The sequence below is a fragment of the Blennius ocellaris genome (assembly GCF_963422515.1).
Source record: "Blennius ocellaris genome assembly, chromosome: 8".
In the NCBI taxonomy this organism is placed as follows: domain Eukaryota; kingdom Metazoa; phylum Chordata; class Actinopteri; order Blenniiformes; family Blenniidae; genus Blennius; species Blennius ocellaris.
Genome location: NC_137657.1, coordinates 17,375,626 through 17,645,995, shown reverse-complemented (window position 1 = coordinate 17,645,995; position 270,370 = coordinate 17,375,626). Strand labels below are relative to the sequence as shown.

Genomic DNA, 270,370 nt, shown 5'->3' with positions numbered 1-270,370 from the left:
ACCTTCATTCCATGACCTGAAAACATCCACAATAATGAAAGTAGTATTAAAGATATACTATACAGAGTAATACTGTCACTGCCCAGTTCAAAGTATTTTTCAGTAAAGATGCTACTGTTGCGCCAAGTTGATCTAGAATGACCAAAGCGTCTCCACCGTCTCCTTCGAAGGATGGATCACACTAACGGACACTGAGACACTCAACTGACTCCATGTGGCTGGGCCGACACCGCCCCCCACCTCGGAGGAGACAAACCAATCACTGAGCAGGAGCAGGGTGAGTGACACAGGTTGGGATCCGCCCCCCTGCCCAGCTGATGGGGGGAGAGAGAGAGAGAGAGAGAGAGAGAGAGAGAGAGAGAGAGAGAGAGAGAGAGAGAGAGAGAGAGAGAGAGAGAGAGAGTTTTTGTGGGTCACATAAAACCTTCTCCCATAATGACACTGAGAAATGTGGGATCATATTCAATCAAATCTGGCTGCTGTGATAATCTCAGGTCATTTACACCGCACAGGGTCCAGGGATGCATGCAGAACAAAGGTGATTACTAGTAATAGATCACCTGTGCCTTAATAGATCACATTAAAACAGAAACTGAAGCTTCAGTAGAGACATTGTAAAGATGTAATTCATAAGTGAATGAATAGAGGACATAGGTTGTTGGGGTTTTTTTTACACAGGTGATTAGTACACAAGCACATTACCTTGTTACTCCACCACTGATTTTCTACGTACAATAAATTCAACATTTAAGTTCCCTGTTTTTTGTTTTTTTATGGCAGCAACAAGTTGAATTTGACAATGACACACCAGTGAATGTGTGACTTGTGACTTTGGGCACCAGTTATGACAACAGCACCACAATATAATGTCCACCAATTCTCTGAAATTCATACTACGCCCTGATGGGAAGTGATGCCTGTCAACTGAGTGTGAGTGGCACATCAGCTGTGGCTGCCACTTCAAGATGAACAGCAGTGATATACTAGTAACCAGCAGGGACATCGCACTCAAAATTGCCATTTCCAGTTTCGTGGAATTGTGGTTTGATACTGTTAGAAAACAAAAGCCTTTGACATAAACAACCACAATTATCATTTCACACTCATATTACAGTAATAGATATTTATCCATTTTTCCTACATACAAGTTTATCCAGCAAGCTGATGATCTGTTGCAAGAGACTTGTTGTTTGAAACCTGTGTCACATCCTGCTCGAGTTTTGTTGTTCATTCAGACTTCTTGATCTGTGCTGCATCTGTTTATCATTTAAGTTACAAGTGTGTCAGGAATGGGGTTTTAAACATGCAGGCAGGAGGCTCAAATGTATCTACAAGGTGGTTTAATCCAGCCTGTGAGATGATCTTGCAATGTGTAAAGGTAATAAGCTAAATTACATTAACTGCACATTTTCCTTCAAGATAACTGTTTTTCCTCATTTGTTTGGCAAAGAGGGAAGTGGACGAAAGGAAATTTAGCAAACCTTGGGAATGCCATTATAGATTTGTTAAAAAAAAAAAAAAGTATTAAAAGTAGTATTAAATGTAAACATTTTCACTGCACATGCACTGAGAATTTTAAAGCTGCTATTATAGGTTATTATGCTTTATTTTACTGGTTTAGCCCAATTGACATCCAGATTGGCTGAAAGAATCCCCAAATGAGAGGAGGTTTGATTTCCCTGGTGAGGAAGCAGACTACAATTCACTGTTTAAGACAGGGATGTCAAACTCTTTTTACTTCAGGGGCCACATACAGTATACATACAGTACAGTAAGATGTATAATTATGATCATATTTATTGAACCACCTTTCACAAAACATGCCAAACCTTAAAACTGAATTTAAAAAATCGAATTTTAACAATATCATGCCTCAGTTCACCATGTGCTTTACAACTTGCAGATAACAATGTTTTTTAAATACAGTATTTACATTTTCAAAGGCATTAAGTATTTGATCAAATTTAGCTGGAACTAAAAAAAAAGAAATGAGGCAAGTTTTATGATCAGAATAACTTTCCAGAAAACTGAAATCATCTTTACTGTAGAAACTGAACTGACTCACCACATAATCCAATCTAAAGAACGCCTCTGGTGGTCAAATACGTAAATAAGCGTCTCGGCTTTTGGAAAAAGATATGATTTTGGTCCATTTTAAACTTGTTTTCATATATAAATGCTCTATAAGGATGGAAATGAAGAAGTCCAAAAATATGATAACGCATTACTAGAGTGTACTAGTTTTTATAGTGTTTCAATTAAATCCATATAAACTGTTGAAAAGAAACATTTCTGCCTCCAAACAGCTCTTTGGGCCTTTTCATCCAGTGTAATGACCCAGCTATCCACTCAAACATCCTCCCACTTTTCAGCCTTCCATAACAAGGTCACCAGACAAAGAGGATTCACTGCGCAAACAGTGAAACAAAAAGATATCAATACTCCCTCTGACATGTGATCTGTGAATGCCTGGATTTATTGTTCTTTACTGCTTTGGTCAATTACCCTCTGACCTAAGTTGTTTACACTCTAACATGCTTGAGGATTTTAGGGCTCTGCTGTTAAAGCCAATATAGCAAATCGGTGTGTTTTTCAATTATATCCCAGCATCTTTCTGATCAGACATCACTTTGCAGAGGTAATAAACATGCCTAAGCAAGAATTAACACACATGGAATGTTATACTTATACAATAAATTTGCAATTTTTTTTAATTTTTTTTATACATTTACTGCATCTTCTTACATTCATCAGTTATCATCACTGACATTTCACTTTAATGTAACAGTTCTGTTTGGTAAAATGGATTTTCAGTGTGTGATTTTTACTTAAAATTCTCCCCATCAAACCCGTCCAGTGTGAATATCCCCATTCTACATATAATTTACCTGCCTGCAGTGATGACAGCAGCCAGCAGAAGTGTAATTTATCGGCAGGGATCTTTTCAATAGCCAAGCAATTTACTGGGATCGATCATTTTTCTTTTCTTTTCAGTGTTTCAAAGATTAAAGTGACGCAGGATTTATTTCTTCTCACACACAAGTCCTCTGATACAGATCGAATCAGACCTGTGTGAATGTGTGCGTGTGCCATTCAGGAAATCCCTCAGAAGTTTAGAAAAATCTGAAATTGTCAGCATGTGGAGGTTTTCTTTTTTTTTTTTTTTTTTTTGATTACTCCATAAATGCGAAATGAGAATCGTCTCTAGTCTTTGATCACAGCCTTGGGGAGGAGAGGAGAAGAAGTGGGTGAAATGATGTGCTGGAAAATGACGTCCAGAATGAATGAAATCCCTTCAAAATCTCAGTATGAAAAAAAAATTACACTGCTCTGCTCTGAAACACAGATGCCAGAGTTTAATGAGGTTAGTCGAGAAAAAAAGAATGTAGCCCCTGTGTTCAACAGAGAGCTGGAGTGAAGCCTGATCAATGAGGTTTTGTTCCATGAGTTTAGAAGAATAAAAGTGCCTTCAATGGAAACACGGCTGACATTTGCAACAATGCTGCTGAAAACCAAAAACTGACCGTGAACCACAACCGTTGCCGCTATGTGAACCTCCAACAGTCTTACACCTCTACAGGTGTAGAGCAGTGTGTAGCGTCTGTCTATGCACCACCCTTAGCGTACTGTGGACGGTAGGCTGAGGGACCGAGTTTGCTTGCGTGCTGCCACGCACATGCTCCAGCTCACAATCATACTTTTTTTCTTTTTTTCAAATTTGTTTATCAGCATTTTCACTTTTTTTTTTTCCTCAGAAAAATGTGATTAAAGGGATTGGTTGAAAAGTAAGAGGTGTCATTCCACATAATGCATGTTGGGGGACAAGAAAAATAAAGACGTGATTGACACTGTCAATCACGTCCAATCTGCTTGTACATTCCCAACTAAAGTCCATGATAAAATAAAGATATAATATAAACTTAATTCAAGATACGACTAGATAAGGAACACAAATAAATAAATGAATAAATAAATAAATAAGCAGAATTGGACGGGAAAACTGAGACGTAAATAGTTAAGTAAGAGAAATAATATAATAAAACAATGGAAGGAGACATATAGAAAATATATGGGTGAAGGGAGGGGAGGCATCGTGTTTAGTAATGATGGATAAGTGTTTTATAAAGGGTTTCCAGGTTTCATTGAAAAAAGAACTAGAGTTTGCAAGTGAAAATCAAATCTTGTCCAGTTTAATGTGAGTTAGGACCTTCTTTATCCAGTTGAGTGTAGGAGGGAGAGCATGTTCCAATTTGAACAGGATAAGGCATCAGGCCACTAGTGTTGAGAAGGCTATTATGCAGTGTTTAGTCACAGGTAGATTAGCTGTTGTAATCACAGTCATATTTTAATCATGTGTGGCATGGAGCATCGTTGGTGTATGAGCCCCGAAACTCTTTAAAATTTAGCATTTAGCACAACTCAGATGTACTGAGCACTTAAATGAATGTACAACATCGGGCTAACTCTGCTGGTCGAAATGTCACTGGCGTTTAAGATTCTGGAACAATCTTTAACTCCTCCTTTGGACATTTTGGTAGAACATAGTTTACATTTACACTTACTTTTCTCATTTCCATTAATGTTAAAGAATCTCTAAAGCATGGACATCACGTGTGCTGTCCTGCATACCTGTGGACGATTTTGCTAACGCATGATGTCACGCAGTACTCACGAGTTGTATCAGAGATCTTTTTCCGAGTATGGGTAAAGATATCGATGAATCCCTAAATACAAGTCTATAAAAACACAAAGCTGATTAACCAAATTGAAAGATAATACTTCCGTTTTTGTAATCACTGTTGTAGGACTCAACGATTGACCGCCTGAACTACGTCACAGAACATTTAACAATAAATCATAATCATTAGTATTCTGAAGGCAACTCATCCAAAAATGTTATTCTTCAAATACAGAAACCCATCTTTTCTTGACCTTTTAGTTCTTTTAGGACCTGGATCGTAGAAAGGGAACACACACAGATGATGACTTACAGAGTGGAGAGGAGATCAGGCCCCATGATTCACTGCTGGAGTTACTTCAATCTGGATCCTTTTCAGTGTGAAAATAAACCAAACATCTTCTCTCTGCTCCACATCCTGACTACATAGAACCCCGTCCTTGTGGTCACGAGAATTAACTTGACATTTTTGCGTTACCAATGGAGCGTAGGCTCTCCTCGGCTCACGTCGCTGCGAGCCGCTGCTTCAGGCCGCAGTTTGCACTCACTGATTTTTCTGCGCTGAGGCGACATGTTGGCTGCAGCCTCCAATCAATTGGTCACGCTCTACCAAGTACTCCATCAGGAAGCATTCAAAGGAGGAACTCACTCAGAGCTGGAAAATAGTGACCGCAACCTCCCGGCACAATCAAAAACTGAAGGACCAGAAGAAACTGTTTATAATGAGAAAGAAGCTAAACATTTTGTCTACAAATGGCTCCACCAGGAAATCTGTAGGCTTCAGTGGCTAAAACTTCACTACAGCATGTTGAGTCCATGAATGACTGATAAATTGAGCCTCAGTAAGTAAATCCCTCTTACACCTGTGTTAACATCAGTCAGAGCTGATTGGATTGTAGCCGGTTGGTGCCAAATCCCCCATAAAATACTTCAGTTATCCAAACCAGCAGTAAGGAGGGACAACTCTGCTGGCTGGCCTTCTGCCTTCCTGACATGATAAACTGATCATGCATCATTTCTCATCCATATTTAATAAGAACCTTCATTTAAATTTGAAAGTTGTCAGACCTTGTTTTGAAAAAGCTACCTGCCTATAAGGCAGCTATACACTGTGTTGTTGGTTTTGGCAATCCTGAACATAAGTTATATCAATCCTGAACATAAGTCTATCAATTGTGGTGAGATCTTTAATCTGGGCTTAAAATCTTTTGTCTTATGTTGTGAATAGCGAAGGGTTCATGGACGGGCCAGGTTTAGGATTCTACAATCCACAGTAGCCTCTCCTAGTATAAGTATACTTAGGTATAGTAATATTCCAAAAAATTCTTAATTTCATCACTTCTTCATATAGCTTCCCCATGTTCATATCCTATTTAAAACACTAATTAATAAAATGTCCTTGTTTTACACTTCTCAAAAAAAAAAAAAATTTTCTGTATAAGATAACATCACATCATACAGATTTAGACATAGTCATATTTTAGGTCCAGTTAACTTGGCCTCACGTTTCCTCTCACTAATTTCTGATTGTGGACAGAGCCCGCCATTATCACAGTGACTTTTCAAACCAAGGAATCCTGAATGTTCAGCATAGAGCAGGTGGCGGCGCTCACTGAGCTAAATTACCATCGCAGACATTCGTGGAGGCTGTGCAGTTATCACTCATAATGTTCAATAGTGGTCTTTGGCTCAGTTACACTCTGATGTTGTATGTCTTTACCCAGAGGCAGCTTTGCTAAATATACCCGCTGTACTACACACACCTTGACAACCTGCGATCACACTGGGCTCATTTCATTATGCCGCATGATGGGATTTCACCACATGCAAACGAGTTTAATTAAGCCGAAACTTATTAGTCATTGGAGTGTGAGTGAATGGATATGTAAATGTGCAATGGTGCGGAGGAAAATCAGATCACATGTATAATAGGATGGAAGATAAAGGGGTTTAATAGCACGGTGGTGAGCTTGCAGCATGTCATTAACTGCTAAATAGATGACGCCGTGTAAACATGATTACCTCCGCGCTTGTCTAGACGGGAGAGATGCCATCAGCTGAGATGGTTTTCCCCACAATGAGGGATGACAAAAATTCAAAATTGAAAAAAAATAATAGATCTGGTGTGAAGATTTCATTTTATCAACAAGTTCCCCTTTTAATTCACCTTCTCAAGATTCTTCCTTTCTTTCTTTCCTCTTCTGGAGAGAGAAAGAAATAACAAGTGAGCTGTGATGAAAGAGTGGACTGAGTGGTTCTGACAGGACATTCGACACCGTCAGCTCCGTCACACTGCTTCACTGTCGGCCAGACCGCTGTGATTTGGTTTCAGACATCTGTCAAATGCAGAGGCAGGAGGAGGAGGAGGAGGAGGAGGAGGAGGAGTAGGAGGAGGAGGGGTGGTTGATGTTTTAAAATCCAGATAATAAAGAGGAAATCCCCAAAATCATCCATCCATTTTGTCTTCTATAGCAATTTATCCAACTCGGGGTAAAGGCAGGTACAGCCTTACTCCAGTCTCCGTTCTCTCATAGGGCAAACAGAGAGACCGATACATTCACACCTGAAGGAAATTCAAAATCACCATATATATTTTTTTAAACTGGCAGGAAACCATGCCAAAATAGAGAACCTACCTGTGTGTTTGCACACAGGGAGAACATGTAAACTGCACTTAGAAAGGCCCTCCAGCCTGACCCGGGCATGAACCGGCAACAACCCTGCGATGATACAACTCCACATTAAAATATATGGACACCGCTGGTACGGTTGCCTTGTTAAGTTATAATCATTTCCTTAAAGTCACTAGTTGAAAATATATATTCACTATGAAAAAACCTCAACCATTATTTCTAAAAATTTTTGTTCAGATTCGTAGACAAATCCCAGGTGTTTTACTTCTATGTTGGCTATAGACTTTTGTCAATGTCTATATAATATAGACATTATTGCCAATGGTTGTATCCATCCAGACGCTGCCATTTCAAACATTACTTCACAAAGAAATCATGTGGGGAAAAAGACTGAATAATCTTTAGTTTCCGAAGATTTAAAGTGCTTGTTGAACCTCAGTACAACACATTTGATCCTCCAGCTTTTTTCTCAAGTTTTCTTTAAGCACGAGTGGCGTACTTTATTTTCACGACCCCATTGAAACCATGGTGATTGACTGGAGGCTCCATTGTTTTGGGATTTCAGAAAACATTCACATTCCGGCTGCAACACTTTGATAACTATCATTTAATCAAACAGCCAAAACGCAAGAAACATTTGCTGATTTTGCTTGAGAACATAGCTTTGTAAACACGACCGTTACTTGTCTCTCATGATTGTCAAGTGGAAAAAACAATCAACATTCCTTCTTTCAATCTCCAGTGTATGATTGGATCATGACATTGGCACAACCTTAGTGAATTCAGGCACTGATTTCTGAACTGTTCAGAACAAAAACTTACATTACAAATGCTTACATAGCTTGCACGAAATTGGGTAAAAATCCAAGAAATTACAAAATGAATGAAAAAACAATACATACATAAATAAATGTGTTTCTCTTCAATGCTTGAGCTGTAAGATAAAAAAAAAAGAGGAATCCGATGATAATGGATGTTCTGGCTTTAGTTATGCCAATTCCAAACAAATAAGATCAAATTCAGTTGGTCTTAATAATTAAGATGAAATCTGATGTTTAAAGGTCACTGTTCAGCTGGCTTAATACCATACCATATCAACAGGTCTGGTATAAGGTGAATACACATTGGGCATTAGTTTTTGTACTATATACAATATGTTTTAAACTATGTAACAGTTTAAATGCAAGTAATGTCAAAACTCACTCATTAGAATAGGATAAAATTTGCCAAATTTCCAGATAAGATGTTTCCATTCGGTGGCAGTGTTCGGTCAGATCCAGATGAAGTCAACTGAACCGTCATATTCACACACTCAGTCAGGACAGATGGTTTAGATTAAGAAGAGGAGGAGGAGGAGAAGAAGGAGGAAGGTGAGTGACAGTTATCCTCCACCCTCCATCTGTCCAAAATGTCACGCAGCAATCTGAGAACCATCAACCTGTCTGACGAGTGAGGAACACGTGAGTGTGTGAGTGCGCAGCAGATGAATAACAGGCTCCAAATGACATTTTAAACTGAGTGGTATTTCCCTTTAAGTGCAGCCTGAATCTCTCTTGCCGCACGTGAGTGACGAGTTTCTGACAGACACAAACTGTGTGATTACTACCCTCTGTGTCTACACACACAAATACACACCCACACACGCACACACACTCTCAAGCATGTCTGACCAGCAACAGCAATAATTATGCCTGATGAATGAATAAAAAGGGAGAAAACTGCCAGACTAAAACTCTTGATGGTCTTCTAACTCTTCAGTGTTGGAACAGTGCCACACACACACACACACACACACACACACACACACACACACACACACACACACACACACACACACACACACACACACACACACACACACACACACACACACACACACACACACACACACACACACACACAGTCTTTGATGCTATTCCTCTCCACTCTGACTCTAATAATGGTGTTTTTTAAAGAGCTGTCAGTCATCTGGCGCCCGCGCTGCTCACCTACAGATGGAGAAAGTACAAGATGGAAGATTTCCTCCGCAAAAATAACTTTGTGAGTTTGTTTAGATGGATTGAATGAAAACGCAAAAATATTTTTTCTGTGTCACGAAAAACTTCTTACCCTAACTTTTTAAAGAGACTGTACAGTATAATACAGTGGCACATTGATGTTTTCTTTTCTTTTCTTTTTTTTTTGGGGGGGGGGGTTGTTTGAACATATACTGACAGGGAAAGTTTCTGACGGTCAATGAGAAGTAGTCAAGTTTGCAACTTTTTGGTAAAAAACCAACAAAAAAAAGGTGAAACAGGGCAAGTCAAGCCACATCAAATCAACAAGAAGCTGCAGACTGTGACGCTCACGCAGTCACACAAAGGGTCCAAGAGTATTGAAGCACGTGGCAAGCCTTAAAAAATGTGCAGAGTTTAAGAAAAACACCTGCTGAGAACCATTTGATTAATCAGCATCACTTCATCTCAAGGAATGCAAGAGCAGCCTTTACTATTGGTCAGTATGCTACACGGATAAAAAGAAGGAAAAGGAAAGTCTTGCATAACAAAAGTCAAAAACTAAAAGAACGAGGTGATGATGCAGTAGTCCATTGCTGTTATACCTGGAAAGACATCCACACAGTTCAGACAAAAACTATTTCTTAGAATAGTGCACACAGTGAGACAATGGTCCAAATAATTTGGGAAGGAAGAGATGGCAAAATTCAACAGAAGCCACGAAATCTGCTTTGTTGTTCAGGAAATGGCTTTCAGCAAAACAAAAAAATTAACATGTTTCATTTTCCTTCCACTTCAAAATTATGTTGCACATTGTATTAGTCTGTCACATAATATAAATAAGAAAAAACATTTGCATTTGTGGTTGTATTGTGACAAACTGTTCAAGTTCAAGTAGTATGAACACTTTTACAAGCCACCTGCAATTTGCAAATAAAGTTATTGTGAACAGGCGATAGGTTGGAGAAGTGAACTTGGGTTTTCTGGTTTGAATTCCACAGCTGACAGGTCATCACTGTGACTCCCTGAACAAGACCCTTGACCTCACTGTTCCCCAGGTGCCATAACACGGCAGCCCAATGCTCCTAAACGGTATAATTAAGGTTCAAATAGGACTGCTTAAATGCTGGGAAATCACTTGCCCAAGGAGATCGACAATGTTTACTTTCGGTCTTTCTAGATCTAGGCTACAACAAAGTTATAATATATTCTCTTTTTTAAGCTTATGTTTGATTGAAAATCTCCCCCTTGAACTGCTACCTTATCGTGGTGGGGGAGTTTGAGTACCCGGATGATCCTGAAAACTGATTATTACAACAACTCATATGAATGCCTTTGTTGTTCATTGACAGCGGTGTCACCTTCTTGTGTTCTAGAATGAATCCAATTTCTTCATGTTTCATAGAACTGTGCCTCTTCTTAACTCTGTTCATGTACCGCCAATACAATCACTTCTTCTCCAATGTACATCCACCGCAGCTCCATCTGTCTGCTAATAGCTTGCAGTTCCGCATGCTATTACCAGCACTCTAACAAGGTACTCATCTTCTACCTGACTCATATTTCTCAGGTAAAGCGTCTTGCTTGTATTAGTTTTCACAAGTTCTATTTTTTTTCTTTAACTCCGTCATATCTTGTCCGCGTAGATTCTTGTCATTTGGTAAGACAAGAATATGTGTGTATGATCTTACATTCATGTGTGTACATGATCCCCAGCATGGTTGCTGGTTAGGCATCAATTCTTGACACATTTCACCATATCTGTTTTTTCTTCATTTATTTTTATATGAAGAGAGTAACTCTTTTACATAGCATCAAACCTCGATATAAAGCCGCGATTACTCTGCATTTACTCCTCTCATAAGCTGATGGGATAGCTCAATAAGCTCATTATCAGTATCCGTTTTTATCTCTTTCTCATAATAATCCCTTATTTATAAGTACCGATATCGCACATGTTCATCTAATCCAAATGTATCCTTCAACTTTTCAAAACTCTTCAGCTTAAAAGATAACATGTTTTCTAAGTCTCTTGAATGCACGCTGGCAACCGCCACACAAAAGCACAGCAGAATATGCAACATTATCAAAACCTTCAAGAGCCACATCAGTTTTTGACGAAGAGACCAAGGATTTCATCAAATTCTTTCGCTGTGAAATTTGACAGGGACTGTAACCCTGAATATTGCTGTTTGGTATTTGTAATTCTAAAAAAAAAAAAATCTGCAATCAGAATATAAAAGACAACATCCATTATGGTGATTTGGCTCCCGTGGACATGCCAAGACAAGATTCAGCACCTTCACCTTCAACATACAGCTGCTTTGCATGAACTCAATTCCTGTGTTTCACATTGAATCCAGAAATGTAAGTGTGACTATAACAAGTCAGAAAAGATATTTCCTTTACCTGCAGATTATAGTTGCGGGGGAAAAAACAACCTAAACTCATCAGAACCAAATGCAGCATCTTCTCAATGCACACATGCATGGCACCACACTGACTCACTAACTGCATGATTCAATTGTTCACAGACTGCATCAGTTTGAGAGCTCTGTGGGTTGAACATCGGACTAAACGCAGAGTGCCTGTATCAGCTGAGGAGCAGGAAGTGCCCCTCCAATAAACAGTGAAGCGTGCAGATATCCACCGCTGCAGGCGCTCTTGCTGTTTTTTTGGGGGGGAAAGTGACAGAGTCAGTAGATTCTATATTAAGATCTTCTCCTCCCGACAGTCACTGTTTCTATCCCGAGTCATCCCCCTCTCCTCTGCAGGCCGTCCTGCTGCTGTCAACACGAGGCCAGGCTTAGATATCAGCCTGATGGCTGTTTTGCAAAACCTAAAATCAGCCAGTCTGCTCCCGATAGTCTGAGAAACTCTTCTTTATATTTGCTTACAAAAGAACATATGTAAGTGAGAGCAACACTTTCATCCTCATCTACTGTGGCAGCCACCACACCAAGTAACATGTGCCGAAATCAAGTAGCAGTAACTTAAAAGGGCCAACTGAGGGAGCAAGAGTCGACCTCAGTCTTTTAAAACCCAATAACCTTAGCAAATAGAGGGTCTGAGTCACTAAGCTCCTGTGGCGTGCCCAGATAAACTCTCAGTTTTTGTGCGTTTTGCAAGATGATGATTATTTTGCTGATCAACTGAGAATGCCACCATGAGTGACATCAAGTGCAAAGAAGAGTCCTCCAACCATGGTTTTTCATGCATTAAATTCTGCTTAACAGCTGGAAATTGTATCATTTTCATATTGGTCCTTGAATCAGTTCACTGCATGGAGCACTGAGCACCCACAAGCACATAACGTCGCACCACAGTGTTGAACATGTTGGTGGAAGATGTTATCAAACATAATGGAGCACTGCAGCAAAGACCCAGTATTTGAATTTGGACAAAACAAAAAAGTCATGCATGAGAGATGCTCTGCCACAAAAGGAAAGCTATGATTAAAAGAACGAGTAAAACAGCAAACACGCAGTATACATGGTGGAAAAGTGGTTAACGCATTTGCCTTACAGTGGAAAATCTCCCCAGTTCAGTTCAGAGCTTCGGAGTCCATCCTGTGTGGAGTTTGCGTATTTCTCCTTCCATTCTAGTTTCCTCCCAAAGACATGAGTGCATGTGTAATTTTATGTCGCTTCTTGTTTGTCATGTGATGGACTGGCAAACTCTCCAGGATGTACAATGTCTCTCATCCATTGTAAACTGGGATTGGTGGCTGCTCCTGGTGACGGTGCTGGACCGGGCAGTAAAGACGATGGTCGGATTCAAGTGAAATTTATTATTCGTTTTTCTAACAAACAAAATGACATTGGTAAATTGACATGGGGGCATTGTATACCAAACAGTAATTGATGGAAACCAACACACAGACACACACACGTGCGACGCGCACACACACACATGATTTGTTGGGAGGGAGGACATGGTGGACATGGTGGTGACATAAACCCTACAAGGTCTCCACATCCCACTTTATTGTCACTACATTGAAATACATAAGATACATAAGAAATACATAAGATCAAAGCTTCATCAACAAACCCAACGGAGCACAGTTGTCACCTGTCCTCACCTCTGGAATGCCCTCCAGAGGGAGGGCCCTGTTAGACAAGCCCCCTCACTGTCCGTTTTTAAAGCTCGTCTTAAAACACATTTTTATTCTTTGGCTTTTACCCCAGCGTGAGACTCTGGTCTGGTTTTAGTGCCTTCGTTTCTTGTTGTTTTAACCTCTTATGTTTTGTTTATTGTTTTAAACATCTTATTGTTTTTATTGTTTTAAATGTTTTTATTTTGCAACTTATATTCTTATTTATTTACAATGTACAGCACTTTGTTTCAGCTGTGGCTGCTGAAAAGCGCTCTATAAATAAAGTTGATTGATTGATTGATTGATTGTACAGGTTAGAATGCATACCAACTCACACATGTAATGAAGATGCAAGGTTTTGTGCTTTAATAAAATTTCTACCATGTGCATTATCAAATAAGCTTTTATCACAAATCAAAACTTTGCACCAACATAGTTAATTATTTCAAATTGTATTGTATTTTCAGTAAAATTTCCTGTTTATTGCTCCATCTGTTCTGCAAGCAAGGACTATTTTCTGTGAAGTGCATTGGGGTGTGGATTTGTGTTTCATAAAAAATCTCCAGATACCTCATCCTCCACTGAAAGCACCACGAGGGAAATCAAATCAATATGATGCAGAGGGCGACACTAAGAAATAGATTCCAACTGAGCCTTGATCATTGATTGAAACACAAACAATGTGATGTTAAACTGTGCCTCTGCACAATTCTTCACTTCAGGTCTGCCATTTCTCAGATTTCTCTCAGCAATCAGCTTTTTACCCACAGACCCGTGTTTCAGCAGCGGTCCGCACCATGCGGGGCTGCAGGGCCCGCAGGAAGCCTAATGACCGTGGCCTCTCGTTCCTGCCGGCCGCTGTGACTGACGGCCTGACGGCTCTTGATGAATGACGTTCTCTGCCTCGACAGACTGAAACCAACGCCAGGCGGTGGGAGGTGATTCAGCTGCTAAACATCAGCCCTCTGTCCTCTGAGGCCCCGTCGCTGTAATGAGCCCGCCGCTCGGTTCAGTGGAGGGCCACAGGGGCCGAGGCCGAGTGATGAGGGCCGAGCGTGACAACGTGATGGAGCGCAAGCGGCAGAACTGGTGAGGAAATGAGGGAAAGGGGCATGTCATTGCTGTCAGGAGAAAAGCTCATTTCTCCAGGTTTCTCTTTTGAACCTTTGTCCAGGGAAACTAGTGCAGCTCCATCTGTCTTCTCCTGCTTTATATTCACACAATATCGCACAGTTGAACTGCCATCGGTGTTTCAGGTCCACAGACTGAACACAGAGAGTCACTGTATAGGAAAGAAAACCACAGAAACCAAACCTCAATTTTAAAGAACGGTGTGTATGATAGCTAACTAAATTGGCAACATTTATACTGTACTATTTATTTGTTTACCCTCCAATCACAGTTTCTCAAAAAGACAAAAAAAAAATACTGGGAGAAAAAACAAATTGGTGGACTGCTCGTCAATTCAAGGTTCCTAAAGGTTTTCTCCCAGGCCCTCCTTTTAGAAGAATCCACATTTCCAGGGCCAGCATCCAGACAAACATGCACTCATTTTTACATTCTATCCCTTCAATCTCCGCATTTCAAAATGTCTCAATTTCAAGGTTGTCTCAGTGAAAAAATTGTTTTAAGCTGAGAATCAGGCCACATTCACCATACACAGCGTTTGGTGTCATTAGCATGCGTTTGGATGTCTTTATTTGTTGGCCATGTGATAAACTAGTAACTTCTCTATGATGCCTTTTCCCCAATCTTGCTTCAGATAGGCCCCATGCCCCTGAGATATTATATTTATTGAATCGAAACATTTTAGCTTTAGTTAGTATAGCTGTAAAATCTCTCACTTCATACAATCTTGCAAATCACTCCATCCTTTACATGCATACATTTTTACCATATTTCAGCAAAATAATAGCAGTGATGCAAACTTTCAAACATGGATTTAAACCTGGACCCTCCAGCTTTGAAGCAACAATACCAGAAGCTGCACCACAGATCTGCCTTCCACTCCCACAAAGTAACATAATTCATTCAAACATTCACCACACAAACCTTCTTGACAACGATCCAACTTCCCCCTGTACATAAAGCCTGTATTTTTATCCACATCAAGTGTCTGCTCTGAATATTAATTTCCATTCTACTGTCTGTGAGTGCTCTGTAAATATATGTTCTCCATCTTTTTCCCCCTTGCAACCTGACAGGGCGCACCTCAGCCATCGCCAACAGAAATCCCACAATCCTGGCATAAAATACTCCCATCCTTGAGGGATGCCGAGCTGTAAAACATCTCTGTCGTCAACATACAGTGTCACTGCTCACACCATCAATTCTACTCCATCTGCCCTTGCTCAGCTCACATGTAGAACTCTGTGACCTCTGAGGAAGAAACCAAATATATTCAAGCCCTCAAGGCAGGGATGCTAAATAAAAAAGTTTTATTTCTGTCTTTTGCCACCTCACTTAATGTCCTTCTGGGCACAGATATTGTCTTATTAAAAGATATCCCCACACCCAAAACAGGACACTGCAAATTCAACACACCTCGATTCCTTCATACTTTAACCTGCCATAATGCCAAACAGAGAGGTATAACTATCTTATTCAGTAAAAAAAAAAAAAAAAAAAATCTTACAAGGACACCACTCTCTCAACTCACTCTGATGAGACACTTCTCATGTGAGAAGGCCTCAACATAGCCCATAGTTAGTAAAGCGTCAAAAAATGCTCACAGGGACTCAATGGATGGGGTCAGGCAGTATACATGGGCGACTCTGGTCTGTCCAACGCTTGGCACACTCATCACCCCACACTCAAACAATACGCCTTCTTGTCAGCACCACTTTTATTCACACTCAGATTTACGCTTTGGTGAGCAATTCAATGATAAAGGACACCTCAAACACACAGATTCACCCCATCACAATCAGTGGCCATGCACCTGTCACTCTGACAGTCACTAATAAACCAGTCACCAGACACTGGAGATTTGACACACCATTGCTCAAGGATCCAGATTTGATAACAGTGTTAAAAGAAAAACAAACAATAAACAATATTCTCTGAATCAAATGACCTGTTTGGTCACTCATTGTGTGTTCTCTAGGGAAAGCTCAAAGTTGTCATGAGAGGTAAAAAAAAAAAAAAGGAAGAATAAAAAAATAATTATAATATAAAATCAAATAATGGAGATCATGTTAAGAAAATGAACAATTGCCAAAATATGTGATTTCAGCTTCAGAGATTACACTTGGAGTAAATGAAATAAAGAGAAATGTACAATCTCCTCAGTTAAAATGGTAAAAGCACTCATGGCTCTCAAGGAATTAATAGCTTTGATCCTGCTTTTTCTCACTGTCACAGGTTCAAAAATAATTTTCTTTAAAACAATGAGCAATTACATTCAATGATAGAGCATCTTCCTTTAAATAACTTATGTAACTTCAGCTGATCAGTCTGACCCACACAAGGCTGGTTATTGTGTCTCAGCAACACTACAATGCAACTATGTGCAGAATATTAACAAAATAAAACCACTAAAGGAAAAGGTCAAGTTTATGACCATGATAGAAGCTCAATTCTATTTAAAATAACTGAAAAAGCAACCCTACTTATTTAGAAAAAAAGTCAATGCAATCAAGCTGCACTCTCATAGTTGCAGTTCGATCAGCAGGACTTCAAAAGATCTGCAGCATTTCAGCTCATCGGTGAACTCCTCACTTACTTGATCTACTGTTAATGTAAGAAATATTGATGAGATACATATGTGTGCCAGCCTGACCTCCACACAGCCGATAAATGTGAGCCCACCCAGGTGCTCATCCATCTGTGAGACTCTGACTGTTTGTCTTGGCTTCCTAAGCTCACGAGCTCACTGCTACCTGGACTCCTGTATGACTGCTTTAAAAAATATAGCTCTCACACCAACATTGGATAGAGTTACCGCCGCTGTCAAGCTGCAAGGGATTCTTCTCTGTGACAGGAAATGGGCTTTTTTTGGCAAATTGCAACAGTCAAGTAAAAAAAATATATATATATTGTTTGCAAATAAATAAGAGGAAATACTGTCTGGCATATGATGTGGATATTGTTCCTGTGCCTTTTGATGGAATACATCAAGATTTCAAAATTCCACTGTCTTGAGAGATCGTTACACTCTCAGAGGGTTAAAAGGCCAAATGAAATCGGAAAATCACAGCTTCATTTTTTTCTCTCGTGTCCCTACTCTGTCGCTGAACAGTGCAGCTGCAGAGGATTTTTATTATCCCCTGTAATAAAAATGATAGCCTGTTTTGTCCAGAAGAACCTCAGACATTCACGGTAAAAGCCTGAACAATCAAGCACGGGCGCTTTTTTTTTTTTCCCCCACCAATAACTTGCAGCAAACCGGCGAAGGATTAATGTTTGTGTTTTATAGCTGCTGTGTTTGAAGTGTTTAGTTTTGCCATTACAGAGGGGTGTGTGGGCATTAGGGGCCTGAATTTAAAAGCACCTAGTGAGCCTGTGGACAATAAGAGTGATCACGCAATTATGTTTTTGAGTTTAGTGGAAATTGGTTGTTGTGAGTTTTGACGATAAATGTGTTTGATGTCCTCAATCCTCGGCCATTAAAACGGGAACTTCAATTACGTAATGTAAAGGGATTAAACAGAGAGCTGTTTGCTTCACTCTTCAATAATCATCATATGCGTAAGATTCATGGCGCACACTTATGTACTCTCACAGACACATATGTGTGTCTGTGTAGCTGCTGTTAATGTGATTGCAAGGAATTTGGAACTCATTTGATTTGCTTGATTTGTTCACATATGAGAGATTTAAGAGGATTTATCCCTGTCGCCACTTTTCTTGCTGTGAGAGTTTTGTTCAGGCATAGTGTACAGTCATGTACAAATAGGAGGGATATAAAAGGAGAGCAAATACAATTTGGGATGTTAACAGGCAAAACACCTTACACAACACTGTAAATTTTATATTTAAGTTTTGTTGTATTTTGATTGGAGTTTGAGATGACAAACGTCACATTTTAAGATTTCAGCAGTTTAAAAACTAAAATACCAATTCGTGAGCCGACCAGCAACACATTGAAATATTACATTACATACTTGGTAATGGAGTAAGCCAGGCTCAGGCCGTTCCCATTGTACTACTGATTTGCCGAATGTAGACTGATTAACAGGTTGAGCTTAATTTTAGCAGGTCAAAATAATTTCTGTCTTTATGTATTCAATGTGTTGGAATGAGTATTCAGTCCACCACATGTTATTGAAAAAAATAAAAAAAAAATTTCTGTTGGGCACCAGTCTAAATCAATATACTGACCAAATACCAGAGTGGAGTTAATATACAGGGAGGAATGAAGAGTAAAGTCGAGCAGAAATTAGCCTCAAGAACAGTGAAACTCTGTTCAAATTTGTCACAGTGTTTATTTTCTGTCTTTTCTGCTTCCTGTTTTATTTTGGAGATTCCTCCTGTCTCTGATTGAAGGCACTTTGACTTCCCACCTCATGTTTTGTAGCTCCAATTTCTAGGACTCTGTCCGGCCCTGGAGTGATTATTGGAAACTGACTCTAACCCACATGACGCTATGTTTGCCCACTGCCGACAACAAACTCCAGCTCTTTCTTCTCTTGCTATTTAACACCAACAACTGGTCTGTCACCAGCATTTTGAGTCCACCCCTCACTTGTGACAATATTAGCCAGGTAACATTTACAACATTCAGCCTAATACAGCATGTGAACGAGTGAAACATTAAATATAGAAAATTGAATCATCTTGAGTGGAGTGAGAGAGGGAGAGCTGGAGAACATGCTGGGAGTCAGCGGTGAGGCAGCCTTATTTTATTCAAATGTGGTTGCATCCAACAGTTATCTTTCTTTAATAATAAAGAAATAGCTGTCGGCAAGACAACTCCTCATCCTTCTTTCCTACACCAACGAGGACACATCAGACGACAAACCCCAGCATGGAGAGCAGCTAAGAACAGTATCAGACTAACAGATGTGATGCTTGAAACAGTTGGTAGCGCCTCGCTTAGCCTGCTGCATGGAGAGTTTTAGTAAAAAAAAAAAAATGGGGGATGGAAGTGTGGATGAGAGCATCATTGTGTGCAAAATATGCAACAAAGATTTCACAGATTATATCTTTGTTATCACCACGATCCTAAATGTTGTGTGCAAGAGCACATATGCAATTGTTAACACAAAAGGCTGAAATAAATCTGAATAAAGTAACATGATGCATGGACATATGCAAGTCTATTCATTGGGTTGTTGGTGCATTCATCTACCAGAATCACTTGAACTGAATAATGTGTCCAATTAAAATGTGCTTAACTGAGATATATTACAAAGCCTCCAATTAATATTTTTAATCAAGTCTCACCATTTACAAAAACCTAAATAGTCAAATGAGCACAGATTTCTTCTGTAAAATGAATATTCAGGCTCTTGGATAACCGTCACACTGATGTAAACAGTATTTTGGCACGAAGCTGTCACTGTCTTAATCCCTCCATCACTTCTTCCAACGGTTGGATTCTGTAAAGCTACGGGCTCAAACCATTGTTTACATGTGCACACACACACACACACACACACACACACACACACACACACACACACACACACACACACACACACACACACACACACACACACACACACACACACACACACACACACACACACACACACACACACCTTCCTGTTGCCCTTCAGTGTGTTTTGTAGGAAAGTGAAGTACCAACATATGTGAGAGCGTCCTGACTGACAGATTGTTAATCTCCTCCCCATCATCCCCTCCCCCGACCCTAACCCCTTACACCCCAGATACCTCCTTCCTCCCCTCACTCTTCAACCCTCCTCACCCCTCCTCCTCCTCCTCCTTGCACCTCCTCCCTTTCTCTAACCTCCACACCCATCGCAGCTCCTCTCTGTTTTCCTCCACTTTAACTTCTGTCATTGGAAACTGCTCATGTCAAGATTTTCAACCATGGATTTATTACATAGTTTTTCCTGCAGTGATTCTTTTTTTTCTCTGTATTTGCTCTTTTTGCATCTCTTGAAAGATTTACAGCTTCCCAACAAAGACTTTTCCCCTGACCACTCCTTGTTTGAATCCTCCCATCCCATTTCCTTCTCATAAATTCTCATCTCTCATCACCTCTTCTTCTCTCATTTCTTATTTCTCTCCATGTTTTCTGTCTCTCCCCTCAACCTTGAGTGATTTCTCATATTTCCCTGTTATTGCGTGTTCTGTACATTTCATGTCTCCTTTATCCTCCTCATCCAGTCGTTCCATTATTCTTTCACTTCTTCTCACTTGTTTCATCTTCTGTTCTTATGAGTTTTCTCTTTCTTGTTCTCATCCTGTGCGTCTTTGTCACACCTGAACTCTTCTCTTTGTCTCTCATCTCTTCTGTGGTTTTTCCACTCACATGTGGCCTTTCACCTCCACGTTTTTTTTTCATTTGCAACATCTTTGTCTTACTTTTATTCCCCATCATGTTTTTTTTTTTTTTTTTTATCCCCGTCTTCCTTGTTTTGCCTCATCTTTTCATTTGTCAGCTCCTCTTCTTCCTCCTGCTCCTCCTTCTCCTCCTCCTCCTCCTCCTCCCTCAGATGCAGGAAGATGTGGACAATCGGCACCAAGGAGACTGAAAGTGAAGCATTTAATCTCGAGACCTAAATGTTTTAACAGTGCACATCTTGTCCAGAATCCATAGCAGTCACATCAAACAGAAATAATTTACACTCACTCGTCTATAAATATGAAATCACACCGTCTGATCCGCCGTCACCGTCACAGCGGCTTACACCAGCCAGTGCACCACATGTCCTAATATGCTGTAATATGTTGAACAAGACACGGCCTTGTTGAACACAGCTTTGAAGATGATGCAATGCGATGGACAACTGAGACGCCTCTGAAGCGGCTGAAGTTAATGATTTTTTAAAAACACTTGCTGGTAGAAACTCAGACTGGATGAAATAGGAGAAGAGGAAGCTTCAACATGATATAGATGAAGAAAGAGTGGCATTTACACGAGTGTAAAGAAAAGATGTAACTGTTGCAAGTGAACCTTTAATCTTGAGAACAAGAGCGTGATCCTCAGCAGATTTCATTGCAAGATTTTGTGTTTTACACCTGCCTTAAATCCTGTACATGTCTTTGTATATTACTTCCAACACTTTTGCCAGTACGAACTTCAGGGTTCAATCTGATTACCTTCAAGTTGAGCTTTAATCTACAACTGACCATTACAGGTTTGAAAGCCTTCAACAATTTCTGAGTTATGATTCTTTTTGATTCCTTACTTGTTTTAATTATATACTGTTATAATAAATATAACAATGGAATATAAAATGTGTAGAAATGCAAGTAAATGTAAATTATGTCTTTAAAGTATATAATTTGGGAATGTATTATGCCTGAATATGACTGCATCCACCTGCATACTATTTTCAAATGATCTATTCATCGTTGTACATTTTCTATATTGCTGTATCACCTCACACATGATGGAATAGATGTAAACATGGTAAAGCCTCTTTCATCTAGTGAGGTCGATTTGCTGTCTCTGGTATTGGACACCTGGAATGCATCAAAAATGAAATTATTACCAGATCCAAAATGCCTTGGAAGACTCAATCCGAAGTGAATGCATTCCATCTTTCAGCAGGAAAATGAGCCAAAACACATCCTGAAGGGTTAAATGGTATCAAAAGGAAAGGAACTTTAATGAATCCCAGTGGAAAGGTGTTAAAACACCAGCAGTAGACAGGTAGAAACTGTAGATGCTACAGCCACATAGGGGAAGCTAATAATTGTGACACAAATAAACATATGCTTGGGATTGCATTTTAATTTCCCAAATGTTTTTTGATGCAGTTTTCTAGGACTGTTCCAGATCAAATGGGGGAGGGAGGCTGTGATCAACAAGACTATTAGTGGGGGCAGATATGTGGAAGATGCCCCAAGCGAGGTTGAGCGTCGTCACTGTCAGAGCTATGTAGGACATCATTTCACACGCCAAGATTCTGTGCACCTGGTTTGGTTAAGAGTAGACCTGCCACTTAAGCAACTTCAAGAACCCTCAGCCTACAGCATACCATGTCTGGCTGCAAGGCAGCCTTGGCGCAGGGCCAGTATCAATGGCGCCGTGACCAAGTTGTCCACACTAGATGAAATCCTGGAGGCACGCAAAAGGGAGAGTATGGCAGCAGGGTATGGCTCCTTCTGTCTTTTATTGGACAGCGGTGTATGAAGCGGGACTTAGATGGCCTTCTCAAATGTCTGGAAAAGATCATTACAGCCTCCTTAGAATCAGACAATGTACTCCTCGCCTTCCTGGATGGCTATAATGAGGGACCCTACTGTTCCAGTGGAAGAAGGAATGAAGACTGGCTTCACAATGAAGAGAGAAAGTATTCAGATTTCATATCCACTTGCTCACAAGCGGAGTGGAGTGATGCAGTCGCCTACCCAGTGAAAGTTGGCTGCAGAGGTCACAAGTCAACACCTACCTTTCAGCTCCTTAAGTCTTTGAGGATCACTGGCGCCAGGTAGAGAAAGACTCTCAAATAGACTGAAGAGGCAGAACAAAGAAGCTTCTGGCTTCCACTCAAGAATCTTGTGGTAGGCTTTTAGGGCTGGCTGCGGGGTGCACCCCGCAGTCAGTCCCATCAGAGTTGCCCAGCAGGACGACCTTCCTAATATCAGGGGCATCAAATGTGGCCCAAAGGCCAAAACCTGGCGAGCAGAGGGTTTAATCCATCCAATGGGGTGGCACTATAACAAAAGACACTTAATTTAAGGAACTGCCATTTGATGAGTATAGTTATCAATAACTACAAACAACTCCAATTTTTTGGGATTAGCCAAATTGATCAAATTGTAGCAGTATTGATACTGAACTAAACGTAGTATCATACCTTTGCTGTATAGACCTGTGCTGTTTATAGCTTTGCATCAATTTTAGAGGATATATAGAATAATGGTGGCTTCATAGAGGCTGTATAACCCCAAGTTTATATGTGACTGCTTGGTGAGCATCAAAAAATATATGACAGTTTTGTTGTGTACACACATGTCCAAAATAAACTTTAAAAAAGTACTTTGCATGAAATGAGACAATATGTGGAGGGTTGGATTAAAGAAGCCATTCAATGTGTCCTTTTAGCTGCTGAACCATTTCTGAGTCTCTGCTGTTGCAGTATTTCATGACCTTGATTCCACTCAGTATTTAAGCCTTTACTTTAGCTCATAGCTTTAAGGTTTCCTCATTCAGTCTGAATTGAAAAACAGCATGTATTTGATGAATTGAAAGATGAACACTACTTTGCAAATTGTTTTGTCTTCTGGTTCCTCATTTGGATGAAACCATAAAATCTACTTGGACGTCCTTGTCCGAGATTATAACGCCTTTACTGCTCCTGCACCATCTCACGGCCATAATTGCATTAAAAATTGCCCTCTCTGGTGTTGTTTCTGTAATATGTGTGAGTTAAAATGTGCCCTATTGTTCGGAGGCAGCCAGGTGGAAGAGCAGAGGCGTTTCTTTCACATTACAAAGGCGCTGTGGGTGTCGATGGGTGATGGAGCCACGCAGTCCACCGGCCCATCTGATGTGAAGGGAGAGACAGGCAAGACACCAGCTCAGGGCCTCGTTACTCGAGCTCCATTAGGCTTTACGCTTAAATTATGGCCTAATACCTGTTGTCACGGTGATGCACTGGACTGCAAACGTTTATCCGGGCCACAAGGGCTAAAAACTGCCCACGCATGCATCACCGCTGGCGCCACACACACACACACGCACACACTGCAAAAAACACATCAACATTACACCTTGCAGGTCACACAAAGACACACAAACTGGCTGATCTGTATACATACGCAAACATCAAGTACATATTCATTAACACATTATCTAAAGGCCTTTTCAGATTTCACCCACCGATAATTCATATTTTACCAACTGGTCATTTCACCTCCCGTATTACACCTTCCAGTAATAATCTAATATGATGGCGATTTAACATGTCAGCCTCAGATGTGCACACAGAATGTCCTGCTTTTTATGTTATGGACATTCAAAAGCAATCCAATTTCCTGTTACTTAAAATGCATCATGTTAAATTTCTGCTGGGTCCGTGCAATATTTGTCGTTTGTATTTTCAGAGAAACCAGCATTCAGTCCTACATTTGCACCTTTATGTTACAGAGTTAAAGTCAAGGGATTACTTTATCTTCACATTAGATTGGAAAACAAGTCTATTCCATTAGGTTATGTCATCGTCTTACTGCTCACTGTTCCAAATAACGAGGCCACTAAAACTGGGAAATTTCAGCAGTTTCAATGATTTACTGAGCAGTGGTTTTCACAATATGTATCAAGGAGGCATCACAGCGCAACAACAAAAAATCATCACAACAGTTGTGATGGCTTCTTAGATATTTCCACTTCAAAACATCTGAGTCACACAAGGAGAGTTATGCTTATTATTGGCTACAAATCCTCCAAATTAATACTGTGCAAGAGATAAAATATGTGCATATTGGGGGAAGGCATGTGTTTCCAGCTCTGAGTGCAATTGACCTATAACATGCTTATTATTTGCCCACACACAAAAAAGCGCTTTAATACATCATCATATGAAGTGGCACCTATGCGTTCATGGTGTGATACACAACATAAATAAAGCTTTCTTGATTCTTATTTCAGTCACTATCTTGCTATACGCCAGGTCGAACACATTTTGACGAGGTTGCGCTGTTTCAGACCTACATAAAGAGTGAGCTAACTTACAACCTCCTGCACTGCCCTGCGTTGCATGTTCAGCTTCATTAGGTCAGGATTTATTTCTTAGAAGGAGGTGGGGTGGATTTAGAATTACCTGCTTTGGTCAGTGGTTTTAATGCAGTCCGGAGAGTTTATGGGAGTAATTTTTCAACCTCCCCAAGGATATATTTAAAACTGAAATTACACCCTCGATCCTCCTGTAATTCATTATAAACTTTAATTAATCAGGGAGTCTCATTGAGATTGAGATCACTTCTCTAAGCGAGACCTGAGAACATAAAATGTTTGTGATCAAACAAGCACACAATCTGCATCTGAAGCCAGATAAACACAGGAAATGATTAAACAGTCACAGAGTCACAAAAACATAAGCAGACATTTACAAATTGATGTTTTGCAGAAAGCCTAATTGCAGTCAGATTAGATTTTCTGTCAACACAATGAAGACATTTTCATATTTGGCAAAGATACGACATGTAACAGAGACGATAAAAGATGTCATTTTCAATGCAAATTGCATCTTCGGATTTTATGTTTTATCATTTGATTCTATTAAGTTTAGTAATCCATAAACATGGTTACAACCCTGTGACTTAATATCTTCTGTCTTTGTAAGGACAACACATTTTTTCTCATATTCTATTCTTTCAGGAGAGTGAACACTTTACAGTGGGGTTGAGGTGGAAATGTTCTTTAAGTTAATCGAGGAATGTGTGTGTGTGTGTATGTGTGTGTGTGTGTGTGTGTGTGTGTGTGTGTGTGTGTGTGTGTGTGTGTGTGTGTGTGTGTGTGTGTGTGTGTGTGTGTGTGTGTGTGTGTGTGTGTGTGTGTGTGTGTGTGTGTGTGTGTCCGTCCTGACACTCAGCCAGTCTGTTTTATCAGCGCTCTGTCTTTCATCTCTGTGGCAGGCCTGAACGCAACAGACAGGCTGGGTGACGCCAACACCCAGGGGTCCCTGAACACATCACCGTACGTCCTCCACACTTCTAACCAAAAAAAACCCTGAAATCTCCTGATACCTCTATGACTGTCTCACACACACACACACACACACACACACACACACACACACACACACACACACACACACACACACACACACACACACACACACACACACACACACACACACAGGCACAGAAACACGCTCACAATTAATTTTTACAGATGAAGCCACTGTGGGTGTCAAACTCAACTGTCATCAGTTTCAGTCATTATGAATTTGAGGGAAGACAATTGATTGCTCATATATCTTCCTCTTCTAAAATAAATAAATGTGTATACTGGCCTCATGTGCACACTTAAATGTGGCAACCCAGAAAGACATTGCAAACATTCACAAATGGCACATTTTCCTAATACATTTTCTTAATAGAATTTAGAAGGGAGCTCCATCTATCCATCCTCCATACTGCTTCATTCCACGTTCTGATCCCAGCTGTGTTTCAGTGAGAGCAGGTTATACTCATGGACACCAAACATAGGAATAACATCACATTCAAACTTCTTTTAGGGTTTTTTGGATCGTGCGAGATAACCAGAGCACCAAACGCAAAAAACTTTATTCAACATGGGAATAGTTTCACAGTGAGTTAAAAGTACTGTCCACTATACCACTGTGCAGAGCCTGGATTATTTTGTCTGGATACCTAATCCCATTTAGCACAAAAAGTAAGATTATATACTGCAAGATTTTCCTTGAGTGCTCAATGCAATGTGTGTTCAGCTCAGATGCTCACCCCACAGTTGCATGTTATTTTAAGGGGTACAGTATAAATAGTGTTCTCGATGGTGTCAAACCTTTTGCACAATGACAATTTCACACAAAAAAACTGACCTACTTAACAAATTGCTTTCCCTGATGGACTCCATTTTAATAAAAAGGAAACTTCTGGTTGAGAAATCCCAGTTCAGTCATAAAGCAGCTGACATTAAACTATTCGCTGTTTAGATTTTACACAGAAAAATCATAAATCAGATGGCAGCATGAAGACGGAAACATTTGGGGGGGGGGAATCTATGCAAGTGTAACAAATTCCTCACATATCTGAAATTTTGATGAGGCCTTCACCCTTTGGTAACTGCAAGTCTGAGCTGACAGGCTTTCCATTCATTTTTACATGTTGGATAATTACCAGGTTGTAATAGTATATCATAGTATATCAACAAATATCAGGTACGTCACTGCTGACTCAATATTACTTTTGTAGCGGAAATTTGTATTTACTGAGCAGTTTCTTTCCTGGTAAATTAAGGTTTACATATATGATATTCAGTTTTTAATCCGGGTTTTGTTGCCTTGCTCTGTAGCACACATACGAAATCATGCCATTTACGTACATTGGTGAAACAGTTTTTGAAAAACATTACGCAACCTGAAGTTTGCTGCTGCAGAAAGTACAAAAACAAATAAATAAACAAACAGAGTGAACAGCTGATTGGTTTGATTCACTTGTGTTTTTGCTCGTAAAAATCCGATTAACTGCTCTCATAAACACACTTTTAGACCTCGTGATATCAGCCACAGGTTGACCCAAGAAGACAGCGTCACATCCTTCATTGTTCTGTTTCCAGAGATTCTGCTTGACATCCTCTGAGTGGAAACTCTAAAATGGAGCAGCAAAAAGCACTTTGGCGGGGAATAATTTGGGGTCTCAGCCTGGTTAGTCCAGCACACGGAGCCACCTGACTGCTCCGTGGTCCGCTCGGCATCGGGCTGACAGTGGGGAATGCAGGAGGCTCCATAAACTGGGTCGCAGAGGGTAAAACCGCCTGAGGGCAGCTTGGCTGACACCCCACATCTAAATCAGCACGTTAAGCACAGGCACACGACAAAAAATTACGTGGGTAAAAAAAAAAATGCAAGAGAGGGGAAATTGCATGCATTATGTGTTTTAATATTCAAAGTTTGGAGAGTGGATGAAATCAGCACAGTGGAGCCGAGCCATTTGGCTTCCCTTCAAAACCAGGGACATATGAAGGGTGCCGACCTGCTTTGGTCCAAACAGACAGGCTTTTCAGTTTCCAGATGAAGCCTCACCTGATCGGTCGTCACTCAGGAACTGTGGGGCAAAGTTTCAGGCTGTTTGTTCAGCCATTAGCTGAGGTTAAGATAACTCATAATATCCATATCATTGCTTGATTCATTAGTTTTTCCACTGTCTTTTTAATGCGACTGTTTTTCTAAATGACTCAAGTGAGATTTTAACTACTTAAAATTGAATTTGATGAGTTGTAACATATAAAGAAATCAAAGTATGACTACCACTCAAGGTTATCAACCTGGGGTTGAAATAGCATAAGCAAGATTCTTCCACGTTTTGCATAGGAGGATCTTTTATATCATATGTATTATCAAAATAAACAGATAATAATAATGTGATTTTGTCACATTTTGCCAATTTACGACTTTTCACTGTGAGGAGAGAGAGCAAACTACTTTGTACTCTGCATCTCCTAAGCAAGATATAAAGAATTATGTCTATGTATGTAGATTTATCTGTAACTTTCAGAAATGAGAATATTGTTTCGTGTTGTATGATTCATGGTATTGTGGACGCCTTTGAAGACAAAGACAGTTTGACAATTTTCTTCATGCTGAAGAATTGATAAGCAGTAATCTCATTCCTGCTGTTGTAGTAAGTCAAACAAGATGTTTTTGACTCTTTTTGTTTTCCTTTAAGCTGCAGCACATCACTTCAAAACAGTGACGGAGCTTCAGACTATTTCCACATGTGGCAGAAGTGATAAAACGGTTGTTAATATAAAAGAGACATGGGGTCCTCTTGGGACACGGAAGCAGCTCCTTAAAATGCTAATGAGTTGACGTGGAATGGCTTTCATGCATTTTCATCCGCTCTGTCACCAGTGTCACTGGATCGCGCCACAAATATTCAAAACATGTAACACCAAATTTGGAAAAGGAATACATTTGTTATTATAGAAATGATTTCTGCCAATTTACTGAAGCTATTATTCGAAGACCACGTCTGTCAAAAAACAGCAACTGCAAACGATGCCCACTTCCATTTCTCAAAACACACATAGTTAAGAGACAGAGTCAAACCAAGAGGCAAGTGGAGGAAACACACCTTTAGACTCAGTAATAAAGAAAAGTGAGGGAGGTTTTGAGAATGAGGTCAGCTGCAGCGTTTCTGACACTCCGTGTCTGTCTAACCTTTAGAGAATCCTGCCGACACTCAGATTAACTCTCACCGAGGGTAAATCCTACACGACAGCTCACACACACATGCACACACGCACACACGCACACACACGCACACACATGGAACGGCAAAGTAATACCACACACTCACAAAATCAAGTAACGCTGCAAACACACACAAGCTCTCAATCTGTCTTTAACTGTCTGATGCACAAGCAACACACGGCTGCTCTTGTAGCACCACTTTGCAAATGTGCATACACAAGTTTCTCTCGCTTTATCTAGTTTATACACACACGCACACGCACACACACACACACACACACACACACACACACACACACACACACACACACACACACACACACACACACACACACACACACACACACACACACACACACACACACACACACACACACACCGATCCTGAACTTTTGGGATCTGTGAGTAAAAAGCTGACTTGATGTGATGGGAGGTGTGCAGACTCGGCAGAAATGCTGTTTTGCAGATGGTTGATGTGAACCTGCAGCAGCTGTCAGATCTCTGTCAGAAACAGTCGCCGTGCTTTTTATTCTACAAGCTCTGCGCCCCCTCCCTCTCTCTCTCTCTCCCCACAGGAGTTCCTCAAACCTCAGCCAATCCTCTATGTGGGCCACAAAAACACCAAATATCTGTTTCAATGCAGCACCAGCATAAACTCAATTTTGAGTCACCTATTGGCCTCAAATGCTGTGTTTGCATTTACACTCACACATGCGCAAGCATGCATGCACACACATAAACACCTCTATTATGTATATCCTACACTATGAGTTTTATTACTTTGTCATACTTTTCTTGTAAAAAAAAAACCCTTCATGAATAAAACATGCCGAACAGGAAATTAAAGTAGAACTACCAATCTCGGTTCCTTTCGCTGGTGGCGCATGCGCTATTGAGCTCAACACTGCCCCCATAGGTCAAAAGTGGTATCCCTACGGTTTTGTGGGACGACGTGGAAGATTGGCTTCCAATATGAAGGATGTCTTTTCAAATAAATTGGAGGTAATTCATTGTTTTTATGCCACTGATTGAAGCGGTTTAATGCTTTTGTAATCTTTTAAGAGGGCTACAGCATAACAAAGCTTGAAGGGCAGTGGATGTTGAAACAAGGTAGCATGTAGGTAGTATTAGAAAAAAAGAAAGACATTTAGTTACTTTAATGGAGCAACACATAGCCACATCAATTCAAGCATTTGGTCATAATCCGTTTGACAGTTTGCCCAGAGACACAGTGATCCTGCCTGACTGGTGAAGACATCATAGCTCATCGCAAGAAATATCTTGAAAATTCTGCTTTCGTTGAATCTAAATACGCAGTGTTCAATTTTGACAGTTTTCTCAGCGTTTAGACTGGTCAAACAGTTGATGCTTGAATTCTTGTTCAGTCAACAGAGAAATTAGACGCCAAGTGGACATAAACATAATGGTCTTTTCCCCAAGATAAATTCAAAATGGTCCAATAACCAAGCTACTGTGGTTGAAGCCATGTTGCCATGATGGAGGCACGAACACATCACATTTGCTTTCCAGTCCGCTCACTAGCTCCCCGTCGCCAGTGGAATACAAGGAACACAAGGTCATCCTCCTCGTACAATGAAGTCTGAGTGGAAATGCCCTCTACTTTCTGAGGGAACGACACACACCTCACACTCTGTCAATGATCTTCATTCAACATATCAACCATCAACACACACATAGTGTATTCCATTAACTAAAACCTATCATCCTCAGAGTACTTTGCAATTGAAATTTATTTTACACATAGCACTTTGATTTTTTTGATTTTATTATTGTTACTATAAAAATGGTTCCAATTGAGTTTTTCAACAAGTCATCATAAAAAAGGACAACACCAAACGATCAGATGTTCTTCATTTTCCACCCAAAGAAACAAAAGTGTCCTCCAAAATACATAAAATACATAGGCAGGTGGTAAATAGCACTGATACACATACAAAAACAATTCAGATAAACAGACTTGTGAATGATTATTTCAGTCAGACCTTAAACATCCCTCACTTCATTTTCTTCCTCCTCCTGATCTGATTATTGCAGCTGATGGTGTGTCTGCTGCCTCTCGTCATTATAAACCTGGATTTCCGTGTCGGAGCGTCGGGTTTTTACAGCTCAGATTCCCACAGAGGAAGACGAGGGGACATGTTTATCAACTGCAAACACACACACACACACACACACACACACACACACATGCAGGCACACAGAAGTGCCTTCATCCTGCACACTGTAAGAAAATGTAAATGCTCACACATTCACACACTAGGGGGGGGTTGTTACGATACAGGGGATTTTTCTCAGAAAAAATTAGCCTCCAACCGCGGTGGTATGGTTTTGCTTGTACACACGCAGATAAAGATGCTACTAACAGACACACAGATGCACATATGCACATACAAAAGGGGATTATTATTATCTCTCTCTCACACACACACACAAACTTTTTTTTAAACACACAGTCAGGTACCCAAACATGACACACATAAACACACACTGACACATGACGAGGCTTATAAGTGACTTATATACACACACACACACACACACACACACACGTGCATATACCCTTTCGTGGTCTAATCTTCATAACACACACACGTAGGCACACGCACACATACACACACACTAGCACACAAAGCCTTTTCAGCAGTGAAGCAAATCTGAACACATGTCTGAAATGCGGTCGCTCTGCAGGGGAAGATGTCAGGTATTCTGCAGAGGATCATTCTAAACTCCTGAATTCCTCCCCAAAGCAGACAGTTGGACACTTTTTGTGCACTCCGTTTCACCTCCAGAGTCAGATCACTGCATATTATGCTCACCTTTGTGTGGCCAAACACATTATGTGCGCTTGCACGACGTCAAGAGGTGCAATGGAGAAGTGCGTATGAAGATTACAGGCCTCAAAAGAGACAAAAACAAGGATTTTTTAAGATGCAACAGTCACTGTGTGTTAGATACAAATACCTTCCGAGACAAGAGATACATTGCCATTTGGTTTCACTGATGGAATGTTTAAACACACAGGGTGAATGAATGAAATGGTTAGAATTTTTGTTGAAAAGGAAAGTCACATTATTACTTCCAAGAACAAATGTGGTGTGCATAATCTCACACAAAGTAATACATTTGGGTTGGTGTTAAACTTAAGAGAGTTTGTATTAACAGATTTTCTTATCAGGTGTTGTGATCCATCCATCAATCCATCATCTTTTGGAATCCAAAAGCATTATGTGTGTAGTCATTGTGTGCTTTTATTTGTCGGAGGCTGTGGGGGTGGAATGGATACCAAGGGCTTTGCTCAGGGGGGCCACAACATTGACCTATCAGCTGTGGGATTCGAACCTGAGCTCTCCAAGTCCTTATCAATTCCCGCTGGTGGCACATGAGCTATGGAGCTCAGCACTGCTCCCACAGGTATTCTTGCACTTTGTGGCACCACATGGGAGAAGATTAGGCGACTCTGTTTGTGCCAAGAATATTACTCCATTTGATATTACTCTAGTTGCTATGAATCTATATGCTTCCTGGAAATGTACCAAATCATGCATGTACTGTATGCAGAAGACAAATAGCTCCATCTGTATCTGTTTGCCTCTTTATCGTAGAGCAAATTTGGGCCTTTACGACTCCCACTTGGCAGTGAGACCAAAATGTACTAAAAGAATTTCATTTATTTGAATTTCCTATTAAAATTTCTGTTTTAAAAAAGTCAGGCAATATTCTATAGCTTGTTAAATACCCTCAATTATCTTAAAAGCACCAATATGTTGATCCAACATGTCCTCCACCTCGGTTTATATAAACAATCTTTGAGAACATCTGACAGCATTTCCCACAGCTGTAATTATTGGCTTGTTCCTTTAATATTCGATTCAATCCCACCTTTATTTCTGCAGTTAACATTTCAGGACATCATCTATCAACTTATTGTCCTTATGCGACTTAATGAGGGACAAAGCACAACGGTGAAAGTGTGTCATTTGATTCTGTTCCAGGAATTTTGGAGTGGCACCTGCATGTTCTCCCTGGGCTTGGTTAATTGATAACTCTTCATCGTTTGCTGGTCTGATTGTGTGTTTTCTCCGTGATGGACTGAGGACAAGTGCATAATGTATTTTGCTGCATGCACACATCTGTGGCAGAGCCTCCATGCAGGGTGCATCTCTACAGTTGAATCTGGGGTTCATTGTGTTGCCCAAGGACACTTTGACAGGTGGAGATAGGGATCAAACCGACAGCCTTGGGTTGAAGAGATACGCAGCTCCTCCACCTCAGGTACAGCCACCAATTCTTGATGCGTTAGACATCACAGGCCTGAAGCCCGGCTGACCCATCACTTCCAAAAAATGAGAGCTATTACTCTACCACTGACCTCCCAACCAGCCCATAATGCAACACTCATTGAAGCTTATGATGTAATATTGGTATTTTGTCAAAACAATGGCATCATGAGGTATGAGGTAACTTTAGAACTGTATCTGATATTTTAAATATGCTAACAGTGCATCATTATATATATATATATATATATATATATATATATATATATATATATATATATATAGTTTAGTTCTTGACATCTGCTTCTTATCTACAACGTTATAATTTTTATATTATTTATCTTTGTCGTAATAACTTGTAGAGAAACGTTCAGTGCCTTTAAGCCTTGAAGAGCTTCAAGTTTAGTTCCATAAATGACCAGAAGCTTAATTTGAAGAAACAAGAGTTTCCCAAATTAGTTCTTTTCACATTGCAACTCCATTATCCACAGGAATAGCATACTGTATCTACAAAACATTTCTTTTTTTTTCTTTTTTTTTGTCATTTAATGTATTTTTATCTCTTCCCTGTTCTTTGCTGCTGCCAAAACGAGTCAAGATTAAATAAAACTTTAATGATTCCTGCGGGGAAATTGGGTCCCTCTGTTAGTTTTTTCTGATGTTGAATCACACAAAGAGGTTTTACTAAAATAACAAAAAGCAACTTCTTACTCTGTTCAATTAAAAATGGAAGTTTTGGTCATTTAATCTTATTTTAGCCAAGCTGAATTAGCATTTTATATATCAGTCTGATACAGAACAACAGTTCATTGTCAGTAAGAATCAACACCGACCAAAAAAGTGGACATTTGCTACAAGCAAACCTCACATTTATGTTTTTGGGACTCTTTTAATCAGACTGTTAATTGTTCAAGCCTCATCAGAGACAATTCGTGTTGCGGTGTTAGTGTAAGTAAGCGATAAGTAAGTAAGTAAGTGTCGTCTTCTTTTTGATGTTCCATTGATTGTCGCGTTTTTCAGTTTCCTCATACAGTCCAAAAACATGCATGTGAGGATAACTTGTGACTTTATATTGCTGCTAAGTATGAATGTGAGTGTGTCTCTGTGTTTGCCCTGTGATGGACTGGTGACCTACAGGGTGTTTCCATACCCTCGCCTGTACTTACCTGGGATTGGCTTCAAGGGCCCCACGACCCTGCACATGATAAAGAATGGATGTGTCAAAAACTGAGAACAGTATTAACTTATCTAATCATCTTACATTTGCTACAAAATTAAAATAAGACCTAAATTAGAGGAATGTAATATACACGTATGTGATGAAACATTATTTCTTATCAATGATTTTGGAATGATTTATATTAGCATGAAACAGTTTCCACTTGTAGGTTTTTAGATAGAAACCTTTTGCAAAAAAAAACAAAAACAAGCCAGCAGCACTGAACTTTACAAATAAGTAGGAATCAGGCAGCTTGTTAGTCTCAACGATATTTTAGAATGCTGAACAAATATGAGTGTGGCCTTGTGTTACATTGAAAACCCACAGCAGCACCTATTGTGGGATATAGTCTCCAGACCTGGTGACCCCAAACAGAATCCATGTCAGGATGACGTGAGGTGAACTGGACTGAATTTAATGATCACAAGAGCTGCCAACTGAGAACCAGAAAGACCAAATAGGCAGACACGCACTCTGATATGCATGGCTGGACGCCACGAGAGTCTTACTCAGTGGTTTTTGAAAAATACCTGAGTCAGAGAGATGAGATAGTTTCTCCTCCTCCTCCTCAACTCTCTTATCTGTCTCCCAATTATATCCCTGAGTCTGCCGTCTCAAAGCTTTTCAGTCCAACCGGTCTCCGAGTGACTGTGCCGTTTGTCCTGAATTCAACAGTCACCCAGGTGATTCTAATTTGAGCTAATGAAACGCGCGCGCACACACACACACACACACACACACACACACACACACACACACACACACACACACACACACACACACACACACACACACACACACACACACACACACACAAAAGGCCCAGGTGTTTTCATTTAGCCTGGCTGATTGCGAACCAATGCAGATCAACAAGCTGTGGCCTCAAAAGCTGCTTTTAAAGCTGAATTTAAAATCAAAATACTGGAAAAATGTTTTCCTATCATTACCAACTTTTCTGCCAATACAAGTTGGTGATTTCAGAGAGGCTGCCTACTTGTATGGAAGTGAAGAAAAACACACTTTGTTCTGTATTTCCATGGGAATTGAAAACGCACTGTAAAATGTTAGTCAATGAATGAAAGGACAAATTCATGTGAGAATTCATCAGTCATCAGCTCGATGACGTCACAGTGACTTACAGAATGTGACTCGGCTCATTGGATGCACTAGTCACTCAGAAGAAAAGACGGGACTTGTACCAAAAATAACGATACAGCATGGATGACATTTGGAATTGGTTACTGTCCAGAGTTTTCCTTCTTCAGAAAACAAAGAAAAAGGCTACTAGAATAAGGAACAGAACAGGGGGAATAAAACATTTAAATTATATGAACACTTGATTTGATAGAAGTCCACCTTCTTGTTAAGATTAAAATAGGAAAGTGCAATGAATATAAACATTACGGTTATGGAAGGTTTGGGTTTTGCATTACTTTAGGTATACATTTCTGTCTTCCATACTGCTTTATCCTCTTCAAAAAGGCTGCAGCCAATAGAAGCTATAAGCTCACCAATTCACATTACATTTTATTTTTCCTTTAAATGTTCAAATTTTGTTAGTTTAAATTACTTTTTGTTTGTTGGTTGTTTTTTTGTTTTTGTTGGTTGTTGTTTTTTTTAACCAATTTGCAGTGTGATTAGTCTTTTTTTGTAATTTTGGATGCAAGATTCAAATATGTACAAAACAGCTCCTGAGATTAGAACAAGCAATTGTGAGTAAAAACTTTAACAATGGCCGTATCTGATTTAAGAAAACATATGAAAGTGGCTATTCTCCAAATGCAGCCTTAAAAGTTTAGTATCAGTTTTCCTATTTGTGTTTTTAGGTTGCAATAACAAAAATGATCTTTTTCTTATGATTAGCTATCAAACAGTATTGACACTGGTTGATCAAGAGGCATGTAAAATCGACTTTTGGGTCTTTGATTAATGGCTGATGCTAGAATAATACTAAATTTATCATAACCTAAAAAACAAAACATATCAGTCACACAACTGACCTGTGATCAGTCCAGACACACACCTGTCAGTCACTGATGCTGACATCACTGTGGCACTCAAACACTCTGACCTTCAGCTGGTGTAATTGCAAACAGACGACCAGTGCCAATCGTGTGTGTGTGTGTGTGTGTGTGTGTGTGTGTGGGGGGGGGGGGGGGGGGGGGGGGGGGGTGTGCATGTGTGTGTGTGCCCTCCAGATGTTCTATCCTCAATCATGTTTATTGTCCTCACAGAAAAGTTAAAATGAGACATCAGCCTGACATCAGGAGCTGCAGCGCCTCCTACAGACACACCAGGGGAAAGGAGCATGAGGCCTTTCTTATCCAGAATTTTGAAGAATGGAGACGTTAAACTGTGAGGCACGTTTGGCTGCTCCCTATGTTTTCTGTTTTTTTTAAAGGCACTATGACTAAACAAATGTTTCTATTCTTCAAAATAAGTATTCATTTTTGACAGCGCTGAATTCATGAGTGAGAGCAACACTTAAAATGTCTAAATTAGACAAATTAAACATTCATTTCAGACTGTAAAATCACTGAATAGGTAGCATAGATTGTTTCAAACAACGAAAGATCTGCTGGGAAAAAAAAGATTTTGTTAGACGTGTGTGTTTTCTCAAGATTATCTCACAGATAAGCAGTGGACTGACAATCCTTCCCTTTACAAAACTGCAGTAGGAGACAAAACAAAACAAAAACCAGTACAGATGTGAGATGACACACATCCACACAGAGATGTGGAAAAAAAAAATGTGGTTCCACTTGAACACAGCCACACATACAGTACGTCTCCACACAGGCTTCATCTAAAGCCAGATGTTTGAAGAACGTGTGTGTGATGGGACGAGACAGACGACTCGCGCAGATACACACTGATGTGACGCAGCCACACGCACACGCATCACGGATCCCACCCTTACACATATTTGTCACATCAGCCATCAGAGCTGCACGCATGGTCGCCTGGCTGGGTGTGGATGAGCCCCAGTGTGACACTTTCAAGCAGAAGCTGCCCGATCCAAAATAAATCTGTTAAATCAGCTGTGAGTCCGCTCCTGTATGGCTGGGTTTTTAAAGTTGGACTATTTGTAGCTTGGCTTTTTTTTTTCTCCCCAAAAGTCCATTATTTTCTCATTTTAATCCTTACTTTTCTAAACTTCTCTTTTGCATCCTGTTTATATTCAATCCTTTTGAATGTACAGTATTCACCGATACAGTTAGTTTACATACACATATATTTACATCCATGTCGTATGATGATCTATCTTATCTCATATATATGTCAATTTGGAATACTTTATGCATCATATCCCATTTCTGTTGTTTAGAGATTTTTTTCCCCTGCTGGAATTCAGACATCCCGTACACTCAAGTTCAACATTTGAACCAATGTACCAGCAAATGGTAAATGGAGTTCACTCATAAAACACTTTTTCACTGATTTAGCAACCGCACTGACACACATTTCCAGTTTTAGTTTTTTTTTCCTTTTTGTATTCACTGACTTAAAGACATATTTGTTAATGACAAATATATTTCAATTTCAAATTCTTGTCGCTTGGCTGTGTTGAACTGTGGAAGAACAATATTTAATGTGATGGATTGTAGGCGAATAGAGCTGTGTGTGTGTGTGTGTGTGTGTGTGTGTGTGTGTGTGTGTGTGTGTGTGTGTGTGTGTGTGTGTGTGTGTGTGTGTGTGTGTGTGTGTGTGTGTGTGTGTGTGTGTGTGTGTGTGTGTGTGTGTGTGTGTGTGTGTGTGTGTGTGTGTAATTGCCTTTGTGTGAATATGTGCATCCGTAAAATCTTTGTGTTTGTTCTCCCTGGGGGCAAATTAGAAAGTGCATGAATCTGAGCATAAAGGTGTGCGTTGTTGTGTTCGGATTTGTGTGTTGCAGTCCTGTCACACCGAGCCCTTTGTTACCCATCAGCCCCATCACACGGCCAAGCGAGCGGCTTGGCCTCGTTCAGCGTTGTTTTTGAAGATGATGCAACACGATGGACGAGCAAGCTTTTGCTCTAATAGTAGTGAATGCAAAAAAAAAAAATACCACACCGCTCATTGTGTAGAAGAGGAGGGAGAGGAAGAGGGAGAGATCAGAAACAAGAAACAAGTCAGGAGATTAAGTCAGTTGAACACAGGAGCTCAGCCCTGAGCTTCAACACAGGACAGAGACTTCACAGCGAGTCAACACACAAACATATCACTCCCTGTTCGGCCATTTCAAAGGGTTCAAGTTTATTTAATCCAGACAAAGAATAGTGTTTTCAATGCTGTCTATTGTGAATTAGAATTACAATTATGGATACCATTTTGTTTGTTTGCTGGCTTTTTAAATTTCATTTCGACCCTCAAGGTCTTGTTGTTGTGGAAGGCTTTGCATTGTTCTGGTGATCTCCAGAGTTATGCAACTGGGAGTCGTGTGCTTCTGGTGGAGCCATCTGGTTCTGCTCCGGCTTCCTGTCTCTCTGAGAATTGGCTTTGAAAGATCTCTCAGACCTGCTTTCTGTTTCCAGGCAAGAACAAAACAAGACAAGCAGAAGCTGCTTTTAGGTTTCATGCACCAAATATTTGGAATAGGCCCACAGGAATCTGCAAGACCAAGCTGACTTCAGGTTGTTTCACTACATGCTTTAAGCCTTTGCCTTCTATTAAAGCAGTGGACAGTGCAAAGTCATCACATCATGTATATTGGGCTGTTGTAATCGTGCTATACACATGCTAGAAGGGTGTAATATTTCTTCATATTTTTTGCTTTTGTACAAAGTGATTTTAATTCATATAATGGTTTAAAACTAGTTTCCTTATGTAGATTTAACTTTAGCTGCTCTTAAGAAACCTGCCTTTGCACTCAGGCTCATATGGAACCTGCTCAATCAGAATGTCATTGTGACTGCACCACGGCAATAAAAATATTATCAATTTATGACTTGGATGTTAGATCTTCTTCACATACTATATGTATGCCTTTTGAATTACATATTTGTCTCTTCTTACTCACATTTTTACTGCTCTTATACATCCATTGCAATTTTCACATTTGTTGGTGTAAAGCATGTTGACTTTACTTTCTTGCTGTTATGTGCTGTTCACATAAAGTTGTCTTACATCTCCACAGAAAGGCACATCAGCTTACACAGTCCCAGTTCATTTAGTTCCTCCTGCTCTACAGATTTACATGTATGCAGAAACTACTGCTGAGCTATGTGGGTTTCTAACCCAGTGAGTGGATGCAATCACTGAAGGTTGAGGCGAAGAGGGGGGAAAAAATGACAAGCTTCCTTCAAGAGTTTTCGAATGTATACCAATTATCTCGCACAGCGCGGCACTGTTGACATCTCCTTGCCATTTCTAGGTTCCGGCGAACATGTCAAGGTTGGCACTTTCAAGATGTTGTTGCCAGAGCTGCACCTTTGAACCGAACCCGCTCATATCGCCTGTGCCTGTGTGCATGTTTTTATTCCAGCCTCGCATCTGTTGTTGGTTCATTCAGAGGGTGACATATATCTGCCATTCAAGTTTAGTTTCAAATTAAGTCCCTATGTGGGTTACACACACGCACGCACACAACGAGCGAACACTTTATGAACCGCTCCTATTTACGCATACAAGCAGTGGATTTTAGCCTCTCCACCTACAACCTGCCGCACAATGATAAGAGAAAATGAGCAGTGAAAATCTAAAAATACTACAGAAATAATTAAGCATATTTTTTTCTAAAATAAATTAAAATAAAAAAAAGAAATTTTGCCTTCGAGGTTAAACGTTGTTGTTGTTTGTTATAAGTCAAATAGATACGGGCTAGTTTGGGGTCCAACTTGCGAAGTACTCCATTCTGAAAATGTTGGGATCATTTTTAATATCTAGATAAAAACAGGATTTAGTTATGTCAAACTCTAATAAATAAAAGTTTATTCACGATAGAGCACGGACTACATGTTTGAAGTCAAATGTATGATAATTTAATTCGAGAAATTTTATAATTATTATAAACTTGATGGCAGCTTTTACTATTCGTCTTCTACATCGTTATATCTAATACAGGGTTGCAGAGGACTGACTGACCTCAAGCACATTCATATTGGGACTTTTCTCGTTATGAGATGAGGTCGTCATAACTGCACCACATTGCAACGATCTGAGGTTTTTCAGATTTTTGTGTGTAACGTGTTTGTTTTTCCCTGTGTGTGCATTTGGGATTTCTCCAGGTACATCTCATTTTTAAATGTGAAATATTTTTGTTTGTTGAAATTCATATTTCAAAATGAGGCAAACGAAAGGATGCACACATACATAACATTACCATTATGATCAAGAAGCATGTAGTTCATTCAAATCTCCAGAAGAGGGCAGAAGAACATTGGATTTGGCTGCCCCTCTTGTTTTTAATTGAACAGATAAATACAAAAACCTCGCAGGGAGAAAATGGAAAATAGTTATTCAAGTACAGTAGGATTTACAGGATAGAATGTAACAAAGAAAAGAAGATAAAATAAACACTATGGGATTTGGAGGGGAAATATATATATATATATATATATATATATATATATATATATATATATATATATATATATATATATATATATATATATATATATATATATATATATATATATATATATATATATGGAGAGAGAGAGAGAGAGAGAGAGAGAGAGAGAGAGAGCAGAGGAAACTGAGACTGAGGCTGAGACAAACTCCTCCCCACCTAAGCAGGCTGGAACCCTAATATGGCCTTTCTTGGCGAGTCAGGCCCGCCCCTCCCTACACGCAGAACACGCACTGTGCGTAGGGCCCCGCGATCCATGGGGGGGCCCCATTTTGCGCAAATGAATTGAATTTCCCTCGGGATCAATAAAGTATCATCATTCTCTGCAAATGCGCAAAGGACGCGCGTGCATTTTACCGAGAGGCGCGCGTCGAGCACCGCCACCAAGTCAGCCCGAGGCAGGAGAGAGAGAAAAAAAAAGAGATGCAATGATTGAAAGCGCGAAGCATCACCATCTGACCAATCAGCGGTCAGATGGGCCGGCAGGCAGTTGTTTACAGAGAGAGAGAGAGAGAGAGAGAGAGAGAGAGAGAGAGAGAGAGAGAGAGAGGAGAGAGAGAGAGAGAGAGAGAGAGAGAGAGAGAGAGAGAGAGAGACGGCTTCCAAACGTCAATACGATTCGGGAGCTCGCAACAGAAAGAAAAAGTCCAAACAAGAAGAGGCTCGTGCTTCACTTAAAGGTTAGGATGTTGTTGAAATAAAAAAGAAAAAACTTTGTGGCATAAACTGTTTATGCCACAAAGTTTTTTCTGACGTGTGCATCTGTAAAGTTATTGTTCCACTGTTGATCTATAAAGTTCTTGTTCCACTGTTGATAGAGACTGTTCATTTGATTCGTTGGTAATTGTAATTTAGTATTATTATTATTATTTTTATTATTATTATTACTATCTTATTGGAAGGGGGGGCCCGAAATAAAATCCTGCTTAAGGCCCACACTTGGCCAGGGGCGAAGAGTTAAGAGTGTTAAGAGTGTTAAGAGTAAAGTAAAACTGAAACTACAGCAGTATGCAAGACTTGGAAACGTTTGACAAACTTCCTTTTGCACGTTTATAGATTATTCATACACGATATATGAATGAGTATTACAAAATATCAAAGCTTTTGAAATGTCCATTTTGGGGTGAATTATAAAGCACATTTTCCCAGAAATTTTTTTAAATATTTGCCACATTTTAAAGTGGATTAATTTGGCTAAGCATCAACCCCAGGAGATTTACCCGTGAGGCAACTTCACTGTGGTCACAACAGTGAAAGACTTTTTTTCTGTCACATAAAATAAGTCTTGCAGTGCCAGAAACGTTGCAGTCAGCTGTGTCGAAAGCAGCCCTAAGATCCAGTAACACTATAATGTGAAACTTCACAAACTTATGTCTGTGCAGTTAAAATAAATCTTTTACTAAATGTGACAAGTAATACACACTTTAAATTCTCATTTCTCCTTCGATTCTAGTTTTAACACAAACACCTCAACTTGTGCCCTTCACACGTTAGATCACAAATGGGAAACCATAGATTATTAAATGAGTAACCTCAAAATCCCTCTGGTGACTGAAAAAAAAAATAGAACTATATGCACACGCACACACCCACACCCAACTACACACTCTTACATATACCCAACCACCCCGCATATTCAAGTGCATTAAAGTGAATTAGAAACGTGAAAATAAAAATGATGAATACATTGTAAACTCGATATCTTGATACTTCACGTGGTTTACCAAAAAATGTGACTGAACTTCGAGATTTCTTTCTTTCTTTTAATTATTTGAAAATGACACTATCACATCCTGTTGGTAAAAGGAAAACAGTTTCCTCTGAACAACACTGCTTTAAATGAAGCAACTACCTCCAAACCAACAATGCTGAATTTGGAATGTGTGTTAGTCACCTGTTTCACTTCCACAATTCCTGGATCTGTCGAAGTCACACACAACATTGTTTCTTAAGAATTCTATTCAATCTTAAAGTACTCAGGTGACTCTGCAGTACATCGTATCATCTCCTTGCTGCCAGTTCAGTGTAAACAACTCTGTTGTTTCTGTTCCTGTTTCTCTCGGAAAGTCCCTGAAAAAAACTATGTTTTGACCTTTGTTTTGGTAATTATGCTAATGAAATTATTATGAAATGTGTTTATCACAGCAGCAAAATGGAAACGACTGTGAAACTGCCGGCTGTGTTAAATGTTTTCTAACCAGTGTTGCTTAAATAAGTGTTGTACATCAGACATGATGGCCATTTATGGACTTTGTTGTTGGATTATTTCAGTGTCGCCCGGTCAGCTGTGATGGAAGTTTTGGGATTGACTGATCTACATCATCGGTCATTTTGCATGTGTCTAGTGGAAGGAAGTGAGTTTGACTGCTTGAAGAAACACTCACTTCACAAACTTTTAATGTTTTTTGCATCGCTTTCTGCATGTACATGGGTTCCTGTGGGCAGTTTCAATAGGATTGAAAGGTTAATTGTTTTATCAATTATTTCTACAACAATATAAAGTAAAAAATTTCAAGAGCTATTTTTTGCATTAGAATTTTCTAAATAAACCCTCACACAATGTTACAATACAAGGAAGTGGGAACAATAATTTTGTTATATACATTCATAGGGTACATGCAGTAAAAAACACAAAAGACCTGTCACATCATGATTTATTCACTCTTCACACCAACAGCTGTAGAAAACCCACATCCTTCCCACTCTTTGGCTTATATTTACTTCACATTTTGCAGTTCCCTGTTGAGAAGTCGGCCTGAGAGCAGGATGCGTGCGTAAATTACACTTGTGGTGTTCGAAGGCCTCAAATTTATTTAAACCATTGTTCGATCATGAAAACCTGCTTAAAATATTTTAGATGACATTCAACTTGCTCATGCTTTTCTGTGGAAGCTCGGGTTTCCGTGTTGGCTCTGGTAAGTTGTCAGACTGGCTACAATGAATGTCTAAATAGGACAAACGTCTCCACGTTGACATTTCAACGTCATCGTTATGCTGGTGCAAATCCTTCATGGGTCACTAACTGAACAGCACTCATGTGAGAAAACCTGATTTCAGATCACATTTTCCACCAACATGCAAGCATTGTGGAGTTTTTGTACTGTACATGTCACATATCAGCACAGCTGGCAGCGATGTTTTGAAAACTGTGGTGACCAATAAGCACACTGTTGCTCATGCTGTACATTCCCAGTGAGTCAATTTACGAGCCAATACTCAACAGACAAATTTAAATCAGTGTCGGTTGTTAGTTCAAAGTGTAAAGAAAGAAAAGTGTCATTTTCAGTAGGAGTGAATTAAAAGGACTAGAAATGCTTTCAACAATTTTCATTTTTCACTCCAGTATGTCAGCACATTTTAGCAGTCCTCATTTAACCCGAGTCTTCAGTTGTAAAAAGCCTCACGCAGTGGCTCTTAGGAGTGCGTTACCCAAAACCACATGTGGTTCAACTCATTCCTCATTACCCCCCAAAAAACTGTAATTTCTTATATTTTTAATTTTGTTGCACAGCAAAACAAACACTTTTCTTTCAAAGGGTGATACATGTCACACTTGACAAATAATGTTATATTATTCTTTGTCAAGCAAGATGAATAGAGTAACCACCTCCGTTTCACTTCAGTTCAGTCCAATGTGCACAGACTTCACACAGCAAAACTGCACATGCAAACTTATAAGTTAAAGACGTTTAACAGGCTTTGCTGCTCTCAAGACCGCTGCACTCGACTTCCAGGCCACTGAATAAATAAAGACATTTTGGATCATTTTCAGGATATCCATTAACATCCAATAACTTTTCAAATCCACCTTCAGATTTGAGAATAATAACAATAAAGACACGCAAAACATACGAAATCTAGACCTGCAAAATATGGGTGTAAATGTTTTTATTTACAAAATACGTACACAATGTACAAGCCATGTTCACAGTCTTATACAGGCAGGTGCTGAAAAACATTCACAGATGGTCGTTCATGTCTGAGGCGCTTTAATTCTTGGCAAGTACGAAGAGTTGAAATGTCTTCACAAGGAGAACACAGAAAAAGACGATCATTTTGGGTAATTAAAAGTTGATTTGCTATTTACTGTCGAACTTGATATCGTCAAACTTTACAATCTGTCCATCGCGAGTTACGACCTCTTTCTGCTCCCATTTTCCCACTTCTCCATCTTTCTGCTCGAAACGCCTCACCATCACCCGTCCCGTCGTTGGCAAGTTGCACGGAAGATCCTTGGTGGCTTCCTGGTACAACTGCATCTTTGTGAAGTCTTTAGTGAGGTCTGACCCGCCCTTTGGGGCCAAATGCTGCCTGTTGAGGTTGTTGTGTGCCCGGTTGGGGGAAGGAGACAGGTGCAGTCCAGTTTGCGGACTGTGTTTCAATTCTGGTCTTGGTGCTCGGTTCCAATTCAGTGGTGATGGAGATCTGTCGATTGGCGGCGAGGGTCTGTTCACTGGTGGATGATCTCTTCTGAAGGGTGAAGGATCTCTTCTCATCTGGTGTGCCGGTCTGTTCACTGGGGATGGAGACCTGTTTCTGCCAATGTTTGGGGAAGGGAGCTTCAGGTGGTCCTTTTGAACTGCAGTACCTTTGCCTCCAGCCACTCGTATGTCATATATGATCCCTCCAATGGAGGCCCTGAGAGTTGGGTCTGGTTCCACCATCCTACATACAGCCTGGCAGTAAGGCTGATCTTTCAGGGTCTCCTTGATCTTGGTGGGACAGACGCTGGGGGTATACAGCCGGATTCGAGCACAAAGCTCAGCAATGATCTTGCCCATGGCCCAGACGTCAGATCGCTGGTCTCGCTGGACGCCCCTCTGCAGCACCTCAGGAGCTGCATACGCCTCGTTCCCCATGTCTATTGCAGAGTTCAGACCACGTCTGAAGAACTTGGCCAGTCCCAAGTCAATGATCACTGCTCTGTTTGTGTCATGTTCCACCTGTAGGACAAACATTGCACTTCAGCATGGGATTGACAAAATTACAATTCATAATACTAAAGAGTTCATAACGAGGAACTTCAAGTTATCTGAAACAATTAATTTCGCTGCTTACTTTTTTTTTTTTTACCCGTAGCCAATAGTGGCTATGAAAAGCCAGCTGAGCCGACAGCACGGTACAGGTCAGTTTAATGAATGGTTCACTGCATGCACATCGTGTTGATTTTGTAGCGCAGCGCAATGAAGATGGAGTCTGGCAGCATGATTACATTTATGAATGTTGGGTGTGTATTCCCAAACATGCAAAATACTCAAAGAAATGTGATTTGATATATTTGGAAAAGCTTGTGTTTTTTACTGTTGCGTGGCATTTGAAAATGCGGTGAAAACCAGCTCAGTCTTCAGCAGTAAATGTGCTTCGAGGCATTTCTTCAGCTGGCTCACCTTTTGTTAGTGAACTTTTTTCTGATAGTTTATTTTATTCTGCCTTGTACATCAAATTTTGACTCTAAGATCAATCATCTCCCATATTTAATCACTCCATGGTGACTGAAACTAGTGTGGAAGCGAAACCGTTGCTGGCTGATCATCCTTTTGGAAACAAGGTCTAATGTACACAAAACACTTATTGGAATACCCTTGTTTACACGTGATGTTACGAATAAATCACCTTTAAAACATGTAAACTGAAAGTTGAACTCTCCACCTACAGATAGCAGCAGACGGCTACGGCATTACTTGTGGTGTGGATTCAGACTAATTGTAATGTTAGAGTCAGCAGCTCTGCAGCCTTTGAGGAAGCAACAACAGTCCTGCTACAACTTCAGTAATTGTACCTTTATAGTCACTAATGTGCCGCTGATAGACTTAACATAGCTTCTATTATGAGATTTCAAAACGTCAGTAGTAGCTTCTTTCTGTGTTATTTCTTTGGGGGGGTCTGGTGTTTCTGTCTCCACTCACCATTATGTTTTCAGGCTTGAGGTCTTGATGGACAATATCTTTCGAGTGGAGGTGAAGCAGCCCCTCACACATACCGACGATGATGATGCCTTTATTAGCTGGTGTCAACTGCAACGACAATGACATGTGATCGAGTTCAGCCAGATTGAAGACAAACAAAATTCATTTCGGTAAGCCGCACACTCCTTTGGCTTCAGGCGTTCACTGGAGAGCTCGTCTGATGTTGACAAGATGAAACATGTGAAGTCAGAAGTGGGTGCGCCTCCATACATCACACATTAAGGTACTGACTTCTGCAGGGGACAGTTTGGTTTACCATCATAATGATTACAACTTTCCAAACCAGTGAATACTGCAGACTCGTGATGACTTTCTTACGCTGATGCCCATTAAAACTATAGTCAATAAATTAGATTTAAAGTATTATTTCTATTTACACATTCACACAATTTTATATAGAATGTATGTGCTTTCCCCTTTGATTGCTGTTTTGCCTTCTTTCTCATGACTTTACCTGTATTTTAGACTTTGCTGCCTTGAAGATGGTCGTCTCCAAGTCCTCTCCGAAGATAAACTCTAGCGGGATGACCCATTTCCCATCTGTGAGAGTTATGTTGCCCAGGAGTTTCACTATGTTGGGATGATCGGACTTGCTGTGACAAGTGAGATGATGATAATGAAAAGAAATGAAAAACACATGAGCACGTTCAATCAGATTTCCATTAAGAATTCTCAAGATACACGATGTCTTGATGCAGAGCTGCTGTAGTTCACTCATTCAATAATGAAAAGTCAAAGACAATTTGAGAAATAGCACCGTAAACCCTTGATACCAACTGAAACATCCAATCACAGCAGTTCCAGTAATGTAGGAGGAAAATCAACTCTTTTTTACATTGTGGAAACTTTATTTTAACCTTAAGTTATTGTGTCGCCATTTTACCTATTAGAAATCCCCTTCTCATTCTTTTTTTCCCCCTCTCAGTGAGCACTTACTTGTACACGTCACATTCTCTCTCCAGGTCCTTCCTACTGATGACTTGTTGGGGGACTTTCTTTATCGCAGCCCAGGTGTCATTATACTTCTGCTTGTACACTTTCCCAAAACAGCCCTTTGCAAGAGTGCTGGTGGAATACGCCATCTTGAAGAGGCTGCAGTGACAAATTGAGCTCATTTATTCACTCTTAATGATAAGAAACTTCATTTGTAAAGAACCAGACAATCTCATCCCAGGAATGCGTCATGGTCTACTGTGAACAGCCATCCATTCATCTCATCATCATGGAATTGATCTCAGATGACGATAAGTGAAAACAGTAAACACAGAGAAGTTGACAACCGCATGCACTTCACATCGACTGGCAATTCGAAATTCGCACTGAAACTCTGTGTTTCCTCTTTGGGAGTACAACAGAGTACCTGAAGAAAATCCAAATTGTATTCCATCTCAGAGTGAATAATATCTTTTTTAACTTGGTGGACACTGTATTTTTGCATTGAAAAGAAGTTTGGTGGCTGCATCCTCTCAACCATGTTGATATGGTGGTAAGCTGTGGTTTGTGCTGCCTTCTAAAACATGTCCGGTTTTATGATCAACTTCTTGGTATTCAACAATGCTACACTGGGCTGCTGTGGCTCGAGGTAGTTTCCGTTCAGCACATACTGCTAATGAGTCACTCAATTTCCACTCTAAGCAATACACACACACAAAAACAAATAATGATAGTTAGATTTAATCCCACCAATAGAGAAACATGAGTTTGATATTGTGTTCAGTATAAAGCAGAGATGGGCAATTAGTTAAACACTGGATCTGCTGTCCGGACCATAAACTTTATCAATTCAGCTCAGTATGAATATACTTCTTAATAGGTTTGTGACCCTGTTCTAATCTGCAGCGTTCTTGAATTCCTCAGTGTGTTTTTTTTCTTTTTTTTTTTTCTGATAGTCAATTCAGGCTGTAATCCTTTAACACAGGAATCTGTTCTACATAAAGTAAACACACAACTTTACCTTTAACTGCAGTGAATAATTATAAAGAGGTCCGTGTCCCTGTGAAAACTTTTGCTGGGTAACAGTTGTTAGCTTCATACAATGAAAGGTGCACATAGCTTCCAAATGAAAACTGCACCATACCCAGGCCTGGTATACTATGGTAAATGGATTTCACTTGCATAGTACCTTTATACCACTTGAGCTGTACCCAGCATTTTACACTGTTAATCACATTAACACACCAATGTAAGCGGCTGCCATTCAAAGCACTCAGTGGGTGGCACTGGGAACAATTTGAGGTTCAGTGTCTTGCTCAAGGACACTTCAGCATGTGTATTGGGTCAGATGGTGAACTGAACCTGAAAACTTCTAATTGAGAGATGACCCCTCTACCAACTGAGCTATATGTGGCTCAATGGTAGCATTACAAGCAGCAGAATTAAAAGGCTTCATAGATATGAATCCCAGTATTTTTTAAATAACATTTACATTTAAAACATCTACATCTAATAAAAACACAATCTTACAAAATATTGAAAATATACATTTGAGGAGCTGACATTAGAAGACTGTATTGTCTTGACATATGGTGAATCAGGTGAAAAAATAAAACGCTTACATTGGACTTTTACTTTTGTAAACTTCCAGGATTTTCATCGTGCAAAATATATAACAGGTGTCTTTCCACGGGTTCTACAGTTCAACTGATACATTGAGAACAACTGACTTTGAAGACGTTACCGAATTGGTACTTATTTACATTTGAGTAGAAATAAACATTCTTTGGCGGGGTGTGCCGCCTTGCTGGAGTAAGATGGGGAATTCTCTGGACCTCTTCAGGTGGGGACAAAAACGTGGCACAATGTGTAATTTTGTTTTATGGCAATGAAAGGACTTGAATTCAAAATGCAAATAGCCAATACGCGATTTGAAACAGTCCGAGACCAGGATGTCCTGAAACCTGAGCAGTCTGTATAAACAAACATATCAAGAGTTCACAAATGGCAATCCTGATCCCCTCCACACACTGACCCGAACGAAGTCCCTCCCACACAAATGCCCATACTTTAGAAAGAAAATGAACACGGCAGTCAGGTGTCAGAGCCCATTTCACACAGACTTCAAGCTCCAAGTTATATAACGGAAGAGAGATTAAAAAAAGCTGAAGAACTGGTAAATCCACGGAAGGAGTTTGTGTTTGAACTACCTGCTGAAGAAGACGCAGCTATATAAGGAAAACACAAACCAAGACGCATCATATGGTGAAAATGATTAAAGTTTTCTACTGATACAGATTAAATTTTTTTTTCGAAAATCCACACTCACTGTTTCTCACCAATATACTAGCACATGATATAGATTACTTCTATATCCTTTAGCTAAAGGATCTAGCTCTAGATTTATTTCTACATCCTCCACCATATGAAAGTGGATGAATCTGTACCGTTCAATGGAGCTTCACAAGAATCTTCTCTTACCTTCCTGCTGTTGAGCCGCGTCAGGTCTGAACACGATGACTTGGCTGCGTCTCTTCATACCTGGTCCACGCCTTCCCGATACCTGACCTGAGAAACACGCAGCAAACAGGTAGACACGAGCCAATCAGAGCCAAGTACGCCTGACGAGGCTGGCAGAGCTAAGTACACACACGCACACGCACACGCATACGCACGCACTATAGAATACAGCTCTACTACTACTACTACAACTAAATGTATATTTTTACAATGACACTTTAATACTTTTGATAATGAGACATGTCCACACACATATATTTTCTTTTAAATTACCTTTATTAACAAACATCCACGGTTGTCGAAACGTGTTGTCATCTCATCCCATGCTACTTTGGTGAGTCACTTTTTCTCCAGTGCCACCCCGAGTTTGACATTTTAAGTGTTCAGGTGAAACATTTCTTTTTGTCCATTGATTCATGTTTCAATTTGTTGAAAGGTGAATGCATTGGCATGCCTCCAAGCAAGTTTTAAACACAATCTCATCTAAAATTGGCCATTTGACACAGTGCACAGGCCATTAGATTCCAAGTCCCCGAGCCAAAAACACGACACATACTATACCGTGCTAAACTATACTATGACGCAGATAATATGCTTTCAGTTTCGCTGTTGAATTCCTAAGAATAACAGCTTGAGTGACATCGTGTGCAAACAGTTGTAATCCAATGAGGGTTTTGTGTGCTTTCGGCTGGTAACAGGAGACCAGTCTGCTTTGAAATGGTGTCATTTCACCCTTTATGGTGCAAAACTGTGGAGTTTATTCAATATTTAGATAGAGCAGAAGGTTACAGCAAATAATTCCAAACGTGAACCCTTTGTATTTACGTATATGTGAAACCTTTTAAGAAAAAAAATCAGGCCTGTTAGTTTATTTTCCTTGTATTTTTTCTCATTGGAATAACTTCATAAATCCAAGTTATTTAGGAGGCGTTGATCCCCACATTACAGCCACTTGCCTCCAATTTGAACCCGAACTGAATTGAACTGAAACTAGAAAATACAAATGTGAATGCTGGAGCTGAAAAACAGGTTAACTGTAATACTGATGAAGCGGAGGAGGAAGTTAAATGACTGATGGTCTAAAAAAAAAAGAGTGGAAAAACTGGAAGTTTAAGAAAAAGTTAAAGAGCTAGTGGTTGAAGAAACATTTAAATAAGAAATTGTGAAACGTACCAAGAAAGTACCAGTATCTTTTGCTCTGTGAAAATATTAGCTTGATGTGGATGGAACATCTATCCTATTAAATATAGGGTTTATAGCCTGTATTAATGTGTCTGTATTAATCCAGACTTTAAAAGCTATGGCCCCATTCTATGTGGTTGACTGCAGTCGTCCAGATTAGGATCAGTGGATTAATTCCTGCTTGTCACAGTCTACTAGCTTTGGCATCTTGCCACTGGTTGTCCCCCTGCTTTTTTGAGCGCAGATGCAAAACAATACATGTTAGGACAAGTTCATGTGTACTCCGCAAAAATCACAAAATTACACATGAAACAACGTTAAGACTCTTGTTTTGTGTTAGTCAGGTCTTTTTTGAAATAAAAAAATAACTTACTGAAATACAACACAATGTACCCTGAAGTGAAATATTATATGATTATGTGAGTGGGACTAAGAGTTGTGGATGTACTGAAAACACAGACGTCAGAGTCAAGGACCTGGGATCCGGGTGTGAAAATGATTAATTCGGACTCATGTTTCAAGGTGAACTCAGCTGTGATACCCTCTAACTCTCCTATTGGTTCGGGTGATTGTCTGACCCCGTCCTCCTGTCCTCCTCTGCTCTGGTGCTGACCCTGCTTGTTCTTAATCGTCTTTTGGATTTGCCTTGCTTGTACCTCTGCCTGAATGGACTGACGGCCCGTTACTGATCTCAGCCCACCTGATTCTGCAATATCTTGCTAACACCCAAATCAGTATTGCAATCGTGCTCCTATATTTTCGTCCTGGAGCCCCGGCAGTTGTGTTTCAAAATAATTCTAAACATTTGGGGTATTTAGCAGCACGGAGAGAGTTTCCATTTCACAATGTGATCATCTTTGGGCAAACTTGTTCAGATAAAGTTAATCTAAAGTACTGTACATGTATGAAAATATAAAAAATCAAATTCTCTGTGTGTTCTTTTCATCACTGCCTTGCTGATCGGGATCAGTGGAGGCGGCTGCCAGGCAAGGTGTTCGGTGCATCCATTGGGAGCAATTTGGGGTTCAGTGTCTTGTTCAAGGACACTTAAACATGTGAACAGATAGGTAACTGAACCGACAGCCTTACGATTGCGGGGCAACCGGCTGTGTCAACGAAGCCTTCACAATAAATGTATTAAAGCCACTTATTGAGTGAATACAAGACAAAACTGTTACCTCTTTGCTTTGCAAACTACTTCTATTTATTAACACTTTCATGGATTTTTTAAAAAGTTTTAAATGATTATTATAATGGAAAATGTTGTATCATTGTAATATTTTAACTAATTTGAAAGGGTTTAAAGAGGTTGGGCCTGAGGAAATGGTGAATAAAGGCAAAGATGAAGTTAGTGGTTTGTTATGTATAATGTAAACCAGTGTCGGCTCTTTTGTGCATGTGTACATTTCTGCATGGGGAGGTGTTCCAAGTGGTGGAGCAGTGGTTATTGTCCAGATTCAAGTCCATTTGTGGCCTTTCGGTGTAGAGTTTGCATGTTTCTAATGTGCATGAGTGCTCTTTTCTCCTGTTACTCCCGTTTTCTCCCACAGTCTAAAAAAAAAAACGCGCTTCAGCTGGTCCTTGTGAATGGCCAGTAGGAGTGAATGTGACGGTGCATGGTTATCTGTTGCTCTGTGTTTGCCTTTTGATGGACTGCCGGCCTGTTCAGAGTGAAACCATTCCCCCCACAGTCAGCTGAGATCGGCTCCAGCCCCCCCCCCCATGACCTGGACTTGGACAAACTACTATAGAAGACTTTATATAGAAGGTTAAATATCAAGTTCCTAAAGACATCTCAGTTTAAACTGCTAAAGTCTGCTTTCAAATCTGTGGTTCGTTTTAGGAAATCGAGGAACAAATGTTGATGAGTCAGACTGTGTTTGAATGCCTTTCATAGGATGCTTAGATGGCCTATAAAATACTTTATTGTTGAGCCTTATTTGAAACTTCTGTTTATGTTTTAGAAGATGCACAGTAAGCACCACTAGATGGTGATACTGTTTTATGAAATGTGCAACCTCAGTTGTCAGAATGTCTTCCCCATTTTTGCCCAGCCATTTCCTGGATATTCATTCAAAGCCGGCAGTCTACGTCTACAGTAACGTTAAGAACATGATGGCTCACCCAGCTGATGATTTCACCGCCGCTCCAGAGCAGAGTAAGTTTGTCTCATGGGAGCAGTTGCAGGCTGATGAACGAAGAGTTTTTAATTCATTCAGTCTTGACAGGCCTGGTCTGCTTGCTACTTTTTTTTTTTTTAGCTTTGTCTGATCGCTTGCATTCCAAGGTGTAAATAAACATGCCTTCACTCTCAAATCGCCTGTTATGTTAACCTTACTCTTTTAAGATCAGAATTTGTTGATGTTTTATCGGTTTTAACATTGTTAAAGTCACCGTAACAACCCAAGAATAAGTACGGAAAAATGTTTTCAAAATGTTGCATCAGCATTAGAGCCTTGCAGATGGCGCTCTCGGTGGTGTCTGTTTAATTTTATCTCTGTTGTTTGGATTGAGGATCTGTCCAGGGTGTATTCTACTCTCGCCCTGTATACAGTAACTACTGTAAATAGAATGCTGTAAATAATGTCATTATTTAGAGTTTTAACCTTGTGTAAAGGTATTGAAAGGCAACTGAGAGGTTAAAATTGTGAACCGGAAGTTTTGTTACTAAGACTGTTTATTTTTTATTTAATTTTATTTTTACGTTTGAATGAAATCAAGAATTAAAAAAGCAACACAAAAAAAGTATGATCGACACTATTTTCATTGTATCACTTTCATCTTTTACATTTGTAGGCAGCACAGGCGTGTCCTCACAGGAGAGTGGGTAAGTCCTTTATCTCTTATCATCCTTTTCAAACATCATTATTCTGAATGCCACTGTTAAGGGCTTAATGTGCTTGTTTCTATTTTGTATTCCGTTAATCCAAAGATCAATAGAACATCTTTTTGTGTGTGCGTGCGCACATGTGTGTGTGTGTGCGAGTGCGTGTGCATGTTAACACTTAATATATCAAACAAATCATATCTAATTTCATCTTAATTAATCTTCCAGTGTCGAAGGCTTGTCCTCTGACATGAAGCATATTCCAGATGGTTGTGAGGAGAACACATACCCTGTTGAGGAAAAAAGCATGTTTGTGAAGCCCATCCCCAAAGAAGAAGAAGACTTAGAAAAGTCTAAGGTGGCAGTAGTAGTTCCTGGTCCACAAGTGTCGAGGTCTGAGTCTCATGATGAGGAGGAGTCATGGAAAGAACCAGTCGAAGATCAACCTGCCCAATCAGTAAAAGGCCCACCTTCACATGAGGTACAAAGGACCAAGGGAAAACTTGCTGCCGCCTCTCGAGATGCACATGTGAAAGCAAGAAGCACCACTGTGAGGATGGGAAGAGGCAATGGCAGGCTGCTGTACTGCAAAAGAGGAGCAGGAAGGAAGTGGAAATGTGAGTAAACTTTATATGGGAATAACCCTAAACACCATTGCTAATTATTTAACTGGTGTAGCTACCCTGAGAAAGTATTACATAAACAATAATGTGGAAAATAATGAGTAAAAGTAATTTTTGGTACTACAGTGCATTTCAGCAACTGAACTCTTTTTTTTTTTTACTTTAACTGAGGTGAAAGAGGTGAATTTGTGTTAAACTTCTGATAAACTGGTATGCTACTCAATTATCTGTACTAGAATATGGATGACAAACCTGATGGAAGTTAACAGGATTTATTCTAATTTCCTGAATCTCAATGGTGGCAAAGATGATTGTTAGACATTACTAATATGCACAATGTGACTAAAGTAGCTTTGGGGTGCAGTTAAGAGTGTATTTTCAAGGATGTGGATCAATTTTGCTCCCATCTGAGGGCTGTATACTTCATGGGATCTACTGATTCCGATTTTGAAAATAACTAATCCTGATTTATATTTACATTTATTTATAAAACAAACTGTCATAGTATGTTGGCTCAGGTTTATCAGAGAAATGTGCTTAAATGTGCTTAAAATAAAAGTGAATTAAATGCCTGCTATTGACAGTGCAATAAAATAATAAAGTCACAAAATATGAGGGGGGGGGGAAAGAGAAAGCGACACCATTAAAAGCAAGGCTTCCCTCTTGAATTTCATGCAAGTGTCCTTCCAGATTATGTTTCTTATATTTTAGGGCAGTATTACATTATCAAGTCAAGAATGTGGCTACATAATTTCACAACCGACAGAAATGATCAAAGAAAAATAACATCTGCTAGATTTAGATAACGTCTTCAGCAGAACAATTACAAAATGTGTATATCTTCACTTCCTCTTTTTGGATTGAAATACAGTGCTGGACCTCTTCACATTGCCTCTCTCCGCCGCCTTGCTTCGGTTAAACTATGCACCTGGCACTGCATGTTCTCCTTCACTATATCCATGGACAGCCTCTTTGGCCTTCTTCTTTTCCTCTTCTGCATGGCTTCTTTCTTCATCCTGTCTATTCTGCTATCAAAAATTCTGCACCCTCAGCTCTGCCACCTCCCCGTCAGCCTACACAATGATGCAAATGCACTGATGTACCTCATAGAGTGGCCACAGAGTGAAAAGTGTCATCTTCAAATTCAGATGTCAAACTGCTGGTTCTCATGGAGGATAATATTTATAATTGTGCTGTGTGTATTTCCAGTGTTCCTCCAGGTTTGTGTGGTTGCATGTCTGCTACCTGTCAACGGACTGTTTGCTGCTGGTGAGTTGTTAAAACATTAAGTATTGTATGGCTTTACTACACTTCACTCTCTGAACTACTAAATATCAAACGTAACAAGTTGTACTTTTCAATATTTGATGTAATTATTGAAAACTTGGTTGTATTTATCACACACTAGTTTCCTAGCAGACAATTGCATCGACTTTCTTGAGTTTTTTATAGCAGGTTTGTGAGCATTCTCAGTTGCAGGGACCCTGTGAACAACTTGTAAAGTTTATCATAAAAATAATGGTTAGAACAAGTGGCATCATGTGTTACAAGTGTCCTAATATTGTCATTTAAATGATAATTTAAGTGTGGATTTTAAAAAAAGAAAGAAATCTCAGAGAGATTTGCAATGTGATCACCAGGAGAGGGATTAACACATTTACATACACATTACACACATTTAATCAAAAGAAAATGATGCAAGTCTACTACATTTGAAAAGCTTCAGGTTCTTTACTCTTTTTACTATTGATACCATTTAACTGTTTGTATTTTCATAATTACACAGTATAAACACCGTCATGAGTTTTATATAGTTGACTTTTGCCGGAGAAATTTTCTATTTGAATGTAGGTAAAATTCAAGTTCATATATGTGTGACTAAATAAACTTGGATAATATCTACTGTTATGAAGGGTGAACCGTTCAACAGACTGAAGTGTTTATATGTTGCTAATTTAATAGGGCCAGAATTTAATTACATTACTTTTGCTCCATATAATCACAGCTACTGTAAATCACAGTGCAATTACGTGGACCAAAATCACCATATTACTAAATATTGTCCAGGGTCAGAAGTTGGCAATAGGTATTTAGTAATATGGTGATTAAACATGCTTAAATACTATGGTATACACTGATCCAAATTCAGGTTAAATTCAGGTTAACCACATGTCCTGTAGGAATGGATTCAACACGATGCTTCTGAAGAGCTGTGGAATTATATTTTTACATAATAGTGCAGAGGTTGCAGATATTTGTTTAAATTCAAGTTACTACTATAAAAACATGCAAATAGGAAATATTCTTATCAAAACAATTTAAGTGTTGATTTGGATTGGAGTTACAGTTGATGTGATATACAATAATGGTATAGAGAGGAATAGTGATGATGATACAATTTGTGATAAATGAAAAGACTTAAGTAGATAATGTTAATGTCTTTGTGGGATTATATCAATCAGTGTTTTGTTTTGTTTTGTTCCGTTTGGTTTTGTTTTGTTTTGTGACTCTCTAAAGACAGTAGACATAAACACCATTAAACCATAAGACAGGCTATATTGTTACTCCAAAAAAAATTCCCCCCAAAAATCACATTTACTTCACATTTAATGGCATCCAGAGTTCCAAAAAGTCGTGTACTCTTGTTGTTACATCCATTACAACTATTGGGTACTGGAAAATTACCCTAAATTTAACTGACAAGATAATTTTTTACATGAATAGCTACTGTTATGAAGGGTGAATCATGAACCTATAGGTGAACATTGCAGCAGAAAGCTTACAAGGCATTTGTATAGGTACCCTTTGTCACCTATAGGTACTGTAAGACTTACATATAAGTATTTGACACAGCATGACAAATTTGTTTTTTTATGTTTTGCCCATATAGAGCGAGTGAAGTGCTTCACCTGCAATGACATGGAACGATGCCCAAACCTCACCAAAATCTTTCACCAAGATAAAAGTGTGTATAGGGGAGTCAAAACTCCATTTCCAGAATGTGCTGCCAGCCCTGAGCCTGCTTTCAACAAATGCATCGTGTGCCAACATGAAGAAAATATCTACATCTACTGCTCGAGCAATATCAGCAGCATTGAGGTTGAAGATGACCGCAGCCACCTTTTGGGACAGATCTTCAACATCAGTGAAGGATGTATGTATGTTTTTTTCACCTAACCGACTTTCCTCAGCAATATTTAGTAATATGATGTTTATTTTTTGAATATCACTGTTCTGCTTTGAAGAATCTTGGTTAGGTCTAAAATTATTTGACATGCCATTTGAAGAATTAAAGATGATTAGGAAAATTATTAGAAAAAGTATTTCAGCTGAGTTCACTTTTTTCTTTTAGGTAATCCATTGCCAACTTCTGACCCTGGACTAAATAATCAGACAAACAATGATGGTACGAAGACCCAGGAAGTGTTTTAGGCCCACCGTATTAATACTAAGTATCCTTGGATATAAAACCACATGTCTTATAGGAATGGATTCAATACGATGCTGCTGAAGAGCTGTGGAATTATATTTTGACATAATAGTGCGGAGGTTGCATATATTTGTTCAAATTCAAGTTACCGCTCCAAAAACATACAAATAGGAAATATTCATATCCAAACAATTTAAGTATTAATTTGGATTGAAACTGCAGTTGATGTGATATGCAATAATGGTATCGAGAGTAATGGTGATGATACAATTTGTGACAAATGAAAGGGACTTAAGTAGATAATGTTAATGTCTTTGTGGGATTATATCAATCAGTGTTTTGTTTGGTTTGGTTTGTTTTTGTATTTGTTTTGTTTTGAATATCACTGTTCTTCTTTGAAGAATCCTGATTAGGTCTAAAATTATTTGACATGTCATTTGAAGAATTAAAGATGATTAGGAAAATTATTAGAAAAAGTATTTCAGCTGAGTTCACATTTTCTTTTTCTTTTAGGTAATCCATTGCTGACTTCTAACCCTGGACTGAATAAGCAGACAAACAATGATGGTATGTATACCCAAATAGCTTTTTAGGCCCACTGTACTAATACTGAGTATCCTTTGGTATAAAAACACATGTCATATGGGCTTGAATTCAATGTGTTGATTCGGATTGGAGCGAGAGTTGATGTGATATGAAATAGTTGTATAGAGGATTGTGATGATGATGCAATTTGTGATAAATGAAAATACTGTGGTAGATAATGTTAATGTTTTAGTGGGATTATTTCAAAGTGTTTTTTGATTTTTTTAATAAGGTGATCCATTATTGATTTCTTTATTATTCATTCTGGACTGAATGAGCAGACACACAATGGTGGTATGTATTCCCAGGTAGCTTTTTAGGCCTACTGTACTAATACTGAGCATGGCCTTCGATATAAAAACAAATCAAATGGGCTTGGATTCACCAAAATGCTGCTAAAGAACTGTGAAAAGACAGTTCCTTTGGACATAATAGCAGAGAGGTTGCGTATATTTTTTCAAATTCAAGTTGTCTCTTTAAAATCATGCAAACATGAAATATTCAGTGGTGTGCAGTCAGGTGCAGCAGGGTTAGCAGCACTGCTAGCCCTGTCAAAAATGTTTTTTCTGTTTTTTTTTTTCAATAATTAAAAAGTGATTCTGAAATCTGTGTCTGGAATTAATTACTGACTTTAGCAACTTTATCCAGAAGATGACTGGGTGTATTTTGTGGAGCTCAAATCTGTTATGTCCTCTAAACGCGTCACAACTCCTTTCCGCTGCTGGGGCCAGCAGTAACTTCATTGCTACCCTCTGATCGAAGCTGGACGCTGCTGTTGGGTTAAAATGTTGAGTGACAGTATCATCAGGCAATCAGATTTTGATGTGGTATTGACGGAACGCCCTAGAGCCAGCAGAGTTTCTAGCACGAGCCTTGCTGTCGTCAATGAAATGAGCTTGACTGATCAGCCCATGGGCAGGTGCGTGACGATGCACTATTGTTATCGGCTATTCTGGGGTGATGGCGGGCGGCTGGTTGTAATTGTTGGCTCTGACTGAAACACCACAGCATGCTACTGAAAATATTCTTATGCAAAAGTTTAAGTGTTGCTTTGGATTGGAGCTAGAGTTGATGATGATGATATGTGATAATGATATAGAGAGTATCATGATGATGAGAAAATTAGTGATAAATGAAAAAAAATGAGTTAGATGATGTTGATGTCTTTGAGGGACATGTCTGTCACATGTACTTACATTATATTTACATTATGACATTGTATTTACATTTTTCACAGTGATCACAGATTGTGTCATGCCTTTTTTAAATGCATTATTCAGATGCACTGAGTACAAATAAATCTTGATTTTTGATATTTTGAGAAGAAACTGTTGTGCTATTTCACAGTGAAGACTACGTTGTGAGTATTCTGTAACTGCCATCAGTGTATTGTTGTTAGGTTGGATGAAAAAAAGGCATGAATACATGCCTAATTTGGTCATCTGCCTGGTAAAACACAATGTCATGATAACATCACTATTGCTATATTCATCATCAAATGTGCTTCTAACTCTGAATGTCTTTTGCTACTTAGTGGGATCTGGCCATTGGCCATCTGGGATGAATGGCTTTGGAGTCTTAGGTGTGTATGACTCACATCCTCTTGTATGTGTGTGTGGTTTTTGTTTTAACTTCTCATCATGTCATTTGCATCTCCAGTTTTCGCATTAGTTTTGGCCGTTGGATTTGCAGTATTGTACGTGAGTATGACAAAAACACAGTCTTCAACACCTTTGAAACACTGAACAATCTCAAAGCAGACGTGGTTGTAATTGTACTTTTGAAGGTATCTGTTCTTTACTGGAGTATCTATGTTTTGGCAACATTTTATATTAATCCTTTCTCCCTTGAACAAAAATATTTGTATTTTCCACTCCCTAAATCCTCAAAACTGTTACTTTTATTAACCTTGTTTTAATATCAAAAATATTTTGTTATTTAAAAGTTGCAGCTCATGATCTGATGAAGCTGTTGTATCCACATTAGCAAACATAACAATGATTATATGTATCTGCGCACACATTTGAGAACGGTACTTTCTTACTTTTACAAAAGAAATTAGGTTTTAATGCTTTTTTCACCAAAGTATTTGTTTTCCTAGTATGTATTGTTCTACTTCAGTCACAGATTTAAGATTAATTTCTGTGTCATCCCTGAATGATTTTGACATAACTTAAAGTCAAAGGGTTTTTTTTGTTTGTTTTTAAAAAAAAAAATGAAATTCACCACATTCATATCCTTCAGATGTGTTTAAAAAGTGAATACATTCAATCACATTTCACTGTTTGAATTAATTTTCTTTCTTTCCCTTCAGTGCTTGAAGAACTGAGGGTAGGTTCATGTGTTTAAGGAGATTATTATTCTTTCTCATAATTTAGACACATTTGACTATTTTATCTCTGACTTGATCATAGTCTTAATTAGATGTGACATGTGGATGTACTTGAACTAAACAAATACTACATTAACACTTGTCTCCCTTTACTTTTATGTCAAGTCCACTACGGCGACCCCTCCGGACCGGAGATCACACCCCTGTGTCTTTTTTTGCTCATATCTCTCAGGAGAAATTGGAACATACTTGAGCACCAACGACACGGGAGAGATGAAGTCCGTAGAGCTGTAGATGATTCTGTTCTCTGATGGGGTGAAACTGTGTCTCTGAGGTGCTTTTCATCACCTGAGTTACTGATTAAAAAGTAATCTAATATAGTGTGTGCATAGCCTCTTTTTAAACAAGACAAACTAATAAAATCAAATATTACATCTTGACAATAACATTTATACTTTCACTGTGAATCTGTATTTGGCAAAACCATGGACAATAGCATACTGTCTTCAATTAAAATCCACAATGTCAGAGTGCAATTCACATCAGCCATTTATTAATGTCAGCTTTTATTGAGGGACTTTTTCAAAAAGGGCCTGGTGATTATTTTAAGGAAATAGTATGACCACGAAATAGTTTGACCACTGCAAAAACTAGGCCATCGGGGTTGTTGCATAGAAATGCAGCTTAGTACTGTATAATGTGACTTCCATTCATGCTGGTTCTATACTGCTCCAATTCAGCGTTGCAGGGTGTAAGAGGTGATGGTTGAGAAGGACAGTGTTACACCCTGGATAGTCACCAGCTCAGTACACTGCAAGAATTACCCTCTACTGACATTCACTGATAGGGGATTTAAGAGCCAGCAATTAATCTCAAATACACGTTTTTGAACTGAGAATGCAAACCAGAGTATGCAGAGAAATCCAATGCATGTTTTGGACTAAAATTCTAACTCCACATAGAATTGGCAACAACAGGACTCTTGACTGGAGATCGTCTCAGTATGAAGAGAGAGCACCAAGCAAGACAACAGTTTGGCTCTCCTTTCTTTATAGGAGTCCTCTGCAGACTAGTAGGATAGTATGCTGCTAATAGTCTGACAATGTCCTGCAATTTTAGGAGACACATTAAAGAGCACTGTCCAATTTACATGGGTAACAACCAAGTTGATCCAGTGCAACCGACGTTCCTCGAACTGCAGACCTACAGCAACTGCATCAGTCAACACCATCATGGTTTTGAAAAGGGGCAAACCACATCCAACACTTCCTGATTCTTAGTGTATTAAAGAAAACGGTATGAACAACCACCCCGCTGCTGTTCTCGCGTTCAGCTATCAAGGACATCCTGGTGTATGATCTCACTGCACACTCAAGAGACCATGCAGAAAGCTGTGCAGAGAAAAAAATAAGGCCTTCAGTTGTCCCCTCTTCTCACAAGATCTCTCGAGTAATACACACCCTGGACACCATTTATTTGAACCTGCTCCCCTCTGTACGTGTCTCTCTGGACCACCAGTTTCTTCCTTATTGCAATGAATGCACCAAAATGGCCAGTATACCTCCCCCACATACACATGTATATCAATCACTACATATTTTCTTCTTCAGAACTGTATTGTCCTCCAGTGTTCATTTTTACTTATGACTTGATGCTTTTGCTACTGTATATAATAAAGATGTTTTATATTTAAAATAGGGAGTTACACTAATCTGGTTGCATTCAGTTTAAATGTATTGACAGAAGCATTGTGACTTGAGATAACAGAGATATCTTATTTATTCTGCAGTATCAGTACTTTTTCTTTGTGGCAGAGATACTGAGAAAAACAAATGGGGCACTGACACACTGACTGACTCTCTCTCCCGCCCTTTCCCGCAGAGAGGTTAAACATTAACAAACAGTGCATTGATAGCGTTATCAGTCTGGGTCGTACCATGTTACATGGAGGGGAAGCACGCAATTCCATGGCAAAGCGTTAAAAAACCACCAGGCGTACTGTTAACACAAACCGTTTTTGTGCTTTAAAACTAAGTTCTGCTGTCACCACAAACTTTGTGAAGTGAAACCTGTCCCTATTTGTCTCAAATAAACAACCAACACCATTTCAGTACACCCCCGCCCGTCGTAAATCTACGAAGCTCACCTGTTGTCTGAGGAACAGCCCGGGGTGGTTCAGGTTAGGCCCCGCCCACAACACAAAGACAAAATGGGGTTGAAGCTACCTGGTTGACGTTACTTACGGTTGCGTTTATTAATATGCATTTACTTGTTTTATCCTTGGAGTTTTTGATGAACTGATACAACATAGGTTGATTGGAACACGGACGATAAGGAGTTAAAGATGTTTTGGACTTTATTCGTCGTCGCATTAATGGCGACAGGTGAGTTGGCCTGTTTTTTTCTTCCGCTGCCTAACAGGGTGGGCCCTCTTCCGTGAAGTACTTCAGATAGTGGAAATACCTTTCTTCTCTTTTTAACGCCCTTGTTGTTGGTTTAGGTGCACGCTATGTGTTGGGTACTGTAAAGCTTCAGCTGAGTATTATTTTGTGTTAGTTAAAATGTAATCTAAAACAAAGTAAGTTGTAGTACATTATGTTATACCCAAAAACAAACAAACAAAAAAGCTATTTAAACAAGAAATACGGTCACTAATGAATACCTGGATGCGATTTGTATGTATTATATTTAAAATTGTAATGTAGAAATAGTAGTTAATGGAGGATTGATTAGTTAATGATAAATATTGGATCAAAAATGAGTATTAAAAACAACCTTTTAGGCTATTATTTAAGTCGAATCACGTGCATTTAGTGAAGTGACTACTGTTCGAGATTTGATGTTTTTGCTGAGTTTTATATTCTGATATTTTTGTGGGTGAGATGATCCAGAAACAGTGAGGGCAAGTCAGGCTCATGAAAGAAACATGTTAGAAATGACTTGCCATGACAACCACGTCAGTGCACTGGAAATAAATGGAAAATAAGTTCATAATTGGATCTACTAAGCTGGGTAATAAAACAAGATTGGCATTTGTTTACTCCACATCGCCTTAAAATGTGATTACTATCTTTCTGTAGACACTGTATGTTATGTTTGTATGTTGATGCTTCATTATTTTCATTGTAATGTGCGTTAGAGTGAAGTGTTTTAGAAATACTTCATATACTGCCCCCTTATTTGGCTTTTGCCTCATGGCTTTAACATGTTCATGGGAAATCTGATCAGTAAGATTGAAGTCATGTTTGCCAGAGCAGACACATCTGGTACCTGATGAGCATGTCGATTTGTTGACACATTTCATAAAAAGCACCAAACAGAGTAAACCTTTGTATAGTGGGTTCCTCTGTTCCACGGCCTTATTGTCATGACACGCATGACGTTGGCCTTCATGTCTGAAACAGCACAGGGTCTGACTCATCGCACACACTCTCAGTGATACTGTCAGTGAGGAAATAATGCCACAGCCACACCTTGGGGGTATTATAGCCCCATGATAAACCTTTAGCCGCTATTACTCAATGTAAATAACATCTGAGGACTTCCAGCCACTTCCGGTCTATTGCAGGTACATAACTGGCTGATTGTGATGTGTTAGAGAATAGCAGAGAGCAATTTTGAGTACTTAATAAAATTGTTTACACACTACAGTTTTCTCTGCCAGATTCACACTTGGGTCCTCCACACTCAGGGCCAAAACGTATCCAGGACTTTTGAACAAAACACATGATTGCAAATGAAAATGGAGCGCTACATAGTGTGTTATAGTCTGTGGGTTGGTCTTGCAGTATGCTCGTAGCAACTGTGATACGAAATAATGTGGAATAAAATGTAATGAAATTATTAATTCCATTTCTCTCTATAACCATTATAGTGTGTTTTTTTGTGAAATGTATTCTTTTGTCAATGTTGATATATTATTGTGTAGTTCTTTTGCTGTCGTATTCTTCAGTTGTGTTATTCAACTACATATTTCTGAGCTTTAAAAAGTTAACTTTTTCTGTGTGTGTGCGTGTTAGGATGTATGTCTGTTTACAGTTTCATTGTGTGAGGCATTATGTTTTATTGTAATTAATACAAACAGTGCTTTTAAATAAAGTTTGATTGATTTTAGCTTTTAAACAATAGTTTGTGATCACCACAGTGTTGTCCAGAACAATCCTTGTAAATGTCTTTACATTTGTCTTCCTTGCCAGAGTCCGCCCTGGCCATCTCGGTGCAGTGTCCTCACAAGAAGTATGTCGTCATCCTATTTCAGCCCGTCACACTCACCTGTAATTACCAGACAACCGCTTCCCAGCCTCCAGTGGTCACATGGAAGTATAAATCTTATTGCCGCGACCCGATCCAGGCTGCTCTCAATCCTAGCAGTACAGAGAACATCCTGGCTCAAAACAACCCCAACTATGACCCCAACATTGAGTGTGCAGACAGTCAGAGGACCGTGCGCATTGTCGCCTCCAAACAGGGAAATGCAGTCACACTTGGATCGGAGTATCAGGGCCGCAAGATCAGCTTCCAGAACGGTGAGTGGATCATAAATTATACTTCAAAGTCCATTTGATTTATTGATCTAATGTACTAAATGTCATCTTATACCATACACTGCACTAAATGGTCTCTTCATGTAATTCATGTGTAAATGAAAAAAATGCAACGTGTGACCATGTTTTTTTCCTTTTTCTGTCATATTTGATCATTGACTGTGTGTATACTAATTTCTCGACACAGTAGGACTTTCTATGATGTGTATGCTTCCAGTTTCAGTGTACTTCTGCATTTCTAATTTAATTCATGGAAGTATTTCACTGGTGGATGTGTGGGCACATGTCTGACATTAGAATCCAGATTTAATGATTGCTGGTCTCGTGTTTTTAGTACATACCAAGGGTTGTGTGTGTAGCTTCAGTTCAAATAGAAACTCACTGATTCATGCTACCCAGGTTCCCAAACGACCATTTACATTGTCATTGTGTCATTCGCCTCACAGGGGATGATGTCTCAGAGTAGAGATGTGTGGTTGTATGAACAGTGATGGAAAATGGGGCGGGCTAAAATGTTTCAACTTCTGTATTGTATCAAAAACTAATGTGGCTAATGCTGAGGCACCTATTAATAAAGTTATAATGGGTGATTTAACAAAGTAATCATGGGTGAATTTTTACTCTTGTGTAACTGCTGTATAATTCATTCCCGGCAGCTTTTTTTTTTCACCCTTTCTATGTGTATGGTTACAGTTTAAAGACGGGTTTGACATTGCTCGTAAGAAAAAAGAAAACCTTGTAGAAGTGCTTCATGTACAAATGTTGCTGCAAAAAGGCCACAAATACCTCAGTAGTAATGCTCGGGAGCTGAAAAGATGACAGGATCATCATCCCTTAGAAGTGTTTATTCAAGATATGCAACTTTGTGTGAGGCGAGTAGGAAATATTTATGACCTTTCGGATATTTCAAATAATTTAGATCTGTAATGTATTTACATGACATTTTATTATAAATTCTTGAGCATACAGTTATTAAATTAATTTTTCAGATTTTATTGAAATGAACCTTTGAGTAAAACAGTGTGGTCGCATCCTGTTTGGGTCAATCAGTCAGGTTCACAGACAAATGAGTGAACATTCAACTCTTACTAAGATATAAAAACCTCATATCATTATCATTGTGTATGCTGTGTAATAGCTTTATTCTGTAGGCTTGAAAGCTCCACACTTTATGACACAGTGGGCATTTCAGCCACCTGTATGTGATTAAAAGTGGGGCCCTTACTCTTGAAGAGCTGGAGGAAGTCCTGTTCGTACTGCCCCATGATCGCTTGTAGACGAAGTGCAATTCAACATGGATGAGTACATGGATTACACAGTATACCTTGGAACAAAGCCACTCCTGGTTCCTGAAGTCCAGGCTGGAATTGAATACTTTCATTGTCATTGTATGTTACTGGCACACAATGAAATGATCAGACTCTTGTTAAATAACAAAAGCTCCTCAATGACTGCAGGCTGAAAGCTATTTTTTATTTTTAATTTGGTAATTTTTAATTTGAGGCTGTCAGAGTTGAAAAATTGCTATACCTAACCCAGCATCACTCCTCTGTGAGTGATGCAATATTACCAACAAAGGAAAGATGAAAATGATGAGCTTAATTCCAGTCACAACACATGTGACTTGCTCTTTCTCGGTAAGACTCCCAAAAAAGTTAAGTTTTCCCATTCAAGGCCTGAGCTTTAATCAAACTAAAATCAACAAACATTTTTTACTAAATGTCCCTAATATTAACTAACATCTTAAATCAGAAGATAATTTTCTCCTAAATTGCAAGTAATACCAAGAGAGAAAATGGGCTTTTCACTCACTCCTACTCACTGCTTGATAAAATAGTTTGCTGAAGAGATTATCTTTTTTTTTTTTGGTTTCATTTCCAGGTGAAAAATCCAAAAACTATTGGCCACTAATCTCACACATTGACAGAAGGTCAAAATAGTATCAACTGCTTCCAATTCGCACTTGTTAAAAAGTGTGTTGTTGTCTGTGGAAAAGAGAGGAAAAAAAATAGAAGACCAAACAGCAGATTGGCTGTTGCTTTATAGAATGTAGCTGCCAACGTATTGTACTTCCTCCTTTTATTGATTGTGATCATTGAAAATAATAACTCTATAATATTTATCTACAGATGCAGACCTGAACATTGTACAAACGGCGTGGGGAGACAGCGGTGTCTACGTGTGCTCTGTGATCTCCTCCCAAGATCTTTCCGGAAATGGTGAAGACTACACAGAGCTAATTGTTCTCGGTAAGCAACTCTAGCAATAAGGCACAAAAATTATTGAATCCATTTGTAAGGAATGGTGAGATGATGGTGGGGATGCACTCTTTTTAACACAACAACTGCATCATCCCGTATGCACGATCACGTGTCGGAAATTCTCTTTGTCTTTCTGTCCACCTGGTTCTGCTTAATTAATTTCTTCCTGCCTTTTATCCACACACTCAAGAGGAGAAACAAAAAAGAAACTACAAGGGCCAATTTATACAAGTAGTTTATCAACTAAAAGTCCAAAGAGGCAAAGAGGAAATACTTTGCTCCAGTCAGGGCTGTAGTTAGATAAAGTAGCCCGATATCACTTTAAAGTAATTGTGACTTTATCTTTCTTTCACAGAGAGAAAGTCAAATACTACTGACCTGCTGCCTGGCATTGACTTACTGGTTATGGAAGGTAGTACAAGCCCACTCACTGAGTAAAACTCAGTTTGGTTTTATTTTAGCCCCACAGCCGCGACACATAAAAGAGCTGTGGTTTACCATATTTGGTATAAAAAAAAACAAAACCCTCACTGATTGTTTTATATCTTGATTTGCAGTTATAACATTGCGCTTCAATGTGCAGTGTTTCATTTGCATTTTAGGAGTTTAATATTGCTCTCTCGAAGGGGGGGAACCTTCGTGTCACTGAAATTTATTTAGAGGATTTTGAGATGGACTGGGAGTTAATTGAATTCATAATCATTTGTAATGAGGACTGTAGACACTTGAGGCTTTTAGTGCTTATATGTGAGGGTTGGACTTTTAATATAAAATGCTGGGCATCTTGTTTACCACTGTTTAAATGTGAAATATAATTGCATGTCTCTAAAGATTTTGAAAACGAGGATTAGTTTTTAGAAACAGCCTGACACTGTTTGTGTGTGTGTGTGTGTGTGTGTGTGTGTGTGTGGGGGGGGGGGGGGGGGGGGGGGGCAGGCTCAGCCTATTCTTCAAACTACAGTGTACACTAAAAATGATTAAACTTGTTAGTTGGGCAGTCTAAATCAAATGACACTAACTTCATATGATACATTATCCTTTACTGTCTTCTCTTCATCTTTTCCTGCTATTTGACCCCTGTTTGTGACTCACTGGGTTTCTAGACAATCTGTACCACTCTCGGCACGCATTCACATTTCACAGCCAAATTATAATTTGTCAATGTGTGCTTCAAATCTATGTTCTAGCTTATGATTTGAGCAGACAGTGTTTCCTCTCTTTGTGGCATGTGCTACCTGATCTGACTTGCAGGCTTGCAGGCCCCCAGTATTAGACATGAACCAGCTTTACCGGTTTGACACAACCTAAGAAAATGCCCAAATTACAATTGTAGCCACAACGTTTTGTTACTCTCAAAAACTGAACAACAAAAAATACATGCACAGATTTTTTGCTTTTGAAACCAACTGTACAGTTTGTTTTTTTGTTTTTTGTTTGTTTTTTTAAGGTTGAATGTATGGTCCAGAAGTTAACTGACAGAAAGGTTTTATTTGTATCCATATATCTTAGTTTACCAATGAATTATCTATTTGATAGATTTCAATTTCCTTCATGCCATATGCATCTATTTAGACATGCAGTTTTAGGCTAAAAATTTGAATATGCTAGCTTTTTTTTTTTTTTTTACTTTTGCCTTGCAGATGTTTATCAAGTACATGTTTCTTCATATCCCCACAGACTGGCTCCTGGTTGTGTTGGTGGTCGTGGGCTTCTTGCTGCTGTTACTCCTGATCGGGATCTGCTGGTGCCAGTGTTGTCCTCACACCTGCTGCTGCTACATCAGTTGTCCCTGCTGTCCAGACCGCTGCTGCTGCCCACGAGCGTGTAAGTAACCATTTTAAAAGCCAATGCAGTTACACTCTATTCTATTAAGGACTGAGTGATTGAAAAAATAAAGTGCTTAAATGTCACTCCCACCTCATCCTGTTGTGTACTTTCCTGTAAAACGGTATTATTCTTATTCAGTAGTTCTGGACCACGAAGCACTTTCTTTTGTTCGGCGCAAATAAAACAGAACAGGATGTGAAAGACAGAGCAACATGCATACGTTAGAGGTATAGTCTTACCAATGAGGAAATGTACCCGTTTTGTTGTTCGGGGATACTGATGGTGTCGGCGAGCTCTATGTAGGGGAAAAACAGTGCTGTGCTCCACAAACTAATGCAAACTAAAACTGTAGATGTTGAGAGGGCATCACACACACACACACACACACACACACACACACACACACACACACACACACACACAACGCCATAAGAAATACAGTGACTTGGAGGATAAACATTTGAGACAGAAATGTCTGCCATCCCCTGCTGAAATTACAAGTGGATGATGTGTTGCAATTTAGATTAAACCAATTTGGCTTTGCCAACAGAGCAGCAATCCCAAATGACACTTAAGTCAGCAGATTCAGTCTTTCATGATGTTAAAATAATAAAAAGACCAACTGCATTTCTTCGATAAAAGCGATTGCTGTTTATTCGGGGTCACATTTCAGTGAGAAAAGGACACTGAGACAACAAACTGAACTGCAGATGGCAAGAAAAACACTCTGGCATGCAGAATTTTACATTGTTTGTGTGAGATTTTGTGAAAAGTGTAATTGATGTGAACATGTCCAGGGTGCACTTGGATTATTTTATACTAAAACTCAGGGAAAATTCAGCTGTCAGTAGGTATAGTTTATGGTATTGTCATTGTCCACACAAGATGAAATTGGAATGTTTTAGTTTTTCAGTTTGTCATCTTACATCAGTAACACATGGGACTTCTAATTTCTATATTCCTCTAGAATACTAATTCAGCAACAGATTGGAAAATGGTGACATATGGAAGATATGAAAAATGTAAAAAAAAAAGAAAGTAGAAATGCTGTATCTTGCCCTTGTTTTGATCTCATCATATCATGTTTACAGGCATCATTTCAGCAGCCTTCAGTATTTGCTTGTGTCTGTCTTCACACTTGCCACACAGTATTGTTTTATTTCCAGTTTAACTGTTTTTTGCCCAATGGTTTTACAGTGTACGAAGCGGGAAAAGCGGTAAAGAAAGGTATGGCCAATCAATATGCTTCGACTCTCTACGCTCCCAGTATGTACGCTCAGCCAGCGTACGGCGGCCCACTTGTGAACCAACCGGCCATGCCCATGCTGCCTCTGCCTAACGGAGCCGGAGGGCCACCTCCCCAGAATGGGTACGGCCGCGACTATGACGGTACCAGCTCCGGTAGGTGCTACTTCAAACACCAGCAGTTGGTTACTTTAATCCCGATCGTCAAGCACGTTATTTCCAAGTCAATTATAATGATGTCAGCTAGTATGACTGGCTGCGTTTTTGTGGCTTTTTGTCTGACCTTAGTTTGTGTGTGTGTGGTTTGTGTAGTGGGACAGGGCTCCCAGGTGCCGTTGCTGCGTGATCAAGATGGAGGAGACCCAAGTGAGTCAATAAAAATGTCACAGTTATCACAGTGTTGGTATACCTTTGAATCACCTGAGGCCTATACTACGTAGAAGGATTTTTCATTATTGAGGTAGCTTCATGGTTAACTCTGGGTTTTTTTCGTCATGCGAGGCAGGTTCTCTTCGTACCGGGGAAAATCTCCACGGTACCTTATGCTGAACCGCTAACCTTCTCTGGATAAGAGATTAAACAGTAAAAAAAAGCTTAGCCTCCTGACCAATCAGATCTCTTGGAAAATCACCTGCCCATTCTTGGAAGATCTTAATTTGTGCGTGGATTGTGATAGGTACACTTAGAAGAGAAAGCGTATTTCTGGATAGATACAATTCTCTTAACATAAAAAAAAAATAAAGCCTTGGTTTTGAAGTATGTTTAAGTACTTGTGCTTGACTTGTTCCCAAGTCTGTTTGGCTCCACCAGGGTTGCATCTGAAATAATGAGCATCAAAAGGACTCAATGGAAATATAAACTAAAGGAAGAGCATCAAGCAGACTCTGCCTGAAATGTCTATGCTGAGACAGAGTGTGTTTTGATGCCCCCTTGTGTCAGCTCAAGCTATGGCACTGGCTGGATTTTTCTTGTTGCAAGACATTGTGATTAAGAGATCATAACCATTTTGCTCTATAGGAAATAGTTATTGAGATTGAATCATTATTTTTGTCTGTCATTGACTCAGAAAGTGACACTTATCAGCCATTAAATTATGACCACTAACGGGTAAAGTTAAAAACACTGATAATCTCACAAATCATTTTTCCGCCCTCTCTCAGTGGCAAACTGGTGTTTCAGGATACACTGTGCATCACCAATAGAGACTTTTGTATAGTTTTAGCAGTCTTATAAGTTTGTTACCTGCTGCAGTTTACATGATGTTGTTTTAAGCTGAATCAGAGCTTACTTCAGTGTACCAGAATGACAGTGTTGTCATCATGAATGCTTCAAGAAATAAACAAAGTCGACTAAGAAGGGAGTACTTGTTGCATTTATTTGCAGGAAGCAAATTTAGTATCTAAGTAGACAATGTTTTAAAGTGTACAGCTGCTTTAAGGGGGTGCAGACTCATTATGGCCATGAGCTCTTTCTTCATTCTCAGTTGCATATAATAAAGCAAAATTTACTCCAGATTGCTCTTTTAATTGAATTGAATTTTGATTTTTCTTACATAATTGTCACAATAACTGCTTTGCTATGAATGCATGATGTTAAAAGTAAACATAACAGGCAGCTTAGATAATTCTCCCATATCTGGTTTCATGAGTTGCTTCAAATAGCATAGCAACATTTGAAGCAGATGTTTAATATTCACTGTGAAAAGATTCCACTTTTTACTCACTGGTGACATTTTTGTGATACAGTTGATTATTGTAGTGATGATCCACATTCACTATTGTGGACTTCCTTCCCATCAAGTGCAATTAATCTCAAATAAATAAGTGTGCACATTCAAAAGAGTTGAGTGAATCGAACTTGAAGCATTCTTTTCAGCAAGAGCTCCCAGGAAAACCCCCCCAAAACAACACAGAAATGCTCTCCTATGAGGTTTATTTATTCAATACATTTGCATTCTTTTCTTTGGATTGTTCAGCTCGTAGTGGGTATCGCATCCAAGTGGATCCTAATGGAAATGCCACACGTGCTATTTACTACATGGAGAGGGAACTGGCCAATTTGGATCCGTCCAGACCTGCAAACTACAACCGCTGTGAGTGGCACATTTTGTTTCAGCCTTTTGATTTACCGTTTTTTTTTTTTTTTTTTTTGCCAAATATAGTGGCTATGAAAACATTTCGGTTGCTCCAATTTCATACTTGTGGTGTTGTGTATCGTAGTATGAGTCAACGGAAAGTACAATTAAAGTATGTAATCGTCTCATCGCCCACATTGGTTCAAATCAGTGTCTGACATGAGTAAGTTCCTTTTCTTAGCTGGTAAAATAAATTGACACAGCAGCTAAAGTGTGTCAGACAAACTTTGGGATTATTGGGAGGATGGAAGGAATCTGTCTTCATTCTACTTTTCACTTGTTGATCATATTCTTTGATTCCTATCAGTGGACACTGCCAGCGAGGTCACATCCCTCCACGATGGCTTGGATCCCCGGGGCCGTGGTGGCCGTTCTCAACCGCCACCTCTGGCCACTGTCTATGACCGGGACGAAGCCATGAGCACCATCAGCAGCGTCTCCCAGCAAGGGCGCCACGGTGGTGGTGGCGGCTACATGGGGAACCGCATGCGCGCCCGCTCCATGGACAACCTGGATGACATCGGGCGGCGATACCGCAGAGACGACCACCCGCCGAATCGCCGCCCGGAAGAGCCCAGACGTAGGAGGGGGTGAGTGTCTGTTCTTTAGACTGCTCCTCTGTCGTTGCAGCGTCCCATTCAGGGTTTCAGGTCACCTACTTGAATTGAATTCATTGTCTTATTTTCCAGCACCTGTTACATCGTAGGTATTCCACACAGTAAATTATACCCTTTGGAGAGAAAAAAAAAACCCTTAACAACCACATTAGCATACATGTTTTACAGTGTCTTTGTTAAAAACCTTGGAGCAGGAAGAAGCCTTCAACAGAACCAGACTCAGTGGTGGAGCACTTCTCCTGAGATGGCGGAGGATAGTGAAGAGAGGGTTTTTTTTTCGCGCCAAAGCCATTGATAGATGCATACCTGCAGAAACATACTGAAAGACCACAGTCTACAGAATGAAGACATACAAAGTTATGAGCATCTCACCAAGATCTCAATACTGACCAATTTTAATAGCCAAGATAAGACAAATCAGATAATACTAGGGGGGGGGGGGGGGGTGGAGAGGAGTATTACGTGGGGTTTAGGGTGCATCCTGACTCTTAAACTTTGAGAGCATAAAACACATTGTTTTGTGAGCCACTTCAGAACAAATCCATGTGATCTAATGACTCTCCAGAAAACGTAGGATTGTTACGTAACCGTTGAGACATTCTATATTAGCACACATGAAGGCTGATGGCAGGTTGGGGATGGTTCCCGCACTGATTATCACTACTGCAAACAAACCAATAAATGATTACGGCCATGCCGATGTCTCAATCGGTCGTCTTGAACTTGGGTTATAAAACGCCATGATGAGATTGAGACCACTTCCTGTGTGCTGGAAGAGGCTGTACAATGGCTTGAGTTGGTATTGAGATCAACATCGGCTCACGTGTTTATTTGCTGCTTTGCGTCTCTCCAGTTCGGACGATGGGTGGAGCAGCAGCGCTCGTAGCGATTTCGACAGCCGCTACGACGACCGCAGACGTCGGGACTACTCCCCAGAAGATCGTCGCAGAGGAGAGAGAGGAGCCTATGGCGACATGCAAGGGCGCCGCAGCCGCAGCCGTGACGACCTGATGGACCTAGAGAGGGATCGTCAGCGTGGCGGTGGCGCAAGGGGCGGCCGAGACGATTACGACGACAGTTTCCTGCGGGAAGCCATGGAGAAGAAGAAGATGGGCGAGGCAAAGAGGGCGCGCAGCCGAGAGCGACTGGACAGCGAGAGCGACCGCTCTGATCGGGGGAGGGGGGCACGTGGGCCACCACCGCTTCCTGTGAGCCCACCTTCTGGTTATCCAGGTCGCCGCGATGACTACCCTCCTCCACCGCCACCTCCCTACAGTGAAGATGAAAGTGTGTCGTCCTCAAAGAAAAGTAACCTTCGCAAGGTGAGCGATCCCACGTTTCAGTTGGAATAAGACAGTTGTTCCCGGAGTAGAGAGCCGGCCTGCCTGGAGGCCTCTGTGAGCTCAGGTGGTCTGTAGGTCAGGAAGAGGCCTTTTACCAGCAGAAGCTTTCCTTCTAGACTTTCTCCCCAAAAATATTCAGATAAAAAGAAACAATTGTAAGGTAAAAGTCGCGTAACAACACTTGCAGGCCCTTTATAATTATCTGCAACTATTCAAATTAAAAGCCTGTGATGAGCTCAAGAAGACTCAGGAGCAGCAGGAAATGGAATAAGAATGAAACTGTCCAACAAACGCCACAAATGTTTAAAAAAAAGTAATTAAAAAAGGAAACTCCTTTTAAACAGTTTTTAACTGTGCACTCAGTACCTGGTGCGTGTAAGAAATGTGAATCCACATGATGGTGTAAAATTATAATCACCAGCAAATCTTGTTGAGAAACTTGACTGTAGTGGGCGTGTGCAGAACTCAGTTTTTTTTTTTCCTTTACACAGAGACCAGTGTCTTTCCAAAAGTTTGAGGACGTTCTTCATAAAAGTGCTGTTTTCAGTGACTCTCGATGCCTTTGAAAGTAACAGTAAAAACACAACAAAAGTCGGATGATCTCACTTGAAACGTCATACAGGAAAAACATATGTGTTTTCTCTCAAATTATTTCCGATAAACAATATTGCCAACATTTTCAACATCATCAAATTCACCACAAATGTAATGATAATCAATCAAATGTAATTAACTTGTGTTTCTAATTTTTACCATTGTAATTAGAATATCAAGAACTTTTAAATAATTTAAATAAATAAAACAAATCACCACCAAAGATGGTCAAATGGACTTTGTTTCTGTTCGTATAAGAACTCCACTCAAATATAAAACCTCTATCGCCCAAAGCAATAAATAAAATGGCGTATCAAGTTTGCAATAATCTTTTTTTGTCTCCTAATTTCTACCTGGCGTTGCTCCTCCCGAGCCTCCACTCTGTGTGCTCGTGGCCCCGCCTCCCTCCACAGAGACAAAGCTTACTGACAAGAGCGTTCACTCCCTTCCTTTATGAAACGAATGTGGTGATGACGCCGATGCACAGAGTGAATGCTCTCATCATCCAGCCTGTTTGGAGGAGAGGAAGAAAGAAAAAAAAAAAACAGGTTCCATGCGTATTTGCTTTCCTCAACGTAATATGGCGATATGTCAAGGCTGGCAAAGTTATCAAGTTCATTTCATTTATCATGCGATTTATTGACTTATTGGTTCTCGTCCCAGGCCGAGAGTAAGGCCCTCAATCCCGGTCTCAAACTGGAGAAGTCTTTTTTTGGGGGTTTTTAAAAAAATATTTTCACAAGTTAGTGTCATTTATTAACTGAACATATTACATTTTAAACATGTTACAAATATGTGGCGGGGGGGAGGTTGGAAAGGCATCTGCCTTTGTGAAATACGATAAAGAATGAAATAAATAGGGTTTCTCGTATTAAAATATGTATAAATCTATACATAAAGTCACAAATCTTCGATATGGGCATTTTACTGTTTAAATTAAATCTCGTGTAAATTGTCATCCAGTTGGTTCTGTGATGCGTCGCCATACTGCTGGTATTATCAGTTTGATCTGTATATAGAATAGAAGCGTGCTGTTTCGGATCAACAAGAGATGTGGTTTAATCAGGATTCATCGGACGTTTTTGGACTCTTGAATTAACCGGATGTGACATTTCTTGTCTTCCAGAATGGAGCTGTGAGTCGGGAAAGCTTGGTGGTGTGAATCCTGCCAAAGATTCCAGCAGCTAAGTCCAATCATGATGCCGTTTTCATTTACCAATAAAAAAAAAAAAAAAAAACCCAAACTGCGAGCTTCATAGATTGTAAATATTAGTCGCTGCACAGCTAATTTTCTGTGCTGGTATCATAAATTTGTTCAAAATTAACCTTTGCGTGTTTGCAATAATGATACTGAATGTGATTGTACTTTTTCAAAGGGAAGAGCTTCACAGACAAGATGTGACTTTTTGTGTAAGAATATGACGCGGCTGCCACAAGTGCCTTAATGTGTACAGTCATAGTTTTTAGTTTTGTAAGTAAAACTCTAAACAAATCACCTGTGAACCTGTTTACACTGTAACAAGTAAACACGTATCCAACTGTTTTTAACTCATAGTTTCAGTGAACATCCATTTAGATTCATCAGCGTCTAGGATTTTTTTTGTTTGTTTTACTTTTGAAAGTGTTTTTTTATAAGATGATGTACATTTTCATGAATTACGTGTATATTTGCTTTCCACCTTTAGTCGTGTTAACGTGTCGTGTGTAGTAACATGGTGGATTAAAGTAGTTGTTTTTTTTTTTTTTTACTAGATTTTACGTTTCTTCTTTTTTTTTAACAGAGAATTGCAGTTTTAACCTACAGTATATTGTACAGCTGACCACTCACACACTCTGAAAATGTTTTGTTTTTTTGTGTGTGTGTGATGTGATGAAACCAAATTTTACAATAAAGGTCTCTATTTCCAGGCCATAACTTTGAGTCCGAGAGTTTCTAACCATGAAATGACATGTTCTGCTTAGTTTTAATGGATGCCAGCTATAGCTACGCTTTGTTGTGTAAAAACTATTTTTCCCAACACTTTTTGCTTTTCTTTCATCACACTTGTATGTTTCAGAAGAAACAAATTGTCATATCAGACAAAGATGAACTAAGTGAAAACATTATGTGGAGTTGAAGTGATGACCACTCAGACCAACCGGACGTGGATCGATGTGAAAGTGAAATTTCCCCTCCTTGTTAAAAAATCAAATCAAATTTGGCACGCCCTTACTGTTTACATGGTGGGGAAAAACCCGTCAACCGTTTCTAATTTCTGAACTTTGCAGCAGAAAATGACGCATCGACCTTTAAAATTTCTATTTTTAAGTCTCGGTTAACTTGTATGAACTGCAGCCTCCGGTGTTCTTTTTCTTACAGGCACAACCTCTGGTGTAGTAGGTATCCTGTCACAAGGTTTCATATGTTGCGTTTTCGGTCTCTCGCGCTGTCATTTCGGGAAACTCTCAAGACTGTGTGTGTGTGCGTGCGTGCGTGCGTGTGTGTGTCTAAAAAGGCAAAAAAGAACAACAGTAGTCAGCAATTTTTGAAATTCACAGAAGAGGCCCAGAGTTGCTGCCGTGTGACTGGCTGATTGGTGAATCTAAAGTGGCCGGTGAAGGCCTGGAAGGATGGAACAACAAAAAAACACAATACTCCCAGCACATTTTGAGCTAAAGATGTAAAGTTTCTCGACAGAATATTTCTCAATGACAAATAATCTCCCCATCTTTGTTTCACGGTTGTTATTCTTTCCTGCTGTCCAGAGCAAATCTGAAATGAAACTCATTTCATTTAACTGCTCAATCCTTAGGAATTTATTTTTTATGAAATAGTCCAGTGACTCCAACTGTTCAGCTTGACACCTCTAGTTACTTGTAAAGCAAAACATTTACTTTTAAGTCTTCTGTGCGGGGCAGACATGAAATACTGTGGAAGGACAAAGCATAAAACGTATCTGATTAAAAAGCAACATGGTTTAGATTAGCTGCTGCTTCTGCTCTGTATCAGTCAAGTCTTGTATTACTTTACTTGTTCTGTCTCATAATAAGTGTTTCAAATTGCATCTTTCAGCACAGAGAAGATGTGTAAAGCTCCGCCCACAAGCATGAACTATGTGCACGTAAACAATTGAGACGTGGACTTACTCATTCAGTCGGATTCATCATTTCTTATTGACCCCTCGCTGCCATAAAGTCATTGTTTTGGAATATAATTTGTGTTTTTATATGTTTTAAATCATATTGTACAATATATTCTCTCATCTGATTTATGTTTTTTTTTAATGGCCTAGTTAGCTTTTTTTGTTTGTTTGTTTTTTTTTTTTTATCCATTTAACTCCGCCTGTGCACCACCGGAGATTTTCAAAGAAAGTTGAAGAGGTGTGTGAGGCGGTTTGGCTGGTCTGGTGTTTGTTAAAACACTGTGAGCTGAATGTTTTAATATTCATGTAACACCCACATGAGGAACACTTGACATGGCCAATGATGCTAATGTGCAATTGAAATCCTTCCACGTGAAAGAAGCTGGAGGGATTAAAGAGCTCAAGATGTCAAGAGCAGCAGTCTACATGAAGTCAATAGTGTTTATAGCATTACAGACGAGGTCTTGTATCATAATTCAAAACCCATGAATGCATTTATTAGTGTTTTTATGAATTCCTCTACCAAGAATTGTCACGGCACCTACGAGTGGGTGGGATCAATACAAGTGAATAATCAAAGTTGATGTGTCAGAAGCAGAAAAATGGATCAGAATTTCTCAGAAACAGCAGCTCTTTTGAGGTGTTTCTGGTCTGAAGTGGTCAGTTTCTGTCCAATGAGGTCCAAGACAGGAAAAAAAAAAAAGAAGTAATCGACCGACAACAGGCTTACGGGTGAACGAGGCTCACTGACACATGGAGGGGCCAGCAACTTCAAAGACTGAAAGAATAAGTATGTACGATTTCAATAATGCTACTATTGTGCTCAGGATGGTAGTGGTGAGGCCTTCATCGCCATACTTCTTGTTTTTACTGTCCAATCCTGCTGCAGCTTCTTGTGTTCATGTACTGAGACTTGAAGCGACTCAGTACACCATCTTGTGGTACAAGGTTGTATTACAAGTTGGATTGGAGTGCGACTCGCTTGTTGAGTCGACTTGAGTTTTGAAATCTTGGGGCAAGTTGGGATTCATTGTCTTGTGGGCGATCGGACCACCGAGCTTGGGATTGGGAGCCGACCCATAAGAGTAAGAACTACCGGTACACAAGATTTAGCAGGTCGCTGTATTTGTATTTCAATTCAATTAAACTTTATTTATAAAGCACCAAACACAACACTAATTTCTAGGTGCTTTTCACAGAGGGAAACCCAACATTTACATTTAGTCTTTGTTCTGTATATTTTGTTTTATATTTACTGTTGATTAGCAGAATTGTTTCCCCAGTAATGACAAAGTGAAGTAAAATGAAAGTGTTAACTGCAACAGTGGATGTGAAGTTTATACTGAGAATATTTCCATCTACACATTGTACAAGAGAAGAAGGTGCTTTTTAAAAAAAAAAAACTGGATGAACGATGAGTTAGAATATTGCAGTCAGCTGATCAATTGTTTGATAAAAGTGTTTAAATTAAGACATTAATTCATTTTATAAGTAGTGACACATGAGCACAGGATTACAAACATTTTGTGAAGCAAATTGCTTTGGATCAAACACAGTTTTATTCAAATTGAGGTTATGATGAATGTGCAATAGATTTATCTTTTGGCATTGTATTTATTTGTCCAGTATGTTGCTTTGGATTTCCTGCTGTGTAAGTGTAGCCACTCACTGAGTCGGTGAAATGCATTTATTATAATACAGCTGTTACATATTTCATGTTCAGCCAGAAATTAAAAATACCACTTTTTAACCAATGAATTTTATGAGGAATAGAAACAATTTACTCGACGACAGAAGAACAATCTCAATTGAAGTTCACAACTCGTATTGTGTGGCCTGAGTAGTGCTGTCGTGGTTTGTAGCCTGGAATCAGGCCTTTCTGTGCAAGTTGCATGTTCTTCCTGTTCATCTATTGGGTTTCCTCCCAAAGTCCAAACCCATGCACTTAATTTAAGTAGTGACTCTAAAAGTTCTGGTAGGTAGTGTGTGTGTGTGTACACACACACACACACACACACACACACACACACACTATCCAGCCTGAACAGACCTTCAGCCTGAATTAGGACCAGTGTGATGAAACACGTTAGTGGATGGATGATTATCTTTATTAGTCCACTTTGATTTACTGTCATCTTATTTCCTTTGCAGGACGGACATCTTACATTGACAAAAAATATTAAGATTATGTGGACGTTGAGTTTGTTTGAGGAGATCTAATTGGCCTAAATATATATTTTCCTTTTAACCCAATAAAACCATTAGGATCCTGTGCAGGATTGCATAATACAAAAGCTATTAGGTTTAGCACTTGATCAGGCTGCACAGTTGTAGTAGTAGTTTACTACCAGTTTAAGTTCAGGCTTTTGGACCTTTCTGTTTGGAGTTTGCATGTTCTCCTTGTGTGTGCATGGATTTGATCACATAGTTCACAAACATGCATTTGTGGCTCACTGGTCACTCTAAACAGTGTCTGTGTTTGTCCTGTGATGACCAGTGACCTGTCCAGGGTGGATCCTTGCCTTCAGCCAACTCTGTTTTGGACAAAATAGTATAATGGATGAATGGATCTTTGCCCATGAATGTTTATCGACCAACATTTGGTTGTAGCTCCTCCTTACGTTCAAATTCCCCAGTTTAACCGATTGACCAGTCATACCTTCATTCTAGTGATATACCTCATATCTCAAATCTCAGCTGCTGTTTTATATGACTACAGTTGTATAACTAAAAAAAAATGTGGCTAAACTATTAAAATCAAAATACAGGGAAAACACAACTATCTTTTAATTAAATGTTGTAATCCTTCGAGCTGAAACCTCCCCAATCACAGGTTTGTATGCCAAACACCCAATCTGCTGACACAGAGAGAGTGAGACCGGGAGGGAGGAGGGCGAGCAGTGGAGAAAGCAAACGCAGAAGGAGAGGAGAGACTCTCTGAGCTCCCCATTGGCTTCAGATCAGCTGATAAGGTAAGAGCTCTGCTTCTCTCTCTCTCTCCCATCTACAATTATCTTTCATCAGTCACATGTATATTTGAACAAATCCTCAAACACAATGCTGCGTTCATCTTTATTGTTTCAATTTTTATCCTTTTTGGGGGGGGTTTGCAACAGAGAAACAGTGACTTGTGATTAATTAGTGGCAACACTAGAGAAGCAGATCTTTCACACTCGTGTGATGTATGTGTAAATTAGCTTCTCCATGTCTATTTTTGTAGTATTTGACGCTTGAAGCTGTCCGATCAAGAAATATTCCACCTGCTCTGTTTTACATTAGTGCATCACGTTTTGGTTTTTTAAAATATTGTGTTAAATAATATTTGTTGTCATTAAGATCACATTAATGATCGTTTCTGCTTGAGCAGTTCAAAGTGTGAAGTCAAAAGAAAATAGATACAAGTGTCGCAAAAATGATGATAATAGTTGTAGAAATGACTTGAAAGGTTCTGATCTGTTAACATGGCCTGCAAAATATATAAAATGACCTGCATAGGAAGCCACTTTGTGACAATTGCAGCATAATATGGGAACTTCGGCCAAGTAGGACATATTTGAGATTAGTTGCACCGTTGGGAATAACAGTGTAACACAACATGTCACAGCTCTAGATCCAGCACCCAGGATTGGGTTGATATTTTCTCATTGAGGATTAACAAATTCTTTTTTTTTTTTTTTTCTCATGTTGGGGCAGATGATATCCATGTTTTGATCATGGACATCAAATCATTTCATTCTGATAGGATCTAAACAACAAGTTAAAGGATTTTAAACAATTCAAATGTCACTAAGTAAATTTCCACAGTGGCTCTAAGGTAAATATCCCTCTGGTATTTCATTTTAACTAGAATGAAATGAAAAATTACATTTTCTCAAGCAATTTAACAACATTTCAGATTGAATCACCTCAGCTGGTGGTACATTGTCTTTTGATATTGTTTTCTTCTGGATCAAAAATATCCATTCCTATTCTTCTCTGGCAAAGTGAAATAACAGGTCAATGTGCATATTGTCGAACTCATCTTGATAAACACCTGCTGAGAGGAACGATTGAAGAAAGTTTGAGTTTTTCTCCAACTGTTCATCTGTGTGCAAATGGAAGCTGCGTGTGTGCAGTGAAGTGGACAGAGGGACAATGGAGCCATTCTCAGTGTGTCATTCTGTCACTCGTCTCTGTCCAGTACAAACCCAGTGCAACCCTACACACACACACACACACACACACACACACACACACACACACACACACACACACACACACACACACACACACACACCCTCTCTCTCCATGCCACCTTCAAGACTACCATAACACTGTAATGCAGATCTTTCCAGACTCCAGAATGTCGCGTCCCACTTAAAAATGACAAAATGTTCCAGAGGCAAGCCCACGCCAATATCCACATTCTGATCAAATTATGAAATGACAAAGAATTCCTCTGAAACATTTCAAGAATAATTCAAGATAGACGTGGGATAATTTTAATTAAAAGCATATAATAACGTCAATTTGCTGTTGTTACAATTCATTACCGCTGGGATGTTGTTGTATTTGAAGACTCTAAAGTCACAAAATGTCAACTATAACACACGTTCCAGTGTTTTGCTGAAGTCTTGCTTTACACCCATATACAAGATGTAGTTTAAGGACATTGGGTGCTACAACCTCAAGTGGGATGCCAGAAAAATGTGGCTCAATATAAGTCAGTTAAAAAAAACAATTTTCTAAGCAAAGTATGTTTCTAAATCTTTTTTTGTTATGAACAAAATTCAATTAAATATAATAACTTTTTTATGACATTGCATTTCATCTTTAGTACTTTCAGGGCCCACCAGTGAGCCACGGCCCACACTTTGGGAACCAGTCACATTGTGCTTTTGTTTAAACTTCGTCAATTGTTGTAGGTTTTATTTGCAGTGTTGTCAATGATGTGGAGATGAATATTACAGAGGTTCAATATACATTTTATCAGGGTGATATTACTCATTCTGACCTGAAATATTAAGCCAAACGAGACAAAACTCCACAGTGGCAGAAGGTTTTGTCTGTTGTACACAGTGGTGTTTAGCAGGTATTCACTCATTCGACCCAATCTGATCCACTGCGCTCAACAACCAAACAAAAGAGCCCAAACTCTGAAGACGAAGAGGACTCAGCTCTGCCGTCCAATGACATGGCTTAAATATTGCATATCAATGAGGTTGCTGTTGCAACCATTATTATCACAACGCATCATCTGTAGACAAATGTTGTGAGTGGTTCTTGCTGGTCATCCCTCTACTTGGGTGGAAGGTGGACAGCACTGATTATGGTGTAATGTGCACAGACCGAGTCAATCTGTCAGAATGATGAGGAAAGTGTCAATTAGGATCCAGTTTACAAGCCCACATAAACCCGACGAGAGGTCTGAATCAGCCGGAACAATTCAAACCACCCATGCGGATTTATAATGACAGTCCAGGGCACATTAGCTTTAATAGAAGCATCATTTCCTCCGCTTATTGAAGAACACAAGGCTTGTAATCATAGTTAGAAAAAAAGAAAAAAAAACCTTGAAATTGACAGTTGGTGGGTGACTGCATTACCAACTCCTTCTATGTTGTGTGCGGCTCCGTTTTGTGATATGTGTAACATGCAAGCTGCTTGCAACATGAGATCATTCTCTCTGGTGTTTGATTTGACGGTGTTTACACATAATTAGAGCCTGCACAGCCATGGAAGGAAAAAAATCAGAGGGACTGTAAATGTGTGCTTGCAGCATTTGAGATACACGCGAGCAATGCACAACACTTTGCAAACTTTAAGTCACACTTGGAACTGATGTCTTTGAAATCATCTCACACAGGTCCAGGAGAGAAAAGGTCGAACAAGAGACAGAGACAAACGAGGCCAGGGCAGAGAAAAGGGGATTGTTGTGATTAAAAGACAATTATCTGTGCACATCGACTTCCCAGTGTTGTGCGGTGTCAGGCTCGAGCTGAGCTGTTCTCCCAGAAGGCCTTGGAAGACAATGGCTCCTGTGTCAGGGTGGGGGTGGGGGGTGGGGTGTTAGCAAGTCTTGGAGTTTCATGACACGGTCACGGCACCGTGCAAATGTGTGAACACACATAATGCCACACAGGCTCGATAATGTGTTGTGTCGTCATGTATTGTCATCACGGGAGGAGGAATCTGACAGGTGGAGTTAGTCAGCATCAGCGTGATTAATTTCAAGAGTTTCCATGGAATTTTTCCTCTGACTACCAAACAAAAATGAACAAATTACTACAAATGAATGGATGGTTTAGAAGTTTATGATCTGTAGAAAGAAAAAAAAAAAAAAAAGAGAGGGGGATTTTTATTAATGATTTTGCCCAGGTTGGATGCAAATTGATGAGAGTAAAAGTAGAACTGTAGGGAAATAAAACTAAATCAATGCAGCTTCAGAGTGACCTCAGCTCACTTGGTGACCCATTTGAAAAACACCAAGGAGTCTGACGCGTCTTCGGTCACAGAGGCAGCGCAACGTGGCTCCACTCACCCTATCTTCTCGGGTTGTAAGGAAGCAAAGGTCAGTTGAGGCTAGACATCAGGAGAATTTACACCGAAGCACTTTTAAACTCCTTAAAAACAGAAACAATAATATGAACATCCACAACACACTCAGGATTAAAGATATCTCATAGAACAAGTTTATACTGGTTTAATCAAATTAACAGTGTCGCATAACCAAACAGCTTTTTCAAAACATTAGAGGTGTATAATTATCTCATCATTATCATTGTTTTGCTGTTACTAATGTTTTTATCGGGTGACATCTGAAACTGTTTGAAATTTACGTCAAAGAAGTTAAATACTACAATCAGGACACAAGAATTGTGTTTCCAATATAACTTAGGTGTCAAGACTGAAATCCAGACAAACATGGATATCTCAGGTCAGCCATGAGTCAGAATTCAATGAGAGAGCAGTTTCCAAACACCCGTCAATCCATCTATCTCACGATCTGTATATATTATACTTACTTTATATTTTCACCACTTCAGCAATCTGAATATGCTTTAAAATTCCAGTTGCATTAATTCATTGATGGTAGTGACTGTCAGGCAAAGCAATGGCCATCAATTGGAAACTATTTTAGTTTCAGTGAATTTTTTTCCTCCATTGTATTTGTCTTTCGTTTACCCAGATTAAGTCATTGACATTGGGTCTCAAAATCAAAAAAAGACCTGCCATACATAGAAATACAAATATTTATAAACATGAAGACACATGAACACTTCCACTCGTTTAGTCCGGTTAAGCCGGGGATCAAACCGCCAATCACAGGATTGGAGGACCAAACGCTCTATAATCAACTGAAACTGAAAAATGCATCAAAAGCTTCTTCTTTTTCTAAAATTTACACTGTAGCCAATGTTGATGGTGCCCAACTTCTTTTCCCTGGAGCTGCCATGTCATTTCATTGATTCTGGTGGACACACCCACTACCTCCAGCATAGCTTCTGACTGCAAAAAGAAAAAGAAAAAAAAAATCAATGGGCAGGTTCCCAACCTGCTCGACATTCTAGAAATTGTCTTACTTTTTTTGCCTCGAAATTTCAATTTCATTCTCAACACGTAAAGAACAGTAAAGCTTCAGGCTGCAATGTGTAGCGCTTCTACAAGAGAGCCCAAAACGGAATTCCATTTAGTGATCGACGGTTTATCAATTTTGTACATTATAGCTCAACGCAATATTTGTAACATTTACAATGTATGCTAAATAAACACTAAACTAAATTATGGTGATGATTTATCATTTCAGATAACAGTTGCTCTTTCTCTTTTTGGACAGAATTTTAACCAGTCAAACCTACATAGAGAGAGAAACAGGGAAGCTTTGTTGTTTTTAGTCATTTTTCCTTGAATTGTGTGTTTTTGACTTCTTGGGAACTGGGATGGGTATTTTTATTTATAATTTTTTTAATTTATTGGGAAAATCTTTGAACAGTATAAACTCACATAGAAGATTTGCAAACGTTGATGCTGTGACGTTGATAACTGTGGGATATGATATATTGTTAGATGTGCCACTAGGATGAAGCACCACATCTGGGTGCCTCACCCTCGTATGAAAAGATGAATCGTGGTCACCATTGGTGAGACGCTGAGTTTTCTAACTACTGAACTATTGACAAGATTTCACTGGATGACATTCAAATATTTGACTTTACTGCTTTCAGTCATATTTCTACTTCACTCTTCCCTTCACCCACTCCGATGGTCACTTCCTGCCTTCTGTTACACTGACCTCCTCGAGCCTCCCCCACAGAAAATATGATCGCCATCCGTCCAAAGATGGTGAAATATGCTCGATTCCATCCAGCTAAACCAATTGTTGGACAGAAAGGCCTCTGGATCTCAAAGCCTCACCCGCATTTGTCTGGAAGCAGGGGGGAACAGTGTGGCCCTTTGTGGCCCCGTGTGTATTTATGAATGGCTGAGCCTTGAGGCGAAGGTTCAGAACAATGCTGCTACACTGAAGAGGCTGATTTTCATATGGGAGGGGTGACGGTGGCAGTGATGATGGTGGGGAGGGTAGTTTATTCCCCACTGTTGGGGCTTGGTACAGAGAGTGGCGAGAGATCTTGATGGTGTGACGCTTTGCGTGCGAGTGTCAGAGGAAAGGGAGCCGAGCCGTTCTTTCAGGAGCTGCTGAACGTTTGGAGGTCGGTCACCTACACAGGTGAGGAGCTGCACTTCTTATTCCGATCTGTTGCGTCTCTACACACTTGGAATTGGATGGAGCTGCTTTTTTCATCTGGCTATCTAATTTTATTTTTGTCTTTTGAGATCAAGCGCTGGCAGTCGGCATGAGTGTGTGTTAGTTTGTGTGGGTCTTCACATATGTGCTGGCTAATGAGTGAGTGAAAGAACTAATAGTTACAAGAGTCACAAGTTAGGCAATGAGTGTGTGGGTGTGCGTGTAATTGTGGACGTGTGTAATCGTGCACACATTGTGTGAGCATGTGCATTGTTCAACGTTAGCAGCGGGGTTACTGTGAACTCGGACAATCATCACTGGAAAGATTTCACCGCCTGTGCCATCAGTACTGATTCGCTCCTGTAATTGCCAGAGTTCAGCTCCACATCTGATGCCAGGTAGACGAGGATACAACTACATAGCCAACCAAAACAGTTTCACAAGCGATTTAGCGACATTCAGCATTTTTCAGGCGCGTCAGGGACGTGTTTTCTTGAAATAAGAGGGACTGTTGTCTGCAAGTGGATTTTTTTAAATTAAAAATGGCAAAGTTTTATGTTTGAGAAGTCTGAAAATGTATGAATTCAGTTTTAAATCATTGCCCAAGAAGTGAAATTGTGAGAAAATAGATTTTAAACATTTGTCACCATTCCAAGTTTTGAGTTAACCTGAACCAGTCTTTACTCACCCTCCCTGTTTGGAGCAGAGACTCATGTGCAGGGTTTTATGGAGCCTTGGGATGGAGCTACACTGCTTATTTTTGTGTGTGGCTGTGTGGCTGAACAGGTGACGGCTCTGTTTGTCGCCCCCTTTTGTTCAGAGCGGAAGGGAGAGCTCTCTAATGAGAGCAGAGGCCTATGGCTCACCATCTGCCCACAGGGAGAGGGATCGCCAGAGTTACTGGGTCTGCCAGGTACAAACCAACAAGACAAACGACTGGTGCCGCTGATGATCTGGCAAATAAAGGGAAATGTAGGCTCCCGCCATTTGCACTTTGGTGTGATCTTGGAAAAAGATCTTGTCAGCTATTTTGGCACTTATTTAGAAAATTGGCAAATGTACTTCGATCACATCTTCAGGGACTCATTGTCACTTGTGCAGCGTCATTGCAGTTTAGATGATCCATCACATTCAGCCATTCACAGACACATGAATGGTTGAGCAACATGTCGTGCCCACGGAGACAACACAAGTGAACAAACCACGACTTGCTCTGAAAACAAAGCCACAGCCACCCAACAAAGCTTTACATGGCCAGTAAAAAAAACATTTCTAAAAAAATGTCATAAGATCAGGTTAAAAATTATTAGAGGTCACAAATTTTACAATCAAAAATCTGAACAATGTCAAAATGTTTTCGTTTCTATTTCCTGAGTAACAGTAATCACTGACTAAACAATAAACTTTTCAAGAATACATTTTTTAATATGTAGTCACGCCTAGTGTTTTCCCACTCTGAAGGTGATATCTACATTTCTTGTATGTAGATATCACCTTCAAGTATCCCAAGCAAGAGTGAGTGAGAAATGGATTTGTAATTGCAGATGAAACACTTAGATGATTTAAATTGAGACAAATAGAAATGTACACATTTCTTTGCAGGATTCGCTGAAAGAGGCAAGCACAATGATGAAAACAGTTTTTTTCTTCTTTTTTTTTTATGCCAACAATCTCTGCAGTACCTTGGACAGACTGTGATTGGATGTTGGCATATCTTTGTGTTTATGTTTGTGTGTGTGTGTGTGTGTGTGTGTGTGTGTGTGTGTGTGTGTGTGTGTGTGTGTGTGTGTGTGTGTGTGTGTGTGTGTGTGTGTGTGTGTGTGTGTGTGTGTGTGTGTGTGTGTGTGTGTGTGTGTGTGTGTGTGTGCTGGGCTCATCACAGCTCAGTGCGCCATGTGTGGGAGGGGGAGCAGTCATGTTTTAAGACCATCTGCTCCTCTGAGTATTTTAGTGGGAGCCTTAGCTTGTGGTGGATCAACGCGCGTCACAGGCAAACAGCAAAGCGCAAGCTGTGAGCGGGCCTGTTCCGGAAAAAAAAATTCCTCCACTTTCTCCCTCGCACAATACCCAGTGTTCCACTGTACAAGGTCCCCATTCTTTGCCCCCCTTGCAGCCCAAGAGCCTCGGTCAAGCTCATGCCCGTGGCCCGCAGACGATATTCACAATGAAAATGTTCTTCTTGGCACAGCCGAGTGTTTGTGTGAGCAATTTCAATAATGTAAAATGACTCATAAAAGGTGTCACGGCCTGATTTCGCAGAGCTGATTGTTCAGATGACATCTGTATCCCTGTAGTATGACGTGGAATAAGTGATTATGTGGACAACTGATTGTTGTATTACAAAAGTATTCTTGAGATTAGATGGAGATCGACTTTCTGTTTCACAAACTGTTTTATACGTTTTGTCAGTTTTGCTGGAAAGTGGCCTCTGTACGGGCATGTTTACATATTATCCTGAAACAAAAAGCCACAGATGCAAGTAATTGGCTTTATCGAGATCTCATTGGGTCTGCTTGCACACAAGGTTGTCATTTCCATATAGTGCACAGACAGTGACGACAGCCTCAGGAGGACAATGGAGTAATGCTTAGTTTACACCAGCCGAGATCGGGGTGGCATGGGGGATTGCAGAGGAAGGTCACATAGCTGCACACCCCACACTGAGGAGCCTGTTGGCATGCCGTATGTGCCGTGTGCGTGTGTGGGTATCGGTTATAATGGCACACTGCACGTTCGTTGGAACATGACTCTGCTGCATCAATGCAACATTCTTTTCTCCAGCTCTTTTTTTCCACAGTGTTTATGGAGGGATTCCCTTGAGGTTATCCGCGCCTCGTTCAATGCCATCACTTGGCCCGTGGCCTAATGGCTTTTGGACAGAGTGACACACTCTACATGTAACACAGAGGGTGGAAAAATAAATCTTGGTCACTGGAGAGACAACTTGCCTTTGTTGTATTTCTATGTAAACTAGGTGGACCTTTGAGTGGATCCAGGCTCGTGCGCTCCACCCACAAACATTCCTTAACAGAGAAAATATCAAATCTACGACGATCAATAACTGTACCTTAAAACCTTTGTTTAATTCCTGAAATTCAAATCATCCAGACAAGGGTTCAGCCTCAAACACCTTCTTGATTGTAGATGTGTGATTTGGGCTGCTTTGTGTTATGAGTGCAAATAAAAACAGCTTAAGATTGAAATCTGTATCAAATTACTGCGGGTGTGTAATTTGCATAACCGTATTCATCTCACAAGTTCTATATTCCTCCTACTCTTCTTATGTTGCCCTAATGCAGATTCACTCGGAGAGAAACTGACTCATTCCATCTTTACCGTAGAGCTTTTTGCCCTTGTGTTCACCAGTTGCATGAAAAAGTTCAACTCATGTCACTGTGTTTGGACGTCGATTGGACAGTACGACCCAGCAACACCCCACATGAAGACTTATGAGACCGCTCAGGAAAATGATCAAACAGTGTGAAGGAATGCTGAGTGGGCCAAAGAAAGGCTCTAGAAATGCATGTGTGCATATTTAGATCTTCCCACGACACATGTAAACCAGAGCTCACACAGACTCTTCTCTTCCCCTGCCCCTTGTCGACATCCAACATCTCATTTTATCTCAATTTTCTATCTGTTTCCCCACAGACTCCGGGATCCAGAGCAGGGCCAACATCTCAGGGAGAAACAAGCAGAAGAAGAAGAAGAAGAAAAAGACGTTGTGACAGAGAGGCAGCAGGAACCTAGCGTTGAGGCTGGTATGAGGCAAGTGTTTTCTGTGTGGCGTGTGTGTGCGTATGTAAGTGTGCACACGTATGCTGTGTGTGCCAGCCATTTTTCTAGCTCCATCAATGAGGCCGTTGTTGGAAGGATTGGCGGTGGTGTCAGCGGGCTGTCCTGCCCGGCCGCTGGGCGCTATTCTCTCCCACAGCGTCTGATGCACGCTCTCTCTCTCCCACCCCGAACACACTCGCCCGGATCTCGGCCTTTTGTTACAGTGCAGATGGTCGAGCTTGACGCAACGTTGAAGAGAGGTTAGAATTGTCTCGGGCAGCAGCGGAGCATCGCGGGTCAAGACGTCTCGAAATGTCACCCATTCCAGATTGAGATGTCACAATCAACAGTGATGAAAGTTGAAAGGTTTCCTAGCGATGAACTTTATGATGCTTTATTGAAACACAGAACCTGCTCAGGTCAGTTAGAATCCAGCCGCTAAACATTGCGGTTACTAAAGTGCTGGCAGCTCAGCTGTTGTTTCACCCGGAAGACATTTGAATCTAAAACCTTTTTTTTGTTTGATTCCTCCAAATTTTTGTTTATAAATCACAAAAATCTAAAAGTACACATTTTATAAAATCGTATTGTTCAAACTGAAGCTGTTTCTAGAAAAACTAATAATTGTATGGAGCTCACATTTGCCTTGATAGCCACCAAAATCAAATAAATCATAAAGTAGCTAACATATGACCATATTTGGAAACTTATTTCTTCCAAACTAACATGAGTGCTATAATGAGTTTGTAGTGATCGCAGGTTGAAATCGCTGCGACCTGATCCGGATTTTGGGAATTTGTTTAGATATTGACAAATCATGACTACAGCTCTTATAATTACATGAAAACAGATGAATTTCACTTTGGAAAAAGAAACACCATTTACTCACGGTGAGGGCAAAACATCATCTGATTAATGCCTTTATTGTGACATTCTGCAAAATATGAAAAAATGCAAATAATTGGGGGATTGCACGTATCTGTTGCAAATAACACATTATACATTGGAACATCACTGAATGAGATTTAGAACTTACAGATAATCAGTAAATATTTCCAATGTAGATGCATATTTAAGCTCTTTGCATTTTTTTGTCATTCATCTCCATTCCCCAGGTTGCACATTTTTAAATGTTCTGCATTTGTAACTTAAAAGCAGTGTCCTGTGAAAAACGTCAAAAACATTTTTCAAAAAAAGCCCCTTGGTTTCACACTTTCCAGTGAGTGAGAGCCCTCATGGGTCAAGAAGGCGATGACACTGTTAACAACTTGAATCCACTGCCACCTCGTGGCCAAAGTAAAGCAGCTGCTGAAAATCAGGGGGGGATGCAAAGGACCTTTTTTTTTTTTTTTTTAGCCAAGTGAGCTACATTACACTTTCAGTAGTGAGACTGCCTGAAGGGCAGCATGACGCATCCATTGTCTCCTGTAATGTCAAACCAACATTTCTGTCCCACTTGTCTCCATCAGCTGGACTTGTGTTGGTCATGGATTCCACGGGGGGGATGTTGGGATGTGTTAATCACGAAGCTCTGAAGCACAATCCCCTTTCAGGCCTGCCATCTGCACGTACCGGCTGGTGCAGGCATGAGGCTAAAATCGTATGCCTCCACTTCTGAATGCAATGAATCCACAACCGAGAAACAGCCATCATATACATTTTATTGATGTTTCGCAATTGGGCAGCTTCAGGTTGCTTCGAAATGAGAAATACTGTGCAAATATATATATATTTTATTTTCTTAACTATAGATGCATACAGTGTTTTGTTTAGTTGTTTAGATCAGCGAAAAATACATTGAAAAAATCCTTTTAGAAGAAGAAATAATTCAGTATTATTCTTTGAAATGATGAATAGTTGTCACCAACACTTTGTTTTGAAAATAGTGATAAGGTAATAAAATCTCACGGAAGAAACTTTCAATGATGAAAATGATCCGATTCTGTTTTTTGTGGTGGGTTATGTAAGTTTACCACTTCTGAAAGACATATTTTAATAGTTAAACTATTTTAATACTTTAAAACCTATTTTGACATAAATCTTGGTCATTTCGAGGCCTACTATCATTTTATAGACAGGAAGTAAGACTTTGAGGTCGATCCTTTGACACACAGGCAGCCGGTGCAGTGATTTAAGCTCAGGTATAAAGTGCTGCACCATCTTTGTTTTGGTGAGAGGACTCTGGGAGATCTAAGAAGGTTTTTGTTTTTTTTTGTTAGACTTTCTGTTTCTGCTTCAAAGTGAAAAGTCTTTCAAAAATGAAAGGTTTAAGTGTATTCCATTGCATTTTACAGACAGTGCAGCCAGGATATTACCTTTTCTCTATTTAGATACAAGGTCAGTGATCTGTGTCATTGTTAAGGATTTAAGCTGTTGTATAAATTCTGACACGCATTACACAACAATAACAGTAGATATGACGTGTAGATAAAATGTAATTTGGAGTATTTTTCAGAACCTTTTTACTTTTACTTGAGTAACTAAATTTGATTGATATTTTTATCAAAGTCCTTTTAAAACACAAATATCTGTACTTTTACTTAAGTAATACATGTGAGTACTTCACAACAACTTATTTGAACAACTGCTGCACTGGGAAGTATTGTATCAAGACTTTATAATTTCATGAAATTGGTAGAATGTCCCTGCATGTCTGCATCTAAGCCTGAATATTCCAGACCAGTGAACAGAGAGTTTTACTGAAAGTGGAAAAAAATGACTAAGCTGATGCTGGTGTGACCGTGAAATTCTTCTCTTTCCCCAGTAAATCATCCCTTCCATTAACATGCACTGTCACCAGTGAACAGCACTTTCTTTGCCTTCAGGTTTATGTCAAGTGAAGGACAGATAGTATCAGTAATCTACTGATGACATGATGTGCGGTGACTGGACGTTGGCTTGGTGTCTGAGGTTGTCCAACAATGGGACTCATTCATTGGGTGGGTCTTGCATACGCAGTGTGTGTGACGGTACTGCGGGGCTGTGAGCAGGTGCTAACTGACTGACACTGCGTTTGTGGGACTTACTATGGCTCTCTGAGTGACGTGATGGGCCCATGATGCTGATGTCACCAGTGTTTTGATTTGGTTTTGTTTTGGGTTTTTTTCCTCAGAGAAGAAGGTTGTGAAGTTGTGTGGGTGTGAATGAGAACCCTGTAGTGGAGCCAGTGATAAGCTGTCCTGCCGAGATTTTGGTTCACATCATCAGCATTTCAAGGTGAGAGCACATGCAGCTGCAGTTCCCATCACAGATCTCAGTTTTTGACTTTAAAAAAAGTTATGCATTAACTTTGTAAGTTATTTTATTTTATAACTGTCTTATCACTTACGTAATATAATAATAATAATAATGATAATGATAATGATAATGATAATGATAATGATAATGATAATGATAATGATAATGATAATAATAATAATAATAACAACAACAACACAATATCAAAAATTTAAATCTGGCTGGTATAAATCTATTCAATTCATTATGGCCATTTGAAAGCTTTGTTGTTGTGCTCTCTTCATACTGCATAGTAACAATGAGTCATTCTGGATTGGACTGGAAAATTGAGTCACAAGCACATTTTTATGCAGCTGGTATTAAAAACAACAATGAGAGACTGACATAACACTATGTGTCATCTACTTTCCCTTTGCTGTTATTCATGTACTTACTGCTGTATGAAAATGACTTAGTTTTGTTTGGTAAATATGTCACTACCTCATATCTGCAATATTGTAGTTTCTGTTCAGTGAGGGGGAAAGAAATGCCAAACACAGATCTGACATTTCTTGACAATTGCAGAAATACTTGTTTATAAGGCAAATAAATTCTTGCTCCCAGTCGGTGTTTAGAGATTTTCTTCCATCAATTTTCCTCCATTGGTTTATGAAAAATACAAAAACTTTGGGGTTTGAAACAAATCAACCAGAAGAAAACGTGAACTCTATTTACTGGTTTGTTTTTCTGCAATTTTTAAAGATGCCTTTATGAAACATTTGGCATTGTGCCCTGACAAAACTAAAGAAAATAAAGTGTTAAATCTCCATAACTGTTAAAATCTGTGCGATTTTTAAAGGTCATTGTTATGTCTGAGTCATGCAGCAGCATTGATGCTGTCAGTAAGACATTTCTGTCATTTATTTGTATTTTTTCTCCTCGTGATGCGTCGTGTGCTGTATAACTGACAGGATCTTGTCTCTGTTCCAGAGGTCTATGGTCCAGCACTGAGCAGAGACCATGTGGTGTTTGGAGCTGCTCATACCACTGCTGTTGATCATCAGCGGTAATAAAAATGCTTCACCATGTTTACTTTGTGGTAGATATCCTCATCCCAACGCGACACGAGTTTCACTCCATTTCTCTCTCGTCTCACAGATGCCAGCTGTCAGTGGAACGTCTGGGTACCTCGGGATATCTCGGCCATGACGAACTCCTGCGTGGTCATCCCTTGCACCTTCATGTATCCATCGGGAATCAGGCCATACCGAGGCACTCACGGCATCTGGTACTTTGGCCAACCCTACCCGCAACTCTTTCCTCCCGTAGTCTACAAATCTCGCACGGACGTTGTGCACGAGAGCTACAAGGGTCGCACGAAGCTGCTGGGTGACCTGCACCAGAGGAACTGCACGCTGCTCATCAACAACATTGGCACGGAGCACTCAGGGAGATACTACTTTCGTGCGGACCTGGGTGGAGCCAATATGTATACTTACCCAGACTTTTCAGAACTCAAAGTTCTTGGTGAGTAAATGATGACAGACATTGACTTAAATAAATTGATCAAAATCAAACTGGTGATCAATGGCAATGATCAAAAGAAGACTTTATCATAATTTGACTTATTTTTCTTCCCCAGATCAACCCAATATTGATGTACCTGAGGAGATTGTTAGCGATGAGAGCTTGGAGCTCACATGCTACGCTCCGGATAACTGCCCAGACATGACTCCAGAGATTCAGTGGATGTACACTGACTACCTGCCTGACCCAGAGTTCAGTTCAGACTACCTGGAGGAGAGCAACACAGCGGTTCTGTCCAGCACCCTCACCTTCATGCCCAGGCCAATGCACAATGGGCAGCTCCTGGGCTGCAGGGTCTACTACCCCAACACCACGCTGGTGTACGAGAGGGTCATCTCTCTAGACATTAAGTGTAAGTAAACAAAATATTTTTACCGACAAACTCTCAGATTTTAACTATCTAGTCCTGTCACTGTCTGATATAGGAGGCAGATACTTGGTGTTGTTTATACATATAGCTACTTGGATTTGAAACAGTTCGTTGCACATTTGCCTGCAGATCCTCCACGCTCGGTGTGGGTCAATGTCTCCTCAGAGGTGATGGAGGGCAGCTCTGTGATGCTGCATTGCGAGGTGGACAGTAATCCCCCCTCCAGGATCTCCTGGATGTTTGGAGACCAGGAGCTGCTGTGGGACACGGCCTCCAATGTGTCTCTTTCCTTGGATGATGTGACTCCCGTGAATGAAGGGGTTTATACCTGTGTTGGCGACAACGGCTACGGGATCATGAACACCTCACTGTACCTGGCAGTCAAGTGTGAGTTGATGGGATAGTTTGTGATTCCCCGTGTTTTGAGTTTTGGAAGAGATTTACTGAGTAGAATTGTTTAAATTGAATTGGAATGTATAAATCGATGAATTGTACAAAATCCAAAACACATACAAGTGCAGTCAACTGTTTGTGGAGATTTGAGATATTCTCTTTAGGTTTGCATTGTTTTCTTTTGTGTTTTATAGCTTACTTCATAGCGAAGCACAAGCAACTGCTGCACGTATAGATTTACAGAATGGTGGATTTTTTTTTGAGACAAAGAAATCATTTTGGGAGTTAAGCTAAGGAAGTTCCTAAATCACAACAAGAAAAAGAGTAATGAGTCTTATGGATTTCTGTATGTCAGCTTTAAAAATGAAATATTATAAAGTAGCGGTCATGTTGCTTCTTCTGGCAGTAAATTGATTACTATCATAAAATTGCTATAGTTTCAATGAACTGCATTTCTGCTGTCTCAGCTCCTTGTGCCAATGCAAGCTTTAAATTGGCACAAGCTTTTATTATACATTAATAGCTTGTGCCAATGCAAGCTTTAAATTGGCACAATCTGTTATTATATATTAATAGTTACTATTCCACTTAACTCCTGTTTAATGAGGTGTTTTCCCCATCAACTGGAGTCAAGTGTGATAGTAACCATTAAGCTGGTATCTCAGATGCTATTTAATATTGCTTTGCTGATAGCAACATACAATATGTTTGACTGAAAATAACAAGAGGAGTGTACAAATGACATCATATTTTACAACTGATAGCTACAAATGCCTCTCAATGAGCTAAACTTCTTTTTGATCCTTTTGATATATATATATATATATATATATATATATATATATATCAACTTGTCCCATAAAGGTTCAAGAATGTTCTGCCAAATCCTGCATGGCTGCAAAGATTACAATGATTGAGTAATGCAAACCAACCAAAATAATGTGTTCACCATTTGACTTCCAGCTAATTTCAAATTAACTTCAGAAATGAGTAATTCATGTGACAGACCCACTCAATGCTTACAGCTCAGCTAATGTGTCACATCAACATCATAATAAACCATGTGCACATTATTAACACATCCAAATAGTTTGTAACTTCTCCATATAACTAGTTACGTACTTTGTTAGTGCCTGTAATTAGAAATGTAATTTCCTTACATTTTAAAGGAGTAACATGTAAAATATATTTTTTTTCTTTAATTGTTGCAGACCCCCCTCGTGAGCCGGAGGTAAACAACTCTATGACGGTACTGGAAGGTACCTCTCTTGCTCTGCACTGCAGCACCCAGGGCAGCCCAGCACCAACCCTCACCTGGTTGAAGGACGGAGAGCTGGTGGGCACCATCACTGCAGATGAGCTGTCAGTGCTGGAGATCCTAGAAATCACACCGCAGGGAGACGGACAATACCGCTGTCTGGCTGAAAACGAGCACGGGCGAGCCAGCAGCTCCCTGAATATCACAGTTGAGTGTGAGTACTTTAATGTCTTGCAGCATCTCGAAGACATTTTGTTCACAGCAATGATTCTAAACAATGTGACTTCTGTTTCTGTTTAAATGAAATGTTAGAATTATTTGTTTTGGAGGGCTTTTGCGACTGTTGTTTCTCAGAGAATAACCCCCATCTAATCTCTACTGTTACCGTGACTCACGACTGTCCTGCCTCCCTCAATAGATGCCCCGATCCTTCTGGAGGAGTCCAAGTGCACAGTAGTGAGGGAGGGAGTTCAGTGTGTGTGCATCGCCACAGGAAATCCTGAACCCACCATCGAGTTCTACCTGCCTGACCGCAACATCACTATCAACGAAACCGACGGCAAATACAACTTCTACACGCACACGGACGGACACACCTCCACTGGCATGATCAAGCTGCGGGAGAAAGGCGAACGTATGGACAACGGCGGCCCCGCTGTCAATGTCCACTGCAGCATCTCCAACGTGTACGGAAGAGAGAGCGTACTTCTGGAGCTACAGCAGGAGAGTGAGTTGTTATCTATTATTAATTGGTATTTTTTTAAACTATGTATAACTATAAATGTATATACAAAGTGATATTAAGTAGTGAATTCCTCTCCATGCATTTGTTTGTTTATTTTTAGAAAAGTACATGATGGCCGTTATAGTGGGCACTATCGGCGGAGTGGCGGTCATCGCCTTCATCATTGCAGCAGTGAGATACGTTGGCCACAACAACAAGAAGTGAGTATGAATGACAAACTAATGGTGAGGCCAATGCGAGGCAGAAGTAGTCACTTTTTTTTCTTACCAAGCCGTTTCTGAAATCCAAGGAAACACTTAAGCCTTGTCATCCATTCTAAAGCACACTGATTCACATTGGATACGAGTGAATGTGGGATCGATGTGGACGTGAAAATCATCTCTCCAGAGCAATTTCAGTTCATTTGCAATGACCAGTCCCTGTTGAAATCCTTGGAGATCCACATTGGCGGTCTTCTGGAGGGGGTTAGCAAACTGGACTAACCTTATATTTTGCAGGCACAATTCCCTGCTCTGACACCGCTTCTGTATCCTTGACCTGCTGCGCTAAATACAACCCAGGTAGCCCTCTTAACCAAGGTGTTTTATTTTGGCCTAAAAGCATATTTGGACTTCCAAATTTGCAAGCTTTTTTTTTTCCTTTCTCCCCCTTGAGATCATTCCTGAAGTAGGTGTGATCTCGGCGACTAAACTCATAAAAATAACCACGTCACTCACAGCCACAGTCGGCCTCCAGCATAACCTTACAGAGCTTGTTGTTTTAAAATGGATGCCCAGGCTTGGCGTGTCGCCCTGCGTTAGTGGCAGTCAAGACCGAGTCTGATTATGTGACTCCGTCCCCCAGAGAGAATGGCAACCCTAGGCAGGACGTGGTCCTGGAGAACCCAGCTTTGTACTACAGCGCAGTCAAGAAGGACAAACAAAATCTGAGGAAGAAAGTGGTGAGACACGCTGATGCCAATGATGATGAATATAATGGAGGATGGGTTGGATGACCATTCTCTAAATGTTTGGGGTTAAAGTTTTGTATCGTGAACAGAGTATAACTGATGAAACCCCACTGGAACCTCTGAAAAGAGGCGATTGAAGAAATCCCTCCCACTGGCACTCGAGTCGCTCCAACCATGACCTTTCCAAACACTGTTTTTCTCTTGCTTTCATCGCTTCTCTGCGTTTTTCTGTCTGTTTTTCTCTCCCCTAACTCTTGCACAGCTTAAGACAGAGCTGTTGGGCTCAAAGTTTAACTCCATTCTAGAGGAGACTACGGTAAGGTTCCCAAACAAATCCCCATTAAAAAAAAAACAAAACAAATCCCAAAACAACACAAGCCTCAGCGACAGATGCATCTCCTCGCATATCAGCTTCTGTGTTCTGTATCTGCCGTTTGTTTCTGATACTGCCCTCTGCATGGCTGCCTCATTGCTAACACAAACTGCCAAACTCACAGGAAACATCTCAGTCTTCCCGTCAGTATGTTGACCAGTAACCACTAATACATTTTATTTATGGTGTCTGTCACGCCGCTCTGTCGGCCGAGGTGTCGTTGGCACCGCTCCAGGGATTTTGTGCGGCTGAACGCTCCTTCTGTCTGCAGGGAGAAGACGGGGATTATCAACCTGTGGGCTCTATGGCAGGACTGGAGAGGCAAGAGCTGAATTATGCTGCTCTGGAGTTCATCGGGGCTCGGCCCAGGGAGGGGGCCTCAGGGAGGGGGGATGACGGCGGCAACTACTCGGAAATCAAAGCCAAATGAATCGCGATCCTTCCCTGATCCCTCGGCTATGCGAGATGCAGTGACAGCCCCACGTTACACACACATATCCTCTGCCCCACAAACTGTGTAATAACCTCCCTTGTCTACTGGATTTCACTGTGCATATAATGATTCCTTTTTTTTCCCCCTCTCTCTCTCTCTCTTTCTCTCTTCCCATTTCTCTACTTTTTGTCACAATATGTCACTCTGCCAGTATTCCCCTCTTGGCACCTCCCTCCACGTAATGTCCCTTTATATGCCACAAATAGGAAAAAAAAGACTGTGTTTTGATGGATTGGAGCAACGCCCAATGGACAATGTAAAACAGAAATGTTAAGTTTTAGCCTCAGTTGTAGTCGAAGTTTACTACAATCAACAGTTATAACCAGCGACTGTGTGTTGATGGCATTCTCCATGATTATCAGTGTTGCATCTGTCTCCTAACTGTCACTGTGTCTGCTGCCAGTCGAAGCATCAGGGCAAGGAGTAACCGTGCTTTGTGTTCTCTTGTCTTTGTGCGTGTTTATCAGCTGAGAACGAACCCTCTCCTCTATTCTTTTTGGTGTATTGCATCCCAAGATGATGATTGATGAGGAGAGGAGACTGATCTCAGCATGTTGTTCCCACATAATTGTATTTAATGTGTGCTGTGACTCAGTAGCCTCTCATAATAAAACGACAACAGTCACCGTCACTTTTGATAATAATTGAGGAGGTTTTGTAAAATTTATGTCGCACACCATTGTTTCCTAGATTTTTAATGGTGGGATCTGTTGATATTTTCGGGGAGGGGGAACTTTCAGCACTGTGGCACATGCTCAGTATCTGTCTCCTTTTACTTTTCCTCCCCCCCAAAAAAAGCATGTGTTTCTTTGATTTATGATTCATCTGGAAAACAAAAGGCTAAAGCACAACATACTCTTTTAGACAATGTGTGTGTGTGCGCGTGTGTGTGTGTGTGTGTGTGTGTGTGTGTGTGTGTGTGTGTGTGTGTGTGTGTGTGTGCGTGTGTGTGTGTGTGCGTGTGTGCGTGCGTGCGTGCGTGCGTGTGTGTGTGTGCGTGTGTGTGTGTGTGTGTGTGTGTGTGTGTGTGTGTGTGTGTGTGTGTGTGTGTGTGTGTGTGTGTGTGTGTGTGTGTGTGTGTGTGTGTGTGTGTGTTCAAATTGTGCTGAAAGATCACCAGACACTGACCTCTGGGGTCTTTGGGAAGTCTGAGCATCACCTCACCCGAGAGGCCGACGCTTCATCGTGGCAGGATTGTATCAGATGTCTGAGAGATATAAAGTGATGCTCGCGACTCGCCAGCTGGTTGTGCTATTCATAGACCTTTGATAAACCTGTGATGTAATACTGAAGCTCACTAATAGTTTAACTCGATAGCGATGGTGTCAGTAATACATTAATATGATATATATTGATGGAGGAAATGTCATTATGTACAGTAAACACCCTGCATGAGTATTTTGCCTGCAGGCAGACATTTAAGTATTGAACTCTCACTCACCCACTGAACAATGTCTTACTGCAAGCTATTTAAAAAAAAAAGGCCCTAAAAGCCATTTCAAGTCAAATCAGAGGTTTTGTTTTTATGCAGGGAGGGACCTTGTTACTCATTGTTACTGAAGGCTAATTTAATGCAGAATTCTCTCACTTGTGTTATGCATTGATTTTATAGGGCCTCATTGATGTACTTGGAAATGAAAATGCTCAAGATCATAGTGGGAATGAAGAATATATTTCACCATTCATAGCTTCTTTTTTTTCCTCAGAAATGGGACAAATATCTCATCATGTTTTTCATCAAGGTCATATTATCCTGTTTCCACACCGTAAACACTATGGCATCCTATTGTCCTGAAATAAAATGAATTATTTGCAAAAACAAAAGGAGCCTAAATATGATTTACTGAACACTGTTGCTGGTACTTTGATCCACACTATGCATGTAATTTTCAATTCACTTTTCCTCACACATTTTCCAATCAGGTGCATTGATCACAGACTCAAGAGGAAAGATGCTTTGATTATATCTTTAGTAGTCATCATTTTACAATTCCTAGTTATTAAGGATGACGAAATGTGGATGTTACCAAGCAGGATCACTTTCACAAAGATCATCAACGGATTTGGTGTCCTGCAGGAAACCTCAACAACTGATCATAAAAACGGGATTGTGTCCAGTGGAGGCTGTAGTGAGGTGGGCAGCAGTCAAACTCCCTACAAACACAGCTTTCTTATCGGACATCCGTTCAGTTCAACTATCACTTCTGTAAATGAAACAGAGATGATTAAAACACAACAAGGGGCAGAAAGGTTTCCAAGGTTGCAGTTGAAATGGGGAACTGGTTAAAATGCACATAGTTTCTCTTTGAACCTTGTGGCAATCAGTGACCTTGATTTGTAAAAGCATAGGAACGTGCATTAAGTCTCTGTTCTGGCAGTGGAAAATTCACTATTACAAAACTTCCGTTTTCAGAGAGTTTCACAATCCTTCAGTTTAGGACAAATACCCCCCCAAAGTAAAAAACAAAACAAGTAAGTTTAATTTTGTTCATCATGTAGTTAAAGGAAACAGTTTTGTTTAATCAAATAAAAAACAAATGCAAGTAATATAACAATTTTACAACTTCATCTATTGATGATGATTGTCACTGAGAAACTTCCTCAAGTGTTGTTGCAACAAAAAGACAAAAACAGAACCACGGAGGAGAGGAACAGTGACTGAAGCAGAAATCCACCAACGATCGCTGTGAAGACCCAAGAGAAGGAACGGCTCGACAGAAACGGGTAAATAAGATTGAGCACCTTTAAATATTTCGAAACAATACATTTAGAATGCTGCATTATCACAGATATTTTTTGACTGTCCTTAGAGACATAAATAATTCAAGTGACATGTTCATGAATGCAAAGGATTCAAACTGAAGGTTGTTATGTCTGCCCTCATAAGCAATTATGGAATAAGACAACATGCAATATCCTGTATGTGTGATGTCAAGAGCTGACTTTCCCTTGATTGAATTTCTTCATGTGTTTTCTGCATCTTTTGTACTAAAGTTTGGTCCGAGGAGCACATCAGGGCACTGAATCAGGATGTTTGTCTTCATCTGGGCAACTCTGCTTTTCTCTGTGAGAGGCAGCCATGCTTACACTGGTATGCATTAACTCCCTTGTTAATTCATTCAAATGCAGCCATGGTTTTCTTACAAGTAATATTTATACATAATTTGCAAATAGAAGTACTTTTGTTAAAACCACTAGAGCAACTGTCTAAGTACTGTTCTCAGAAGCTAATCAAATTGTTAGTTTTTAACCTGGTGCTAGCATGGTGGGTAGAAGGCATACATTTCAATTAACATACAGGATGAAAGCATCGAGAACATTTCAAGTATATGAAGATCACGCACAGCAATGTGTTTTCTAAAGTAATTTCTCTGCAAAAAGAATGTACCTGTTGACTACAAAAATGCAGATTAAAGAAAATGAATATCATTTGGAAATGTGAGTACTCTGTTGAAAAAAATAACAAAGATTGTGGGATGTAAAGTAGTTTTAAATATAAGGACATTTGACAATGAGAAAATAATGAATCAAGTTTATTCTTTGTACTTTTAAAGACAACTTGTTGAGGATCATCAGTTGTGTAAATATAGTAACAGCATTACAATGTAGAATTTAATACAGTTGCAAGAAAAAATAGTGTTAAACTCACAACTGAATTGTTTTTATTGAACACGGCATGTAAACCTTCACAGTTAGTATGGGCAAAAGCATGTAAACCTTTAGATTTGATTACTGTTTTACTCTGCTTTGGCAGTGGTTCGCTCAAACAAGCTTTTCTCTGTAGTTGCAGATCTCACTTTCACGATGGTCGTGAGGACTTTTGGGCCATTGCTCTTGATAGAACTATTTCAGTTCAGCAATATTCCTGTGCTATCTGGTGGAGTCACTCTCTTGATGTCATGCCACAGCATCTCAATGATGCAGTTTGTCTTTCCACGGACTGATGAACATCAAGGTGTTCAAAGATACTTTTTGTGTCTATTTACAATTCACTTCTTAATCGTAGGAGAGCTCAGAAGAGTCACACTAGCTGGACTATACGCTACTGACTCTCAACTCCGAGAAGCTCTGAGTGAAGTCATTAACCTCGGGATTCACACACTTAATTCTTGCACTACCAGCCTGTATTGTGAACGTTAATCAGCTGTGTTCAATGAAGACATGAAAATCTAAAATTGTTTGTTTCTTCCCTGGTTTAAGAAATGTGCAAAACTGGGATTTTTTTTGTTTTTTTTAATTGCGAAAATTCAAACACCAGTAAGAGCCTTCGAAAATACAGAGAATATTATTGCAACAGTGCAACACAATCCTGTATTAGATTAGTGGTTACTGTCAAAAACTACCTTTCTGTTTGTGTGTTTTGCATTAACAGGTACATCTGTGGAGCAAGAAACAAGCTGTGACAGAGGTTTCTGTATCACTCTCCCGATAGAACTCACAGCAGAAGCTGGACTCTGCGTTGTGATGCCATGTTCTTTTAGTAAACCATATAGTTTTAATCCCTTACACGCAGTTTGGTACAAATGCTCCGAGTCTAAAAGAAGATGTGGGGACGCTGACACAATTTTCCACTCTAACAATGACAACAAAAAAGCTCAGCCTGGTTTCCGTGGACGAGTGTCACTGTTGGAACCTGTCATGAGTCAACTTAACTGCAGCATCATGATTAATGACCTGCGGGGGTCTGATTCTGGAGCATATCAGTTCAGAACCAATGGTTTCTATAATGGATTCCAATTCACTCCGAAACCCCTCATCTCTGTTACTGGTATGAACACTTCGACTTTACATTGCATGAATTCATTTTGACAGTTGTTGAACTTTGTGGGCTGAAATGCCTTTCGATGTTCAGGCTGATGACTTGAATTGATGTGTTTCCTTCAGATCTCCATCAGAAGCCCACAGTGGAGATTCCGCCACTGACGGAGGGACTAGAGGCCACGCTGACCTGCACTGCTCCAGGTCTCTGCTCGGGATCTGTTCCTGAGATCATCTGGATGTGGAGCGGAGCAGGAGGATGCATCTCAGGAAACATCACCACTTTTAAGACTGAAAAACTGAGTGCCATCGCAAACAGGCACAGCTCAACGCTGACCTTCAACTCCTCAGCTGAACACCATGGTACCAATATAACCTGTAGGATCAATTTCTCAGGGGATGTAACCACAGAGGAGTCTGTGACTTTGAATGTGACCCGTGAGTACCACCTGAAATATTTACGAAGATCTTCTGAAATGTCTCGAATGCTCCTGACATAGTCTTTGTGGCGCTATTTATGTAAGTGTGGTTGATTTGTTCCTCCCACAGACATAGAGGAACTTGAAATCACCGGAGATGCAAGTGTGAAAGAGCACGAGACACTGAATTTAACTTGCAGTGTTGAAAGTTTTCCTCCATCGCAAATCACTTGGATGAAATATTCTGACCAAATCGTGCAAAATGGAACGGAAACTTTTCTGCTGAACGACACCTCAGATGACTTTCTGGATGATGCAGAAGCCTCTCAGCAGGAAATAAGTGGGAGGGGCTTCTTATTAATTTCTAACGCGACAACCAGAGATTCTGGAGAATACGTTTGCATTGCAAATTATCTCAACAAGACCATTATAAAAAAAATCAACGTGACAGTATTATGTGAGTAAACTAAATGCATTTATTAGTTTGTTTGTTTTTTTATTTATGCCATTGTTTTCAGTTGTTGAGAGGAATCCCAAGTAGTTTGGAAAAATCTTTCCTTTCAATACATGGATGGATCTGACGATCTCAGGATCAAGGCATTTCTGTTCAGTGGCATGAAAAATTAAGAGAATAGTGCCCTCAAGTGGCCGCATATTATAAAAACACCGATCTCGCTAAACCCTTCATGAAAATAGAGGAACTGCTGTCATTGGGTGTGATCTACATATTTTTTCAGGTTCCTTATTTTATCACAAGGTTGCAATAAGTGCACATACTGAATGTATAAAGAAACGCACATGATCTGTGATTGAACTACACCTACACTCAATTTTCAGGTTTTGCATATACTACATATGGTATATTTAGACACTGTATATTCAGTACATATAATGTCTGCCACAACCCAAAGGCATGGATGCCTGTTCAGCTGGTAAATTACCCTAATTTACCCTCGATTGGATAAAGCAAGAATATAGGGTGGATGAATAGATAGTTGTATCTAGTCGACGGTAAAATGTTGTACTTCATGTGGTATGTTTGGATTTAAAGCCGTTTATTTTCACAATTATGAAATATCTGTTTTTCACAAAACCACAACTCTCCATTCCTCTATGTAATGACTAAATGACTAAATTGTGCTCTGCAGATAGAAGAAACCTCCAGATAACAGGTAATATAAGAGTCATAGATGGAGATATTCTGAACCTGACCTGCAGCGCAGAAAGTTTCCCGCCATCTCTAATTATTTGGGCTAAACTTGGTTGCAACACGACCCTGAACTACGACAGTGGATCAGCCTCACTTGTCCTGCCCATGACTGTGGAGGATTCTGGACTGTACATCTGTATAGCAATATATCTGGGCACAACTACCACTGCATATGCTGATGTTGCTGTGACATGTAAGTAGACATCAAGTAAATATGAGTAGATATGACATTTGTGTTTATTTGACAATTAAAACTTGTCCTGCTGCTGCGTTTACAGACATTCATAGGAGCTCCAGATGTGAGCTTCAATCAGAGGTTCTGACTTGTGTTTGTATCAGTGAAGGGTTTCCTTTACCCACCATCAAGTGGCCGCTGTTGAACAACCACACCGAGTACTCCGTCATCACCACTGTAACAAACCACACCATCAATAGTACTGTCACCCTGACTGTAAAAACCAAGGGAAACACAACTGTTGAGTGTGTCAGCGGAAATGAAAATGGGGAAGTTACGAAAACCCTCCCCATCGAAATAAAGCTGTCAGGAAAACATGGTAGGCTCTATGTTCTCCGCCTCAGCACTTGTACTTGTGACCACAGTGTTAGAGTAGAACCACTTCAGTGCTGTATTACCTCACAATGACCTTTGCTTTCAGGACAGAAATAGTTGCGTGTGTGCCATATAAACTAACAAGGCTTGAATCCATCTGATTCTAGATCCAGCCAAACAAGAAGTCGTTTCATGGTTGGAACTCATCATCGCATTTTTGATTGGTTTTCTCCTTTCAGCAATCATTTTCTACTTGGTCATGAAGTGTTACAGGTACACCTTCAAATTCATTAAATGATTACCCAGTTTTAATTGTGACTAATGGTTTTATGTGGATGTTGTTGTTTTTTTATTTTTCTTTAACTATTTTCAACAGAAGAAAGCAGAAGAATTCTGGAAATTTGGATGAGACTGTGGAATTGGTGACCAACAACAACAATCCACTGGTAAATTGTCACAATTTTACATGTGTTTTCTGCAGAATTGTCACAATAGTATGAGACATTGATTAATGCCTGGACAGGTTCTTGTTAAGCATTTCATCAAATGCTGTTTTACTGCAGGACGATGGGGAACTATTTTAGATTTGCATGTGTGGTTTTCGCTGTTCATTTTTGTCTAAAATGAGGAACTCACCAGCATTTGCAAATCATATCATTTGAAATGCTTCAAGGCAGTACATCAAGCAGAAGTTGGGAGTGTTGGTCGGGGGCCACAACAGAAAACCAATGAGCAAATATAAGCCTTTCTAAAGACTGTGCATTCGAACACAGTCAACAATATGTTTTCTTCTTCTTTTTTTTTATTAATCACCAGCATTCCCTCTTTGCTGTTTCATGGTAAAATAAAAGGAAGTTATAAAAGATTAAGGATGTCAGGGTTTTCCTCTTATTTCACTTTAAATTGCAGAAATTGAATTAAAATGTTCTTTTTCTGCCTAACAGTTCACTGATCAGTCGTCCATTGGCTACTTAAGAAAAAAAGAAAAAAGACTAAGATAAATTTGGCAGCCCTCCAATAAACAAGAGGTAACTTGTGGGAAAATAAAGTTCCTCAAACTAACTACTGTTAAAAATTGTGGTGAACCATGCTCACAACAGTGGGCATGGCTTGGAAGACTGATTGCTGTCACTTTCTTTACAGTTAGATTACAGCCAAGCAGTAGAAGACAATCATCCCTACGACCAGGAGGAAGCAGATGATGGAAGTGTGGCTGCAGAGAAAACAACCCCTGAGCTCGACAGTGGCTCAAAAGATGTGGAGTACGCCAATATTGACTTCTCCCTGTTAAAGAGAAAGAGTCTTGGGGACGGAGTTCGGGGGGACGAGAGCACAAAGACGGAGTATGCTGAAATCAAAAAAGAAGTAAAAGTAGAAGGGGAGGAAAGTGGAATGCTGGAGGGCAAGGAAGAGGAAGTGGGGAAGGAGGTTGAGGAGACAAGAAGCTGTCTTCCAGAGGAGGAAGCTGCTGAGACGGAGGCCGTGTACTCCAACGTGAAGGAAGTAATGGACGAGATCTGAAGACTGTTCCATCGTTCAGCAGCCAGAGAGTACAGGTCTCCTGATTTCATCGGATAAGACAGATTCATGTAATACACTGATGGTGGATTGAACTTTTAATGAACTGATGGCTATTTCTATAGTTTCTACCATGAAGCTGGGACATTTTACCAAAGATGTCTGTCTGGAGTTTAAGCTACTTTGCTTCACTGCATTTCAGCAAAGAACTGTTTGTAAAGATTATATACTGTATGCACGTGTGGTATTTTTAGATCTGTCTTGTATAAAGCGCTTGATGTTTATTGGCACTTGCTTTAAAAGCTCTTGTGGTGGGTTTATTATGGGATTACCGTGTGGACGGTCATTTTATATCAGAGACTTACAATACTTCCATAAATCACGAGGATCCAAGTATCGTTAACCTTTATGCTTAATTAGACTGAACTAGCTATTTACTACAATGTCAAGCTCTTGTACTTTCAGTTTCATGCAGGGTTTACACATAGGCAAGATGTGTTACAAATATAATTTTCCCATCATATGTGGCACATTCCTGTTATTCTTTATGCAATGTAACGCATCTGAATACGATTCTTAAATGGGTGTATTGATGCATGACATTCTTGATATTCGTGTAGGTTTTTGGCTGCCAAAAAAACTTCCACGAACATCAAAAATTGCCAGGATTCGTGAAGTTTACTTGTGATGTGCTGTCACGCGTAATTAAGCGTGACAGCATTTGTAATATAGTCTTGATGGTTAGGGTCTTCAACATGGCGACATGACTGTATGAGCTTCGCTCAGTTTGGCTCTGTTTGCAGCATTCTCGTCCTCTCTGCGCAACTCTATGGCGTAGAGCCCTAATTTGCATGCCAGAACAAACCATCTTTGGATGTGGAATGAGGTGGAGTGATATGAACTGTTTAGTAGCTGATGCAGTCTCGGACCTGCTTTGACAGCCTTAACACACACATAACCCATACGAAAATCCCCCTGATTTGTGACAGATTATTTATAGAAAGTGACGATGTGCAATAAACTCTTACTTCTTCTTAGTCCTCCATATTGTTGACATTTTTGTCTTGTCAAGCATTTAAAACTGTCAAAACCACCAATTTCCAACTTTAAGTCGAATCAAGTTGTTTTGATAAACAAGATTAAAATTAATAATAATGATGACGATGGTGATGGTGATGGTGATGGTGATGGTGATAGTGATGGTGATCATGATCATCATCATCATCATCATATAGTGTTGTAGTAGATTGATGGATTGTGTGTATGCTTGCTGTCAAAAATATCTACCATTTTATCCCATTAGACTAAAATTATAATAATATCCTTGGTTGTGTGTCTGCATTATGCATCAGATCATACTGAGATGGTTTCCCACCTGACACCACTGTTCTTTCATTTATTATGGTGAAATAGTGTAAAGTCAGGTCTTGGTTAAAAAACGACAATTAAAAATAAAGGAAGGTAAATCTTCTCTCAGCTCAAAGCGCTGCAATAGGCTTAGATGGGCATTTTATGTTGACTGTACAGTATGAATGAGGAAATGAAATGCAGCGTCAGACAGCTCAGGACTCAGATAGAAAGTCTGGGTATGTTAGAGAGGAAAAACAACCTGCTTATGAGCAGGTTAGGTTTACACTGAGAATAACTTCAGGAACACTCATTTCTGGAAGTAAAAATGCAAAACTTGCACTCAGTTTAGTTTTTTGCAAAACGACCAAAAATATGTAGTTTGTTTAAAAAATTTAAAAAAATTGTGTATAACGGAAGTATCTCACTGTAGTACTTATTTTGTCTTCAGGTAGTTCATTTTAAAGTCCAGGCTTCCTTCGGCAAGGACCCTCTTGTAATTTCAGTGTTTCTTCTTTGTTTCTTTCTTCTACTGAGGTGTCATTGAATCCAAATTTGAACCCCGAAACACGCTCAAAATCTCACCAAATTTGGTATGCTCATCGGGACTGGTGAAAAACGTAAGAAAATGTAAAAATTTACCCCAAGTGCCAAAATGTGCTCTCTTGCATTACCTAGCAACACGAAAATGGCTGCCAGGGCGGGTAGCAATGTCAAAGAAAGATCAAACCAAAACTGGTTCAGGGTGAGCTGGTTTTTAAAATAAAAACCCAAAGCTCCTTCAACATAAAATCCTTGTTTAATTAAAACTTTCAAAATGTATATTTGATCAGTATTTAAAAGGGCCAGAGGCTATGATTGACCCCGGCAGGCCAGAGTGCGAGGTCCCGACCAAGACAGCAGTGCGGTGGTGCCAAACAATTTTTGCAAAAATTAAGATGCAAACAAACCAGAGTGTGATGATGTCGCAGTAGTTAGAGTTCTTACCGCATAGCAATTTGCAATAAAGTCATGGGTTCAAATACTGGTTGGGCCTTTCTGTGTGGGTTTCCTTCAGGTACCCGAGTTTCCTGCCACAGTCCAAAAACCATGTTTGTACGGAAGGCTGTGAGGACTGGTAACCAGTCAGCTGGTACTGGCTCCAATTCCCATAGACATTGTTGAGTTTCTTAAAAGAAATGGAGACGTCAAGGACAACAGGTTCCCTGTTTCAATGTTTATTCACACAAAAATCCAGACAGCCCACGACAAGACCTTTTTCACTTCACAAGTAAGTTATAGATCACACCTCCACAGAGTGCATTTAAACTATTATTAGAACATTTCAGAACATTTTATCAGAACATTGCAGCAGCTGGAGAAGAGGAAATAAGAGGCAGCGGTGTGAAGAGAAGCTTCCTGGAAATATATTGTAGAGTAAAGAGAAGTAAAAGAGGTTGATGATAAGAAGAACAGTCCGTTCAGAATAGACGCACTGAGTGGAGAACAGCAAGGGGCCACAAGACCAGGGGATCCAGAAGAAACTAGGTAAAAACACAACGTTCACTGTATATTGCATTTGATTTCAATATTAAATTTCATCTTTTAAAAAAAACGTGAAAAAAGCTACAAAAGTAACATTGGAGACTGAGTTGTATTTACAAATACAAAAATAATTCAGATAACATAATTTTTTTTTAAACAGTTATCACAAACAACCTCAAGTTGAAACATTTTGTGAAGTAAATATGAAAATGTAGCTACAGAACCTGTCAACTTGCAACTTGCTGTATTTACATATGTGTGACCGACCATGAAGCTGCTGCCTGTGCTGGTTTCAGTAACCGATCTAACTGTGTTTGAATTTTCTCTTTGTGCTCCGGAAGGTTGAGAGTTTGTCCTGTGGAAGAACGGACTGGCTGCAAATTACGATGTTTGACTTCATCTGGGTACCTCTGCTCTGGTACTTTGCAGCCGCAGGTAAAGGAGGAAACTTTCTTTGTTTGCTTGTTTTTCGAACAATGCCTTACATTTACTGTATATGTTATACATGTCAAGATAATAAACTGAAAGTGGCATTCAAGTTTAAAGTGGCACGTTTTATTGTATAAAGGTTATTCTGTAACTGCCTTTATGCCAAAATCAGAACATTATCTGCTTTGATTTTGCATTATCAGGAACGTCACAGATGAAGGTTCACAAAACTCTATTGTCGTCGAAGTGAAAGAAATGTAATTGTGATGTAAAGATAACTTGGTGCAAATGTGAAAATGTTTCTGATTACATCAGGATAAGGATTTTTAACCAGGGTTACACTGACACAAAGAACTGCAGAATCATTTGACCTCACCCAAATGTTGCGTGATCTCTTCTATTATTGTGACAGGTATCACCACTCACAGTTACAGTTTGTACAGTGACAGTAGTCAAAACATGAGTAGGTCTCCTTTTCATACTTACTCTGTAGCTCCAGAAAGTAATCCAGTTATTTAACATTACAACGTGAGGTTTAAATCTATCATTTTAACTTGTAGTCTTTATCCAATGTCCAGCATTAAACTGAAACTGTTCGCTCATACTCTATGCTCCCATTAGAGATGACCCCAAAGCCCACAGTGGAGAGTTCTCCACTGAGAGCAGGACAAGAGGCCACTCTGACCTGCACTGTCCCTGGTGTCTGCTCTGCATCTGCTCCGAATATCACCTGGACGTATGCAGGAAGGAACGACTCCTGCATCAAGGGAAACATAACTCACATCAAGACTGAGAATCTGACTAGCACTGCACAGAGACACAGATCAACTCTGATCTTTAACGCCTCAGCTGAGCACCATGGCGCACAGGTCACCTGTAAAGTCAGCTTCAGCGGTGGCGCGACTGCAAATGAGACCAAAATTCTCCGTGTCTCTCGTAAGTAGTACAAACTATACGTTATCCTTTCCTTGCGATTCTTTATTTTGATCACCCTGGTGACACGAAATATTATAGCCAGAGTGGAAAAAGTATGGTAGAGTGCCTGTCGGGTCTCTATATTAGCCATGTGACGGATCAATGGTCTGTCGAGGGGGAACTTGGCCAGCAGCAATAGTTTCCAGTAACTCTTGACCTTGTGGTTAGTCTACAACAGGGATTTGCAACCTTTATGACCGAAAGAGCCATTTTCACAATTTTCCAACAAATGAAATTTGTCAGGAGCCACAAAATATACAAATTATCTGAAAAGAAAAGAAAACATCTAAAATTTAAAAAAAAAATTGCGACATATAAAATGTTGCATTATTGAATATTGCATATAATTTGAATATATTTTATTAAATTTTTAGCAGGCCACTTTTAAAGAATTTTTTTCCCATCGATATTCTGTTTATAATAATTCTTGGCTGTTTCAGCCTCTTTAACTATTTAGGTGTTTATAGCTACTGTATGTTTCCCCCGGGCTAGAGCAGTTGGAGCAATACTAGCATTTTTCAATTTTCTTCCTTTTTGTCTTCTGTTTTTCCTTATTTTTCCACTTTTTTCCCTGTTTCTTGTTTTTTCCATTTTCTTTCTTTTCCTTTCAATCTCTTTTGAGGTTCCAGAGCCACAGGTTTCAGACCCAGATTAAACTGTGTACAGGGATATTTTTCCTATATTAACGATTTGAATATCTGTTACATTTTGCATTAACATGATCCTAAGCTTTTGTTTCCAGGGAAGAGCAGCTGTTACTATTCCGCTAACCTCCTGTTCACTGGAAGATGAGTGCTTCTTTAATACTGAGCAAGCTTAGCCATCCTAAAGCTTTCTGCTGCAGTCTGTCATTGTTTTGATTTTATACAACAACCAGTAGCATTAAGATGGTTGGACGAAGATGCTGTTCCTTCAGCTATCTATTGAACTGCATTTTTTTTTTTTTACTATGAGCCTTAGCAATATAAGGATACAGTAAATTTGTGAGTATATTTTCCTTTGTATTTGCAGTATTTCTCAGGATCTTGAACACCTCTGCATGTGAGTTGAAGTCAGATTTGCTGACCTGTGTGTGTATCAGTGAGGGATTTCCATTGCCCACCGTCAAATGGCCACTGTTAGAGAACTGTACAGACTGCACTGTGCGGACCATCGTGTCGAACAACACAGTATACAGCACAGTGACAATGAAACGCCAAAGCAACACGACTATTGAGTGTGTCAGCAGCAATGGGCCAGACGAAGAAAGAAGAAATCTCACAATCACAAACGTCCAACAAGAAGGTGAGTGTTGACAATCAGAAATGTCTCCTACACTTGAGGTTTTTTGGTCAAATGTGGTTAACAATCCCCCTCTCAAACATTTTCAGATCTTCTCTCAGAGTTGTTGAGGACTATAAAACAGCGCGAGGTCATCATAGCACTTTCGATTGGGTTTCTTCTCGGGATAATATTCACATCATTCATCACATGTTTGGCAATAAAATGTCGAAGGTACGGTGATACATTTAAATAATCATATTTTAACCAACAGATCATGCCCATCCCAAACACATCGAATGACCTTTCTTTGTTCAGAGAGCAAAGTTAAACATGCTAAAAAACTCAAGGTTTGGCTTTTATACATTTTGAAAACGGGGTGAATGCAAAGAAATACAGAACTGCCTTTTGCTCTTGAAAAGCATTGAAAAGAAGCAGTGCCACCTACAGGGAAGTTAGCGTTAACAACAGTGGTAAAGAAATATATAAATGTGTTAGTTATGACTGCTTTTTGAATGAATTGTGATTTTAGAGACATGTAATCACTCTGTTTTTATTGATATTCACAGACAAAAGATGAAACCTGGTCGAGTGATGGAGGACTTAGAGATGATGAACACCTTCGCTGTTGAGGTGTTTATTCTATTGTCATTAGTTAAATCTATTTTGACATAAGAGAGGGCTGTGAACCAGTTTGCATAGATTCAAGCATGTTGTGTGAACAAGTATTTACATTTTTAACTGAAATTATTACAATGTCAAGGATGATCCTGAGTAGAACACTGACTTATAGTGAACTTTAAGGGAGACCAAAGAGGACGACACAAGAAAACCTGCCTCACTCTGTATTGAATTACCGGTATATAAAATGTCTGTGATGTGCAGAAGGATGTTGGACACGCAGCTGAGGAAGAAGGGATTCAGGACCAGGAGGAAGCCGAAGTGGGAGCCGAGCCTGTCGGGTCATCAGCACCTGAGGGTGACGTGAGGCCCAAAGAGGTGGAGTACTCCCACATTAACTTCTCCATGTTGAAGACAAAGAATCCAACAGAGGAGGAGTTGACAAAAGAGTCCCCCGAGACAGAGTATGCTGAAATTAAAAAAGAAACAAGAGAGGAGGGAGAAGGAAATGAAGGAGAAGGAAGGGAAACGACTGAAGAGATGAGAAAGGACGTGGAGACTGAAGATTGTATCCCGGCTGAAGAGAAAGCAGAGGAGGAGGTGGCACTCTATTCCAATGTGAAGGAAATCCTGGATGAAATGTGAGGACAGTGTAGACTTGGTGGAGTTTTTTGGAGCCATTGCTGAAGCGTAGTGTGTGTATTTCTTTTTTTCTAGCCCTTTTCTGCATATAAACATCCTGTGCTCTCCATTTTTTTTTTGGTCAAATTAATTTTCACAAATACAATAGGAATGAATGGAAAGTCAAAATTGGACACAAGTGGCCTTGACTGCTGCAACGTTGTCTGAAATATTCTACAAAGTTATTATTTGCACAATTTTTAGAATCTAGGACAGATCTGTGAAACTGTACATGTTTCTTTTTTTTTTAAGGCTCCTGTGCTTGTATGTTTTTGAGTGTCATGTAATGTTTTTTTCAAACACAGCATCTATTGGAGCTAGTTTAACAGTCTCCAAGGAAAAAAGGGTGAGAACGTCTGGGTTTTTCAATGAACTCATCATCATGTTCAAGAAACCAGTTTGAATGTTAATGATATGATGCTCAGCTTGAAAGCGCCATGGGAAGGAAATGGGATGAAATGAAGTGTAACTGCTTTTGCAAAAAGACAAAACTTATATTTGCAGCCACAAATCTTTTGGAGTTTTCAAATGAAAAAAAGAAATGCTGTGATGTGTTCAGATCTCTGGGTTTTGTGTCATATCGAGAAGCAGTTTACTTTTTCACAATGTATTCTTTTTTTGAGCAATAAATGCAGCTGAAATTATGTTAATAAACACAAGTGATGCGTTTTAGCCATTAAGTCCCATCTTTCATTTTTGAAATGAAATGTGTTACTGTGCCTATCTTCTGTCTGAAAAGCTGATTCCAGCTAATTTCAAGATCAATTCAAGATCAAGGTGAACTTCTTTATACCTCAGAGCCAGTCAGAATTTCCAGAATGACCCATGACCTTGTCACTTTCAAATTGTTGTCAAAACTACATTAAATTACATTAAATACAGTTAAAGCCTAGTAATTGTACTGGACCACCAGAGAATAATGTCACCAAAAGCATATGTGCAAATTGATATTAATGTTAACCATGGAGAGTTAAGTCACATGCACTCTCTTCACTAAGATAAATAATGAACAAAATGACATATTATACATATTTAAAATATCTATTTCAAGTTTGGTCTAAATGTGAAACCAGAATGTTGGTGACTGGCTCTATTTTTATTTTAATCACTTTGACTCATGCCACCCCTAAAGAGGCACACACAGCAGTGGTTCCCTGGCTTCATCTTGAGGGACCCACATTTTTACCATTGTGTAATTGTGTGAGTCGACTGGAAGAAACAGTGACAAGACACTATAGGTAAGAACAGGTTGCCACATCTGACTCAGCACCTTGGACCTTAAACTTTACAGTTTGACAGTTATGGTCATTCCCAGGGAATCCCCCAGTATGCAGATGCATAGCAAGGTATGGGTGAGATCATGGAAATAATTAGCACTGCTTAAATGGTGAGTGAATACTACCTATTTTGACCATAAAGAATATACAAAAAAACACACCATAAAAGAATACCTTTGAATAACTTTTGACGTTTCTTCAAATGAAAGCAACACTAATGCGACAAACAATATCTTATATTTATCACTTAAAAATAACTATGTTTTGAAATGTTTTCAAGTGAAATGAAAGTAAATCCCATGTACAGTGTAAAATAAACCAAAAAAAAAAAACAAGTATCTACCTACTTCTGTCAGAAATACAGGAAATCAGTGTGTGAGAAGATGTGAGCAGAAATACAAAAATCTCCAGCAACAGGTGTCAGATGTTTTGCATACTGAGTTCCTTCTAAATGGAGGAACAAGCTTTTCACACATAGTACTGAGGTTTGTTTACAACCGTTTAATCAGCATGACTGCTTTCCTCTTTTTCACTCAACAATTGTGTTCTTCGATATGAAACTTGTGATGATTATTTGAGAATTGAACTGAGACTAGACTTCAGAAAAATCAAACCAGACTCTACTTTCGCTGGAAGCTGAAATAATAGTTTTTTCCTTCTTCATCTGATGGTGAGAATGACAGAGTCCACCATAAACAGACCAGAGCTCCATTCAGGGACATATATGCTGGTCAGAAACAAAAGATGGCTTGATATACCAGAATATTAAAAGTTTCCTACCCCTACACCCCAAACAAAACATGCTTAATAATGATGATAAATTATATTTAATTCTATTCTATATCCTGGAAAAAAATATGTTGATAAAGGACAAATAACTGTGTCATAGGTAGTCTCAGTAAAAAAAAAAAGACAAGAAGCATTACTCTGAATATTGGTGTATGAGTTAGGGTTATCAATGTATGAATTGTGTGTCTGTGAAGGTTGTGTGCAGGTAAATGAATGAAAACCAGAAGCATCACCAACTCTCACAGTATGCATGTGTGTGTTCAAAGTGATTTGGAATTAAAGCTGAGCTTACAGGATTACAATGTTCCACTAGCTGGACGAATGCCTTAAATAGATCAACCTGACGCTGTCAGAGCTGCAGAGCTGCACAAGAGTCCACATGTGACGCACTTCAACCGGAGGGCCGCTTCTGCTCAAGACGTGTAGGTGAGTGTGTGCACTGCGTTGATTTCAACATTTTATTTGTGATGCTAATTTTCATATGAAAACCTAAAAACACCTGGAATCCTGCTTTAGTGAGAGAATAAAAGTCTCCCAAGAAATGAGTACTTGAATGTATCACAAGTTAAACTATGTATTCCACTGTGAAAAGTCCTTCTGACTGGTCGATCATGAAATAGATTATTAGAGTTTGTTTTTTTTACTCCTGTAATGAGAATGCATTAGCAATGTAAGAAATGCTCATTTTGCAGCGCATTCAACAGAAAAAAGCACACACACACAAAAAAGCACAAGTTATTTAAGGGATACATTTCTATGAATCCCTGACAATAGTGAAACATTTGCAATATTTGATATTATACATTTAAAAATAAATACAAGGAAATTGCTGTGTATTTTTCAATATTGTGTAACCATCACCAGATAAATATGGACAAACATAAGCTTGAGTCATGAGTTGAACGTAGATCCGGGTTTTCATTGTTCATGAAGTTCATTCATGTTGCCTCATTGCTTCAAGGCATGGTGATTCTTTTCAGTTCCTAATATGTACCAGTTGCTCTGGGACTTACAATTATTTTTACAATTTGTTGCTTTTCCATTTCTCTATCTGGTCTGCCGTTTGTAAAGAGGTGAGTTTTATTGACTTGTGCTCTTAATCTCTCTGTAGTGATGGCGGACGTCTTCAAAAGTCTAAACCTTCTTGAGACCCTCAAAGAGTCGATTGAGAGCAATAAATTATCGGAGGTCAAGGATGCGGTGGAAGACCTCCTCATCAGCAGAATCAATTTAGCGGTGGTTGGGGACCGTGGCGATGAAAAAGCCTCCTTCATGAACTCCCTTCGTGGTCTGGGGCCTGGTGATGAAGGAGCAGCTCTTTCTCCGTCCCCTGCTGCTCCTGAGGAGGTGGCAGGCTACCCGAACCCCAAACACCCTGACTTCCGCCTGTGGGATCTGCCCCCTGTTCCAATCACATCCCCATTTGACCCGCAGGGATACATGGATCGGTATAAATTCCTCCGCTACAACGCCATCTTCTTGACGTTCACCGAGAAACCACAACCAAACAGTGTGGAGGTTTTCTTGGAGTCTCACTCTGTGCAGGGACAGACTGTGTACTTTCTTCTTTTAGCTTCGGCTCAAGACACAGAAAAGAGCTTGGAGGAAAAGAGAAAGATCAGTGTGGAAATGCTCACAGCCCAGGGTGTCACACAGCCTAAGGTCTACCTGGTGGGACCAGCCACACTGGAGAAATTTGATTTCCCCGCTCTGTTAGAGAACATGATTAAAGACCTTCCAGAGATCCGAGCCCACGCTCTGCTCCTGGCTCTACCAACCCTCACCTCAGATTTGGTCACCCAGAAAAAGGAGGCGTTCAAAGCGCTGGTCTGGGGGGCCGCGTCACTATCTGGCGGGATGTCAGCTATTCCTGTTCCTCTGGTGGCGTCCATGGTGGACTCCAGCGTGGCAGTGCGGATCCTGACAAAAGCTCAACTCTCTCTGTGCCTCGATGACGAGTCTGTAGAGCGGTTGGCTCGACAGAGAGGCATCGAGCCGGCGCGCCTCAAACAGCTGCGGACCTCTGCTCTGTCGGTGGAGGTCAGCAAAGGTGAAGTGAAAAGCCGCCTGGCGGCTGCCGAGAGGGAACTGGCCAGTGTTTCATCGAAGCTGCTGGAGATGGCAATGCCGAGACACGCCCGCTCGGCCAGCCGCTCCTTCGCCGCCATGCTGCAAACCTTAAATAGCTCCATTGATGAAATGGCCGCGGATGCTGAGAAGATTTTGGCTGCTGCTCTTTAGAGCAGCGATAAAAATCAAATGATGGCTCTCTGTCTATCTTTGATAACGATTCTCTTCAAGTAGGGAGAAACATGTGATCATTTCACGAATGTTTTGATACAAACGGTTTTTATTCTCACTTTGAACAAAACCCCACAGTAAATAGTTTGCAATTCTGTAAATAAATACTAATAACTGCACGTTTCTCTGTGTCTGCTTAAAAACAAAGTCACCACAGATGCCCTAAATAGTCACTTCCATTATCACTGAGGCTCAAATAGAAGAACTGAGAAGATGCACACTGTAGCCCACAAGTCACAAAATCCTATCTTTTTTTTTCAGTGAAGCTAAAAAGGACTGTGTTCGCTCGCTTGCATGATTGGACATGCAAATGCTTTAAGATCACAACTCAGCTGTGGAAACTTCCTCTTAAACCTTATTTCTTGAGAAGTGATAATGATAGTGAGAGTGTGTCTGCGATAGTGCAAGAAGGGGATTATTTCAGGTAAGTGCAGTGGGGTTCTTATCTACACTTTGTGGTTTAAAATGAGGACTAATCTCAAGTTTTTAGGATTATCTCCAATTAAAAGTTAATCAAAAATCAATGACATTTGTGACAGTTTTAAGTGATACAGTATGTGTTACACTATTTTTGAGAGATGTGTGATTTTTAAGTGATATGTTGTGAGTCTGTTTTGAATTCATGGCTGCTGAAGTACACAAGAAAGTTTTTTCGGGCATTTAAAAACATTTTATTGCATTTAAAAAGTCCCCTATAATGGGATACAGGATATCAATATGTTGAATGGAAAATAAATTATTCTAAAAGTGAGATGACTCATTAAAATTTAATGATCATATACTCTTGTGGAGTTGTGCAGCAGCATCCAGGAAAATAATAATGAAATAGAAATTGTTAATGGGAGAGGGAGAGGGAGAGGGAGAGGGAGAGAGAGAGAGAGAGAGAGAGAGAGAGAGAGAGAGAGAGAGAGAGAGAGATCTGAAAATGAATGCAGATTGACATTAATAGGCATATTTCTCTTTAGTAATTTTCTTCACTGTGCTTGCAATATAAAAACTATCCATGTAACGTGTCATCAGGCTGACTGTGACTCAGGTGACAGAAGAAGTTGTCTTCCAGTGTCTTCCAGTCCCAAGGCTGGTGGTTCACTCCACCATCTTGACCTGTCCATGTGTCCAAACATCCAAGACACTGATCTCCCAAACTTCTTCCAGCAGTAAACTCTTTTCAGAGAATCCATCCCCATTGGTGTGACGGATCACATAAAGTGAGTTGTGAGAGGTTACGACGGATATATATCCCTATAAAAAATATTGATTATTTGTTTGTCCCGTTTTCTCTTTGTTGCTCGTCTCAGGTTTGTCCCTGCGTGATCATGAAGGCTCACACAATTGGATTGTTGGTATTTCTGGTACTGATAAAAAGTGGGTGTACTGGGATTGCATTATCCATGTTTTTTGTTGAAATCCAATCTGAAGTCGTACAGGTGTAACTGCCTACTATTGGTTTCTCACATTTCCAGGTTTTCTTTGTCAGCAACCAGAGCGCTTCAGTATAGACAGCACTGAGCGGGAAAAAACAGCAGCAGAGGGATCTTGCGTTGAAATCAAATGCAAAGTCACAGCTTATGTTGACGCCCGTGAGGCTACCTGGTTTTGGATTAAAGATGCAAAATGGAGTGAAGAAAAGAAAGATTTCTATGGCACAATTGTTCACAGTAATGTTCCATCAAAATGCTCTGAAGACTTTAAAGACAGAGTTGAAAACATCCCCTCTCCACGTGCAAACTGGAACTGCGACAGGTCACGTCCATGTGAGGAACTATACAGTATTCGGATCTGTGAGCTGAACAAAAATGACAGTGGGAATTACATATTCCGATTCGTGGGAAGTACATTGAAATGGGCAACTGAGAACATCAGTCTTACAGTTGTGGGTAAGTACAATTATCACAAGAGCGATCAAGATGATCTGACTCAGTTAATGTGATTATAACAAAATCATACATTTTATAAAAGTGGCTGAACAGCAACAGAAAGAAACTGTAGTAACACATCACATTGGTAACATTGTTAAAGCAGCAAAACTATTCGCTGAAGTTGAAGTAAGAAGTACTGTGCCAAATCCTTTATTTATGTGACAGTGCAAAACTACAGCTTCTGAATGTACTCACTGTATTTTGTGGAGTAAAAGTTGAGTCGGAGTATAGATTGCATCTGTCAAGAAAAATGATACATAAGTCATACACCAATTGTTTTTTTTTTGTTTTTAATGCCCAGCTACACTGTAGTTACTTCTCAACCCTCTGTCAGTGTGTTCCTGCATCATATTCAGTAATAAATTTGATGTTGATGCTACTTCCACAAAAAAGGTTTAATGTGTTGTAAAAGCCCATTTAAACACATTCTGCTTGTTCACTTGACTTGTTGGAGTCACTGTAACATTTCTGACAATGCCGTCTATCATTTGTATTTTCAGACAATCCATGTCCGATCACTTTTGAGAAACCATCCACTGCACAGGAAAATGAGAAAATAACGCTCAAATGTTCCACCTTGACTTCATGCCGGTCAAACCTACAAATCGATGATTCAAAACGGCGGCCATTGCAACAGGTGGTACCACGTGGTACTAGGAATTCTCCGTCCAAAAGCATCATGAACACCTATAAAGTGACGTGGCAGGATGACAGGAGAGAGTTTTCATGTCAAACGGAAGATAACCATGACGTCTATTTGATCAGGAAGGTCACACTCACTGTAGAGTGTAAGTTTATAAATTTGTTTACTACAATATATGTTTGTTCACAAATTAATTCAAAATCCACTTATCCATTAATGTAACTCATTCAAATAAGTCAAAAGTGTATATCATATAACCCCATACCATGCAATATCATTCATCTTGATTTCTCTTCTTCTGTTTTGACTTTGCTGACACAGATGCGCCCAGAGACATTGTGACTAATGTGAACTCTGACAAGGTGAAGGAGGGCGGCTCTGTGACTCTCACCTGCTCTGCCAGAGGGCAACCTAAGCCTGACTTTACCTGGTATAAATGGGCCCAGGAGCAGTACTCAGGAGCCAACTGGACGATCACGTCAATCAAAGAGTCACAAAGTGGATCATACACTTGCACAGCTAAAAACAAACTTGGGGTCAAACAGAGCACAGTCACTTTTACAGTTACTTGTGAGTAATTCATATATTGCTTCAAGTCTTTTTAGATTGTTGCCCAATGAGATGTCAATTCAGATCGTTATACTGGAGAATCATTAGGGTTAAACCTATGACTTTTTTTTGTTCCTGTTTTAATTTGTATTTGAATAATTAATCAAAAGATTTGGCTTATTACCCTATATTCTAGCTTTTTTAGAGGAATACATTATTACAAAAGTCACCTTTCAAAAGCTAAATTAAATAGATTATTTATGCACATACAATATTTTCAGGTTAGAAATGAGAATAAGAAAGTGGAAGTTAGATACAATGTTCAGGTACAACAATAAACATTAATAACGTTTGCTGTATTTGAATGATCTTTATATAATTGATGCAGAAATCCTTTATTTCAGATGCGCCACAGGTTGAGGTCCAGATCTCACAAAGGTTTCATGGAAGTGTTAAAGAGGTTAACGATGGAGCCAGAGTCACATTTTTATGTAATGTGAAGAAAAGCTCCCCACCACCAACAACCTTTACTTGGTTTAAAGATTCAATTTGTCTCACCACCACAAATTATAAATGGAGGCAAAAGTCAGTAGTAGTTGTTGCAGTCCAGCCAAAGGACAGTGGTGTCTATAAATGCCAAGCCACTAATAGTGCTGGCACTGGAGAATCAAAAGACTATCGTTTTCAGGTCAAATGTAAGTTTCACTCACACGTCCTTCCAGACTGTACCACCTCCAACAACTTACTGAAAGCTCCTCCACTGCCTTTTTTCCTCAGACAAGCCAAGAAACACAAGGATTTCTTCACAGAACATGACAGATAATCGTGTGAAAGTAAACGACCGCCTCAGAATGACCTGTGAAACGGAAGCATATCCACCCCCGTGGTACTCCTGGCACCGTTACCATCAGACCGATCGCTCAAGCCTGATACACGTGATGAGCCAAGAGGAGAGCTTAACTTTGGAGAGTGTGCAGAGAGCGGATGAAGCCTGTTACACCTGCAATGCCTTCAACAGCATCGGCAGCGGTGTTAGTGAGCCGCTGTGCATACATGTGCTGTGTAAGTGAAGTTCGGGACACTTTCGCCTTCGGGTTAAAAAAACAATCACCCTAAATATTGCCTTTTATCCGTCTGTTCTTTTTTTATTCCCTCTTTCTCAAAGTTTATACATTTTCTTTTTACATTCTGGCAAAGCGCCTCGATCCTGCCGCTGTTAGATGGATGAAAGAGATACTTTTGTCACCTATCCCTAGAACCTTGTTATCATTTAAAATGGTAAATTGTATTTATGTTTACAGCATATTTGGTCATTGTACTAAAGTTTATATTTGGACGCAGGTTCAGATCCAATTGGTGACAAGTTACTGTTTGTCTCTCAGCAAAGCTCTCGACCTGAAATCCTTGCACACGTACTTAAGGTCTATTGATAGGAGGGGTTAAATGTAGAAAAGTAATTTCACCAAAATAATTAAGAAAGTGTACTTTATCCTCTATCCACTTTCACAAGGTGATATTTGAGGATACGTGTCTGTATTAGTCACAATTTCACATATGGACATGCTGAGAAAACAACCTGCTCTAGCAACTGAACGACAGCCAGAATTCATGTGTTTTGTCAAAAAACATCAATAATTCATTTTATGATTGAATTGGAGGAGCTTCAAAGGCAACAATGCCATTATCTACAATAGATTGCAATAAAACTGATTTATTTTTATATGTAGATGAAATGAAGATGGTATAGTGTGTTAAAATACAGCCAAGGTACAGAAAGGATCCGTCATATAGTCACTCTTTCATTCTTCTCTCGTTTTCTCTCAATCGTGTTTTCTAACTGTTTGATACTTTATCACACCATACATCCATCTTCGATACAGTTTTATTCAATTTAGTGCTGCAAAGTGGCTGGGTCTGATCCCAGCTGACTTTGGGTGAAGCTATTGTACATCCTGGACAGGTCACCAGTCCATCACAGAGCAAATAGAGAAAATAAATACACAGAACCATAAGTGCTTCATGCTACTACCTAAACATGCTGATTGTTCCTCAATTATTAATATTCAAAACGTTTATTGATAAATGATGACCAGATGTTAGTCATAGCAGAACATCATTGCTTATGTAATATGGTTAATACTACCATTTTCCTGACAGTTGCTTTCTCTCCATAGTTCCTCCCACTAGCGTCGCGTTGTCGATAGAAGACGAGGTCACAGAGGGCCAACTCGTAACAATCGACTGCTCGGCTGAAAGTTTCCCACCATCACGCTTTACCTTGACCAGGTCTTTCAAATCAGCTTCGAGAGGATGGCCCGTAGTTGTACCGGTTGATGACCAAAATTCTGTCCGCCACACTTTCACTGCAACTTCAACCGATGCGGACGATTACACCTGCAATGCATCAAACAGTGAAGGAGGCGCACAGAGCAAGCCGAGGAAACTAGTGGTGAAGTGTGAGTGACAGAGCATGGCGTGCTTTTCTTAATTCATTATATGAGTTAATCAGTGACACTCTCAATACAATGTTGTGTATGTAAACTGTAAATCTTTCCAATTCAATTGATCGATGCAGAGGGAAGTCGCTATGTGCAACACTTCCAACAATAATACGCTTGTGTCTCTTGATTTTATGACTGCATCTACGTCAGTTAAGAATTATAAAAGTGTATGAATGTACTGATGTAAGGATGCTGTTTTAAGTCAGACCACTACTTTTTCACGACTCAGCAATTATAAACACGTGTTCAGTTTTAAAACGTGCAACAGTTCTTTGATCGTATGTTAAAATTTTCTCCTTTCTGGTTTGTGTAGATGCCCCCAAAGAAGTCAAGATAGTAGGTAGGCACAGTCTCGTGGTGAAAGAAAACATGTCGTTCAGGTTGGACTGCACAGCCAGATCCCACCCGCCGGTGACCTCCATGACCTGGACGAAGGTGACCTATGGGGAGAGCGAACCTGTCCACACAACTGGCTCAATCATCTTTGTAAAGTCAGCTGGACTCTCCGACAGCGGGTTCTACAGCTGTGAAGCCAGAAACGAAGTAGGAGCTGGAGAGTCGCAGCAGATAGAGATCAAAATCCACTGTAAGTTCAATACTCTCTGGTAAATTGTCCCTTTCCCTCTTGCCGTTATCCTTCCGTCAAACACAAGAGAGAAAGTGTTCTAATAACATTATTAATATATTTTTCCTGCTCACTATAATAAAATATAGCATAGTTCTAAACTTATTAAAGGACACACTTTTTATTTTGAGCGATTTCAGCATCTTTCACTTCTCTCTGTCGCAGAAATAAATAACAGGCTGAGTGTCATCTGTTGCACACAGATGACCTTCAAATAAAGCAATCCTGTACTTTCCTGTGCGTCTTTTGTTCCTCAGTGTACTATCAAAATATCTACCTTCTTCCTCTTCGTGTTCAGATGAGCCAAAACACACAAGAATCATTGAAGGGGAAAAACATCAGCTGCCTGATGGGACCAGCTTCGTGCCGCTGAGCTGCTTCGCTCACTGCTATCCTCCTGTCAGACAATATTCATGGTACAAGAAGGCAGATGCTGAGTCAGGGGATATTAAAGTCTCTGATAATCAGAATATCTCCGTGAGCTCCCACAAACCGGGGGAATACTACTGCGTGGCTGAGAATGACATTGGTCAAAAACGATCGGATTCGGTCCCACTGTTTGCTCGTGAGTCAAACTCACAGCCGTGAGTTCATCTATGTTTGCTGTATTGTGCTTTCAGATGGGCAATACGTCAGGATTTATTTTGAAATACTAGACATGCGAGAAGCCATTTCCTCACTATTGTTCCTCTTTCTCTTCTCATCACAGGCAGAGTCATGAAGATTTTGAAGTTTTTCACCATTTTCTGCCTTATTTTGTTCATTTTATGCCTCATTTTCTTTTTGTACAGGTAAAGTCTGTCTAAACGTTTCATAAAGAATAATTCAGCAGTTCAGAAAACTAAACCCCAGTCCTATCTATTTCTTGTCAGACACAGCAGGATGAAATCAATTCAAGGAAGACCCGCAAACACAAGGCCTTGCTGTGGTTTTTTGGTGATAAAAAGCTTGCTCTCTATCTCTGTGTCAGGCAAATGTGAACCAAAATAAGACATCTTTGTATGTGTGTGTAAATTAATTCAGGCGCAATGGCGGAGAAGGAATCTGATGAATGAAGCTGCTTTGACCAGACCTTCCAGGAGCAGAGACGACCTCCTCCCACAACAGTCTCATCCAGACAGCACGTAAGACACACACACACACACACACACACACACACACACACACACACACACACACACACACACACACACACACACACACACACACACACACACACACACACACACACACACACACACACACACACACACACACACACACACACACAGAACAAATAACACACAATCTGCTCATTCTTTAGGCATTCAGATATGAATATCACAATAAACGTCTGCAGCATTTTCAGATCAGACTCAGAGTCACTGAAGATGTGTGACTTTATTTCTTGCTGTTCCACAGGCCTGCATCCAACAACACCTGTGTGTATTCCACCGTGAATCTGCCCAAAGGAAAGCTGGTGAGGACAGCCGACCCACACATAACAACCAAAACATTATTATTATTATTATTATTATTATTATTCAAAGGTTTTATAACAGACTGCATGAGAAACAGAACTTACAACACATTTGATCTTTTTTAAAGAGGCAGTAAAGCATTTATTTTTTCAGAAGCATTTGTTCTGAGCACCACTTAGCTTGTGAAAATAGCTACAAAACAGATTAAGAAGAGAAGCCGAGGAGGGAATGTGTCAGTGGAAGATGTGAGCACAGTAGAAAAAAAAAATCGGATATAATTGCTGAAAAATTGTCTGTAGAGTTTAACTCAATCTCACCTTGCAATTATTAAGAATAAAAAGTTATGCAAACCTCCCAAAGCCTATACATTCAATCAGATGGACAATATTTTCTGAGAAGAGACACATGAAGAGTACCTGCAGAATGTTCAAACCTTTACACATTGTTAGACCTGCTTAGCTAGTAAGACACAATTTCAACTAAACATCTCTATTTTGAAATTGAAAGCTGAAGAATATGCAAAAACATTGGTTTCAAACGTTAATTTGTTATAATTTGCACTAATGCACATATAGTATATGCAATCACTTTAAATAGAACAGTTTGATGCATTGATTCCTATTTCTCACTATAAACAACACTGAACAGTGGTTCCTCGCTCAGTTTGTCTGCTCAGGAGCAGACAAACCTCCCCAGTGATCATTCAGGGTTTTGCATTTGTAGCAACAAATTCAATGACAGTCTTACATCTTCAATTCAGACGCATGAATGAAGCGATTCAGTTGCTACTGTACACTCAGTGATGTGTCATGTCTGCATCTGCTCAGGCTCCGTCTGCACAAAGGCCCGCGAGGCAGAATGGTGCACTGAAGGAGGAAGATTCTCTGAATTATGCCTCTTTACAATTTGAGAAGACGCACCGGTAAGAATTTCTGTTGTGCATGTGGCAGAAGAGAAAGAAAATGTTCCATTCTCAGATATTTTTAACATTTTGCAGATTTTATTGTAGTTTCATTTTTTTTTCTTTAGGAAGCCAAAAGAGGAAGCTGTGTATGCTGGGGTGTCCAAAGTAAAGCCCAAAATACCCAAAGAGGTCAGAAACCACCAAATCATACACATTTCGTGTGCATCATCCAGTTTATTACATCATATTGCTGTAATTTCCATGAGTTTCAATGACAACTTTCACAGTGGGAGTTTAAATTAAATGCTGCTTGTGAGTCAGATGTGTGTTTTGGCTTGATTTTGTTTAGCGCATCAGATCCAACATTTCTTAAAAATGACTAAACCCGTCACACTCTTTTCTTTAGAAACAACATGAAAAGGTGGAGGACTATGAGAACACAACATGTGCAGGCAAAGCTTCACATCCATCTGACTACAACACGGACACCAGTGAAGATGAAGATGAAGTGGAGGTCATGTACTCGAAGGTGACTTTCAAGCCAAAGGCCGGGCAACAGAGAGCAAAGAGAGACTCCAGCACCTCTGAGGACATTCAGTACTCTGAGCTCAACATCTGAGTCAAGATTTTTATACCCTCCAACAAAATACCAGCTTCTTCTAACCTATGAAACATGCTCATAATGAATGATTTTAGTAAATATTTGTATTATCACTGCTGTTGTACTATATTTCAATTTTTTAATTATTTCTAAGCATTCTGCTTAAAGCATGACAAAGACAGATAAAGAATGGTTTATGAAGTGCTTTTTCTTGCTAACTCACAGGAATTGAAACATAAAACAGAGACGCTGCACAAACCAAGTGCACGTCTGTAAAACTGTAAAGCTGCAACGCCTCTGCCGAGCTTCCCCATGTTGAAATAATGTGCTCCTCTGTGTGCGAGGTGCAATGAAAAAGTTCTAAGACTGTCCCTGTCTTACACAAATGGTGCATGACATGGTCATGTGTGCGGCGGGAGCGGACAGTAAGAAACATTACATCACACAGTCAACACAAGGGGCTGTGTTACACAACATTTTGTCATCATAAGCACGTGCAACTCTGCTTTTTTTTCTGCACTGATTGCACATGTTCTGTCTTTTATGCATGCACACTCTGAACTTTTCGATTGCACTCTTTATATATTATTCCATTTTATAACCAATTTCACAGCTACTCTCCTTCGACCATCAACACAGTTGTGCTAATTGCAAGAATTGCTATTATTTTTTTCCTAATAAGCTCAAACTTATTTATGTTTGAAAAAAAACACAAAGTCAGCAATAAAAAGTGTTGAACATTCTCACAGTGTATTTGCTTATTCAATTCTGCACAAATGGTTCAAATAAGGTGAAAATGTAAGTTAACATAAGCAGTTGAATTAAAAACATGATTCAAACTGAACAACATAAAATGTAAACAAAAAAAATAGCCTTTATAATTCTGATATGTGAATCATAAAGTCGTTTTTGATTCACATATCTTTGCTTCACTGCTGTTTTCTTTGGGGGGGGGGGGGGGGGGGGGGGGATATTTTTCAAGTGTTAACACACAAAATCTAAAGATACAAGTCAAAAACATAAAGCACACATGTGGAGTATCTTCCTCTTGAATAAGCTGTTACCTAAAACATAAATCTATGCGTCGACAGCACATAAAAAACATTTTACTGGCCATAATTCACAGCTGGGCCTCTGCTAATTGCTCATAGCTGCAAGACTACAAAACCCATTGCTCCAAATATTAATTGACCTCAACCTCAGCTGTCACAATTTCACTGACCTGCTCTGCCAAACCATTAGTATCTTTTTCTGGTCCCTCATGAGAGTCTTCCACAGTTTCCTCTTGGTGCACAATGGTGTTACCATTCAGGATGTCGGGTGTCACGGGGGCGAGGCCGTTGATCTCACCCTCCTCAGGATTACTCACTGAGCTCTCCTGCACCGTGACGAAGTCTCCGTTGGCATGGTGGAGAGCTTCATCCTTAAATCCTCCATTCTCCACCACAACGGCTTCATTAGTATAAACCAATGAAGAGTCGATCTGCACGGAAACCGGGAAAAAAAAGCTGGTACAATCAGGATCACTTGAAGATCCTTTCAAAATAAGTCAGTGTGTCAGTGAAATAAAAAGATTTGCTAATATTTTTAATTCATGAGTACATTTCAGAACAGTTTTACAACATTTTTTGAGAATTGGTACTTTTACCAAAGTATTTTTACATTCATCCAGTATTTCTACACAGGACAAATGAACATCTAAACAGTCACATTTGGGGATTTTATTATTGGTGCAAAACAGTGTACAAGCGATTGTATTTCTGCATTTGTATCCAAGAGCACATACAGTATATAGACTCCCATTTACCTTGTTGGCAGCCAATACTCCTGAAGTGTCTGCCAGTCCTTTGTCAGGTGAAAAACTGCCTCTCTTTTTCTGAAACAAACAAAAAACGTATATATATATATATATATATATATATATATATATATATATATATATATATATATATATATATATATATATATATATATTGCTAGAAATATGCTATAAAAACACAGATCACATTGCATTTTTATGTCAACTTGTGGCCACATATTTGTGTAAATCTGAAGCTTGAACATCCAAATGTGAGAATGAATGAATGCACTTTGTTAAATTATATGAAGACACGTTTAGGTTCCAGTTCCCTGGCATCGTCTCTGGTCTTGTAACATTTACAGTTATTGTTTTGAACTTCAGTTTCTCCCTGCTGTCATTGTTATGATGTTATTTTTGTAGTGCCTATTTACAATACGTGAGGATGATCATTCTAATTTACACTGCCCCTTTTATGAATATGGGTTATATAAGAGTTTGTTGAGGAAGAAGCATCAGAGATGGCTATTTTTGTGATTCTAACCTGCAAAAGCAAATAAGCATTGGGATGCACACCACCAGCATCCCCACTGCTCCCACTGCAGAGCCGACCAGCAGGGAAAAGGTATGGATGCCTGGAAGGTTCAAACGGAACACATCAGCCTCGAAATGGAAGAAACAAATAGAAAAGCATCATAATGCATTGTGTGTTTTTCCACCTAGCTGAGTTTCACTGGCCGACACGTTGAAAGCAAGACTGCCGGAGCCCAGTGAATTGGAGCTGAGGCAGATGAGGGAGGGCACGTCTTCACCCACACGGTACAGGGTGATCAGACTCCTCAGGGCCACACTGCCCAGAGAAACCTGTCTGATTGGGATGTCAACAGAGTGATTGACAGCTTCTCCAGCCAGTTCCCACACAAAAGAGGGAGGTGGGTTTGCCTGGCTGTCACAGGAGCAACGGGTCTGGGATAGAATTCTGACACAACGGGAGGAAGGCAGGATCTCTGGAGCAACTGACACAGAAGGAAAACGATTATTTGAATATGCTCATTCATACTTTTTTGGGGGGGGGAGGAAAATGCCATAAATATTGAGAAACTTACATATAACATCAACACTGACGGCGTGCGAGTCAGCGGCTCCATGGACGTTCAAGGCTTCACAGTAAAACTGATCCTCTGAGAGTTTGCTCACGTTGAAGGTGAAGTCTCGCTCAGAGCCCACCACCTCCTTTTCGTGGCCAGCCACCCTGAACCAGGTGAAATTACCTGCTGCTGGACTGGCCATGTTTGAGCAGGTCAGAGTCACAGAGGTGCCGTCCACCACCGGGCCAGAGGGGGCTGCAGACACGGTGGTGTTTTTCGGGGGATCTGGAAGAAATAAATGAACTGTTATCCAAATTCCATTGCTCACAGATTCAGCCTTGAAAAGTCAGAGGCTAGAGAAGATCATCAAATAAAGAAACAAGGAATAAACTGCAACTGACTTCAGATGAAAACTCACAGTGGATTTCTTGTCTTTTCAATAACCTGCTGTCGCATCTTTATCTTTTAGGTTTGGATTTTATATTTTATTGCGAACTGAAGCCACACAAAACATCCCTACATGAACTGACACACATGGAGGCACAGCGAGGCTCAGTCATGACGGACTGACACAGAAAGGTTTTTTTAAATTGAAGTCACGCAACATGACAATACTTGACTGTCTGCCATCCAGACACTGTGAGCAAATCTTGGCCCTCGCTCATGTTTGGGTAAGCAGAGCTGAATATACAGTAGAACCAGATTCAGAACATGAGCCGCTTGGAAATGTACAGTTCTGCTGTTTGTTTTCAGTGTGACTCAACGTCTTCTGTGTCGTTGAATGAACTTACACTGGACGTCCAGATGGACCGACGCTGACGTTTCCTCTCCCAGCTCATTTTTGGCTGCACAGTGGTAGTCTCCACTGTGGCTGGGGTCAAGATTGTATATAACCAGGACAGATCCAGGCTCATTGACCTCCTCATCAGCTCTGTACCAGGTGTAGTTGGTGACCGGCGGGTTGGATCGGCTCCTGCAGAGCAAAGAAACTGAACTCCCCTCCACGATCGGACCGTCGGGGTCCACAACTACTGCCGTTTCCTTTGGAGGGACTAGAAAAGAAAATAACACAACTCAGTCTGTGTTAGTGACCAGTGCTCAAAGCTTCCTCTTACTTACACTGTATGTCTATCTGAGTGATGGAGGAGTTCTGGGCTCCATATTTGTTGCTGGCCGTGCAGTAAAACTGGCTGTCCACTTCTGAAACAGTGGCTGAAAGCTTCCTCTGACTTCCAACCTGCTCTCCAGCCAGGTTGTACCAGCTGTAGCTGTCCACAGCCGGGTTTGCATCAGTGTTGCAGGTCAGAGTTACCAAGCTGCCCTCTTGAACAGGCCCAGAGTGACTGACCGACGTGTTATTTGGAGGATCTGGAAGAGAAATCTTTCATCAAATCATGTTCAGTACCAGTTTTATGTGAACCATAGAAGCATGAAGTTGGAGCTCATTCCAGGAGAAATCAGATAAAAGGCAACATACACCTTCAATATTTTGCTTCTTGATCTAACACACGTTGGCCAATAATGGCCATTAACCTCACTTGCAGAGAAGAAGCCAAGAAAGAATCTGTGCATGCAAAGTTCACACAAAACTGAAAAAGGTCACTGATCACGTTCATATTAAACTCTCAGCAGAACAAGTCCAAGCGTTACCAACACCTGCGTTCCGACAGGGTAAAATTATTACCATTTCATTCATAATGCACTAGGAGACAAACATTTTCAATTAATTGCATATTTACATGTTGGTACATCATTGAGAATGGCTGGGATAAAATATATAACATGGATCAGCATTGATTTGACCCTTTGAAGAAATATCGAGAAAGGGAGAATTTCAACACTGAGGTTTTGCAAAAGATCACTTCAGTTATGAAATTTTATCGTGTTACTTCATAGAGTTGAATGGTGATAATACATTGGAAAGTGTAAAAATGACATTGTGTTTCACAGTTTAGATTACAAATAAGGCTGGAAAAATGTCCCTGGATGGTTAATAAAAATGAAACAAAAATCTTTCACCATCCTGATCACCACATGGTACCAGTGTACTGCAAAACAGCTGATTTAAACTTAAATTGCTTTTAACTTTTGAATTCAATGTTAAAGAAACACAAAAAAGCTGTAAGTGTCTTTAAAGGGTTGCTTTCCCCATCTGTAGTTCATAGCGTTTTGTTGTTCATAATCAGAGGATAATCAATGGCAAATGTGTTTTTTGTCACACATGATTTCATTCATTAATCGATCCACCTGCTATATGGTTTATAATCAGTGACTCGAGGAAATCCCTGCTGGCTGTTGTTGAAGGCAACTTGAACTAATCCTCCACAGAGCAAACACAGAGCCAGACAACCACACACTCTCACATTCATAACTAAAGCCAATTCAAAACCAAAACAAATGTATTTGAACAGCAGGAAGAAGCCGGAGTACTCATGTAAGCTACGCACAGACTCAAACGTCAACCAAAACATCTGATTGTGTGATTAGATGTTTAGATATTTCTGCTAAACCGAAACAACAAAAAGCCAGAGAAGTGACATAAAGATCCTCACAGAAGACCTGCAGGGTCAGACTCTTTTCATACACGAGGTCGCCGTTCCCAGCCTGCCGGTTGTACAGAGCCCTACAGGAGAGCCTCTGTCCATTGTGGAGGTACGAGGTGGTGAAGTTCATCACAGAGCTCACGGTCTTCGCTTCAAGAGTCTCCTCAGTGGCTCCCACACTCGGGTTCCAGGTGAGAACCGGGGGGAGAACAGGACAGGGAGTCACGGCCGAGCAGGTCACCGTCACCTGCGTTCCTTCTTCCACCTCCAACTTGGACGGAGTCACAGTCGGTTTAGGAAGCGGGTCTGAGGAGTCAAACCGGAAAGAAGAGCATGAGTGAGTGAAATCCTTTTTTTTTTTTTGCCATTTGAATTTGGGTTTTGTTCGAAGAACAGCAGTGGAACAAACTCTGAGTGGTGATCAGGACACTGGTTTGGAAGTTGAACTTGAGCGAGTTGTCACACTGCAGTCTGAAGTAGTAGTTATCATAGTGGTTGGACGGCAGGCTGTTGAAGACGGTGGTGCAGTCCTTCTCACGCAGAATTCCGCTCAGGTTTCCCTGCAGGATGTTCAAGTTGGCGCTTGCTCCGGCGAGGCTGGAATCGAACACCTGCGTGCGGCTCCAGCTTCCCCTTTTCCAGATGGCTTTACATGAGTCGTCCAGGTGTTCGTCCCACTCCGAGGGGATGCTAAAGCTGCAGGGGATGACCACGCAGGAGCCACCGAGGCCTTCGACCGTCTGTGGCATGACCACTCGCCACTGCTGGCATGACACGCCTGAGGGGAAACCACACTGGAGTCCATACTGCAGCCAAAGGCTTGACAAGCAATTGACACAGTATGTAATAAAATAAATCATGAAGGATTGTTCTATTTTAGTAAGATGGCAGCAGTGAGGGTGGAAATGCAGCAGCTAACAAGGTTCCTTCATTTCAGACTTCTTAACTAACGCACATCTGACTTAACGATGATGATACTCTTATTTAATTATTCAACCTCATTTGAAATTTTTGTTTAATGGTCACCACACACGGCACAGTGTGTGGTGACCAAAACTAGCTCATGGCCTCTGCCTTAAACTACAGTTATACAAGAACTCAGAAAAAGAAAAGAAAAATTCCCACTTTAAGCAAAACAGGCTTTGTTTGTAAATATATTTATACATTTCTAAATGGAAAATGTTGATTTAACTTTGGAAGCTGATAGACTTAACATGGGAAAAATAATTCACCTCAAACACACTTGTGGAATAAAGACTTATCATTCTGCTTCAGATAAGAAAGTAAATTAACTTCAAAAAACCAAACTTAGGACCCTGTATGTCAATATCAAAGGAGTGAGAAAGCATGAATAATTAGACTTTTTTTTATAATCCAAAAACTAATAACACATAGATACTAATAAGTATTCTCTACTGGAGGCACCTCGGGTTTATTATTATTATTGTGATTATTATTGATTTACCTGTGTCATGTGTTGTGTCTGTGGGAGTGCATAGGTTCATGTACTTCATTTTGATGCATTGAATTAAGATGTTATTGACATGAAAACAAATAGCCCAACAAATGCCATTGGGAAATTTAAAGGTAATTTTTGCAATAATCATCAACGCTGACGATGCATCTGAAACATATCAGAGTAACTCACCTTGGAGAAGGCAGCACAGGAAGAAAAGCTTCATAAGGCCTGTCATGCTTTTCAGTCAGGTCAGTGTCTGCAAAGAGAAATACTGCACAAAGAGAACAAAACATTTCAACTTCAAATTTTTTTCTCCTTTTGCTTAAATCTTTACAGCAAGGCTAAAGACAACAACAATTTTCAACTGTTTTTTTTTTTTTTGCACATTTAAGCAATATAGAAGTGCAAAAATTGATCAGAAACATTAAAGCACAGAAGTGGATCTTTTATTAACATTAATAGATAAATATGTAAAATAATAATGAATAATCACATGCATCGTAGAATATCATAACCGAATAAACAAGTTTGATTTAAAAACGTGATTTAAAGTGAAATGTCCATAAGATGGTCCAACAGAGGTCATTTTAAATATTATAGAAATAGAAACTCCTTCAACATACAGATTCTTTCTCTTCTGGAAAATATGGAACTTGTTTGGAAGTTAAACACAAACTTCCTGAGCCAAGCCAAATTCATCCATCTAACATGTTTCAAAATCAATTAATAATTAGAAATAAAGGTTTTACCAGCATTGAAGGGTCGGTGGTAGAAAGTCTGTGTGTCTGCTAGTGTGTGTGGATGTCACACTCAGCCGTTGTACGAGGTGTCTGGGAGGGAGGGGCTTTCGGCACGACAACAGGGGTTTCATACACTCTGTGCCTTGCTCGATTCACAGGCTAAATCACACAGATAATTTACAAGCACAGAACATTTTTTAATGAATGTTTAAATTTTAATAATGTGCAATATAACTTGTAACCTGCATAAAAAAACTATTTATAGCTCAGATTCCCTCAAGTGACTTGCATTTATTAAACGTGTGATGGTATGTTTCAGTTCCACGACTCATTGGAGGATCATATAATATGCAGACTTTATTTTGGAAGCTTAAAGCCAGATGCCGTTGACTTCTGTGTTTGTGAGTTAATTTCAAGACAATTAATATAAAATGCAAGCATTAGAGAAACATGATGAGTCTTAGAGAGACTATGTAATGGAATGAGATTAAATTGTCACAAATTCTGTGGGTCAATGAGCCCAGGCCCTTTAGGGCTGTGTATTACTTAATTTTAATCGCCAATTCTCAAACTTGCTCCTCCCAGCAATCAAAAATGGTTGCATCATTTTAACGTTGTGTGATTCTCAAACATGTTTTTTAAAATTCATATTTACTGTGATGAGCCTTTTTCCAAAAAAACATATAAACAGAGTAATAAAAGACAACTTAAAAGATTTTTCATGAGTAAACATTTAATAGTGCATTCACAAGTGTACTTTCTCATGTATTTCCAATATCAAACCCCATATAAATCTTAAAATAATAAATAACCTTTAAAACTGTATGTACAATCTGCCTGAGGTGAAAACACTGACATAAGATGACACCATGTTCATGGAAACGCATGAAAATATGAAGCAATCTAGTAATAAAAATTGTAGCCACAGTGTTAAACCTCATCGTTTCACTGACAGTCCACATGAACTTCATGATTCATGACTGGGTTTGTGTGGTAGATTGTGCAACATTGTGCTGTTGCGCACGCCAGCGGTCATAGTGTTTGGTCATAGGTAGTGAACTTCAGCTTTGTGATTCTGTCCGGTGACCAGCAGGGGGCGGTCCGACTCAGAGAGTGTAAACCTCATAGTAACAGACATCCAGTGTGCAGGCTGCTGAGTGAAGCTGCAGATGGTTTGCTCATGGTGGAACCTTAACGGCCATCACCCGGAGGGCAACAACCCCCATCCGCTATGTTCAAACATATCCGGCGTCACCGAACATGGCGACTCCGCCTCCTTTTATCTACGAGTCCAGGTCACAATGAGCCACAGGTGTCTTCAGACAGCTGAGAGTGAGTGTAAGGCAGCTTCAGTTGTCTCACAGTCAGAGGTCAATAACGGCTGTGCTCATCTGTCGCCGTGACGATGACATCCATCCATATCCGCATGGACACTGGATTTGTGGCCACCAGGAAGAAGAGACGGTCGTACGTCTTCACGCAGAACGTCAGACTGGGCCGCGGAGACTGAGGAGCAAAGGCAAGGTCACGTTTTAAGATTTGAAGAAGCAGCTTGTTGAAAACAGTAAAGGATTTCTCCAAGATGATAATGGATTTCATCAGTTCATCAGAATCTCTTTTCTTAATGTGCAAGCGGCCATATTGGGTAACCTCCACATTTCTCTCTCTTCCAACTCAAGAGTGTTAACAGTCAGGAAAATACATGAATTTAGCTGGTACTGGTTTACAAATAACACAATATATTGTTATATTGACTTTAAGAAGGCTGTTGTGTTTTCAGAAAGTTATCTCGTTTAGTGTGGGGTTTTTTTTTTCCGCTTCAGCTGTGAATCATGAATAAAATCTTCAAATATACAAAACACTGGCAGAGATTCTGAAATTTTTTCATGAGCTCTGCTGCACATCCGACAAATGTATGTTCCTCACGCATTCCAGAGTATTTACATGAAAAATAATCAGGCTTTCAAATGGGAACACATTTTATCTACAGGAAAAAAGATAAAAAGGTTTGCTACAGTGTGTGTGTCAATTACTATGTCACCATCAGTGTGACGCCGACACGTACTGACAGCTGTAATCTCGAGACAGATACTGCAGTTTGTAGCTTACAAGTTCACACATTTCTGTTTTCAGAGCTTCAACAATCACTCATGATGATTCATTTTCTACTTCATGGGGAATCAAGCTTAATGGAAATCAATTTTCATCCATAAAATACATGACAAATGTCACAAATGTTATATAATTATTGAATAGAGGCAGCAAATCAATCTGTGGAGTAAAGTCGAAAGATTTCTCAAGTACACAAACCTTGATTAAGAGTATCAGAGAGTAAACGTCTGCACTTACAGAGGCAGCTGTGCGGAGGTGGTCGTAATAAACTTCTTCAATGGCCTGAAAGTAGATGACTCCCTTTAACTTCCTCTCATCACAGTCTGCAGCAGGAGAGAGAAATGGAGGGGAATACTTGCTGTTAATTAAACAAACTGCTCCATTGTTAAACTAAAATGTCTTCTTATTTTAACTCTCCATTTTCTATAATGAAAGCGGTAGAGAACTGGCAGATGATGGAAACTTGAAAGCAATATTCATGCAGCAAGTCCAGCCCGCCACACAGAAGCCTTTTATTTTTGTCGAGACACACACACACACACACACACACACACACACACACACACACACACACACACACACACACACACACACACACACACACACACACACACACACACACACACACACACACACACACACACACACACACACACACACACACACACACACACACACACACACACACACACACACACACTCAATCCTCCAGCCAGTCTAACCTGTATAGTAGGCGAGTCGTTTGTGGTCCATGTCGAACAGAAACCACCTCTTCTTCCAGGTCTTCACCCTCCCCCCTCGTTTGGTCAGGAAGCCGGCGCAGCGGCGAGGCGTGAGCCGCAGGTCAGTGCAGGCGACCACGCCGTGACCCAGAGACTCCACATGGGCTCGCAGGTCAAAGTTCGTGGAGAGGAAGAGGGGCAGGCTGCACTGCTGGAAAGACAGATGGGGGTTTTGAACGAGCTTCCAACGAGCCGCCTCATTTTCCATGGAGACAGTGGAAATGCTGTTAGCATTTCTGGCTTTCCAAAATAGCCACACTTATTTTTTGACCATGAAACAGAGCATATACACAAAGATTGCTGGTGCTTGTGCAGAATTTGGACGATCTACAAAACTTCTGCTTGACTCTTCTCATAATATCAACAAACATTTGTTTATTTTTTTCATGTGTTTTGATAAATCATTTCTTAAATCATTGATTATTAATTTGAGATGATGTTCAGTTTGATCATGCACACAGACAGCCATTGCATTGTTTTTAATTGACCTGTAACAGGTTCTAAACCTATAATGGATAAAGTCCCACATGAAACTTGCACTTGTGTTGAATGTATTGTATTTTGGCAGAGGTTGAAGAAGACTTCATGCTCATCTACCTTTTTCTCTATACAAAAGGTTCTTTGAGGCTAACAAGCAAAATGAAGGGCTATTTCACTACGAACTTCCTGACTAATCAGTTTCAAATCATCTTTATACTGAATGCTGTGTTTAGAACAAGCCCTCATGACTTAGTATCAGATTCTCAGTAAATGAGGCTGATCAAAGAATACTGTTGCCGCTGGTGACCAAATGGCCAAAACTAAAGAGCTGAACAAGAGTAAATTTGTGAGATAATTTCCAGTAATGGTAGCCCAATCCATCAAGACTGGCTGTGTTCTTCGTGTTGTTTTCTATATGGAACCCTTATTGAAAATACTTTGCACGACCTGGGTTAAGGATGTTTTGTTTTTTGTTTTTTTTATGAAAAGTTAAATTGTAAACTCCGACTTTCTGAAGTTTTGAATTTTACAATAAAACATTATGGGTTTTACACATCACAAACCAGTGCCTCAAGGCTAACCGCTAACTCAGCACTGACCACAGCCGCATTGCATTGTGGGTAATGTCAGCACCAGGATTTCTCAAGAAGAATGCCTGGGCTGAACAGATGAGCCACAACAGTTTTGATAGTGTCTCATAGTCGTCCTTTCTAAGAGAAACATGCTCTCAGGGTCTTAACACCGACTCCAAGTCTGCATTTCATTCATACTTCTGAGGAATTTGGTGAATAAACGGCCTTTGGCTCCTCTTTGGTTGGTTCCGGTTCTGGTTCTGGCCTTCGAGGTGTCTCTGATTCTTCTGGCTCTGTTCTTAGAGAGTTTTGTTCCTTTTGTCTTTTGTCTTCCAACAGCAGCAGCCGTCGCTCCTCCTAAGTAAACACACGTATTGAAGAAAGTTATTACTAATCAATGTGATAACCATTTTCAGGGTAACAGGCATAATTCATACACTTCTCAAATGGGTGGAAGTATTTGAAACACATTATTTGGTAAAAACATTCGAAGTTGAAATCAGGACACAGAAGTACAATTTCTTTGTGCTTTTCTTTGGACATGGCCGCACATGTTTCCATCCTGGCATAAGTGCGAGTTGAAGACATGCAGGACAGAAGCCCATACATCTGCCGGCTGTTTTCCGGGACCATCATGTGCGAGTCCAGTGGGTGTCAGCGACTAGACAGCCGTGTCTAACGCGGTGTGTCGTTGATGATTAGAAGCGTCGGCGAGTGTTTCCCACGGCAGGTGACTCACCCTCTCTCTGAGCAGCCTCTCTCTCTCCGCCTTGGCTTCCCTCAGTTTCCTCTCGATCTCTACGAGATCTAAAAGGCACGGGCTAAGAGAGGGAGAGAAACGGAGTTCAGATTCAGATTCAGATTCAGAAAACTTTATTGGTCCCAAAGGGCAATTCATTTGTAGAAGTGATTGTGTGATTCACAGAGGGAATCACACAATCAGTCATTAATCAGGCGGGTCCAGTTGAGAAAAACTGTTTCACAAGTGAAAGAAAGTAGAATGAAACCTCAGAAGTCAGCTTGAGGCCACACACACACACACACACACACACTGTACATTATGGGTTCATATGAAACTGCATGTGACAATACACACAAATCACATTCAAATTTAAATGCCCCACAATCTATTTTTAAGACTACGAACAACCTTGTCTCACATTGCTTCACAGTAAATGTATAACATTATTCATACCTAATAAGACAATAAACTGCATTATCTTTCCAGAGTGAAGGCTTTAGCCCTTTTCGCCATCATCAGCTGAGATCAGCTCTGTAGCTCTGACTCAGATGAAGAGAGTAAATAAACCGAGTTAAACAAATTGATGCATTTTTACCAGAACAGTTACTAACCAGTTACTGAATCCCTTTTGGAAAGAAATAGCATAGAACTATGACTCAAACTGTTGGCCCACAGATTCTGGGTGTGCTCATTTTTGTTTTTACTCACAGAGAAAGTGGTTTTAATGGAGCGGTTTAAGCAGCAGGCTTGTTTACTGTCTGACTGAGGACAATTCAGGCCTCGGGTCCCCGGATCTTAAAAAAAAATGACTGCATCCAGTGGAGAGTTATGAGAACCACCAGAAATACTGGAAACAGGACAACTCCATCATATCGCGTGCCACATTGCCCTCAACTTTGATTTGCTTCACAAATGAAAGCTACTAGTATACAAATTTCATCTTTAATAAGGACAGCTGGTCCAAACTATGAAGTTTAATCTAAAGTTAAACAGCCTCTTAAATTAATAGTGATCCCATTTGACATTCTCCACAACTTTACCCTAACCCTCTAATCCTAACCATATATCTTTCCAATAAAACTAAATACAAATAAGCTAATTAAAATTAAATGTTTTCTCAACTGGTTGTAGAATAGTTTCAGTAAAAGTAAAAGTCACAAGTTAACCCTGAGAATCTAAACTGAACAGCAAATAGCACTAATACTCATAGCCTACAGGAGAGTGAAAGACAGCTGTAGTGAAAGACAGCTACTACAAATCGTTAGATTGTCTTCGCATAAACCCCCCCCCAAAAAAACCACCAGGAGTGTGAGATAGTGAGCTGACAGGTTGAAGAAAATCAAAAACAATTTGAGCCACATTCATCTGCACAGATATACAGTGACAGGTATTTTACGTTACACTTTAGTTTCCTAAGAAAGGAAAACTAAATTATTTACATTTACAATACATTTTGGAAAACGTGAATCAAAGATTTACACTTTCAGAGTGTACTTGTGTTTTTTGCACTATGGCAAAGAGGAACTTTTGAAGCAATCATATTTCTAGGTTATTCAATTAAGATCAAATCAGACCGTTTGATGACAATGCATCATACCATCAATAAAACCTAAATGATCTGCTTCCTGGTTTCTTATTGACACAGGATTCAGTTTAAAGCACTACTGATGCATTGGACACGTCATGTTTAAGCAAAAGATGAATACATCACATTATGTGTCCTAAACAGGGTCACCAACTACTTAACAGGGTTATTTTCTCAAAAGTCGTCTCCAAAAGTGAGGTGGTTTTATATTTTGACAAATGTGACCTATAGAAGACAGGTGAAGATGTGTCATGAAATAGGACTTCATCAAGATGCAAACCTTAGAAAATGTGGAGTCTGAAACAAAAAGCATCAGAGAACATCTCAACTATATACATGGATCGGGAGAAAATTTGAATATAAATTTCAGCTACATTTAATTGGTGATCATGTAAAAGTGACGAATGCAAGAATGAAAATGATGAACAGCAACATAGTCCAGATCGGTAGCTTCAAACCTTTTTTATTGGAGCAGCTCTTCAATCCTCTTTGACCAACATACTAAAGCTGCACGTTTTTTTCGGTCTGCTGGAGTTTCTAGGAAGTTCATCTAATTGCTTCTTTTTTTTTTTGGACACATGTAAATCTAAATTCAACCTCAGAGCAGGGGAAGCATGAGACCTCTCGCTTTGGGAACGACTCGTCTAGAAGACAACTGAAGTTATAACCTGTGTGACTTTTGCTTTGATAGTGTCGTGGTTGACGTTTAAGTGGCTGAAGAGATTCTAGTTGTTTTAATTCTCTCTTGTATGGTAAAAATAAGACTCTTCACACACTCCACATTGCTCCCGTCTCGGACTCCAAAACAAATGCGCTCTCACCTTACATTTGATTACAAACCAGTAAGTGAACCTCTAAAAGCCACCCTAACTTTAAGCCTGGGTAAACAAACCGTGAAGAGACTGACCTGGCAGCTCTGGAGCTTGTGGTGCTGTTGCACGGAGGAAGGAAACCTCCACCGTTGCCGACAGTCTGTCTGTGGCCGTTGCTGAGCCCGTTGCTCAGTCTATGGGGGGAGAGCGGGGAAGAGAAACCCTCTGGGGTCTGACTGTCAGGAAGCGCCCTCACAAACACTGCGAGGAAAGAAACAAAAGACAGAGGCAGACAAGGACATCATGTGAGATATGTACTGTATATATATGAGATGTGGCATGAGAGAATTCAAGGCGTTAACTCATATTACGTAAAGAAACGTCAGTTTCGGCATTCGGGAAGAGAATCAGAAAAGTACAAAGAAGTGGGACAAACATCTGACAAGACTTGACATGACCTGGTAGATCAGGCTACTGTGATATTCAGTGACAGATAGGTGTGTATGTGAAAAATGAATACTACGGGCGCTTCTCTGGCTCATCCGGTCGGGAAGGCAAATCTTGCTTTCTGCCAAAGTAACAGCAAGCAGCTAACTCCACTGACACACCTTCCATTTAACTGAAAGGCAGGGAGCTGAGCAAACAAACGGTCAAAACCAGGACGGGAGAGCATGGAGAGCATGTTCGCTTTAACACAAACCTCTCAGATCAAACAATTAAGAGCACAATGGACAGAAAAAGGAGGCTGATAGAAGCTCACCCTGTGCTGAGAGCGGCCTGTCGCTTAGCCTGTTGTGTCGGTTTGAGCTCCGTCTTCGAGGCAAACTGGTGGTTTCTTTGCATGATTCCTAAAAATAAAAGGGAACAGTGTCACCAAGTACTTTAACAGTGTACTTAATTCAAGTTTAAGAACAAACATTTGACTCTTTTCAACCTCTCAAATGTCTACGTCTGTTTGTTTTCTGATAACAAGCTGCATTTCTTTGGGTTTTGATCTGTCAGTCTGATGCACACACACACACACACACACACACACACACACACACACACACACACACACACACACACACACACACACACACAAACACACAAACACACAAACACACACACACACACACACACACTAAAGATCACAACACTTAATTCTGGAATATATGTGCTTAATGTTTCCAAGCTTCTTTTAACAGTTCCATTCATAATACAGCTGGTAATTAAGAATATACTCAATAGCATGAATGTAAATGTTAGTTGAACCTTTATTCTAAACAGGTGGTGTATGTACTGACCTGAGGAGGTTTGTGGACAGTCAGAGGGGAGAGTGACATCATGCAAGGAGCTGAGCTGGTGATGTTCGACCAATCAGTGAGCGGCTTCTTGTCTTTGAGAACCTGTAGGACCAGATTCAACTTGTAAAAATCCAGAGCTTTAAAAGAAAACGAGTTAACGAACACAGGCCGTAATTTCCGCCGACGGTGGGAATCAGTAGAAACAGCGAGCAAAAAGTCGTGGAGCTCAGAAATACCACATTGAGCCGTGAATGAAAAACACAGGGAAGGATTGTGATGAGTTTAAAACTTATCACAGTCTCATTATCTTCCCCTCTTCCCCTCCCTCCAAGTTTGACTCACCAACACATGAGCAATTCAGCCAGCGCATGCAGCCCGCCGTTTAACCCTCGCCTACCTCCTCTACCACTATCACATGCTGACAGGAGACATGTGGATGTTTCAAAGCTTTTACACAACAGTTGCTGACTCTTAGTTATTGTTCTCTCTAATATTTCAAAGCATAAAATCTGATGAGATGCTTCCCCTTTTTAATTTTTTGTTACAGTGTGGTCTAATCAGATTCATTTTTAACACGCTCGCTACGATAGAGTCGATTTGCCTGAAGGCAAGACCGTCTCTATCCACCAGTTCAATACACATCTGTCAGAATTAAATCACATTTTACTCACAGTCATGTTACAGTAGTCCACAGTTGGCCATTTTGCCTGACATTGTCTTTCATACTACAACTCGCGTTTCCTCCCCCCCGAGCTGTTTCTATTGTCTGATTCATAAGAGTACTGGAGTAAATATAAAGCCAAAACATTTACAAGTCACACAGCTCTACATAAGTAAATTTTTTCAGCTCACCGCTCACTGCAAGGATGTGAAGCCTCTCCCAGCTCTGTCTCTCACACTCACCCACACACACTCAGGCATTAACAGCTGCGGCACCCTCGCTCACACTGTTTACTCCTCCCTCCAGCTCTCTCCCTCCCTCCCTTTCCATATCCGATTTACTCTTTCCTTGATCAGATCTTCTCGCTGGCTCATTTTAGCCGGCGTTGTCAAAGACATTCCCATCAAAGACAAATCACTGGCTGAAGCTGCAGCATGGTTTAATTAGGGACCGGGTAAAATGCATACTTTAGAACAGAATGTATTGAAAATATACACAGAAAACACATGAAGAGAGTAGTCAGTTCCTCAAATCTGCAGCCAAAGAATAGACCATGAATGCTGTGTGACATTAAATCGAGGCAAAAGGAAAGTAAAATGCACTATTAGATTCACAAGGATTAGTGGTCACAGGCATCTCCGTTATTGACTACTACTAATAATGGAGCAAAGAAAAAAAGAAAAAACAATCGCGATCAGTGGCATGGTTACATTGTAGATGTAATTTTATGTATATCATACTATTTAATTACAAATTTATCTATATTTCTCAAGTGATTTTAATGTAAATGGTGTAGATAAGTGTGCAGTTAAAAAAAAAAAAAAAAGGTTAAGCGCATCAAGCACAAGATTATCTGAAAGTAAACAAACCAGTATCCTTGAAACTAAAACATCCCGAGTATGATGATTCATGGGCAAGGTTGGGTAGTAACGGATTACTTGTAACGGCCTTACGTAATTAGGATACAAAGAAAATGCAACTGCAATCCGTTACAGTACATTAAAATAATGTGTAATCGATGGAATAAACTATAAATGCAGCAGTCACATGCGCCGTCCACTGCCATTGTGACACTTCCCAACCCTTTCAGGTCACAACACAGTGTGTTGTGACCTGAGACAGTGAGTCAGTGAGTGAGTGAGTGAGTGAGTGAGTGAGTGAGTGAGTGAGTGAGTGAGAGAGAGAGAGTTAGTTTTGAAAGTGTTTTGAAAAAGATGAGCACATTTTCTTGAATAGAAATTGATTTGAGGACTAACACTTAAATAATTGAAAGCTTTATTTGTCTTGTGGTTTTGATTCTTACCACAGTACCACAGCCTGTGAAAATGCATGAGAGAATAGGTGAAAGGTTCTGTCAGCAATGAATTTGTTGCACTTCAGAGGAACAGAAGTACTGGTGGGTTTTCTTACATACAGGATCAATATCGTGTGTCAAAATAAATGTATCACTAATAACAGGTTACAAGTATTTTTGCATATGTAAATGCTGAACAACATAATTATTGATTACCAAATCACCTTTATTCTTTGTCAAATGATAAACATATTCCAATGACAAGACCTCAAACTAATAGTAAAACCTGATAGCAGCAAGATGCAACCGTAAAAACTGTCCACTTTTTGTTTTTAAGACAAGACACATTAATATCAGTCCATATTTTGAGGGCGACTTGGTAAAAACATGCCCGCAGTAAAAAGCCTGCAACTTATAATAAAATCATTTTCCAGATGTTTATCAAAGGTCTGTGATGGCACATCGGACAAAATCTCGACCTTAATCCTTGGGCTACTAATCATGCAAGTTACAATAACTTATTGTTTTGACCCTAAAAAAGGGAGTAAGAACATGCTTTAGCATAAATTGTGTAAAGTGTACATTACTGTGAATTTTTGCCAAATATGCTTATTTGTATTAAAACAAATAGACCTTTTTTATTACATCAACCGTGTCTTTGTCTGACAGTAGTTGTGAAGACATCGTTGACCATACATTAAATTCTTTAGTCTCAGGACCTGGAGTGAGGCAGGTTGGATGACTGGCGTAATGGTCACAATGCGAGCGCTGCTACGAGCAACAGCTGCAAGTTGAATAACGATGCGATGATCAACATGACTCCAAAAGATGCACCAAAACAATAGTTCAAGCAGAATCCCTCAGGAGGTAAAACCAGTAACCGAGGTCATAACACCCACATCACACAACATAGCAGCTCATAGTCATGCAAGAGACAGTAGAAGCTTTTATTCTATAGGTAGATGTCTCAAAAGAGCAAAGTTTGATACGCTTATGTTATAACGAGGAGTCATTTACTAAACTGAAAGAATTTCCATAAATTACCCTGCATGCCGCAAAAGTGGCAATAAGGTAAATTTACACATCTATCCGATCTGAACAATATGAAACTGCTAATGTTTTGAGTAGGTTTTTTCATCATGACAACCAGAAAAATATGATACAAGATTAAACAAAATGTTTTGAAGTAATGCGCATAATCCAAAGTACCATGAACGTGTCATACCGTTTGGTTTGTGTGGATGAGTTCCCTCTTCTCTTTCCTTAAGCAGTTCAGCTCCCTCTCCTTCTCCCTCTCCATCTCTTTCAGCTGCCTCTCCAACTGCTGGACTCGCCCCTGAAAATTCACAGAGGGATTCCCATCAGAGCGGACAGCCATATGGTTTCTCTTCTTCCTCAAAAGAAATGTCATGTGCTGTAGTGGATTCATCCCCCCCCCCCCCCCCCCCCCGGCCAGCGTTCACCCAATTATTTCATTATGCTGAGAAAAAACGTGGAGTAAAAGTCCCAGATGCAAAGCCGAGATTGTCCCTTTAGGCGGGGCACAATGCAAATATAGCCTTTTTATTTTGCAATGTTAATGAGAAACACGTGACAACAGGGCATGGCTTGAAGTGTAACCCAAAGATACAATAGGAAATCCTGAAGAGGACCACTGTGACAGCCTGAGACACAAAGATATGGACACAAGAGGGAGGCCAATAGATGAGCCGAGTCAGTCAGCATCTCTCTCACACAATTCCAGTGTTCATCGCTTACTCTGGACTCCTCCTCCGACATACTCAGCCTAACTGAGAGACACTTCAACATTGTTTTTACATTTGTCTGCAAAAACGTAACGTAGGAACCGCTCCGCCAAAGCTTGAGCCGCATTTTGCCCCAAAGGCTCTCATGCTCAGGAGTGATTTTTTAATTTGTGTAAATACGGTACTATCATGATATTGTTGTTGTATAAGGCCATCATGATACTGTTGTTGTAAAAGGCATAACGTAAAAGGCATTTCAAGGCATAACATGTCTCGCGCCAGTCAGACGGTTTTCATTTGAAATATTTGTCTAAGATTTAATCTGATACCGTTTACTTTTTTAGAATAAGATGTTTATCTACTATGCACTTGCAATAAATTCAGTTAAAAACTGGATTCAGTTACAAAAATGTGTTTTAATAAAAATTTAGTACATCATTACTTCTCCAAAGTTTAACCGGAAAAACAATCCCAACCTCCCAGCTTTTTTTTCCCCCCGACTTATCCTAAAGCTCTCTGGTGCCTCCCAGGTTAAACCAGCCACAGCCCTTAGAAAACCACTGACTAACATGCATTAGATAAGAGTCTTCACTGACCTTTGGACACATGATGCAACAAACTGACTGTAAAAGTTTGTCAATAAAGCCTAAATTACAGTGTATTTCCTTCACCTTCTCAGCAGATTTTATTAAGCTTCTTTAATATTTCAGAATGATGTCATCTTACCCAGTCTCACTATTTGAAGGTAAATCAGACATTTATTAGAATAAGTGTTTTTATAATTTCTGCACAGTGTGCTTGAGGTCAGCACTCGACGCAGACTTTCCAGTCTGGTCATGGGCTTAATTTGCATGTGCTACCTGTGTGTGGGTGGGTTTTCTCCTCTCATAGTCCAAGAAGAAGTAAAGTTAATGGTTGACTGGATGTTGCCTGTAAATGGGAGTGTTTGTAATTCTCCTTCTTGTCGTGTTTCTCTGTGATGGACTAGCAATCTGTCTTCACTCATCGTCTGCTGGAATTGTCTCCAGCGTTGGACAAATTGAAACAGAAGATGGATGGATGCAATTCAGCAACCGAGTTGGAAGTCAAAAAGCTGAACTCGATGAATCACGAAGGACACAATAGATGCCAACGTTTTTAACAGTTTCCACCGCTCAGTGGTAATACTAACAATTAAGTACTATACAAGTACTGGCATGTTCCAATCTTCTTCAAATTACAATGGGAGCAGTGATCTGTGAGGTTTTTGTGGCTCACAGTTTAGGTGTCATTTGGACATGACAATCATTATCTTAGTTTTAACGGTTGGGAGCCTGTTTTGGTTTCTGTGCATTCAGAATGCCTGTTATGTTGCATCCAAGCAAGCTCACGCTTGCAACCACTTGTTTGAAGTACAGTGTGTTTACCCATGAGATAAGCCTTCGCTTCCCCACGCACAATTTCTTGCTACTGCTTATTTAACTGCACTAATAAAGCAAATGGAAAAGGCTACATGATGCGGTTAAAGCACACGACAATGACTTTCTTCTCCACTTCTCGTTTCTCCTCCTCTGCTTTAATTTTCTCTCTGATGAGAATGAGCTTAGCCTACAGGGTCATGTGACACAATCAGGGTGATTGTACGCAGCTCAGTGTTCATGCATGTGTCGCCATTTGAGCGGGAAAAGAAGAGGTTTGTGACGGTGTAGGTCAGCATCATGGAAAATCATTTAATGTAGCACCTCGTCAGTCAATGGCAATAAGGCATTCTAGTCCGACAAACAAGCCACAAAAAGAAAAACAGCTTCGGAGTCAGAAAACCAAAGTGGTGATGGTTTAAAGTGTAAAACGTGTTATGTTTTACGCGGAGGTGCTAATGCATGCTTTTATCTCTTGTCGAATTGACTATTGTAACGCCCTGCTCTCTGGTCTCCCCAAGAAAACTTTAGCACCACTACAACTCCTACAAAACTCTGCCGCACGAGTGCTGACGAGGACCAGAGGGCGGGCCCACATCACGCCTATTTTAAAAATGCTGCATTGGCTCCCCGTTCGCTTCAGGATCGATTTTAAGGTTATTTTACTAGTTTTTAAGTGTCTTAATGGTTTTGCACCCTCTTATTTATCCGAACTACTTTGATCATATCAACCCTCGCGGGCCCTGAGGTCCTCCGGCACCGGCCTTTTAATTGTCCCTCAAACGAGGACCAAGACTCACGGGGAGGCTGCGTTCAGCTCCTATGGCCCCCGTTTGTGGAACAGCCTGCCGGGGAACCTCAGGGCTGCAGAGTCCATTGAGGTTTTTAAAAAAGGGTTAATAACTCACCTTTTTAATCAGGCTTTTAACTGATTTTATACATGTATGTGTGTATATAGTTATGTATTTGATCAATGTATTTATCTACTTCTATTTATTTATTTATTTATTTCAGATAATTATCAAATTTTCTTTTTTATCTCCAGTGGTTCCTCTGGGGGTCACTACACTGGTGGTGGCCGGTTTTTGCCACTGGTGGAGCCGTCCCATGGGTTTCCCTGCCCGGGCACCTGGCAGGTCCCCCGCGTATGCGGTGGGATTGGCTTGTCTGCCCGGTTGGGGGGGGATCTGTGGGGCGGCGCCCCCTGTGGTCGGAGGTTGTGCCGCCCCCAGTGTGGATGGCCCAAATATGTCCCTTTCCTCACCTTAGTCCTCAGTGTCCTGCCATGTCTCCATATCACTAGGCATGTCTTCACCTATGGTGTGTGTCTGCATGTGTGCGTGTGTGTTCACCTGCTTTTTATTCATCTATTTTATCTTTGCACTGTTTTAAATTTTTGTGGAAGCACTTTGTGTTGCTTAATGTATAAAAAGTGCTATAGAAATAAAGATTGATTGATTGATTGATGTATGTGCAGCCAATGAAGCTAAGAGAATAAATGTGCGTAACACAATTGTATTCATGAGAGCTGAGAGCCCCTGTTGTGTTATCCACCTGCTGACTGACGTCACATGTCTGCACTGAAAGAGAATTTATGCGAGAGTAAACACTGACACCAAGCACATGACACGCCGATAAGCTACAGGCCTGTAAAGCCTGTCGGAGAGCAGCTGGGAACTTCTTTGGAAGGAAAAGTCACGCTTATTTACCTGTGCAGTGTTCACTGCGTGCTGCTGACATAAGGTTTCCTTCTCCAGCTCAGCTCGACTCGCTGCTTCCTTCTCTTTGTCCATCTTGCTTTCCTGCTCCTCGTCGACGCCGCTCTCTTGCTCCAGAACACGAAACTCCCAGTCGTCGAAGGCCCGGACCGCTGCTTCCATCGCCTCTTTCTCCTGCAACACAGAAAAACACATGACTTTCCTGTACTTTCTTTATCCAAAATGCCCTCTTATAATTTCACAGTTCCACTCGGAGCTGAATTAGATGTAGGGAAACTGTTGACCATTATCAACAACAAATTCTGTCTATTCGGAGTTGTCAAAGACTCAACCTCTGAATGCTTTTTCCACAATAAATGATAAGATCCTTTTAGGCAGTGATGTCTATATATTAAAGATGGGAGCTAGTACCTGTCGGTTTGAATCCCTGGACTGGAAAGAGATTCAAGAGGGGAAAAATAAAGCCCATTGTATTATCCAAACAAGTCAAAAACACCATGGACCGTTGAGCAAGATCCTACAGTACATCCCTGTATGTCCCGGTATGTGTGGTTCAAAAGTTGAGAATAGGATGGGTAATTTTCCCAAAAAGATCAAGAAGGTAGCCACAATCCCAGTGAAATGATCACTCCATAAATCAATTAATGACACTGTTTAATGAGTTTTTGACTGCTGGATGGACACAATAAATGATACAATACAAATGTGAAATTGATTAAAGCATTTTTTGTTAGATTATGATTGAATCCAGTTTTTGTAGAAAATAGGCTCCTCCAGTTGTTTATTTGTCTTCTGTGTGTCACTATTTTGATGCAGGGCAAAGAACAGAGTAACAATCACATTCACTACAAAACCATGTTTTTGTTCTGTAGGAGAAAACCTGTGCACACAGAAAGTTTATTCCCCACTGTCAAGCCCCTCTTTGTGCGCACATATATTTACTCTCAGGTTTTTAGAATGTATATATGTACTGTAATTATTATATACATTTAAATGTTATACTTATTTATTATTCTATTCTATGTATTGCTAATTTCTCCTCTGTGTTGCTCAAAGCTGTAAAGAATTTACCTCTGGAATTAATAATGTATTCTATTTAATTTGAATATGGAAACTGCACAGGAAAAACACAGTCAAACCAGAGTGAAGCAGAGCTCTTACATTAGTGCATGACACCACAGTGAGGCCCAAAATGGGGTCATAAAGATGTTTAACTGCAGCTTAAATCAAGAAAAACTGCATTACTCCTGCCACTATTATTCAAGCTCGTACAGAAGGAATTCTCTCCAAAAAAATAATTCTTTGAGGTTTTTCTGAAGCCTTGGTAAAATGGGACAGGTATACTTGAGAAAGGTTTTAACTACTTGTAATTACTCAAATAGAAAGACAATCAGAGTTGAGGGCATTCTGAAAATTTTATATAAATAAATGACAGCCAATTAATACCATGTACTGCATATTAATACTAGCTAACATACACGTGTTCCTTCAACATGTACAATACAGAATAAATGAGGTTCTCCATTATTATTTTTTTCAGAAACCTGATCTCATATTAAGTGGCACTTTTATTAGTATGAAAACTAATGTTAATGTTTGAGTATCCAATAAAATGGTCTTAATAACACTGAGAAAATTATATATTCTTTGCACAATGTTGCTAAAACTCAACATTGAAAAGTTCAAGAGCAGATGACTGCTGAAATGCAATAGGACTCATAGCAGCAACACTTGCTCTCTCATTCCTGCACAGCTTCTGTTTGTGGGCATGCGTCCATTTCATCCTGTGAAGCAACATATGCTAAACCAGTTTCTAAAAGCTCTTTCCAAATAAACCGAACGCGTTGCAACAGAGGATAACAACCTGTTGCCGGTGTGCACCTGAACTTGCTGTCAAAGCCCTGCATTTAGGGCAGAGGGTCTGGAGTCCTGTTCTGTCACATTCACTAAAACAACCCGTGTTCGGTGTGGGCGTGTTAACTACTGACGGACGGACACATCAGGTTGGACAGGTATGGAACAATCCCACATTGTGCAAAACAACATCGTGGTGAAGAGTTAGCACTGATGTCAACACGTTTGGTATCTGGGACACTCCGTCTTCTGTCAAAACAACATGTCGAGAATCACCAGAAGCTTTAGGTTTCCTCTAGAAAAGCTGTAGTCAAGAAGGAGCCACCCACACACCACTGTTATCCTCTTTATTAGCCGAGGTTATAAAGATAATGGAGAAAAAGAGTTATAAGATATGGGAGGTTGATTTTCAGGGTCTAATTAATCATGCGTGTGAAGGTTACTACATTTGGATAATACAACGGGGCTCATTGGAATCATTTGCCTGTGTGCAGCCACACTGAGGAGCTGGGCTGTCTTTATGTTATACTAATTGAACCCTCTTATCAGTGTTGAATTCATGGCAGAAAAATTGTCATCATAAAACAAGTTCCACTTTCAATATCTGGCAGTTATTCGCTGTGTTTTCGTGGTGCTGAGAAGCTCGTGTGACACGTTAATGAATTCTGTTTGTGATGGGACGGTCATACTGCTGTCTAAGTCATGAGGTTGCTGGAAGTTTTCAGGTTGTTCAGAGTTTTCTGGAAATCATAATAGGTTTAGGGGTTATATTTATGAAAGAAGGTTATAGAACTACAACTATAACCACAGAAACAAATCAACTTACCAGTTGCAGCTGTGCCGTCAGCTGCTCTTTCTGACTCTCGGGCTGAGTAGGGATCAGCTTCTGTTTTTCTTCATAGTTCTTCTTCAGCTCCTCCACCCTGCGTCTCTCCTGCTCCAGCTTCTCTCGCTCCTACAGCAACAGACACAACGTTAAGAGAGAAGCAAAACTATTTCAAACCTCAGAAACAAATAGCATAGAATCAATTCCCCAACTCAGCTCACAGTGAAGCACAAAGACATTTATCTTTAAAGCAACTGTGTATACAACCACATCATGGTAGCTGAATTATCTTTCGACATGATCTTGTGTCGACGTTAGTGGACCATGAATGAGCCAAAGCTTGTGTGAAATCCTTTATACTGGATTTAATCCCTTGTAACTTTTTTTGTGTGACTGATTCCTAAACTACACTATTTCAATCTTACACAGCAGGTTAATCTTAAATATCTGAGAAATGGAATATTTCAACCCTAGACTGCAATTTAAGTGTAAATAAAGACTATTTTGGAGAAGTTTTACGGAATGAAATCCACTCAAAATCACTTAAGTGAATGAGATGACATGAAATTCAACCTATCCAGCAACACAAATTCCCCAAAATTGGACATTTATTACTGGATTTCTGGAAAAGATTGGTTACACAAAATTGAATAACACTCTTCAACTATATAACATATTACTTGCAAAAAATAACCCTAAATACCATGTCCAACAAGTATTGAGTGTATGTCTGAAAAGAGACAATTGCTTAATGCATTTTATTTTCAAGGCATCAAGTTGAGTGCACCAACCATAAGGAAGTCATGCTTTACCAAAGCTAAAAGAACTAAACATGACAGCAGCAGCTAACACACAGTGAACTAAGCTACTTCATCACGTCTTCAATGACATTTACAATAGTAATTTGGAAGAAAGAAGAAACAAACACAGAAGTTAGAAGATATAATTACTTGTCTGATGAAGGGTTGACGTGCTGCATACATTTATAACCTTGTATTTTACCTTTTGTCTGTCGGTGTGCTTGTCCTTGTCTCTTTGTTTGGCCTCCTCCTGCAGAGACTGGAGCTTCTGTGTGTGTCTGCGCAGCTGGTTCTTCTCTGTGTGCAGCTCTCCCTGCAGCAGGGCGATCTCCAGCTGCAACTGAGAGGACAGGAGACACCGCCGAGCTGAATCACACCCACCAGACCCTGAGCAACTTACAAATATGCATTTACTGTCATTATGTTGGTGTTTGGAAACGGGGCGTTGGTATAGATGTGCAGAGTTCAGAAAAACCAAATCCAAGTCAAATTTAAGCTTTTAATGGACAAACTGTCTCGGGCCTATCGTTTACTAAACCTGCAAATGTTTTGCAATTTTGCAACAACAAAGATTGAAAATAACAAAACTTGCATTCGAAAATGGACTTTCCTGAATGCAATGTTTGCTTTCAGCTCTTCTTTATTAAGTATTGTGTGGGCTGTTTGTGTGAATCCACGCCGTTCTTTCTCTATATTTAATGTGTGAAAGCAATAGTTTTTATTTCTTTGGGGTTTTTTTTTACTGCCCATCCATGACTGGACCACAAACATTTCCCAAGCTCACCTCAATCTTTAGTTCTTCTTTTTGTTGGTCGATCTCTATGATTCGCTGTTGGAGCAAGGAGGGTGATGGTAAAACCCTCCGTGAGCCACCGTCTAGCTTTTTAATGCAGGACTGCAATTAAAAAAAAAAAGAAAAAGAAAAAGAAAAAAAGGCAAAGAATCTCTGAATCTGGAAATAGTTTGGTCTATAAATGTTTTATTTTTGATGCAATTCAAAGAAGCCGACTTGCGAAAAAGTTTGACAAATTGCTAAATCGCCATTATCTGCTTCATCTCACTCACCCTCTCGCTCTCTGTGCTGCTGCTCTCCGTATCGGACTCAGCCCCTGAGGAGGAGGCGGGACTCTTATCTCTGACCACTCTGGTGATCCACGGTGGCTGCAGACCCTGCTCCCACTGGCTTCTGGAGTTCTCCATGTTGTGTCCCGGCATTTCTACCTGTTCCAAACGGAGAAGGCAGTGAACATGAGCACGGAGCTACAGGTGGGGGGGGGGGGGGGGCCCAGCTGACTTCAGTGAATATTGCAGTAATCTAATCTCCTGCGCAGATGAAAGCGTATGAGGGATCAGGTGACTGTTCATTCGGGGGATATCACAGTTGAGTAATACAGCACAAGCACTTTAAAAACACAGAAATCCCCTCTGGCTTCCAGAAAATGAGCCTGTGAGAGAGAATAGAAAACGAATTGGCTTTGAAGAGGAAGCACTAAAGAGGGGAGAGATTTCAGGAAGGTGGCTCGTGGTTTGTGGTTAAAACTCAGGGTGTCTCTCGCAGTAAAGGGCTCTCTGGGTGATGAACAACTTTCTATTCTGTTGCCCGCTTTGATGTGCATCAATAGCTACACGTTATATTAAAGGGACGAGATCAGAACGGACTTTGAAGTACTGTCTCCTTTAGTTGTGTCAATGGCATTCATGAGGATTTACCCAAACAGAGAGCATTATGTATAATGTTTACAACTTTCAACATCAAAGTGCCTCTTAACATTTAGGCGCATTTACTTGTTATGCTCTCTTTGTTCCATGTTGCCCTTTCACCTTCATCTGGGTGGCCTCCCAACATAAAAACCAGCAGGTTAGCAGAGACAAGAATGTGTGTGCACAGACCAAGACCAATTTGTGGGAAAATACTTCTGATTCCTATTGTCCAGCCATTTCCCACCGTGGCTGCCCGTGCTCTGTGCCCTCATCCTCTTCACTCCAATCCAGACCTTATTAGGTTGCAGAGAATGCTGGCCGAGTAGAAGTACTGAGATAAATATACAGCTGCGATATGAATAAGTGAGGGCTGACAAACAACGACTGGTTCACTGACATCCAGAGTGACACAGACGTGGGAGAGATCGAGGACAAGAATACAGAAGAGCAGGGGGGGTGAAGATCATGTTTCCAACGGTGTGAATCAGCAAATTACAGCTTCACAGATTTGTCTGAAGATAAAGCACATCCATCAATCCATTTTCTAGACGGTTGTATCCATCTACCAAGGGCAGTGACTACTGGGACATTTGCATCTATTTATAAACTCGAATGTTACTTTTTAATATGTAACTAAGAGGCTCAGTTTGATCCATCCATCCTGTTTGCTACTTTACATGATGCTGGAAGCCCCAAGCCAATTATGGCTTATTTTGGGTGAATGCAGGGACCTCAAGCCCACGTTTTTTGATGAAGATGAGATGAAACCAGCGTAAACCTCCAAACAAACAACCCCCCCCCCCATGAGAGTTAATCACTAAACCACTGCGCGGTATAAAGCGATGCTTAAATATTCCTACTTGTAAATGTACCTTTTTTTTACATGAAATAATTGAACTGAGGTGGAAACGTTTTTAAAAGGTTATTTGAACTTTGTGACCTAATATAGTGAAAGGTCAAGGTTGACACCAGTAGATTCCATAAGGCGTCAGTGTGCAGTATTGGTACCCATTGCTGGACCACTAGATCAGTTGTTCTCTTTAACTATCTGTTAACTAGCTGTTTATTAAAAACTCTCAAACTCTCAGATAAACAAGGCAGAGTGGAGCTGTTCAATGACTCACAACTTCATCCAAACAAACAGTGCAACTGTTTGACCTTCAGTTAAAGTCCAGTCAGATACCCTATCAGGGGCCGGGAGAGAATAAGAGAGACATTCAGGAGTAAAGTCCGTGCCTTCACCTCCAATATAGAGGCTTGAGAAAATGCAATTCTGAGTCAGAAACAAAGTGGCAATGAAAAGAAAAAGCAAGTACTCGTTTAGAAAAAATAGGAAAAAAGAAAAAAAGAATCAGCAGATGTAAGGGTGGAGGGGAGTTCAAGCTGAGATCCAGATCAAAGAACAAAACACACTTTTGTGCCCAAAATAATTGGACTTGATTGCAGGGAGGGGAGCGCCTCTGGAGAATAAGATAATGGAGAAGGAACAACGGCAGACGTAGTTCAGTGTCACATGTGCATATGTTTGTTTATGTGTTTACTATGTGTTGTTTATTGTTTACTACAAGAAGAGGCAGCAAAAGTAGTCTTTTTTTTCCTCAACCAAGTGAAGCACAGAAATTCTAATTTGACCGTAGAGAGAAATAAAGGGAAAATTCAAGATGTCAGGTGTTTAAAGTGTAAGCAAACACTATTGAAAAGCACAACATTTTACAGGATGACATACAATTGTCCATTTCCAGCATGAAAACCACCGTGAATTAGATATTTCTTACTGGATTTCTGTAAACTATTTGGTACATACAACTGGTACCACTAACCAACTATACTAAGTTTTGTATTGTTTGCATACAATAAGCCTCAGAATGAAACTAACCATAACAGCAGCACCGATCTCAATGTTTAGCAACTATTTATCCATGTTTTCAATGATCATGATGCATTCAATATTTTTTTAATTTGGAACTATACAGAAGATACAAATAAATTAAAATGTAATAATTGGCAATGACAAAGATCAAAATGTATATTTTATCATAGCAGGTAATTAATTGACAGAATTTGATATGATATTTAAATAATCCAAAACTTACAATTTTAAGTCATATTATGTTCAGTTAATAAAGAATATATTGAACAGGAGTTAAGGACGAGACCTCCATGAAGAAGAAAATGGCCTCCCATGTCATATTATCTGACATTCCCTGACATAAGCAAAGTGTTATCACTCTGTCAGTAGTGGATTGGTTAACACTTTTGCCTCAAAGTGATAAATTGACTTAAAGTCCAACCTCTCTATGCAGAGTTTGCATGTTCATGACATGAGTGGGTGTTTGAGGTGAATAAGGAAGTCTAAATTGTCTGTACCCCCCATCGCCAGATGTGATCGGCCTCGGCCAGTCAGCTGCTTCCACAGCAGAGTTTATATAACTTTTAATGAGGACACAGGATGTAATGGATCACAATCTCATTAGTCAAACTGCGTCACAGTTTCTAGTCAGTTTCTAAAGCTTTTAACCGTCCAAGAGAGAAATGATCAAAGTACACCAAGGTTCAGGTAAATGTATCACTTCAAATTTCTTCATAAAAGGGTTCAAAACAAACTCACTGTTCAACTTTTCAGGTGATCCCCAATTAGGGATCACGTGCAACTGTCACACAGATTATACGCAGTCGAAATCTCTGTGAAATGTAAACAGACCTGGGTGTGTGCAGTTCCCTGCAGAGTCAGGTTAAGATAACTGAACAGTGTCAGCAGGTTTCTGTTTTGTTTTAATCTTTTGCTTGTAAAGCCAGAACAGACATGTACAACACTAAACCAACAACTGTTCAAAACAAACAGAAAAGTGCACATTTGACCCTATTGGGCAATCAATGAAATATCAGAATTAAACCCTTGTGTGTTACTGAGATGCATCTTAAACTGTTCATAGTGGATTAGTGTAAAAGCTTCACAACCCTTTGTCATCATCCCGTTCACTTCTGGGTCCTATAATGAATATACTGTATGTATAGCTTTCCCATAACACCATCAAGAGGGTTTATCACAGTCAAATGCATCAACCGAGACAAATTCTCTTCCCCCCCAATTTGTGTTTTATAGGCTTTTTTTCCATTCAAACAAGTCAAAACACATAGAACTTTTTTTAGGCTTGATCTTTGCCGTTTGTCCTATTTTCGATATTATTTACTGTAGTTCAAGGGGGAGAGATGTGCAGTAAGAGCAATCCTCAGCCTCCAGCAATCTATTTCCATCTTGGGAGCCGGTATAAAAACTTTGCGGATACAGTGGATCTGCACACTGGTGTCATGTTAACGAAAGAGTAAAAAAAAAAAAAAAAAGTCCACAAAAATGAAGAAAGTTTTGCAGACACACTCTATTCGTTACCATATCAACGGGGCCTAAATGTGAAGCACTTGTTGACTTACACTTATTTTGAACAAAATGTGAAATCTATATACATCGAGTATGAGCACTTATCTAATAAAGGGTTCATATGTATTGTCTTTTATTTACCCCTACTGGGTGGAAAACACCAACTTAAACTTTGGTAAAGTTTGACTGAAAAACTGCACATAGAGTATAGCTATAGTGTACACCCCAACGCCCCTGCCTGAACGTTTCATTGATGAGGGGTTGAAGGGGAAAGTGGGGGTAAGCATTGTGTACACAAAACCATAAAGTCAACAGGGACAACAGCGATATTCCAGCAGCTACGTTCAGGACAAAGGAGCGGTGACGATGGCCCGCTCCGTGTGTGGGTGTGAGCGCTGATTACAGCCTGTCACTGTGCATTCAGTGCAGGAGAACTATGGTGAAAACATGTCACACGCAGAGCGCGTGAGCACAACTGCACCGCATACAATGCCGAATTAATCCACCGAGGCTCACAGGTCAAGTCGCGCAGCGCACTGTAGTGAAAAACAACACTGACGTCACACTGCGTTCACCTATAAAGCTTATAACAACAGCTTCTATGCGTTTCATCAGTGTACTTTTTAATAGCGTTGGAATAAATACTGCAATAAACATGCGAGGTCCGCAGCGGTAAACTTTTCTCCTCTGTTAATGAGTGACAGGAATCGTGAGACACTAAACCGTTTCGAATGGAAAGTGAGCTGACCCAGCTTTAGCGGGAACTAATCTCTGGGTTACTGTGAACTACAAATGTAAACAGCAGACAGGAGGCAGCCTGTGCGGTCACTTGGTGGTTTGAAGCAGAAATGTTCCTGTCACGAAATGAAACAATTAACTCTGAACCATTGCTTCTTTTTTTTTTTCTTCTAAACTCTGCAGATTCAAGTTATCAACACTTTCTCTCTTTCACAGTCCAATTTGTGGTCTTCCACATGTGTCCATGCAACTCTGTAGCAAATTCCCTAATTGAATAAAACTTCCACTGACGAAAAACAGACCCTGTCGCGGTTGCTGACGTTTAAAATAAGCTTGTTAAGTGAGACCAAAACTGTACAACTGAGTGTAACTGACATGTCATGTTAGGCTCCTGATCCCAAATCCTCTCAGACGATTAGAAAGCTGTGAAAGCAGCCACTGTTTCCAAGCTTTACATCCACAGTAACCCTGAGCTGCACTCTACTTGAGACCAGACGGGCTTCGACAATGTCGTTTTTAAAAGTGCTGTACGACGTTGTCTCCCATCTATTAGAGTAAAACAGGCTGTGTACGCTAAGTAAGTCACACATTCTTTCTATTGGCCACAAATTGCAGGCTGCGGCTCCAATCAACAGAAATACGTCAATTTTAAAACATTCTGGTCAACAGAAGACATGAGATCATCACATCACTAACTTATACGCACAATCGTTCCAGAGAGCTTTAGTTGTGTTCTTACTGTCAAAATGAAGACGTAGAAGTCCCGCTCTTCACCTCTCTATTGCCATGTCCCTGCTGCTTCTTGTTTTGTGCTGCAGATAGTGTTGGTATGATGTGTTTTCAAAGGAAAGCTCGAATGTAGGTCCACTACTTTCGGCAGTGACTATTTAGTAACAGATTACTGTTGTGAAAATAGTATCACAGTTGCAAATGATGAAGTTTCAGTGAGCTTGTTGCTGAGCAGACTTGAGCTGAAGTCTCTCTGTTGCCGTCTACAGATTAGAAGTTTATCTCAGCTCTGTTGTTGCTGCATTTTGTTTAGAAATCAGCTTCAAAAAAAGAATCTTCCTCCAAATAAGTGATGCGACCTCAGCTGAACTTAATGAGTGACTCAGTCATTTGACAGACACAGACAGAACAGACAGCTCAGCAAATTTGCCACACTGCTATAACACAGCTATGTCAAGTCTCCATGAACGTCTCACATCGGCTTTGCATTACACATCTAACAAATTCCCTTACTTATTATTGAGAAATAACGTCCATCAACTTGATCACAACTCACATGTAAAATCTCACTAACTTGACATGGTCAGACACAATCAGGCGAAGGCCAGGCAGTGATTTGACACGTTCAACGATGTGGTTTGCCCTGCAGCGACCTCTGGACCTGCTGCATGTGGCTCTCGTGGACCTTGGAAGCTGTCATCACACCGCGTTTCTGAGCTCCAGGAGCAGGTGACAGTCGGTTGTCCCGGCTGTCAGTTAGCCGTTTCTGTGACACTGTGAGAAAATGTGACAAGTCCTACCTGACATAACCTCTGCCTCAAGAAAAGATCTCACCAATAATAATCTGACGATTGAGGGAATCAACTTTAGCATTGTAAATAACTACCTGTGCCAGCAGCAAGTCACACTGGTCTTTGCATCCGAGTGCTGATTGTGTTGCTTCAATGTGCATTTTTCAACATTCCTGTGGAAAATTAGCTGACAAACTACACATCAGCTTGAGACATTTTTTCAGACAACAATAGAAGCTTTATGAGTCCATAATTTCTCAGCAATTTCAATAGTTATGTTTGGCCCTGGCAAACGTCCTACAGAATTAAACATCAGTTTCCTTTCAAGAATAAAGACACTGAGATACCCTAACCCTGGAGATAAGCACTGGCCCAGTGTGAAATACTTTGATATGGTGTGCTAACACTATGAAGAAGTACCATGATATTACATTTTAAATGTCACTTTAAAGAATGTAAAATAAACAAATAAGAATATTAAAGCTGTGTATAGTTTAAAACTGTCCGAATCATCATTCAAATGTAATTCTAACTATTGTTAATGGATTTTTCTTTCTTTTTTTTTTTTTTTTTTTTACACCCGCGTGTTAGCACTGAATAGTTTTCTGTACTGAGATCTTTGGATAAAAGAATGTCCGTCTGTCTCTGTACCAACAATTAGTGAGGTTTTGTACATTTTACGAAGCTGCCAACATCACAAATTCACTTCATGGCATGTTTTAACTGCCCGCAACATAACAAAACCTCTATGTCAATAACACTGAAAGCCAAAAAATGTTGGAAACCACCTGAAGAAACAGGCCACATGTCAGAAAATAGAAAACAAAATAAATATTATAATTCATAATGTAGAAGATGAATGGTTACTTAAAAGAAGCATTCACTTGCTCATTTAATAGAAAAATCACATCAAATGAAATAAATGACAGACATTTGTTCTCCAATTTGAGATTTCCCCTTTGTTTTTTTGTTTTTAATTCTCACGATGACACACCTTTGTCCGACAATTTCTACACTAAAATGATTCATCAATCAGCAGCGACAAAAGATTTAGAAAGTCACAGGTTACACAATAAAACATTGCTGATTATTGTGCTGCAAATTGATGCCATTAATCATATTAGCTGACAGAAACACTCTGGTAGAGCTGAAACACCTGTAATGTGAATAATACCTGCCTGATCACAGCTGTAATCCTGCATATATGCAATATACCAACTAAAAGGCAATAAATGCTCAATTTCTCAATCTTGAAAATCGACATCCTGTAGGCCTATATGAGACTTGAAATACAGAGGAAATAAGTTCACATTGCCTGTACACAACCTGCTTGAATGTGCCAAGTTGGAGCATGAATGCAGGTGGAGCAGCTCTCACAGAGATTCCTTTCGCCTGAGTGAGTATGTGAAAATCATGATGCAAGGAAGGGTGATCCATTAATGAGTCAGACTGGGACACACAGGGCTCAGACACAGATTTGTCCACCAGTGATCAAAACAAGATGTCTGTGTTTTTGAGACATAAAAAAAAGGCCAAAGGCAGAAGTCCCCAGACAGCAAATCCTCCCAGTCTGTCATCTCAATCTTACCCTCCCACCCACTCTGTTTACTCTGAGAGTGCTGATGGAGGGATTCAACAGGACACATCCCAAGGTCATTGTAAACAAAAGTGGAAAGATTTGTGTTATTGAGGGCGGAAAGTTGAGGGACACTCAAATCTCAGATGAAGCTGCAGAGTATATTGCCACAGATAATAAGACATTAATCATTTAAACTGTGCAGGTCTCTGTTTATATGAGAGAGAGAGAAACTGTACATGTAAATCAAAGTGTCATGTCTGATTTGTCTTCATAGTTCCCAATAAAAAAAACATTATGAATGCATTACGCGTTTGAAAGTTGTATGAATGCTTCTCTTTGTTTTGAGTCAAAATGTTAAATAAAAGTGATCTGTGGTTGTGTATCCTGCAGGAGCAGGACAACCACATGAAAGAAAGTTTGCTTTTCACCCAGAGCACAGTTTGTCCCCCGACTGTTTTGGTCTCACAGCGACAGACTGTGTGTGGAGGTCTGCTGACTCGGGGCTCAAACTGAGAAATCGCGAATGAAAACAGCTCTTACCTGAAAAACGTGCTCAGGCGATCGTCGATTTTCAAAACATGAAGGCGAAGTCGGAGTGAATCTTTGAGGTAGAGAGAGAGGGAGAGAGAGAGAGAGAGAAAAAAGCGCAAATAATAAAACTTGCGGAACGTCACTTTGCGAGATTCACTTTGCAGGTCGGCGTGAAGTTCCGCCGCCTCCTGTGGTCGCTTGTCGTGGAGCTGACAGCCGCTTGGACGTCCTTACCCCGGGTGTTTGTTGCCTCCATTCAGAGCCAACCCCTCACAGCCAGTGGGGAACGTGACAGCTCGCAGAGCGCGGCTGCTCCGTATCAACAGGTGAGCTCGCCTCGCGCTGAAGGCGCACGGAGGAGGGCTCAGACTCAGGAGGGCTCAGACTCGTCAGGGAAAAAAAAAAAAAAAAAAAAGTTTCACCAATGATCGGTCCTTTTCTCGTGTCGTGACCTCTTAAAGTTTAAACTTCAACTCGGCTGGTTTTGCCTCCCGCACTCAGACGGGGTTTCTATTCTGGGAAGTGACTGAGTTTCTCTTTGTGGAGTCATGCGGGCAAACAGCCAGCAGCACATCGTCAAAGTAAAAGTTACACCACAGGCAGGCTCCCACGGGAAGATTGTGAAATTACCGGGATTGAAAGGGAAATTAACTTATAAGGTCATCGTGAGTGAGTTAGCATGGTCAGATAAACTTTACCTGGGAGTTAAAAGAAAGTTGTTAATCAATGGCCCCAGAACTGCCACAATGCAAATTTACTGCTCAGTGGACACTCGTCCGTCCTTCAGTTGCTTTATCCAAATTAGGTTGACAGTCATCCACACATTAAACATTTTGATACAGTCATTCTCAATCACACACAAGCGTGTGATGAAGTGACGAGACAAAACTTTTTAAAAAGTAAGTGGCTGTTATTGCTTACCCCCAATGGCATGGGTCTGCGAAGGCCAGATGTGGAGGAGCCACATGTGGCTTCTTAAACCCTCTGGAACTTCCAGAAAACTTTGGATAAATAGTTTTATACTGTGTTTATTTCTTCCTCAAATGGATTCTTATCCTGTAAGTAAATAATGTCAAATATCTAAAATAGTTAAAACAACTCAAATGGTTAAAAGTGACTAATATAATGGGTCAAAAATAACTGGAAAAAATTAAAAGGAAAAAATAGCAAAAAATAGTTCAAAAGAACAGAAAATAAAAAAAGCCAAATTAAATACATGAGAGAAAAAAATAAAATTGCCTTAACAAAATTCAAAATGGTGAAAGGAACAAAAGCAGCTCAATCAATCAGAATGGCTAAAAACTAAAATAACTTAAAAATTGAATAAATAAATAACAGATAAAGTGGCACTAGAATAACTTAAAAATTTATTAAATAAAATACAGATAAAGTGGCAAATAGTTAAAACCACTCAGAAATCAAAAAAGAAACAAGAAGAAATACTAAATGACTCGAAACAGCTAAAATAGTTGAATTAACAAAAAAATGCTAATAAAACTGCTGAAATAAAATTATTGGTGGGATTACATATCAAATGCAACAAAATGTGTATCATTTTAAATTGTAGTCATTAAACTTTATAAATGGTACCTAGCATAGTTTTTATATGTACTGAACAGTAAATCTCAAATATACAACTTTAAGAATGATGTTATCCTCTTTTTAAAGGGCAAACATGTTTTGAAGCTCCAGACACATTTTATTTTGTGTGAACTTGTTCATAAAGTTTGTAAACTCCTGAAGTCAATTATCTGTCAACATTTAACCCATCCAACTCATGGTTGAATTTAATTCCAAATAGTGTGTGTCCGGTGGCAGTGCAGTGGCTGGGAAGCTGCCTTGCTCAGTGATGCTGTCAGAAGCGGAATTGTCACCCTCAAACATTTGATCCAAGATTGCCCTGAGAGTGAAGTTGTTATTATTCTTTAAAGTTGCTGCACAGTTGAAAATCTTTCAAAGTGACTCTTATCTTACGTCTAATGAGACAGATGTGACAGTGAGGGACTCACCTTTCACTGCAACTGGTTACTGCTGAGTTTCTGACTCCATGAGCTCCCAGGAAATGAAACATGGATTTAGAGAGAAATGTGTCCAGTTTAATTCTATGTGAGCAAACCCCTTTTCTGTGCGATCTTAATTTTAACAGATCAATAGAATTTATTTCCAGACAAGTGTTTATAGCGAGAATCGGGCATTAAAAGACTGTTTTGATTGTAAAAGTTGCAAACGTCTACAATAGGTATTGTCATGGTTATGTTATTATTACACAAGTGAAAAGACAATACTTAAATGGGGTTTACACACAAATGGGCTTTGACCTTTCATGTGGAGTTTGCATGTTCTCCCTGTGCATGCACATTCCTCCCAAAGTCCAAAACATATATGCCTCAACACATACATTTGAGGCAAACAATGTAATGTATTCAATTCAAGTCAATAAAATAAAACTACACATATTTTACACAGTAAAACATTTGTTCAAACTTTGTATTGCCTAATGTTTTTACAATCAGCGACTCCCAGCTACTGCCTTTTTGAACACAAGCATACTTCCACAAACAACATGAGACAATGGACAAATACATGTGAAATAAAATTAAACAAGAGGACTTTGGCTATAAAAAATTATTTATAAGCCTGTCTTACATGCTTCAAACAGTTCCAACACCAGCTAAATGAATTACCAAAGTGAATGAAACTACCAAAATCCATGTAGCATCATTCACTTTCTGTATTTTAGATGGTAGCACAAATTTTGAGGATATAAGGGGATATCAGAAGTTCAAAAAAACCACAAAATGATCTGTTTTAAAAGATTAGGTTTTGATTTAGTGAGTGTAGTTACAAGATCTCTCTGGTTTGAAATGAGAGTCTTCAGCTAATGCGCGCAGAAAGGAGCATTGTTGTTGTCAAGGTTGTGTGATATGAACAGCTATGGCCATGTACAAGACTCCCAGAGCACTTTTCCTATGTTAGTGTTACACAAACCACTGAGGAGATTAGAATAGCGTGAAGTTTTCAACAGTCACCGTTAATGTTCCACTGTGCGACACAGCTGTGTGGAAATCTGAGGAAGACTCTGACGTTAATGCAAACACAACAATGACAAGTAAAAGTCGTGAAAAATAATACTCTGGAGACATAATTCACTTCAGGGATCTCTAGGGTGTACTAACCCTGCTTTTCTACTTCCTATAGACAAAATGTGCTCTCTTCACTTGAAGGGCTTTATCACCCTCACTGGCCTCTTTGCAGTTCCTTCTGAATGAGCTGATAGTGTAATAGATTCTTTCCAGTGACATGTGGCTGGCGTGAGAGAGAATAAGCAGCACGTTCATGGTGGCACAGACTCAGGATGAGAAAGAAAGAAAGAGCCGGACAGAAAAAAAAAGAGGTGGCAGATGGGTGACACACACACACACACACACACAAGAGGTGAAAGGACAGCTGGCTCATCGCTTTCCAGCAGCAACACAGGATCAAGAAAATGGGAGCGTTTTACAGTGAAAAGCAACATATCTTCAGCTCAATAGCAACAACGGATGGACACACACACACACACACACACACACACACACACACACACACACACACACACACACACACACACACACACACACACACACACACACACACACACACACACACACACACACACACACACACACACACACACACACACACACACACACACACCTCTGGCTTTCACCGTAAAACAATGCAGGTGTCTGTCAGTGACTGAAGGAAGTGAGGCAGAAGGTGATGCACAACCATGTTGTTTGTCTTGGGTGCTGAAAGAAACATCTGGTAGATGGTGTGTGTGTGTGTGTGTATGGGGGGGGTAATGGTATTACTGTAACTTGCATCAGACCATCCAAAACACCCACGTTTTTTTTCTTTCTGCTCACAAAAGGTCTCCTTTGACAGAGAAGTTGGTCTGTATGTATCTTAAACTTATAAACCGTAGGAAAGTGAAACAAGTATAGAACATTCAATGGGTAAAAATGCATTTCACATAGTTTGGACATGTAAGCTGTTTTACGATCAGGATAAAACTACAAAATGAAATCGGACATTAGTTTAGGAAGCGGTCTCGAAATGTTCCTTTTCCAAATGCAGAAAAATAAAAGTTGAAATCGCTATTTACTTTTATTTGTATGACTTTATTATTATTAAACAATTAAGTTTAGATGCTCCTCTTTTGCCTTTTTCTCAAAAGACATTATTCTAAATTGATGAAGTACCATTTTCTGTGTTGGGCCATGAGAGATTTGTTGCTATAAATCCATTAATTTCTACTCCACGCATGAATTCATCAGCATGCACATCTATGACTTATGACAGTGCTTCAGGCGCACCTTCAGAGAGTCTAATTTAAAAATATATTCAAAGGAGGGTGACAAATCCTGACCTTAAGTCATTTCTCCGGATCCTTCATAACTCCAATGCACCTTAAATAATGCTGCATCCAAACCATTCACAATGGATATTACATTTTCCCATGGGGGCAACTTGCAAGCCTTCACATCACCATGGTGTTTATGTGACTGCAGGTGTGGTTCTTCTAGGGTTAAAATAAAGTGCAATGCAGTTGATTCAGTTTGGATTTAATTGTATTTAATGAGGAGTATTTTTTGCAGACTTGAGGCAGCTATATTTGGTTTCAAGGCTCCAGAGTATTAAAACTAAGCTGCGAAAATGAAATAAATTTGACATCAGACCACCGTTGGCTTGTAGAAACCAATATCCTCATATCCAATTTTTACTGCAGGCCTTCCAATTTCTTTTAGCATCTTGATCGAAACTTCAAACTTTGTCCACTCACAACTTAAAATATTTGTTCTGTCATCCTGCTTTATTTATCACTGATATGTACATTATAGATTTGTCTTTTGACTTATGTTTGGGAAGCTCAGAGACACTACAGGTGAGTGATCTTTGCATGTGAAGGAATCATAAATACTGTCAGCCTGGTGATGACATTTCAACTCTTAGAACACCCCAATAAAGATAAAGGTGGGTGAGACATCCTAATGCGAGGCATACCTAGGCATATGTTTATTTTACAAAAATATTTCCAAGTGATTTATGTGAAGATGGCATTTCTTTTAATGTAAAAGAGCTTAGTGTTGATGTGTAACACTGCATCTCTTTCAGTCTGATATAACCTTTAAATGTACAGTATGTAAATCTTAATGCTACTTTCATGCATTAGGTGGCAGCAGTGAATCACTGAAGTGTACAGCTTCTTTAGTCCAAATCCTATTAATTTCCATCAGAGCATGGCGGGTTTCTTGCTTTTATTTTAATTGGCAAAACCTTAAACATCTTTAATATCAAAATATGCATCTTTAAGAGCCATGCTATTAACCACATAATCAGAAAATACTAAACACTGAGACAAACTGGCAAAGTCCCCCATTAAGGCTTGAATCGTCAATGAGAACATTACAGAGCTTATTTAAATCGTGTCAATAAGTTGGATTCATTTTTCTAACTTTCTGTAAACAGTTTGCTTATAATCCTTTAAGCCATTTCTTTCACCATCACATAGCTATCTATCACATGTGCAAGTCTCTTCCTGGCCTCCACAACTGAACAAACCTGTATTACTGGCTGATAAACTGTTGCCACATAATGCGAGCAGTACATATCAGACGTTTATTCCTCTGGAAGCAGATCTACTTCTTGGCAAGATCATACTTTAACATATCTTAGATGAGAACCACCTCAACAGACAGTCTTTAACTTTAGATTTCTAGGAAAATGGACAGTTGAAAGCAGAAACGGGAGGTCATGAAAAGGGGTGCCACAGAAAAGAGTACTTATTGATTTTGTATGCAAATAGTGTAGCTTTGTTTTAATGCTATGCAAAAAGGCAGTGGTCGTGAGCAGTGTGTGTGTGTGTGTGTGTGTGTGTGTGTGTCCTTGGCGAGAGGAAGTTGGACTCGCTGAAAAAGCCATGTGGAAGAGCTCAATTGTGCCGGTTAAGCATTCATGAATACTAAACCAAAGCTTGAATAGAACATTTTTATCCAAGTTGTCCTTTTCATTAATTTACCCTCAATTCTGCAATTCATAAAAGCACGACTTGGAAAAGATCTCTCACATTCAACTTTAATCAAAGGACAAATTTTTTTTTTTTTTTACCATTCCTGTTGTTTCCCCTCACGTAAAGCCCTTCAAGTGCTCATGTTGCAGTTAAAATATACACAATCGCGTTTTAATTTCAAGCGTAATCACAATGTCAGTAGCTGCACTCAAAACGGCGATTTCAACTTTACATTCAGATGCACAAACACAATAAAGCACTTTAATGGTCACCTGTTTTTGGTTTGTTTTGCTCGGATTGAAAGCTACACGATGCCGGATCTTCTCGGACGCTTTCAAACTTCGTGTATTCCACAAACCAGATTAGCAGGCACGGAGATATCTGTGAACCAAGAAGCAAAACGGCAGCTCTCAGATGAAGATTATGCAACGCCTTGACACTAAAGACTTGTATCTTAACAAAGACGGGAGGCATTTGGAAAGAAAATGTTAATGGTACCAATTTTTGATGGCTTAGGAAGGTTGAGGTTGCCCATGATTTTCACAAACTCCTCCAGGCTCTTTGTTAAGCGAGGGTTGAACGTGCGCTCCTCGCCAACGGTGGAAACGGTCCGTCCTGATACAGACAAAGAAAGAGTGTGACAGCCGTAGTCTGCGGCAGACATAAAAGCCACTGGCTTTTTTAAGATAATTAGTAGACCAATGTATCCTTGGAGTAGATGTGCCGACAAAGTTTGGCAACCTTGTAGTGAAGATGCCATTTTTCTATCACAGTAATTATTGCTTGTACTTTTCATGTTCACCTTATTTTCTGAACCACGCTCATGAGCCGCCAATAAGTGAGAAAACGTAATGCGAGACAAAAACGTGAAGACATATTTTGGTACCTTTAAGGACATTGTGAGATGATCTAATACCGACTTACTGAACTTGTGTCGACTTTCACATTTCCTTTTAGACTATTTGCATTGCTTCAAGCTTTCGAAACACATTTCACTGTATTCATTTTTATCTTCACCCAGACGGAAGACCTAAATGGGACAAATCTGTGTTTTTGTCACAGTTTTTCACCTCAATGTTCAGTGGTAGATAAAATAAATGCGTAAAAGCAAAGGAGGGCATGCCTGGCCAACGGTGCTTGAACACACCACCTACACAAACCAGATATCAGTCAAATGTAATAACATCTTACTGTCCACCATCCAAACAACCAGTTTGTAACTTTATATATACTACAGTACCTACCTGTATTTGTGATGTTTTTATATATGCATTTCCATGGAAATCATTACAGTTCCATGGCTGCTTGTTCATGTGACAATCAACATCATGGATATTGGAAAAGAGGTGAACATATAAATACAGATGAGGTGCAGGGTTGTTGTTGTTTTATCTCACCTGTGTAGTCATGCGCTGGGTAAATGAGGCATTGGTCGGGCAGCGTGAAGATCTTCTTATGGACCGACTCATAGAGCGTTTGAGGAGACCCTGATCATCAGAGACAACGTTACAGTTACAGAGAAACTAATGCGACACTGCCCCCTTGTGCTCATCTGACAGCATGACAAAAACACTTGCTTCAAAAGAGGACAAAAGTAAAGTTTGGGTCGACCTTGCTGGAAGTCCGTGCGGCCACAGCCTCTGATGAGCAGAGCGTCACCAGTGAACGCCATGGTCTGATCCGCTGACACCAACGTTACACACCCGTCTGTGTGTCCTGGAGTGTTTCTCACGGTCAGAGACTGGCAGAGAGAAAAGACAACTATCACTTCAAGGCCCGTCGACCGTTCTCTATCAAGACCTTGACAGTTATGCACACAGCAATGAACGCATACAACACCGATACAAATCCAGAAGACACAGTCAAACGCTTACATGTAAACATACACTGTACACCCGCATGCACGCGCTCAGGGAAGTTGCAAAAAAGAAAAGCTGTTTTTCCTACGTGTTTTCCGAAGGTGATCTTGTCCCCTTCAGTGAGGAAAATATCTGCTGAAGCGCCGCTGAATTTGGAAATGGCACTTTTCAGTCCCACAAGTCTTTTCTTCATCAGTCCAGTGCTTGTTATGTGGTCGGCATGGCAGTGAGTGTTTACTGCGAGAAAAACACACATCGCATCCTTCAACATGAAGCAGAGATAAAACTTTGTTATTGCAGGTTGTCGAATGACTTTGATTATTTCACAACGACTTATGTGTCTGCTTATGCAATAAATAGAAAATACACAACCTTTTCTAATATAGGAAATGTTTACTAGTTTAGTGAAGTGGGTTTTTTTGGCCAAAAAAATCTTGACAAAGATATCTTGATATGTGGAATGACACTGTAGGACAAGAAAGGAAATACCTGCCACAGTGAGGTTGAGTCCCAGTTCACCTACGAGCTTCAGGTCTCTGTCAATGGTCTCCAGCACGGGATCTATAAGGACGGCGTCCTTGGTCTCCGAGTCTGCCAGCAGGTAGGTGTAGGTGCTGCTTTCTGCCTCAAACAGCTAAACAGCAAGCGATACACATGATGAATTTGTCTTCAAAACAAACCGTCTGCTCTTTGAGTATCTTCATAGATTGTAGCAGTGACAGTCAAGATACACAGACTCATTTGTCAAAATAACTTGTACAGTTTGCTCGTTTGATGGGAACTGTGACTGAATATGGCGTCATGATGTTTCATATTTTATTAGATTTTCAAACAAAACCATCAAACTGGTTCCCTTGTGGACTAACTGGGAGGAACAGGTGCTTTTCCAAAGCAAAGCGCTAAAACAATAATTGTTTCTAACAATACTACATGAGGAGATTTAAGCAGAAATGTAATGCTTTGTAGGTATTTACACAAACAAAAATACACAAGTAGCACCTTTTTCAGTGCGTCCTATTGCTACTTTTCCATGTCTTCTGTGATCGTCATTTACTTATGAGTTTGGGAAATAAAAGGAAGAGATGAGTACAATAACAAATATTGTTTTTTATAATTGCATTGTTTTATTATTGACCTTAAATTATGTTATGATTCAGATTTCATATGATTTCCTAACTTTTTGTAGCAAGACTGTTTCCATGTATTCATTAAATTATGCATAAAAATGAAGGATATAGTATAAAGCGGTAAATGCGAGGGACTTTCACATTTTCTATTTGGACAATACATGATGAAATGAGAAAAATAGGAGTTCCTACACTATTATGCAACACAGGATATAACACCACCAGTCACAGCAGCCAGTGGAATCAAATATGTAACTTAATGTCTGTCAACAAACACTGACAATAGGTTAAGGTTTAAAGCTCATCCGTTTACTGATAAGATATCAGTTTAACAACCACATATCTGGTGTTCACAATTTTCTCAAAAGACAAACTCCAAGTTATCAACAAATACTTTGCCTATAGCTACATTTAAAAAAATTTGTTTTCATTCAAAGTAAAGGGGTCAATTCCAGTCCAAAGACATGGAGACTTCCAAATGTGTATAGCAGTGTATGGACCTACTCAATCTGAAGTGAACGTTAGTTACATCTATGGACTTGTTCTTGTTTTTTGTGCTTTTATGATGAAAAGCGAACAGTAGGACTCCATCTGATTTGCTAAATATGTTGACATGCAGATCATGAATGCATAGAGTGAAAACACACGCCATTGCAGTTCAGTCTGTCTTTTAATGTGTATATACTGCAAATGCAGCACTACTAATGGCAGATATTAACATCGATATATGGCTTGTCTACAGTAAAAACAAGCATTTAAGGGTTCAAGGTACAAACATGGATCTATAAATATACAAGCCACCTTGCATGTGTTTTGTTGTAGCAGACATTGTTTTGACTTTTGTCCCTTACAGCTGTCGAGGTAATGTCAAAGTGTGTCGCTTATGAAGCGTCGATCTACAACTGTTACACCGTTCAGGCACTATGTACACAGCAGTGTCACTACTGTGTACATAGCAGCAAGTTTTCAAGGTTTTTACATCATAACTGTGCAGATCCATCAGCTATGTGTCCGATCATGTTGGAATTTAACAGCCACAATCTCCTAAAAGCTCGACCTAAACAAACTAGCATTGAATGCTACACTGACTGTGAACATTACGAGGGGACGGATAAAACTCTTAACCAGAAATATTGTCGCTTTGAAATGCTAATCTATAAATTAAATACGGGATTAAATTGTCAAAACTGCGTAAACTCACTTGTCTGAAGAGCAGTCCTTGAGCAGGAGCCATCCTGGAGCAGTAGCGCCTGCTGGAGACGGTCAGCGGCTCGACTCCGCTACTCGCGCCGGGGTAGGAGCGCCTGTTCCGGACTGCTGAGTAACTCGAGCGCTCGGCGCTTCCCCCAAGCCGCAGGGGGATCGCCAGAGTCCGGCTAACCGGTTTCACTCTGCTTATTACCGAGCACATATTTTGTGATTTTCTGGCTGTCCGGGAAGGTCGTTATCTCCACCGCGTATGTAGACACGAACAGGTCAAACGCATGGAGGTAAAGGCACTTGTCGCCTCATGTGAACTCCACTGCTGTCGTGAACTTTTACAACGGCTGCCATGGCCAGGGTTTGTGTTAATAAGCAACGAAGTGGTGGTTGGTCCCTCTGGTTCGGTTACGTCCGGTAAATTTCCCGTCCTTGTGGCGTAATATCAATGTCGGTGATCTGTGCTGTCAGTTGTGCGCGCTCTCGAGGTTTGCGCGCTCACGTGCTGCACTAAACAGCGTGGGCGCGTGCAGACTGCAGAGGACTACGTGACTTTGTACATGTATTTTACCAGATAGGCTCATTTAACTCAAAGTAAACCGACTTACAACGCAATATAAGAGGGTTCTTATCGGATCTATGAAAATCCCTCAATTCAATAATTTACAGAAACTACAAGGGGAGAAGTTGATTTTTAGAATGATGTAATCGGTCAAAAACACTCAATAATGTCTTGATTCTTAATATATTTAAATGTTATATGGCTAGTACTTTGTATGCATTTTGAAGAAAATAGCTGTAAGCTTTTAGCAGTGGTTGATTGTTGCTAAATAGTTCTGTAAAGGCTTTTGAATCATCAAATTGTATGACAAATCTGATTCTGTTGCCCCAGTAGAAATTCCCTGTGTTACAAAATTCTATTCAGACCAAACAAACTGGAAACTTTCTGTCGTTGTACGGCAAATCATAAAACCCTTTCCATTTATATCTAAAATTAATTAGATTTATTGTTTTGTTGCTTAGCATAGCCTAAATTGTTTGAGTTCGTGGCTGAATAGCAATACGATTCTCTCATAATAAACCTGTGATTTATTTGTGTCCTTTTCCTCCTCAGACTTCATTGAGAACGATGGCTGAATTCTCTTTGGGCAACAAATGATGGCTCCAATGAAGAAGTAACACCAAAGACAGAAAAATACAGATCCATATTTTATTGTTACTTGTTTGGTTAAACGCTTGTTTCTGAGAAGGTGTCAGTCATGGTTGCAGTGGGATCATCTACTGGTTTGTCCTGTGGCATAAATGGAAAGACATAAACAACATGAACAACAACTTAAAATTCCATCCCAGTTAAAATAAATAAATAAATAAATGTTACAGGAGAGGTTGAGTGACATCATTACTGTGTAAAAATATAACAATCTTAAATAAAAGCGAAAGTGTTAGATCCAAGCACAGACTGTTACAAATCAGTGAATTTCAACAATAAAGACTTAAGAATCAACAGGAATCGTTTGTGTTTTTAGTTGTTTATCTCTCTGTGTTTTCCCTGTGATGGACTGAAGACTTGTTCCCCTGCATCTCATGAAGCTGCATTTAAAAAACTGGATGGATTGATAAGTCAAGTACCTCAAATGACTAAAGCAAGCGGGATTTGGACACAAGCCATTTCGCTGGGTCCCAGGAGGTTATAACCTGTTTTATAGCAGAATGTGTGGCAAACAGACAATAATCCTGTGTTCAAAGTCCAAAATAAAGAACAGTGTGTGAATCATTTATCGCAATCTGATGATAACACATTCAGTTCTAGTTGTAGCATGAGTAAAGAACTGTTTTTTTTTTTGTGTCTTTTGTTTTGTTTTTTTGTTTGCGAGGGCTTTGGCTTTCTCCCAGGACACAAATACACACTGGTTAAACTAGTGACTTTAAACTGGTTGTAGAAACAGATATGTATGGATATCTGCCTCTCTCTATTCTCGCCCCGGGACAGACTGGTCAACTTCTTTGTCTCCAGTGCTTATAGAAGATAAATGGAAGCGTTTGTCTGTACCTTTGTATATCTTTCAACCCAGTGCAGCAGTTGGGTTATTCTGCTGTAGACGCCTGGTTTATTGGGCTGTGCACAGCCGTGCCCCCAGCTCACCACCCCTGCCAGCCTCCAGTCACCATTAGATGTCTCACACAGCAGGGGTCCACCGCTGTCACCCTGAAAACACAACCATTCATCAAACATGACAGAACTGGGTGTGCTAAAACTTAACGGTGAGCGACACCAGCTCAAAAAAACAAAAACACAAAACATTTTCATAAATCTATATTAGGTCCATAGAGATTTGAAGCCACCAGAGGACATTACCTGGCAGGAGTCCACCCCACCTTCCATGTGTCCAGCACAAATCATCCGAGGGGTGATGAAGGAACTATAGACGCTTGAGTCGGAGCAGATGGATTGAGCTATCACCTTCACCTTAGCCTGCATCAGCTCATCTGATATGTGGCCTGTTGAAGAAGAAAAGTGAGCACAGCCAAACAAAAAAGTAATCTTTTTGTGTGTAAAAACTTCTGTTTGAAAACCTCTAATTTTGATAGTTTACAGCTGCTCCCAAATTAACAGTGCTTAAGCGTTCTTTTTGAGTTTATCTTATTACTTGAATATTCCTATTATGTGAGAATATACTTGATATTTTATGTGAAATTATGTCTGATTTAAAATGATAGATTTTTAAACATAGTTCTTTGTTGAACATAGTTATTTGTTGGGGCTCAGTTCAGTGTAGTGAATACATTTCCTCCATGCAGCAAGAAATAACCCCTTTGTCTGTTTTTTCCTCTGTATCCATTTTCTTTCCTCCCTTTGTCAGGTTTTCTTTGTAAATCAGAACACATGCATATTAGGCTAATTGATTACTTGGAAATGTCCAATTGGTGTGAGTGTTGACTCCAACTCCTGCAACCTTGAGTGGATATCAAAGGTGAACGTCCTTTTCCTTCTCTTGCGTTTTATATTACCATCTTTGTAAGCTGTTGTTTCTAGAATCTCGGGGGGGGGGGGGGACAACATGAAGGTCAGTGATGTTTTCATGTTATCTACTTAAATTCCCTCAAGGGTTTGGATCACCCATGAAGACCAGAGGCTGTTGGATCATCGGATGACTTGCCGTTGTGTACAAACACACTCTTTCAGTGTCAGAGCAAAAGTACCTTGTTCCTTAAGATGCCCCCAGCCTGTTATCCAGCAGGCCGTTCCTGGAGGGAAAGACTCGCTCAGGCTGGGTAAACAGACCGGCTTCACCCCACCTATGGAGACAGAAAGTACACACTGAAATGTAATCCTACAAATCTGGTGGTGGGGTGGAATCAGTCCATGACCATATGCTGGATAAAGAGCTGTAGAAGATGGAGGGCTTATTTCAAAGAAAGCTGCTTTCCTGCAGCAGATTTTATCTCTTGATTATCTCCTTAGAGTGCTGCTTTTTAACTGGCCCTTGAGGTTTCAGTGCATCAGAATATTGTAAGCTGTATTTTGGCAAAATCAAATATTTACTTTGCCGATGAAGCACTTTTGTGAAGATACAACTCCGAATCTTTTCCTCAACACCTCAGGGGAAAATCTTTGTGAGTGGTGTTATGGAAAGTTATAAAACATATTCAACCATACAGTTTCTAGTTTACCATCTTTTCAGCACCACTTTCCCAATCCTCAGCTCACGTATTTCCACTTCACTATCGGCATCTTGGCTTTACCTCCTGATCTCTTAAAGTCTCCTTCCAATTTCTCTTTTTAGTTTCTGGCTTTGCACAATGTTCCTGCACTCTGACTCAAAATCTGTATTTTTCTGTTATCCTGCTTCTTTTTAACTTTTTTTAAATTGTAAAATAAATGCATGGTTTTGTTAAATTTGAGCCTTTTGAGTTCTAGATTATCTATTATAAAGGTCATATTTTCACTGTAGTTGAGTTTATGTTTAGTTCACCTGATAATACTAGAAGATGGGTTGGGTCCAGTTACATTTTCTTGTTTTTAGGATGAGATGTCAAAAACATCCTGAACTGTTTGTGATATGAACACAAATGCTAGAAAATTTTACTTAAGTCATAAATGTTGATGTCATCAATACATTTTGATCTATTGTAATATATCTATATTTAGTATTGTGAGGCAGTAGTATCCCATCCAGATCCTTGAAAACCACAGTCGAGTTTTAGATGTTTGCCAGAATCAAATTAATGCATCATCATGAAACTTTGCACAATAACCTGCCAATGAGCTAATCTCTTTGTAATCAGGTGTATTGATGCAGCTAAAGCTTCCAGCCGACCAGGAGCTTGATTAACATGTCTGCAGGCAGATGGAGCCATCTGATTTTTCACCTGTCATTTCTATGTCAGTGATGGTTCTCAACAGCCCCACGTCAAAGTCTTGGTTGTGGCTGTTGAACTGAGGGTGGGGGAGGATCTGCAGGGCTCTGTAACGCTTCCCGAGAGAGCTGTGAGCAATGTTGACTGTGCCCGCCACCACCAACCAGTCAGCCACTTCAGTCCACTGGTTCCTGTTCAGGTGTGACAGAAAAGTTTGTGGCTTGAGTTCAGCTTAGGCATCAGGGAGGACTTTTCTTTTTGCTTTGCTCAGTTTATGTAAAATCCTCACGAATGCATTGGCATCTGTTAGATGGGATTTACAGCAGCATTTATTGAGTAAATCAACTCCTCTGAAATTCATTAAATAATCTCTCAACTACATGCTATGACTATACTTATACCGTATTTTAATTAAGTGTATCATATTTCATCTTTCTTTATGGAAAATGGTTTCAAAACGTGTTTTGTTGCAACTGTACAAAGACAATACTGCAAATTATATGCACAAGCTAACGTACTGGCATGTACAACTTGTACATGCACTAATTAAGTAAAAATGACCTTATTTAAATCTTACTGCATCCCACTCTACACTGGCCACTTTTTGTATAGTTATAGCAGAGTCAAATTCCACAAGCTTCAGGTTGCATATATTGATGCACTGCATTTGCGACTGAAGGTCCCATGGTAGACCGGTGCCGGTCCGTCTTCACTCTCACGTCTTCAGCTGATCCAAAATACTGCTGCCCGACTTGTAGCAGGTGCCAAAAAACACAAGCACATCACACCAGTTTTAGCATCGGTTCACTGGCTCCCTGTTCATCTTAGGATTGATTTCAAAATTATCTTTTTTGTTTTTAAATGCCTTCATGGCCTTGCCCCACATTATTTGTTCGACCTGCTCCGGCCGTACACTCCCTCGCGCTCTCTCAGGTCGGCAGATCAGTCATTGTTGTTTGTCCCTAAGACCAAGAGGTAGCAGAGAGGTGATCGTGCTTTTTCAGTCGAAGCCCCAAAATTGTGGAATGACTTGCCTTTGCACATCAAACAGGCCGACTCACTTCCTGTTTTTATAACCTCTCTGAAAATGCGCTTTTTTCTCTTTGGCTTTTAACTTAGTTTGAGAGGTTGTCTTTTATTGTTTTTACAGTTGTATTTATTTTTATTGTTTTATATTGTTTTTATTGTTCGACATTCTTGTTTTATTCTGTGTTGTTAATTTAATCAAATTTTATATTTTTATCTGCTCCTGTCCGTGCACAGCACTGTGTTGTTTTAAAGTCCTCTATAAATAAAGTTGAGTTGAGAGTTGAGTGATAATTAACGTGTCCTTTCTTAATGCTGCTATCAGAAATTTTGTATTTAACTTTTTGAACAGACTGGAGCTGCCCAACAATGAATTATGGAGGCTTTAAATGGCAGTGTCACTTACACGTCAGCACTTTAAAGGCACTGGAGACAGTTGTTTATATGGATCTTAATATTCAGTTTTTTTGTTGTCTATTTGCTGTTTATTTTATGTAGTGTCCACTGTTTGTGTTTTTGTTTTCATATGGATCTAAGAGTCTGCAATAAAAAATTGATTGATTGATTCTCTATTTTATGATACTAAATTTAAACTTACTAAAACTTGCTGCAAAATTGCAAAATGCAATTTAGCGACATTTGAAGTGGTTTTACTGCAACCTTTCTTCAAATCTTCCAGCGTGAGGTTAATTGAAGGTGCCTTCTATGCTTCTTCCCTCTCATATGTTCACTCCCTCACGTCCACATCTTACTTGACAAAGCAGTGAGCTGCAGTGATGACCCAGTGAGAGGAGATGATGGAGCCCCCACACACGTGACTCCCTCTCCAGTGCAAACTGACTTGCCAGCCCCACTTGTCCTGTGCCGCTACCGTCCCTCCTACAATTCGTCGTCCAGCACTGACCAGAACTGGACAATCTGGATCAGAAATGGTGAATTAGAAGGGAAGATTAACACGCCGGAAAAGCCATAGATACGAATGACAAACACATTTAGTACCAGTGTATTTGCTGTTTTTGTGAATGATTATGCCTGAAAATAATATTACAATCAGAAAAGTGTGCCATTTGTCAGGAGGTCTCCATTTGTACCAACTGTGAAGTTCTCTGTCCGGTTCCCGGGAGTCGTTGACAGAAAAGGACGTTGAGTCAAGACGTTGCAGCTTTCTCTCTCACCACACAGAGGAGGAGGTTCACTCAGATCAGAGGGGAAAACCAGGAACTTAACTAATATGAATAGACAGCGACAAAAGGAAACAGCACAGATTTAAAATTAATGCTATACTCAGTTGGGTCCAAATCTCAGCCAGATATGTAAGCCCTAAAAGTTCTACATACAGTGATATTAATATTTTACCTCTTTCCATTTCCCCTTAAGGATACAATCTTTGGAGAGAAAACTTCCCAAGTGACACAGTGACTGGCACACTGAGTATGCAAAACCCACCATGTTAGAATTCTCCTGTCGTTTCATTTGAATTTCCTTTTTATTGCAGAAACGCCAAACATTGATGCTCAGTGAAGTGGAAGTGAAGGCTGAAAGATTAGACTAAACATCACTTTTTTTAAATTACATTCATCACACTGAGGACATTTTGATTAGGGTGTTGGGGGAAATACCTGCTGCTGAGTTGTGCACATTATTTGATTTAAAGTTTAAAGACGTACAGTTTTCTATATATTGCTTTAAGTGAGTAGTGCAGTACATTGAAGAGGAATGTGATTTTGGAATAGCTAACTGTGTGATGAGATGAGGTCTGAAACGGCTACTTTTAAATGTTGAATACACAAAGCTATTGGGGCAAAACAGCACACAAGCAGTTTGTTTGTTGCCACAGATGTAGAAACATTAGGTTACCTAATAAAGCGGAAGTGATGACCAGTTTGATGGCGATTGGGACTCCCACAAAGACTATCAGCTCACGGCATGTGCAGGAGTGAGGCTCTGCATATACAAACAGACAAATGGACACATTTATGAAAAATGCACTTAATTTTATTTTTTTTGTAAATCTTTGTTTAGTTAGTTAAAATACATCAAAGTAATCTGTTTTTCAACATATATTAGAACAATGAAACAACCTATTCGAACAAATCTAATCCTTCTGCTTTTTTTTTTTAATGAAATCTAAACAAAGAAGGAAAATGTGAAATTCTAAATTCTCCCTCCTTAAATGGTCTAATACTATAACTTGCAAGGACACTTGTAATTGTTGTGGTACCAAACGAGAGAATCTTTAACAGTCTGGCAAAGTGATCATTTTTCAAAAGCTAAAACCTTCTGTGAAAGAACTGCAGCAAATTGCAATGCCCCACAATTTCTTTGAATTTGAGTTAATAAATCAGATTTTCCCTAACTATTTCCTATTTATTTTCATAATGTTTGATCATGACACTGTCACTTCAGCGCAGTTGACAAAGTTTTTTTGGGGGGCAAGACATGCCGGCAAAAATAAGAACAAAAATGAAATAACATCCCCACATGTGTACTTATAGAGAGAAAAAATACATTTCCAGTGGAAAGAAAGTTACAAGACCAGGACTCACTGTACATAATAAAGCCAGAACGACCTGCAGGAAGATATAGAAAAAGGAGAGAGAGCGCCAAAAAACTGCTTTTAAGGAAAACCGAAGGGAAGGGGTGAGCACACAGGAGTGAGAACCTTTACTGGTTCTCATACACATGGGTGAGAAACCTTGCTCGTTCCCATTCTTGTGGCGCAGCTGGGCTGAAGCAAAACAAAGTGAACGATAAACATATCTGCTGAACCCATAGATAAGGTTTGTACAAGGACAGCACAGATACAACATTTGTGCCTTAAATGTCCTCTGTAGATACCAATACGAGTTATTTCAGTAAGATGCGGTGGGTGGGAGATAGCCTGGTTTAAAAATGTCCACCACTGAGGACACATTTGAACTACTGGTCACCAGAGGATATCAGAACTTTTTTTCAGAACCAAACTTGATATTTTAGTTTGTAACTTAGTCAGATATGATTACAATCATACACTTGATCCACATATCATATATGTGGTCTCCATTAACTGCAGTATAGTGTACTGATCACGGAGGATACTTATAAAAACAAGCCCATAGCTAAGCTTAGTTATCATTCTTTGAAATGTACATCCCTGAAACCTGAATATCTATTTCTGATAAACAACAGAAAGGAATAGAAAGTTTGAATGTGTGGGTTATTGTGAGCTGTTTCTTAAACAAGTGACCAAGTTGGTCAGCGTTGTGTTCAGAACCATGCAGCCTGAGGGTCAACACTGAAAGTAGCTTGGTCAACGAAATGCTCTTTTCAGCAAACCTGCACGAACCGCGAACAGAACTCATCAATAATATCAGCTGAAGCACAAACTGCATACAATGCCTTTCAGGTAAAAAAAAAAAAAAGAAGAGAGAGAGACAATTAATTTTATGCCTGAGTGATGGTGTAATGTAAAACCTCTGTTCAGCTGTGGTGCATGAATTTTGATTTGCAGGATATGAACTATGACTCCTATAAAACACAACCTGCTACATTTTGATGTCGCAAACTGTCTTGTATATAATATTGTCGGCTAAATCAACACAGAACAGAGAGAAAATGTGTGTTTGCAAGTTTATCTTGGAAAATAAGCTCAAACAGTGAGTTTATCTTCCACATAGGAGACAATTAAAAACTCCACAAATATACACACTTTAAAGTACACTTGACTTAATTTTTTGCATCACCATTTTTGGAGATTAACGAGGAGGCTGTGGAGCAGTGGTTAGTGCTCACAGTGAGTCGATCAGAAAGGTTCTGTTTGCATGTTCTGGTTTGCTGCAGAGAAGAATCCCATAAGATTTGGGTGTTTTATTGTCTCATCAGGCTGCAGCCACAGTTCAAGTCTGACCAAGGGCTCCTACTGTCAACACCATGCATGGTGAGAGCAGAAGAACCCTAGAGAATGGATTCGGATATATTTTAACTTCTTGAGGTCGCCCATATGATTTAGGAGCAGCAACATACCGTAGAGTTCCCAATAGACACGCAGTGCATGATTGTAAGCCACTTTTGCAAATGACTGATATGTTAAATATCTGTGGGACCACATGGGAACAGAATACATAATGTGAGCACAGACCTGTTGCCTCTGGTCTGGAAAGGTTGAAGACACCCCAGTCTGACCTACTGCATGGTGATAGGCTTCACGAAACAGTCAAGCTTTATTTTAAATGTTTACAGCCACAAGTTTACCAAGCAGTGTCTGAACAAAAACTGGACTATTAATATATATAATGGTACTGGCTGATACAGTTTCAGTTAGCAAAAAAGATAAATGAGACACATGAGTAGTGCAATAAATACAGTAGGTCAAGAAAAAGAGGTCTGAGAAATGATCTAACATTTCCACCAGAACCTTGTTTGTCTGTGTGAGACACCGTTTAGTCCACAGATATATGAGGAATCCTTGCCATCAACATTTCAGAATACATCATGTCAAAGACCACTGTGAGGTCAAACAGCAATAAAAACACTGCAGACCAGACCTGTCCAAAGTTATGAAGTAATTATTGTGGCTATAAACAGCTGCCTCAGCACTCTGTTTGTGAGAAACGGTGAAAAATGTCACCGCATCTATCTCATCTCAGAGCACGATAAGAAACCACTTTGTCCTCAACTTTTGAAAAGTCACTTTGGCAAAAGAAGAAGCTGAAGTCACGAGTGTATCAATGTGTCTTTGTAAGGAAGAAATGCGTCACTTCAGAGACCAAAAAAACAGTATGAGTCAAGTAATTATGGACACTTTGAGAAAGGAGGCACCATAGTCCAAAGAAAGCCTTATAGCCATATAGTATCTGCAGTCATTATATGATTTTAAAGAATGCAGCTGTAGAAAGATGAAGCTTATATTTGGGACGGGATCTTGAAAGGAGATGGAACAATAGTCCCTCTGCCGCCTTTGAAGTGCTGAAGTGTTGAGGTAAATAATGATTTTGTTATAGAGTGGGTAGTAAAACCTTGGACAGACCTTGCCTGCTAGTTAAATTAACATTAAAGGAGAAAGTTCATTTATGTCATGGCTTCAAAAGAAAATGAGAACAATGTGTGCTGAAGGAAAACCTGAGTATCTGCCCAGTGTTCATTACAACAGAATTTTCTTCTCAGTCTCTTCACTAGCTTTATTCTGTAATTCTTCCAGCTGTTGGCCATCATTTAGCTTCATAGCGATTGACTTTCTGTTGAAACCTTACAGTGTGGAAGGTTGCAGAATAGTGAAGGCTGTGGGCCACCATTCTAATCTCTTGATTTGCTGAAACATTACAATGAAGCCAGACACCGTTCGACACAGCCAGTCAAATCATACATATTAAAATGAGGGACCTTAATTGCAATCAAATGTTTCAAGGGTCTGTTGTAGAAAGTCTCTTTTTATGATTACAGTTTACTGATCTCTGAAGCCTCCACCTCCCTGATTGACTCTGGGTTAGAAACACTGGTCTCCATAATCAGCAAGGCTGCTTTCAATCAACTTTAGAAAGACTGAAAAAGAAAAAAAAAAAAGCGACAAGGCCTGGTTTCCTGGGAAAAGAGCAAACGCAATTTTCGAGATGATCGCAAAGTCAAAGCTGTAGAAACATTGACAACGTGAAAAGATCAGAAGATCCAAGAATGGATGCAACACAGAAAAAAAATATCTTCCAATAAAGTCCTCAAATAGAAGTCATACAAAGCCAGCTGAGGAAATGCCTCTATAATAGCAGCATATCTGCTGAAGGCCTTTTCAGATGCATGACAAACAGAAGCAATCCTCAACAATGTAAATGTTTTCAGACATAGTGATCACATCACAAACTGCAAATAAATAAACTCATGTAGATACATAGACTCCTCCCAGTATTTTTTGCTTGACACACAAGACGAATATTGCAAATTCATGAAGGCAAATACACAATTCCTGATATTCCATCAGTTTGTACACATGAGCAATATCAGCACCTGTTTTATATGTGTGCATATCTTTATCAGCCCGTGAACAGTTCGTCTTTAATCAATACATTTAAGTATTACAACGAGAAATATTGAGTCTTTTTTTGGACTTCTCACAGCTTCACTTGACCTTTTGCTTTCAATCACAGACACAAATCTTCCTTCCTCTCTGCTTGCTCGATTCAGATTAAAGTTGTTGGAGGTTGAGATTGAGTACATCCTGTCCCATTCACCAGTTACTATTTATCAAGGCTAACATGGTCCACAATAAGAATATCACATATAGGTACAGCTGCTTTAATGATACTACTTTTACCTGTAACCAATTAAAATGAGAAACACAACTTTTAGAGGGATTATTTATTCATTATTTATGTCCCACGTGAAAGAGTTGGGAGCAGCAGAACTGCTGTCTTTCTGTCCTGTACGCTGACACACTAATCCATACATACCTATAAGTACAAATGAATCACCTCCTTGTGAGGTGACATTGCTAACCAATGCCCTATTCTGCCATCTAACATGCAATTGTATAGCACATCACTGATACATGTAAATAGGATGAATTACAGCCCTAATTCTAAAAGAAGGCTTCTCATCGCAGCCTCCAAATTCTCTTAATTTCCTCTGTCCCAATCAAAAGCCGATGTCCAATTAATCATCATCCTTCCTAATGGTTTTGTGTAATTTTAACAAGTGCACATCTGCTAAGCCTGCCAGCACTTTCTGTGACATTTGAAATGTCGGCTCATCACACACAAAAAAGAGGGGGCAAAAGTATGATTAATTAAATGTAATTAACATCACAAGACTTCACCTTGTCCTGGTTGAAGGACACGTCAACCAAATTAGACAAAATTAATGTGAGCTGTAATAGTATCTGTGCTTATACAGGCTGCATGAGCACACTATGTCGAAAGACGTTTGTGGAAACTCATCTGAACATAAATGAAATCCATCCTTCCACTTTCTTTACCTCTTCGGCCAATTCATGGTGGCAGAGTGGGAGTCCATCCCAACTGACTGTGGGAGACACAGAGAGGCTGACAAACCCACACACTCACGTTCACACACACAGACAAAATGGGATCATCACTTTATCTCAAATGCATGCGTAAGACCTGCAGGAAGGAAAACGGAGAAAAAAGTCATGCACACATGCGGAACATCCACACACAAGGTGAGGTGAGCAGTGGCGCAGGAACCAGGGTTGGTGGAGGGGACATATCCTTTACCAATACTGGAAATCATTGTGTCCTTGTTTCACCTCTCACAAGATAAAAGGTAGGTGTGTCACTTCCTCAGGTCTCTAGCATTTCAGCACATGTATAATCGTTCATGTGTGGAAAGGGTAAGTGAGTGTCTAAATCATGCAAGAAAGATAGAAGACTTCAATAATGTTGTGGTTCGTAACAGGTTGAGACTAGAGACAGTTGTATAGTTCCTAACTGAGAAGCAGAGAGAGCAAAGCTGCTATATTTAGTTGTTGCCTGAGTGCACATTTCTTGTTATAAATCAATGTGGCAATCTGTTTCAGTAGAAATCAATTTAAACCACCACTGCTTCATATTGTATATATTTTTTTCATGTTTTTAAATTCAGTAATGTGAGATTAAAAAATTGTTTTGTTACCTCATTTCAACGTCATGCCACCACCACAGCAGTAAATATGTCTAAAATCGGAGTCACAGCTACCTATGAATAATCTAAGCCTGTATGACATGATTTGAACATTTCAGCAGAACAGTGCAGTATGCATAAAAATGAAATGAACACTTGTTCAATGTCTGTGCTTTTTATAAGTATAAATTGCCTGCATAAACTCCAGATTTCATGGTTTGACAACATTAATGACCTTCATATCAATGATGTTTAAACTGGACATGTGTGTATAACACGACCATTTTATGTACCATCGTTGACATACAGTATTTGAACATCTTGTGTAAAGAAGAAAAGCGCGGTTTCAGGAGATACACATTAAAACATTGGACCTGCATTGCTTTATCATAAGTATACATTTATAAATATACCATATGAATTTATAAATTGAAGCAACATCTTTAAATCTTACAATACCTGGTTCTTCATGGTGGAGCTCTTTGGGCAACATGAGACCGACTGAGCCTTCCTCCAATGGAACTCCGTCTGACGGCTTTCTCTGCTGAACGTCTGGAGGATTATCAATACAAGGAAGTGGCAAAGTCAGGGCCTTTTGATCTTGGGCTTCTGAGGATGCAGAGGATGGACTTTCGGGATTTGAATGCTCCGATGTTGCATGAGAAAAGGATGTGAGCTCTGTGTGCAAGCTTCCATTGGTTGGGGGTTTACAGTGAGGAATGAGCATGAGGATGGTTGATGGAACCAGAGATGAAATGCTTAATACTTCATGTTTGGAAGGAGTTTGAAAAGACGTTGAAGACCAGTGCTCGTGAGAGTTCAACACGTCCGCTAGCTCATGGTTATGAGGAAGGCAGGTGCTGCTGGACTGCGTCTGCAAATCCATGCTTGGAAAGTCACCAATAGCAGTCAGAAAATATTCAGTGAGTTTATGATGATTGGTAAGAGTATCATCAGATCATCATGGGATTCTGACCAAATGGGATCATCTTGACTTCAGAAACCGTGAGGCCTGCAAAAGAAAGTTGTGAACAAAACGTGAAATGGAGTAATGCTTCTTTTAGCAACTTCAGTCTGATCAGTAATACTAATCTCACATAATAAAAGTCAGTAAGTTTTGAGTACATAAGAAAGAGACAAACTTCTCTTTTAGTTGATGACTGCAGCGCATTTACATTTTTTTGGTCAGATTCATCTTGTTAAAATATCAGGTACAACTCTGATTGTGTGCAACTAACTTGCATAGTTCACATTAACACAATCATTTCAAATACAATCTGTCAATATAACCTTTTTACCCTTGACAACAAAGATCCTAAATTCAAAGGTTGGATAAAGTTGGTATTATGGCACATCATACGTTTAAACAAAAAAAAAATTCTCCCAACAGAACTTCAAATAATCCACATTTGTGATCTTAAGAAAGTGTTGAAAATTTACTTTTTTCGGCTTATGACAAGTTTCTCTCAGCTTCAACTTACAGCTTTGCCTAGTAAGCCCTGATGCTCCAGGTAGATAATTGTATTTTGTAAATGCAAACAGTCCACAAACATCTGTTTGATCTACCTAGTGATATAAACTCTGTTGTAGGTATGAATGTGAGCCTGCTTTACTCAGTTTCTCTGTGTAAATAAATTCTGCTTGATTAATTATCGATTATTTGATTACCATCCAGATATTAACCAATCTTGAAAAAAAACACGAGCAAATAAAATTTGAAGTTATAGGTAGCTATGAATAACCTGCCATATTACAAAACTGTGTCGACATCCTTCTTGTTCGTCTGATATGAAGTGCCCTTTTGCAGAATGCTTTTTCAAACCCCGAGGAGCTCTCACCTGCATGTCAGTTGCACCAATCATCATGTGTCGGCTTCATTTGTATGGGCTGGTTCATTCACCTGCATGTCTTCCCTGCTTATTAAACCAGGTCCTAGCAAAGCTCGGCGCAGGAATGCATCACAGGTGCACCGTCAGTGGCAACACTCTCCAGACGCTGCCTTGCTCCGGTGCATCGTTAAGCCAAAGACGCTCACTCTGTCACTGAGGAGCCTTCATCTTCACTTTTGCACAAGTTTGAGCAGTTTGTCACCTCTCATTCCGAGTCTCTGCCGCTCCTCCTCACTTCCCACTTAATCCTTTCATTGTGTCAGACCCTTTGGCTCCTTACCCCCTGCTCCTTCCGGTCAGCTCTCGCTCCTCTCACCAGCGTAATCTTTTCCCGTCTGGTCAAGAACAGCGGCGTTTGCAGCCAGGTCAGTAACGGATACGTCCCCCGGTTGTCATTGTGGGTCAATGAAAAATGCATGGGGATAATTGTGAGCTTGGTTCAGAGTTTAACAACAGAGGGTAATGCACACCACATCAGAGCCTCACTCCCACTTACAAGTACTGAGGGACAGAAGAGCGGCGTTGACACAATGCGAGTTGGATTTCGTACAATTAAAAGGTATTTATCCAATAATCATGCTCCCATTATCAATCTAAATGGGGTCTAATTGTGTGTGCAGGTCTGAGAGTGTTTGTGTGGGCACAGTTGGTCCTGTGAAGCCTCTTTTGTTCATCCTATCACGTTACTCACTCAAACGGCGTGAGGCACTGGCAGTGAAGAGGAGACTGTCATAGAATTACAGAGCGCTTTCTGGGACACACTACTGAGTTTACCTCAGAGATCAAACGTGGAGCAGCAAACGTGTTGCCGTCGCCAGTGGACGAATGTGTCACTCGCACGATCAAACCTGAAATGTACTCGGGGGCGAGACACTCCAGGCAAAATATTTTTTCATGCATCGGTCTCTAGTGTGGTAGAAGTTATTAAACCATGGAAACTTCTGATAGGTACTAGAATACTTATTCAAAAAGTAAGCTCGTACAGACTCTGGGTATAAGAATCAGAATACTTTAATAATAATAACAGGCTTAATTGAATGTGCCACATTAATCCAATCACTCAGCCATTAAGGGTTTATAAAGTCAGGTGCCCACAGGAATCCATCACAGCTATTCCTTTGCTCTGTAGTGCTTTTGGGAGAGACGAGTCTCTGGTTGAGGGTGATTTTCAAGGAGAGATTTTTCTCTGTGATAGCAGGCAGTTTAATGCACTGCCCTGTCTGAGACTCCAGCTTGGCCCAACAACATCACTGGCCCTCTTGATCAGATTGTACCTTGGTATTTGCACCCCTCAGTCTGTTGTTGGGGGGGGGAAAGAGAGAAAAAGAAGTTTAAAAACATGAATGCGGAAAGTAGCAGTCTTCTGCACTTAATTGACAGTAAGCTGTCAGTAGCTGGAATTAAATGAACCCTGAGTTATTAATCATAATTACATAGGCCATAATCTGATTGAAAACTACTCAATAATACTAAAATCAGTACTACGATCTAATTAGATTGGCCTATCTGTTTAAAATCATGATCAGATTGCAGTAGATGGCGTCACCGTGTTAATGGTCGCACTACTTCCTAAGCCTGTCATGCAATATCACCGTGCTTCATGGAGAAAAATGATGGTTGCAAAGCACAACTGATGGATAGAGGCACCAACCCTGCTCTTGAACATGTCATTTATCATCCTGATCATATTCTGAACAAGTACAATGTTTTGTTTGCAGATGCAGTTTGACAAGAAATGCAAAAAGAAGCACAACAAGCTCGATTAGGCAGCAGTCTCCAGCATTGGAGGGCTCCTGGGTAAAACTGAATGTGGTGTAATGCACTTAAAACTACCGAAACACTTTTCACAGACGGTAATGTCAGAGTGCAATATGTGGCAGACATAAAGCGGGCAGACAAGCTTTGCTCCAGTATTGCTGGCAGAATTGTTGTTTCGTTCAAACAAGCCGAGTCGCAACTGAACCCAATCAGAGCTTGTCAGACAACAAGTCGCTCTGCCAGTTTCTCCTCCATGTGGCATCAGTCAAAGGAGCAGAGAAGACCTCTTGTTTGGCCTTGACGCAGGAGCCCTGGAGGCCCAGCAGCAATCGCAGCTCATCACCATTTGTTTTATCTTCTGCAGAGGAGCATGGCACTGGGATTTACTAACAGACAGAGAGCAGAGATACACTACTGGATGTGACCCAAACAGCCAACTCAGCATTCATTTATCTTTGCTGCATTTGGAAGCTTGGATGTTTCTTTAGTAAGTCCCAGAAAATAACAGAGTGGAGTGTGTTATAGGATTCTTTTGGACTTCTTTAATTCTCTTTCTTCAATTAACTGATATTCCATTACCGAGGTGTAATGATAAAGCAGTATAAATGACTTTTATAGGGTTGAAGTAGTTTGAGAGAAGTTAGTTAAGAGGTTGACGTGACTGTAATTAATAAAAGCTGTTGATTTTGTTAAACATTCTTCACGTCGGCCTCTGAGCTGTAATTAAGGTCATAGATTTGAGGTATCTTAGTGACAATAACTAAAAAGTTGTCAAACTAACTTTTGTTAACTGGCACATCAATGAAAACATTATTTTAAAAAATCTATAAAACATCAAAAGGTGTTTGTGACAATGAACACTCGATCAATATTATCTGATTTCAGTCAAATCCCAGAGCAGGAGTTACTCCAATTAATAAACCCAGTAAAAGGACAGGTTGTAATTTTCACATCCATGGGCGAGAAAAGAAACAATATATTCTTGTTATGAAGCTCAAAGGGAATCACGACAAGATAGTTTCTGCCTGAAGTTAAACTTAGAGATGTGATGTGTTTTTTTTTAAACATATTTCTGCAGCAATGTTGTTAAGAATTCATATTCTTCTTACCTCATATCAAAAACCATTCCCCAGAAATGTCAATCAAAAGCCAAGTATTTTCCATTAGTCGGATGAAAAGCTGTTAATTTATTTAAAGTGATGAAAGAGAATTTGATTAAATCAACTCTGTCAGCCCATGTTGAGAGTTGCAATGTGTTTTTACTGACGCTTATTGTTTTTTGCAAAATCATCAATATAAAAAGATCATGCAGAGGTTCGGGAGCCAAGACAGTTTTTAATTATTAATTGGAACTTAGTCAACTCTTTGGGGAAATATGAGGTATAAAATAAGGACAATGACTATAGTGAGGTTCCTGACAGCAAGGATAGAGAAAGTTTTCAATAATGCATGAACCGACCCACTACCACCATTGTGCACGTAAAGTCCGGTCTGAATACTAACTGCTCAAGTGTTTGCAGCGGCGGCTAAAATTCTACAGCGTCACTGTGGCTCACAGTCAATCTTTAGCACCTCAGTGCGTGAGTGAGTGAAACACACTTCACACTCCTATAGCTGAAGGATGTGCCATATGCAGCTAACTTGTGTTTTGATCCATTTGCTGCACTATAGTTTGTACTTGATTTGTACCACATCTGCAGATTGGTGATATTTTATTCTCTTCTACTCATTTTATTCAGATAAGAAAAGCATATGAACATTTTGGGTTGAATAAAAACATTTCGAGACTAATGGTGGAACAAATTGTTTTATTTATCCTCTGTGTAGTCCTCGATCCACACTGTTGAAATTATGTGTAACACCAAATACTACATTTAGGGACATTCATTTAAAGCACATAATAAATAATGTGTGCACTCAATTAACAAATCCATCATTTTGTTTTACGCAATTTTAGCAGGTTGTGTAAAAAAAGGGAATATTTTGGGGATGATTAGAGTAAAGCTGAGGTTCTCACTGTTACATCAACTCCATTTTTTGTTCTTTCTTTTTTGTGTTGACTTTTTTCAGTCATTTGAATGATGATGAGCACATGCAGACGGATAACAAGATGTTGTTCGTCAAGAGCACAAGAGAGCACAACAGTGAGAGTCTGTCACAAAGTGTTCCAGTGAGTTAGAAAAACAGTCACATATCGGGGAGTTGCAATGTGAGGTTTAAGTCAAAAAGCTTTGCTGACATCCCCGTTCCTCACATATACCCTCTACAGAATATATGTACACCATGCATGAATTCTTTTCTATAAATACCTCCAGCTTGTTTGTTTTCCTCGCAGCTGTCTTCCACTTGTCAAATGCTGCCTTTTCATTCGTTTTTCTTTTTTTACCATCTTCTTATAGACTCTTTGCTGTATTTCCTCAGTCTTGTCTGAGCCCCTTTACATTTATCTAATCTTCAATTTTCCGATAAGCTTGCCTCATTTTGTCCGAGCGGGTGTGCAATCTATTTGCTTGATCTTCACTTTGACCTCTGCGTTTTCCTCACCTGAGATCTCAAACCAAAGACAGGCTTTTTTTTTTTCTTGTTTTGTTTGTTCTTCCTGTGTCAGCCGATGCTTCTCACATCTGCAACTTAGCAGTGCAGGATCTTGATGAAGGCTTTGCGGAACTCGATGTTGAAAGTGGTGTAGATGACGGGGTTGACGGCGCTGTTGAGGTATCCCAGCCAGGTAACGGCGCTGTACAGCGAGGGCGAGATGCAGCAGCTCCTGCAGTGAGCCTTCAGCACATGGGTCAGGAAGAAAGGCAGCCAGCAGATGATGAACACTCCTTCGAAACAGGGAGAGGACATCGATATAAGCATGTGTCTGTGCATATAACTTATTGGTCTGAATATAAGAGAGTTTTTTCCGGGCACAGGTCTGGAATAATTGGGATTGTCTAATATTATGCATGATATTGCATAAATGAGGAACAAGCTGAGTGCGATCTGTGGACACTGAGCTGGTCAGACGTCAGGCGAGTTCAAAGTGAAATTACACTTTTACTCCCACGTACACACCAATAAGCGTTTCTGTGTGGGCTTGCTTATACTTTATATACAAATGTTAACAAGTGTTTAATTCCATGTGGTTAAAATGACTAAATTCTTCACCTTTTTCTCAAATATTAGCTTTGCAAAAGGCGTAGATGTCCTAATGTCTTATATCGAGCGCTGTGTTCCATTCAGACCAATACAGTACGTACGTGTGTGCGCACGCGTGCGTGTGTGTGTGTTAGTATTTTTGCACCACAGCACAAGGCAGCCAATGTAATAAATGAAATATCCCAAGTACAACATCAGCAAAGCAGCATAAAACTGCTGAAACAATAAAGAGACAGAGAGTCCCATCAATCGGAGTTAGTGTTACCTCCACCGAGTCACACAGGAGATGAGTTTGGCAAGGAAAACAACACAGTGGAGGAAGATACTATGAATTATCCATGCAACACAAAAAAATGACTGCTTTTGATGTCAACATTCAAAACATGTTGGAGCATAGCTGCCTCAGAGAGGATTTTAAATACATTTTCACCAAGATTCTGTCATATATTCTTCAACATGAACAGAGCTGGGTACAGCAGCTTAAAATTGATGCATTTCTTTGTGAAAAGCACAGCTCACAGTCTGGGAAACATGGCCGCTGAACCCGTATATAAAGTTTATTCAAGGACAGCACAAATATAAGAAACATTTGAGCAGGATCCTGAGAAAAAGCAGGATCCTTCAGTGGCATATAATAATTTTCCATAACAGGAGTTAAAGATGATTTATCAAGGTTGTAGGTTAGCAGGACACGGATGCAGGCAAAGGTAAATTACCAACCACAAAGTGATAGTTATTAGATGACAAAACAAGGTGATTAAACTAAGATTGAAAATACACCAGAGCACAAACAAAGCAAGGAACTCATAAAAAAGCAGGTGGGGTCTAAGTCAAAGATAAAGACAAACTGGAAAAATGGGCAACTGATTATCTCTACACAATCATACTGAGCTGTTTCATTCAATTGGTGCTTTGTGTATATTGCATGAATGCTTAAAGAATGTTGCACACATTCCTTGGAAAAGGTGGTTTGGAATTCCTGTGCATGAGCAACGTCTGCCGAATGCCGAAACGTCTGATTGGCCGGTCACGATACATTTGAAAACACTTCACTGTATAAATTCAAGGTCTCCATTTGGTCAGCCGATGGTTTTTGTTATCAAACTTCAAACAGAGTTCATAAAAGAAGTGCAGAAGCTGCTGGGTGAAAACCAGTCCCCACTGACAAAAGTAAATTTTTCTCATGTGCAGAAACTATTTAGACATTTGTAACAACTACTGTTGAAAAGCTTTTTTTTTTTTTTATAAGGTGCTGTAAGTCACAAGAGAGAATTGCCAACCTCAACCTAGACAGTCTCTTGAAATCTTGAAAACTCTGTGGGCTTGAGACAGACATGCAGGCAAAGGGAAAGTAGACACATCGGGAGAAAACAGGGATGAGGCTGAACAACACGAAGGAGGTTCACAATGTGGAATGAGAGGAAAATGGTATGCATGTGTCAGGACGGAAGGACATAAGACAGAAAATTAATGGAAAAAGTGGAAATCTTAGAAACCTCCCAAGACAAGTATATAAAATAAACAGGACAAACAAAGGGATCAACAAGAACACAAGGAGTAGAGGACACTGGAAACAAGGTGCCAATATAAAAATATGGAGGCAAACAAACTCCGCAAAACTAAACACCAGACACAATACTAAAGTTTTTGCGATAATTACCCGTCTCCACAATAAATGCAGTATTTTTTATTTTGTGTTTGCAAATCATTTTAGTGACGTGCATTAGACAAGGACCAAAACATTAAGCAAGTCTGCTTTATGAGAGTTTAGAGGCTTTTAAAGTAAACTGTTTCCAGATAGGTACTGTCATGCTTAAAGCTGCAATGAGAGGATGATATTGATCTCTTGTCTGTCCATAAATCCCAAGATAATTCCTGAGCTTTAGAGATGCTGTGGGTATTTTGAAAGGTTAAACGTTTCCGGTCTTTGTTTCCATCTGACTGAAGCTTCATTTTTAGTGGACAGTCATGAATGTAGAAAAACATTTTCTCATCAAACACATCACCAGAATTTTTTGCCAAACTGACCGTTTGATGTTCTCATCTATTTTAATAGATGATATTTAGATTTTTAAAATGTAGATGGTTGAACAGTTTTGTCCACGTGATTAATGCACGCGCACATACGGTCGCCTCTCGGGTCTGAACATGCCTCGACTCACCGAGAACAATGGCCAGCATCTGCGTCGCCTTCCTCTCCTTCTGTTGTGACAGCCTCCCTCTCACTTTCTCCTTGGTGATGCCCCATTTCTCTCTTCCACTGCTGCGCTCTCTCCATCCCTCGCGGCCCCTCATGCCGTCCTCAAGTGTGGGCGGCCGAGGCGTCAGTGCCGATCGGGTCACGGTCGAGGGCAGAATGGGGGCAGGGCCGACTGAGATGGACAGTGAGATCTGGGCCCGGCCCAAGTGGGAGGAGGTCTGGGGAGCCGGGGTGGGATCCAGGCTCTGCTCAGTCTGCGGCAGGAACTGACCCGGCTCCACTTCCAGGGGGTGAACCACGGCTTCCTTCACCAGGGTCTGACACACAGAGGGAGGAAGGGAGGTGATGAGGGAGGCAAGCGTTGAGGAGTGACCGAAGGTGGAGGTGCAAGTGAAGATGACACAAGGTGAAGAGGGGAACAGAGGTGTAACAGCACGTAAAGAGCATCACTCTGGGTTGAGAAACAAAGGGCGTCATAAATAGAGGTAATTCATGACAAGTGCTCACCACTTTTTTGCGCTGTGGGGCTGCAGTGGCAGGTCTCAGGATCAGCGTGCACAGTTTTACGTCTTCAGGTTGTGTACACTTGTTCTGGAATGAAACAGAGCTCCATGAACAGAAAACCCTTGCAGAAAAGTCCACAATCAATCAAGACTGGATAATAACAACACAACACATGCAATGCAGACTGAATTGTGATAAAATAAAGACAGAATGGACACTGAAATCTTGGTAGAGTTGTGTAGTGGTTTTCCTTCTTGCCGGGGAACATTGTGAACTTAGGAGTTCAACTTGGATGGATGTGTACATGCTGTAAAAGTCATTATAAAGGCTTATATAATTGGCTTATTTAACAGCGGCCTTGTTTTGATGACTGACGGCTCTACAAGAATCTCTCGGTGATGATAGTACTTTTCTTATACTTTTTAATACGTTGCAATCAACCGCAACGTGTACAAAAACTTGATGACACAAAGACAATGCAAAAAAAAACCTAAAAGCCATTTACAAAACTTTTAATTGATATTTCTGTTCTTTTAAGACACAAAGTCCATCTCATCTTTTTAATCCAGCAGATTTCTAGTCAATGCCACAGTGCATGTCAGAGGACATAAAGAAAGAGCTCCACCAAGCATCAGAATTATCATGCAAACTAAGGGTTGACACATTTTCTTTTTCAACATCAGAATTGATTGCATCAACAGACGTTATGAACATTTGCCAATAATGGAATTCCTGTCGGCGTCCCAGTAAAAGACACTACCTTCCGGTGTCGGTGAGATTCTCCCGCCTCGGCCACGCTCTGTGCGAGCAGACCGTGGTGGCGTGGCGGAGCCGTGCGTCTGCCTCTTTTGCGTAGCACCACGCAGATCTGCGCGTACACCAACAAGGTTACGATGAAGGGAACGTAGAAGGAGGCCACAGATGAGTACACCACAAAGGCTGGGTCTGCAAAGCTGCACGTTGTGCCCTCACGGTTGGCTGACGAGGAGAAAAGCAGACAGAAGGTCATATTTCATTGATTACGCATCATCCATATGCCAGTTTAATTACAGTAAAAACAAGATCATAAACCTAGGTTTAATAACAAAAGAAAACAAACATTAATGACGTTATTAACTTCACCTTCATGGACTTAAGCATGTGTTAAACCATGTCAACCAATGTTGAATATAAAACTCAGCTTAAATTTTTTTAAATTTTTTTTTCATTCTCAGGGTTTTCTTTGGCAGAGAAATGCATTATCCTTTTAATGCCCTCAAGTTCCATACAGGCTCAAACCAGGGCTATTCCCTCTATGAGATGAATGCCATCCACGACACCACCATGCAGTCCTCAAACAAGCTTCAGCACATTAAGTATTAACTGTCAATAGAGCTGAAAAGGGCAGGTTGTCTGTTTTTGGATTGTTTCCATTACTAACGTCAGGAGAATTGTTCAACCTCTTATGACTTTTCTTCATTCCTTCATTAATTTTTCATCACGAAAAAAAACCAACTGTTTTGCAACACTCAAAGTGCGAAATGTTCATTTGGCAGCTGAAGAAAACAAGTCCCAACCAAACAAACTGTTTTGCTGGTACTTTCTCGAGATAAACATTCCTCAATGAATCATGTTTATTTGAAATGCAGAAATGCTCCAACTTAATCACTGAAGCATAAACTGGTAATTTGAACTGAATGTCGAAATGTATTAAGAACTTATCATTCAGGAAAGTGGTGCCACAACTTGACTACTTTATCACCAGATTGTTGTGTTTGGAGTCAAGTCCCATATCACTTTCTGTTTTTCAACTTTTTCGAAAGTTTCCTGTGAGGTCAAAGCCCGATTTAGACTTTCAATCACAGCCGCCTCCATGAAGGCAGAGATTGACTCCTGAGCACCTTTAGTTCTGCTGCTTCTTAGAGACACTGACCAAATTGTCTCATGCGAGTTCACATCTTTGCCCAGAATCATGAAACTCTCTTGAATGGGAGCGCACAAGAAAAAGTTAGTGAATCCTCTGCAAGTTTGTTGCTTATGAATAATTCAATGAAAAAACTGCATCATATTGACTGTGTGTGTGTGATTTGAATTCATCAAACATTGATAATAAGACCCAGAGACAGATGGACACGGCTACTGCAGAGTCTGCATTTCCTCAGAAAGTCTGCATGATTCTCTGCTACTGAGCTGATTTATTCGTTTTCTAAATTACATCTCAGTGGACGATGAAGCATAAAAATCAATAAAGTCAAAAAGAAAAAAAAAAAAAACCTAATCTATTTACAGCGGGCCATGACTTTATATGTCCCTCTAAAAAGGAAGAAACCTTTGCAGAACCAGGCTCAGAGGTTGTGGCTTTCTGATCACAAGTGTGAATGTGCGATCGATTAAGACGTGTTCAAATCAAAACAAGTCCAATAAGCAAGATTTTATTCAAAACACCTGGTAAACAGTGGAGCAAACCTTTCCATTGAAGATGCTTGAATGGGCAGTTTGATATTTCAGCTGAAGATAAAGATTCTTTTTCTGGGAAGTTCTGGAAGTCACAACTTTTGATAGGTGGTAATTATGGTGAATACAGGAAGTGAAGACTGTTATTATGGATGTGACAGTGACATAGTAAGTATGGGTTCAAGGATCCGTGATGTATCCCCGGGACAAGAAAAAAAAATTATATATGAAGACATTAGAGAATGTATGTATATATTTTGATGCTATCATAAGATTCAGTGAATAGTCTGTTTTCTTCTTTGAATTAAATATTACAGTAATTGCTTCCTGTATTTGTCTGCATAAAAGAACTCATATTTTGGAAAGTTGTTGCTGTTGAGGCTCCCTGTTTAAAAAACAAAAAAACAAACATTACCTGAGAATCTCCGACAGATAAACTTTATGTTTTATTGTTTGAAACTTTGTGATGTTGAGTATTAGAGACATGGGTATCCTGGAGGTAAAAACATTAATGAATATAAATTAAATTCTGAATGTAAGGTTATGTGTTTGCCTAATCTTGGATGAGTTGTTTTACATTTTCATTAATATTAGTTTATAATTCTTCCAGTGTACAAAAGGTTTGCTCTGGAGTGAGGGGGATTTTTCTGTTTTGAAAATATTCCTTGATAGTATTTTTTCTTTTACCACTATCATGTTTTATTAGTAACTTCAATTTAATAAAGGTAAATGTATGTTTTTCTTTTTTTTAAATGAAAGTAATTTTCTTCAAATAGGAAATTTGCAAGGGAGCACTAACCTCGGTTCCGCACATTCAGACGTGGACATTTGAGGTTAAACCAATTATTTCAGTGCTAAATATTTGATGCTATGACTTGTGAAGGAAGAATTCAACTTTCTACCGTGGAGCAGCTGCAAACTGCTCTGCAGGAGTTTAAACTGCAGAGCCTTCATTCATAATGTGTTTCTTTAAATGGGATGAGTTCACAGCCTGTTCGTTACCGACACACACGCACGCACGCACGCACGCACGCACGCACGCACGCACGCACGCACGCACGCACGCACGCACGCACGCACGCACACACACACACACACACACACACACACACACACACACACACACACACACACACACACACACACACCTTAGCTCGAACCTTCAAGTGCCTCCTATTTTCTCAGGATGCATGACTGAATTTCAGTGTGCCACTTTCGGGGATGTTGGGAGTCTAGATGGATGGAACAACACCTCAGCTGGTAAGTGGGGAGTAACTTGAGAGCAAGTATCAGATGGTGCCGTTACCTGTATTGTTCAGGCCGAACAGTAATGGGCAGGAGATGGCGAAAGAAAGGAACCACACCACGGCGATCATCACCGTCACCCTCCTCCGGGAGCTGTATCTGGTGTTGTAGAGCAGCGGCATGGCCACTGCTGTGTATCTGGAACCACACATATACACATTAGCAGGCCTCTCACACACTCACTCATGGTGGCTGCATTCACACAGATACAGAGAAGAAAAACTAACCAATGCATCTTCAGACCTAATTATTTGTGCTAATGTAAACACTTGCGCAACTCTCAAAACAAAAGCTGTGTCGGCTCATTTTACAGACACAAAAACATGCCACTGTCAGTTTGTCAAAGCCCAGTAAAGTTACGTCATGAAGGTAAAAGAAAATCTCTATATATATATATATATATATAATTCAATGCAATTCATAAATCATACCATTGCACTTAGTACCATCATTTTACTAGTTCAGCCAAACTGATATCAAACAGACCTTTATGTAGCCCCTAAACTAAAGTGAATTTGACACCCCCAAATACATCAAGAGCCTTATTTTGGGGGAAATAAGACTTAGAATCACATATACACTTGACATGGTTTCAAAAAGAATAGGACTCCTGCCTAAAGGGAAAATATTAGGTGGGCTTATAGTGAGAATAGATATATATTTGAAATAAAGTCATACAGCAAGCTTTTTGAAATTGAAAGGAAGTCATTAGAAGCTTGCACAATGTTCTTTTTGTCTTTTTTGATAGATGACAGAAACTGTGAAACATCTCTCAGCAGGCAAAGCCTGTTTTCCAAATCAACTTTATGAGATTTCTTTCTTTTTTTTTTTTTTTTAACAAATTTTCCAAGAACATAGTGTAAATCTGTCTCTTTTTTATGGGTATAAACAAACCCAAAGCAATAAATTACTCCTCTTAATGGAATCATTTTGTTTGGGTGCGTGCTATCTTTTCCAAACGCTTTCCATTAGGATGGTGCATAAAAACAGGAGCCACATTTCTTAGCCTGCTCCAGCTGATGCAGATGTAACCTCCCTGAAATTAAAACACTTAAATGCATCACTTTAACCTGGTAGTCACTGTTTCATTGCAAATTGCGACGGTATTAAGCGTCGACAGCCTTCTACAACAGAGATCATTTTTTTATCGTCTTGCTTCAACAACGCAATTAAGAGTTTGTTCTCAGTTATTGCACCAAATTACACGAGTGTGAACTGGCCCGGCCTCAATGTGTCACTTTGTCAGAGGAATTAGAGCTGCAGCTGCAGACGGCAGGCCCGCCGGGCGTCTGGTCACCTCTCTCTGCACCCATGATGGGGGCAGCAGGTGCAACACCAAATCATCAGACACGATTCTCTTGTTACCCCTCAAAAGAAAAAAAACCCCAAAACAAAACGGGCACTAATGGCGCCGAGGACATTGTAAATGAGAAGATCTGTCATTACCTGCTGGACCAACAGAGGAGGCCAGAACAAAGGAACGGCTGACAAGCTGCTCAATGAGCACTGCATAAGACATGGAGCTTCAAAGTTTCTGTAGGACCTCTGTGTGTATGTGCCTGCTCTTTGGCAAGCCAAGCTTCAAGATTAGGTCACAGAAAACTAAATGACACATTGATTTACTGCAATCTGTGTTGATTGTCCCTCGCCCTGGATAAAGGTCTTGCTGGAAAAAGAATGCAGGGAAAATAAGCGAGAACGATAATAACACAAGAAGATAAGTGGTTGTGTTGAAGCATTTTTACATTTATTTTTTTTTATAAAGTGTTATAAAGTGAGAGTGGAGACAGTATTGTATAAGAACTCCACCTGTCGATGCTGATGGCGCAGAGGTTGAGGATACTGGCGGTGCACATCATGACGTCAAGGGTGAGCAGGATGTCGCAGTGGATGAGACTGAAGCGCCACTCTCCCACCACCTTCAACCACAAAACATAAGCTGAAGCCACACAGCAAAATTTTACTATACTAAGCACAGTACAGAGGAGAAGAACAACAAAAAAACAATTAGATGGATAGCAAGAAGAAACATAAAACAAAAACAAAAAAACAAGAATAACAACAAAAAGAAGAAAAAGTAAGAGAGCAATTACAAAATCAATTACAGCTTCAGATTCTCCAGATTCTCTCCGTTTTGTTTTTCGGATTTATAGACAAAGAACACTCCTATCTCATTAAGATCGGGCTTTGATAGCCGATTGTGTCTTAGATTAAGTGTCATAACTTTCACCAAAACAATCTGCTGAAACTGGGAAGATTTGATATAACATTAAAGAATCAGCGCCTTCTTTTTTTGAGCATTAGGTTTTTGATTCTTCATGTTGCTTGATGAAAAAAACTCAGAAAATAAAGTCTTCCAAATAATTGTTTCTACTCATGACTTTTTATAAAAATACAAAAACACACTGTATTTGTATTTTTCAAATCCCCATTAAGACAGCATTGGTTGTTAGTTTGTTCGATTGAGTAAATCCCTCAAACTCAAATTGCCACAAAGATTATTGAGTGAAAGAAGCAACAAAGTTATTCAGCTGAAAAATAATCAACATGCAGAGAAAACACTTCGGTTATCTCAGTAAGAAAAATACCAAACAGTCCCAAACCTGACAAAAGTAACAATTCTACTTTACTCTTGTTTTGTAGGATTCTTGAATATTTGAAAAAACTGCGTGACTAAATGTCTGCTCTAAAGCTACCAATAATCCAGTTGTCATATTATCTACATGAATAAACCGAATTTAAATCACATTTGATTAATTTTAAAGGGCAATACCATATAGTTATTTGATTTTTGATTGATCAGCCATATTAATATGACCAGCTGCCTAATACTGTGCCGGTCAAACTTCTGCTGTCAAACCAGCTCCAGCCTGTCAACTCATGGACTCCAGTAAACATCTGAGGGTTTGTTGTGGTACCTCGCACGAAGATGTTTGCAGCAGTTCCATATGACCACTTCTACTATTAAGCCAGTTCATCACTGTTCACTACTTTTAATTTCCTCGTCCAGGAATACTCCACAAGAGCTGTAGTTTTTGAAGATGCTCTGACCATCCTGTCTGGCCACCACAATTTGCCTGTACACAAGATCACTATAATCCATACATTTTTCCACTCTTTCACCTTTGAGGATAAAATGTTCACTTGCAGCCTGATAAATCTCACCCACTGACAGGTGCAAAGTTACAGACATGATCAGTGTAATTCCCTTAACCTTCATACTGTAGTTGCATTGTAATGGCTGATCTGAATCAAGTATAGTTTTCTGCTATCTATAATATTATTGTGATTGTACATTTTTTCATTTAAACAACAAAGTTAGCAGTGTGACTCTTACAAAGTGATGACATTCACCCATATACTAGTAAAGTAAGAACCAAAAATAAAAAAAAATAAGTGTAGTTATTAATAGCTGCATATAGATGTACCAAAATTGCTTTTTCAGTTATTCCTAACAAACGATTGTTTACGGCTGTGAAAAAGAAGCTGTATTTGGACTTTGGGTCTTCAATGACCTTTCGTCCCTTCCAGCAGGCAATAAGTCAAAATGATGGATCTCTCCGTGAGTGCAATCTTAAGCCAGGTGGCCGAGGCTGTGCTGTGATAGAGGGTATGCAGCTACTTCTCACAGGCTAAGACGAAGACAAGTTTGGTTTGTACGTACTCCCTTTATTTAAATGCAAATATAAACAATGTCTTAATAATGGTAATACTACTATGACTACTACTACTTGTTGGTTGAAAGGCTGTCATTCGCATAGCAAAGGAACTGTACATTATTTTTATGGAAAATATGTCCAAGGGGGAGTAGACAAGGCAAGGAAGAGGATGGGACCGAGGCCTGACTCCTGGGGGACACCAGAGATGGCTGGGATGTGAAAGATCCTTTCTGAATAGATTGAGTGGGAACGGTGAGGTGTGACCAGAACCAGTCCAGTGATTGGTTGGGTAGTTCAGTGGGGAAAGATAGTGTGTTAGATTGTCTTAAAAGCGGCATTCAGGTTGAGAAGAAAAAGGATGGATAAAAGCATGGAGTCAGCTGCAATGAGTATCACATTTTTTAAATTAAACTTTATACAATAGTGAAAATGACAAAGTACAGATTAGTATCGACGGAATTTAAAAGATAAAATGCAGATTTTGTAAGGCAAATTAGAATAAAGCCCAATAAAGTTTTAAGGTGCATTCATTAACTTTAAAAACTTAAAAAAAAAAAAAAAAAAAGATTTGTCGACCCTCACTCTTTGAAGAGTAATAATGAGCGGAAATGATTTAAGATACGAGTTTGGACATTTTAGTTTCTGTTTGGCAGGTGTTCCAGGCAGAGCGGGGAGAGAAACTAAAAGCTTGTTTTCCCAATTCTGTTTAAACATTTTGAAACGTTACTTTGATTTTAAATGGGTGGATAGAAAAGTTATAGAAACAAACAAATATGGTGGAAAACTCAATCACAGAGAAAATGAATATTTAATGTGGTGTCTGTAACCGAAAGAACAAAAAGCCACATGGCGGATAAGGGACCAGATTACATTGATGATGGAGCAGAAAATCCTCATTAACAGCTTAAATTCAGGGGAATCCTTGAAGTGGCTTTGCAACACAAATGGATGCTCGACGTGCCCTTTGAAGACCTTTACTGTAACTGAGTGTTATGATAATGTGAGGGGCTCTTTGTGTACTTTTGCCAACTTTTTGCAGGTCTGCAATCTGCGGTTTCCTGCATTTCCCCCCCTTTAAGATTTTTTCCCAAAACATCCATATGCACACACACACACACACACACACACACACACACACACACACACACACACACACACACACACACACACACACACACACACACACACACACACACACACACACACACACACACACACACACCTCCAGGTAGACACCCCAGGGCATAACCAGGGTGGCCAGCAGCAGGTCGGACACAGCCAGGGAGACGATGAGGTAGTTGGTGGTGGTCTGCAGAGCACGCTCCCGTGACACCGCCACGCACACCAACACATTGCCAAACACCACGCAGAAGATGAGGAGCACCAACAGCACCGCATAGAAGTTGTATGGAGGCGACGAGGGCGATGCCAAGCTGGTGCAGTTGGAGGACGTCAGCACAGAGGTGGGAGTGGGAAAGGACTCGGTGTAGGAGGGCTCGTGGGTGACAAGGACGGAGAAGTTATGCTCCAAGGAGGAGACAGAGAAGGCGAGCGAGGATGAGGAGGAGAAGGAAGCCACATCTGACTTGTTGAGCGGAGTCATGATCTTGCTCCAGTGAACATGGCCTGGCTGAGAAATGATGGCACAAAGGGAAGAAGAGCAAAATAATTACGGCTCGTGTTTTCAATTCAGCTTTTTCAATGCAGCTGCGAAGGGCGGCTTCTTCTTTGTAACAACAAAAAGACAAAAAGTCAAGGTTATTGTGGCGCAGGACTGAAACCGTGTTTCACCTCGGCGAGACACTTCAGCAGGAAACCAAACACAGGACACAGACTCGAACACTATTGCACTCTGCTTTTTTACACAAACACACATTTACCATCAAGGTCACATGGCTTCACACTGGAACACAGATAAAAGACACTCTGCACATCTCTCCCGGTTCTCTCTGGAGTCTTTGGTGCTACAAATATTAAATGACAAGGATCCAACAGAGATTAACTGAAGGGGGAAACAACTGCTGTAATCACTAATTTTGCACAAATCAAGTCAGTTTAGCGGATTAAATATGGCCAGTTAAAGTAATTAAAGTGAAAATAGACAGGAGGTTTTTTTTTTAATGCAGTATATTCTATAATCCACATAATCTGAAGAAGCTTCTTTACAGCAGTATTTTCCAACAGATTTACTCCCCAAAAAGCTGTCGACTCCCTCTACAATCACAGGCATGAATAATTTAGCAGTCCTGCTCTAGATCAGACAACATGTCTAATTGGGCATTTGTTTTTTTGTGTTTTACATGTGCAAAATTGAATTTTGACAAGTTCATGGCAGCAGGGCCTCAGTGATCACTGAATGTTTACAGATGGGGAACCACTGCTTTAGAACAATAGAAATTGTAGCTACAATTTATCCAGGCTCATTTTGGAGAAATTGTTCAGCCTCAACTTTTAAGATTACACATTGCAAACATGGATATTTGGGCCAAACACCTTCTGGGTAGAAGTAGTTGAACAAAAATCCACGGTGCTGTTAATGGGAGCAACACCTGCAGGCCTGAAGGAAAGCTCTGTATGGGAGACAAAATTGTTTAAATAGGATCCTCCCACATAGACTATATGGATTTAAACATTTGTGTGATTCACCAGACAATGGGTCCCGTTATGGCTCTTTAAATACAGGGAGGATCATCGACTCTTCCTCGGTCTGACATTGCCTGTAAACATATATTTTATAACACCTCCCTTATGAGTGAAGGGGTACTTGGAAGTGGACTGCCTTTATCATCTCATTACTGATCACATTTCATTCTTTTTTTGCTTTTGTTCCATCTCATTTATTTTGACGTTATATGCAGTGAGTTGTTTGGATGATTCATCTCAGGTTTTTCACTCCGTGTGGTTTTATACGGCCACAAGGGAAACAGACAATGGGCTTTGTTCTCTGATGACAATTGTACTGGAATCATTGGAAGGTTACGTAATTGTACAGTAAAGGTATATTTGCATACATGATATTTCAAAAAATATTAATACTAAAATAAAATAGAACATATCCATTTTATATCACATATTTATTCATTTTAAATCTTTTGTTTAAAATAGTCATGCGTTGTTTGTTTGTGGTAGAATGAGTTGAGTACAACACCACTTTGCATCCTGTTGTGTTTTAATAACACGTTCAACTCGTCTCTCTTGGAGTGACCAACTTCACTTACTGAAAAAAATAAATGGTTATAATAGTTCTGTGAAAAAGTAACTCACATTACTTTTGATTCTCTCATTTCTGTAGGTTGTTATCGATGTACTTCAGTTATATTATTGCAGTTCTGCTGTGACACATTAGCTGAGCAGTTTGAGGACATCACTCTTTGTATTTATGTCACAATTCCACGTACATCACTACAGATACTCCATAAGGGAAACTGAATTTTCCGCACTCAGATCCAACTCTCCAACAAACTTCTTCTTGAAACTAATTCATAAATGAATAACAAGAAACACCTGAGATAAACTGACAACACCCACACAGCGCTCATAAGTTATTATATATACAGTTATTATACATAGGAGAAGCAATAATATCAAATAAAAGATCTGTGAAGGGATGTTGTAGTTGTATTAAATCAAGTCTGTTTGATAGCAATAACCTCAGTTTGTTGAACTCTTATTATAGCAGTTGAGGTTTATTATAATTACTGACAGTAATGAAAATAGAAATGTTGTTAAATGTATAACATGCCCCAGAAAACCCAAGATTTTTTTAAATGTACTAAATATTCAGTTAATTTGTCATGAGTGATTATATATATATATATATATATATATATATATATATATATATATATATATATATATATATATATATATATATATATATGGTTAATGGAGATAACTGAGAACAAACGAGTAAAACTTTACCTCCTGAGGGGCCACTAATTTATCATCCCTTAGGATACAAATATTCAATGAGGCAGTGCCTCGGGAAAATTGCTGTGGTTTTTAAACTATGATTGTCTTTATTGCACTTTTTTAGTTAAATAGCATCTTCAGGACATAAATAGTTGATGCAATTAACTCTGAAAAGTGAGTCAAGCACATTTATTCTGGGATTTAACATGCAAACTCTCCAACACTCCTGCTCGTCTGGGATATTCGGGGGTAGAGAGGGAGGGAAGTGGATTCATCTACATTCTGAAATAAATACTGTTGGGGAATAAACATGAAGTGTGGGGAAATGGATTAGGTTTAACAGCTTAATACGTTCGCCACGTTTCAGGCTTCCTTTTCCTCACCAGATCAACTTGTAAATAGTCCTTTTCATCTCAGTTGTCTCACTGAAGCCAAAAACCCCCGCTGGCTTTTAAACATTTGAAGCAACATTTGAAGCCTCCACAGCTGCATGTCTGATAAATACTTGCATTTGAAATTGATTTTGTACAAATCTGAGGAGAATGTTTCCAGAATGACAGTGACAATACCTTACTTTGACAGTTCGTTTTGTTTAGAAATCAAAAGCCAGAACTTGAGCCTGATGGATGTCTCTTTCACAAGAAACGGCTTCTTTTGCTTCAAGCGATCCCGTGGCAGGCAGACACCCGCTGAGCCTGAGACAACAAACATTAAGGTAAAGATGTGGGCTGACTTCAGAGGGAGAAAGTAGGGGAATGCGAGTAGAAATACAAACTTATGTCAAGAATCCATTGGTAAAATGGATCTTCTGGCCTATTGTCAAAGCGATGATTATGAGGATGCAGCATTTATGAGCTTTGCAGGGATTCATCGACCCATTTACATCAACTGACGCTGACAGCTGGCGATAAAGCAGGGGACGTCCTGGACTGTCCACCAGGGCAAAAACAAGCACACACAAAGACTCACTGACACGAAAGACCTGTTTTAATATGTGAATGTATCATTTGACCATCATTATTTTAACAAAGCAAATAGTTGTGGCCGCATGTTGACGCTTTGAATTCAAAAGAGTATGAAGACAAACTGTAAATCTCCAGGAGACCGTGTCGATTCACTATTTCCTTTTTGGGTGAATTAGGTGTGTTGGATTTTAAAACAGTGTTCTCCCGGTCTTCCAACATGTAGTTTGGGGTTTTTTTGCATCCTCTTTTTTTATGCCTTTTTTGGGACAGTGTGAAAAAACAGGAGTACCCAGAGATTTAACTCATGGTGAGAACATGCAAAGTCCACACGGAAAAGCCCAGAATCTAACTAAGGCCCTGTTCACAAATTTTGGGAGTAGAAATGAAAAGCTCATCTTTGATTTTTGAGTGTTTGTTCACACGACAACGGCGCTTGGAATCACTGGAAGATCCCAACTGAATATCAGCTATGAGTGTATTACATCTTCAACTGGCTGCCAGCTCATGACAGGGCAGAACAAACATGAGAATTCATGTGATGGATTGGCAATACATGCTATCTGGATATGGGAGGAAGACAGAGTACTTGGGAGAAAACCCATAAGGCGCCAAACACAACGCCGCCATGCTGCTCCGTTGTCTTCCAACTTCTTGGATACGAGTCCCACTGCTAAACATGAATGAGTTTCTGCAGAAAGACATGAGGATGCTATATGAGAAGCATTCTTCCCCCGTCTTATCCATTGCTCTCTTCTGATACACTGGAACAGCCGGTATAATAGCATGTGAAAAGGCTCTATAAAATATTCATCAGTGACAGCGGGTTGAAACCAGCTCCTCATTTGCACCATCTCCGTATGAACTTTACCGTTTCTCTCAAGGTCATAATTGAATTCAGTGAAATTCTTGCCCCCATAACTCTGCTCTATCCTGCCACCAGCCCCTGATCGGCATTGCTAATCCACACATATCCAAGAGGGATGGAGATTAGCAAATCAATAATCTCCTCTATCTGCTCTCCTACCTGTTGACCTCGCACCAGACATTATCATCTCTGGCGCGCACATTAGCACGGTTAGATATGAATGTGATTCAGTGTAGCAGTTGGTGAGGACCTGCATTTCTGGGGGGTTAACAGTTCGGTCAATTGCAACAACGGGATGCAGCAGTGACTAAAAGACGTGGATGATTTCAGCTGGAAAAATGCACTTTGATCTGCCTTCAACCCTCCAAAAGGAGTGAAACAGGATGACAAACGTAAACCCACAGCCCCTGTGCATCTCAATCTATTAGAATATAATTAAAAAGTTGATTGTTTTGTCAGTTATTTCAGCAATTCCAACATATTAACTGCAAGAAACTTTAATTATAATTGGGATAATTATGGCCTTGGATAAAAAAGAATGTGTCTGCTAAGGTAAAATTATTTTAGTTGCTCTGTCTCAATCTAAAATATATGGACGACTCCCTGTTTAAAGTGAATTAGTCAAAAAATTTACTTTTTCAAAGTGTTGTAATGTTTTGAGGTTCATGTTTATTAATCAGAGAAAACAAACATATTTATCAAAGTCAATCTGGAGGAATTTCAATGATTTATTGATTATATGTTGGGACAGTTTGTCTGAACACAGGTGATGTAAATCTTTTTCACTGGTCATCAAACGGAAGCAAATGAACTGAGACAAGCATTCATTTTGAATTTTAAAGACAAAAACCACAGAAAAATAAAGTTTAGAATAATAATGGCTGCTAAAACAAGCTGCTTGATTATCTTGTTCTGTTATTCGACATCAAAGACTCGAAATACAACATTCATTGCTGTGGTATCAAAAATACGATTCAAATAATTTTCCTTCAAAACTAAACTCACTTTTCATCAGTCAGATGCATGGACTTCATCTGAACCCATCTTGAGTTCACCTCAGTTTCCTCAGAGTTCAAAGACATCAAAGAGTGAGATTCCCCGAAGACAAGAGAGCCAGACCAGGAAGGAGCTTTTTGACACTAGGACTGAGCTGCGCTCGAGTCAAAGAAATGAGCACAGGTGAGGACAAAGCATTTTCACAATGCAGTTTAAGTCACCAGGCAGAAGCTGTACAAAACAACAATGTTCAGTTGAGTTTATGAACGCAAGAATCGACACATTAAAATGGCTTTGAAATTGAGTGGGTGATAAAATATAGAAATAAATGTCTGCAGAAGATGCAACAAACATTGAAATATCATATTGATATGCTTGACTGGAACCATTGTCACAAATATAATGATCGAGCAACAAGTATGAGTAATGTGAGGCAGCTCCAACTTATATAAACTTTTTATATGTAACTTTTCTGGTGATTCCTCTGAGCAAATAAATGAGGGAGACATTGACAAAGAGGAGAATGGTCTGCTTCCAGTCTACTTTACCTTTTCTAACTTTTAAAAAGACATTCATGAATAAATGTGTTGCATTTGTTGAAGGATGTATTTGTCAAAGAGGATGACAGGCTGAAAAAGTGGCACTGCAACAAAACTCCAACAGGTTTGAATGTTTTGTCAGTGGAGTTCGTGTTCTTATCCCTGTGCATGTCTGTTGGATTGACTTGCAAATCTGCAGTCTCTTCATTAAAGAGACATGCAATTGTTAAATTAAAGACTTGAGGATATTTCAAACATGGGTCAGTAAAACGCATAATAAAAGCCATTTGTATGACTACGATGACTGATGACTTTTCTGGGGTTTAACCCGCTTAATCCATAAGAGAGCTGGCATTGGCTGGAGGGAAGGCCGAAAGCAACCAATAACACATTTTGCAGGTCTCATATCGTCCCATGTGTTTTTCATTAAAAATAAATCTAGAAATAGGTTCTCCATTCATTTCTTCACATCAGCTGCAACACCAAGTATGAGTTTCAGATAAAGTTTGCAGAAAAAGTAGACAAAACATTACTCTTTAGACGTTTGTCACAAAATGCTGGTTAAATGAGTAGAATTGTGAGAGTGCCATTTTATTCTTAACAATTTTACCTTGACATAACCCAGCAAGACATTTTGTGAGACTTCGATGCATTAAAACAGAAGACAGATTTACTTAAACATTTAGTTGAGCCAATGTTTTGTTGAAGTTTCAGTTTTTGTGCAGAAGAGGAATTTTCAATTACAGACTTTAGAGTTTGGTTTGTTTTACTCCCATTCATTATCAAGGACGAATCATTTGAGGCTTAATGAAGCACAATGAGTGCTGAGAATTTAGAGAGATTATTTTGTGATAAAACTGAATTTTTCAGTTATATGACATTTGTATCATTCACGTATCTTGAATCTGTTCAAGCGTCTTCTTTTTTAACGAATCATGGTCACGCTGCTTTTCATGTCTCTCTATCCAGCGCTACTTTATCTAATCACCAGTTCAGAATTTACAAGAAGAAATACAGTTGCTTGCATGACAAAGGGTTGAACTTGTAATTGCTGTCTGAAAAAAATTTACTTGGATTTTGCAGCATGATCATTCAGTATTTAAAGAAATGCTTCTCTAAACTTGTTCACCTGCTCTTTCCCTCGCGTCAGCTCTTCATAACCTTCTGCAGGTTAAACAAGGACAGAAAAAAAATTATGAGTGAGCAGAATTATAATTGCACATCATGTCTGCTTGTGCATTTTAAACTAAATTTTAACATGCAAGAGTGTAACTCTTCAAATGCAAACAGCTTCATATATACTGGTTTTCAACATGGAAATGTTCAATTATTATGGTGAGAAATGTTTTATTGAGTTTTTCCAGAAAGAAAATACATCAACCACCAACTAATTAATCCAAGAAAACATTTTTCTTCCCCCCAGACATGGTTGGGGCTGACTTGGTTAGTTTAACTTATGTGCTCTGTCTAACAACGCATTAAAAGAATCACTTGTATATTCAGTTTGATAACACCTTAATTCACTAAAGCAGATAAGCTCAATATACTATCTGAGCAATAGAACATTTTTATCTGCTTCCTAATATTCATATAATTACTTATGAAGCTCTTTCTTAAGCTTTTTTGTACATTATTTAGTCAGGTTTTCCCATTTCTTAATGAAGAAAATCAACAGGATTTGGAATGTAAAGCTAAACATGCAAACATTTTCACACAATTCAAGTCATTGCAGCATACCAGAGCACATTTCTTGAGGTTTTAATTATAAAATGGTAATCCTATTAGGCTCCGTCTGGCACTTGCTCCAGAAGAAACGTGGCACCGGGGGCATTTATTTGATTGATTTTGAGGGGAAACGCATTATTAACATCAGTTTATTGGTTTCCTTTCAGAGCAGGGTGCAGGGATCCCTGTTAACATCAATCACCCAGACACGCACGCACACACGTGTAACTGTGTGTACACACCTTGTGCATACATAAGAGCTGCAGCGGGGCACCCTGAGGTCACGCCTACAAATGCCATCTGAGTTTCTCAGACGTAATTCTTCAGGTCAGATTTTATGAGATGGGTGTAAGGACATGCTCGACTGAAAATAACACATAAAAAGTGATTTTACTGTCCGTTTGACTTCCTCTCGCTCGATGACTGTGGAAAATGTATTACACCAAGATCTCCCCTTCCATCAGTGCAGTTGGTCTGACTGAGTTTCTTACTTTTTATTCCCCATAAAAGCCACGTTCACCTCTGCATGCACCATTAAAGAAAACGACATTTTGGAGAAATACGGATGAGTATTGCTGTGAAACTGAGCCGACTGGGTATGAGGCTTGATGTGACTCCACTTGGTTACCTGTGCATTGCTTTCCAATATTTCCATACTAACTGGTAAGTAGAGGGAAATCACAGAAATATGATTAAAAAGCGGTTTTGAACATTTCTTGTGCAGAACTTTAAGCAAAGTAGAGAAGCTTTGGGACATGCACGACAGCCTTGGTTCACAGATTTGACTTTAACTGTCACTCTGCACAGGGGTGTGGTGGTGAGGACTCTCATCTCATAGTGAGAATGTCTCCGCTTCAAGTTCAGATTAGCCTCGGGGATCTTCCTGTGTGGGGTTTTAAAAGTTCTTGCTGTGTACACGTGTTGTTGTTTTTTTATCACTCACACAGTCCAACAAAACATGCATTAGATGCTATTTGGTTTACATGAGTGGGTGTGGTTGTCGTCCATCTCTATACATTTGTCCTATGATTGGCTGGCATCCTGTCCAGGGTGAGTCCTGAATCTAGCTGAGACATTCTCAACGTCCCAGAGTTACTGAGCACACAGTGAAGCTGGTGCTGCTAGAAATATATTCAGCTTTGCAGGTATTTCATCCCTAAACCTATTTTTTTATTTTTTTTTAGATCAGTCATATCACGTTGTATCTTAGCTTTACTCTGGTGTCTGACCTCACCTGAACTTTTCCTTATATTTCCTATGAACCAAGTGAGATATGTTTGAAGCCTAGATTAATTTTTTTTTTCATATGCTTTAGTCAGAGCTCCTGATAAATTACAAGTAACTTTAAGTGCAAGACGGAAGATGTGACTACAGGATCACAGGCAATCAATCCAAGAAAGTAGTGCAATAAATAATACATACATATTATTTAGACATCCACTCAATGTGGCTTCATCTTTCCTCATAAGATATTAAAGCTGCTGCAGGACAGAAGTGCTTAGCATTGTGGCAAGTGGATCATATCTCCTATTGCTACTTAAAACTCGTGTAATGGGTTGGAGCCAATCCCAGATTACAATGGGTGGCAGGCAGGGTTACACCCAATACTGTAGAAGTGTAATGGTGCATAGGAGGCTGCAGCGCCGCTTGTTGGATGGTAGAGGACCTGCATGTCTACAAATCAAAATATGTACAAAAATCAAAGTCTCACCACTGTAAATTAAAACCACAATAATAATAATTTTTAAAAAAAAGGTATTTTAATGTCCATCAGGTCACCCGAACCCAAGATTACTATTATTAAAATCACTCTGTGTCGTGTACGTTTCAGCTTTCAAGTGCACAAACATTGTTGTTGTATGATATTCATAAATAATATGTTATGGGAAATAATATGGATCATCGCCTGTTGCTTAGGTCCTGTGTGTCATTCTAACACAATTCACCTTTTCACTGAAAAATATCACATGATCAGAATAATTACAATTTAAGTGATTAATTACAAAGCATCCCCCAACCAGAACATGCAAACTGCACACAGACAAGTGAGGGGGACAATGCATTACTATTGCGTCACTGAACATATTTCACAGAAACATCAAACAATACATAGCTCCATCTTTAAAAAATATATTTCACGCTATAAGGTATGAATTATGCATTTAATTTTTATACTCAAGAGAAAGTTATATAAGGTAGCAATATTTACTAACTTTGCAAAGTTATAGAAGAACAGGTTTGTTGCCAGGTATTCAGATTGCATCAAAAAGATCTAAAAGAAACCTCCTAACTTTACCTGCCAGAGGGAAAGGAAGGATATTTCGGCAAATCTTAAAGCAAAAAAGCAGAAAAGATAGTGATGAGGAGTGATAGTGATTTCACTTTTTCACAAGCTACCAAACGGATTGATGAGAACAACAAGCAAAGGTTGAGAGAAAGTAAAACATGCTCATACAATTTTCAAACTGAAAACTTTTAAATGCTTTACTCTCTTTCCTGCTGACCAACAATTTACATTTGCATTGCATTGCATTTTTTCTTTAAATAGTGATTAAGTGTGGCAGAAAGCAGCAGAATCCAGTTTGTAGATGTGTCCCCCTCTATTATCTGTATCCAGCAAACCGTTTCACACGCCCCACCTCAATTCAAGTTACACAACGGTTAAGAAGTAACTAAATAAATGGGATTTCTGCTTTTTGCACACATGGCTGGATCCAAAATGTCTTATTGACTCATTCGTCAATGTTCCTAGAAACAATCTTTTTAAACAACCAGCAGCAAAGTGAAACATGGGCCAGATGTTTTTTAAGCTGCGAAATGATCCACGCCATACTGAATAAAGTCCTTTGGCTGCTCATTAGAACCTTGATTTACTTTGTATTTGCATTCATTACGAGGACAGCAAAGTCTAATTACAAGTCATAACAATCACTCTCAAATTCTTCAAGGCAGTTAGAAAACAGAGAAAAATAAGGTCTGTAAAACCAAGGTGGGAGTTGGATGTTTTCGAAAGAGAGAGAGAGAGGAGATAAAAAGATGCAAGGATAGAAGCATTCAAGAAACAACAGAAAACTAGAAACTCATCTCTCAGTTAGATCAGCAGTGTCAAACTGTAATTTAGAAGCTACATTCAAACACTTCTGGTCTTAAATCAGCCATACTGGTAAAATCAAAGCACAATAACATTTAATTACTCAACAACTCTAAAACATTAATTTAGGTTTAATGCAAGAATAATCCAAGTTCACCCTGTAAAGGTTCATATTAAATACGCTTTCTCTCATATGGGAGAGGATTCCAGCTGCTCTCTTATGCACCACTCGGTCAAATGAGGTCATCCAGATGTTGTGACACAACTGGATTCCCTCCATGATGTGACCTGAGCAGTTGAAGGTTGTTGGCTATATTCACAGACCCATCACAGTGAAATGGGATTGAAATCAGCAAATCCAGAGTCTAAAGATTGATTTGTATCATATTACATCTTAAAATAAAGAGACAATATATATATATATATATATATATATATATATATATATATATATATATATATATATATATATATATATATATATATAAAATGAACCGTGCAAGCACTGCTTTCTACAAAATCTAATATAAACAACATAAACATGCAAAAACACAAAGCTCCTGCAGCCTTTAGCATGTTTCCAGAAATGCACCTCGATGGTAATGCTATTATGTGGGCAATCAGTTTGAACATTTCATGACTGTTGATGTCACGGGGATATACCTGCTGCCTGTGTAATTCCACTGATTTGATGAAAGGACTATATGCTTTAGTCCCTAGTATTGCACCAGTCCTGATTCCATGGGGAATTTTTTGAAACGGGCTGATACAGGCTTTAACCGCAAGACACATCGTCAGTTGTATACCTCAGCATCATTGGGTGTTTCGACCATTTATCACTATGCACCCTCGACTGAAGCAGGCCCACCTCAGGTCGATCAGACCTGGGAGTGTGTCCTGTGGTTAACTGTTCCCTTGAGCAGCCCAGCTGGTGTTACCCCTTCTCATCTACAGCCAGGGACTGGACCTCTTTTCGACACCCTCCCAACTCATCCATCGGCCTTGTTTGGCTTGTGCTACAACTTTTGAACGTCCGGCCGCCCACTCCTGTTGGCGCACCTCCTCGACCACCATCGTTCGATGTTCAGTTGTAGAAGCGCTTTGCTAGAAAGATGTTGCATTTCCAAGGCCAAGGCCGGCTCTGCTTTGTTGGACGTGGCCCACTACGTCGCGGTGGATGACAGCGGATTTGGCCTGTAGCACAGCTGTGGCTGGGGTCCATTTCTTCCCTGTTGCTGGGGTAGGAGTGGCGCCTCTCACAACAGGGTCCCAAGAGTCAGTGAGGGACAAGGTCATTCTCACCTTGGCACACTAGAATTCTTCAACCAGGCTGGCGATTGGCAACTACAGGCCTCCGTTACATCATAGCCCAATGCTACTGAGGCTCTTTGGAAGTCCGAGCCACTTCCTCACATGGGAATTTACTAGCCTTTCCAACTGATTGGCATGGGTTGAGTCTAATCCTGTCTTAGTTTGTTCAACATGGAAAACATCTCTAAAATGAGAAAACCTCAAGCCACAAAATTAAACATTTGATCTGCCATTGATAACATGCTTCGACTTGACTAAAACGATTAATTTTCTCTGCAATTCCAGATGCAATTTCTTTAAATTCTTGCCATCCCTTCGAGGATATGATGTTTTGCTCATAAACTTACATCTCACTTGGTCATCCTCATGCTGTCAGACACACTTTTTGTCTTGATTTTCCTTTCATTAACATCCACCATGCAGCCTTTCCCCTTACCTCCTTCTCCTCCCACCATCTAATCTCCTGTTTCTCTTTCTCTGTTGCTTGTCCCTGGAGACACTTGACAGGTCTATTATATCCTCGGCCTTGTTGGCCCGCAACACTGTTGGATAAAAAGAGAGCGAGAGCGAGAGCGAGAGCGAGAGCGAGAGCGAGAGCGAGAGACCGACAACAAGAGAGAGAAAAGAATAGAAGATAAAGGAAGAGGGAGAAGCTTTCGACATCACTCCTTCAAACTTCACCGAGGCTATGAGCTGGCCGGCAATAAATCTTTCATTCCTCTCAGCAATAGCCAGCAACAAGTCTCCACCACTGGGAATGATGAGGATGTTCAGCTCCGCTATAATCAGCTCTCTACTGAAAACAGCAAGAAAATATTCCCTTTCTCATCCCCCTTTACTCTCAATCACTCCCAAAAGTCACCATGCTACTTTTTTCCACCCTGCAAGTTCTTAACAAGGAGCTGGTGATTTTTTTTTAGTTTGTAACAACATTTCAAGCCATATGCAGAAAAATCCGTAAGCATTTCGTTATTTAGATTAGACATGAGATGACTACTGAAATATGCTCAATCAACACCTAGTGCAAAAACATAAATCCAATTATAGTGAGGAGTCTTTTACTGTGATTTTGACACCTCTTATTACACTTACATGGCTCCCCATGTTGTTAAATGAGGGGAAGGGACAGGAGGAGAAATCTCATCTTCACATCATTAGAGATGGAGAATTCTTGGTAATCTACAGTAGCACTGTGAGGTAAGGGAGGAAATAGTATCTTGTTTTATGGGCTGAAATCCAGGCAAGACATTAAGATGACTACTATTAAAAAAAACTGTCTAACCCACTTCTTCACAAAGAAACCTGCCAATATGAGGATGAAAAATGTATAATGTTTACAGACAGGCAGTGACTGAATGGATGTGATGTGATTTAAATTGGCAATCAATTGATTATCATGCTGAGGAGGAATCACTGACATGAGCCATTTAAGAAGATGCTCCAGGATCAACCACAACCATCTTTAGCTTAGACAGCAGTTTGGCATCTTTTTAAACAATTGTATTTAAAAAGAGACACAGCAGCTTTCAGAAGTCACTTGCAAGTGGTGTGCGAGCCCGAAGTAGGTCAAACGGAATTTGAACTATAGAACTATAAAGCAATTACACCCCTACTGTTGAGGAAGGAGTGCCTGTGTGCGATGTGGGATGACAAACCGACAACTCCAAAGCTGGGGTGATTCTCTCTACTCGCTGAGAGAGAATTCCATAATGAGTCCACAAGTCAGTAACAGTTTATCAGCCTCCACAGATGGTACAAACATTTAAGGTGCTAATATAATCATGGTTGGCAGCTATTTACATACTTAGCCACCTGCCCCACTGACAATTAAGCACCTTCTGCCTTTCTAAATCTTATATTTTTCCCTCTCAGGATTACTTAAATGGTGTCCTTTGGTTGTGCCGGTATTGAAAGAATGGAGCACAATGGCACTTTGCAACAAATGAGACCTTCATATTAAAGCTAATGTCTCTTGTTGCACTTTCACGTGAAGCAAGTTGTCTTTCTGTTGAGGCATTATTACATTCAGGGCCCCCAGTGGACACAATGCTCACTAATCCGTAATACACATTCAATATTACAGATACATCTCTTGAAGGTGGACACAACAACCACACTGGGCTCATGCAACAATGAATCAAGAATAGTAAGAGTGAAACCTCAAAGAAAACAATCTGAAAAATTCCAGCTGTAAAAGAGATCAGAGCTCATTGTGAGCAGAAATTTGCTCATAATGAGCTCGACCAACACTCCCACAATTATATATACTCCAATAAATACACGCATTGAATTTCATATGCAGTTACATTTTAAGAGCCTACATTGGTAAACAATGACAGGTAGGTAGATTAGGAAAAGTGGTTTGGCATTTCTAGAATCATACCATTTAAAGACACATATGAAGAAACAATCTATTTCAAAAGTGATAAAAGTCGAGAATAACGTTTGATCTTTTAAAAATAGGCAATATTAGGAGATACAATTTTTTTTTTACAATAAAGGGTGGCTTATATGGTAGAATATGAATAACATATGTTTGAAATATGTATGGCTCAATTGATTCTAGTTGGAAGCTTCTTGGGGGGGGAAAAAACACATTGCGTTTTTTAAATGCATCAGTACATTGGTGCAAATCCAAAACATTGTATTCCTAAATAAAGAAGGGGGAAAAAGCATTTTCACAAATACAACAGGAAAAAGTACTCAAGTGTACAATTTTCTCATTTAAAGGCAGCAACAAGTATCTTGCGTTGTAAATACAAGCTTCCGGGGCTTCTCAAATATTAAATTACGCGGAGACGCGCTAAAAGTCTGTTTACTAACCTTCTCCTCCCTCTGCTTTCCGCTCCTCGGCGCGCCTCTCCAACAAATTATCTCCCAGCCGGCCGCGTCCCACCAAAAAAATGATGGCCAGCCCTCCCACTTTCAGCCCTTCTCTCTTTCTTTCTCTTTCTCTCTCTCTCTGTGCGCGGTGGTCACCGATCCGCTCCTCTGGCTGGAGGCTGTGCGCGGCGCGGCGCGACGCGGGGAGCTGAGCGCGCGTGGAGGTCCCGACGCAGGAGCCGGGGAACGCGAATGGAAACAGTTGGTGGAGCCCTGGAAGAGTCTGCAGTTTCTGTTGTTTATATTTGCAGCAGAATACAGAGAAAAAGCAAAATACCAACCGTTCTTGCCACAGACATGCTGCAATACTATTGGATTAACGTATTTTGGGGGGGTGGAGCATAAACGTGTGGTTTGTTTTAGTAATTATATTGAGAACACCACAAACAATGGTGAGAAGATAAAATGCAAAGACCATCATTCAGTTAAAAAAAAAAAAAACATGCAACTGACACCAATCCATTACAGAAGACGCCCACCCTACATAAAGCTACCCAGTGGCAGCGCCAGATATCTTTTTTTTTTTTGCGGGTGCTATGCTGGGCGGATCGATCCAAATCTTGATAATACCTATAGCTATTGATAGTAAATGATACCAATGCAATAAGATCGATACTTGATTTTAATTTCTCTCCTAGTTTGTGTTTGCAGATGTCAATAAGGCACATTAAATCATTGTGGGCCATGTTGAGTTTAAGTCTATTATTTGACTTTAACTTGTTAATAGAATTATTGGTCTAACTGGTTGTTCTCACATGAACAATGTAAATGACGGATACCTTTTCTTTTCACAGCTCAAGTTTCTAAGTTTTTACCAGACTTAGTGGTGCACACAAACACACATTGCACACAAGCAATCTTGCCAGTAACTATCCTTATTGTAATCGTATGTATTCTATTTCAGAGTGAACACACTTCATAAAATGTTGCCTGCGCCATGCTCACAGCGTCTTCTATGCCTCCTTACAATCGGCTCAAGGACTGTTTAGCCTTTTTCTCTCAGGCAGGCGCTTCAGGACCAAAACCAGCAGATTGAGGAACAGCTTCATTTTTGTCTCCCTTTTGACTTCTAACCACGGCAGACCCCATTCCACCGCTGACCTTATCTCTACACATGTACCCAATGCATGTGTTTAGACTGTACATTTACTGCTTATATTGAAATTCATCTATAAAATGTGTATACCGGTACTGTATATAAAAGTTATCTTCTCATTTTGCATAGGCCTATATCTAGTCTATATTCATACTTACTTACTCAAGTAAAGTACAGATAAATGAAAATTGTATATAAAACCTTAAATACTGTAACAAGAAAAACTTACTTTCCATGCAAAAGAAGAATTGGGACAAATCTTTTTTTTTCTTCCTGTCTTCACTCAAGGGCTCCCTTTTCAAACGTTTAATGCAGTGTGGAATTATTTAACTTTGAGTGATGACAAATTGTGTCCTTCATCAGAAAATATCAAATATGCCTGGATAAAAACAACAGAAACATTTTTCATCAAACATTTGCAGACATTGTATGACTTTGTATTTAAAATGTGAAACATTCATCTGATGAACTTAATATGAAGAGCAAAGACAACGTGCTTCAGTGGATTGAAAAGTTAACCGAGAGCAGTGTTGCCACAGTTACCTTGACAAAGTAATCCAATTACTGATGACGAGTTACTCCTTTAAAAAGGAAATCCGTTACTTTACTGATTACTTGTTTTTAAAAGTAAGCCAGATTACAAGTTACTTTTTGAGATACCGTACTGTCTGGACGATAAGCTGCTACTTTATTTTTTTTACATGCTTTTAAAAACTTCTGAAAAACTTGAACTTTCCACTGGAAGAGTAGGAAATCAACACAATGTTATCCGTCCATCTGCTTGAGCGTTGAATGTCTTAAAGATTGTTCTTGTTCTCAACACTAATCCGACACCAGCTGACGTGAAAATAACCGGATTTTATTAGCCTTGCGTATCATTCCATTTGCGAATCGACTTAAATTACAAATAAAAACGGCATCATTTAACTCCACAAATTTAAATTTCAAAGTAGAAAGAAGGAATTAGAAGTATCCTTCATCCATCATCCACCACCTTGTGAAGTTTAGGTGTGCTTTTACACCGTACAGATTGACAAAGAATAGGGGGGGAAAAAAGGAAAAGAGAAAACACTTCTTCGTGACGATACAGCTTCAAATATTTAAAGACCTGTCTTAACCAGCTCTCATATCTCAGCTGGAGTCAGCTCATCACTGACCCGACTTCAGAATCCGAGCCAGAATCGATGTCTGAGGAGCTTCTACCAATTTGAATTTGCAGGAGCGCCAGAGCCTTCTGGGTAAAATATTTCCGCATGTTACCTCGCACCTTCCTATTTACATAATACGATCACTGAATGATAATAGTGAGTGATGGAGAGGAAAACATTTATGTGAAAGCGATGCAATCTATTTTGGGAACACTTTCTCTGCATGTGAGCATGTTCTCCCTTTGCCTGCATGTGTTTTATCTGAATAGCTTTAATGTTGCGATGAGCCGCCCCCCTCAGGGAAGCAGCGGCAGGAAAAGTCTGGAAAAGTCATTTCCGATTTGAAAACCTGGTGAATACAAATGTTTGCAGGGTAAAACCCAAATCGGAAATGTCCCTGTCCCTGTAATCTTTAAATGTGCAGCCTCTGACAATAAGTGCTACTTCAGACCATAACGTTTCGGTAAAATTATGTATTTCAAAACTCCTTATATCAAAAGCCATTTAGAAATCTGTCCATTGCCAACTTATGAACTTTTCAAATGAAAATAATATTGTTAAGGTTTTCCAATCTGACTTTCAAGCTTTGCAAAGCACAGATTCAGAACATTTAATGGTTCTTAATGAGATACTTTTCGCTACTGACTCTGGACTCTGTCGTCTTGGTGCCATTAGATTTAACTACGGGATTTGATCAGAGCACCATGAAACCTTGATCTCACGTTTAGAACAGTGGGTCTTGGGTCTGGCCTTGGAATGGCTCAGCTCTGACTTGGTAGATCAAACTTTAACTGTTGGCCTTGGCAAATCAACTGCATCTCTACTTCTGCTTCCCTCGCTTGTGGTGTCCCACAAGGTCCTGTTTTGTGTCCTCCATTTATTGCTCCTTGGAAACATACTCAGAAAAAAAGGTGTTTCTTTCCATTATTATGCGGGTGACAGCCAGATGTACACGCCTCTGAAAAAGTCAGATTCTTTCAGTGCCAACCTGCTGCTGGATTGTCTCGAGGGTATTAATAACTTATTAAACAACAATATGTTATATGCGGCTGAACTACCTCACGTGTTAAGGATAGTGGGACCTCTTGTCACTTGTCTGATATAAAATACTGCTGCACATCGTTTAACTTGAAAACATAAACATGATCACATTACATGTGTTTTAGCCTCACTTCACTGGCTGCCTGTTGATATTAGAACCCATTTAAAGATAATCCTAAATTACCCGTCCTGCTCACCCTGCCTTTGTCCATTATATTGTCTTTTTAGGTAATTCTTTTCTTAATGTAGTATAAATGAGGGAATAAAGCTACGGACTATCTTGATGGATTCATGTCTCTCCTGATGCACAGTAACTGGTGTAAAAATTCAAGTGTGAAGCAAGTTGTGTTCACCCTGTGAGGACCTGCTCACCTCTGCAGAATGAACTGTGGCCCTTTAAACAAAGTCAGCCTGGAGATGTTCCGTCCTAACTCGGATAAAGAAGACGAATGGTTATCGGCTCATATCCACAAAAGCCCATCATGATTTGCAGTAATATATGCCAGAAGAGATTAAATTACATCCTACTTAAAAGGCTGAAACACTCAAACCATACAAATGCTGCCTCGGGTCTTAACAGGGAATACTGCATAAGCTGTAGAAGTACATAAGATAATGGGTAAAAAAATATGAAATATAATTTACCTTAAATGTATGTTTTCACAAAGAAATGCAACCTTTAACACTGTTTAATTTCAAAATACAAAAAAAACCAAAAACACATGAACTAAACAGAAATTGAAAAAAAATATGGGCTTGTAATTGGATATGAGGAATCTGCCAGCTTTCAGTGTTAACTTTTTTTTTGTCTGTCACAACACTAGAGGAGCAACAAAAGGCAAAACCAACTAATTCAAGACAAGCAGTTTAACTGGAATGTGCCAAATACTGCTGCTCGTATCGAGTCGCCGCACGATGTTCGGCTATAGGGAAGGGTTGTCAAACAACGCCACTGCTGAGATTCACAAGATAAATAAAAATGCAGAAAACAATGAATAAATCGACCAACGAGATGTCAAATTGAAGCGAAAAAGGTGGAAACTCTGCAATCTGACCAAAGTCAACCTGTCAAACGACACTTTGAGTGCAGCCCATCCCTCCCCGCCATCTCCAAGAAGGCTCCCCCATTTAAGTGAAATATGACCTTGTATCCGGTTGATGTCATTAAGTGCCATAAATTTTATCAATTCCGGAGCTAAGGGATTTGACCTTGTACTCGCTCCTTCATGAAAAGCAAATCAGTGTCTTTGACAAGGTTGCAGGAAGGAACGCCAACGTGGATTACAAGTGTGTATAAATTTACCTCACACTGAAACTAGTCCAGTTCTTTGCTATTTTATGGATCCTGACTCAAAATCCAAAAATATATTCTGCAGCTTCTCTCCCGTGTAAGCAGCCATCCTCTCCCCGCCTCTCGTCCACACACTAATCCCCTCGACTGAAGAGCAGAAGACCCAGTGGCTCCTGGGCGCAAAGAAAGGAGGAGAAGTAAATTAGAGAGAGTATGAGAGATCAGAGGAGGAATGGAAAAGAAGATGGAGCCACTTGAGTTGTAAACACAGGGGGGAAGCACAGGAGAGAAAGAAAACATGGAGAGCAGCTGAGCACAAAGACGGTTTTAATTAATAAAAATGACAACAATATTTGAATTAAAAATCTTTTTTTTTTTTATTATTTATTTAGACAAAAATAATTAAGTCCTATAAGAAAATAAGTTTGGAATTTAACAAGTTGAGCTGTGAAAAGCAGACGGTGCGTTTGAGTACATTAGGGAGAAATCTCTAAAACCCATACAAAACCACGACATCTGTCATGTTTTCCCATCAGTTGGTTGTCACACTTATTCAACAAACATAAATAAAATCAAACTTTCAACCTTTACCACCACACCAGAAATTGTGGTGTTTTTATCAAATGAAAAGCAAAGGAGCAAAAAACAAAACAAAGTCCCCAGTTTTTCTCTTTTCTGTAATGTTCACACATATTAATAGCGGTTTGGTCCCCCCCCCCCCCCCCCCGCAAATCACTGTGTGGTATTTATTAATAGGCACCTTTCACCTGACTTTGGGTTTGTCTTGTTATAGTTTGCCTGTGTACACAAGTAAGAGTCTCATCAGTGCTGCTGGCTGTCAGGATAGGGCGATAACTCATTTTCAGACAGAGTCCAAGGCAGCTGAGGAGAGCGGCGGCATACTGCAGCAAAATAGACGGAGAAATTCAAACACGTACTGAATGAGAGAGAGAGAGAGAGAGAGAGAGAGAGAGAGAGAGAGAGAGAAAGAGAGAGACTAACAACCCTCGTCAGCGAAAGCCAGAAATCTATCACTAATCCTAACACTTATCCTCAACAAACACAATTTTAAAAAGGTTTTTTTTTCCAAGCCGACAAAAACATCTGTGAAAAAAGTTCTTTATGAATATCCAGTACAAACAGGCAATAACGAAGGAGAATTGATTCGCAACATCTTCAATGTAATCTGTAAAAGTAAAAATGTGTCTATGGCTTTCCTTGATGCTTTCTTGTCAATGCGCACATGGCTCAGGGAACAACCGAATAGGGCTGGTAGGGCAGCATCTTTTGCCGCTCGTTAATTGCGTAAATCCACGCGGGTTTGACAAAGTTCAGGTTGCCGTTCTCCATCAGGGCCTGTGTGTGAAAGCCAGAGGAAAAGTTACGAGTGTTACCGAATAAAAACCCTTACAAGGCCTATAAATGGTTGAAAAGTCAAAACAACCCACACCGAAAATAATCAAAACGCTTTTATCCTGAGCATGCTGAATGCTCACCGGGAAGGCCGAGATCTGTTCTTCAGTGCCTTTTTGTAATTATGCATTCCAAAGTCATAGTAAGTGCCTTGTACTTTAATAAAAAATAAATTAGAGGCCTTTGTGTCGATGATATGTGCCTCAGCATATTGGAAAGCTGTTTTCTTTAATCCTCTGTAGCCCCTTCGACACACTTTTCATGTTTGGTCTTTGTATACTGGATAAGCAATCCTTTCAAAACTAAACTGTGCCCGGACTGTGCGAGTGGAAGATAAAAAGCACATTAATGTTTGACAGTTTTAAACTGGCGTGACACCTTCTTAATCTGCATTTTAATGATAGGACATTTAGGGCAGTGTGACTGAAGGGTAATACGTTTATAAACATTGATAAACGTTTGGGGTGGCGTCTGCACTGCTGAACTGTTCTGATTGTATTCCCTCTTGCTATAGATCATATTTATACACCATATTTGTAAAACTTTACAGCTGCTTGCCATATGCTACTTGAAAGTAGAACTCAAGCATTTCAAGTACGGTGACTCAATCTTGCAAGACGGGCTCATCTCCTTTCCAGTTTCATTAAAAAAAAAAAAAAACACTCAGTTTTCAATGCAATTAATCTAATTCTACACTTTTTATTTACTCACTGGAGAGACCAGGTTGCAAAAAGTGCTACTTCAAGAAATGATCATTTGAGCACGTTCCGTTTTAACAGTTCATCAAATGTGGAGTGGATGCTGGCCTCTCCATTGCTTCTATGGCACCGCTGTATGAATTTAGCCGTCTTATTATTTTTGGGCCCTTAAAAATGACGTGTAGTGCATCTACATTCATTTTTCTTAAGAATCGTGGGAATTGCAAGCCACGGCGGGAACATAGGCAACGATGGGCACAAATACTTGGCACTGAAGGTTGTGGGTAGCGTTTTGTGAAAAAGCAGCTTGAGGGAGAGAAAATGAAATGCCCCGGAAAAGAAAGAGAACAGAAGTGAACTCACGTCTTCAAAGGAGTCATGCCAGCCTTCACTGGTCAAAACAAACTGCACCTTGTCCGTCATGTAGTCCTCAATCTCTCTGAAGAAGAAACAGCAGTGCAAAGCAACATATTGCAATCACAAAGACACATAAAAAAAAAAAAAAAAAAGAAAGTCCATTTTTATTTCAACAACAAAACGACAGTCTCACCCGTTAAAAGCGACGATGTATCGTAACAACAGTCGCCTCTCGTTGTTGGGGAATTTACCGTACAGGAAAAAGTGCTTTCCACTGAGGAAGTCTGGAAGGCAAATGCAGGAGTGCACAACGTTCAAAAGGTGTAATTATGGGTTGTTCTGTTGAAACTTGAGAATAAAGGTAAAAAAAAGAGACACCCACCCGGTAGCTCGGGAATAGGATGATCCACTTCAGCTTCAACATCCGTGTTTTCATCTGTGGAGCCTCCGTACGGATCCTCGTCCTTCACTGCGGCTCTTCCCCCCGATGCTGCCGTCTTCTGTTTGTGATGCTTCTCCACCCTTTTGACGGTACAACCCAATCAATGCTGCATGTGGTCAAACCGCAACTCGAAAGCAGCCGACAAGTATCGACCAACACTGAACGAGTGGTGACATACTAATGGGCTGCAGCAGGTGCAAAGCTGTCAAGTTACATCTTCACCACACTGGGAACGACAAAGTTTGCCTTGACGAAGCATTTTGAGATCAAAGTTTACATGTGGCGAATAAAGTTGGAAATGTTCCTCGGCCTTATTTTTCCTGAAAGTGGTTTTACTTATCACTTTTTGAGACGTATTGAAACTATACATCGGAGGTGGTAATAATCATGCAATCACATAACTCAGTGTCCCTAATGAGCGATGTTGACCTCATTTGTATTGAGATATGAGAACACAGTGAGATAATGAAACTTTGAATGTTCCATTAATATATTAATAATCAGCTCAAAGAATTCAATGCATCCATCTTCCCCCAGCGCCTGTGGTGGGACCGCAACAATAAAGAAATGCAAACTCTTCAACTCTGTCCTCGCTTGAGCTCATGGTCAAAAATACTATGAGGGTTTATTCAATACAAATCCTTGCAAACCAAACTGCAGATTGTTCAATTTGTATCGGCATCTCTTTTAAAGACTGTTGTGGATGAAGGCTATTCACGCAGGAGCTTTGCAAAACATGTTTTCTATGTCTCATCTCATGTGGACCTTGAAGGCACAAATAGGCTTGTTTTTTTCCCTTTTAAATAAATGTCCAACCAGAGAGCACAGCCCAGTGTTTCTACTGTTCTGTGCTGCAAATAAAAGTGCATTTAGAGTTTTGTAACTGCTGATATCAGAAAACATGACTGAGCAGAACAATGGGTAAATGCAAAAAGAGGACAACTGCTGCTTCTATAAACAAAGCGGTGAAATGAAAGACCATAAAATATCCTGCAGGGCTGTGGGGAAAGTTTGTAAAGGTGAGTCGAGTGAAAAATCTCACCTGGCATCAGTTTAGCTGAAGTTGTAATGAAATTATAAATCGAACAGTAAACTCGGCGGCTTAAGAATGAAATAATGGGACAGGGGAGTTCAAACTAATCAACATCAATATCTCAAACGGCGTCCCCGAGGTTATTTGTGCTGCTTACCTCTGAAGCTCGTCCTCCGTGTCTCCTGCGGAGTCCTCATCTCCTGTGAAATGAAGCATTTACATGTCAAATCTATTCCCACGAAACATAAACAAAACCAAACAAAACACTTTTTGTGAAAATTGCAATGCATTAAAAAAATGCGACAATAAAGTTGATGATAAATGGGTTTTTTTTAACTTCCCATTCTGCACTCTGTCCTTAGTTTAAAACTAATTAACCATGAAAAATGGGAGTTACACTATCTGCGGGAAATGGTTCAATCTTTCTTTCTTGCGTATTCTGCGGAATGCAATGACAAAAGTCATAAGCGCAGAGGAAAAATGTTGGACGCACCCACTTTTTCTTTAAAAACTTGCATTTTTATTGTTCGACAGTTGTAACCCTGATGGCAACACTGGCCATTAGCATACAATCTAGTGTCGTTGAAAGGGGAGCGGAGAGGACGACCTCGCCACTTTACTTCTGGCTCTGCATTAACATAGAAATGAGAATCATGCACAAGTCCCTCCACAGTGATCACGCCCTGCCTCACTTCTTGCCTCCGTCTCCTCCAGCTGCAGCTCCAGTATGCATGTTCCTGGTCGTTCCGCGGAGGTGTTGTCAACTCATCCGTTTCTAAGTGCTTCATAGAGGATGGTTCTTTTTGTTTAATCCGCGGGCTCTCGCATCACGCCCTCCAAATTCATTCACTCCTCTTCAGCGCCGAGTGCTCGGTCTCAAGCCGCTTGTGACTCGTGGGAAGAGATTCATTGTGTTGGTTCATTCAATTCCTCTCTACCTCTTTGGCCTCTGCAATACAGTTCCGTGGATACAGCCTTGCTTCGTTCTCAAGAGGAACAGGGCTCCCGCAAATGTATTTTCTGCTGTGATTAGCGGATGCTCAATACTCAATCACAAGCGCCGCAGACCTTTTGGTTTTCCGTTTGTCTTTATCGTGAATAAAAAATGGGGCATTTCTGTCTTGCTCTCCCTCACTGCAGTGCATCATTGATGGCCTGATCCATTTCAGTGATTACAGAAAGAAAGAGCGAGTGAAACTGAGAGAAGAGAAATATTTGCGTTTAAGAGGTTGTTTTAACGTAAAGTTTTGAGAGATTATTTTAATGATAAAGAAAAAACATGATTTCAGTGTGATTGGCTCTTTGAGACTGTACTGAGGTCCAATGAGGCTTTTAGCCTAAAGTGCAGGAGCCGTTATCTTTGTTACATGGCTTTTCTTAATGTCTCATCCTCAAACTGCCAAGGTGCACTTCCTTGTTTTGGATAATAAGAGTCGATGAATTGATGATTTGAGAGGAGGGATAGTTTTTTGGGGGGGGATTGAACTCAACAAATACATTTTGAAAACAACTGCGAAGGTCAGGAAAGGTTAAGCTGACTGAAGTCATTCAAACTTTTTTTTAACACTTTAGCACAAGATGCATCTTAAAACACAAGCAGGAAGACTTCAGCTTCTTAATAGTCACTGGAAATGAAGCAAATCCTTCATACCAAACCAGCAAACATGCAAATGAGTGCCTGACTGTACCCGGCACACTGTGCTTCACTTCTTCCACATTGTGGTATGTTACAGCCTTATTTCAAAATGGATTCAACTCATTGTTTTCCTAAGATTTCTGCACGCAGTACTCTACAATGGCAATGTGAGAAAAGGTGTTTTCTTTAATATCTGTGCTACTGCGAGCTGGTAGACTTCCTAGGAGGGTCAAGGTATCCTAAATAAAACAGACAATTCACAAATTATTTTTCCAAACAACTAGATATTTCTTTGTTTAAATAACTAGTATAATCACTCAAGTAGAAATTTTCAGAAAACTTTCAATTTCTTCACCACTGCCCATTTCCTGCCTGATCATTTCACCGTTCATGTCTTTGTGTCGGGTCCATGCCACAATTAGTCAATTGAAAAACTTGTTTGATACTTTGTGATGCTCTCAACATGAGGCTTATTTACACAACAATATTGTGGGTTTTTTTTTTCTTGCCAGTAAGAAAGAGAATGTTCTTATATTTTGGGCTTTCGAGTGAAAGTTTGTGAAGGTTCACCTGGTTCATCCACATCAGTGGAGCCGCCATACTCATCGTCTTCCTCCATCTTCACCGGAGTGCTTTTGGGGGTGACTCGTCTCTGCTGCTTCTGTGGACTCTGCAGTAAACGGCCCGGTCAGAGTGCTCTCGGTGGCAGGCTGATTTTTCACGAGATTATTCCGATAGGCTCACTTAGAAAACAAATGTACCTCTGTGCTCATTTCGTCCTCGCTCTGCTCGTCCACGTCCATTTCGCTCTCCGAACTCGACTCGGCTCCATCCATCAAATACCTGCGTGAAAACAAAAGTGGAGTGAGCACCATGTGTCAGGATGACAAAAAGGCGGAGGAAGAAGGAACGCGTGCGCAATACATCTTGCTCCCAATCAGTTTTACTTGCGCAGCAATTCAAGGTTTGTCGAGCTGCTGTCATGTAAGAGTGGAACAAAAGCGGGGTTCAGGGAGGTTTTCCACTTTTCACCAAGCGAATCAATCCAACGGATGTTTAAAAGATTGTTGAGGGTATAAATTGAGGTGTGCAAGAAGGGAGCCGATCAAAACTCCTGCTGGGGAAGAAAAAAAACGTTTGGACTCTGCGATGAAACAGGCCTCACCACAACTTACCCCATGCTCTTTTTGTTTGCTAATCAGTGCCTGTTGGAATCTGGAGAAAAAGCTTTTCAAAATCCTGGTTTTCTGTTTCACCATATAGATAGTCACACTCCAATTTCAGAAACAAAGCCAGTGTTGTGGAAATGCTGATTTTGAAAAGTATCAGTGAAAAGTTCATCGTTCTGTCGGCTATTTCAACACTCAAAGCATCAACTTTTTCAAAAGTCATAAAAATAGCATTGTTATAAAAGAGGAAAAACACACGATTTATGCAATATTGGAATAATTTCAGGTGTCAGTGTTTTCTATTTGCCTAATTTAAAATTTTCTCACTGCTGATGTGAGACAACTTTCATCAAACTTTACTGCCTTGAATTTAAATTCCGTCCTCCCTCGTGTTTGGGAGGAGAGGGTGGCTGTTTTTGTTTAGTTTGGTTGGAAATCACTTCATTCTCTTTGTGTGAAAAATGTTATACAACTAAATATTGACTGAATTAAACGTATCCGTGTCTTTTGGTGGGGGGAAAAGCAAGAAACAAATCTATAAACCAGGCTGAAACTCACACCCATTTGGCATTTAACAGTGAAATAAACTGAAGAAATGAAATACAAAATAGAAAAATCATGGTGAGGCTGTTAGAAAGGAGATCATCACCAGTAATGATCTCTGCAAAGGTTAAGAGGGAGTGGGGAGACGTAAAGAGGCTCAATGTGCCATTAAATTCCAGATAACACTTATAATGACATCAGACATGGATGAAAAATGCAGAAATACTGCTAAAGACGATGCAGAAAATTAATCTTGATGTCCCCTGACACGCAAACACTCGTGTTTCCAGGCTTTTTGCAGACTTTAGTCCTCATGATACGAGTGTGTACAACAAGTCCACACAGACATACGAGGAGGCTGTGACATTTCCGAAAGCCACATGTTTTCAGCTTGAAATGTCACTATCATGGCGTCATTGTTTCTACACACACTGCAGAGACATATTACTGACTGGTGGCTGCTTGTTTCAGAAGGGGCTCATGTAGAAACTACTGCATACGACAATAAGAGCGAGCGCTACAAGAGAAGAATAAGCTAGTTTGTTAATTTAATGCTGTATTTCGATTAGGTTCAGGGGCAAACTTCCAACTGGATTTGAATCCCACTGCATGATGGAGCCTCGCCAACTTTTCCCCAATGTGTCGGGAAGGGCAAAAAGAAAAGCTCGAAACAAGGAGAATCTTCTCACTTTTATTTGGGAGTGAAAAAAAAAAGTTTTCAGCTTAATTATGATCAATTCAAATATTTCATCGTGATGTACAGGCCATAATGTTGAAAATTGTGTCAATATTCAGATATATGTGGCTTGACTTATAAAAATCCATAAAAAGGCATCCACTTGTCTACTTTGCAGAATAATGAAACACATTACAAGGACCTGGTGCTTCGGACCGTCACATCTTTAGTTTGGTCTTTTTGGAGCTCCTCGTTTTATTCCGCAATGAGGCATCAAATTAACTACATATGAAATGTTGTGCTTTTTACATTGCTCATTTTTTTGCATATTCATCCAAATAAAACATGCTTGTGATTAAAGAAAAAAACCTGGCACTACTTAGATTTGCCAACATTTTTTACAAAGATAAACATTTTAGTTCCCATAAAATTAGAACACATGTGCAAACAAGGACATTTGGATGTGCATCTAACAGCACAAGTTTGTTCAAGAGGTTCATTACATACAGTTCTATAATAACTTGGTGTCTTTAGCCTGTTCCTCACAGATCTCATCGCTCACTCCAACTATCTTTCCCCCCCGCAGCGCGTCACACCTGCCAACATTCAAAACATCTGCAGTGGAGAATATAAATAAGTGTTCTTCAAACTAAACCATTAAATATGTAAAAAAGGAGCTTCACAGCTGAAGATTTAAACAATTCTATTTTGCTTGGTGTGACTCAATTCTAGCAAACATGTTACAGCAAGAGGTGAATAATCCCATCAAAAACCCAGTCTTTTGCTATACTGAATTACTATTGCAACAACACATCATCAGTAGGTTAAAACTAACCTGTCTAATCCCAGCTCACGTTCCCTATTAGTAGGTGAACAATCCAACACTTGGTGAATTCTGCTTCACAATGATAGGAGGAGCCGACATCGAAGGATCAACTGAAGATTGATAAAAACCCACAAGTTAAAACGGAGAAAATGTGAGAGGTGAAGAAAAGCCGTTTGGCCTTGGTCGAAAAGACTTGATTAATTTGGAATGAGTGCAACTCAAATGATTCTGCTCATCTCTGTGTTACTACAAATGTGGCACCAATTAAACTGGAAATAATCCGGCTTTCAATGGTATAAAAGGTTCTTGCCAAGAATTACTTTTGCAACAAAGATATTATTAACCGAACACACATTTCATTACTTTTTGTGCATAGTTCAGTATTGAAGAAACAATCACTGCAAATTATTAAAGTGCCGCGGATTAATTAGAGAGTGATGGCGTTTGTATGTTGTTTCACTCGGATTGTCTCCAGGGATGTTGCTGCTGATTTAATGACAAATGTGTTTACTTCGTTAGCTCTATTGTGGTGAGATACTGTGGAGTTCCTCGAGTGTTTTCAGCTCTCAGCTTTTCCCCGATCGTCTCCAATTGGGCAACTACCACCAAAGAAAAACACTTCTGGACTGCTTATCGGATGTCACCAACTCATTAATTAAATACAAAATATAGCTCATAGACAGGCGTCGTGAGCCGAATGGAGCCGTACGCTTATATCCCCAGACGTTTTAGCATTTGCGTGTGTGATGGGAGAGCCAGTTTGAGTGTGTGCATTTTGTTTGGGTGCTTGTCATCAAAGTAAGTGGTCCCTTTAATTACGCATAGCAGATGCAGCTTTTAAATAAAGGATACATCATCAAAGCTGCACACTCCACATGCTGCACAATAGTGCTGCTGTGGGCAGGGGGTGGATTATTCTGACGAGTTGGGTGGAGTGGTTTGGGGGGGGGGGGGGGGGGGGATCTTTGGGCCGATCAGGAAGTGGCAGAGAAAGGAAAGCGCAAGCATAAGGACAACGCTTTACGTTCAGAAAATCGTTGAGTAAAAATTTGAATTCCATGAAACATCGTCATTCATGCATTCATTCCCTCTCTTGTCGTCTCTTTGTATGACTCTCACACACACACACACACACACACACACACACACACACACACACACACCGTCAACACAAATCTCATCACATCATAACTCTGACCGCTCTCATTAAAGGCTATGAAGACCACCGCGGGCAGAAATTGATTTCCTGTCTTATCTATGAGATGTGTCCTGTGGGAGTTGAATGACAATAATCTCTCTGAAATGACAGTCAAAGCAAAGCTGCCAGTTAAATACAAAGCAGAACACATTTCTACCGACTTCAACTCGGAGCCGCAACACCTCTCATATACATCCATGAAGTGTGTGTCACATTTAAAAACGACATTTGACCAACCAAAAAAAAAAAATCGCACTGTAGGTGAGGCAGGAAAAAAAAAAATGTGTTTCAACTTTAACATGAACAGGAGCAATCAAGCAAAAAGGACCAAGACTTGCTTGCTGGCAGTGCATCTTTGCATGGACTTTACAACTTTATTGCATTTTAAATGCAGAATCATGCAGAGTATTGCAATAAAGATCTGATGTGCAATAATTCTAAGCATTTGAGTACGAGATGTTGTGATACATCTGCTCGGGGTTTTGTTCATTCAAATAACGGCGAGGTTTCTCTTGCCCCAAAGATGTGACAACTTGTGTGAATCAAGTATGATTCATCACTGTTTTTTGTGTACAGAAAGATCATCTAATATACTTCCGTCAGTGTATTGCAAAACACATATTGCGCATGTTGATATTGCGATAAACTAAAATTGTAATATTGTGTTCAGCGCCATTTCAAACTGAAGTGAGCAGTTTTAGTACTACAGTGTTAGAATCTGGCGAACAACCTAGTTCACAAATATGTAATTGAGAAATACAACAGAAACACATCAAAACTGACTATGACAAGAGTTAGAAAAAAATATATATTTTTATTTTTGAAGAATCTCATTTCAAACTGAAATGGTTGAGTACCGTGCTCCGATCGTTGCTGACAAGATTTAGCATCAGTCCTTCTCAAGACCAGAAGCCCCAGAACACAAGTCTCCACTCACAGCTTCCAACAGCTGCAAACCTTATCGAACCTTTAAAACGAAATTAGCACGGCTCAGAGAATTTTATAAATAATAGTGCTATATATAACTTTTATAATTAGAATTTATAATGGTAGACATTTTACAGCCTTGTACTTTTATATCCTTGTCCTTGGCACCATGGAGGTCAAAAGTCTGTTGTGTGATCTTCCAATCACCAAAAAGATTCACCGGCATGCCAACTGTCTTTCTTATCAGTTATTCAGTATCACACAGGTGATAAGGTATTACAAGTTGAAGTTACATTTGAAAAATGGGCAGAATCACCTGATCAGGACATTTTTGACAATCTTACAGTCACAGAAATCTTAATAAATACAGCATTGAATTATAATCATATTCACAGCAGGGTTTATTAGTTTCTTGAATCTAGAAGTTGGTCTGTGATAGCCCTGCATGTTTTCGAGGTGTCCCAGTTTCATCACTCCTGATTAGAAGAGTGGATTATTATCAAGCTTCCGTGACAAAATATTCACTGAACTTATGTGAGAGTAAGGCGACAAAGCAGGAATACAACACCTCCAAGGCCAGCCATGCCCACCCCTACTCTATACTTTTCCATAAGATTATATTTGAGTTATTGTCTGCCTCTCTCAGCATTTGATAAACAGGCTAATTGTCCCGACCTTCTCCCAATGTCAGCTGGAATACGCTGCGGTCATAACTATCGCTATAACCATAACCAAGAAAAAAGCAGGTAAAGGAGAGAATGGATGGAAGTTACCGGCAGTGCAAGCAGCAGTGCAAGGGGGATAATCCATCCAGATACACAAGACGACAAGGTAGGTTTTTCTTAAATCGGCCACAAATCTTGTACTAATTCAACTGCTTATAATCTTTCTTGGCATGTCTTTACTTTTCCCAATTCACAGCAATAAAGGAAGACACTGAATCTCTTTGACATGCCAAATCTTGAATATTGTCAAAGCGTTAGAGTTGTAGAGTCACGTAACATTGTGTAGGAGAGACTTATTGGAACATCACAGTTTTCACGATATATAACAACTGCATTATAACACAATCCATCACACTTTGACTGAGATAATCTGTCTTTGCTGAAAACAGTAAAACTACTTGGAGGGAAAAAGGCATTCCCTATGAGTTTACACATTGTTCTTCGTGTGCTTGAGAGCATGTTTCCAATGCAGCTATGAACTAATCCTGGTTCAGCAAGTTGGTAGCCCTCAAGCTGGCGTGGTGAAAGAAGGACCAATTAAAAAGAGGCGCCATGTGGCTGAGAGCCGCAATCACGAGTCGCCTGATTACCTAACTGACCTACCCTGTTTTTTAATCATCAACACTAAATAGAATACAAGATCTCTATGATGCTCAAGATTCTATAAAACCCAATTATGGATTTATTATTTGATAAACTATTATATAGAATATAAAGCATACCTTCAAAGTCCACATACAAGCAGAAGAAACAGAGTTTGATTATGTTGAACCAAGATATAAACAAAAAAGCACTCCATCTTAAAATGAAGTTTGCAGAGTCGATATTTAGAGTATATAAAACTTCAAGCAATTTTCTCATAATCATAATGAAGTTTTAAAAAAGCTAAATATATCAGAATTATATTCTCTAAAGCCTTGGATAGCCCGGCCTGGTTAGAAACCGCCAGGCACAAGCATCATCAAAGAGATGTGCATGAAGGAATTCCTTAACTGATGAAGCAAACTACTAAAATTATTTTTGGACTTTCCATCGCTCCAAAGTACCACTCGGCTCTACATTATTCAGTACATAATGATTTCTGTGACGTGATGACAGAAAATCTTGATGCTGCGAAAGCTAGCCCCCGATAATGAGGCGGATAATTACGGCACTGTCGGTGCCGGGTGGGTTGAATTTGTGATCACAGCGGGGATCAGCTGTTCAAGGTTACAATGTTCTCTGTGAAAAGTGGGCAACTGCTGTGCGAGGTGTATTTTCAGAGCCTTCAATCAGTTCAAGTGCCTCACACAGATTGTCAGACCCGAAGGGACAGACGTGGCTTCAGCATTAATCAGATACACATGTGCAACAACACAAAAAAAGAAAAAAGGAAAAAAAAAAAAAAAAAAGGAGGGGGGGGGGGGGGTAAACCCGAGTAGCTTTTCAGCATACTGAAGCCAGTCCAGTTGTTCCTGCACAGGCTGGATATTTCACTCTAGTTTCACTAAAATCAAAATCAGCTCTGATTTTATGCATTTCCCCTTCACTTACCTTTTATATGGGAGCTTCTGTTTCCTCTTATGGCAGTCCAACACCCACTCCTTGCGTATGATGATGCCACCTGCTGATTTCACCTGGCTGTACTTGGGGGTGTTAGCGAAGGCACAGCTGGAGATTGGGAGCACCAAACAGATGCACACGCACATCACTAAAGAGCAGCTGACAGGTCTAAATAGTGTGCTTTGGCGGCACGAATCAAGATGCAATCCAACCAAACTGGATTAATGAGAGTACAACTGGGCCTATGAGGCCACACTAATCTGTTTTAATTATCAAAACATCATGGATGGATACAATGAAGAACAACAGAACATCACTCGAAAAATTGTAAAATATTTGCAATCAGAAATAAAAGGCTGCTCGGGAAAAATAAGGCCATTGTCATCAATAAGTAATGTGATCATTAGTATAGTGATGGTGCCACTGGTGCACCGACACAGTCAGAAACTCTAAAGTAAGTCCGTTTCCAAGCACGAGAGCGTTCACAAGAAACAGCTTATATGATCTACAGGAAAATGACAACACCCATATAGACTAACACAGTTACTCTTCAAAGTCAGGTTTATTTCCTATAGCTTGCAATAAGGTAAAGCAAGATAAACTTACATGAGGTGTGTGGCGTCGGGTGTCCAGTCGGGTCGATACTTGCCCCCCATGTCCAGGGCTTTCTCCCTCAGCTCCCCCCGGAAGGGGTTCTGGAAGCCGCTGAGGACAAACACCACCCCCTCCATGATGCGATTTAACGGAACCTGCTGCTCACTTTGAGATTTGGCCTTTTGCTTGGGTTTGGGTTCAGGTTTGGACCGACTCTCCCGCTTCTTCTCGGCAGCTTTCTGTGCTGGTGAAGCTGTGAGGAGAATTGAAGAACTTCAAACATTTTCAGGGACAAACGATCATCTGCATGGCAAACACTGACGCACAAGTTTTCTACCTTTGGCAGCGCTGGGACTGGGCGTGCCGACGGGGCTCGGCTTGTTTTTGGGGGTTGTGGCTTTGCCCTCCGGTGAGCCAATGGGGCTAATTTTCTTTGATGCTGGAGGGCCGGGGGCAGACTGCCGCTCTTTGCTGAACTCAAATTTCCTTTTTGCTGGTGGCTAAAAGACAAAAGATAAAAAGTGTTTTTTTGGGGGAACAGCAAAATAACGGATTCAAGATTACTTGAATGCTGAAGGCAGAGATATTAGGATGATGAGTGAGCAGAAAAAGGTCTGCAAATTGATTCCCCCCCCTTTTATACAACAAAAATTCACCCGACGCCACAGCGGTGTCATTGCATTGTAGGCTTGAATTGTTTTTACATCTTTACTGCTACAGGGTCGCCCACATTCAACATCAAGATTAACCTGATGGAGGACCTCAACGTTTCAGTCAAACAGTTGATTTTCTTCAAATAGATATTCTTCCTAAACAAAGATTGCTTTTCCTTTCACTTGAAGTCCCTCTTGAGGTTCTCCTACCCCGAATAAAGAAAATAATGAAGCGTTCTCTCAGGAAACGCCTGTCTACTAGCTGTGCTGTGGTGCAGAAAATGGCGGGGATGTCTAGTACCTGTGGCGAGGCAGAGTTGGAAGATGAAGCTTGGCCTGATGAGCTTCCACCTGCTTGCAGGGCGGCCGCGGCGTAACTCAACTTCTCAGTCTGAGGGGATGCTACAGAGGGACAAATGCAAAGAGCAGATGAAGAAAAGAAAACTTTTCTCACAAAGCAGCCTTATTAATGAAACATTTAAACCACATATTTGCTCTCATCTCCACTTTAATTATAAGCTGGCAAGTGCTCTGCTGGCTTTTTACTGATGGACGCAGTCCCACCTTTATGATCACAAAGGCCTATGAGAATTTCCAAGGTCTTCAGCAGGTGGAGAATAAAAATAAGCACATTTACCTTTGAGTGAAGGGCTCGACTTTGTGTCCCTGCTGAAGAAGAGGCTGCCAGGTTGAAGACTGGATCCGGACGAAGGAGACTCATCCTTCACCCTGAACTGTCCGAGCTTCGTCAGTTTCTGACGGATTAAAAAAAAAAAAAAAGGAAAAAAAAGTTCAACTAGCATCAAGCTTTACCCAGTATCGAACATGCCTTGTTGCATGACTTGAAACTGCTAACCAAAGAAGTATCGTCCTTATGTCAGTCTAATGCGGACAAATGTTGGCTTATTTTTTAATGATTAATTAATTTCATCTCTTCTCTCTCATAGTTCATCCTTTTAAGACTAATTACTCAGGCCACCAAAAGTTATTTTGATTTTATTTCAAATGTGCAAAGTGTAAGTGCACCTCCCCATCAATTTTCAACATCATTGTGCTTTTCACAGTGCAGAGAGCCTCATGATACACAGACATGCTGGTAAATCTTATTGAAAACACAGTCTGACAAGGATGTGTCAAAAACTAAATTTTTACACTGAGATCCACAGAATTCTCCATTTAAAAAGAAATCAAAGATGTGCTCACACCGGCCAGGGTTACATGGTTAATGGAGCAATTGCTATGTTGATGCAGCACTTTTGATTATAGTGAATCTAAATACACGCACACATTTAATAAGCAGCTCTCAAAGAGATTTTCAAGGTGAATGCAGTAGATCAAGGCTTCTAAAGAATCACAGCATGTTAGTGGTATCAGAAGACCCTAATCATCACAGCAGATATACTCCATTTATGTTGGCATGTGCAGCTGAGGAAGCAATTTGTCTTTTTTGGGGGCATTTAACACAGTGTGGGTGAGTTCTCAGCTGGCGAAAACTTCCAAGACGATATTTAGTTCAGCTCAAAGAGAAAGTTAGGACATTGAGCTTACAGCAGTGTGCACTACACACTGATTTGTGTCAAAGCACACAATTTAAACCTGTTAACTGCTCTTTAGTGATATGTGTGTTTTACACTACTTACAGGAGACGAGGCTGGAGGAGGGTCATTTTTGTCGGGTGGTGAATGAAACTTAACAAAGGCGAGTCCGTACGCTATGTTCTGAAAAGTGCAAAATCAAAGGTTAAAAATATGTTATCATAAAGAAACATACATTCCATTAAACTAACCTGAACAGATCTTGAAAGTTGATTGTAACACCGACATAATTACCAAAGTGTTTATTCCCAGAAGCACCCGAACAGTTATCATGAAAGTGTGTTTCATCCAGCACTGTATGCCAGGCCCTATTACACTGCTGTAAAGTAGCAGTATCTTAATAATAAACAAAGTACAGACAGATTTTGTAAATATATTCAAAATAAAAATTACATGACTTTGTCCATTCAGGAAAAAAAACCTGAACTGTTTGTGGATGATAAGTGGTCAGGTCAATACCTTGCTATATGGCTGGCTGCAGACAATTTTCACTCTGTCCCACTTCTCCTGAGCCGGGCTTTTCTGCAGCTGGCTGGGCCCAAAGAAACGCACCCGGTTCATGTTGGTGCCATTGCGGCTCTCCGTGGGAGACATGAAGGAAGATGTGACCAAAAGAACCTAGGAAAATTTAATAAAGAAAAACAAAAGTGAATTATTTGGGGAATGTTAATTATTTTCCTATTATTATATTATGGGGGTGGTAATTTGGTGCAGGGGAAATACCTCATAGTCCTGGTCTCGGGCTGCAGAAGAAGAATTTCCCACCAACACCTCGATGAAAGCCGACCCTTCATTTCCAATATCAATGCTGTGCACCTGCTCCTCCTTCTCAAACTGACAACACAGTAAAACAGCATTGGTTGTTAAAAGAGCTTGAACACAATGTAATTTCGAAATATTATAAAGGGTATGCAATTATGGTTATGTGAAGTGTGAAAACCAAATCTGTCTGATGCTTGTACTATGGAAACAAACTATAATATAAAAAGTGCAGGTTGAATTTAAAGGACAAATAAACCAATGTCTCACCCTTGGATGTTTGTACCATGACGTGTAAAATATTTGTCAATTTTTCTGCATTAGTTCACAAAATCACGATGAACAATTATTCTACACTTAATAAAGCATTTTGGCTGAGGAAAGTTTTTTGTCAAAACAATGTTGAAACAGGTTCCTAAACAGCCAAACTCCTACCAACAAATGGGCAGTGCGAAGATTCTCAAATGCTTACAAAGATTACATTTTAAGAACACACAACACATTCTGTGAAAACTGGACAACAGAGAATCGATATACATTCAAAGTACAGATAGTAATATATATAATGTAATGTCGAACAACCATTTCAAACCCATCTGACCCATTGCAAATGCTGTTATCTCCCAACTAAGGTTTATCCAGCTTCTACAATACAGTACATTACAGATTAACCAATTCATCCCATGTACCCCTTTACTCTACTACTAAACGTCACCCAGCTGACTTTAGGCGAAGACAGGGCACAGCATGGCCAGAACAGTCGAACACAGGGCAAAAACAAATAGAATCAAACACACTGAAACGCATCCATGCAGAGAGAACACGCAAACTACACGGAAAGGCGAGGGCGACCTCAGACCCACCTTACAGATAAATATGTAAAGATCGAATCATCCAATCTAAGCTATCGAAAAGCCACATCAGCAATGACGAACACCACCTTGTTTACAATGGTGTGAGTCAGAGCAAACACGAACCTGCAGGATGACGGATGTCTGCTTCTCTCCGGCTCTGGCTGCTTTCCACTTTCTGTAGGTGTCAGAGCTCAGCAGGTTCTCTGCCTTATGAGTCTGGTTTGTGAATAAAGGATTGTCGTAAGAGACAGCACAATTTGGAAAGTCTTTTTTTTTTTTTTAAACAAACCTCTTCCAATCACTCACCGAGTCTTCAGTGCTACAAGACACGACGTGCTTCAGTTTGATCTCTGGCATGTTGTTGTTGATATCCGCGTGGCTAATTAGAAATTAATTAGTCCTGATTTCGTTTGTTAAACCCACCTCAGGTTACCTTGTCTTGCTAACAAAGTATAAAACACATTCAGTGTTTACCTAAGAGCGCCACAGACCCCAGATGAAACTACAGACAGCTGTCTAACGTGATAGCATGCTAGCAAACAAAAGGCAAAGTCAAGTTTTCCAGTCAATACTGATTATTTTAGCTCACATCGAAACAACCGCGAATGAATCCTTCCCATGGAAATAGACGTAACGCGCATCTGTTACTTTGTCGCTACGCTAAACACAAGAAACTGTATGTTATTGTTAATAATTTTAAGCTAAACTTGCGCACGAGAGCACTCATTTTCCCACCAAAAGCCCGTACGTGCAGTGACGATCAGCCACTTCCGGTTGACTTCCTTTTTATCCAATGAGAGCGTCGGCTGTCTTCTTCTACTGTTGTGAAAAAAAGCATCGGTGAAGTTATACCGCCACCACCTTCGTATGAAAAGAAGAACGTGGTCTAATCAAAAGTCATTCTTTACCGCATTTGTAAATCATAATTTTTTTTTTTTATTGTTTAAATGTCCCATTCTGTACGTACGTATGTGATTTGTTTTTTGTTTGTCTGACTCATTTGAAGTCTTTTTGAGGGACATTACTGTCATGAATAAAGCATCTTGTTTATGTAGACAACAAGACTGAAGTTTTATACACGGATACAACGTAACCACAGGAATTTATATTTACAAAATGAACAAATTGCACTACATAAATGCAGTATGAAGACACAACCGTTTAATAGTATTCAGTCAATAGTGAAAAATGTTTTTGAAAAGTTTTGCCAAAAATACAAATGATCAATCTAAATACAAACACACAGGCAAACTGTACACTGGCATATTTCAATATATTGGTAGTAATATATTTTTTGGGAAGATGATAGAACTGCAAAAGCAGAATTTCTTGTTTCCAACTTTGCATTAACAGCGGGACAATAAATATATGTAAAAATGTTCTTTTAATTAGGTTTAACAGTCCGAGCCTCCACTAATACTAATCAAACTCTATGGGATTTGTGATGGAACAGAGCTATCACTTAGAATGTGAAGTACAAATATCACTAGTCACTACTCACTAGTAATACCACGTTTATCAAGTCATTTCTCAAATGGTTTCTTTTATAAAAGAGCAAAGACACAAGTCACACATCAACACGTGGAGAAGGAAATTGTTCAGAATAGAAAATATGAGTGAGATGGACAACCACTGCCTGTCCAAGAGGTCTCAGTGCACAATAAATGAAATACATACTTTGATATACAATGAATACATTAGCCTGAAATCAGATAACACAGAAATGACAATCAGAATGAAAATGAGTCTGAACATTATTATGGGATTTATAGGGTTCTGAGTTCAGAGGATCTCCAGGTAGATGGCTGTGTCTGCATCTGCCACAGCAGCATTCTGATCCTCTCTTGTGCCGTTGACTCCCAGATCAGCTTGTCTGTCCATTCCTCCAACTTCTCGACCTCTTCTTCTCTCCCCGCCTCTTCTGCCCATTGGACGCATCTGGAAATTACACCACATGTCGTTCATTCTCAGTTACAGGAAGTAGATATTTAAAAAGAAGATGGTTATATTTGTCAAATTAATCAATTACCTGCTTAGTATGGACAAAAAGAGGAGTACAGTTCTGGTATACAAGCTGGTAGCTGCCATTGGTGTAAATATGAGTCACTTCTGTGCAGTTGATGTAAAGGGGCATCCTGTCCTGATAAATCCCCACTCCCTCAGGGTAAACAACAGGGTGTCTATTCAGGATGTGTCTGAAAGGAGAAAATCAGGTCTGTAATACTCAAGTTTAGCTTTTATGATACACTTCAAATAAACTTTTAGTAGATTTGCTCCACTTACTTTTTCGATCTTATTCGGCAGCAATAAAGAAGAAGAGACAGAAGTGATATGACCAGGCAGATGGCTATGACAGGCAGAATCAACCACAGAAGAGGGGCTGTTTCTGCACATGGACAGCAACAACAACAGTGGGTCAGCATTTATTAGTGACACTTTCACATATTGGCAGTACCTGCTTGTACTTTGTGTAAAACCTGTACAAGCAACATAAACTCATGAAGCCAAGAAAAAAAAAAAACCCTGAAGCCTTTTCTTATACACCCTTCAGCTTGCTCTCTTCTACTTGTGTTTTTAAGCTGCAGGTAAGTTGCAGAGATGTTCAGCACCAGCATTGCTTCAGAATGAATAAACAAGTAAATACATGAGGGGGGGGGGGGGGGGAAATGCATTGCTTTGAACACACCTTCTCCTCCCGGCAGCAAAACCAATGAGTCGTTTCCCACAGCGTTGAAAGCAAAACAAATCACCCTCTGAGGTTTGTCCATGCGGCCCCACAAAGTCACCGTTAGCAGGTTGGGCTCTGATGTCACAGACATGTTGTAATCCTGAGGCGGAACAGTCCCATTGACACTCCAGGTTACAGCAGGTTTGGGATTGGAGTCGACCGAGCAGCTGCAGAGCAGCTTTGAATCCTCCACAGTGCAAGTCGAGGAGAGCTGGAGGATAGCTGGCTTATCTGCAGGAGGGGGGGAGAGTATGTTTACACATCCTGTCACATCCTTCAGGCTCTTGATACTACACTTTTGATTTGTAATTGTGCTTCACTGTTATTTATTTGCTCAAGCAGACTCTCATATGATGTATAATTGGGATTTTGAATAAGCTTATAATTTGCTGACATTTCAAAGCATAAGGACCAACTGATGAATAAAATGATGGGTTATGTTTCACATTGGGGAAAACTGCTTTAACACTTTTATACTGAGAGCTGAATGAGAAGTTGGTACTCTAAAGTGTGAAACTTTGCACAAAGGCTGGAAACAGGGGAAAAACAGCGAGAAGTAAACTTGACTCTGAACCTGTACAAAGTGGTAATCTGCTTACTACCACCTCTGAAGCTCACTTATTAACATATTTTGGTAATTAGTATGTTTTTATGGGTTTGATATATATTTATATATATCTTTTTTATACCCCCACCAGTAAATCCCTGAAGTTTCTGCAGGCTCTCTGGCAAGTTCAGATAACTGCAAGTCGTAGCTCCATATTTATACAGAATGCGGGTTGTATATCTTCTCCGTAAGATAATATTAATTTCCCTCCAAGCTTTTCTTCTACAGCCATTCCACTATCACACTTTTTCCCTTTCTACATTTAGGAGCAATTTAGGTGAGCATTAGTTATTTACCTTTTCACATTAATGCGATTGATCTTCAGGTTGGGTCACTACACTGCAATATTGCAGTTGAGTGAGGTTACATATGACATTTTGACCAAATCCAAACAAATAAAATCCAAAACAAAACGAAAACCTCAACCAACAGAAGGCAGTAAAACACTTTTAAAACAATAAAATACGTGTAAAAAAAAAATAAAATACATGTATGGAATGCAAATTTAAGTATTCCAATTGAAGAAGGTGAAGAGGAAGATTTACATTGCATGTTTAGAGTTGTGGGACTTGACTCTCCACGACCAATCAGGTTCTGAGCTGAGCAGCGGACCCTCATGTCTCGAGTCACATTGAACACACGGATCGTGTGCGTTCGTTGGTGGAGGTGCACAGTGTGGCCGTGTTGCGTATAGGACCAGCGGTACTCTGTCACTGGAGGATCAGCTTTACATGAGCACGATAGCAAGGCACTGCCTCCCTCATGCACAGTCAAAGTCTGCACCTGCACCTTCACATCTTTTGGTGAGACTAAAAGCAGAAACGGAAGAAGAGAATTAAGTGTACAGTGAATCCAAACACACAAAGGTGCAACTGGAATTTGTGCTTACATGTAATGTGAAGATCCCTTGTTGTTGTTAGAGGTTTGGCTCCTGGGTAATCAACCTCACATTTGAGCCTGGGCTTCACCTGGTGTGAGACAGTGAATGACAGAGAAGCCAGTAACGTCAGCCTATGGGGGTCTGGGTGGAGGGTCTGCAGTTCTCCGGGCTCTGTGCTGTTCAGCAGACTTCCTCTTTCCCACCTCCACCGCAGGGTCGGAGGCCTGGAGGGGCAGTGAAAGCTGACAGAGCAGTTCAGAGTGACCAGCTGTCCCTCTGTGGCAGACAGCATGCCGCTGACCACAGGCGCCTCGGGGGTGGCTATAAGTGAGGAAAAATGTCCATTATTCCACCATTAGTTTAATTCTAGATAATATTAATCTAGAATTTCTTTCAAATTCCTATACAAGCATAGGTACACACTTGTAACACTTTATATTCCTGATTGTTTCTAAAAACTTTTTACATTTGTAATTTTCTTTTTATTTACTGACATTTACTCCTGTTCATTATTATGTTTTAATTTCTATGGTTAGCATGACAAGGTCCCGATAACCTCAAATACTCCTTCGGAAGGAGTCAGAAGTAGAGAAAAATTATCTTTGTACTAAGTTACTGTATATATTTATTGTTTAGAAGAAATCAGGTAGAACACGTTTTCTGCCACTTACCAGTAACATCCAGATTGACATTTCTTGGCTTTCCCCAGAGCAAGTCGTCTCCTGTCTTCAGAGCAATCTCAAAAACCTGAGGGTCATGCTGCGTGATCCTTTCTATCTTCACTGAGCAGTCACCATCTGCGATTCTTCCGAAGAGGAATGTCCGGCCTTGGAAATCGCGGCTCACTTGATCTCGGTCTTGGCTGTTAAAAGCAGTGCTTCGGAGGGGAAAAAGATGGCCACCACCTCTGAACCTCAACCGCACATCCACTCTTTGTTTCCTCCCTTTAAGAGGATGAGGTGTGAAGGAGCAGGGAATCACCACACAAGAGCCCGCCAGAGCTTGAACACGGTCAGGGACTGAGGGTACAGGAGTCACAGCCTGTACCATCCTCCAAAAAGCTGCTGGTGAGAGGTGCAACAGAAAACACAGAACAAACAGGGTCAAAAGTCACATTGCAGTTGAGTAGTAGGATTGCAAAGAACTGGAATGATTTTCAATTATTTGGGAATGACTTCCTAAACAGGTCATCAGTCAAATGATGAGACACGCATGCTCATAATTACACCTGTGGGTAATTTAAAGTCAACAATTGCCAATCTCAGACACGTGTTTTGAACCGTGGGAGCTCACTCTAATACCAATGAAAATCAATACATTCACAACCTGTAAACATTTCACACATGAAAGATCTCCAAACCTGATTTCGAGCAACATTAATCTCATTTTGAGGGAAGAGAGCTAACCACTACTATGCAGTCCCTACAAGTATACAGAAAGTCCAATTGATTTTTTTCTTACAAAAAAAAATCTGCAACTGCTTAGATATCTTACAATGTTGCAAAAATGTAATGACAAAGAACAAATTTTAAATAACATGAGGTTTGTACTCCAGCTTGTGGCTACCCAGTATCCCAATGCGTAACATGACACAGGAAAATTTCGCAACAGGGGTATAATTAGAAAAGGGAAGAGGAAAACTGCAATTTTATCCTGAGAAGTACCCTAAGACAGTGATCTTATATACTGTCTGAATGGGTAAATAATGCAATATACAAAAAGTAGCGCCTTTGCATAGTTAGTTGTATTATATTTTTAATAAAGCAATATTTCACATTCACCAGTGTGAATTCCTGCAGGTTACACAGACAAAAATGTCTATATTTTCAAAGTTGCAATTTTCATGATTTGATGGTTTCAGGCACATCGAGTTGTTACACAAGTGAGGATTAAATCCCTACAAAAAGCAAAGCTCTTGCATTAACAATTCGCTGAATTACTTACCAAAAATCACAGCACAGGAAAGAAAGATAGTGTCCACATGCATGACTGCAACCCTGCTCTGGCAGCACAGACAGGGAAGGATGACCAGAGGAGCAAAGAGGGGGAAGTGGGATTGTTTCGTCGTGCTACTGGGGCCATGACTTCACTTTGATGCCTCCTGTCAAACTTTTATTCACCTTTGTCATTCACATTTTGTATATTCTTTCATTTCAGCGAGTTGAGCTCACCAGTGCCGTTTTACAATTGGGGAATGATCAATTTCCAAACTCAAACATTACAGTTAATTGCTCAGTTGCTGAATTTAACAATTGCTTGCAGAGGAAAGAAAGACCTCAGCAAGTAGCACTGAGACAGCACATGACACTGAGTGAGTCATGCTCATGTTGTTAGCCATTTCCTCAAAGACTGCAAAAACCAAATGTGCTTGTATCTAATTTCCAGGGACAAAAACTTGAACGAGAGAAAAAAGAATATAGAACAAGTTCCCCATAAAGTTTAATATTTAACTAATTTGATTGTCACTGGTTTATTGCTATGCTGGCAATAACACATCTATCAAAGTGAATAGGTCATGAATGTCGCAAGTATGCAAGGTAAGGAAAACAAATATCAATATTGTCAAAAATCTTCACAACATAAAAGATTTACCAATTTTAAATTTATAATTTTTAGATTTCTGAGTAAACAATATACACAATTATATAAGCATGACTACTAATAAACATCATATTTTTATGGCACACTTTTGTAGCACTTGGTGATAGAGCGCATGTTTCTGTGAGATCAAACAAAAGCAAGTAATCAAAACCAGGGTGGAGACATGAGTTGAACTTTGCACTCATTGACAGATGGTTTAGATTGCTCTCTGCACCGTCCTTTTCCTAACTTAAAAGAGAATGAGCGCAGTGTTCGCGCCACTCCTCAAGTCAATCGCAACACCACAGGAGACTGAAACTCTCTAGGATCATACCAATCGACAGTATCTTCTTGAGGTATGCACTTGAATTACTTTTGATCGTGTGTGTGTGTGTGTGTGTGTGTGTGTGTGTGTGTGTGTGTGTGTGTGTGTGTGTGTGTGTGTGTGTGTGTGTGTGTGCGTGTGTGTGTGTGTGCGTGTGTGTGTGTGTGTGTGTGTGTGTGTGTGTGTGTGTGTGTGTGTGTGTGCGTGTGTGTGTGCGTGCGTGCGTGCGTGCATGCGTGCGTACATGTGCCAGAATGCTGCAAAGTGCCCTTATGTATTTGTCCTATGAGACCATCTTCTATTTGTTTGATTTCTCTGGAAATTCCAGCTGCTCTTGCAGAAGCCATGAGGTCAGCTCAGCAGCTTCTTCACTCTCAGAGAGATGTACTGCTGAACTGGACATGTGATCATCCTGCACCCTTGCTGCGTTGGCTATGTGATGCTGAAGTGCTTTCCTCCACCTGCTACTTGTCTCTATTGGAGAAGTCGCCTTCTAATGCTGTGGCCCAGGCTCTGGAGACAGTCTGTACCAGTGAGGAGAACAGCAAAAAGTTCCTGCTGGTGCTGACGGAAGTTCAGGATTATTACTGCAGAGACCTGCAGGACTGGGTGGAGAAACACTGCAGGAATGGTATCATCAGTACGCCACATGATGCACCTGTTAAAGTTGAAGGTAAGGTAACTCAATGATGTCTTCAACTTTCTGTTCACTTTCACATTCAAGCAGTGTTAATAGGCAACAAATGCAGTATTTGGCTTGATAATATTTGGCTTTACCAATGCCTCCTTAATATTGACCTATACCAGTTGTTTTAATAGTATGGGAAGATGAGCCCCAACTTTCCACAGCGCTTGAAGCATATTTCTTTCCAAGTGATTAGTTGGCTGAAATGTCTTAATGTTTTTCAAAATATACAAAAGTATTGTTAATAATAGCTGTTTGGAGCCACGGGTAATAAAAAGTATAAATCTTCATGTGAGAATTTTAAGTGTTAATAAAGCAATTATCAGTTTTACCCACCACTTTGTATCATTTCTTCATAAACATTAAACTTAAAAATAATGTGGAGAAAAATCCTCCTTCTGACCAAAGAAATCTGTTGGTTTAAAAAGCTGTGAAACAATAATTGTAGAGATCATAAATTTGAGTGAAGCAGACAAAACAAGCCAAGACAAGAGTAGAAGTGGCTGGTGTGACTTTGACAGGGAGACAGATGGAGCATCCAAGTCAAACTGGCAGGAATCTTGATTGAAGATGCTACTTGCACACTATTTCCAGAGAGCAAGGCACCTTGATGGTACACAGCTGCACAAAATGATGGAAAGGAGGCTTACAAACATAAACCTGATTAAGTCATGAAAAAAGAATGCCTTCAGTAAGATTTATCTGATGTGGTTCAGAATGCTCCACTGCAGTCAGTCAGCCGACGTTTTCTCTTGATAAGGTATCGCAGCTTATGTAATATAATGTAAACTGGAAACACTTTTATCATAAGTATTCATTCATAAAAAAAATGACAAATGTCAGTCTCACTGTCATATTTAGCAAAAACTTGGAAAAAAACCAATTGAAATCATCCATTGTCTAATTTATAATTTCTGTATGAATTCTTTGAAATCTACAGAGAAGAAATCTAAAAGCACCATTGCAAAACTGTTCAAAGGGAAAAGCAAAGGATTCTCCCCAGTGGTTGACATTAAAGGTATGAATTTAGCAGTCTGATAAACTCAATTTACAAGAGGATTTATCATTTCTGATCTGTATTTTTTTTTTTTAATTATGATCTTTACTTGACTAGTATACTGAGTTTACTGACATTGGAACTGAAGAGCTGAACTCGAGCTGATCTTGTGATTTTCATATTGCAGCTAAAGATGGAATAATATCTAACAAGAGCCTAAAGTCCAAAATCAGAGGTACGTCAAGAGAACAGGGGTACTTCATGTATTTGATTGATCTTTTTACTTGTCATTCCAATGTCTCCATCTTTTGTTCCAGTTTCCATTTCTGCTCATAAAACGACCCTCCTGAAACGCACAGAGCAGTTGAAGTGTTACTCAGAGGGCAGCGCAGAGGCTTCAAACTCTGCTTCTCACATTGAGATCCGCTACACCGACCTTTTCGTGACAGAAGATAATGACTGTGTCAACAACAGCCAACACGAATACTTTGACTTAGCGAGCAGGAGAGCTCGCATTTACGTCCACCAGGCCTGCCAGCGCATCCGACCATGCCATCTCCTAAGTCCTCAAGGAACATCGGGACGGCCCCCTAAAAGGGTTAAGGTGAAAGGCATTGCAGGGATAGGAAAGAGTGTGGCCATGCAGAGACTGGTTTATGAGTGGGCTATTGGAAAGAACATGCGTGAATTCACCTGCATATTCGACCTGCGCTTCAGAGAGCTCAATCTGATAGACACGCCGCTGAGCTTACTGGATCTGCTCGAAGAACGATTTCGGTATCTGAAGGAAGCGCTGCCTGATCTTTTGGCTTCACCAAAAACTTTGCTTTTCATCTTGGATGGCTTGGATGAGTTCAGATTCCCCTTGGACTGGAACAGCCGGGGCAAAAATGTTGACGTGGGTTCAAAGGTGCCAGTGTCAGAGCTGATGGTGGCTTTGATCAAAGGAAATCTCCTTCCAGAAGCGTCAGTCATTCTCACAACAAGGCCTTCCACTGAGGCTCCCAAGCATTTCTTCCAGAGATGTTGTGTGGTTCTTGGCTTCGAGGAAGACCAGGTGAAGGAATACACCACAAAATTCTACAATGACAACAAAGTTTCTGCAAAGGTCTACGAATACATTGTGAACAACGACAACATCTTTGTTCTGTCCTTCATCCCACTATATTGCTACATCATATGCACTGCCATGGCCGAGTTCTTCAATTCATCAACTCAAAATGTTAGTGACTTAAAGTCTCTTGAGTTAAACCCTCCCAAAACAGTTAGCGAGGTGTACTTCTGCTACTTGTTCACTGCCGTGAAGCACCATGCGCTGAAGGGGAGTGCAGGAAGAACCACACCTAAATCGGAGGTTCTTGCTCTGGCCAAGCAACAGCTGACAAACCTGGGAAAACTGGCTTACCAAAACCTCCTACAGAAGAAGATCATGTTCAGCAGAGAGGATCTGAAGCACTACGGTGTTACCCCTGCTGATATTCAGAGCACTTTTCTCTGTCACATCCTCCAGCCGCTCAAAGAAGAGACAGAGATGTTTTCTTTCTTTCACTTGACGGTCCAAGAGCATCTCGCTGCCCTGTACTGTGCCATCAACCTCTTCAGTCAAGAGGACATAATGCAGGCCCTGGACTTGTGGTGCTTTGGAATACATCCGCCGTCCTCCACAGTTGCACCTCTGCAAAACAAAGACCTCAACATGGACAAGCTGGAGAGCCTCCAGATGTTCACACGCTTCTTCATGGGAATGCTGCGAGCTCAGCTTGAAGGTCAGCTGGAAGGTCTCATTGATCCAACTATGAAACGAGGGGAAGGAATCCCCGTCAGGCTGGGTCTGTGGTTTCAAAACCAATTCAAGGGAAGAAAACTGGAAAACCAAACGGCATTGAATCTTCTCCACTGCTTGATGGAGTTCCACATGAAGGAAACCACCAGCATTGCTGCACCTGAGATCAAGACACTTAACCTCTTCAAGATGAAGCTGAGTGTTGTTGACTGTGCAGCCATGCACTACGTGTTGCAGTTTTCGCCACACAGTCTGCAGGAGCTAAATGTGGGTTACTCCAACATTGGAAACAGAGGACTCAACAGGCTGAGACCAATATTACATCGCTGTGAATCTCTCTAGTGAGTAGATCATTTGACACTGCACTCGTGTAAAAAACAATGTAATAAAAGCAAGTTTGAATACATATAATCGACGTATAAATCAACTAATCGCCTTTTTTGCATTTGTCTTGTCCTTTTTGTTTTACAGTCTGAGATACAACTGCCTGGATAGGCAAGCAGCAATTCTGGAATCTGCAGTTCTGAAATCAAAAGAATGCCAAGTAAAGAAGCTCTAGTAAGTCAACACAGACTGTTTATCAAAGCTACCTTTTAAAATCATTATTCAAATCTTAAAGTTGACATGAAAGATTCCTGGTAAATACATGCGTATCACAAAAAGGAAATTATTCAGCATAAAGATCTTAATGCATTTATGAATCAGTGAATATTTATTAGGGCATAAGGCTGCTATTGCAGGAGACCTACTGTCTAACTGCGCTAATCTTAGTAGCAATAATTCATAAATGTACAATGTTTTCATAAACTGGTAAATTAAAAATGTGATTAATGCCTAATCAATTCAGTAATATGGGGCCCAAGTGTTTCAGGATACCCTGCTTCACATTAGTTTGACATCACAAGTGTTCCACTTGTGTGCAGCATGTGTGGCAATAACCTGGGTCCAGAGGGTGTTTTGGAGCTGTGGAACGCTCTGGAACACAACACCACTGTGGAGGAACTCTATCTGGACATTACCGGCATCACAGAGAGAGGAACAGAAAACATTGTCAACAGCCTCAGCAAAAACGCTTCTCTGAGGACGCTGACGTAAGATGAAAAAAACCCCCACTTCTCTGACACTGCCATCTATTGAAAGTTAAAGATGATTTCATTTTCTTTGTCATTTGACTTTGAGAGGGTTATCCAATGAGCTCCTATACTCCTGATTTACTGTAACCTGATGTTCCTCCTTTCTCAGCATCGTTGGGAATGACATCGGAGAGGTGGGGAGGAGGAGGCTCAGGGAGCTTGAGAGACGCCGGCCGGGTCTCAGGATCATTGCAAACTTTGTGGATGACCTTGGTTTGCTACAGGCCTACCTGGACTGGGTGGAGGAGATCCGGGCAGACAGAGACCAGATGGACTCAGTGAAGAATGCAGACGCCCTGCAGTCGGTGCTTAACGGGCTCCGGGTGGCAGGAGTGGAGAAAGCCGAAAATGCAGAGAAGGCCAAAGAGCTCCAGACAAAGATTGAGGAGTTACTGAAGCACTCCACAGACCTGATTGGAAAGAAATAGCCATTTTGTATCAGCTGCATGGGAGAGTAAAAAACTAAATCCTGCTTCGTCAAAAAAATCAGGACATAGTCAAAGCATTTGGCATACATATTTCCATTCAATTTCAAAGTATTGCATGTATACTAATTTTGAGAACAGATGAAATACTGCATTTATCAATGAGCCAACAATGACTGCACAAAAGAAAATATTATATTTGCTTACATCATTTAACATAAAATCACACCTATAGGAGCTTTGACATGCAAAAAAGGAAAATTATAGTGACTGTGTTTTATAGCTTTAAACTTATACAAGCATATTAAATCATAGGGCAAACAGAGTGACAGACAACCACACACACTCACATTCCCACTGAGGAGCAATTTAGTGTCACTGATGAAGCATCACAACGTGCATGTTTTTGGACTGTGGGAGGAAACCAGAGTCCCCACAGTACTCCCGCACGCACACACACACACACACACACACACACACACACACACACACACACACACACACACACACACACACACACACACACACACACACACACACACACACACACACACACACACACACACACACACACACACACACACACACACACACACACACACACACACACACATAAGAGATCATGAGAATGTTATCACATTGGTATTGCTGTGAGTTTCTCATTTCGAAGTCATTTCTCAAAAGCTTCTCCAAAGTCTCTGAAGAATCTGCCTTCTTTAAAGACGTTGCAGAAATGTAGGTAACCACATCTACAGCGCAACAAACATCAACATAAAATTCTATTGTGAGAGTTATTGAATTTGTTTATCGTACTGATATTTATAATATTTAATTGCCATCACCCAAATGACCTGCTCCAACTATCCATCCACCGTCTTGTGTTTTATCCACTTCGGGGTCAAGGGGAAAGGGAGTTTGCGTTAATCTGGGTAATCAACTCTAAAAGGTCAGGGTGAGGGTTCATCACAGAGAACCAAGCTCAGGGATTTTCGGCTCATCATTTCACTTCACGTGCATGTCTGTGGGAAAGAAAACCCTTGCATGCAGAAGAAGACCATGGAAACGCCACACAGAAAGTCCAGGCCTGAATCCATGAGGTTCTCACTATGAGGCAAGAGCGTTCACTACTGCCCCATCATGTAGGCACTCTGCAACACAGGTTAAAGTTTAAAGTTGTTTTACTGGCTTTTATACTTTGACAGATCTGTCCTGTTTGCCACAATATTGGTCTCCTCCTTTACATTTCTTAAATATGTGAGTAGGAACTATAGAAGAGTGCTAATGATTTAAATAATTACTATCATTATTATCATCATCATTTATCATGCATGTGTACAAATTTCAAAATGGAAATGGTAGATCAACAAACACAAAAACAATGATAAAAAAAAAAAAACTGCATCATAAAAACTCAAATATGTTTAAGACTTGTTTCTGGGGACTCTGCAGTCTGTGCTGCCCCCGGGTATCCTGGAAGTAAAATCCACAGGGGAGGTAAGACGAGTTATCATGCAGTTTCATGATGGGGAGCCTTGCTTAGGATACACCAGTGGGTGAGGAGACAGATTTTGAATTGGAGTTTCAAAGGCAATCCATGACTGCTGTGATCGAGTTGTATTTCTTTCTTGAGCCATATTCTTGCATGAGTTTCTACCTTCAGTACCTATTGAAAAATAGAGATATAGCAAAGCCTTTGTCTCCACTAAACCTGTGCAGTCTGGAATTTGGGAGAAATCTATACATTATCAAAAAGTAATAGTTATTCACCATGTTCCCCGTTCATCCTCTGTGACTCTCTGCACTGGAGTGAAAGAGGAAACCTGAATGTGATGAGCTCTGGGCTCCTTTGTTGGGGGAAAAAAAAGCCTTTATGAATTATTCTTCTCACCATCAAATGGCATAAACTCGAATATGCTGCCACCCAGTGTCATTTTATCTATACTACAGCCAAACGTCTTCCAAACCAGGTATGGGCAACTGATGGCCTGTGGATGACATGAGGCCTCCATCCCCATTCTGTGCAGATCGTACCAACGGCACTCAAAATTGAAAAATGTTACATCCATCATTAGCTTCAGATGTTATGAGAACGAAGTCTTTTGAAGCAGATTTGAACCTCCTTCCGGGTGTAAATAATTTATAATGACAGTAAAAAAACAAATAAAATATATATGACCATTTTCATATAATTGTGTTCACATCCATGATTTCCCAATCTCTGAAAACACTTGCATTGTTTATTACTGCATCTGCTTTTACCATGTTTTAAATAGAGATGCTAATTGTCTCAGTCTTTTAACGAGAAGCTGTTGGTTACTGTGGTGAAAGCAGTTTCCTCAACTGGCTCATTAGACATTTTGTTTGCAGATGATATAATGAGATAATCTATCTGTTCTATAATTTTGCTTATTTTTCCATTTCACAACATTTGAAAAACTCAAAATGTTTGACACATCTAAGAAGACAATGTGCAGATGTCTGTGATTGTTATTTGACTTGTGGATATGCATGTAAATTTCACTCGATACATATTATGTGCTGTGTATTATAATTAATTAATGTTTTACATTCAAAAACAAGCATTGTTGCTTGTCCTTCAGGGAAATTAGCTATGGAAAACTTTAAAGAAAATCCCGGTCAATCCTGTGTACTGTGGCCTGTAATTGCAATCATATATATTCCACCTTTATTCCACCCTTTTTATTTTACAACTAAGTTAAATTTGCATTTACTATAATGATGCAATCACATTTTTAACGTTCTGAAAATAGTGTTTTTCACATTGTTTAAATAAACAGATGAAGTAATTTACTGATACTTTTTTTAATAAAATGAAGTCTCTTCAAGAGTGTTGGAGGTGACTGAATTGCCTATGGGTGTCAATGATTACTGTCTTTCTGTGTTTGTCCTGTAATGGACAGTGCGGGTATAGAGGATGCTTAGAATAAAAATTTCTATGGTTATATTTTGTCAAGAAAAGACAACAATAATTCCAAACAGTGAATCTTGAACAGCAGCTCACTTTATGTTTGCAGAGATGATGGAATTTCACCCTCAGTTACAGCAGAGTGTGAAGTTAAGCAGAATTTACAAAAAGGAATAGAGTTTCTCTTTCAGAGTCTTTTCTCGGTTCAAGCTGACTGCTTTAAGCAAGCTCAGCAAGTTTTCTGTTTCAGACTGAATAGAATGGGGGGGGGGGGGGGGGGGATTACATTGTGGGTAAAAAGGTGGACTTTAAGCACTGCAAAAGATTAGTGGGCCATCACAGACACACACAGACAGCAGGTTTTTTTTCTGCCGAGGTAAGACATCTATTGCATCCACTGAACTTATTTTTTGTGAACTATTAGACTTTATCAGCTTCAACTGAAAACATTAAAACAACCTAACATTTTGTGGGGAACATATCAAAACAAGTCTATGGGAGCAGCATTATGCATTCGCTTTGTTATAATGCAATGTATTGGTAGAAATCTTTGTTGTCTCACTGAAGGAATGTTTTGACAGCTGCTGCATTTCAGAAATACAAAATATAAAGGTGACTTACTTTATGGCCATGGATGTTTTCTGCATGGGGACTGCACATCTCCTTGGATTGCTTGCACTGTTGTCTGGTAAGAACACAGAACTTCTTATAAAGGACTGTACCAAGAAAGTACAAGTACAACAAAAGCTGCATAAATATAATTTTCACTCACAAAATATATTGAAGCATTTGTTAACTAATATTAAATTTTAACTCTGTAGTAGTGTTGTGAAAAGTACTACCAGGCATGTATTATTATTATTATTATTATTATTATTAATATTATTATTAATAATAATAATAACAACAATAATAATAATAATAATAATAATAATAATGGGCAGCATTTGTGGGTGTGTGTGTGTATGTATATATATATATAAAAAGCATAAAACTTTCTTAGAATATGAAGTGCTCACCCTAATGAATCTAAAACTTTATCTTATACCTGAAACTCTATTCAAACCATTTCTATTCAGTTTATCCATCCATCATCTGCTTTACCAATCCTAGCTTGGCAAGGGTATTAGGACTGATTCTAACTAAAGTCGAAGGCAAGCCACATCCAGTCCATCAGATTTCAAACACATAAAGGCAATCATTTACAATTTAGCGTGAGAAATTAACCTCAAATTCAGGTCTCGGTACTGTGGGAGGAAAACCCACATAAGCACAGGCAGAATATTAAGCAGTGTCATCTCATTGCACTTTCCTTGAACAAGAACAGGTGACAGCAGAGAAGCATGCAATGTTTTCTCATTTATTTCAACAACTGAACACAGAGCTGAATATATACTGATATGAATGATTAATATGATCAACTCCCTCCTCTAATTTCATGAATATATCTCAGTTGTCGTGCAGGTGAGAAGTTGGAACATCAGTACACCGACAACAGTAACTGCAGTGGAGGGGAGCTGCGTGGTGGTCCCATGTCAGACACAACCTCACTCCAGGGTCATCTGGTATAAATACCATAAAATAAATTATCCTGTGGTGTGTGATGGACTGAGTCCTCGTGCAATGGCATACCAGTTCAGAGGACGCACCTCAGTTTTGGGTAAAGCAGCAGAGGGAAACTGTTCGCTACTGATTGAACGTGTGAGCAGAAATGACCACCTGATACAAGTCTACGTGTGGATCGACCCAGAGTCGGAAACAAGTCAGAAATTTCATGAACAAACTGTGACCATCCTTGTTAGTAAGTAGATTGTGATCAAATTCAATCTAACTCATGCAAACACTGCAATAGATTAAACAATGAAACAGAACATATATGATCTTCCTGAAGCTTCTGCAGTTAAATGAAAAGCTTCACATTTTATTATTCCAACTGTTGCTCATGTATACTTGAAGCGACAATGATGGTTAAACATTTCAATTGCTAAATTTTTCATTCATGTAATATAAAGCGTTCAAATAACTTCATAGCTATTCAGAGAAGTAACAGCTTTTTGTAATCAACAACTCATTTTGATTAGATTGCACAACAAATGAGTGCAAAAACGTGATAACTGCAGATAAAAAATAAAAAATACATATGAAATGTACATTTATTTTCTCTTTATTTTGATTCCTAGAGAGAAATACTCCAAGTATCTCTGTTCAGAGTCAAATAGTGGAAGGGAAGACATTCCTGGCTAACTGCACCATAAAATACTCCTGCTCTCATTCACCTCCATCCCTTCACTGGCAAACAAGCCAGGTTCTGCAAAACTCCACTGAAAAGGTTTTCAATGGGAGTCTGTGGGAGGGATGGCTGTTTATGGAGATGCTGCGCGGAGTAGCAACATACGACATGCACAACAGCAAAATGAGATGCTCTGCACAGTTCAAGTCCTACACCAAGCACAGTCAACAAATGACACTCAGCATATTATGTAAGTAAAGTTGTCCATCACACAAAGACATGCATCCCTTGTATTCAAAGTGGTTTACTTAACAGTATGAACTTCTCCTATCTTCAGATAAACCTGTCGGTGTGACTGTGGTGCAGGAAGATGACGCCGTGAAGGAGGGTGGAGACGTCAGTGTGAAGTGTTCTGCTGACAGTAACCCAGAGCCAAACACATACTCATGGCTCCAAAGACACAGGGGCCAGATTAACAAATTAAATTCCACTCAAAGAAGAATCACCCTCTACAGCATCACAAAAGACACTTCACTTTCATGCACCGCCAGTAACAATGTTGGAGCGGGGCAATCTGAGTGGCTGGATCTGGATGTTCAGTGTAAAACTTGTTTTGTTTCCTTAACTGTACAAAAACTTGCAATTTTGCTAGATAGGAATTGAAGATTAAAAGATTAGTTGTATGGTAAAATAGAAAAAAACCAAAACTCATTTAGGTTTTTTTGAGAGATGATGCCAGTACACATCTCACATTTCCACGCCATACTGGAAGAAAAATATACCTACATTTTTGGAAAATACTCAACTATATGTGGAAGAAAGTACTTTGTACCGTGTGTTAGAAAACACTTACAGGAACAGCTCTTGGTTTAAAGCACGCATCGTGAGCTTCACTAACCATCAAATCATTTAGGGTTGAAATATTACTTAAAGTTTTCTGGAATTTCCCCAGTGTTCCTAATTTGCATATTTGGCCATGTTCATGTAATCATAATGGGAATGTTATGAGAGGAATAATGTAAGAGGAATAAAAAAAAATCAATAAATCACACAATCTTAATATGTCTGACAGGTTCAGACATATTAAGAATTACTGACAGGTTCAGGTTTAGCAATTTGTTTATTTGTATTCTCTCTCAAAACTTGCTAAGTGGTGACAAAGCCACTACGTTGGCAACACTGTATCATTACAGTGGCTCTACTTTGTACTTACAAAACATTTTTTGAATATGAATCCAGTCTTTGATCTTGTACAATGCTCTATGAAATCAATTCATTTTACAATTACAATAATTGTGGGGGACTGACACCGTACAACTCCAAAACCTTAAGTGTTGAACTCTTTTCTTGATTGCGTTCCACCCTTTAGACCTTATATTGCATCCTGTGTTTCATCTCTGTAGACGCTCCATTGATCCTACCCGAGACCTCCTGCAGTCAGGTGGGAGGAGTTCTGAGGTGTGTCTGCCAGGCTGCAGCGTCTCCTTCTGCCTCCTTAAACTGGGTGATTGATGGGAATTACACGCTCCCTTCCTCATTGATTTCTAAATCTGCGAAAAAGAAACATTCCATCAGTGAAGAAATAAGCATCCCAGCAAAAATCCTGACTAATGTATCCTGCACAGCCTGGAATTCATTCGGTAATGACACCAAATGGATTTCTATTGCAAACTCATCAAATACATGTAAGTTATACTCTTGCTGGTTCACAGTTTTTTCTTTATATTTCATTCAGTATTGTAATGATACGTTCTCTTTGTGTTACTACAGTATCTTTGCCAATTTGGTTGATGATTATAGGAATCGCTTTGCTATTAGGATGTGCAATGTTCATTAACAGAAAATATCCAAGAAAAAGGTTGGTTGACTGAATTTTTTTTGCTAATTGCAATTCCCATTTCTTTATTTGAAGATTAAAAAAAAAAATTTGCCCAACAGTTTATAAGATATTTAAAATATTTGTTTTATTCAAAGCTCAGATCCTGAGATTGCTGTCCAAGATGAAGGGGAAGAGAGTTACGAAAATCTTCCAAGGTGAAGAAATCAATTTAATTCTTAGTCACAGCACAAATATAACATTCATAGTGATAGAAAGACATTTCATTAACCTGATTTTTGTCTCCTTGATAAGACCCACACAAAAAATATAACCTATAGCTTCAAAATCTCACATGACTTGACAATTCATTTTCTACATCATGTGAATTATTGTCAAAAGATAATCAATGATCATAGTGATAATGATAAGCTTCAGATTTCATCCCATAAAATGCATCTACATTAAATAAAGATAAATGCGAGCATTTGACTAATGCTGTACGTGCATTGTGTGTCACAATTTGTTCCACATTTTCAGAGACATTTTCAAAAACGCTTAAGGTTTAAGTTACTGTGACAGATGTCAATGAAAAAGCTCTTCCAATAATGGGTTAAAATCCAGACCAAATAATATGTCTGTAAGTATTTACATGAGATGACATAATGCATTGACTGTTTGATAAAGTCTTCTGTTTACCTGCAAATAGGGTCCGCAATGAAGCCACACAATCAGGCCTCCAAGGACCAAAGGGAAACCCTCAGGAGGAGAGACTTTCCTCTGTGTATGAAAACGAGTTCGGAAAATGAGAGTTAATGCAATAAGCAACAGAACAACAAAATAGTCAGCCAAAGAGGAGCTGAGCTACTGCCGATGGCAAAGGTGCAGTAAATGTCATTTAGTAATTGACACACCAGTTCATTTGTTCATCCGTCCATCCATTTTTGTGCTTTCTCAAACATTTTAACTATTAATATTGTCATTTTCCATACAACATATGTGATGTCAACAGCCAAACACACAGCTATCATTTGCAAAGATGTTCACATTTTAGTACCGTATTTTATTTTCATTTCGTTGAAAACGGAGTTATCAGCATAAGCCGAAAAAGGACTCAAATCTTTCCTGATGATTTAGCCCAATTAAATAGTGGCGAGTTGCCAATGGAAACTAAACAGAAAGACAAACAAGGACGAAAGTGAAAAGCTAAAGAAGAGACAGCTGACAACGAGTGAGAATTTAACACGCTGATCACATGCAGGAAGTGAAGACGTGAGGAACAAAGAGACAAAAATACAGGCACAGAAGAAGTAAAAAAGACAGGAACTTGACATGACTATGCCGTGACTAAGTTATAAAAAGAGATAAGACGACCTCATATTGTGAGACATAGAGGCAACAGAAAAGTAACATTATATTTTTTGAACAGCTGGCCCCTGAATACAGAACAGGAGGGATACCAAAGAGAACGTCACAGCTGTGACAGTGACATTGTGAACCGACAGAGGTCAATGCTTGTTTACAATTTACGGTCACAGAGCAAGCAAACAAACAAAAATAGATATGTGACGATGCTTCTCTGCACCTAAATCAAAAGAATAGTCTTCGAAATGACGACATTTCCTCTTTAACGATGGCTTCGTGTTCTTCATGGGCTTTCGGTAGGAGAGTTACTTTCCTTAAATGCAGAGTCATGGTCTGATGAAATGAAAATCTAATTATCAGGTTGAGAATAGATTCATGTTGATAGCTTGTGGGAGGAGGTACTTCCTTAATAAACACAGGATAAAAGTCAACATCAGTTGTTGTTTTGCATTTTGGTTAATATTAAAGTTAGAGTATGACTCGCTTCAGGGACACAACATTTTATATCAGCTCATCTTTGACCTCATAAGTTGTCTTTGATGAGAGGGACAGAAAGGAGGATTGGTTGTGTTTAAGCCTCAAGAGTTGCTTCACTTGTGCTGCTTGGTAAGTCAATTTTCCTTTTTATATCATAATACTAAACTTTGAAAAATATAGGTCTGATTTAAACGTGAAATTTGACTGCAGCTTGTTTTGATACTTGATTTGTAATGTAACTGGTTCATTGAAGACACAGAAATGCAAAGATAGGTGAGGGGTTATTAATGTCTACACCATAGCAGGTTAACATTTTAAGATGAATATCAACGCTTCTTTAAAATGCATCATTGTGGATGTTTTGTATATTTCTGATGTCAAACCCACATGTCAGATAATTATTGGTACCCGGTTTACGTTTTGTTCCCTTAATGGTTTGATAGGGACTTTTAGATCACAATTGTTTGCAGGTTCTCCCTGTGCTTGCTTGAGTTTTCTGATGGATTGTCCACAGTGTAGTCTTCCTTGATTCTTAGGCTGACTCCCATTGAATATGATAAAGCAGCATAGTGGATGAAGATATTCTTTAAAGTAACCTCTGTTTCTTAGATGTACACTTTATGTCATGCAGATGTCAAAGGCACAAATATTGAAAATCTGTTCCCTCCAACTGTTGGTGCCACATGTCAATGTCAAACATTCATTTTGATTCATGTCTGTTGTTTCTTTCAGTCCAGGTCCGACATGGAGCCATTCATAAAGTCTGAGATCATTCTGGCAGTTTCAATTGTTTCCTTCCTGATTGGTTTCCCTGCCAATCTCCTGGCTCTCTACGCCTTCAGTTCAAAGATCTACTCCAAACCACTTCCAATAGACATCCTGCTACTCAATCTGACCGTCTCCGACCTGCTCTTCTTGGTCATCCTCCCTCTCAAGATGCATGAAGCTGCTTCCAGCATGGAGTGGACTCTGCCAAAGATCATGTGCTCCTTCACCTCCTTCATTTTTTTCTGTTCGATCTACACCAGCACGTTGCTTCTAGCGGCAGCCAGCGTGGTCCGCTACATTGCAGTCGGGCACCCCGTCTCCTACCACCAGCTGCAGAAATCTGTGTACGCGGTGGTTGTCAGCATTGTAATTTGGCTGACCTCTGCAGCACACTGCAGCATCACATTCATCACCGAACACCACCCATCCCTGTCCAGCAAAAACTCAAGTAGATGCTATGAAGACTTCACTGAAAAGCAGCTGGAGGTCCTTCTACCAGTGCGTTTGGAGATCTTCTTTGTGCTTTCCCTTTTACCTCTAGCAATTTGCATTTACTGCAACATGCACTGCATCATAATTCTGTTCAGCCGCCCCAGGATATCCAAAATGCAGAAACAGAAGGCCATCGGCATGGCACTGGGAACCCTTGCGGTCTTCCTCGTTTGTGTTTTGCCATTTAACTTGTCTCATTTATGGGGTTACGCACAGGGTAAGAGCCCATGGTGGAGGTGTTATACTTTGCTGCTTTGCACTTTCAACACATGCATTGATCCTATAACCTTTTACTGTTCTTCCTCCGCCTTTCGCTGCATGATTGGAAAGTTCATTCTCAAAAGATTTGGACACTCAGTTTCACAACAGCAAAGGCCGTGCACGAGCTCTGGCTGAGTGTAAAACATGGTGTTAATATTGTAAATGCATAGCAAGCTTCAGCATTGCTGTTTTTCTGCAAATAAGGTTAGAAATTGTATATGTACATATTCAATTGTACGTTGAGAGAAAAAATAAATTAATCTTTGAAATGCATTTACATGTTTAATGTAATTCTGTTTTCCACTCCAAAACCACTTCTGACATTTTTATGACAAAACCACAAGACTTCTTTTTTTTTTTTTAGCACATATGCAAATTTACCATTTTTATTAGTTGCCAGTACGTCATTTATTTTTGCATGTGTACAGATATCCTTTGTGGCTTTTACACATTATTTCCAGTGTAGTTTAACGTGGTCCAGCCACTCTTCTGCACTCGTGCATTCTGTAGGCACACATGTAGAATATACCTGCAAAGAAAAGGAATGTTCACAGTTAACAGGGCGTACGGTGTAATCACACCATCTCAGTTTCCTATAGAGACGTCAAGAAAAGGAGATTGCTTTTCAGAACAAACCACTAGACAAAATGATCAGAGACCAGATTTGAAAACAGAACAGCCTGGTTAAATGTGTAGAATGAGAATTCAAAGTACTTTTGTTGACTTATAAGCTTGATACATTTATGATACAAGTGTGTTTATGAACCAACCTGCAAAGAAAGTCATGAGCAGTGCCACCCAGCCTAGTATGTAGGACCAAGAGAAACGCCAGTCACCAAACCGCTTGCCCAGGAAATTCACCGTCACCCCGGTGTAAATGGCCATTGCAAGAAGTACAAAAAGAGCTGGTGTGATAAACAGAAAAGGACACGTAAGTTCATATCTCAAAGAACAAAAGTAATTCCATATGAAATTTCTTTAACTTGGTTTCTGTGTAAGCTCTGGTGAGCTTGTCATCTAAGGTAAATTCTATAAATGTTTGGTTTTGATACCAAAAGATTTTGAGGAGTGCCAGAGAGCGCCGAGCTGTAGCAGCATAAACAATCGGGGGATCAGGTCAGGGACATGCCTTTTCCAACATTACTTTTTTTTTTGTTCCATTACTGTCATGGCTTCTTTCCAAAAATTACAAGTGGAGACCATTCAAAACTATGACAGTTGCAAACTATGCAAGACTTAACAAATTTGTAAATGAATTTTCTGTTGATGTCCCAATGAACATGTACAGTTATTTAATGCAATGAAATATTAGAAAGTGTAATGTGGAGTCAAAAAAAAAACAAAAAGTGCATTGCTTGCCCACTATATCTATGACTCACTTGAAACAAAGAACATGATTCCAGCTGCAAATGAGCGGTTGAATCTCTCGAAAGCCGAGAAGTGGGCAAATGAGAGGATTCCTGCAATGATGCCAGCAAAGCAAGACATGGCGGACAGGATCATGAAGGCACGAGTGGCGTTCCAGTAGGCTGAGGACAAATAAGACAAGAGACATGGAGAGAGTACTATGAATATATGTGCAGGAAGCTGCTCAATAGAGAGATAGAAGATTACAAAACTGTGATTTGGTAGATGGACTCTGTCATTTAAAGATTTAATGATACTGAATGGCTTTTACAATGTCTAATTTATCACATGGCACTAATGTTATGATTTATTATTATTGTATATATTGGATTTCAGAGATGAAAGGCTTACATGTACTCAACACAAGTGGAACAATTTTAAATAAAATGAACATCACGCTTCTTTATGCTTAACTAAATAAAGTTTTTGGGGAAATGTTCATTGTGGTTAAACATATACGCATAATGCCTTCCTGAAACTTCCCCTGCATAGGTTGAGGAAGTGGGGTTAATACAGCCTCACAGGTTAATGTGACTCATTCTTTTTTGTACTGAGTGAAGTCAGCAGTCATGTAGGAGTTTAAAGCCAAGGCAAAACAAGTTGACACAAAGTGTCTTGATTATTAACACCTTTAAAATGATGCTGCCCAGACATCTAAATCATGTTCCCAATATATAAATATGAATATTAACTATGTTACATATAGCCATGCAAATTCAAGAGATGGATCCTGATGTGTTTCATGATCTTGGTTACTTTTTCTTCTCACACCACCTTGAGATTTGGTAGAGTTTGGGATTAAACCAAACCAAGTCTCCAACTATTTCCTACTTAATCTGATGTTCATATTATTGCATTCATTAGTTTAGAACTGTATCCTATTGTAATGATCTGATGATAATTCAATTTGGCCAGCAGACATTCATAAAAGTGAAAACTACGCTGTGATTTTAAACAAAGTTCAGCTTGAAAGTATAAGATTGAAATGTTTGTCCACCTCTTGTAAACTACCAATCTACACGTGCCTAAGGTCAAGATCAACATTTAATTTAACGTCATTCAGACCCGTTTTATTATGTCAGGTTCAGCAAGTTACAGATTTTCAGAAACTGCCAATATGCCATAGTCAGTGCTGTTTCAAAGAATAGATTAGACTTGTTAGACACTCGTCATGATAATGGGACTTATAATTGACAGTGTAACATTAGATGCAAGCTACACTTCGTCATTTTATTTGCGCCTCTTTCTATTAGTTATATTAAGAAATTGTTGTCACACCTCCAAAGTCTGGGTTAATATTAGGTCTTAAATAATACAGTGCTTTGTGTGCTGATTTTGACCGGATACAATAAAAGACACTGTGGCACTGCTGCCAATTTCTAGTTCTAAAGGACATCTTCATGCTCCAGGTAGATGTGTCCCGACTTACCGATGCTATCAGTCTGCATGTAGCACTTTCCAGACATGCAGTATCTCCACAGGCCCTGATGGGCGAAGCTGCCAGACAGACGGTACTGCATCCAGTAGTCCGTGGCTGTGGAGACCACCAGCAGGATGTTCCCCACAATGGCACAAAACAGGCCCCCTCCCATGAAGCTGTACATCATGAGTGACACTATGATGGTGGTGAAGGCTTTATGCACTGTGTGAAAAGAGAAGATAGGAGTCAGTCCTGCTCGTGAGCTCATAACGTGATGGATATTGAATCAGTAGGACATCAACTAAAGAGACGGAGAGAGCTCGACAAACTTTGCTAACAGTCGAGTCAGTCAACAGTGATATTAGAGGTGTTGTCATGATTAAAAAGAGATGACAGTAGGTC

General features: G+C 39.9%; 14 protein-coding genes and 1 long non-coding RNA gene across 18 annotated transcripts; 7 read left to right on the top strand and 8 right to left on the bottom strand.

The window, feature by feature from the left end:
- Positions 1-45,374: 45,374 nt before the first annotated feature.
- Positions 45,375-50,902, bottom strand: LOC308133734 (serine/threonine-protein kinase Nek7). Its single transcript, XM_080501232.1, has 5 exons — positions 50,871-50,902; positions 48,393-48,548; positions 47,911-48,049; positions 47,397-47,504; positions 45,375-46,433 (listed from the first exon to the last, which is right to left on the bottom strand). The coding sequence occupies exons 2-5, from the start codon at positions 48,536-48,538 to the stop codon at positions 45,570-45,572; spliced, it is 1,257 nt and encodes a 418-aa protein (XP_080357358.1). The 5' UTR covers positions 48,539-48,548; positions 50,871-50,902; the 3' UTR covers positions 45,375-45,569.
- A 3,274-nt stretch (positions 50,903-54,176) lies between these two features.
- On the top strand, positions 54,177-55,223 carry LOC308134050. Its single transcript, XR_013936751.1, has 3 exons — positions 54,177-54,249; positions 54,888-54,918; positions 55,147-55,223. It is a non-coding gene; the product is annotated as an uncharacterized lncRNA (long non-coding RNA).
- An 8,880-nt stretch (positions 55,224-64,103) lies between these two features.
- lsr (lipolysis stimulated lipoprotein receptor) lies at positions 64,104-78,355 on the top strand. The gene is made up of 10 exons (XM_080501571.1): positions 64,104-64,272; positions 66,085-66,414; positions 68,562-68,681; positions 70,371-70,517; positions 71,718-71,921; positions 72,078-72,131; positions 73,741-73,857; positions 74,207-74,489; positions 75,370-75,838; positions 77,580-78,355. Exons 1-10 carry the CDS (start codon positions 64,233-64,235, stop codon positions 77,613-77,615), a joined length of 1,800 nt encoding a protein of 599 aa, XP_080357697.1. The 5' UTR covers positions 64,104-64,232; the 3' UTR covers positions 77,616-78,355.
- A 9,803-nt stretch (positions 78,356-88,158) lies between these two features.
- On the top strand, positions 88,159-103,273 carry mag (myelin associated glycoprotein). 3 transcript variants are annotated; one of them, XM_080501254.1, is made up of 12 exons: positions 88,159-88,282; positions 91,952-92,068; positions 95,190-95,293; positions 96,284-96,359; positions 96,452-96,820; positions 96,936-97,232; positions 97,380-97,637; positions 98,855-99,115; positions 99,320-99,628; positions 99,747-99,846; positions 100,490-100,586; positions 101,240-103,273. In XM_080501254.1, the coding sequence occupies exons 4-12, from the start codon at positions 96,314-96,316 to the stop codon at positions 101,396-101,398; spliced, it is 1,896 nt and encodes a 631-aa protein (XP_080357380.1). In that variant the 5' UTR covers positions 88,159-88,282; positions 91,952-92,068; positions 95,190-95,293; positions 96,284-96,313; the 3' UTR covers positions 101,399-103,273. The 3 variants fall into 3 exon arrangements, with proteins under 3 accessions (XP_080357380.1, XP_080357382.1, XP_080357381.1); XM_080501255.1 differs by lacking the exon at positions 88,159-88,282 and adding an exon at positions 91,753-91,856; XM_080501256.1 differs by lacking the exon at positions 100,490-100,586 and having other exon boundaries at positions 101,240-101,419.
- A 202-nt stretch (positions 103,274-103,475) lies between these two features.
- Positions 103,476-109,919, top strand: LOC308133217 (myelin-associated glycoprotein; the record flags this gene model as incomplete). Its single annotated transcript, XM_080500518.1, has 9 exons — positions 103,476-103,590; positions 105,834-106,229; positions 106,346-106,657; positions 106,769-107,095; positions 107,787-108,041; positions 108,127-108,402; positions 108,566-108,671; positions 108,775-108,844; positions 109,542-109,919. The coding sequence occupies 9 exons, from the start codon at positions 103,476-103,478 to the stop codon at positions 109,917-109,919; spliced, it is 2,235 nt and encodes a 744-aa protein (XP_080356644.1).
- Positions 109,920-119,932: 10,013 nt separating this feature from the next.
- irgq2 (immunity-related GTPase family, q2) lies at positions 119,933-121,060 on the top strand (the record flags this gene model as incomplete). Its single annotated transcript, XM_080500387.1, has 1 exon — positions 119,933-121,060. The coding sequence occupies one exon, from the start codon at positions 119,933-119,935 to the stop codon at positions 121,058-121,060; it is 1,128 nt and encodes a 375-aa protein (XP_080356513.1).
- Positions 121,061-131,505: 10,445 nt separating this feature from the next.
- LOC308133216 (B-cell receptor CD22-like) lies at positions 131,506-136,500 on the bottom strand (the record flags this gene model as incomplete). Its single annotated transcript, XM_080500517.1, has 8 exons — positions 131,506-131,805; positions 132,697-132,755; positions 132,840-133,136; positions 133,227-133,493; positions 134,000-134,260; positions 134,328-134,576; positions 135,761-136,057; positions 136,161-136,500. 8 exons carry the CDS (start codon positions 136,498-136,500, stop codon positions 131,506-131,508), a joined length of 2,070 nt encoding a protein of 689 aa, XP_080356643.1.
- Positions 136,501-138,671: 2,171 nt separating this feature from the next.
- phldb3 (pleckstrin homology-like domain, family B, member 3) lies at positions 138,672-168,111 on the bottom strand. 2 transcript variants are annotated; one of them, XM_080500782.1, is made up of 17 exons: positions 168,071-168,111; positions 166,296-166,446; positions 166,071-166,131; positions 157,682-157,837; positions 157,401-157,511; positions 156,819-156,956; positions 155,817-155,945; positions 153,128-153,310; positions 149,502-149,612; positions 146,322-146,423; positions 145,796-145,883; positions 145,131-145,296; positions 142,636-142,717; positions 142,095-142,253; positions 140,785-140,995; positions 140,300-140,385; positions 138,672-139,456 (listed from the first exon to the last, which is right to left on the bottom strand). In XM_080500782.1, the coding sequence occupies exons 4-17, from the start codon at positions 157,829-157,831 to the stop codon at positions 139,322-139,324; spliced, it is 1,851 nt and encodes a 616-aa protein (XP_080356908.1). In that variant the 5' UTR covers positions 157,832-157,837; positions 166,071-166,131; positions 166,296-166,446; positions 168,071-168,111; the 3' UTR covers positions 138,672-139,321. The 2 variants fall into 2 exon arrangements, with proteins under 2 accessions (XP_080356908.1, XP_080356909.1); XM_080500783.1 differs by lacking the exon at positions 168,071-168,111 and having other exon boundaries at positions 140,785-140,992; positions 166,296-167,126.
- A 2,448-nt stretch (positions 168,112-170,559) lies between these two features.
- Positions 170,560-176,748, bottom strand: ethe1 (ETHE1 persulfide dioxygenase). Its single transcript, XM_080500784.1, has 7 exons — positions 176,301-176,748; positions 174,462-174,606; positions 174,061-174,209; positions 173,725-173,854; positions 173,511-173,600; positions 172,612-172,728; positions 170,560-172,494 (listed from the first exon to the last, which is right to left on the bottom strand). Exons 1-7 carry the CDS (start codon positions 176,508-176,510, stop codon positions 172,448-172,450), a joined length of 888 nt encoding a protein of 295 aa, XP_080356910.1. The 5' UTR covers positions 176,511-176,748; the 3' UTR covers positions 170,560-172,447.
- Positions 176,749-195,546: 18,798 nt separating this feature from the next.
- On the bottom strand, positions 195,547-219,327 carry drd2l (dopamine receptor D2 like; the record flags this gene model as incomplete). Its single annotated transcript, XM_080500516.1, has 8 exons — positions 195,547-195,743; positions 198,222-198,576; positions 198,767-198,850; positions 199,524-199,741; positions 202,503-202,639; positions 204,311-204,420; positions 207,383-207,790; positions 219,313-219,327. The coding sequence occupies 8 exons, from the start codon at positions 219,325-219,327 to the stop codon at positions 195,547-195,549; spliced, it is 1,524 nt and encodes a 507-aa protein (XP_080356642.1).
- An 8,801-nt stretch (positions 219,328-228,128) lies between these two features.
- On the bottom strand, positions 228,129-245,390 carry xrcc1 (X-ray repair complementing defective repair in Chinese hamster cells 1). The gene is made up of 18 exons (XM_080500691.1): positions 245,138-245,390; positions 244,970-245,042; positions 244,787-244,879; positions 243,774-243,884; positions 243,510-243,668; positions 243,096-243,173; positions 242,093-242,210; positions 241,757-241,857; positions 241,140-241,302; positions 240,815-241,055; positions 240,200-240,316; positions 233,364-233,445; positions 233,173-233,272; positions 231,124-231,166; positions 229,874-230,013; positions 229,685-229,775; positions 229,498-229,573; positions 228,129-228,379 (listed from the first exon to the last, which is right to left on the bottom strand). Exons 2-18 carry the CDS (start codon positions 245,018-245,020, stop codon positions 228,272-228,274), a joined length of 1,872 nt encoding a protein of 623 aa, XP_080356817.1. The 5' UTR covers positions 245,021-245,042; positions 245,138-245,390; the 3' UTR covers positions 228,129-228,271.
- Positions 245,391-246,445: 1,055 nt separating this feature from the next.
- Positions 246,446-251,593, bottom strand: LOC308133214 (sialic acid-binding Ig-like lectin 5; the record flags this gene model as incomplete). The annotated part of the gene is made up of 9 exons (XM_080500515.1): positions 246,446-246,601; positions 246,693-246,858; positions 246,947-247,049; positions 247,350-247,622; positions 248,544-248,807; positions 248,888-249,199; positions 249,550-249,942; positions 250,823-250,947; positions 251,577-251,593. The coding sequence occupies 9 exons, from the start codon at positions 251,591-251,593 to the stop codon at positions 246,446-246,448; spliced, it is 1,809 nt and encodes a 602-aa protein (XP_080356641.1).
- A 535-nt stretch (positions 251,594-252,128) lies between these two features.
- LOC308133213 (NLR family CARD domain-containing protein 3-like) lies at positions 252,129-256,809 on the top strand (the record flags this gene model as incomplete). Its single annotated transcript, XM_080500514.1, has 7 exons — positions 252,129-252,456; positions 253,409-253,486; positions 253,653-253,700; positions 253,783-255,589; positions 255,720-255,806; positions 256,172-256,339; positions 256,491-256,809. The coding sequence occupies 7 exons, from the start codon at positions 252,129-252,131 to the stop codon at positions 256,807-256,809; spliced, it is 2,835 nt and encodes a 944-aa protein (XP_080356640.1).
- Positions 256,810-266,364: 9,555 nt separating this feature from the next.
- On the top strand, positions 266,365-267,276 carry LOC308133212 (free fatty acid receptor 2; the record flags this gene model as incomplete). Its single annotated transcript, XM_080500513.1, has 1 exon — positions 266,365-267,276. One exon carries the CDS (start codon positions 266,365-266,367, stop codon positions 267,274-267,276), a length of 912 nt encoding a protein of 303 aa, XP_080356639.1.
- A 332-nt stretch (positions 267,277-267,608) lies between these two features.
- On the bottom strand, positions 267,609-270,155 carry lim2.5 (lens intrinsic membrane protein 2.5; the record flags this gene model as incomplete). The annotated part of the gene is made up of 4 exons (XM_080501530.1): positions 267,609-267,670; positions 267,912-268,046; positions 268,521-268,670; positions 269,978-270,155. 4 exons carry the CDS (start codon positions 270,153-270,155, stop codon positions 267,609-267,611), a joined length of 525 nt encoding a protein of 174 aa, XP_080357656.1.
- Between the last annotated feature and the right edge of the window lie 215 nt (positions 270,156-270,370).

Bases quoted from the DNA above. Each gene is read 5' to 3' on its own strand.
- LOC308133734 (XM_080501232.1), bottom strand. From the start codon at position 48,538: ATGGCGTATTCCACCAGCACTCTTGCAAAGGGCTGTTTTGGGAAAGTG. The intron at 48,050-48,392 runs GTAAGTGCTCAC...CACTTGTCACAG, and splicing joins AGAGAATGTGACGTGTACAA to CAAGTCCGATCATCCCAACA. The intron at 47,505-47,910 runs GTAAAGTCATGA...TTGTCGTTGCAG, and splicing joins CAGCAAAGTCTAAAATACAG to TTGACACCAGCTAATAAAGG.
- lsr (XM_080501571.1), top strand. From the start codon at position 64,233: ATGTTTTGGACTTTATTCGTCGTCGCATTAATGGCGACAG. The intron at 73,858-74,206 runs GTGAGTGGCACA...GATTCCTATCAG, and splicing joins ACCTGCAAACTACAACCGCT to TGGACACTGCCAGCGAGGTC. The intron at 74,490-75,369 runs GTGAGTGTCTGT...GCGTCTCTCCAG, and splicing joins GAGCCCAGACGTAGGAGGGG to TTCGGACGATGGGTGGAGCA.
- mag (XM_080501254.1), top strand. From the start codon at position 96,314: ATGTGGTGTTTGGAGCTGCTCATACCACTGCTGTTGATCATCAGCG. The intron at 96,821-96,935 runs GTGAGTAAATGA...TTTCTTCCCCAG, and splicing joins TTCAGAACTCAAAGTTCTTG to ATCAACCCAATATTGATGTA. The intron at 99,847-100,489 runs GTGAGTATGAAT...TCCGTCCCCCAG, and splicing joins GTTGGCCACAACAACAAGAA to AGAGAATGGCAACCCTAGGC.
- phldb3 (XM_080500782.1), bottom strand. From the start codon at position 157,831: ATGCCGGGACACAACATGGAGAACTCCAGAAGCCAGTGGGAGCAGGGT. The intron at 156,957-157,400 runs GTGAGCTTGGGA...CTGTCCTCTCAG, and splicing joins AAGAAGAACTAAAGATTGAG to TTGCAGCTGGAGATCGCCCT. The intron at 140,996-142,094 runs GTATGAATGAAA...CTGTCTTTCCAG, and splicing joins ATTCACCAAATTCCTCAGAA to CAGTGCAGCCTGCCCCTCTT.
- ethe1 (XM_080500784.1), bottom strand. From the start codon at position 176,510: ATGTGCTCGGTAATAAGCAGAGTGAAACCGGTTAGCCGGACTCTGGCG. The intron at 174,607-176,300 runs GTGAGTTTACGC...CTTGCTGTTTAG, and splicing joins AAGGACTGCTCTTCAGACAA to CTGTTTGAGGCAGAAAGCAG. The intron at 173,855-174,060 runs GTAGGAAAAACA...TCTCTCTGCCAG, and splicing joins AGATCACCTTCGGAAAACAC to TCTCTGACCGTGAGAAACAC.
- xrcc1 (XM_080500691.1), bottom strand. From the start codon at position 245,020: ATGCCAGAGATCAAACTGAAGCACGTCGTGTCTTGTAGCACTGAAGAC. The intron at 241,303-241,756 runs GTACTAGACATC...TTTGTCTTTTAG, and splicing joins CCAACTCTGCCTCGCCACAG to CCACCAGCAAAAAGGAAATT. The intron at 229,574-229,684 runs GTGAGACTGTCG...TTTCTTCTTCAG, and splicing joins TACATCGTCGCTTTTAACGG to AGAGATTGAGGACTACATGA.